At 38.5% G+C, this 288,358-nt stretch overlaps 13 protein-coding genes, 1 long non-coding RNA gene and 1 pseudogene across 20 annotated transcripts in view; 5 read left to right on the plus strand and 10 right to left on the minus strand.

Moving 5' to 3' along the window:
* Positions 1-2,547: 2,547 nt before the first annotated feature.
* Positions 2,548-23,144, minus strand: LOC145778333 (uncharacterized). Its single transcript, XM_082589801.1, has 23 exons — positions 23,112-23,144; positions 22,360-22,420; positions 21,893-21,985; positions 17,043-17,184; positions 16,246-16,331; positions 15,928-16,144; positions 15,261-15,494; positions 14,514-14,654; positions 14,037-14,160; positions 13,480-13,651; positions 12,863-12,997; positions 11,794-11,910; positions 11,297-11,440; positions 10,639-10,807; positions 10,057-10,205; positions 9,655-9,808; positions 9,093-9,262; positions 8,444-8,596; positions 7,742-7,858; positions 7,121-7,252; positions 6,081-6,305; positions 5,585-5,690; positions 2,548-3,704 (listed from the first exon to the last, which is right to left on the minus strand). The coding sequence occupies exons 1-23, from the start codon at positions 23,142-23,144 to the stop codon at positions 3,584-3,586; spliced, it is 3,195 nt and encodes a 1,064-aa protein (XP_082445927.1). The 3' UTR covers positions 2,548-3,583.
* An 18,276-nt stretch (positions 23,145-41,420) lies between these two features.
* Positions 41,421-62,262, plus strand: LOC145778148 (uncharacterized). Of its 2 annotated transcripts, none has more exons than XM_082589572.1 (21): positions 41,421-41,528; positions 42,024-42,165; positions 43,676-43,761; positions 44,176-44,365; positions 45,242-45,475; positions 46,091-46,231; positions 47,495-47,618; positions 48,452-48,626; positions 49,865-49,987; positions 50,507-50,611; positions 51,066-51,209; positions 55,317-55,491; positions 55,990-56,144; positions 56,647-56,788; positions 57,179-57,342; positions 57,548-57,688; positions 58,474-58,593; positions 58,839-58,970; positions 60,028-60,246; positions 61,228-61,467; positions 61,765-62,262. In XM_082589572.1, exons 1-21 carry the CDS (start codon positions 41,432-41,434, stop codon positions 61,812-61,814), a joined length of 3,099 nt encoding a protein of 1,032 aa, XP_082445698.1. In that variant the 5' UTR covers positions 41,421-41,431; the 3' UTR covers positions 61,815-62,262. The 2 variants fall into 2 exon arrangements, with proteins under 2 accessions (XP_082445698.1, XP_082445699.1); XM_082589573.1 differs by having other exon boundaries at positions 61,231-61,467.
* Positions 62,263-78,501: 16,239 nt separating this feature from the next.
* On the plus strand, positions 78,502-109,439 carry LOC145778147 (uncharacterized). Its single transcript, XM_082589571.1, has 23 exons — positions 78,502-78,613; positions 79,101-79,242; positions 81,302-81,390; positions 82,781-82,970; positions 86,285-86,518; positions 87,324-87,464; positions 88,470-88,593; positions 89,085-89,259; positions 92,879-93,001; positions 93,821-93,925; positions 94,889-95,032; positions 95,885-96,059; positions 96,777-96,931; positions 97,520-97,661; positions 97,904-98,067; positions 99,005-99,145; positions 100,827-100,946; positions 102,799-102,930; positions 103,004-103,222; positions 103,825-104,064; positions 106,209-106,235; positions 106,635-106,749; positions 107,399-109,439. Exons 1-23 carry the CDS (start codon positions 78,517-78,519, stop codon positions 107,511-107,513), a joined length of 3,309 nt encoding a protein of 1,102 aa, XP_082445697.1. The 5' UTR covers positions 78,502-78,516; the 3' UTR covers positions 107,514-109,439.
* Positions 109,440-110,945: 1,506 nt separating this feature from the next.
* On the minus strand, positions 110,946-128,830 carry LOC145778746 (uncharacterized). 4 transcript variants are annotated; one of them, XM_082590309.1, is made up of 13 exons: positions 128,669-128,830; positions 125,268-125,549; positions 121,922-121,963; positions 120,554-120,784; positions 119,949-120,190; positions 119,288-119,321; positions 118,495-118,536; positions 116,283-116,321; positions 115,435-115,704; positions 113,982-114,008; positions 113,380-113,533; positions 112,852-112,904; positions 110,946-111,543 (listed from the first exon to the last, which is right to left on the minus strand). In XM_082590309.1, the coding sequence occupies exons 1-13, from the start codon at positions 128,730-128,732 to the stop codon at positions 111,302-111,304; spliced, it is 1,722 nt and encodes a 573-aa protein (XP_082446435.1). In that variant the 5' UTR covers positions 128,733-128,830; the 3' UTR covers positions 110,946-111,301. The 4 variants fall into 4 exon arrangements, with proteins under 4 accessions (XP_082446435.1, XP_082446436.1, XP_082446438.1 ...); XM_082590312.1 differs by having other exon boundaries at positions 111,416-111,543; positions 113,380-113,529; XM_082590311.1 differs by having other exon boundaries at positions 111,416-111,543; positions 113,380-113,556.
* Positions 122,631-124,835, minus strand: LOC145777931 (uncharacterized; annotated as a pseudogene).
* An 8,578-nt stretch (positions 128,831-137,408) lies between the features above and the next one.
* LOC145778609 (uncharacterized) lies at positions 137,409-139,051 on the plus strand. Its single transcript, XM_082590135.1, has 3 exons — positions 137,409-137,600; positions 138,028-138,170; positions 138,658-139,051. The coding sequence occupies exons 1-3, from the start codon at positions 137,489-137,491 to the stop codon at positions 138,841-138,843; spliced, it is 441 nt and encodes a 146-aa protein (XP_082446261.1). The 5' UTR covers positions 137,409-137,488; the 3' UTR covers positions 138,844-139,051.
* Positions 139,052-139,101: 50 nt separating this feature from the next.
* Positions 139,102-149,741, minus strand: LOC145778608 (clarin-3-like). The gene is made up of 5 exons (XM_082590134.1): positions 149,604-149,741; positions 144,323-144,420; positions 143,533-143,712; positions 143,296-143,408; positions 139,102-142,328 (listed from the first exon to the last, which is right to left on the minus strand). The coding sequence occupies exons 1-5, from the start codon at positions 149,714-149,716 to the stop codon at positions 142,128-142,130; spliced, it is 705 nt and encodes a 234-aa protein (XP_082446260.1). The 5' UTR covers positions 149,717-149,741; the 3' UTR covers positions 139,102-142,127.
* A 14,671-nt stretch (positions 149,742-164,412) lies between these two features.
* LOC145778335 (uncharacterized) lies at positions 164,413-169,124 on the plus strand. The gene is made up of 2 exons (XM_082589803.1): positions 164,413-167,823; positions 168,302-169,124. Exons 1-2 carry the CDS (start codon positions 164,413-164,415, stop codon positions 168,527-168,529), a joined length of 3,639 nt encoding a protein of 1,212 aa, XP_082445929.1. The 3' UTR covers positions 168,530-169,124.
* A 907-nt stretch (positions 169,125-170,031) lies between these two features.
* On the minus strand, positions 170,032-184,632 carry LOC145778703 (DENN domain-containing protein 10-like). The gene is made up of 8 exons (XM_082590257.1): positions 184,507-184,632; positions 174,609-174,765; positions 173,636-173,847; positions 172,913-173,141; positions 171,875-171,986; positions 171,514-171,710; positions 171,303-171,397; positions 170,032-171,087 (listed from the first exon to the last, which is right to left on the minus strand). The coding sequence occupies exons 2-8, from the start codon at positions 174,649-174,651 to the stop codon at positions 170,923-170,925; spliced, it is 1,053 nt and encodes a 350-aa protein (XP_082446383.1). The 5' UTR covers positions 174,652-174,765; positions 184,507-184,632; the 3' UTR covers positions 170,032-170,922.
* LOC145778337 (leucine-rich repeat and WD repeat-containing protein 1-like) lies at positions 182,004-184,010 on the minus strand. The gene has a single exon (XM_082589806.1). It carries the CDS (start codon positions 184,008-184,010, stop codon positions 182,004-182,006), a length of 2,007 nt encoding a protein of 668 aa, XP_082445932.1.
* A 4,334-nt stretch (positions 184,633-188,966) lies between the features above and the next one.
* On the minus strand, positions 188,967-202,232 carry LOC145778626 (uncharacterized). The gene is made up of 8 exons (XM_082590155.1): positions 201,998-202,232; positions 201,052-201,300; positions 200,213-200,272; positions 198,636-198,704; positions 193,820-193,861; positions 192,566-192,815; positions 191,777-191,838; positions 188,967-190,201 (listed from the first exon to the last, which is right to left on the minus strand). Exons 1-8 carry the CDS (start codon positions 202,224-202,226, stop codon positions 190,101-190,103), a joined length of 1,062 nt encoding a protein of 353 aa, XP_082446281.1. The 5' UTR covers positions 202,227-202,232; the 3' UTR covers positions 188,967-190,100.
* Positions 202,233-205,400: 3,168 nt separating this feature from the next.
* Positions 205,401-218,893, minus strand: LOC145778662 (uncharacterized). Of its 2 annotated transcripts, none has more exons than XM_082590199.1 (6): positions 218,580-218,893; positions 217,881-218,135; positions 217,346-217,381; positions 213,588-213,726; positions 212,947-212,999; positions 205,401-205,945 (listed from the first exon to the last, which is right to left on the minus strand). In XM_082590199.1, exons 1-6 carry the CDS (start codon positions 218,866-218,868, stop codon positions 205,872-205,874), a joined length of 846 nt encoding a protein of 281 aa, XP_082446325.1. In that variant the 5' UTR covers positions 218,869-218,893; the 3' UTR covers positions 205,401-205,871. The 2 variants fall into 2 exon arrangements, with proteins under 2 accessions (XP_082446325.1, XP_082446326.1); XM_082590200.1 differs by having other exon boundaries at positions 217,881-218,165; positions 218,580-218,657.
* Positions 208,242-209,214, plus strand: LOC145777914 (uncharacterized). The gene is made up of 2 exons (XR_014290397.1): positions 208,242-208,358; positions 208,934-209,214. It is a non-coding gene; the product is annotated as an uncharacterized LOC145777914 (long non-coding RNA).
* Positions 218,894-234,742: 15,849 nt separating the features above from the next.
* On the minus strand, positions 234,743-263,667 carry LOC145778524 (uncharacterized). 2 transcript variants are annotated; one of them, XM_082590022.1, is made up of 12 exons: positions 263,407-263,667; positions 259,255-259,381; positions 255,002-255,197; positions 251,205-251,302; positions 242,405-242,616; positions 239,750-241,522; positions 239,298-239,477; positions 238,232-238,461; positions 237,877-237,943; positions 237,279-237,413; positions 236,051-236,169; positions 234,743-235,295 (listed from the first exon to the last, which is right to left on the minus strand). In XM_082590022.1, the coding sequence occupies exons 1-12, from the start codon at positions 263,611-263,613 to the stop codon at positions 235,142-235,144; spliced, it is 3,498 nt and encodes a 1,165-aa protein (XP_082446148.1). In that variant the 5' UTR covers positions 263,614-263,667; the 3' UTR covers positions 234,743-235,141. The 2 variants fall into 2 exon arrangements, with proteins under 2 accessions (XP_082446148.1, XP_082446146.1); XM_082590020.1 differs by having other exon boundaries at positions 251,196-251,302.
* An 18,395-nt stretch (positions 263,668-282,062) lies between these two features.
* The window catches only part of LOC145778592 (pyridoxal phosphate homeostasis protein-like), an 8,633-nt gene continuing 2,337 nt past the window's right edge, over positions 282,063-288,358 (minus strand). The window contains exons 3-6 of the mRNA XM_082590112.1: positions 287,877-288,020; positions 284,610-284,811; positions 283,765-284,006; positions 282,063-282,227 (exon numbers count right to left, since the gene is read on the minus strand). Of these exons, the coding sequence (XP_082446238.1) occupies positions 282,141-282,227; positions 283,765-284,006; positions 284,610-284,811; positions 287,877-288,020 (675 nt within the window). The 3' untranslated portion in view covers positions 282,063-282,140. The remainder of the gene's footprint in view (positions 282,228-283,764; positions 284,007-284,609; positions 284,812-287,876; positions 288,021-288,358) is intronic.

The raw sequence follows: 288,358 nt of genomic DNA on the forward strand, positions 1-288,358 counted from the left end.
TGCACAACCTACTGGTAAATAACATGGTTTCCAACAAATATTCTTAAATGTTTAATTAGATTTCAACTTTGTTTTGCAAGCAAACCTCAATTGTTTCATCACAACTGAGCATTGTGGTTGGTGAGCATCTGCACTGACACCGCGGCCAACAATACAAGCACAGAATTCTCTGGCAACACTCTGTGGCTTACTTCCGTTCCTAAACTGAAACTGCGACCAACAAAATATTTATGTCTCGGGTTTACTGCTGCGCTAAAATAATTGCCTGATTTTCAAGCGCCTAAAAATAGGGAAGAGATATTGCTGTAAACATTCATCATTTCAAAAACGCTCCCAACATAAACACTACATGCATCTTTTAGCGCGATTGTAAGCAGCAGACAGCGATGCAACTTGATATTTATTGTTACATCATCGAAACGTCAAAAAAGCAAAATTTAATTGAATAAGAAATTTGCTGATCTCTCTGTTCCAATCAAACAAACCTCGCTGCCTCTCAGCTTGTGCTGTCATTGACTTCCTTTGTCTCACACAATGCCTCACCTGACTGTCATCCTCCTTCCAACGCGATCTGCGCATCTTTGAAGGCATGCGTCGTTTGTTTGATCATATTTTGCGTTGCATCGACGAAGAAGAACAAATTGTGGATTCATTGATGCGCTAAGGCAGCAATAATGAATAATTGATGGCCCTAGTCCCTCGCGCCTCAATTATCTCCAGGACTGCAAAGAAATCTGAGTTCAAACGAAGATGCAGCAAATTAAAGTTGTCGTTATGTTTCATGGCGTTGTTTCGATGTCTATTCAACAATTGTCACTAACAATTGGTGCGCGAGTTCTCAGGACAACTTTCGATTTCGGGTTCAACTGATAAAGAATTGATGCAGAAGTTGAGGTTTGATGTGCTCCCCAGCTAAGTAATTTTTACATCGCTTGGAGATGAACTGACGTTGAAAATATGCAAAAATGATGATGTCGGGGTCAGTAGGTCTAATGGCTCGAGCAACCGAAAGTGAGATTTGTCGATTGTAAGAGAACGGATATCAGACAAAACAAATTGTGATAATTATTTTCTTTCTGCTGCTATTGCGTTGACAAGACAGAGCACGATTGTTTACTCAACAACGAACCGATCAATAACTTCGTGTTGGCCGCGGTCGCCATTCGTCGCTGAGCTGCCAAAGCGTCACTTTAACTGATGACGTAGGCTTGAACAGGAGTTAATTGGATGGGGTGCATTGCGTCTGTTTCTACTAAACATGAAGGTTTGCACTAGCAGGGATACTGCAGATAACATCACATTACTAGCATCACACATGATGGTGTAAACGTTTCTATGTTGTAGTGAGATTATTCAGTTTTCAAAAGTATGGAACGACATCAATTTCAAATCGCGTTGCCTGTTGCTCTCAGAAGATTTTTGTATCTTTCTGTATGTTCTTTACTTTTGTGCATTTGTTTTTGGTTCGAATTTGGACAATGGACAATGGACAGTTTTGTCTGATGCTAAAATAACAATGGAATGTCGACTTCTCCTTCTCTCGAAGCGCTTCCAACGCTGCTGTGTTGCAGCGGGTTGTGCCGAACGCTTTCTTGTGCATCGGCTTTGCAAATCACATCCCAGACAGCAAATGTCGTTCTTTACATTGATTTAACGTCTACAGATGTTGAATCAATGTAAAAAACGATTGAAAGTGGGGTTACTATCCGAACTGAGAAGTAGGGCTTAGAGATGTTGTGCGAAGATAAAATAAAGAGAGGCAGCCTTGTACAATCTTGTCCGAAATGTTCGTCCCTTCTTACTCGCGTTCGTCCTTTCCTACTCGCGTTTGTTACTTCTGTTCTGGTGGTTACGCCCAGTGATGTACGTGCATACAAAAAATATTGACGCCGTCAGCGTTAACGCAAACGTTCGAAAAACCATACGCCGTATGCGTCAACGTAACTTGTAAAAAAAGTTGGCGGCGTCAGCGTCAGCGCATACACTAGCGTAAACTCATTTTGTTTGCTAGGTGCCAAACATTCACACGGTATAAACCACTCGAAACAAAAAAGTTTTATTTTGAATTTCCACGAAGAAACACAAGCATCTGAAAGTGTTCATTTGACATCTTGTTGCGTTTTGGTTCCAATATGTCTTTGCCCATTGAAAACATTCTTTCAACTGCAGCGCTGGAAGGTATTGGCGTGTTGTAGCGAAAAAAAGACATTAAAAAGTATGCGTTGACGCTATGCGCTAAAAAACCGCGAAAACTTTATGGCGTAGCCTCAAGCGCAAACTATCCAAAAAAATGTGGCAGCAAGCGTTAGCGTAAACAAAAAGTCTACGCCGCAAGCATGCGGCGCAGAATTTGCGGCGTATACGTACATCTCTGGTTACGCCGTTTGATACCTTTCATAAATATGACGTTATGGAATCTTTACTTCCTAACAACAACCACTTCCAACTTTAAAACAGAAATCCCTGTACGTGGAATTCAAACTAATATTCGTCTGACTTACGGTTGGATGCACAACAGATTCAGCAAGTTTAGTTTGCGTTGTCACCTTGTTACAAAGTTTATTTACTTTCTTCAATAAAAACAAAAATAATTCAAAGTGAAGTTTTCAGCTTGTGCAAGCAAACTGTGATTTTGCAACTCGCCAAAATGCAACGAACGAAATGAACAATTTGCAGCATTCCTCTTAATTCTGTTGCAGATGTGTTTGCAGAACATTTATTGTTTCAACCTTTACTTTGCACTGCTTGTGAAGTTGCTTGCACGTAGGCCTCGCCTTCCAGAGCAAATACTTCTCACACGTCACAAATAGAATGAAGTCGAACAGTGTCGAGTCATAATAAAGTCCATCTTTGCGCTGACAAAGTCTCTGTCGACATAATCTTGGACGCCGTTTGAATTTCTGGCACTGACGCTGACCATGGAGCAATTTATTTAAGTAAATCTTGTTCTTGTATCCAGGCTGAGCCTACACCAGGAAGTTGAAGACTTGAATTAAGCGGACAGGAAAGCAAGAAAACCAATCTTCGTTTCCACATTCGATCATGTCATTAATGTCTCGCTGAAGACACAGCGCATGCTCTTGGATGCAAAGAGATTGAAGCGGCCCCATCAAGTTGAATAGAACAATATTGTTAACAAACGCATATCTCAAGAATGAAATAAAAGATTTCTTATTCTGGTGCATTGTGTTTAGCCTGATAGTTCATCTGGTTGGTTTAGTTCTGATGTGAAGTATACAAAGCAGACATGGCTGTCGTTGATGCGATGAAAACATTAACAAAGGAATAAAAGCAACGAAATGGTGTCATAATAAACAACATTCGGTTTACGAATACCAAAATGTTAAACAGCAATAAGAACAATAACAATAATAAATATTAAAATTTTAAAATATAAACAAACTGCATTTGATGCGATAGACATATAATATGTGACGTCATAGTGACGCCGCTCTGACGTAATCCGTATCGATTTGTCCTTCGTTGTTGCTACTGCCCTGACCCATCATTCCTTGATGTGACTTAGTCGGGGCAGTGGAGCAGGAGCACATGTTGCCCCCCGGCCCGTCATCGCTTTCTGTGGCTACGCCATGACAGAGTAGAGGGTTCTTGAGGGGGGACCGTAGGGCGATTTTATTCCTCCCTGATTCCAGAAGATCGGGAATTTGAAGCGGTTGATTTTCAGTGCAAATCGGTTTCGAATTCTGGAAACGAAATGACAAAAAATATTTGATCAATGACGTTGAATTGTGGAATAGATTACAGACGTCGTGAAACCAATTCGAGCATAGTTCTGGAACGACACAGTGTAGCTTGACAAAGACTCATTGAACATTCAACACAAGAACGGTCGCGATGATCCGTTCAAAACATTTCCAAAAAAATCAGCGACGTCACTTTCACAGCCGTCTATTGCCACCTAACGTTTATTTCACATTGCATTGTTTGAACGCTAGTAGACCTCATTTGTTTCGTTAAAATTGTCGTTTTAATGAAAGCTTGGTTGCAGGCGCGGATTTATGGGGGGGGCCCAGGGGGCCCGGGCCCCCCCCCAAAATTTTGTGAAAAATTGTATGTTTCCGCATCAAATGGTTTGATATGCTTCTAAACAGCTGATATTAGTCCCTCGGCATCACAATTGATGAAAATGGTTGTTTTAATGTCTATTTTCTAGCATATCGTATATGTCGTAGTATCATTGTTCATATCTGTTTAGCTTTTTCTTTCTTTTTAATTGATTTTCAAATTTTCTGGCCCCCCCCGAAAAAAACTCTTAGATTCGCGCCTGCTTGGTTGCAATGGAATCGTGGTAAAATGTGTTTACTATATAGAAACGTTTAGCTGAAAATTTCAGACAGACTTCTAAGAAAAGTTGAAAAAATAAATTGCAAAGAAAAAATAGAAGCAAGTCGGCAGGCATGCAAGAGTCCGCTAGAGGGCGGTGTGAAATATTTGACGAGAAACTTTCTACCAAAGTAGCGAATATAAAAAGTGATGAAGTCAGTTGAGCAAAGGTTGAACTACCAGGAACAAAGAATGATGGAACTTCCGTAGTGAAGGTAGTCAGAGGTAAAACAAAGCTTTGCAAAAACTTAGCTTTGTTTATGCGACAAAATGCAAACCTCTGTTGTATTTTGATCATTGAAAGGACAGAAATGAAAGTAGAAGAATGTAGGAATAAGTTGTACAAATCTTTAAGTGAAGAATAATTAAGCAATATTTTACTTATTAAAAAAACAGCCCCAAAAATGGACCAGGATTTTTTCAAGTCTATCACCAGGCATGCCTCGCTAACGCTCCCTATGGGAACCCAAAGAATGCATTCAAACACTTCCATCACAATGCGTTGATTGTTGTTCATGACTGTGAGACAACAATCGCTTGGTTTCATACTTGAGAAAAATGGATCTTTGTCCGCCCCAGACTGTCTCCATGACGTAACCTGCTTGGAGAAACATGTTTTCTGCTCATCACTCATTGGTGAACTGAGTTTGCAACTTTGATTGCAGCATTATCATCAACGTTGTACTTACTCCATTATATCATTATGCTTTCTCAAGTATCCTGATGGTTTTGGCCAAATTAAATTTAAATTAAAACTTGTGTTATCATGATGATCAACAATTCAGCCTTTACAGCAATCACGATACAACACACTTCACTTGTTTTGTCACAAACTCAGCACGATACTTTTTGGTAGGAAAGCAAGTTAATTATTACACAACAAAATCATCATAATATTCAGCCAGTGGAAGCCTCCTCTTATTTTTCCCAATCAGTCGTATGTCCTTTGAAATACTTCCCCGACAAGTCTGAACTCATTCAGTACCAGCTCAGTGACCGAGGGATTTCGTCTTCTACTCTTGTGCTGTTAGATCTGAAATCGATTCCAGGTCGGGTCAAACCGAAGACTTTAAAAACTGTACCAATTGTGTTCTTTCTTGCATAACGCAGTGAGAATAAGTCGCGTAATAATGTGATGACATCGTAAATCTGATATAAAAATAAAAATGTTCCCTATCGCTAAAAGACCTTAGCAGTTGTAGAGCAACAATAAATAAAACCAAGTCATCAATGAGGTCACCTAAAAGCCACCAGAGCAACGACAGCGGCCAAGATGAGCGCTAAACACGTGACTACGATAACGACCCCTTCCGATATTCCGCCATGTTGTGGGCGGAGGTGTACATCTGTAAACAATTGATCGCATGTGTTAATTGGTTTCGCTGAACGACGTGTAATAAGTATGGGTTCAATTCCCCGCTGAACCACTTGAAGAAGTGGTAATTATCCAGCATCCATCTATTAAGCCAAAGTAGCATTTTAATTTTAAATATTTTAATTTTTTGATATCTGATCACGAATGTTTATGGAGTGGAGTCGCAGCAATAAGTGACTTACTTTGCTATATATAGGCTACCTTACGTCAATTGTCGTGTTTTTTGGTGGCGGACTGTTACAAATTTATTAGACCGCTTCAAAGCTTGTTAGAGTTAATGCTAAGTTACTTACAGTTACGAAAAAATGTTCTAAATACCAACTTGTCAACAAAATATTGACTTCAACTTAAAAAACCTCACCTTTCTTGCAGGATAACCCTGAGAAGTTAGTCATTGGGGTCCATTGTCCCAAGTTATCGCACATGTTGGTGATGTTTGCTGCCCACATGGACCCAATCTTATGATAGATGGCCATTGATCTGTCCTTGCAAAACACGTGGTAGGTGGACCCGTATTGGTGGCCGCATGTTGGCCTGGTTTGCGACATCGTGCGGGGGAGTGGTGCTCTGAGCTGACACCTAGTGACTAGAAACATAGTTGACATTACCCAGAAGTCCCCACTCGCTTGGAAGTCTCTTCTAAATCATACTATAGTTTCATTGGCTTATAGGCTGCATATCTGAGTAGTGAGAGCCCTGGAACACCACTTAAAAGGTCGCAGGTTCGACACCGCTTAAGAGCATGCGGCTGTGTCTGTGGCAGGACACTTAAAGGCATGCCTGAAGGTGGACATGAAGATTGGCTTCCTTGCCTTCCCGTCCACTTAATCTAAATATTCAACCACCGGGCGAAAGCTTAGTTACGACGAAAAACTTCACTAGTGTCGGTTGCATGATCGAGATACGCTGGTTCGAACCCTTTCGAGAGCACGCGACAAAACACGTCATATAGACTACTTGAAGATGGATGTGAACGCCTTCCTTGCTTTCTTTTAAACGTCTATCGCCAGAAATGGATAAAAGTCACTGCATCGATGAGTGGTATTGTTGACGATGTCTTAGGACGATGTAAGAACGCACAACGTCGCTTGGAAGTAGAGTTAGAACATTCAATTGAATTGTTTCAATTTCCTGCCCACTTATCAATGGGCTTTTGTCATTGTGTCATATCCAGGCTTGTGGTTGGTTGTACAACATTTAGAGAAAGTGGATAAAAAAACCAGACGAAAGTGAATACGAAATTAAACATTTGTGCCTACTTGCATTTATAAGCTAACAAGTGTCTTAGCAACTTCAGCGGCGTGCTTCCAAAGGGTATCGAACCGAAGGCGTTATGATCGCCAGTCGGATGATCACCGAATCTGATGATATATTTTGCTACAAAGTAGAATGCAGTCTAACCTTTGACCGTAACCTCGAAGGAACATATTGTGCTCAACTTATCGCGGTTGGTTGCGGTGTACGTGAAGCGGTGGAGGCCTTCATGCAGCACATCCGGGATGTTGGGAGCGGATATCTCCAACTCTTCTGCAGCTGTAGAAATCAATCGGGTAAATTTATCCTAATATGTCGAAAAGACCTCTTTCGGGGAACATGATTGCACACAGATTGACATTGGTTGCTTGCGCTGGAGTTCAACTATGAACATCAACCTTCATTGACGACAGAATTTATTTTTGTGAAGTCGTTAATGTTGCTTATCTCAAGGCTTGTTTGTGAGGTAGTTTTAAAGAAAATATGTCGAACCAAAAGCTTTAAAAAAAGATGAAACCGCTTCCAATGGATGTAATCTTTCCGCAGGTTACATTTCCACGAGACGATGTTGATGCTAGATGGAACTTGGACTCATCTCTTTGACATGCGGCTTATGATGTGGTCATGTGGATATCTATAGCAATTGTTATGCAACAATCCATGCATTGTGGCGAAAGAAAAAATGTAGGATGTAGCACGGATTCGACAAAAACAGTCACAGAAGTGGCATCTGCACTTTTCGCCTTCGTAATGCAAAGCTCTACTCACGCGTGATCGCGTCTGTCCAAATTGGTTCGGCCCAGTTTGGCACCACATGATCGGCACATTCGCTGACGTAATAATATATATCCTCCGGACATGTGTTGCCGGCGCTAGGAGGCGTGCCTAAGGATCAAAGTTGTTAGTTGAGGAAATTATCAACAAACATTTGACTTTCAATGAAGCAAGGTCGCCAAGTTCGGGGATTTTGTTAACCCATTTATTAAATTCTTTGCTTCAACATTCAGTGTTGTGCATCATTATCTTGTCCAATCACCCACCGCCATGTGTCCCATTTCAACCCGTCTCGCTATGGAATGAAACTACAAGCCACTGCCAATTAGTGCCCGACCAAACTTCGGGTTTAACCACAAACTTCGAAAAATTGCGAGATTTTTTACTGTTTCAGCTGAAATTGTTTTTGAATTGACGGTTAACCTGCGTTATAAGGAAACAGCGAATCGAGTCGCCTGGTAGTATGGCGCCACAATGCTGTGACTGGAAGTTGACTACGTCACGACCCTCCACTTGTACGAGACATTAGTGGGTCGTTGTGTGGGAGAAGATTGATTTTAATTCTTATTTTCTCAACTTAATCGATATCGCTCATAGCGTAACATTGGTTGGCATCCTGCAACAACCAGTGGAAATAAAACCATTAAGTTGGCCTCGCTAGTTGGATGGTCTGGCTGGTTAGTTGATTTGTCTTACTGGTGGGTTGTATTCCTGTACAAGTTTGGTTTCTGTTGTCCAAGTACGTCATATGGTCACCACAGAGACACCTAGCGGCCGACTGGTCAGGGCCACCCACATCGACGCAGAGTTGGTTGCAAGTCGCGTTCAAGCACTCCAGTCGTGAACAATCTGGAATGCAATACCTGGAATGAGGCACATCATTCCATATGATCATGAGACGAGCAATGGGTTGCCCAGTGTCTTCATGTAAGGCTTACATTGTAAACAAATAAACAAGGTATCACCACTTCCTCGAGGTGCCAGATCTGGTGATAATATCGTATCCATAGGAACTTATGACGTATGTTATGACGTACATACAAGAACAAAATTTATTGTACCACTTTTGGCAGCAGAAGCTTTTTCTGTTCAACGGCTGTCATCGTCTTGGATAAGATGGTTTGCCTGGTGTCTCCACAGTAGAATGTTGGCGTGGTATCAATCCACAACTAACGGGTAATAATTTGGTATTTTGTTTCCCCTTCTTTTGTTCAATTAGTATTGAAGTGAAACTGTGAGTAAAACTAAAATTGGCAACACTTTTCAAACTCTAAGCAACCTTGTCGGGATTTGAACCAAGGTCACATACATAAGCGCCAAGGTTTCTCAGCCTGACAACACTCACCAGCCAAGTTATTCTGATCTCTCTTGCTAAATACAGAGATTGAGGCTGCAGCAAAGAACTCCGGTGGGCCAAATGCGCTCAGAGAGGCCGGGCCCTCAGTAAGATTAAACCTCTCCAAGTTGACATGTTTCCCATCCATAAAATAAAGAATCCCATCGTGAACTTTGATGCTAAAAACAAACAATAATTTGCTTCAAACATGATCCCATCATTCCACATGTTGCATTCCCGTTATACAAATGTTTAGTCAGAACAAAAATGGAAAGTCCAGACATTACTTTCTTTGCAAAACAAGCAAAAGAATGTAATGTAGTCAAATTAGCAAATAATACACTAGAAATATTTCGTGCAGAAACAAATCACGAGATTTTAGGTGACTCCACGTGAGAAACATATCACTCCATCAGTTTCGCAAACACGAGAGATTAATTGCAAGTTGAACTTTACAGTATTATATTTATTGCAACTAACACTACACTAATTATTTGGTGGCGATCATTGGTATTTTTGTAAGTTAATTTTTATCAAACGTTACCCCAACTCAAAGTCATCGAGATCTTACTCCAATATGTGGACACTCTCTCTCCCGATATGCGCTGCCATGTCGTATTGCTTGGGAATGCTCGATGTAGAAGTGCTCGATATCTTCTGCAGCATTTTCAGTGGGATTTCAAATATCATCGCGGTTTTCGCTTCTGAGACGAACAAACTGGGCCCTGCAAACAAACTTCCGCCTTCACCTTTGTGACGCACACAATACATTTACACGCAATAACTGGTCATGTCGAGCGAATAAAGTTGTTTCAGTTTTCATCACAAAACATGTTTCTAGATCTTTCATATCGAGCGTTGCTGTAAGTTGGAATTTAAACGGAAGATATTTAAAACTTTTATTATTTCGACCCAGAAGCGATGAAGATGTCTACAAAATACTTAGTTAATACTCCACCTAGTGGCTAACTACCTGAACCGTTCCTGTCAGTGTAATCCACAGTGACACCACGTGGCCAGTGGAGGTTCTCGTACACAAGCTCCTTCTCTGTTCCGTCATAATTCATTCTCCAAACCTCCCCTCCTTCCTCTATATTCTTAGTGTCCGTCCAGTAGATCTTCCTGCACAAAACAACTCAATGTCGAACAACAGGTGGCAAGAGATGGTGTTGGCAAAGTCAACACAGAAAATAAGGCGCTTTCTAAAGTTAAAAGTTCTAAAATCTTGTTATGTGAAAAAGATAGAAAACCAGAGGTGAAGGATTCCCTGCAAGTTGAACGTCCAAACGGCATTTTAACATGAAGCCTAAGAACAAATCAAAAACTGAACGAGATGATGGGTTTTCATTCATATCAAATGTAAATAATCGACCAATCGAAGTTGTTAGCGATACCTAGTGGATATACATTAACAGTTCAAAATAAACTTCACTTTATCAATCTCGGTAACCGACCTGGTGGTTTAAAGCTTCCAAAATTATGCGAAACTGACCGGAATAAGCTCTCAAAAAAGCTTTCTCAATCAGACGAAAAATATTTCAATCAAGTTTCCCACCTGTACAAATGGTCGTTAGCTATTGCCCTGATATCGCGATCCTCAATGTCGCTGGCTTGCAGGATAGTCTTCTCGAATCTTCCATCTGGACTCATCACTTTAATGGATTGAGTGTTTGTGTTCAGGAGGAATATGTTTTTAGAGCATGGATCCACTGCCATATCAGAAGCTGCATAAACAAGCATGTAGAGAATTGACAAACACAGTAAACACTGACAACAATTTGTACATTAGCAGCTATGCACTGAACAGTGAACATGTTTTGTTGACTTCCAAAGTCACTGGGTATCTTTCGTGTGGCAATTACTATCACCAGTCTTAACATAGCCTATATCGTGACGCAACAATTTATCGAAAGACAATTTATCGAACGACAGTTTATTCGACGACGAATCTCCCGAAACAAATTTTATCTAGGGTAAGGGTTAGTCGTTCGATTAATTTTCGTTCGATGAACTGTCGTTTCGATTAACCGTCGTTCGATTAATTTTCGTTCGATAAACTGTCGTAGTACCGTCTATATATGGAATCACAGAATTTTTACATGCAATATTCACCGAAACTGACTGAAAAGTAAAAATCATTCGATTTTAGTCGATTTTAATTTCATGTCTAGAGGGTAATCGCAATGAAGGTTGAAGATCAAAATGAACGTTACCGTAGCTAGAAGTGGAAAGGCTTTTCACTGAAGATGGCAAGTCATCCACCTTAGAGGTCTTGATCGAATTGAATCTTCTATCTGACCAATATATAGATCCAGACTGAGGGTCAGAGGTCACTGTGGTGATCTTCTCCGTCTTTCCTGCAACAAGAATTCGTCACGGCTTTGAAACTACAGCACAAACTAGAATAGTGGTACTCGAGAGTGGATGATAATGTTCTCAATTGTGTCAGATATGTTGAAGTTATAGCCTAGGTTAGAATAAGTTCACAAACATTCTACCATGACAACTAACTTCCATGTTTAACGATAAAGTTAGCAACTAGCTGCTTATGCGTAGTCAGATCAGACACTGGGTTTGTCTAGCTGCAAACTAGTTTGCACCGCATGAGAAACAGAACGGGATACACATGAGATACACAGAACTACGGCTTGCGAATGAAATGTTTGCGCTGTGACGTCACAAAGGCAGCGTACAAACCAGAGCCACCTACTGGAAGGGGCGATGATGCTGTAGCGTGGCGACTTGATGGCGTCATAGTTGAGTGGGACTTGAAAAATCCTCCCCTGTCCCGAGTCGGCCACTAGGAGGAACTCGTCATTGTACGTTTCTGAAAGAATGAAAGTAACATTTGAATTTGGAAGTTTATTAGTTGAAGCTAGCTCGATAAACTCGTGGAAGCATAAAGTTGTAGGCGACCGCAGCGAATTCTCATCAACAAGTATGTGATCACGACTGGAGGTCAAGATTCCTGGTTTAATTACGACAGATATAGCTCACTGGGGTGAAACCCTCCACGCGATGACAAAACCACAAAGCGAGACGGCCCAGATTGTTCGCACCTTTCGTAGCGAATAAGGTATTTATATGAATAAAGTTGCCAATTGTTCACTTTAACTGCATCTGCCCTCTAGCCCAGATCTGTAGTTGTGCTGCTGAGCAGAACCACGTTTCTACAAAACACATCTCGTGTTAATTGTCTTTCCGGTTAACATTCTGAGGTTGTGGCAAAACTTAGGCTCTCTGCTGCTGGTCAGCTGTGAATGCAATGATGTCGTCGGGGCTGCCTGTCAGCAACCACTGATTGGTGATGCGATGGTAGACAGTAACTTCTGCGCTGGTAGGTTGGTGCTTGAGAGACAATTTGACCTACACAGCAGTGTAGTGTGACATTGTGTTGATTTGCTCGTTGCTGATAGGTGCTTTCACGCATTTGCTTAAAGTTGTAGGTGGTTGGTAGCAGCGAGCACTTGCAGATGCTGTGAAGCTGCTGACAAACTGTAATGGAATCTGAATCCTGTCGTGTCGAAAAGTTTTTAGAAAGATATTTGTTTCTCGTGCAGTTCAAACAAGTTGTTGTTGATGTAATTGATAATAATTAAGATAATTCCATGTTATAATTACAATCCCTACAACGGATAAAAGCAAAAGCTAATACAAAGTTGAAACTCCCATTTACTGTAAGTTAGGCTACATTGTTTCGATTGCAAGTTCAGAGTTTGTTTGAATGAAGTAAACTTTCTCCTCCTGGTAGTTGTTGGGGCGTTCCAAGCCCCACTTACCGGCTATGCAGGTAGTGTCCCCATGGAGATGGTAGCCCAAGGAGCACGCGCACTCTCTCTGGTGGTCTATACGAGGGAGACAGATGTGGTCACACTTGGGTAAGCTGCTGTTTCCACATTCTCCGATGCTGGACGCTGCGGACAAGTGTAAACTTCAATTGTTGAATGCAAAGCCGACAATGCAACGAGGTTGACCGATGATGACGGCCCAATAAGAAATGACTTTCCACGGAATTGCAAAACATGCTAATTTATAAATACGTTTTATAGCAATGATCTAACAATAGTTTATGCTTGTTATAGTTATAGCGTCCAGGCTTAAGAATGATTGAAGATTTGAATGGAATGAACAAAAAGATAGAGAACCAAACGTAATGTCCGCTTTGAAGCATGTTAACAAGTGATTGCCATAACAACTACATGCTCCCAGTGGGAGTTAAACCTGCGTCTTAGTGAGTCAGACGCTCTTGCTACTCGACCATACAGCCGGCATTGTTACGTAGACCATCTTGCGTCTATAGGTGCGTCATCATTGTTCCAGAGTTTTTATGTATGAGCAAGAATGCGATGCGATGAAGGGAAGAACCTTTAGATCTATTCTGATGAATCCTTCATACCTTTGTGAAAGGATCTTTCCTCGTACTTGCTTAGAACAGCGATGGTGCGTGGTCGTCCTGCCAACGTGTACCGGAACACCTCCTCTGTAGACTTGGAAGTTACCCAGACGGAGTAGAACTTGTTGGAATTCTCCTCCGACCCCTCATGAATGTCGGTCAGGTAGATGTAATCCTAAGGAAAATTATTTCAATCTTCAAATATGTAATCTTGGAAGCTGCTGCACAAACGTTGCTCTTCCCGAGAGAATCACATGACAGATCAAAGTAAGCCATTTGTTTGCTAACATTATCGCATACTTAGCTCTACGATAGAGTTTCTTTAATGAATAAAATTGTTACAAACTGAGAGAAGATGAAGCTCACAAGAGTTATAATTGGAATAACACTTCTCTCAGCCATTAAGTCTGTCCATTTCTGCATTGATTCAATGTGTAAAAATGTTGAATTGATGTAATAAAACTGACATGTGCTGGCTAAGTTATGGTCAACAAACTCCAGCCTTCAATTTTGTGATAAATGAATGGCGATAGTGACGTTCCAAGCCACACACGACTCACCGAGTAAGCAGCGACGGACCAGAAGACGGATCCCTTCTTGTCATAATGGATCTTTTTCTCCTTTCCTTGCAGCGATGAACTGATGAGTAGCGCTCCGTATCCAGTGAAATCAGTGAAGTACAATCTAGAGATGGAAGCATTAAGTTTAAGATGCTTCCTGAAACCTGAAGTGTGGTATTGGTTCAAACGATCCGTTAGTCGGCAGGTAGCCGAAAAGAATCTGGTTCGAAAACCATCAATAAAACACGTGACTGTGTGCTTGAAAATGAAATCATTTTTCTGCAAATTGGAAAAACCTGTGATAATGGTTCTCCCTCGTCTTCCAGGATGATGGTCTTCGCATAAGCGCTAACGACGAGTTCTTAAATGGCTCAATTAAACCTGTATTCCTTACATTGATGAACTTTTGATGAATTTGCTTATTGATCTAGCAAGACGAACAATTCAAGGCGTGGTAAGAAAATAATTTGCTTGAACCTGTCATCAGTGTAGTCGATTGTAATTCCTGTGACGTCAAATATAGCGGGAAATTCAAATATTTTTTGTGGATTTCTTCCCGCCAGATCCGTGCATATGATCGCAGAGCTATAGATTCGGTAGGTGGAGAAGAACAGTTTCCTGGACACAAGATGAGTGACTTGATATTACATTGTGACACTTTTCGCATCACTATCGGGCAGGCAACGTAGAGCAAAAAAAGTAATTTGTTCTCTATACCACATCACAGTTTACAAGCAAATGCTTTGTCAAGGTGCCGCAAGTCAGTAACTCGTTTGTTTGGGGAAAAACAGTCAAAAAACTTGATAACAACCTTCGACTAGCAACCTTGGACAAGCAAAGTGTTTCTCTTTGTAGCAAGATACTTGCAGGCACGAAAATTTTGTGGATCAGAACTCCTGGTAAAAAAACTTCATCCAGGATTAATAACTTGAGGATTGGAATACATCGGTCTTTCAAAACCACGTCACACAGATGTAGGATAACAACCTATTCTTGCGCTACGCCTTGACTTGCTCGTTATTATACCACATTTAAAACCAGCTGGAGGGGTTAAGATGAAAACTATTAATACGATTTGAACACTTCAGCGAGAAGTTGTAGCACATTTTTTTTGCATGATTTATTGTAGCATCAAGCAATGACAAACCTTTTTGTCGCCATACTAAAGTTAGTTCTGTTTCACAAATCAGTTCTTCCACCATCTCTACCTGCGTCCCCGCTCACCTTAATTTGGCGTGCAGTGCCAGAGCATGGACTGGTTCTCCTTCCGATCTGTAAATTGGAGTGTAGTAGCTGAAGGTTCTCTCCACCGCCATCACCCAATGGAACTCCGAGTCGGACCAGTACAGGTTCTCCGCCATCCAATCGTAGGCCATGTTTTCAATGCCGTGGGCCATCCCTTCAAACCTCTTCAAAGTTTTGTTTTGTTTCAAGTTTCGAATTCCAACATACTCCGACCTGGAAAACAAGTTTTTTTAATTCACTTTAACTCAATAAGTCATTATTAAAATTATTTTAAATAATTTTAACTTAATAAGTCTCCTCAAACTGTGGACCAGAATTTTTTTTCCAGTGCCTGACGACTTTGGGAGAGAAGTGACTAATATACCACATCAGTAACCCTGACATATTCTGCATAAACCTTAGTAGGCTACTACAGTTTCTGAGCTTGATTTAAATATAAATTCTCGTTCAATTGTTGATGTTTTTATTTATTACTAATTTTCTGTTACATTTTGCAAATAACTATTTTACTAAAAAAGGCTGAAAAGTGTTGAGCCAAAAACTTTTTAATATATTGTTGGTTTCGTTATAGTCTGCACTAAGTTATGCAGATTGCAGACGTTGAATCAATGTAAAAATGACGGATTTTGCTGTCTGGGTTATGAACCTGTAGTCAGTGTAGTACAGACGTTGATGCCCGTAGTCGCCTGTCAAGCTCCAGAACTCTGTGAATGTTTTGTTGGACGCGACCAGTACGGACACATTGAAGACACCCGTCTTATCTGTGACCGTCTTTACCACCTCAGGGTCGGCGTGCATGGACAAGATGTGGGCCGTGTTGTTCTGCCAATCGTAATTAGTCCACACCACAAGAGAATCATCAGCTGTTTAAAACAATATAAAGATGAAAAAGGGCACCAAAGAAAAACTTGGGACAAAAATAGTGAAAGAGAATTACATTAGGCGTAAACACCACCATACTTACGACACTTTTGTATTCCGCAGTAATCCCATCGCTTATGTTCGTCTGTCGTGTAGCACCAGAGACCCCGCAGATCGTTGAAAGGATTCCTGAGCAATAATTTTGGTAAAAAAGGTTTTTTGTTGCATCGCAAAGTTACGCAGCTAAGCAACATCACGTCGTTTAGTATCCGCAAAAATAAAAATAAAATGAACATATGCGAATGTTTTCGGCCATGCATTTAGCCTTTGTCCACTATTTAAAATAAGGGAGATCGTAAGGCAGTTTGAAATAAGGCAGTTCATAAGGGAGATCACAGCTGATCAAACATGATCAATCTGTTGAAGAAGAACAACCATTTGAAAATACTGATGATGTAATAATAAAGTATAACATTGGCAGTGTCCACGTCTATAATCACACGTCATCTAAGTGCACATCCATGATATCACTTCTGTCTGCTCGACATGATGATCACCCCAACACTGATACTTACGTTGGGAACGTCGTCGAACAGCCCAGTTATGACGTGGCTTTGTGAACAACTGCTGGTAAATCACAACAAGCTTTCGGAAATCTCAGACAAGTTCTAACAAATGAAGCTGAACCGGAGGAGTTTCCCAAATCAGTTTTATTCCAACAAATTCTTCACAACACTGAGAAGAGCTTCCGACTTAGAAATATTTCCATTAGTTTTTCCACTAGTATGAATTATTATCATTTTGATTCAAGTAAGCCAGAAACCCAAAAGCTAAAGAAGAGTAAAAGTGGCGAAAATTGGTCAAACGAATGAAAATGTGTTTATATAGTCACCCACCCACCTGCAGTAGTTGTGGTGACCCCCATCTATGGGAAGTTGTTGGGGCATATGGGGTGAATGGGCGTCCCATCTTTGGCAGGGCACGTTAGACCTAGTGTAGTTGAAGGTCCCGTTGTACGAAAAGCTGGGCCCATCGAAGCAATCTACTCGTCAACAAAGAACACTTGTGAGCTATAATGTGGCGGGCTACATCAAAGCAGATGAAACTTGACGTAGATACAGCGTTGAATTATCCCCTCTTTGTTTTAATGATGTTCAGGAATTGCGCATATCCTTGTCCGGGTAAGCGACAACAAATGGGGTAATTTGCAGATAAATTTAACAATTGAAACATATTTTTATGTCAATATGCGTTAAGAAATAATTTTAAGAAAAATTTTTCCAGGAAATTTTTATTAGTAGCCCTCTTCCTGTTTTCCCAGCAAAAACAACACAATATCATTTTACTTGAGATTTGTTTAAATGCTTGTTTATAAATTCATTTGGTCTTCAGTTTTAACAACAAATTGAATAAATTAAAATTGATTGTATTTGGTCAGTTTGTTTGTTGAAGTTTCAATCATAATCTTCCGCACGAGTACCACCGCCACCACTCGTATCACAACAAAGCCACAGAGCAGAGACGCGACTTAAAAACCCTAACCTTAACCCAACGGGAATAACAAGACCAACGATGATGGTTCAATTCTTGGGCTGCGCAACTGAGTGGGCGCATATCGCGTGGAACATTTTCTAAGTGACATAACTTCAACAAGTAAAACAGCAAACTAACAAGTTCCAAGTTATCACCAATCCAGACAGCAAAAATTCGTCAATTCGTCTGCAGACGTTGAATTAATGTAAAAATGACGGATTTGGTGTCTGGGAATCGATTGCTGCATGAACTGAAATGTGAGAATGACACGAAATATTTCAGTTCCAACATTAATTGTATGTTGTTGTGTCTTGCCACTCACAGTAAAGATGCCACTTCCGAAGTTTGTGACAGGATTAAACTTAATCCAGAAATACTTCGACTGTGGAGAACGCGCGGTGGCTACAATGGGTTAGAATGCAGAACAATAATGAAGCGAACATATTCTAAACACGTAATGAGAATCGCTACAGCTACACATCAAATCTATTTGCTTGCATATAAGCCGACAAACTGTACCATGCGAACCTGCCTGGTGCAAAGTAAGGAATACGCTAAGTAATTGACATCAAATAGCAACGTTGATATGTTGCCACTGAATATATCCGATTGAGACGTTCCTATGCAGAACTTCAGGAAAGGCAAAGAATTTCAAACATGGCTAAAGTTGCAGCTTTAAACGAAGGAAAGTTTTATTTATGCAACCACAAACATTCAATCGCACAAGATCAAAAACATAGAAATAATTTTTAATAACACGTGAATTAAACAATCAATAAAATCTCAAAATGAAAATAATGTCCCATACATTCATGAGGCCGCTTTGTCTCATACATTTATGAGGCGCTTTGTTCCATACATTTATGAGGCCGCTTTGTCCCATACATTTATGAGGCCGCTTTGGATTTATTTTCCACAGCAATTGTACTTTCTCAGCGCTGTTTTCTTTTCTATGTATTTTTATTTAGGTTGGTAATAAAGTTTTAAAAGGATCTATAAAACCTGAGACGTGCAGCCGAAGAGATAGTAGTTGATTATATTACTGTAGCAAAATAAATCACGGCTGCTTGTTGGAGACCTTTGTCCCGTGCGGTTTTCAATCGAGTAGTTCAAGTAAATCCTAACAAACAAGCAGCTTGTTAACCAGAACTCACGTTTCTATTCAGACCACAAACAGATGTAATTAGAAGGTGCGCCCGATCTAAAGTCGCCAAGAAAACGTTTAAAGCAGAATAACAACACGGAATGTGGAGGCCATTAAATGATGGGTCAAGTTCAATTTAATCAATCAACATGATACTGATGTCATTTGTGTATCCTTACTGAAACCAAAACATTCGCAATGCCTCGAAACGTTTATTTACGTTGCCCAGGACTTTCTTGAACAAGTTTATTCATCAAAAGTTTAATAAAACTAGAGTAAAACTTTTTTGGTCAAATTAAAAATGGCCGTCAGTTGGCCTATGCGACATGCAGCTCTAGGCAGATTGAAAGTTGCACTTCAAAGTGTGAAAAAAATATATAAAGAGGCTTTTAAACAAGTCATTTAGCAGGTACAGTAGGTTTGAAGCAAAATTCTTGTTCGAAACAAAACAAGTAACTTCATCATTAAAACAAATTATAAGCTTTCTTTCAAGCGGTTCAACGTCGACAATTAAATGTCTGCTCCCTGACAAAGACATGGTCCATATGATGATGGAACTTGTGCAAAACCGCAGTTTTACCCTCACAACCGGTAGCGGTCGTCGAAGCAGACTACGCCGATTTAAAAACGGCGTCCCACAGGGCTCAGTCTTGGCTCCTCTTCTGTTCAACATATACACCTACGACTTACCCCCACCATCTCCAGGAAATATGCTTACGCAGACGACCTGGCACTCCTGCACTCAGCAGAAAACTGGCAGTCAGTGGAGAGCAACCTCAACCAAGACATGCAAACACTATCAGCATACCTCCAGAAACGGAAGCTACAGCTCAGCAAGTCAAAGACAGTGTCGGCGGCCTTCCACCTGAACAACCGGGAGGCACAGCGTGAGATAAACATCAACATTGATGGGGGAGCGCCTGCCCTACTGTGCCGAACCTACATACCTCGGCATAACCCTGGACAGGTCACTCACGTACCGCCGGCATTTGAAGTCAATGCGCAAACAACTATCTACACGCGTCGCACTTGTGAGGCGATTAGCGGGTTCCGGCTGGGGAGCTGGTGCTAAAACTCTTCGTACAGCTACCCTATAGCCCTTGTTCATTCCACCGCTGAGTAGGCTACTGCGCGCCGGTCTGGTGTCGTAGTTCTCACACCCACCAGATTGATACCGCCATCAACGACGCATACTGTAACTGGATGCCTGCGTCCCACTTCAAAGGACTGCCTACCCATCCTAGCAGGCATCCAACCCGCTGAGCTACGCCGTAAAGTAGCCACGATTTCTCTCGCTCGCCGCGCCCTGGACCCAGACCATCTCCTCCATGCAACATTCAAGCGACCACCACCTATAAAGCAGCGGCTGAAATCACGACGCCCGCTTGTGCCTGCCGCACAACAACTACTTAAGAACGCAGAAGAACTTGGTTTAAGTGCGGCACACTGGACGAACCACATGTGGAACACGGAGTGGCAAAATCACACCTCCACGCTCCGTGACTTCATACCCGACGACGATCCCCGTCCACCAGGGATGTCCCTCGCAAGGCTTGCGTGGGTCAGGCTTAACCGCCTGTGAACTGGCGTCGGCCGCTTTCGTTCGGACATGCACAAGTGGGGCCTGGCTCCATCAGAATGCGAGTGTGATGCCACGGAACAGACCGCAGACCATGTCATCCACCACTGCCTAACCCACCGCCTCCACACGGTGCGCATGGTCTGAGGGTCCTGGACGACGAGACTGTTGAGTGGCTGAAGATTTCCTGCCCTCCAATCTAGCCTGGAAAGATCGCTCATACGCCATCATCATTAGCGTTGACAAATATTGACAAATCTTCGAAGAGCTCAATGCTACGCACTTTCGATTTCGCGGCTCATTTTGCATTGTGAGGTTCTGGTGTTTCGTTCCAAGGCCAAGAAGAAAAATAAGAGATAGTTTTGACAATATTTCGTTTGTACTATTGTCTTAGCATAAGTTATAATGCTCATGGCTCAAGTAAAAAATTCCAGTTTCACATTATCGCTTTTACTTTAGAATTCCAATGCAAATTTACATTAATTTCTTACCTTCCCCAGCGTGGGCTTTAGAGAACACTTGTGGAATAAAATGGACAAACGAAATGGCAAATGACAATGAGCCAGTGAAGTACATAGCGATGGGAAGTCGTTAATTACAGGTTTGCAAGTCGTCTAACACAATTGTCAACCTGAACACAAAAGAATTATTGTGAAATCTTTCTTTGTTTCAATGAAAATCAAAATAAAGTTGACCTGACGATTCCTTCTGTAGTTCTTGCCAAAGATCACCTCCAGCAGGATTCGAACCCTGGTCGAGATTACAACCGCCACAATAGATCTGCCAATTCTTGTTTTTTTGTTAGTAATCCTCATGGTAAATTTTCTTCTAAGTTGAATATCTTATGCCAAGTGTTCGCTTTCCTTGCTACACAGTGCGATGTGTAGCTTGGATACGAAGGGGACACATCATGCGTTGTTAATCTGTCCAAACAGAACACTTCTTGCACACACACCGAGACGATTGTAGGTTTTAAACCTGCTATCGAAGGTTAACTACCAAGAAAATAATCATTTTTTCATAATGTAGCAACTGTTTCAAAATAGGCTAAAAAACAAATGAAAAATAATTTTGATCAAGTTTTTAACTTCCGATTCTTCCTGACTCTGAAGGGACTTTTCTTGTGCTCATTCAGTTTGTGCTGAAGCACTGTAACTTATCCATGTACTGAGATTGCTACGAAACAAAACATCCCATTGTGACGCAGGCCAGTTCTAAATTAAGAAAATCGAAGCATCACTGTCTTTGATAATTCGTAGCTGGCTTCTCCAAGCTGGTGATTGTCGTAAAGTTTCAGCTGCCATTGCAATTAGCAGCTTAATGTCAACTATCTTGTGAAGTGAAACCTTGATGGGCTTGAAACGTGCAAGACATGGCGAGGTCACAAATCCACATTAGCCGGTTCATGTTAACAAGTAGAAGAAAGATTAAACTGTCCAGTGTCTATTATATTAGACTCGATATCAACAAGCATCGAAGACTTTGTAAGTTCACCTGCCCCCATTGCAGCTTCACCAAGAAACTGATACCTCATCTGGCTTACTACTCCAACAACAATCGATGCCATTGTGGGGTCACAACGCATTTCTGTGCAAGAGACAAACAGTGACAGTGCGCGCAACATCTTTTTTGAACTTCACGTGACATGCTGTGCATGCAAGATTCATCTTTATTTTCTTTTGCAGAACGTAATTGCATGATTGATAATAACTTGAACTACTCAAGAACAATCTCTCCACAAAACCAAAAACATAATGTTCCGTTTGACTTCGGCTGGAAGCAAATTGAGATCCACCTGAACCACGAGTCTTGCAACTTTTTTGTCGTGTCCAGGCTGACGCCCCGTGGTTGGAACATTAAGTGGACAAAAAGGCAAGGAAGGCAATCTTCGTGTTCACCTGCAGGCATTCTTTAAGTGTCCTGCCAAAGACACAGCCGCATGCTCTTGAGCGGTGTCGAACCGGGGTCCTTTCGAATGTCAACCAGATCTTTCACCACTTGGCTACGCAGCTGAGTCATGACCTGAATATCACAAACCAATAAGAGCCTCGAACCAGCTAGCGACGGCACTTTCTCAATGCACTGCCAAAAGTGGATTATTCTGATGGTTTCGACTCTGCCCGTCTCGTCGGAAACAACCTGTCCTCAAGAAATCAAAAACTTTCTCGCATGTCAATTGAAAATCATGTTTGCCGATATCAATTAAACCAGAACTTTAAAATAAATATTTTATTTGATAAAATGACTTAGAAATAAATTTCTAAATCATCTTAACTCAACACGAATATTGAAGTGCTCTCCTTTAAAAGTCTGTAAACAGACGTAACTAAGCAACAACACTAGGCCTACATGGTTTAGAAAAGTAACTTCTCTACCCAAATTGTATTTAATAGAGTGTTCCAATAAGGAAACCACCATTAAAAACAATTTTTAAAAGATCACTTTTTTGTAGATTTTTTAAGGTTTAGAGCAGGTGGCGGAAAGTCAGATGCGGATAACTCCGTCTAATACTGCCATCATTAACCTCCTTCCAAGCCCTTGATGCCGCCAACGAAAATATTTTTGTCTTGATCGCAACAACTTTGCATTTACAAGTAAGATTCAGAACCACGTTGATTTGTCTGATCAATATTTTGCAAAACATTCACTCGTCATCTTATCAAATATTAATTGTTGTTTGTTAGAAAAGTTGCATCCAGGATTTCCTTCCTACCTGGCTTGTTGTCATTCCAAGCCTATCCGCCATATTGTTTCTGCATCTCGCGCTTAAGTGACGTCATAACCATAATATATGAGGTCATAATCACTAATGACATCATCATCAGTGATAAATATTTGCTTCTGTATATTTAGCTAACTTATTAACCACAAGTCTAGTATGCTCCAGTTGGTGACGTGATCTCTCGTTAACCTGGGTTCGAATCCAGCCAAGCGAAGGATAACTTTCAAAAGCAGATACTTGCTAGCAAGCCTCTGCCCAGTGCACTGCGCTGTCGGTCTCAACGTATAAACTGAAAATTACATTAATTTTGAAACTGAGATTTACTCTGACGTCAAGGATATAAGAGAAGTTCAGGGGGTAACTACAAACTTTCCCCCAATAAGTGGGTCCCACTTTGCAATTGTTATGTGACAAAAATATAACAATTCCTTAAATAGTGTGAACAGTGGCCCAACAATTGGCCCAGACTTAAACCTCCAGCTACACTGTCACTTAATCTCATCAAAAAACTAATGAATTTCCTGATAGCTGCAAGACACCGATGATTTACCTTCTTCTGCAATTGTGTTGGTTGTAAACCACAAATTTGTTCCCACCCTCATGTTGTTCACAGACGTCGATGCAGTTTCGAGTGGAGAAGAAGGCCTTGTGCCTTCAGGCAACGCTACTTTAGAAAACAGAATGCAGTCAAAGTTTTGTCGAAATTGTTCCGTTTGTAATTGTATTGTAAAAGTTTCATTTTAGATGTTGCTCTCCAGCCAATGCGCACCGTTCATATCAAACACCACATGTGCTGTTTCAATAGGACACTGGTAGCTCATATTCATGTTATGGAAACTTAACTTGCAAAGCTTTCCAGCTTTGTAGAAACATATTTTCACAATCCGATATAAATTCTTTTCTGAACGGTTAAAGCAAACGCAAGAAATGCGATGAATGGTTTGAGCCGCACACAGTGGCGTAGCTAGGGAATGTGCCGCCCGGGGCGGATTCAGATTTTGCCGCCCCTTCAAGAAAAAGCATGTGAAAACAGGCTCGGATTTAGGGGGCAGAGGGTGCATGTGTCCCGGGCCCTCGACTTTTAAAGGGCCCCCCTACGTGGAAAAAATGTGATTTGTGTTATATCTTTTCTTTCAGCCTTTGTAGTCTCTGCAAAATGCTGGGCAGTGCTGGATTAATGCTACTGTAGATGTCGAGATGGTTTTTGCACGGGGCCCCCCGATCTAAAAGTGTCCCGGGCCCCCCATCAGCTAAATCCGGCCCTGTGTGAAAATGAAATGCGTTTTTTTATCAGATTATAATCAAAATCAAAAATCGTAGTCTGAAAGTGCCGTCGCCAGACGTGCCGCCCCTCCCGCCCCGCCCCCCCTAGCTACACCACTGGCCGCACAACTCGTTGAATCGACAAACTCAATTTCTCAGCATATTCGACCCCATACAAAAGCACTAAATACCAAAGGCTAGTGATAAACCGCAATAAACAAGTCCAGCAAAGTCACACAAAAGTTTTTTCATGGTTATATTAAGTCTATACACATAGTTCATTTTAGTTGTTAAGGGCTCATTTAAACAAGTTATCCCCGTTAGCTCAATGTTTACACGCCCTGCTCAAGATCACCAGGCGCTGGTTCGACTCTCGGGGTGTGCGCTTGAGCAATGCGTTCCAAAGACTGCTCTCCATTCAGCGGCACTTAGTGAATGGAATAATTCCCTGGCAACAACACTTCATCAATCGAAAAAATTCTCTCTACACTGACGAGTTGCGAGAAGACTGAGTTCTTCTTTGGTAAAAATTACAGTTTTCTCTGTTCCCCTTTGACACAATTGCGTCAGTGAAGTCCGATAAACTGAACTGGTCACATCTAACCCTAGCCAGTTGGTTTTCCCGTTTTTACATCTTCTCCAAATAAAGCCACAAGTTGTCAACTTGTGGCTTTAGATTTATTCAATGTGGCCCCATCGGATGGTGTTCCAGGGGTTGATTTGATGAAGCTAATTCTGAGCGTCTAAAACGTTTGACCCACAAGTTTAAAACATGACGTCATAAGCTTTTTGAAACATCTTTCCGTGTTGTTGTTTCAAATCGAGGGCTAAATGACAGAACGAGCTAAGTCCATTTTTGCATTTTTTGTGGTTAGATACTGGAAAGTGTTTCTCAAGCCCCGTATTTTTACTGACAGAAAGAGCTAAGTTCTAGCCTGAACAGGTTTCTCAGAACTGACTGCTCATTTTAAACTAAGTCCAGAGGGCTATACGACACAATGAGCTATTGCTACATAGCTCATTGTGTCGCTTCTGCTTCTATACCATCTCTATTGACAAAATGAGCTAATGTGACATAGCTCATTTTGTCATCATTGCCGACTTGCCGTCACAGGTCCAAAATATAGTCACACAGTAAAAAAAAGTGGTTTGACTTCAAATTTAAAATTAAAATTTTTAAATTTTTAAATGCCATTTTCTCAAAACTACTTTTGGATGACTTGGCTCGTTCTGTCATTTAACCCTCGAAATTATATGATTCTTGCATAACCTTTGGTATTCGGCTCTTTCGAATATCAATGAATTCTGTAGAAACTATAGATTTTTTGTATGAAACTCAGCGATTTAGCAATGTAGTCAATTTCATTTCTTACGTTTGCTTCATCAGCCCAGTAAAGCAGTTTCACCAGAACGTAAAACCATGTTTTTATGATCAATCTATCGTTTCTGACCATAATGATTCATTCCTCGAAATCAATTTGAAAACATGGACATGAAGTTTTCAGCCGCATTTTTGTTGGAATTTACAAATTACCGTTTTGCCCACAAGTTCCAAGTACTCACCAACGCCAGCTTTACTCGTACAAGGCAGATTGGCCAAGATCAAACAAATTCCTAGGAATAACCGAAATCGCTCGTCTTATGTGATGCAGTCGCATATTCTTGAATGAGAGGTTGGAGTTTTTTAAATGATGTTGTTTTTTCTTCATCCACATGAAGTTATACTGAGGCAGAAAAACAGTTGAAGTGGTTTTCTTGAGGTGTTATACCTCAAACACATTATTTTGTTGTATTCCAAATAGGAGGTGTCTTGTCTTCGAAATAAATCTACTCTGGGATGATTTCGCTCAGCAAGTCTACTACAAATGTGAATTAATTTGTCATCTATTTGCATTTAAATCGCGTCTTTGCTGCATTTCATGTTACTGGTCATAATCATAGACTACCAAATGAACACCTGACTATCAACCAAACTATCCCTAATGAGGCATTGTTGCCAAACAATACAGAGTGGCATCCTCGCCATTACTGGTACGATGAAGTTGCATAGAAAATGGAATTTCCCATGAATCTGGATACAGACCACAACCCGTTGACTAATTACAAAAGATCTTATAATACTTCTCTTCTGTTACCATCAAAACTGGCGCTTAATGTCTATTTTAGTACAAAACGGTAAAAATTAAAAGGATTTTGAAGTCTTAAAATATGTTTGTGAATTTGTTTGTTCAGTTTAGTTCAATTAAAATGATTTGCGATTCGCTAATGACAAAACAAGAAACATAAGGATTCAAGTAAAAAAGTCTTATTTGAAACAACAACAAATATGTTCAAGATAACTGTGTTTCTCGGCAGTCGAGTTAGCAAGAATTGACAGCGATAGACACGTGTTTCGCCCATGAGGCTGGGCTGTTTGTTTGTTTGTTATATTTTTATCCTGCATTGCGGGAAAGCGGACTTGAGCGCTGTGCATCGGTGTACGCCTTCCGACGTACACCTGACCCACGCTGCAGCCGACGGCAATGTCTGTTTCCGGTTGTCTACTCTACTTATGACTTAAATTTGGTACTACCCATTACTCGAAATCGATCACTGGGTAGAGGCAATTATCGTAAAGTTTCTTGCCCAGAGAAACAACAGCAAGTGCAAATGGCTGGAGTCGAACATGCAGGCTCTCGACTGCGAGCCCAACGCGCTAACCACTCGGCCACTGCTGCCGATAATCAGTATCGCACCACTAATTCATGCCACATAGTTCTCAACCGCTGCTTTTGTCAGTCAATTGAATCCTTACCGGTATGGTTAGCGAAACACAATGCTCGCTGTTTTATAGTGAGTAGTCAAGTAGTGCTGACGCCAGGAAGATCGCTCCATTTCAACTCACAATAACTTGTCAACTGTTAAATTGGAAAAAAAAGAAAAAAACCAGACAACAGAATCAATTTTCTCTAAAGTAATATGCATTGCTGCAAACTACCGTTTCGCTGACTGGGCTTGTATGTATCTTCAAAGAGTTTGTAGATTTATTCAAACTTCTCGCAAATCTTAGATGATGTTATTATGACTTCACAGAGAACCTCATCGGTGAAATACATAAAAGCAAGGACTGCATGCAAATGTATGGATGCAGTATTGTGACGTGCACTGAGGTTGATTTGCATACAAAAAGTTGGAAGTTGTCAGCCCAAATCTTATTTGTGTACAGCAGTAAACACCAATCAGCCAATTTGTTGTTTAGATTAACAGTTTTGAAAGTCACTTTCCTGCATTGTTTATAAGGTGATGTGTTAACTTCGGCAAAGAGTTGGTGTGAAAATATGAGACAAACACACAACTTTAGTTTTACATTAAACTAATTTTATAAAAACGTTGAATCAATGTAAGAATATGCATTTCTCTCATTCTCAAACTAATTTCAAATGTTTATTGGGTAACTATCAGCATCAGATCAGCGAATATTTGTTGTTTGTGGTAACAAGACAACCTCCATAGCCACCTCCCCTGCAATGACATTTTGCTTGGGAAAGTACAAAATGACTTCAGATAAAATCACAAATCTTGAACAATGAGAGGAAAAATTAATTAAGTTGCAGCTGATCCACCAAACCTCACCCCCTCTCAAATATCTTCAATGACGTATTGGAGGGGGCAATTGCCTGTCTGCGGTACAAAAACGAACTCTCTTTTGAAACTATGACATCACCTCACAATATTTTCAATACCAGCTTCGTGCAGGATATTTATTTATTACGCCGCCAATAAATTTGTTTTTACTTGTTTGACGGTTTCCATGGGATCATGAGAGCCTTTATCATTGGCCAACGATTTGTAAAAGTAAATTTTGATTTGCTTCGCAAAATTGCACAAATGTCTGTTGAAGTGTCACAAGAAACCATTCTATCCAACAGGGCTTCCGATTCACAGAAAGGCTGGGAGTTTCCAAGTCTAGTTTACAATACACTTTGTCAGCATTTTTTGGTAATTAACCCAACAACTTATCTACACACAAAACACAAACACAGAAATACGTCATAACAACTCGGATTGTATTTTTTTCAGCTTGCGAGAGGCAAAGTGTTGGGCACACAAAACTGGGCCCTATGCTTGATTTTGACTTGTATGAGGAACATCCCTGACTGCAAAATCCGCCATTTTTACATTGGTTCAACGTCTGCGGACGTTGAATCAATGTTAAAATGATGGATTTTGCTGTGTGGGTCAAAGTTAGTTATATGTTCACTTCTTGACACAAACGTTGAGAGACGCAACTGAAGGAGGGTGACAAGATGGGAGCAATGTGAAGCAGATGAAGTAGTTTGGTTGCTCAGATCATTTCTATATACATTGTTTTATGATGCTCTATATACATTGTTTTATGATGTTCTATATACATTGTTTTATGATGCTCTATATACATTGTTTTATGATGTTCTATATACATTGTTTTATGATGTTCTATATACATTGTTTTATGATGTTCTATATACATTGTTTTATGATGTTCTATATACATTATTTTATGATGTTCTATATACATTGTTTTATGATGTTCTATATACATTGTTTTATGATGTTCTATATACATTGTTTTATGATGTTCTATATACATTGTTTTATGATGTTCTATATACATTGTTTTATGATGTTCTATATACATTGTTTTATGATGCTCTATATACATTGTTTTATGATGCTCTATATACATTGTTTTATGATGCTCTATATACATTGTTTTATGATGCTCTATATACATTGTTTTATGATGTTCTATATGCATTGTTTTATGATGTTCTATATACATTGTTTTATGATGTTCTATATACATTGTTTGCAACGAAATTTGCCATTGTGACATCTATTCATGTGTCAATATGTCTGTGTTGCGTTATTACGTGTTCACTTTGCTGCTACCTAGCCAGGGTAACTCTCAGCTCCTTGTAAAGGAAAAGAGCAAATGGAGAATTTAGAGATTTATTATTTTGCACAAATACCTCATCCGGGTCATGACGCCGTAAAAACCAAGAGTGGATCGGCAAAATTATCCATTTTTAATTGGGAAAAGCAAAGTTTAAACATCAAACCTGTGGGAATGTAGTGGTCGCCGTACATCGCGCTGTCAACAATGCTGTTCTGTTAGTGTTACGCATCATATACAAGTTGGCTTTGTAAGATTTCAAAGTTTGGTGTTTAGGTTTCCATCTCCGTGTATGACTTGGTGAAGTTTCAATAAGATTAGACACGATACAGACTGCGATGCGTGGACATGCAACAACTGTATTGAGGGTTGTGCATGGAAGCAGGTCTATCGATGGTCGGCATGCAATGCAATGTTTGCTACGTCTCTGCCCTCAGATGTTTGAGGCCAATACTGAAATAGACTTTTATATTCACTTGATGTTGTCGCTTGCTCTTTGAATTTTTTTTATTTAAAAACGACAGGAAATGATTTTTAAACAAACCCAGCCCCTTGTAGCCTACTTTGCGTTGTTTGGCCGATGGTTCGCTCCACGCCCCTTTGGACACTTTTTCTGCTTATCGCTTAAATCAGGGGTCGGCAACCTTTTTCGCACTACGGACCGGTTTGAGCCAGGCATTTATTTTGCAGACCGGCCATCAATAAAAGATATATGCTTAGTGCATGCACAATTGCACATATTATGTTACAACTCATTCAGTCATCGAAACGCTAAAAGCCCTGGACTTGTTTAGCCGAAATAAGCTGCTCCCACCCCACCTAAAGGTTTTGGTAGTCAATGTTTTAATGACACCAACAATGTATTCGTTATGTCCAGTCTACTTTAGTTTTGTCTGGTTCGCTGTTGTTTAGCTGTTTTTGAAGGAAACTTTACAAATTTTTATTTTTTGTTAGAGTATTTTTTGCAGCAAACGTTTACTGATTAAAATAAAATTTTGTATTTTTGCACTAGCCCGGTTGATCAAAACATTTGCAATTTTTTACTTTGATTTTGCGCGGCCCGGTAACAAATTCCTCACGGACCGGCACCGGTCCGGTGGTTGCCGACCCTTAGCGTAAATCATATCCAGGGTTAGATCCGGTAGTTGAAGATACATATCGAATGGAAGAGAAGGCAAGGAAGCCAATCTTCATGTCCACTTTCGGGCATGACTTCAAGTGTTCTGCCAAAAACACAGCCGCATGCTCTTGAGCGGTACCGAACCAGCATCTCTCGGACATCAAACGGGGACTCTACAGACTACAATCGGTTAGGTGACAAACAATCTTTCATCGTGGCTTTCTTCGAGTAGCGAACCCGCGTACTTCCATCTGCACGACTAGATCACCAACGACCCGTGCATGTTGGATCGATGGCATTGTGACATCAGCTCATTAGAGAATCGAAAGAAGTGATGACAATGGTAGCAGGCGGCGACGGGAGATATAATCCATTGTTGTGTAAACAACCGGCCAGTCTAAACAATCAACTCGTATCGCGCAATCGCGAGAAGTCAAAGTCTGTGCTGCATTTGTCAACAAACCAACTAATACTGTTCTGCAATGAACATGATTACGTGTATTCAACGTGTTTAACAGCAAAAGTGATCAACAAATATAACTTTTTTTACTTTTTTGTTTTCCCATTGCAATTATTGTCAGCACATCACACAAGGAACTGTTCACGAAGGACACAAACAGTGACACGCATGTTGTCTATTGGGAACAATGCTTGTTTAGTTTCAGGGGTCCCACACACACTAGTATCAGGTTTCACAATCAATGTAAAAATGATGGTTTTTACTGTGTGGGTTTTTACACATTACAACAAAAAGCTACCACCATTTGTTTAACGTTTCTTGATATGAATTTCATGGTTTTCATGAGATGAATTTCAATCAAACTGAAACATTTTGTGACAAAAGCCAGAGAAATGCTACGGGAACTATCTCTGGTAAACGAGGGATCATCAGAACTATGTTTTCAGGATTTTTGGAGGTTAAAAAATTGAAACTGGAAGGAAACACGAAACACGGTTTTCTAAGCTCAAACACATTGCTGTGTTCAAAGTTTAAACCTTTTTCTCGTGTAGCACATTTACCGAAAATGATTGAAATTTAATAGAAAACCCGATAAACTCTTTCATCTAGTAGTTAAAGGGAAACATCCACATCGATAGTGAAGGGAAATGGTGAAACGCCTCTGGGTATGATAAATCTTAATAAGTGTTTAATTGCAGCTTTCTTGTTCAAAACAAGGTAATAAGACGAATTCCTTACACCCAGCAATCATCCGATAATTGGCTCGACAATCGATGAAGAATAACATCATTAAAGAACCACCGGGTGACGATACTTAGTAACAATTTCAAACCAACCAAATGGCTCTTGACTTTGACCATGTTTTGTAGATGAGAGTGTCCAGACCCAGACCAGTGAATCTGATGCTGCCCAACTGAAAACATCCAGATGTCCACTGCTTGGTTGCCAACAGCCTCCAACGGAAGAGGTTACTTTCAAGCTCTCTGATTTGATTCAGAAACGTCCCTGGTACCAACAACACACCGCAGGACGTGGACATTGCGATCTTTGTTTAGAAGCGAATTGATCTTGTTTAGTGGCCGAATTGCCAAGATGGCTGATTTGAAAACACCAGTTTTCGGGAATTTGCGCGCTTAACCGAAACGTGTGGCTTCTAATAATCGGCTTCCATGCAGCTTGATGACACCCGTTACCATGCCAACGCAATCAATAATCATGGAGAGCGTTGGAAGAAGCGGAAATCAACAAAGAAACTTGTGTCTTGTTCCCACGCTTTTGCACCAGATCATAATTGCCGTGTCACGTGATCGCTGTCAACGCGACAAAACAATCATTTCCATTCACAAACGCACGATCAGTCTGGAATTCGAAACAGTTTGTTGATAATCTTCAGGCTTCAGCAAATTTTGAGATTTTTGTTACTTTTTATTCGGCGATGTTTGCAACAATCAACAACCTTATAGATATTTTTGTCTTTCCGAGCAAATGTAAGAGAACGACATGAGTTGAATTTGACAATTTTTGCAAAGCAATGAATTTGACAATTCAATTTTTCTGGGGGCGAAGCCCCCAGCTCCTTGGATAATCACAAAAAATAGCTTTTCCCTAATGGAAATCTGTTTAAAGAGGCCCTAAAATATGTCAATGAGGTTATCCTCAAATGGGCTTTGTTCATAGAAGTTATTGGGCGTGACATAACCCAGACAGCAAAATCCGTCATTTTGACATTGATTCAACGTCTGCAGACTATTGTCAGGTATACCACCAAATAAATCAAACAAGACTAGAAACGTCTGCACGCAAAGTATAATCCACATAAGACATCTAGCGGTAAACTTCAACAAAATAAATCGCCAGTTGTTGTTAAATAAAAACACAGTTTGGTGGCAAACATTTACTTTATTCTGCTAGAATTTGTAGCAATGAATATTCAATTTCTAGTTGCGGATACAACAATAACAAGGAAATGTGTAAACTTATGTGATTGCAGTCCTTGCCGTCTCTAATTTCAACCCGATAAATATCTTTTGAGAAAACCAGAAGTTTTCAAAATTGATTGACTGTGGGAATCTTTATCATAGGACCGGGAAAGCTTCTTGCAGAACTTATTCCTGGTAGTTTCGCATACTTGTAGAGGCTTTGAACCTCTGACGCGGTATCGGTTACCGAGATTGGCAGAGTGAAGTTTCCGATTGTGGAAGTGTTGTTTCCGGGGAATTGTTCCATCTACTAGTAGCCGCTGAATGGAGAGTAGTCCTTGAATTACGTTGCTCAAGCGTACGCCCCGAGAATTCTATCGTCATCCATTGATCTTGCCGACTGAGCTATTGGAGTGAAGCAAAGCTACAAAATGTGCGCAGTTCAAATTTTGTAGGGGCCTCGTGCAATAGTTTGATAACGTACCTAAGCTGAATAACACTAAGATTAAAACATCTGCTGTTTTGATTTAGTGGAATTTTGTAACTGACCTAAAAGGAAACAAGATAGTGATTCGACACAAAAATCACATTGCTCTATTTCAGGGCTACTCAAGTAATGTTAGCAAAGGTCCATTTTGACAAGTTGAATATTTTTTCGGTCCGGTGAATATTTATATGCAATCACAAAAATTAAACAACCAGTATAGACCAGGAGCCCGCGACGTCCACCCTAGGTGAAAAAGTTACCAATTTTTAATCATACAGCGATGTCCGGTGGTACGTGGGTACTCATAATCTGGAAGTCTGCCGGGCCGCCGGTGGTGAGTGTGGAAATGGGGGGCATTTTTCATGGCCCAAAAAATGCGCTAGGTCAGCTGAAAAAACTACCGCTTGAAACTTAGTTGGTTGTAAAGTAAATTGTTTCTAGATGATTGTCTGGTGACAGACATTTTCGGTGGTGGGGGGGGGTCTGACAGACAAGTTTTATACCCTCCAAAATTTGCGCTAGGTTAGCTGAAAAAACTACCGGATAAAACCAATTGATTATAAATCTGTGGGTGTTAAGCTTCACAAAAATATATGTGACAGACAAATTTGATGGTGGGTGTCCCCTGACAGACGACCTAAAGTAGGTGACCCCCCTAACTTGAGCTAGGTCAGCTGAAATAGTTACCGGAAAAAAACAATTGAAAATTAATGTGTGAGTGTTAAGCTTCACAAAAATATATGTGACAGACAAATTTAATGGTGGGTGTCCCCTGACAGACGACCTAAAGTAGGTGACCCCCCTAACTTGAGCTAGGTTAGCTGAAATAGTTACCAGATAAAACCAATTGAAAATTAATGTGTGAGTGTTAAGCTTCACAAAATTGTATGTGACAGACAAATTTGATGGTGGGTGTCCCCTGACAGACGACCTGAAGTCGGCCTAGGTCACTTCCAGGTTTGCACTAGGCCAAGTCAATTGATAAGAGCTATTTGTTAGCTGTGCTTTTGAAGTATGGTATAAAAAACTAAGTAACACAACCTGTTTATCTACTTCATTTGTCCACACAAATAAAAATAGTTTCAATGCAAGGAACTATATCAAGCTTTGTTCTGCTTGGCTCACTACAATCTTAGCCAGTAAATCAACCGTTTTCTACATGCTTCTTCGTTTGAACCTTCTTCGCCACTCCAGGGGTCGAGGGGCGCTGCCTTTAACCATCCTTGAGCAGTGGCGGCGACGCAGTCTAGATGTTTGGGCAGGTGTCGAGCATAGTTTCTGCATTGACTACAAGCGTCTGAAGACGTTGAATCAATTTAAAAAAGGGTTGATTTGCTGTCTGAGATATAAAGAAATCCGGTTGTCTTACTTTTAGCGAGTTTGGTGATTGGAATGTTACAGCCTTACTGCAAGCTGTTAAATTAGTTTGAAAGGGATCATTTGCTTTTGTGTCACAGTAGGCAACGACACATTACTAAAACAATTCACTCCTTAAAGCGCTTGATCGTCTGACCACCCTAACCATTTAGCTATGTGATACTGATAATGTGACGTTTGGCTTCGATCACCGCAAGCCCACGCGAGAAACTAAATTAGTCTCGCGCTTGCCTTCAGATGATCTCACATTTTTTGTAAGTTACACGTTTCATTTTTTGACTACGTTGGGCAAAATTCATCAGTTTTTAGTTGGTTGAGTTACAGTACGGTTATGTATTTTTTTGCTTATCACTAGAGAGAAGAAACTGAATTAATAAAACAAAAGTGCACAATTATTGTTTCTCTTCATTTTGCAAGGCGTTGAAAACTGAGACCGAAGAAAGAAAACAGCGCACAGTTCGCGCACAATAACACTTTTTTCGAAACTCCCTACAATAGGCTACTATATGCATCACAATGATAAATAATCATGTACTTTACATTTTTTATTCCTTCAAACCGTTATTGCATGAACAAGACTTTTCAAAGAGGCAGTCAGTGACAATTCAGTTTAGGCTACGCAACAAATCAGCGAGCTAACGAGTACGGATAACTAATTATTAGTAGGCTAAGTTGAAGACTATGTTACAAAAAAAGTTAGTGAAAAGTATCATTTCGAAAAAATATTGACAGCAAATCAACGTTCTTTTTACATCAATTCAACGTCTGCAGACGCTTAATCAATGTAAAAAAACGGTTGATTTGCTGTCTGGGAGTAATTAGTGTACGTTATTACTTATTAGCCAAAACAATTGTTGCAACTTTATTTATAGTTTTGATTTACGTACTGGTAATGCTATACGTACGTACCCATAACTTTACAAGAGTTAGCAGGTGGCTACTTTATTATTTTCAAGCCAGTAATGTTTCGCCTATCACATCAAGGTTTTATTTACCCAAGTGAATTCTAGGAGTTACTCAAAAAATTGGCGAGTTTTTTTGTAACAAGCATGTGTGAAAAGCAGCAGTAACTTAACTGGGCAGACTTTAAAAGAGTGTCCGAATTTCGGAGTGATATTTTACAGACAAACAACTACCAAATGAAGAAGGGTGTCATTGATCAGTTGCCTACAATCATCGTAACTCCGCCAACCGATGAGGATGCGACTAAGGTATAGTAACTATCACGATAAAGGATGATATTTGCTACGCGACATGGAAGCACTGAATTTTCAGATTAACTCGTATACAATTACATCGCGATTGGCAACGCAAAACTATAGATTAGTCACCAACATGTTGCTAATTTAACTTAACGTTGACATACTTCAAACTCTTTAGGCTCACACATTTTTTCTCAGATCAACTATGAAAGACCTGGAGAACATCAACTATGTTTTTGTTTGTTTGTTTGTTTATCTTTATCCTGCATTGCGGGAAAGCGGACTTGAGCGCTATGCATCGGTGTACGCCTTCCGACGTACACCTGACCCACGCTGCAGCCGACGGCAATGTCTGTTTCCGGTTGTCTACTCTACTTATGACTTAAATTTGGTACTACCTTTATTTGCTGTAGCACGACTTCAAACGATGCAAAATGTAAAGTTGTGAATGAAACAATCTGGACTTTATGGAAAAACATTGCAAGCATTCGACTACAATAAATCATCCGATTGCTTTACTGTCATCACACATAAAATCATTCAGACAAGTTCCTCTGCGTTACCCATAGGTGTCTATCATCCGTCATGTCACAAAAAGTTTACAGCAGTTAAAAGAACATTTCAACTTAAGGCAATTGCTTCATCTTCTGCTAAAGTCGCTAAAGTTGAAACAAGATGCAGAAGCTCGCTTCCTAAGTCGGACAAAATAGGTTTATTGAAAGGATCCTGTATATTTTGCGGTCGTAAACGAAAGAAATACAAAAACAAAGAAGAAAATACCGTTAAGGTGTCAACAATGGATGGATGCGAATCGCTTAAGTCAAGAGCAATGTTTTCTAAAAACGAAAGGATTAAATCACTAATTCGTAGTGGTGTGGACTTAATTGCCAAAGAAGCAGAGTATCACAAGTCTTGCCGGGTTCATTTTGATGGAGAGACTAAAACCAATCCCCAAACCACCACAAACTTGAATATTTCATCTTGCCAAACTCATAACCTTGCTTTCCTAACAATATGCGAATTTGTTGAGGAAGAGGTCGTACAAAAGCAAAGACCAATGCTATTTTCAATATTATATAATCTTTACAAAGATGAGTATTTGGCAAATGGAGGAAGTGATGATGAGCTATCATCTTACACCCCGCAGAACCCTGTGAGGAAAATTTCTCATAAGTTTGGTAACGCACTAACAATAAGTATTCTTGATCATCGAAAAGGCAATTTTATTTATAGCTCACTTCTTTCCGCTGAAGAAGCAAAATATGCTCCGATAGGTGATTATATGTGATGTTTTGGATATGGACAGCTTTGTCTGATGCAAATAAATTATTATTATTATTATAGTGACAAGCAAGATGATCAGATTCGAGCAGTGGCACTTCTCTTACGAGGTGAAATATTGAAGCTACCCAAAACTAAAACCCCAAATCCAACAAACATAGAGAGCTTGAAGGATATGGCCCCAAAACTTCCCGAATCATTGCAACTCTTCTATACCACACTATTATGTGGGTTGAAATCCAAATTCAGTGATTCTCACACAGACACAATGCAAAGAAAAGCAGAATCAATGTCGTCAGATGCTGTGTATAACGTCAGTCGAGGTCATGTGAAGCCATGGAAGCACACAATACTTGGTTTAGGTTTAGGATCAATGACAGGTTCCAAGTTAACTTTGCAGATACTCAACAGGGAAGGTCACACAATTAACTACAATTACGTGAAAAGTTTAGAGACAGAATTTGCATACTCCGCTTTATCACAGGAAGAAAGCACTCCCGACGGTATTATAAACAGTCCTAGCCTTGCAACAGCCTGTGTATGGGATAACTATGATGCCAATATCGAAACCCTTGATGGCAAAGGCACACTTCATGTTACGGTTGGTCATACATACCAGAATGCTGATCAAATTCATGAAGGCCCTGAGAAGGAAATGATCACCACCAAAACTGGGAGGAACAGAAGAAGCTACACTGAAACAGAAAGAGAAATTCCACCATTCCGCACCCCTCTCAGAAAGGCAAAGTTTCAAGTTTATCCTCACTCAGAAGAGTCGTGTTCTGTGGGAGAAGGATTTGATCTTGTTCAGGAAATAATGGATAAAGAGTCCATCTTGCCATGCAAAATGAAGCCGTTAGATATGTATTGGCTCAGCAAAAGCAGAGATTTTGCAACTCCACTCTATGCTGGTTTCATGAGCAAATATAGAGTGGATCGTCTACCGCTACAGCGAATATGTCACATGGACCTGTAGGGTTTTGCCTACCCAACAACAAGATCACCAACCAACAATGACGTTATTAAAGAAACACTGGTTAGAACGATGAAGGTTGCAACTGAAACTCATCAACAATATGCCGTGGTGACGTGTGACTTAGCTGTTGCACAAAAAGCCTACTCTATTCAAGCCATTGAAGCCCCTCTTTTTGACAATCTCCTCATTATGCTTGGGAATTTCCACATGGAACTTGCATTTTTCGGAGCAGTAGGAACCTTCATAAATGATTGCGGGATAGAGTACATATTGTCAGAGTCAAAGATCCTTGCCGAGGGATCATTACAAGGGTTTATTAAGGGAAAATTTTACAACAGGTGTACTCGTGTGCACGAAATTACAGCCAACGTCATGGAAAGAAAGCTATACGATCGATTCTTGACAAGTTTGGATGCAGATGAAATTGACAACTTCCAGCAAGTCATGTCCACTATTCCAGCTGACCCTGATAAAATAGAAGTATGCTTGGCCAACCCAGTCGTCACCGAACATCGAGAAAAGTATGAAGAATACTTTAACAGGTCCATGAATGGAGTGTTTGGTGAAACCTGTCAGTTCTGGACAATATACGTGTTCTTAATTAACCGACTCTATCGAGAAGTGCAGAGGTGCGTCAGGATGAACGACGTAAGTGGTTACATGGTTATTGTACCAATACTTCCAGAAATATATTTTGCTTTAAATCGTCCAAATTTTGCTAGATGGGGATCATTGTTCTACAACAAACTGAAAAACGCGGATCCAAAACTGAGGGCTATACTGGATAATGGTGCTTTCTCAATTAGACGTACCAAAAAGAATTACTCCAGGACGGCAGTCGATCTGTCTTTAGAGCAAACTGTGAATAGGGACGCTGCGTCGCAGGTAAAAGGAATAATTGGCTTTCGGAACTCAAAAAGTGCCATAAAAAGGTGGTTAAACTGATAAAACTTCATAGGCTACAAACATTTTTTTTTCATTTTCAGGAGGCACCCCTTGCAAACATTAAGAAGATTGACTGCGCTTTACTTCCCCCATGCAGAAGGTGTCTAGAAAACAAAGTTTCTTGGGCGCACTATGTTACAATGATGTGGTCAAGAGCTCACACGGCAGTCCTTGCGAGGGGATCTCTCCTCTTGATTATGGCTGGTCGAAAAAGGATGAAGTTATCATTCCAAGCTGGTTTGAAGGCGCAGCCATACCATCTGAGCTATTTAGTAAATCGGAGGAAAGAAGTGATGAGGATGACATTGAGAGTTGTGATGAACAGTGGAGCGGAGATTCCGACTCGGAAGATGAATCTGACTTGGAATTACTTTTTTAGTCAATGACTCTCCACCATTGACAAACAATTTTTCTTATATAGACTGTTCAGTATTGACGAAAAATTCAGACAAAAACTTTTCAAGTAATAATACCCTTAACAGTGATTGTTATTGCTGATCTAACTCACCCTAACCCAAATTCGGTGATTGCTCAATTTGCATCATTTTTATTCCAGTATTCCATTAGTAGTTAAATTGCCTGTTATACGTATTACTTACACTTCTTCAAGGCTTTTTCAGCAGTAACTCATATCATTGATCTAGCGCAAAAAGGGAAGGGGTTACCTAGCCTACTTCAGGTCGTCTGTCAGGGGACACTCACCATCGAATTTGTCTGTCACATACATTTTTGTGATGCTTAACACTCACACATTCATTTTGAATTGGTTTTTATCTGGTAACTATTTCAGCTAACCTAGCTCAAGTTAGGAGGATCACCTACTTTAGGTCGTCTGTCAGGGGACACCCACCATCGAATTTGTCTGTCATATACAATTTTGTGAAGTTTAATACTCACACATTAATTTTCAATTGTTTTTTTCCGGAAACTATTTCAGCAGACCTAGCTCAAGTTAGGGGGGTCACCTACTTTAGGTCGTCTGTCAGGGGACAACCACCATCAAATTTGTCTGTCACATATATTTTTGTGAAGCTTAACACCCACAGATTAATAATCAATTGGTTTTATCCGGTAGTTTTTTCAGCTGACCTAGCGCAAATTTTGGGGGGTATAAAACTTGTCTGTCAGAGCCCCCCCACCACCGAAAATGTCTGTCACCAGACAATCATCTAGAAACAATTTACTTTACAACCAACTAAGTTTCAAGCGGTAGTTTTTTCAGCTGACCTAGCGCATTTTTTGGGCCATGAAAAATGCCCCTCATTTCCACACTCACCACCGGCGGCCCGGCAGACTTCCAGATTATGAGTACCCACGTACCACCAGACATCGCTGTATGATTAAAAATTGGTAACTTTTTCACCTAAGGTGGACGTCGCGGGCTCCCGGTCTAGTAGCCTACGAGCACCGAAACACTTTTCAGGTAGTATGGAACACGACTTGGATTTTTGTCTGACACAAACAAAGAAATAAAAAAGGAAAAAAAAACGTATTGTGTTTCTTTGTAGTGTAGCTGTGTGGATCGCACATCAGAAAAGATGGCAAAGAGGTGGGGGGTTTGGGGGCGAAGCCCCCAGCTCCTTGGATAATCACAAAAAATAACTTTTTCCTAATAGAAATCTGTTTAAAGAGGCCCTAAAATGTGGCAATGAGGTTATTCTTTCAGAAGCCCGAGGTCCACCTTCAACACCCAGAAGGTCCGGATTCGGACCGCGGTTCGCCAGTTGAGTAGCTCTGTCAGTCTATCTTTTCCTTATAACATTGCAAGATAAACGAAAAGCGCAACTGTAAAATTTTTGCTACAATTGCAGACTGTTGCAGTTTGTTACTTTATTGCATTTTCGTTCGGTGTTTCCTTTATCTTTTTTTTTATTAGATATTCAGCTATCAAATGAAACAACCGCATAATTTGACATCTTTACAGATGGAACATTTTTGTGCAGCAACTTCAAGATGTAACAAAATCTAAATAAATCAAAGTTTGTATCATGTGATTTTACCTCGGGCTTGGAAAGTCGTTTTGTGAATCCGAAAATGGCCATAAGGCGAAACCACAAACCGGTTTCACTCCGGTTTCTTGACTCAATGGACTTGTACGAGTCACAACTCATCTCTTTTACAAAATGTAGCAATGCTCTCATCAGGAAGGAGTTGATAAGAGTTGGTGTTGCCGAGAGAATTCCAGAATTAAACAAATTCAAAGACAGGAAGAGATATGTAATCTTATAAAAATCTTCTTTGAACACTTCGAAAAATAGAAAAGTCTCAGAAAGCTATAAAAACTGTCCAACTGTAAACTTGCAAAATCTTATTCCGTGTCAAAGTAACAGATTTACTTTATTTCAGAGTATTTTGTTGGTAATAAAATGGAGCTACCCAGCAACAGGAGAGTTTTGTTGGTTATTTTAGGTTTGTGTTCCGTGCAAAGAGTACGTTGTCAAATTGATCCTTCCCAGGCCGAAGGTAAGTCTGATGAACCAACGTCATGAAGTTTGCAACTCCGTCAGTAGCCAATATGCATGTGAATGATTGACAGCTAATATTTAACTTACACCATTTAGCGTATGTAGGCTACTATACATATTTTTAAAATTGTGGCCAAGAATTATAAGAAAATGCATGAATCGATATGCTGGTTTTTATCTATCTTTGCTTTTGTTACACAATATCAAGGTGTCCTTCAACCGGTTGCCACGTTCTGTCTCATAAATTGTTAACTTAAAAGTAACTCGCCAACTGTCAATCAATAAGTGATTTAAATTTAATTCGAGTATAAATGATGAAATAAACACAGCCAAGTTCACAAAGTTTAAAGACATTGCTTTGCTATTAAAGCTTTTGTCACCATAAAAATGGCTTCATCATTTGTCACATTCAAATGAAAGGTTTAACGAATAGCAGCGAAGTATTTGAGTCGTTGAGATGAAGTTCATTTATCAAACTACTTGATTCTTTCAGACTGCGTCAGCGGACCAAGCAACTGGTACCGTGGGACGCGGAGCGTGACTAAGGATGGGACTCCCTGTCAACGATGGGACGTGAACGAGCCCCACCTAGTGGTTCAGCGCCCGAAAGGAAATTTTAGCCACAATTATTGCAGGTTTGAACATATAATCACTGCGCAGTATATACAGTGACAGTACAAACACAGCGATGGAATGGCAAGGTTCCATCCGACGTTTGTGTACACTGGTCTTGTCATATACTGAGCTGTACAGCGCCGTTGAGAGGATAATTTGGGCCCAGTAACAATGACGTCATCGTGCCCCTAATGAAGACACTTTTAAGAAAAAGCGCACTGTATCCAGCAAATATGAGGTGGTTACTATAATAAGTTCCAGGGTCTCTTGGAAATGTTACGGGCCCCTAAAATCACCCCGGGTCCAAAATTACTCCCTGGACACCCCTGTCGACGCTACCGCATACAAATATACTTTAGCATTTCTTGACAGGACAGCGTGTCCAGCTTTGTCGTTGTCCTTTGTCGATTTGCTTCTTCCTGCAAGCTTGACATGCACAAACTATTAGTCATTCACCAACAGTTGGTAAAATCTCCACACATGTCAGATCAGGTATAATGTTTTGACAAGGTTCAGTGATAATCCAACTTTTGTGATACTTTGTCACAATTATAATTATTTGGGGCTACGCGGGTTCAGGTAAAAGCATCAGGAATGTAGTAATGTCATGCTGTGTACTACTGCTTTTTCATAAAAAGCATGGCAAAGTGAAATAAAGCTTGCAAATTTTACAACAAGCTTCAACGCAGCTGTATTAATAAGCCTCACGAAACATCACAATGATGCGGTTATGACGTACCTCTGAAGAATGCTAGGTCTACGTGCAGATCAGACTACTCTGCAAGAGCGAACTTTCCACTCTTTCCAGAGCAGAAATAAAAGATTAAGTTTTCACATAAAAGTTCATCTTGGAGTCGCAAAAGAGCGGAGCGCCCGAGGCTTACGCTGTGGCAAAGATAAGTAACCGCATCTAAGCCTTAGAAATGTCTGCTCAGAGACAATTTTATGTCAACAAACCTCAGGCGAGGCAGCTGCATAGCCAAGTAATGAGAGTACTGGAACGGCATGCAGAAGGGCGCCGGTTCGACACCGCTAAAAAGCATGCGCCTGTGTCTTTGACAGGACACGCAAAGGCATGTCTAAAGTAGTGCCTTGAAGCAAGTGATTTAAGGGATAGCCTTCATCTAGTACATTTGTCTTTTCACAAGTTGGCTGGGGCAATCCCTGCTAGTAGCCTACACGAAGTCAGTGCAAGTGGGGCGAAGACAGTGGGTCATCACCCACATGGTGTCATTAAGGTTATGCATTCTCACGATCATCAGCACTCTTGATAACGCACAATGGCAGATCTTCACAACAAATGTCTATGTACACCCCTTTAAAATATCAACTAAAACTATATGGGCTAATAAAGCTATTGCCTGAATATATATATAGGGTGTTTTGGGTTACTGTATCTAATTGTTGTTATTTGCCTTTTCAAATTGCAGGTTTCCAGGATTCACTAGAAGAAGGTTGGCAGCATGGTATCTAAGTTATTATTACGTAGGCTAACCATGTTTTAAAAGAACTGTTGTTTTGTTATTGTAGAAACCCAGATCATGCACTGAGTGGTCTTTGGTGCTACACGATCAATAAAACCATCAAGTGGGATTATTGTGGGATTCCTAAATGCAGTAAGTAGCTTACATCTTTCAAAAGTTTGATTTCATAGGAACCTTTATCTTCTGAATGGGAAAACTTCTTTTGATGTGTCATCCTGACAGTGTCTTTAGAAGCTTTGAAGCACTAACGCAAGCCCAGTCACCGAAGATTGAGCATGTTGTTGGTTGGATCCACCACAATCGTTAACAGAAAGCTGCACCAAGTGCATTGGCCAACTACACATTCTGATAGTTACACCGTCCTTGCTTGATCGCGGCACTCTACTAGAGCAGCTGGCATCAAAGTACAAATTTTAAAGTCAATCCTATATTTTATTTGGCTATGTTTCTTTCAGAATTCTGTTTTCTTGGGACTTCTTTCCATCTTTCCCTTGACATTTCAAAGTAACACTAAGTTCAGTAATTATCGCATTATTGCACTTGCAGAAGATGACAGCTTGCTGTTGTATACCAGTCGAGATTACAGAGGAAACAACTGGATTGCTCATTACCCTGCCGATCCAGAGGTTGGGTTCTATCAGCCAAGCCACAATATCTACAACACGTCGGGGACAAGTTTCCTTTGGGCGCTCGCCTCCAACAAAAGAGAAGAACAAGTGTTTTTCATCGATTACAAGTAAAGCTATTGAATATTTGCGAGAGATTTCATTTAATTTCTGTACCTCATCAGATTATAGACAAACAAATTTTGAATGTAAATGTCTGTTGAACGTTCATCGGCAACCTAGCCAAATGATGTCTGTCAGCTACAAATGGGAGCCTGCTTCAAAAGTATCCCAAACCTGAGGAGTGATTCAAAAGACAAATTTCATGAAAAAAAGAGATTAATCTTATCAAAAAATATGAGCCCAAATTGTAGATACTAAACTCCTGTTCAACAAACGTTTCAAAAACTATACTGTCTTCATCTTCAGTGCTATATATAGCTGTAGATTCAATATATTCAATGCCTCAACCGTCTCCGTACGGGCGTCGGGCTTTTCCGCTCAACCATGCACCAATGGGGAATGGCCTCTTCCTCCTCCTGTGAATGTGGTGCCGAAGAACAGACCGCAGACCACATCATCAATGACTGCTCCATCTTCAAGCCACCTAACGGAGTGGAAGGTCTGCGTGTCATGGATGATGAAACCAAAGACTGGCTGCTCTCTACTAGCCTTCCAGTGTAGTCCGGGAACATCGTGAATCTGGGGTGGTAAAAGGATAAACCCTCGGCCCCAGACGCTCACACGACGAATGTGTTTATAGCACTAAGAACGAAGACAGTATAGTTTTCGAAACGTTTGCTAAACATGCGTTTAGTATCTACATTTTGGGCTCATTACTTTTTGATTAGATTAAACCAGGCGTTCTAACCATTTTGCTCCTAAACGTGTTGAAAGGTTTAAAGAACACACTTTGCGACGATCTTCATTAAATATTTCCAACTTTTGAAAAACTTGAAACAGGGATTAGTTATAGATATCCCTGATTTGAAATTAAATTTGTTTAGAGTGAATCACTTGGGTGTGCTTTCATTGGCAACAAACGAAACGAGATACTACATGGAAGGAATGTGCCATGGTATAGAAGAGATAGCTTACGACTTCGTGTCTGGAAACTTGTACTGGACAGATTCAAGTCAACGATGGGTGATGGTGGCTGACAGAAACTTTGAATACTTCGTCAAACTCTACAAGAATCAATCAGAAGAACCGCTTGGTCTTGCTTTGCACGAGGGAAGAAGGTGACAGCAAATTCTAAAAATTTGGTCACTTTTGATTAGCGCATCGTCCGCCTCGATAGCTCAGTGGTTACGCGTCCGGCTCAAGATCACGCGGCGCTGGTTCGACTCTCGAGGTATGCACTTGAGCAACGCATTCTAAGGACTGCTCTCCATTCAGCGGCACCTAGTGAATGGAATAATTTCCCGGCAACAACCTTGCAACAATCGGAAAACTTCACTCTGTTAATCTCGGTAACCGGCTCTGCGTCAAGAGTCTCTACAAGTATGCGAAACTACCAGGAATAATCAATCAAGGCTTGGTCAGTCCGAGGATAAAGATTCAAAACCAACCAACCACATGATCAGATGGTTGTTTAACTGTTACCAAAACACTCGATCCAAAGCACTGCTTTTTTTAGAAAATCACTCAGTCTAACTTCAGAACTGATCTGAACTTATTCTTGTTCCAAGATTATTGTCATGTGAGGTAGACTACTGTTGTGGGTCATTTAAAGGTAGGCTACTGCATCTCTCGTATAGTGTAGGTTACTGCGCATAACATGAAATAGACCAATCAAAGGTTACTGAGACGAAAAAAGTTCAAACAAAGTGCGGTACTGTAGTTATTCCTTGCAGGAGAATCTACTTTTCAGTCTATCAAGAATACACGCCGTCGATAAAAATGGCGAATATGGATGGAACCAACATAACCACTCTGTTCCACCAGCCAACTGTACATGAAGTACCAAGTCTTACTGTGGATTATACTGATGACAGGTCGAAAGAGTAGCGAAAACACAACGCTTTGAATAGATATTGAATTTTGTTTAAACATCTTCCTAGAAATAGTTTATTGTGTACTTGATGGCGTGCGTTTGAAAGACCAGACCACAAAATACAAGTAGCGTAAAATCATTGAACGACGCACACCCTGTCAACTAAAACAATACACCGGCTTTGTTTTTATTATTTATACTATATTTGTACGGCGTCGCTACAGTGCCCATCACTCTCCTCCAGCTCAAAGATACATTTCAATCAAAGGTACATTTTTCTTTAACCCCAAAAAAAATTGTAGATTTTGAAAAGCTTCATTTCTTGTTATTTTATTTTTAACGACGTATTTGTTGATTATTGTCGAACGAAATAAACGCATTAAAGTATGAAGTAAAATTCAGTCAAATTTATCAAAAGTGTTTGCGTTGGAAAATTAGGGTAAAGATAGCAAGTAGTCCACAGTCACAATGCATAATAATGCAATCAAACAACTGAGTGAGGATAACACGACCTTTTTTTAACAAATTTCTTCTTCCGGCTTTGTAACTGGGCGTAGCGAGAAAGTCTGCTCGCCTTCGAAAGGGCGCCAGTTGGACACCGCTTCAGAGCACGCGGCTGTGTCACGGCAAGAAAGCATGCATGTTTAGCATGCCAAAATACTTGGAAGCAGCTAAAACGATGACTACATTTTTCTTTGTGGCTTCCAATTGTCTGTTGTGTACTTGTGTTGCATATGGGATCGCAGTGTACTATTGTGCGCAAACGGTCTTGTTCTCTTTCCTTTCTTTGGTCTAGGTTTATAACTCCATGCAAATAATAAGAAACAATTGTGCAGTTGTGCACGTCTTCGTTTTATTTCTCCATTTTTCTCAACTCTGGTGATAAAGAAAAGAAACGACTGTTCTGTAACCAAACCAAACTAAAACTGTTTGAATTTTTCTCCACGTAGTCCAAAAATGAATCGTGTAACTTACAAAAAATGTGAGATCATCTGAAGACAAGCGCGAGACTAATTTAGTTTCTCGCGCGAGCTTGCGGTGATCGAAGCCAAACGTCACACTGTGTGGTTGCACTGAATATGTGGTCGCAGTGTAGCCTACTACTGTAGGCTATGTGGTTGCACTGAATATATAGTCCAAGTGTAGGTTTGCTACATGAGATGTGCTGCATCTCATGTCACAAAATGAAACATAATTATTTTTATTATTATTTGCTTAGCAACCCTCCTTTTGGCGTTGATAACAACATCAATTGTAAATCCAGGTTGTACTGGATAAGCAACAATAGTCCAAGAACATTCATAATGAGCAGCGACCTAGATGGAGGAAACTTGACTTTGATCTACAGCAGACGAGTCGGAAAATTCTTGGGAATTGCAGCTTACATGGTTTGTAGGCTATATTGTGGCTTCTTATTCGCTACAGTGCAATGCTGACATATTATAAAAGATGATTATACAACTTCGGTAGAGAGTTTGTCTTGTTATACCATAAAAATACCAAGCCGAGTAACATGGACAGATTTAACACATTTAATTTTGAACAATCCCAGAAAAATTACATTAAAACAAACTTTACATCGAATGTTTTCGACACCACATGGGCTGGTGTCCTCGTCAGGAATAGGTCTAACATATATCATTGCATCTACATTTGATGAACAAAATACAGTAGCTAAAGATTAAATTTATTGAAAAAAAGCAGCACAGTTATCAATACTTCTAACTAGCTCATCACTCAACAGCATTCTTCTTATTTCGTATGAGTCAAATTTACCAAAACTTAGAACAGGCTTTGAACAGCCAGGTCAAGATACTTTGTCCAATGTTGCTACCATGCACCCAATTTTATATTTTATAGCTTTTACGCTTGAGAGGACAAACATCGCTTTGAGATTGTTTAATGAAGAAAATCAATTGTAGTTAATTCGTTTGCATAGTGCGCCATTTGAGTTTTATAACACGCCAATCTGTTTCAACTATTTTGTATAGTTGCATAGTAGAACCATGTTGTACAGTCCCTTCCTAAAATACAAACATAAACTTTGGCCTCGGAAGGCATTTGGATTGGACATAGCTAGCTTAGTCGATATAATTGCATGTGCAAACCTTTAATAGCATCTTTGAACATGCAACAAGAACATAGGCAATAATAAAGTTTATCAATTTAAATTTTCAAAGTAAGAAACTTGACACCTATCTGCTTTTATTTTGCATCTTAGGACACAATTTATCTCGCTGATCAAATCGGATATTATGATTCAACGATAGGAAGATTCCACAGGCTCTGGATACTGACCAAAACTGGGTTGGTTCGCCAGACATACAAGACATCAACTAAAACCAAATCATTGTCCATCTACAGCACAAATGAGGAATACATACCTCCTTATGAAGGTAATGTGTTCACAATATCGTCTACACATTCAACGACTTCAAAATATTACCAACTGCATTCAAACAAAAAATTTAACTCGGACTGTGTTGATGACCAGTAGTCGCTAAGATCAAGATCAAAATGGTTAAAACGCCTGGTAAATAATAGAGCCCAAAATGTAGTAATTGTTTTCATTTTTATTGTCACAAGTGGAATTATGACACTTAAAAATCAATTGAATTTATAACACTGAAAATAAAAACACATTAGTTTCCAAAATGTTTGGCGAACACGAGGCACTTTAAGGTTTACTTTGTGAGTGTTTGTAAAATAATCTAAGTACATTTTATGGGTTTTTCTTCCAGTTGATCTTCTAAGTCGCCAAATTGCAATTCAACATCAAAATAACATATTTTTTATTAAAGTCCCACCTAGTAGTGTGTGTATTCCAATCTTTATCCGCGGACCTAAAAAGCCTCTTTGAAGCTCAATTCTGGAAGCATCGCATAGTTGAAGAAGCTTTGCGCCACTAACGCAGGCACAGTCACTAAGATTAGAACAGTGGAGTTTCCGCCTGTTGTTGAAGTATTGTTGTTTGTGAATTACTCCATCCAGTAGAACTGTCCATAAAGTGAGTTGCTCAGGCGCACACCTTGAGAGTTGAACCAGCGCTGCCTGATCTATCAAATTTTTTGGTGTAAAAACGAAACTTGTCTAAATCTCGAAGGCAACTTTTCATGAGCTTTGCAGTGATAAACTTCTGGTGATGTCACAAAGGTGATATTAAGATGAAGCAGAAGACTTGCCTGCTAGTGCCAGATGTTGATGCGTCACTATTAGTAGTGTTGTCAGGGGGTACTTTAGAACACGGGCCAGGGAACTTGAAAAAAACACAGCGTTTTCTCTAGATAAACAGTAGTGCGTTTTTCTTAAAAGTGTTTTGATTTGGGGCCCGAAAATATTGTCGGTGTCGAGTCCGAATTTTCCTCTCAACGGCCATGGTTGATAAAATACCAAGTGTTGCTAACTAAAGCAAAATTCGAAGATCCAGAGTGTTAAACAAATCAAAAATGGAATTTAAGCAATTAGGAACATCGCTTTTCTCCAGCTAGCCTTTGACAATTCTGTGTGATGATTGGGCATCATAATAGGCTAGTTTGAACAGTTGCACAACTATTGTGATTCAATAGTCAACTACGCTTAGAGCAAGACACGAAGTGATGCATGCATTTGACTTAAAATCGATATTCTTTCATAGAGACACCTAACGGATGCAAACCAAACCATACCTGTGATCAACTTTGTATACCACTGACTGATGGAGAGTACAGCTGCGCCTGCACTTTGGGATACATAAAGATGAATAACTACTGTCGCCTCAGTAAGATGAAGTAGTTCTAAACATGGTTTAAACGACGTGGCATCAACCCTGTGTTGAACGAATGTAATCATCACAACTTTTATTAGTTTTGTAAAATAACTGTAGGCTACATTAGAAAGTGATGGAATTAGTAACAAAGTATTACATAGAATGTTAGTACCTTGGGCACCCGTTCTTCAGTTGGGTCTATACTTAGCTCAGTGCATATTGTAATTATTTTTAAGTCATTTATTATTATCATTATTTACAGTTACTTACTTTTTGTTGAAATGTATAAGGTTATTTCTTGACGAGGGCAGAGAGTTTTTTAGCAAACGTTTGAATTAAATATGTTGTTGTCTTGTTAGGATTTTTCATAAATAAATACTATAAAATACTAACTTGAGTCATCTGTCTATAATATTCCAGAATTACTTCTCTCCCAAGTCCCAAATCCATGCTATTATTTCCAATAAGAAAGAATTATCAGTCAAGACTCAGAAATTTAAAAAATTTAATAATCCTCAAAATTGATTTCAGATCACGTCGAAGATAATTTTCTTCTCATGGTCGATGTGGCTCTGAAGAAGATGTTCCAGATCCCTTTCAATGACGACAAGGAGAGATACTCAGCGCTAAACATACGTGAGTGCTACTTTTAATGGAATGATGCAGTTGACCAATTACGTGCGAACTGTTGTGAAATAATACAATACTTTATTACGCAAGCTTGATTAGCTTTAACAAACTAAATGGAACACCTAAATAAATATAAACAACTGAATTAGTTCTTCAGACAAATAAGATTATCAACCTCAACATAACAAGCAAGTAAACAGAGTGGGAGCGCCAACTCAACAGTTGCGTTGGCCAAAGGCATTATGTGGGGAACGCGGCAGGAGTTTCTACCACACAACACAAATTACACGATACGAACCTAGACAGCGTGTGCTGAACATTGATACTTAGAGTTAAATTTAATTTTGAAGCTAAACGCTACATCCTCTGTTTGCTTGATCCATCAGATTGTTTAAATTGGTTCATCGTCAGCGGGTAGCCTATGTGTGACGTTTCATCGTGAGCTTTGTGTTCATTGCAGCGACGACGTTCGACAAAAGTGTGATCGGTATCACGCTAGACTCTGCAACGAAGACAATCTATTGGTACGACCGAAAGCAAACCGCTATCTACAGATCCGAATTTCTCGGTTTGACTCCCGGGGTGTTTCGGTCTGACGTACACGGTAGGTGCATGACGTACACGGTATGTGCATGACGTACACGGTAGGTGCATGACGCACACGGTATGTGCATGACGCACACGGTAGGTGCATGACGCACACGGTAGGTGCATGACGCACACGGTAGGTGCATAATGCACACGGTAGGTGCATATTGCACACGGTAGGTGCATGACGCACACGGAAGTGTATGACGTACACGTATGTACATGACGTACACGGTATGTGCATGACGTACACGGTAGGTGCATGACGCACACGGTAGGTGTATGACGCACACGGTAGGTGCATGACGCACACGGTAGGTGCATGACGCACACGGTAGGTGCATGACGCACACGGTAGGTGCATGACGCACACGGTAGGTGCATGACGCACACGGTAGGTGCATAACGCACACGGTAGGTGCATGACGTACACGGAAGTGTATGACGTACACGGTATGTACATGACGTACACGGTATGTGCATGACGTACACGGTAGGTGCATGACGCACACGGTAGGTGCATGACGCACACGGTAGGTGCATGACGCACACGGTAGGTGCATGACGCACACGGTAGGTGCATGACGCACGCGGTAGGTGCATGACGCACACGGTATGTGCATGATGCACACGGTAAGTGCATGACGTACACGGTAGGTGCATGACGTACACGGTAGGTGCATGACGTACACGGTAGGTGCATGACGCACACGGTAGGTGCATGACGTACACGGTAGGTGCATTCGGACTGATTGTAAAACTTTTTAGCTTAGTTGAAGTCATGGCTTACTATATTACAGGCCTCCCAGACGCGCAGTGCCACCTAAAAACTGGAGGCGAGTGTTTTAAAATCACGTTTAACGTGTAATTGGTACAGACCAATCATTTTATCGTTTGCAACCATTTTTACATTTCTGACTGTCGAACCTACTACTTCTACACAGAATAAATGTTGCTAGATATTGAAACAACATAAAACAACTGGTTTTGCTATAGGTTGTGTAATGCTTAGAAAGCATGCAAAATTGCAATTTAACCAAATGTCAACAAAAGAAACTTAAAGTTTATCAACATGAAAATGTATGCATTACACTCAATTCAACAATATTCATAAACAAATATGCAGTTATATGCTGTGAGCTTTGAGTTTTCAATTGAGTTTTACATTGCCAATTAATAAATTGTCACTTCTGGCAATATACGAAAGCCACATGCTAGCACAGTGATACTCAACCTGTTTTCTTTTGTGGCCCATTTTTACCAAGCAGAAGTTTCTGTGACCCACTATCCTGTTTACACTGTTGTAGTAGCTTAAAATCAAGGTTCGTATATGGTGCAGTACAAGGCATTTATTGCAACATGCCACCGAGTTTATAATTAGAACAAAAATTGCCACTTTGTAGTAAAAAACAGCAGCATCATTCATTGTTACCACTATCAAAACTACTAAACTAACGCACAAGTGCAAAATTAACTACAGTGAAACAAATGAAACTAAAATTTTCAATGAATCTAGCATTTTTTAAATAGTTCTGCGGCCCATCTCAAAATGTTTCCATGGCTGAGAACCGCTGTGCTAGCACAATCAAAACAATAAAACATATGGGGCTCTACATTGTGAAAGTCAGACAAATTAGCATCAGTTCTGTAGTTTCAAAACTTTTAGCTTTGCCTCCTTGTTGCTACGAGGTGTGTACAAGCGCGAATGATTGTTAAACAAAATATTGCACAAGGTTGCAGCATGCTGTTTACTTGCACAAAGCAAAAGAACACATAGAGATTTACGGCAAGTTACATTTGCCACTTCTCGAAAAAGTATGTAGCTGTAAAACACCCACTGGCAGACGTTATCGCCAGGAATTGTCAATCCCCCACGATTTATTTTTTTCATGCATTCACCGTACTTTTTGTAATAAAAACCGGTGTCATCAACATCAAAATTACTGTTTCGCACAACATAACCAGCAATATACAACAATGTCATCTTACATCTGTAGGCAGTGAGCCCTCTAATTTGTTCAAATGTTCAAAGACTGTGCAAACGTTTTCTGACATAGAAAAATCACATTTCAAGCAAGAGTGACCACCAGCATTAGCACTTTTTAACAGGTTTTTGTTTATGCCAAGAAGAAGTTTGGTTTTGTAAATATCATCTTGTTCAAGCACTTGCTGTGCAGTAATAAAATATGCACCACCTGAGCCCTGGCGCAGTTTGCCAAACTTTTTCTGAAGTGCATCGGTAGAAAACTTTTGCTGAAAATCTCAGATTTTTATGCTTGTGTGCAGGTAAACAGCATGCTGCAACCTTGTGCAATATTTTGTTTAACAATCATTCGCGCTTGTACACACCTCGTAGCAACAAGGAGGCAAAGCTAAAAGTTTTGAAACTACACAACTGATGCTAATTTGTCTGACTTCCACAATGTAGGGCCTCATATGTTTTATTGTTTTGATTGTGCTAGCACAGCGGTTCTCAGCCATGGAAACATTTTGAGATGGGCCGCAGAACTGTTTAAAAAATGCTAGATTCATTGAAAATTTTAGTTTCATTTGTTTCAGTGCAGTTAATTTTACACTTGTGCGTTAGTTTAGTAGTTTTGATATGCAATCAATGCCTTGTATTGCACCATATACGAACCTTGATTTTAAGCTACTACAACAGTGTGAACAGGATAGTGGGTCACAGAAACTTCTGCTTGGTAAAAATGGGCCACAAAAGAAAACAGGTTGAGTATCACTGTGCTAGCATGTGGCTTTCGTATATTGCCAGAAGTGACAATTTATTAATTGGCAATGTAAAACTCAATTGAAAACTCAAAGCTCACAGCATATAACTGCATATTTGTTTATGAATATTGTTGAATTGAGTGTAATGCATACATTTTCATGTTGATAAACTTTAAGTTTCTTTTGTTGACATTTGGTTAAATTGCAATTTTGCATGCTTTCTAAGCATTACACAACCTATAGCAAAATCAGTTGTTTTATGTTGTTTCAATATCTAGCAACATTTATTCTGTATCTAGAAAAATATTTATTCTGTGTAGAAGTAGTAGGTTCGACAGTCAGAAATGTAAAAATGGTTGCAAATGATAAAATGATTGGTCTGTACCAATTACACGTTAAACGTGATTTTAAAACACTCGCCTCCAGTTTTTAGGTGGCACTGCGCGTCTGGGAGGCCTGTAATATAGTAAGCCATGGTTGAAGTCCAATAAAAACGGTCTAAACATAAAACCCCAACGACCTAATGGAGTAATGGTGTCCACACAAAGTTAAAAAAAAGTTTTACAAATATCTAAGAAGAAAATGTAGTCTTCTAGTATTACTGTAAGTTGCTACAAATCAATTCTTTCTAATATTGCAAACGCTTAAACCTTGAGGCATTGTTAAAGCACAACATGGAGACAAGATTGGGGTTCATTTCAGCGACTCAGTAGTCGCTCAAACAAAACCAACCACTTCATGAATTTATAATGACTAAGTACCTGACTTGATACAGGCGTTGGCGATCATGGTCTTCCAAGATTCTATGTCATTTGACATTCGTGCATCACTATCGGTTTTGCCAATTGTGTTTGTGGCCGTCGTGAATCTTTGTCGACCTGTGCTTTGTTTTCCTTGTATCATGTTAAAAAGTGCTGCTTTTCCAAACTCCCATGTCTGTGGATGTTGCCTACAAATTGCACCTGGTATCTTTCTACTATTGTTATCAGCGTCCTTTAACATTTTTGGCTATTCCAGAACTTTGCTGTTTCTCGTTTTTCTGAGAAACACTTTTATGAATTAAAACCAATAAATGAGAAAATATTAACATTTTAGACGCTGTACTGATAGAAGCCTGATGACAGGCTGCATCTTGACTAGAAAATAGCATGGTACTGCCAGTCCTTTCTATTGCTAACTTTTTGTTTCTGTGTTCCATTTTTGCTCGACTCGTAATTTAAGGCTAAATAAACACATATCTCTTGAAAACGTAATGAGTTCACAGATCATAGAGTTAACATAGGTTGTAAAATTCCAAAATAGCAGTTGCTTGCTAGAGTAACAATCGAACCCACAACAACCATCTCCTCTATTCAATTTCAATTTATTTTCTCTCTTGACTGCTTTTTGTATTCAGCTAACATAATGGAAATCGACCCAAGAACGGGAAATCTTTATTATGCCGATGACGACAGTGGGTACTTGTATGTTGTGGACAAAACTGGCGCTTACTCTAAAGTTCTCTACAAACCCTCTGACAGTGAATTATCCAGAAACCACATTGAAGACATCTCGCTGGACTTAGAGAACAAGTGAGTAGCTGACGACAATGGGCATTTGTGGAATACTTTTTAACAATAATTTCATTTCAAAACTGCAAAGGAATCCTCAGCAGCCCAGCCACGTGTTATGCAAACAGAACAAGTAAGTTTCTCGCATCCATGACAAGCATCAACACTGTTTTTAGTGTATGAAACAATAATTCTTTTGTTAGCGTCGCTCCTGCTCTATTGTTATTACACTGCTTCTGTGCATTTCGACAATGAAAAATAATCAAACTATTGTAAGAACTGCAAAGAAGACCATGAAATGAGGCGTTGGACGTGAAACCGAACCCTTGTTTACTGATCCTATATTTCTTGGATTACAAAGTAATGATAAAGTTGTTCATGATACTTATTTTTGTACTTTAATATGTTTCTGCCATAACAACGTTAATTCTCCACCGAAGCTCTCTTTGATGTTTATCCAGAGCACATTTTTTTGTGAAAACATTTCTCAAATTTACCGCCGGTAACGACTGTTGACAGGCACATCTATTGGACGGCTGTTGACAACACAACAAACGAAAATGATGACGTGAACGCCCATGGCACGGTGATGCGCGCGGGTTTAGATGGCTCCTCCAGCGAAGTTGTCTTCCACAACATCCTGACTCCTCGCGTGATCTTCGTGGACAACAAAAGTGAATATTTCGTTTAATTTGCAAGTTCTTTCAGAAGTAAAAATCTCTTGATACTCTCCTTCAATTTGTTGCCAATCTTGCAAATCCTCGCTGACAACGAGACCTTGTCGTTATTTTTGTGTTGCAATAGTATCTCCAGAAATACATTTAAGTTTTTAAATTCTTTATTTAAAACTGGTTTAAAGTTTAAAATAGATTTAAAAAAAATTCCGGAGTAAATTCTAATTATGCTCTTTTTTGTCTTACTCAAAAAGGCATCATTTCAATGCTACACTTCCACAATTAATGTACACTTGTTGTTCCAAGGTACCGTCACGTGCTTTCGAAAGGAATCGAATCAATAAACATTTGATCTTCGGAAGGTTTCGCAAATTCACACAATTAACGTTAAATCATCTTTATGGCAAAAACGCTTTGGATTAATAAACAATCCAACGATTGTTTGATTCGTCATTGGCTTAACCTGTGGGCTTGATTTTTATTGGTTGAATATGGTTTTCAGATGGCAAGCTTTTCCTTGGAAGCAACGGCAACATTATCTATGAAGTCTCTTTGTCTTCCTTGAAGAAAATCAATGGACTTCTTCCAGGAAATCGTACGCGACGTATCGTCAGAGGAGCTTCTCGATCTGATCCTATTGTTGAGTAAGACGTCACAATTAAGTTGGCCTACACGTGATAGTGGCATGCGACGCTTGTGCTTGAAAATAATCTGAAATTGTAAGTTACATCTTACGTGAATTTTAAAGTTATAGAAATATTTCCGCCATCACCAACGATGCGATATGTGGTTTGTTTATGGAGCAACCCTATCAAAAAGGTGGTCCAGTGGCTATAGTAAGGTAGGCTACACAATTTTTGATGATAGAACGGTTTTCGACATTTTAGTCTTCTGCAAATCAGTTTGACAGAAAGTGGTTAGCTTCTCGTGGTAACTTATATCAAAGATAAGGAAGTGAGAGTGTTAGCTATGTACTACACAGTCGGCGTAATGTTTGTTTCACGGCTCTTCTGACCAGCTCTGCTAACTTTTAGCTTTTTCATCCATGGAAGTTACGGATACATGATTGGAAGATCCAGTCCAAGGGTAATCAAGTTCAGCCTCGAAAATCCTGAAAGCAAACGAGACTTCGGATCTTCAGATTTCTTCCAACCTCGGTATCTGTCAATGTACGATTCGACATATCAAAAGCAATACTGTGAGTTGATGAGGATGATGTTGCTTCGTGAGAACACGCGTCCTAACAAAAGTGTCAGTAGCATCTTAAAGAGCCACCACTGCCGCCTCATCTAAACAAACTTCTTGATGAAGCTCAAATCCTTATCTCACACTTGTATCGTTTCTTTAATTTTCAATTGTTTGAGTTGTTTTGATTTTACTGTTTTAACCACGTGTTGTTACAGCAACACCCTCACCGGAGTGCGCCACCTTGCAATGTGAACAACTATGCTTACAACGGCCGGAAGGTGGTGCAGTGTGTCAGTGCGGAGACAAATACAGGGTATCTGCGAAAAAGTGCATCCAGACAAAATCAGACATCGATGGTGAGTCTCGACCATATGGCAGATGTAAAGAAAGTGACAATGTTGGGGAAAAGCTTCAGAAATCAAAAATTGACAAATCATAAATAAAGTAGATTGACATAATGTTCGTCTCAAATGAAAATCCACGTAACCCAATTACTAATTTACAAGTCTTGACATAGAGAAGTAACATAATGGCTTTGGAACAAAACAAATCAACAGTTTTTTAAACCTCCATTTTTTTTCTTTTTCCTTTCTTTATAGTTTTGTTAAAATCTTACCAATATACCAAAGAAAGGAAAAAAGAAAAAGAGGTTTTCAACATTAATTGACTTTTTCTATTTGAAATGTAGTTTTTCGTTTGTTTCGGGCTAGTTGTACTGATATCAATTTATTGTAATTTTTTCTTTTCGATCCAGTTGTGTTGAGGAGTCCTATTGGACGAAAACCGGTTCCACAACATAAATTATAACTTTTATTGAAATACTGTTGTGAGTTTTAGCCTAGCCTAATGTTTTGAAGGTTTAGGCTTTAGACTGTAGAAAACAAAAATTATTGATTTGTTTTTCTTAGTGATTGCTTCTGTATTAGATAGACCGCCCATTTGAAGAAGTGTCTTAGTACCAGATCGCCTTTTCTAGTTAGTTTTTTTCCCATTTTGGCTTAGGAAGGCTTCCATCGGCATAATACTGTTGGATAGATAATATTGGTCCCCCCGGAGATTGGTATTTCAATTCTACTCATGCAGCGGTCACATCCATCAAAGTGTTTTCAATTGCGCGATTTTTATTGTTTTATCATGACAGACACCCCTCCCACTTATGGAAATTCCTGCCCGAGGAATGTGGTCTTGGAGTACATGTACTGCAAGCTAAGCATATCATTGCCACCCTGGGACCCACCTGTATGGACTGACAATAAGACACGTAAGCCGTAATAGAATAGTCACTTCCATGAACACAGACAGATGTGATTGAATTTTAGTTGTACCTAATTATAATAACAGTTTGTTGTAGTTCAAAAGCATTTATTTATTGCAAAACTGCAAAATTACTCGTGAACTTTAAGTGTTAATGTTACTTGTTAGTTTAACTTTCAATGCAAGGAATTCAAGGATGTATTTACAAACTTGATGTTGTTGCATTTCGAAATATCTTAATTGTTCTTCCAGCGTCTGATAAGTTGGAAATCAGCGTCCCAACGATTGCTAGCGAGTACACAAGTGGCACCCATTCCTTCCTCTACACTGCAACCGATGAATCGGATAACGTCGGACAGTGCTTCTTCACCGTCACCATCAAACGTAAGTTCGCTTTCTGTATTCATAAGGAAAACTAACGCTTCGGTCACCTTACTACTCAGGCACTAACAATACATGCCGCATTGTGGCAGAGATCTGTTGAAATTCATGACAGACCAAAAAGATAACGTAAACAAATGCTCCAGATCAAAATATAAATACAAAACCTTTTAAGCAGTAAGTGAAAGGAATAAGCACGACCGTATCGCATGCAGCAAACTGCAAAGTAAAAAACATTGACGATTGGTTGATAGGCCATGGGGTGTTTCTGAAAGTGTTGATGTTCGGTTCAAGCTTATCGTGAACATGAGATAATAAGCACCCAATAATTCTGCTATCCACAAAAAGTTTGTCATTGGTTGAGTTTCTATCCTTGGCTTGAGGTTCTGTCTTTTTATCACGCCATAATTGGCGATCTTTTATGGAAATACGTCAAAACACTACTGAAAAGCATCCGTTCTTCTGTCATCACTCAAGATGCGCAGATCTGCTACCTAAGGTGGACAGTCCATCTGCGTATAGCGCATTGCCGTTGTGATGAAACAATTATTCAAAGCGGAGTTTTACGCAAGTGAAACCAAACAGTGAAAAAAATCCTTCAATTGGCGATGAAGAAGTTATAAAGAATTGATCTAAAATATAGTTGCGGAAGAGAGTTTGCTTTCTTGTACTAAAGACAAGCATGACGCAAGAATACAACAGGGTTAAGCAATAACAATAGCCTACATTTTACATATTTACAAATAGTTTTATCAGTCGAGCGTTTTCAGCTAAACTTAAGCCCTCATCAGAAATCTGAAAATATTTATAAAAATGCAATAAATTTCAACTTCTTGAAGATAAGTAGCTAACTGACTATAAGCATCAAGAAACACGCAGCGATTAAAAGCAACAGTATGGAAAACAGATAGACAGACGGAAAACAAATTACACTAGGAAAAAAAGCAACTACGTAACTACAAAAGAATTTGCAATACAGGGTACATCTAGTAAATGTTGACGAGAATGGACTGAACAGTTTGTTGCGTCATCAGTAATTATGCTTTATCGCTGTCATCAGGTGTATTCTGCAAACTCTCCATTCCTTTCCGTTCTCACAACATATCCATAAGCACCCCCATGTGCGACAATGGTGATATTGTCCACGCAATCCGATGTAAGAACAAGAAGATGTGGGTCAGATATGGAAGTTGGTTGAACCAGACAATCTACAATCTTTGTCTCCCCACACTGAAGTGGTCAATAACCAACTACAGCCAACTTAGCTGCGAGTATCCAGGTGAGATAACGAACGCATTTTGTTGTCACTTATAATGGAAGCTGTCACTTCTGGTATAAACCTTTGTGATTTTTGCTACAAATTTCAAACAAAACAATTTCAACCTTTTCCTTCACTAATGAAAAGAATCGTCATAGTTTTGCTTCAGTTTTTAAGGTTTTGAGAGTGTTCGAGCTGTTCACTGTTTGGCAAACCAATCGCTCGGCTCGTGGTTGGTCAAGTAGTCCCATGTCACAATCTGTGGTAACTTTCGTCTGTGCGGTTTCGAATTTATGACGATTTGAAATCTTTCCGATTCGATATACGAAAAGTTAACTTGATTTGAGTTAAAATCCCCGGAAATAATGTTCTTTCTCTTTATTTTCAGGTCAACAATAAACGTTTAAAATTATGCAAAACTAAGACTATGCCTATCTTTTGAACCTCGTGCTAACGACTGAGTTCTTAAAAAATGGTTTAAATTTGTTTAAAGAGTGGTATTTTTATTTGAATAAGAACCTTCTGATGAACTCCCTTTTAGGGTGAAACAGGCTGTATAGGTTTTAAAAAGTAATAACTAAATTTCATGGTTTAAATTTGTTGTTCACAGAGAATCCTAGCTAATCTAATCTAAAAAATAAAGAGCCCAATATGTAGATGCTAAACTCAGGCTCAGCAAACTCACAGTTTAACCAGGAGTTCCAACCATTTTAATTCCAACAAATCAGTAAAAATTTTATAAAAACAAGCGGAATCAATAACCCAGCAATCGCAAAATGGGAACTGATGTCCTGCGAACCAATGTCGGCCGAGTATAATTGCCAGACATTGGCAGGAAGTCAACATATGACGTCATCTGCGAGGGGGTAAAAGGATGATTTAAAATATTAAAATTTTTTGTATAATTTTAGTGATTTTCTTCTAAAGTTTACTCAGCCCACATTGTATTTAGCTACTTGCCGGTATGCAGTGACATAAACAATTTGTACTTATGCATTCCAGCAGCCACGACATCGTCGATTACAACCATAACATCATCAACTGCAACTCCTTCTACCACCACAACAAACCCCCCAGTCCCTGACACCACTCCAACTCCCCAATCAGTGTCATCCACGACGGCCCGACCTCCATCGCCAATTAATTTAAGTTCTTCAACTTCACCGACAACAAGCAGTCCCACCCCCTCAGTTACACAACCAACAACCAAGCAACTTCCAAATACTACGGAATCATTTACTGGTAGGTTATCAAAATATTTCAATTGTAATCCATGAAAACTTCCTGAGATGATAGAAAGAAATCTGCTTCATATTCGTTATCAGCAGAAAAAATTGTTAAAAGTTACCATCCAATCCAAAAGAAATCATGTCGATTGATGTAGCCTAATAAGGCGAATTCCTCACACCCAGCAATCATCCGATAATTGGCTCGACAATCGATGAAAAATAACATGATGAAATAATCACCGCGGGTGACGATACTTAGTAACAATTTCAAACCAACCAAATGGCTCTTGGCTTTGACCATGTTTTGTAGATGACAGTGTCCAGACCTTTCCTTCAATCCATCCCAACGAAGCAAAGTGATGCTGCCCAACTGAGAACATCCAGATGTCAATTGCTTTATTCCACAGAAGCAGATGAAACAAAGTATTGGAGACAAATTGAAATTACAAGGACGTTTGAAATTGTGATAAAACAGACATAAAGCTTGTCAATCCAGACGATAAGCAATATCTGGACATACGTCATAATTTCATGGTCTCATTGTCTTTTTTGTTGTCTCGGATAATTTGTTTGTTTCCACCGCTTCGGCCTCTACTGAATTGTTTGAATGTTTGTACGTAATTCGACGTAAAAAAGTAAACATTCTTGCATCTTGTGTGCACTGTTCTAAAGATTGTTTTTTGAACCAACTTTTTCTCTTGTTTTCACCGGTATTGCAGTGTATAAAGCTTTTCTTGTGCTTCATTCTCTCCGAGGATGCGCTTTGCCACGGCACGTGAAACGATAACAAAGTGATAACAGCATCTTGTGTGTTTCTGCTTTCACTTTTACATTCATCAGATGAACGTTGCAACTATCGTCACTTGGTGTTGAACAAACAGTTTCTTGGGACTATTCTTGAACAAGGTTTGTTTTGGCAGATTAGGCAGAAATCGATTTACCATTTGTCGCTATAACAACCACATCACGATAATTTATATAATTTTATTAATTTAAAGTTTTGATGAGTTGTTAAGACAAAGTAGTGTTACTATGCAGTGCTGTATTCTTCGCAAATACAGTATTCGTTGTTTTTAGCGCTTCACAAAGCAGTCAGTGCAGAGGAGTAGGCTACATTATTACCTTGAACTTTTTGCTGAGTATCAAACAGGAATACAATTCAGTACCGCTACCACTTTTAACAAGTCTTTGATATCTTTTGACCCGACAGGGCATCGAACCCATGTCTACCGATTCCGAGACGGACACTTCCACAGTATGCGGTTCCCCAAACAAGTTCCACATCTTAAACAAGTGACAACTTACATGCAAGTTGTTAGTCATCAAGATTAACATAAACTGATGCTCTAAAAGCAAATTGACAGTTTTTGATGTTGATAAAAAAAACTTCGGTTTCTCTGAGTAATCTTTTCAGTGTTAACTTTAAAAATGGGAGCACAAGTTAAATACGGCTCTGATTAGTGAAATATTCCAGAAAATTTTAGTGTGATTATGTACACGAAGTGAAGTCCTTTTGAGTATCTTCTAATGTCGATTAATGTAGAATTTCCAAAACAGACAAACATCTCCCGCTAGGTAGTGCACGTGTACCATAATGAATGGTGTTGGCTTGTAGCAATTCTAAAAGAATGGGATAAAATGGGTGTTTGAAAACTTTAAATTTTATTTCGATGGCTACAGCATCATCGGCATTATTAAAAACCTCTAATCTCAAAAGAAAAAAATCAACATAATTTCTCGCGAACTAAATCAAAAATACAATCATAGCTTTGTGACTTGAATCTACAGTAGAAAGTTCTTTGGAACCATCTTACAATTATATTTTATCAATGCAGATGAAAGCAATCTAGGTTTGAAAGCATTTACTAAACAATTCAATTCAATTTAATTTTCTTTGTCAGAATGCAAAAGAAATGATATTGTGAAAAAGAAATACAGCAACAAAACTAACAAAAGGAAAAGGTGGCAAAACCTTAATGGTTTAAGACGTGCATGAAAGGATCTAATATTGCGGTATATGCATCAATAAATATAGTTAAGCACGGCCACCAAACCTGATACTTTCAAATAAGTTGATGAATTAGTTAAGAATCAGTCGCCTCCTCGTTCCTGGAACAACTGGAGTGCCAATTCTTAAAGCAATGAAAACACGACTGAACCCAACATCACAAAAACAAACTAATATACACAGTTACACACACGTATTGAAATTACGTAACGGACTATCAAAACAAGGACTATTTACAGATTTCATACAGAAATAAAGTGTTCACAGCAACGATATTAAGTAGCCTATATATTGCGGAACAAATACAATAATATGGCAGCTCATTATCAAGATAAAATAGTTAAAAAAGCTTTGTTTTTTTAAATTAATTTCCTGCGCATGTAAGAACATAAAAAGCATGATGATATAGCAGCGTGTTTTTGGTATTTCTAATAAGAGTTGAATCATCTTTTATAGCGTCAATGAGGGATGGAATGTTTTTGGTATCGCTAATGAGAGGTGGAGATTCTTTGGTAGTGCCGATGAAGGATGTAGTGTCTGAGTTGTTTCAAGCATCTTTTCCAAACCAACCTAAATAATAATCTTACGAAAAGTCCAGCGATCCTCTGAACGAACATAATAGCTTATAATAATCAGGGAGTAGTTAGATGCAAGCTGGTAGTAACTTAGTGATATATTCTTATCTGGCAAATATCAAATTATGCAAAATGGTATAGTAGCTTATTCATGGAAGAGTAAAGATAGTAATCATCATCCTTATCCGGTCGGGTGTAATCAGGCGCGAATCTAAGAGTTTTTTTCAGGGGGGGCCAGAAAATTTGAAAATCAATTAAAAAGAAAGAAAAAGCTGAACAGATATGAACAATGATACTACGACATATACGATATGCTAGAAAATAGACATTAAAACAACCATTTTCATCAATTGTGATGCCGAGGGACTAATATCAGCTGTTTAGAAGCATATCAAACCATTTGATGCGGAAACATACAATTTTTCACAAAATTTTGGGGAGTCCGGGCCCCCTGGGCCCCTCCCATAAATCCGCGCCTGGGTGTAATATATGATAAGATATACGTATAGTAAGATATGTTAATGTATAATATAGTAATATATGATATGTAGGATAAATTTACAAAAGTGGCATTTGGAAAGGCATGCTATACCAGGATATGGTGCAACAATCAATAATACGGTCAGATAATTAAAGAGTTACAACATAGGTTGTTAGAGGTTAATTTTCAGAACGCAAGTGCTTTTTCAGGTTACTGCAAAATATTGAAAAGGTTTCAATTTCAGTGATGGTTTTCGGGAGATGGTTCCACACTTTAACTCCACTAAACTGAATGGATTGTTGAGTCAAGCTTTTGGAGAAGTAGGGGAGGAAAAAGTGATTGTTGCTTCTGGTTGATATTGAGTGCAAATTGTTATTAAGTTGAAATAGAGAATTAAAGCATTGGGGTAAGTAATTGTGTTTGAGTTTGAACATAAATTCTGCAGTTTCTATTGTGTATAGTTCGTCAATTGTGAAGAAATTATGGGATTCAGAGTGATTTGATTCATGTTTTGCAATCATTTTTATAAATTTGTTGCAAATCTTTTGAAGCTTTTTTAATACAGTTACATGACCATGCTTTCATACACTTATGCAATACCGGAGATTGCTTTCAATTAAGGAATGGTAAAGGCAAATCAAATTGTTGGTGTTTAGGTAGGGCTTAACCTTGCAGATCACTCCAAAGTTTTTGCGAAGTTTGTGCAGTAAGGATAGCATGTGGGGTTTCCATGACAAGTCTTCGCTCAGCAAAATGCCCAGAAAACTAATAGTGTTGACACGTTCAATGGGTTGATTGCATATAGACAGTGTGTAAGAGAGGTTTGAAAGTTTATTGGTATTATTGAATAACATGTGTTTTGTTTTTTTACATTTAGTGATAACTTATTTGCTGCTAACCAATTTGTTACTCCTGTCATTTCCTTTATCATAATTTTTACTGCAAAAGAATAAATTGGTATCGTCAGCAAACATTATAGATTCAGAGTGTACTAAACATCTCGAAAAATCATTAAGATAGATTAAAAATAATAGTGGTCCAAGGATCGATCCTTGTGGCACTCCATAACATATTTCTCTTTTAGCAGACATTGAGTGAGATACTTCTACAACTTGAAATCTGTTTTGTAAGTAACTTCTGAACCAGTCATGGGCTATACCCCTAATACCAAAATAGTAAAGTTTGTTTAGCAGAATGTGGTGATCGATAGTATCAAATGCTTTGGACAGGTCCAAAAATATACCTAGTGTTGTATCTTTTCTTTCAATTGCATTTGAAATTTTATCAACAAGATGTAATGCTGCATGACTTGTTGAATGATTTTGTCTGAAACCAAATTGCTGACCATAGAAGAAGTTATTGCCTTCTAGAAAATTGTATATTCTATTGTACATTATTTTCTCAAGTACTTTTGAAATTGATGGTAATAAATTGATAGGTCGATAATTACTGCAGTCTTCTGCTTTCCCTTTTTTAAATACAGGTATTACTTTAGATGTATTGAATGATGATATGAATTTGCCATTGATTAAAGATAAGTTAAATATATGTGCAAGTGCAGTAAGTATATTGTCTGGGGAAGCTTTTATAATTTTTGTTGGTATTTCATCAATGCCACAACTTAGTTTGGATTGAAAGGAAGAGAGAATTTGCTTAATTTCAAGAGTGGTGGTGGGCTTTAAAAAAATTGATTTACTAATAGGATTGGAAAGGTAGTCTGAAAATTGTTAAGTTGTGTTTGAAATTTTATCAACTAGCTTTGATGCAATTGAAGAAAAATATTCATTAACCTGTTAAGTGCGTATAACGACAATTGTCGTCCGAGACAGTCGCTCTTGCTGTGCGTAAGACGACAATTGTCGTTTTTGTGATCGCAGCTATTCATGGCACTTTTAATTTTGCTTTCCTCTATTCGCTTTGTCTGGAAGGTGCAATTATGACGTGTGAAGAAACATAGATGCATTGTTTACACTACAATGACAATTGCAGCCTGACAGAAATCATTAATCCCTAAATCACTCTATTACAATATTAGTTAGCTTCTGCACTCACCTACAATGTAACCACAATTGCAAGAATAAAAAGGTTTCATCCTAAATATTTTTTTTCCTGAAATGGCTTCCTTCCGGTGTATAAAATTTGAACCACATCATGCGCGTTCAGTCAGTGTGAAGTCATTTTGATGCAAGCAGTTTCAGAAATATTTTGTTGTGTTCGAAAACATACTTTGTAACATATAGTCAACAAAACAACAGGGTTTTGTGTTGCTGCTAATGTTAGAACAAGCGTCAGAAAATGATACAGTTTGAATATTTCCAAACTAAACTTACGTGTACTTTATTTAGTGTCCTATAAATGCTTAGAAATTATTTTGTTCTGTAAACCGATGTATTTTTTTTCTCCATAATAAACAGCTAGTTGAATAATTTCACAATGGTGAAAGGTATAATCACTTGAGAGTAATGCGATTACACCAGAAAACAATAGTCCAGCCGGAGACTTCTCCGCAATAGTCGATGAAAAAGTAAAGCAATAGACACGAAAGGAAATTGAACAAAAGCGTATTGTGCTGCGTCATGGGGGTTCCCCAATATCCTAGCAAACAATAATGCGACGAAAAATACTGCGAGTGATCAAATTAAATACGCACAGTAAGGAGAGTTTCGAAAAATTAATTACGCACTTAACGGGTTAAAGCAGTCAGCTTTATCTTGATGGTGAATTAAGGTTTTATCTTCAGCAACCAGACGGGACCATTTGTTGCACTTGCTTTTCCCTAATAGCTGAGTTAAAACACTCCAGGTGCTTTTCAGATCATTTTTGTGTTTTAACAGAGCAATTTTGAAATGATTTTGCTTTTTGAGTTTCAGTGATCTAACATAAAAGTTTCTCAGAGCATTGTACCGGGATTTATTTATTTCAGTTGATTTTCTAATGTATTTTTTATATGCAAGTTGTTTTTTTCTATGAAGTTCACAGAGTTCAGCATCATACCAACATTGGGTTTTCGTGTGTTTTACTGATTTGACAGGAAAACTATTTTTAAATAATTTGGAGTAATTGTTAAAAAACCTATTGTAAGCTGTATCAGCGTTAGTTTCTTCCATAATATTTTTAGTGTTAAACTCTGATAATCTTTTAACAAAATTACAGATGTTTGTGTTACTAAAGCATCTTTTCTCTTTGAAGTGGGAAAATTCTTGAATTAAACCTAATTGAGAGCATTGTATTACAGGCAGATGGTCAGCAATGCAGTCAACTATTATACCAGCATTTGTTTTGGCATTATAGACATTTGTCCATATGTGATCAATAGCTGTGGAACTGGATGAAGTAATTCTAGTTGGTTTAGTTATCAATGGATGGAAGCTGTATTCAAACATTGCATCAACATAGTTACTAGTGTGACAGTTGTTATGATCTAATAAATTGTAATTAAAATCTTCCATAATAAAACATTGTGCATTTGATTTTGATATTGTTTATATAGTTATAAGCAGAAAATCAGAGTTGACAGCAATGGTTTCTGCGTTTTGATTTTTGTATGTTTTTATTTATATTTTTATCCTTTATTTTTTATCTATTTTATCCTTCCTATTTTTTCATCTTTGCTTTTATCTTTCCCTGCTAAGTATGATCCAATCTAACAGTTGGTTGCGCTACAGTTGGATCTCCCCATCTTTTGCTGCACAAGCCAGATTTTAGCTGAGTAGCCACAGTTTACAATCATTTGGACTGAGCTTAATTACTGTACAACCCAGGTATGACTTAAACATTTGTAGACCCGATGTACGCTGCAGCTTCGTCCAAGTTGTTATGTAACACCAACTTTTAATAATGCTGGCAACCCAATTCTCCCGTTTTTCTGCAAAACATTAATCCCATACAAGCATGATAAAGCTTTTAGTGACGTCACAAAAGATGTATGGAGATATTTTAAATTTGCTTCAAGCGATAACTGGAAAGGACTCCGAGCAACAGCGATTTAAAAAGTTCATATAAAACAAACATCAACAGTTGAAACGTTCTTGTACGCTTAAAAGATATGTTTGAATATCAAAATAACGTATTTTACATTTTTCAAACGTAATATAAAATTTTTCTGAGGAGGCTGTAGATAAAACGTACAGCTAAACTTTAATTTCTATCCAAGTTTTAACAAATTTGAAATACTACGTCTGAAGAAACATGTAGTTATATACAGTCATCTGAAAACCACTTACAAGCAGATACATGCAATTAAACTGTGATAAATAAAGTGATACGATACGCCGAGACCACATGAAGTCGGTAATTTTGACAACACAAAGCACAACGTTGAAGAGAAGGCAAGCAAAAGATAAAAATGTTATGGTTTCATCTGTTGTCGCTCTTCAACAGCTAAGGTCTTTAGCGACAGGGCTCATGCTTAATATTATATTAAATTTACGATGTCATTACATTATTTCCCACTGACTTATGCAAGAAATAATACAATCGGCACCGTTTCTAAAGTCTTCGGTATGACCCGACTTGGAATCGATCTTAGATCAAGCAAAGATGGCAGGTGAACAAACACAAAAGCAACAATACCACAATCTGCTGTGCTTCGACCAAGAACCGAACCCAAGTCGACGGGACGATGACAAACAGAGCGTCAGTTGTGAACACAGCAAGTTCAAATGTTGCAAATAAACAAACATGAAAATCGTGAAACCAACATGTTCTACTGTGGATTTATCAATGTTTCAAAGATAAAACAAATAAAATAAAAACTCTTTAAAAATGCAAACCTGCTTTGAATTGACAAGAACTAGTGAATGACCAGAAAGTGCCGTCTCCTCATCTATTGTTGCATCACAATTGTACATGGAGGTGTTCGACCCTTCTTGCGTCGCAAACGCTTTTGGAAGTATCAAGAACGTCCTGAAGAAAAGGCCAATACACGGTTGAATAAAAATTACAGAAATACTGATATAGTTTGGGTGAATGAACAATGAACCCGATTCCAGAAACGTGTCATACACAAACAACCTTTCAATTGCATGAACTAAGTCGTCTGGGATCAGTTTCAAACAAGATTAAAAGTTTCATACTCATTGGAAAAGACCCTATGTGCATACGTTGAAGATATTTATAAAAAATATTTTTGAAAGATAAGATCTTTGTGTGAATTCTGGCATTTAGAGCAATGAATGGAAATCAAAAGTAAAACTTAAAAAATATGATCAAATAATAATATTTTGAAATTTTGTTACCATGAAAAGTTCAATAGTTTAACTTTAATTTCAAGTCATGCACCAAAGTGCCCCAGCGCATGAACAACTGACATGAATCACGGTTTAGTCGATGCAAAGCACACTAGCTGCGCCCGGTGATCAGTCATCTGAACTGGCGTGTTTTACCCTGAAGCGATGTAGAGATTTGTTTGTGAATTTGTTTCAAACAGTTCCCCTCATCATTGCACAGTCTAGGCCTCATAGTTGCACGGTCTAGGCCTCATCATTGCGCGGTCTAGGCCTCATCATTGCACGGTCTAGATCTCATCATTGCGCGGTCTAGGCCTCATCACTGCACGGTCTAGGTCTCATCATTGTGCTGTCTAGGTTCACATAGGCTACGTGGATGCTCGTAAGCGGTTAGTTTGGTTTTCCCCTTGTACTGGAAGATGTAGGGTTAATTCTATGCAAAGCCGCACCAAAAAAAAAGGTTTTAGGCGGTGTGAATGAAGGAGTTTAGGCTACGGTAAAAACAAGAAGTTAGTTGAAGATGAATTAAACGGTTTAGTTAGGACAAATGAAATGGGATGGATAAGAGGATTAGTTTAGCATGGATGAAAAAGAGTTATGTGGGAATGGGTAAAATGGGGTTAGGTTAAATGAAAGTGACAACCAGTTTATTTTATAATTCTAGCTTCAGGTAACTTACAACAGGAATTTGTTAACCAGAAACTTTCCAAAAAGCAGATGTGTTAATGGAACACGTGAAGCAACATAGAGTTTCTTTCATAAATAAAAAAAAGTTGTACCATAGGCGTACGAAGCCGAGTAACGCAAGCAGAATAACGTTTATTTCAACATTTACAGAAAAGAAAAAATACATCGAAATAGGTTTCACACCGAACTTCGACATCACATGATCTTCTCTTCAAGAAATTTTATCTGCATCTGAATAATGTAATTTTTGAATGAACCAACGTACAACAAGACAAACTCTCTACCGAAAGTCTATATAAATAAGTTCAAAAAAATACTATGACCAGAAAGTTAGGCTGATTGAAACTTATTAATTGGGTAAAAATAAACCGAAATCCTTCACAAGAACAAAGAACGTGGCTCAGGAGAGTTCATTTTAAATTGTATTGTTCCGTTTTGACTGTTTGGAATAGGTAGTGCTCGAAGCAAAAGAAAACGCAATCCTTGTCTACAAAAAGTTTACTGTCAATAAAGTGAAACGGAACCACAGCAAGGAAGTTCGTACCAAAACAAAATATTTCAATGTGTGTTTGTTTGAAGCAACCATATCAGTAAGGAAGATTGCAAGATACACATTTGTAGCCAGAACGTCCATAAAGAAAACAGCTTCAAAACTTTTGTTTACTTGATACTGAACGCGTCATAAGTTCTATGGATCCCGAATGGTGACAAAAGTCTGTAGAGTTGAAGACACAAAAACGAACATAAAAAACTCCATCTTCAGCAAAATCCATAAAAAAAAACGAATTTTGTTGACGATACAATTCTTTGAGACAAAGTAAAGTGGCGGCCTTGCAATGCAGTCTGCACGTTGCATAGTGGAATTGCAAGAGAGCGTCCGATTTGAGTGACAAAAAAATACGACGCACAAATATTTCTTTGAATTCCAAGATACCAAATATAAAGATTTATGAATCATTCAAGTTGGCTAACAATGTCAATCGGCTCTGCATTTTACTCATTGCGGAAAGTTTTTATCATTGCGGCGTGTTTATAAAATCGTTCTGAAAAAGTTACTTAGTGCTCAAACGTAGCTGATTTAAAATGTAACTTTGGAGAAAGTTGGTTCCATCTTTTTTAAACTTTACCAACTCCAACTGGACTTCCACCCAAGTCAGACGGCCGAGTCTACATTGTGGGTTCCTTGTCACGCTCAACAGTTGGTGGTGAACTTATCCCACAAACACACCATGACAGTGCAACAGCCGAAGAAAAGTTAGGGGATTCCCGCGCAGTGAAACAGCAAAAACGTAAACAACACTTGATGACTCAGTTAAATTTTTTGTTAATTTTAATCATAAAAAAAATCGGTTTAATTTACTGATTTCAGCGTAAATTTTATTTTGGAAGCACGGTGACGTCACAACGTCAGGCAAACAACCGAAATATTTTTAGCAAGGTCTTCCGCACGCTTTGTCGCTCCACTTGACCAAGAACATTATCACATTTTGTGAAGCCATCTTGTTAAAGTGCAGCTGCTGGGCAATAGGGTTTGACAACTTTATTACTTTTTTTTCTGTTGTTTGATCGAAGTAAAGTTTTAAAGATATCTAGAAAGCAAAATATTTGTTTTAATTAAGAAATATTTTTGTTTATTATTCCCCTTGCAAAAAAAAAAAATTATTATTTTATTTGAATAAGTTTGCTCATATAATTACTTGCTGATTTTTTTTAATTTCAGTTGTTCACTTTTGTGTCAATTGTTTACCATAACTGGTTCTGCAGCACTTTTGCAACATCTATATTGAATTTGTGGTTTACCATCTTTCTTCCAAGCTTCTTAGCCTATTGCTTCTGGCTACAACACTATTGCAACATAATTCTGTTTGTAATGTCATGAGTCATAATTCTAATTAAGTTCAAAGTTTTTAATTAAATTACAGTAAAATAATTAATGTTTAACATATCGCCAATAATTTAACTTTAAAACTCGAAGCTTTCACGTTAGATGACGTGAAATGTGATGACGTGAAATGTGATGACGTGAAATGGGCAATGAAGCTGATGAGTTTATGCGAGTTCGTCCGAAGCGATTTGTGAGGTCATAATGCTCTTACGATAAGGATCAATGATGTGATCTTTACAATAGTTTTTATGCAATGAAGTAAAATAATTCCATATTTTTGTTTTGTTCCATATTGTTTGTGACGTATTGACATGTGTTTTTGTTGACAATAGGCAATTGCACACAGCACAGCTTTATGCAACAAATTAAAAAACGAATTTCTTGCGAAGTACAAAGTGTAAAATATCCATCAAGTGGTTTTAGCGCAGTTTCAGTGACTGATTGAACAAAACCTTTTTTATAAATGAATTAAAATCTGCGTCATGTGCCCTTAGACTTAGAGCGTCACTTTGTGAATGTGGCAATAGCCTGAAGGCGAATCCGCAAATCGGTCTAAATCTTCTCAACAAGAAATATTGTTAGTTGACAGCATTTGTGATGTAACACCAGTCGAACTATGCTAATTATGATCTCAGTAATTGAGCAGGCGAACAGTGAAGGCTAGTCTAACATACAAAGTTTAACCAAAAACATAAAATGTTTTGATTTGTTTATACATTCAAAAAGGGAAAAAATGTCTCTTGACGAAAGCCAAAAAGACAGCAACGTTGAATTCTTCTGAACCCCATATGGGCTGAATGATGTTTAATCATTTCTAAATGAGTTGCAGACTGTAGTGTAAAGTATATGAATGATATACACTGTAACATCACCATCAGTTAAGGTTGAAGCAAATACTTGCAGATACCAATCCAATAAACCATGTAAAAAGCCAAGAAGTTTAAGGGCTAGTATCAGTAGCCTACCTCAGGGGTGTGCAACCTTTATTACAGGAGGGCCATATATAAATATCTGGGTGAAACCGCGGGCCACACGTTTATTTAACATATGTTTTCTAGTAGTTGCAGGCACAAAAAAGTAGTTTTTTTGTTATTCATCTTAATCTTATGGCATTATTAGAGGTTATCTCCTTGCAGAAATAATAAGTTAAGACACATAAATTTCTAAAGAAAACTGCTATTCAAATTTATTGTCACACCGACTACGAGTTCAGTGAGAAATTTGCAGCTGGTTTCTTTTACGGACGACTTTTTCCAAATTTACTCTAATGGAAGTGCTCGCAATTCGAAGTCCATTTTCCAGGTGTTCGCCTGTCAGAACGGATCGATGGGGATATTTTATGACGCCCATTTTAGAAAAAATCTGTTCGCACAAATACGTTTAGCCAAAAAGAGCCATTTTTGAAGTCATGTTTTTTTCAAATGTGGAAAGTCATCTTGGTTGAAATGTTTTCGGTAAAATCAAAAAATTTACGACTTCTTTCCGCAGTTCGTAAAATCGTTGCAACATGCAGCCCTTGCTTAACCAACGCACCTCGAAAAAGTAAAGTAGATCTTTATGTGTCGTGTTGAGATTATCCAGAAACGTTTGAAACTGACGATGGTTGAGCCTTCGTGCTCGAATGAAATTACTGCCTTAACAACCGGACTTAAGACGTGTTTAAACTTCAAGGATTTTGCGCACAGGTTTTGCTGGTAAATGATACAATGAAAAATTGCTATGTCATCATCGATTTTTCTCTTCCTCAAGGTAGACTTCAAGAGACCTATGAATCCAATGCCAGTTCCGGACATGGATCGAGCACCATCAGTTGCGATTCCGCATAAGCTGGACAAGTCCAGTTCGAAGTTGTCAAAAGCATCAATTCAGTAAAAATGTCAGCACCAGTAAGTTGTCGTACCCTTCATTGACTGTAATGACAGAAGCTCTTCCGTTTCGTTCAAGTCTTTGTCCACTCCTTTTCAAATATGGCCAACTGTGCTGTGTCCTTCTGGTCCGTAGCCTACTTTCATCGATCGCAAAGCTCCATGAAACAAAGTTCTTCACCTTATCCTTATTGAGAGTGAGAGTGTCACTAATATCACAAGCAAAATCATCGATAGCCTACGCCTCGCTATCGTCCACCATTTTCTCGAACGCACTCTTCATTTTAGAGCACATTTCTTCTGCGACATCGATAAAGACACTGCTTCACAAAATACTGTCAGAATACGGTTTCATAGTTTGAGCTATTCTCTGTGCAATTCTGTGCCTCTGATCTACTGACGTTCCAAATAATTAAATACAATCGGATGAGCGGTGGCCAGTGGGAGATTTCTAAAATAGTTAACAGAAGGTGCGAAATGTACAATAATCCACTCTATAATGAATTGTTCGCACGTACCAGACTAAACTAAATTATAAACACGTTTCGCAGGCCGCACACAATTCAAAATTGCCACATCTTCGCGGGCCGCACAATTTTTCTTCGCGGGCCACATTTGGCCGCGGGCCGTACGTTGCACACCCCTGGCCTACCTTAAACTAACGATTGAAGTAATAACACACAAGGTTGCTACCTCAACAAACCAGCCGTTAATGTTGGTAAGCTTTCAAATTATGTTAATAAGAAATAGAAATAGGAAGGGGTGTTCCACTGTCCCTACCTCTGATGCAGTAGGCTAACTTCGCAAATCTCTATATAACTTTTCATGCAGATATCATTCTTGAAAAAATTGTTACATGAATGCTCTCTGCAATTCTCATGCTCTTGTCAAACCGTCTTCAATGGTGTATCTCCGCAACAGCACTGTATGTTAACCGCGTTGTTGTGATAATTGCATATTCTTTCTTATGTTTTGCCTGTTTAGTAGTAAATATGGATCTGTTGGTTTGATGCAAATAAATAATGAATAAGAAAGATCTAGGTTAAACCAGGGGTCGGGAACCTTGCCAAAGCATGCCTAGCAGTAACATGTTCGACTCCAGCCACCCGCATTTGCTGTTGTTTCTCTGGACAAGAAACTTTACGATAATTGCCTCTACCCAGTGATCGATTTCGAGTAATGGGTAGTACCAAATTTAAGTCATAAGTAGAGTAGACAACCGGAAACATACATTGCAGTCGGCTGCAGCGTGGGTCAGGTGTACGTCGAAAGGCGTACACCGATGCATAGCGCTCAAGTCCGCTTTCCCGCAATGCAGGATAAAGATAATAAAACAAAACAAAAAGCATGAAACCTAAACTGATTTCGTCAACGTTGTATTGGACATTGGCTGTGCTTGTGGCTGACATGTCAGTTATTTGGTATCCAAAATATAATTTAAATCAGTCAAAATCAAACCTCATAGAATGTAACACTCCAAGTATGTAAATAATTAACTAATTAATTACACAAGGAAATTCAGGAAGAATTTTCAGTTTTTGTAGTGACAAAATTTCGTATTGTATCTTTACTTTCATAAACTTGAAAAACAGCTTATACAAAACATGAAGAGATAGTTTTTTAACTTGAAATCCTAGGAGACTTCTGCATTTGGCACGTGAAACATTTGAATACTCTTACAACAACAACAACAACAACAACAATGCAAAGTTATTTTCAAACTTTACTTGGCACGTAATTCAGCTTATTTTACCAGGAGCGTAATATATGTAGGGGAGTTTGCAAACAAGTGTAATTTGATTTATATTTGAAGCAGCCAAAATCAATTTATTGCCTTTCTCTGTCATCTTGTTTATCTCGATATCAAATTAATGTTGGTTATTAGTTCAATTGTGAAAATGGTTTTGTTTTCTCTCCAAGATTGGGATGGCAGCATTGGACTAAATAGATCTAAAATCTAGGAATCGAACGTGGACTTATAATTTCTTCGAGTGTGATACTTCTTCTGTGCCATACCATTGCGTCACAATCACGGTGTGTCTTCTTCGAGAATAAATAGGTTCATAAAAACTGAGCCAAAAAGATCTCTTCATCCTCCTGTGAATGTGGTGCCGATGAACAGAGCGCAGACCACATCATCAATGAATGTACCATATTCAAGCCACCTAACGGAGTGGAAGGTCTGCGCGTTATGGATGATGAAACTAAAGACTGGCTGCTTTCTAGTAGCCTTCCAGTGTAGTCTCGGTCCCAGAGGGTGGTAAAAGGATAGACCCTCGGTCCCAGAGGCTCGCACGACGACGACGAGCTAGAAAACTTTGAAGCAATGAAAAAATGAGAACTGTCAGTTACCGAAGCGTCTAGTTAGCAAGCGAACTGTGTGATAGATTCAAGAAAAACTTGAAATGACCGATCTATTTTGAAGGTATATGGATGAGCAATCTTGCAAACATTGAAGCCACATTTGATGCTACAAACTCTTCATTTTTATCGATAAATTGTTTAATTTCGTGCAAACGTTGCACATCCCAACTTCAATTAGTGAGTGATAAATCAGCTAAACAATCAATCAATCATTTTATTTTTCGTCATTAACGCGTTTGGGACGAAAAAGATACTAACTACAAAAATCGATATAGACCTACCAGCACGTTAACGAACGGGAAAAGGTGGCAAAACCTTGAAAGGTTTAAAACGTGCCTGAATGAAAACTTATGTTGTAGGCTATATATCAGTAGTTAGCACGGCCACAAAACCCAAAAAACAAATAGGAAAAAATAAAACAAAAACAGAGAGAAGCACACATGTATTAATGAATGACAGCCTAATGAAAAGTGTTGTGGATTAAATTGATTAAACGAGTTGTTATGACGTAACAAAGTGGTTTCAACTCCGCCCCAGGTGTTCAACAATAAAATTACAATTTATTGATTTGGTTTCTGTGTGACTTGTTACCTTTGGCGAACAGGAAAAGTAAAACTTAACAGTTGTCTTATGGTGGTCACAGCACTTCTTACTCAAAAGGTCTAGTGCTTACACGATCAAAGTTTTAGTTTTGCAACAATAACTAAAAAATACATAGATCGTACATTGGTAGCAAACTCTTAGCGAACGTTTCAACGTTTTATTTTTTCTCTTGTATTTTAAATGGCAAAATCGTAATTTCCGTAGGGTGGCAATTGACTAGTAGACCGTATGGTCGTCTCGTTGTCTCCCTGTCGGTATGGGAACTTGTGTAACTTTTGTATTGTGTATATTGCATATTTCAAACATGTACCTATGTTCCTGTTACTGACAAATAAAACATTGATTGATTGATTGATTGATTGATTGATTGATTGAACTCTGATTGACATCTTGTAGTGAACAATGACCTTCTGATGATTCCCCTTTTAGGGGGAAACAGGCTGTAGAGGTTTTAGAAAGTAATAGCTATATTTGATGTAATTTACTCTGCTTGGGTTTTTGTTTGGCATTGAGCACTTTTTGTCGTAATAATAATACTTATTGTACCAAGATATGAGTTCTTGATTTATCTTTGACTCATTGAACTTGTACGACTCACAGCTCATGTCATTTACAACCAGTAACAATGATCTCACCAGAAAGCAGTTCAGGCAATGTGAGTTAGTGTTGCCACGAATTCCAACTTGTTCTAGTACAGTAGAATTCGCCTATAGTGACTTTGGCTATAGTGACACTTCGCCTATAGTGACACATGTTGCAAAGTCCCGTTTGCAAACCATATGTTTTGCAAAGAAATGACTTCGCCTATAGTGACTTCGTGTATAAGAACACTTTGCTTACAGTGACACCACATTTCCGTCCCATGAGCTCAAAAATTTCCGCATAAGGACACTTTACGGTGTATTTCCAGTTTAAGTTGGAATCATATTTTGTCCTTACGAGCATTCGCCAGTTCCCAGCTAGCAAATCCATCTTTTTACATTGATTTAACGTATGCAGAGGTTGAACCATAAAGGATTGATTTGCTGACTGGGTTTAAATTAAACCAACATGGGATGCGCATGCGCAGATACTGCACAAGTGAGGTTATCAACGACGTCATTATTCGTCTATAGTGACACTTCGCTTATAGTGACACTTTTTCCGTGGTCCCTTCAGGTGTCACTATAGGCGAATTCTACTGTAGTTCCAAATTGGAACAACTACATACACAGAAAGAGTTATGTAAAATATTCTTTGAAAACTAAATCCTTAAAAAATTCTAAAAAGCTATAAAAAAAATTTATTCCACGGTAAACTTGTAAAATCTTATTTCATGACAAAGTAACAGATTTACTTTATTTCAGAATATTTTGTTGGTAATAAAATGGAGCTACCCAGCAACAGGAGAGTTTTGTTGGTTATTTTAGGTTTGTGTTCCGTGCAAAGGGTACGTTGTCAAATTGATCCTTCCCAGGCCGAAGGTGAGTCTGATTAACCAACATCGTGAAGTTTGCAACTCCGTCAGTAGCCAATATGCATGTGAATGATTGACAGCTAATATTTAACTTACATCTACTGTATGTACATGTGTTTTTAGAATTATCGCACATCAAATTATATAAATGCATAAAATAGTTTCATAGACATACTGGTGCTTATCTATCTATGCTTCTGCTACACAATATCAAGGTGCTCTCCAGACGATTAGGTCTATAGCTTTCTTACCTCACGATTTAAAAGTGACTAAATAACTGTGAACCAATAAGAGATTTAAATTTAAATATTTCATGATAAAATAAACGTAACTGTTTGAAAAAATATATAAATATTGTTATGCTATTAAAGCTTTTGTCACCATAAAAATGGCTTTATCATTAGTCACATTCAAATGAAAGGTTTAACGAATAGCAGTGAAGTATTTGAGTCGTTGAGATGAAGTTCATTTATCAAACTACTTGATTCTTTCAGACTGCGTCAGCGGTCCAAGCAACTGGTACCGTGGGACGCGGAGCGTGACCAAGGATGGGACTCCCTGTCAACGATGGGACGTGAACGAGCCCCACCTAGTGGTACACCGCCCAAAGGGAAATTTCAGCCACAATTATTGCAGGTTTGAACATATAATCACTATGCAGTATATACAGTGGCAGTACAAACACAGCGATGGAATGACAAGGTTCCAGCTGACATGTTTGCCACATCAGTGATGTTATGTCACTACTTAATAAGCAACTGCACAGATTGTGCAAAGACCCTCCCTCAGCATCTCTTTGATAAAACACCACACACAGCTTCAGCTTTTAGTTATCACTGCAAACTTGAGAGAAATGTACAAACACAAGTCAGTGAGGCTGACAGAAACATTCCATGAATTTCCAAATATGGCAAATCAGGCCAAATTTCCAAGAAGTCATGCTTTGACAAACATTACGTTGTAAAGTCACTTTTGTGTTACACCGCCAAGATTTTTAGGGCAAAGCAATCTCAGTCAATGCTTTCTGATATAGTACACATTGACTCATGTTTCTGAAACTTATAGCAAAGCAAGAAGAAGTCTTGTAAATTTCACAACAAACTTCAACACAGCAGCTCTATTCAATTTAACCAAACATCACAATGATGCGATTATGACGTACCTCTGAAAAATGTTACGTAACAAGCGGACTTTCCAGAGCTGAGAGATTAAAGATTGTTTTTCACATAAAAGTTCATCTTGGAGTTGCAAAAGCTGAGCGCCCGAGGCTTGCGCTGCACCAACGTGAAATAACCGCATCTAAGGTTTAGAAATGTCTTCTCAGATGCGATTTATGTCAATAAACCTCAGGCAGGTGATTGTGGCTGAAATTCCAATTCCTGAATCCAACACAAACAGGAGAGTTGGTCACGTGATGACGTAAAGGTTTGAAAAGTGACAAATCAACTCAAATCCTCATTTTGTCGGAATTTTTTGAAGAATTAATACGAAATGATGAGTTTTGATCAAACAAGTAAAAGTTAAAACGATCTTCAATAAACAAAACTAACCATGTTAAGAACATGGAAGTAATGTCTGATGCAATCCCGACCCACCAAATTAGAACAGCGAATTAGAACTAAGAAGTGACAATTCGTCACAATACTTTCAAACCTTCAATGCCAAAATGCCAGTTCAGTATTTTAAATTGAACACAGGATGTTTAGTAATTACGTAGAGTGGCAATAAAATACAAATCAAGATAAACATCGATAAAACCGACTTCTAGTTAAATTAGCTGCAAATTAAAGTTTTATTTCTCATAAAAAAAGAGCAGCTAGCTACAATGTCAATTGTTCAACAATCAAGCTTAGCATTGTTCCATTGATGACAACTGCAATTTCCAATTGTTTGCACATAAATCATTATTAGAACATAATCTAACAATCGACGTGATCTCAACATAACCTTTCTCCATCACAATTTTAACAATCGGTCGTCGGACCACTCGGCATGCGACAACTCAGCAAGTGTTTTAACTCAGCAATTACATTTCAGCTACTGCTGTGCTACTGCCAAGTCAGCAAATGAGATTTACGTGCTCACGCCAGACGTGCTTGGTCATCGCTTGTCAAACTCAGTTTGCTGACTTGAGACATGTCAAGTTATGGCTTGCTCAGTTGTTACTTTCTCAGTTTCATTATTTACCAACCTTCAGCCACTTGCTGAAGTGTTGTTCGATCAGTTGTCACTTGCTTAGTTCACAACTGGTGACTTGTAGGAGACTCCAAGATTTTCAATTGAATTGTTCATCAGGCAAGGTGGATTGATTGAGATTGTCTCGAATAAACGGAGCAAAATAATCCAAACTTTGTGCAATCTGCCATTACAGTCCCGAACAAGAAGTACTGCACTTAATGGTTTCTGAAAGCATTTCGGCACAAAAACTTGATTGTTAAAATGCTTTCAGAAACCATTAAGTGCACCACTTCCTGTTTGGGGACTGCAATGGCGGGATCGCACAAAGTTTGGATTCCTTTGCTCCGTTTATTCGAGACAATCTCAATCAATCCACCTTGCCTGATGAACAAGTCAATTGAAAATCTTGCGGAATAAAACGCTACATTTTCTGTTGTACTGCTCTGAAATATTGTTTGCACTTTAAATAGTTAAGAACAATAACCTTGTTATTTAAAAACAAGCAATGTTATTCTAGAAACCCGGATAGTGACATACGTGGTCTTTGGTGCTACTCGACGAACAAAACCGCCGCCAAGTTTCATTACTGTGGAATTCCTAAATGCAGTAAGTACATCTTTTCAACGTTCAATTTTATTGCTTTTAAACATTTTTATCTTCCGACTTACGAAATCTCCTTGGAAGTTGACTCCCCAGTTTTTCGCGACTATTTTGCAGTGCAGTCGTCGAAAACGCAAGAAATCATTGAATGCAAATTCTTATTATTCCTTTAATTGTTGGATCTACGCAAGTGACCTGGCAAACATTGTGCTGATCGTTTAAGACACTACTGAGTAAAAAGTTTGTATGACTCATGGGTTTCTATGATCACATTTTTGATCAGTTGGTCAAGATGACATTGTTATGTTGCCGGACTGTCGCTACTACGCTCGCTGCAACTGAGTTGACAAGATATTCCAAACAATCGGAGAAGCACGCACGAACCCTGAAGCTATAATTGCCCTGCAAGCGTTTACGTAAACATTTGATATCACTGCGTGTGTCGTTTCTTGTACGTGAGAGTAACAAATCATCAGAATAACTTCAGTGCCGAAACGTTAATAAACTTATTAAACAATATAAAAAAAACTTTTAGGTTTGTTAGTCTTCATATTACTCTCGCCATGTACTGCTTTGAAGTATTAATACCGTATGGATTATGAGTCTCATTTAACCGATACCTCGCAGTTATCTTTTCTAGCAGTAGTTGCAATGTTCATCTGATAAATGCGAAAATAAAAACAGAAACAAACAAGTTGTTTTATTACTTCACTGACGTTTCGCGCACCATGACAATGCGCATTGTCAAAGTGAATAAACGTCATGATGCGCGAAACGCCAGTGAAGCAACAAAAACAACTTGTATGTTTCTGTTATTATTTTCGCATTTATCAGATGAACATTGCAACTACTGCTAGAAAAGATAAAATAATAATCATATTATAATAATCCTAATAACCCTTTCAGTAAGATTTGTTTGCGAAGCATATTTTGCATTTGACCATAGTCACCAAAATATTTACTTCCAAGACGGAGGATATTCGTATTTCACTCAATAGTTAATGACTTGCTAAATTGTTTGGTCTGTCTTTGAAGTTTACTACGTGGGGTTACAAATCTGCTTGATTGGATTTGTTCCAGCAACTCGAGTGTTTGTTTCTAGAATTCTTGTAAGTATACGGCATTGAGTGAACACGTCATACATAAACAATGGTCGGTGACCAATAGGTGATACATGCTGCGTTAAAGATTCGTGTATTTGCCCCATGAATGCGCCACTCTACTAGAGCTGCTGCCATCAAAGTACAAATTTTGAAGTCCATTCTAAGCTTATATTTTATTTAGCTATATTGTATTTCTTTCAGAATTCTGTTTTCTTGGGACGTCTTTCTATCTTTCTCTTGACATTTCAAAGTAACACTAAGTTCAGTAATTATCTGCATTATTGCACTTGCAGAAGATGATAGCTTGCTGTTGTATACCACTCGAGACTACAGAGGAAACAACTGGATTGCTCATTACCCTGCCGATCCAGAGGTTGGGTTCTATCAGCCAAGCCACAATATCTACAACACGTCGGGGACAAGTTTCGTTTGGGCGCTCGCCTCCAATAAAAGAGAAGAACAAGTGTTTTTTACCGACTACAAGTAAAGCTATTGAATATATGCAAGAAATTTTATTTAATTTAATCAGACAAAAATGTGGGCAGACAAAAATTACTACATTTTAAACGCCCTCTGAGGTTTTAGGAGACAGATCGGCAATCACGTCAAATAATTCCATTGATTCTATTCCTTCTTCTCACCTCAAGCGAAGTTCTCCGTGCAGATTGCTTCAACATCATTCTGTCAGCAGTGCTCTCTTCTTTCATTCCTATTGTTTCAAGCTCTTCTGTCACACAATCACTGGTTTTCTTTGCTTTCGTTTCCCAACTTCCAATCGTTTCATTCTTTATCTGATACAATCTTCGTATCTCTTTACAAAGGTTGCCGTCTGCATTCCATACAACAGTTCGTGTCTTACTTTCGCTTTGCAAAGTTTTCCTTTTCTCTTTCTGGCACCTTTTTGTACTCCTGTTATTTTCTTCCATGTTCCTCATCCTGTCTGGCATCTCCTTGTCACTCTTTGTTGTTCCCTTCACATGGACTGTCGAATTAAGGTAGGCCTACTTGTATTCTATTACTTGTTTCATTTCTGTTTCGTTTCCTTCATTATCATCTCCTTTCGACATCTGGAGTATGAGATAGTTTGTTCTTAGCCTGCTTATTTCCATGCCACTATCTTCCATCGCTTATTTTCATACCTCTAGCCCTCATCGCTGCTCCTCCAATTCTCCAGTCTCTGTTTCGCTTCCTCGCTCGTCTTTGCACACAACACAAAGTCGTCTGCAAACAGCATATCCCACGGTGCTTCTTTCTGGATGTTTCCTGTTGAGCAATCTATAATAACAGAAAAGAGGAACGGGCTAAATGCAGATCCTTGATGCATTCAAACCGTTACATCAAATTCCTGAGTGACTATTGTTTCACGCGTGTTTAACATCTTCAGTAGGGATACGTGTCTGAAATCAGACCAGTGCTGTGTTAAGCCTTTTATGGGCCCGTACAGGTAAGAAAATCTATGATAATATAGTGTATATTTTCAATGCATAGATATAGAAAGGACGTTCATTTCAACGGACATCTTGGACAGTTTGAAAAACAACACAAATGTGGGCTGGGCTAAGTGATAGCAAACACAGGTCCATTATGTCATAGCTACATGTCCTTTGCTCGGAATAAAAGCCAAAAGCATCAATACTGGCAATGGTCATGAACATTGAGGTCATTCAACCCAGAACTTATATCACACAGTAGAAGCTAGCATGAAAGTTTGGTATGCTCATTAAATTGACTTAATTTTTTTCAATCGGACAAGAATTGGCAAATTAGGAGATTTAATTTGCTTAGCTACATTTGAAAGAAATTTTTCCCTAAAATTACAGTTATTCAAAATTTTACTAACCTATCATTTTTAAATACGTAGACGTAACAGAGCAAAACACTTTGGGGGTGCAAGAAAAATTGGCTTTAACAAAAGGAACGTTTTACCGATTTTATGAAGTGGTTATTATGTTTTGTGGTAGGTTTAAACCGTTCCATTGTAATCTCATGCAAAACCAAACCTACCTGCCAAATACTACAGGGGCACAGGAATTAGCACTAGACTAACAATTCCACTTATCAACACTGTCACATCTGTGCTCGCTAACCTTACTTTACACATACAACCATTCCAGTTAAATCAGTAGTTTGCTACAAGTGACTCTGCACCAAAGAATGTACGAAAAAACATAAAGGGAAGCATACTTCTAACACCACCAACAAAAGCAATACTAGAGAAAACTGAAAGCAAAGAACATGCATGGTATAACTAACTACTAAGATTGTACCAAAGTACAAACATTGATAAAAAACATTGACTAACATCCACACCCCTGATATTACCAAACGAAAAGAATATCGGTACTAGAGAATGGCCTACTAGACAAACTAAAAGCAAAAAACATATATTCTAAAACTAACTACTTAACATTGTACCGATCCACAAACATTGAATGAAGAGCCGAAAGATCATTGACTGAAAAAACATTTACTGACAACCGCAACCACACCCCTAACACCACTGATCGAAAAGAATATTAGAGAGTGCTGAGAGCAAAGTACACGCATGCTAAAACCACTAACTAACACTGCACCATCTGTCATACTGACACATGACCGCTCCATTCAAATCACTAGTTTACAACAAGTGACTCTGCATCAAACAATTTAAGAAAAAGTATTGACCAAACCACACTCCTATCAGAATGAAACTTTTAAACACTATACAGTACACGTCATGTTGTTATCGAAAAATAAAAGTATGTTATCTGTGGACTCCTGAGATGATGGGCCCGGGGCCGGGCCCCCGTTGGCATAGCACTGAATTAGACGGATACGGTACATTTCTCTATACAAGATACTATTAGCCTACTTTCATTTGAAGCCAGTTCAGGGATCTCTGAAGTTTAGGGTATTCTGAGGTTTGTTTGTTTATCTTTATCCTGCATTGCGGGAAAGCGGACTTGAGCGCTATGCATCGGTGTACGCCTTCCGACGTACACCTGACCCACGCTGCAGCCGACGGCAATGTCTGTTTCCGGTTGTCTACTCTACTTATGACTTAAATTTGGTACTACCCATTACTCGAAATCGATCACTGGGTAGAGGCAATTATCGTAAAGTTTCTTGCCCAGAGAAACAACAGCAAGTGCTGGTGGCTGGAGTCGAACATGCAGGCTCTCGACTGCGAGCCCAACGCGCTAACCACTCGGCCACGGCTGCCGATGAGGTCCCTGAGTCAGTTTAAGATTTCGTTTGGCAGTCGATCATATGTCTTCTCTAGGTCGATAAACACGCAATCCAGATCTTCTTGTCCTTCTCTGTATTTCTCCATTACCTGACGCAATGCAAATATTGCATTTGACGTGCTCCTTCCTGGCATGAAACCAAATTTCTGTTTGGGATCTGAGAACCTTAAATGGGAACAGTTTTTCAAAGCGTTTTATCCAACATTCTCTCCCACAATTTTTACGAATGTGCGATAAGTTTAATGCCATGATAATTACCACAATCTTGTATTTATCCCTTCATTTTGAAAATCGAAATCAAACTTGTACTTCTCTAATCATTTGACATGCTCTCTGTTTTCATTATTGCCTGGGAAACAGCAGTGAGTCATTCCAGTCGTTCCATCACTATTTGTACTAGAGTCCAGATAAGAAAGAAACAGCTCGTACTGCTCAAAAGTGAACTTGTGGAAAAGTGCGAACAAAGAATTTTGTAAAACAAATCAGCAAAGAGATTTAAAAAAATAACTAAATTTCAATTAAATATATTATTCTCCACTTCTTAAATTTTTGAAACGATAATTTGTTTAGAGTGAATCACTTTGGTGTGCTTTCATTGGCAACAAACGAAACGAGATACTACATGGAAGGAATGTGCCATGGTATAGAAGAGATAGCTTACGACTTCGTGTCTGGAAACTTGTACTGGACAGATTCATCTAAACGATGGCTGATGGTGGCTGACAGAAACTTTGAATACTTTGTCAAACTCTACAAGAATCAATCAGAAGAACCGTTTGGTCTTGCTCTGCACGCTGGGAAAAGGTAATTGAAAATTCTAATAAATATCTAAGCTGATGACTTTTCCAGTAATACATAAAAACAGTCATCAAAAATTTGCTAGTCAGCTCAAACTAATTGGGCTAATTGCAAATAGTGCCAAGACTGCATCAGATTGTTGTTACTGGTCCCAAACATATTTCCCAGGCGGCCACTTTATCTGGTTCAGATATTCACCAGATTGGCTACGAATCTGACCAGATAAAGTGGCTGTCTGGGTTTTTGATAAATTTCCGAGTATAAACAAGAAAGTTAGCAAGGCTTACTTCAAACAAGGAAAAAGGTTCTCAGCCAGAGCTAAATTGGATCTATCCGGGATAAACTTAGTTAAGAAAAAGCAGACTACATGGTAAATTTCTAAAATCTGATCTGAAAAAGTGTGATAGGAGTAAGTAACTCCCCGATGGGTAAGTTTATATTTATTTAAGTGGTAAATTTGAAAAAAAGACAAACTACGTAATAAATGTTCGAAATGTGACATGGAAAAAAGCTGCTGGGATAAGTTTATTCCCAGAAAATAGGGAGTGGCAAACCCGAGTAGCAAGGTTAAAAACCTCTCGCGTAAAAGGAAACAGCAGCAAAGATACAAAACTGTTCACTTTGTTGAAACTGACTTATTACATGAATATTTTTACAAAACCAAATATCTTCATAGTTTTCAGCTTGTTGGAGTGGTTTAAATGTGTGGCGTCTCTCATGCAAAAATAGTAGCAGGCTATAAGTTGCTTGACATGAAAAAAAAAATTAGTGAGAAAAGAAGAAGTTTAAACAAAGTAGTTATTCTTTGCAGGCGAATCTACTTTTCACTCTATGAAGAATTCACACCGTCGATCAAAATGGCGAATATGGATGGGACCAACGTGACCACTCTGTTCCAAGAGTCAGCTGTACATGAAGTCCCAAGCCTTACTCTGGACTATACTGATGACAGGTCGAAAGCTGTTTATTAATACAAAGAGCACTACAACTATGAATTGCACCAATACGAACTATCGCATTTAGTAAAAAAGTCATCTTTTGAATAAATACTTGTCCTTTTACTCGTGTTACATTTAATATTTACTTGTTGGTATGAGTTTGAGTGACATCAAATCAAAAGACAAGAAGCGCAAAATCATTGAGCAAAGTGTTATTAAATATACCGTCACTTCCTTTTGTATTTGTTATACATGCTTTAGTATTACTGCATCTCTACCGTGCCCGTGCACGTATTTATAGTCTGCAAGTCGCTGAGGCAGACGGAGTGTTTTAAACGGTAGACACTTCGAACATAGGACAATTTTCTCTATGAACCAGCTGACTGCAGCATTGTGAGCCTTCCAGCACTAAACCAGAGATTAGATTTTTGCTTTAAACTTTGTTTGATAATTACAGAAGAAAAAAACAGTAAGCCTAATGGCAGGGGTGGGAATCGAACCCGCGCTATCGAAATGACTATTCCCTAGCCCTAACTCTTTAGGCCACTCTGGCTACGAAAAAACGTTCATTTAATTTATTTCCTAACGTGCATGAGCCGTATGACTGCAATCAGCTGTTTTGAATCTTTCCCTCTGATTGGTCAATAAATCTCATCTGCTGCAGCGACCTGCAAATCACAAACACGACTACAGCGCTCTACACATAAGTTATCCTACGACTCAAAGATCAACTTTAATTTACGACACGCTTTATAAACAAAACATTTGAAAGAGTTTCGAAACTTTTCGACCTGTTGTACATTGTTGTGTGAAGGTATTGGAGATATTGATTAAATGCATTACTTTAAAAGGTTCCAGGTAATGGTGACATCACGCAATCACAATATATTTGAAATACTGCAATCAAACAACTTTGCGGCAACAACACAACTTTATCCCTTATAGCGGATGCGTGATTAGCAAACTTTGCTTAGTAACCCTTCTTTTGGCGTTGATTACAACATCAACTATAAATCCAGGTTGTACTGGATAAGCAATAATAATCCAAGAACCTTCATAATGAGCAGCAACCTAGATGGAGGAAACTTGACTTTGATCTACAGCAGACAAGTCGGACGATTCTGGGGAATTGCAGCTTACATGGTATGTGACTCCTTATTCGCTACAACGAATTGCTTCAATATAATAAAAGATGACCAATAAGACGTTTTCATGCATATTTTTTGGGTTTTCTCTTAAATTTTCAACATGCACAACTGAAATGGAGATGTTTCATAATACTTTCTAGCTTTTGTTTTGGAATGAAAAGTAACTTAGTATATGGCTATAACATGGAAAGGCTGATTGTGCTTGTGCAGGGTTAAAGGGATTTTCGTCATCACTCAAACGGGTGTAAGTTGCCATAATGTTGCTGGCTCCTACATACGCTTCATGTTTCATATATTTTGCTCATTGAAAATGGAAAGACTCAAAAATATTTTGGAAATTTTTGTTTAGATTTTACAATCGTAAAATTTCTTTTTTATAAACGCAAATTTAATGATGTAACACCATCTTTGAACATAAGCATTAAGCAACCTCTTAAACATCAAATGAAGTTTGTTAATTTGATTAATTATTTTTTTACATCTTAGAGCACACTTTATCTCGCTGATCAAATCGGGTATTATGACGCCGAGAGAGGAAGATACTACAGGCTCTGGATACTGACCAAGACTGGGTTGCCTCGCCAGTCCTTTAAAACATCAACTAAAACCAAATCATTGTCCATCTACAGCACAAATGAGGAATACATACCTCCTTATGAAGGTAATGTGTTCACAATATCGTCTACACATTCAACGACTTCAAAATATCACTTTTGAACAAATTTTATAACTTCACCTTTCAGTTGATGATGATGATTATGTGCCTGATCTGATACAGACGTTGGCGATCGTGGTCTTCCAAACTTCTCTGTCATTTGCCATTCGTACAAAATTGTTCGTTTTAACTGTTGTGTTTGTGGCCCATTGATTCAAGCTGTTTAAATAAGTTAATCTTTGTCGACCTCTGCTTCTTTTTCCCTGTATCATCCCCAATAGAGCTAATTTTTCCAAATCTCCGTGTCTGTGAATATGACCTACAAATTGCATCTGACGCCTTCTAACTGTTGTTATTAATCTCCTTTCTGCATTTGCCAATTTCATAACTTCGTCATTACTCTTCTTTTCAGTCCAAGATATCCTCAACATCCTTCTGAGAAACCACATCTCAGCAGCCTCTAGTCTTTTCTTCATATCTTTACTTATTGTCCAGCATTCACATCCGTAGGTTAGAATTGATTCTACATATGCTTTTAAAACTTTAATTTTGGTCTTTATTGTCATGTTGCGATTCCTGAAGACTGTGCTCATTTTACTGAAAGTATCCTTTGCTATGGCGATTCTCCTTTTAATTTCAGTGTCACTTTTGCCATCGGAAGTTATAATGTATCCAAGATATTTAAATTTATCAACTTGTTTTACTGTAACACCATTGAGTGTTAGGTTGCAATTTTAATAAGTTTTGTTTTTTGATACCGTCATGCATTCTGTTTTTCTTGAATTTAACTCTAAACCCATTGCTTTACTGTTATTGACAACAGAATTTAATAAGTCCTGTAGATTTTTTGCAGATTCTTCTATCAAGACTGTATCATCAGCGTATCTCAAGTTTGTTATATTTTGTCCTCCAACCTTTACTCCATTCATATTTTCGATGTCTCTCAAAATCATCTCACTGTAAACGTTGAAAAGGTCTGGAGATAGGACACATCCTTGTCTGACGCCACGTTGTATCGGTTTGAATTCGCTAAGATTGTTATTTATCCGTATTGCAGCCGTTTGTTCCCAATAGAGGATTCGTATGACTCTGAGGTCTTTACCGTCGATATCTAAAGAATGCAGTATATGGAATAATTTGGCATGTTGAATCTTATCAAAAGCTTTAGAAAAGTCTATGAAACACAGATAAAGATCCTTGTTCTTTTCTATACATCTCTCTGTGAACATTTTTAATGTAAAAATTCCATTTCTGGTCCCTTTGTCTGGGACAAATCCAAACTGTGCTGTTGAAATTTCCGGTTTTAGTTTTGGTCTCAATCTCATCATCACGATTCGGAGTAGGAACTTTGTTAGGTGACTCATAAGGCTAATTGTTCTGTGGAGTGAACATTCTGTTGCTCCAGTTTTCTTTGGTAAAGCTATGAATATAGAACGTACCATATCACTAGGGATGTTTCCGGTGTCATAAATATGATTTAAGATCTCAGTGGTAACGTCTAAACCCCACTCATCTAAAGCTTTGATAATTTCAACTGAGATATTATCTGGTCCAATTGCTCTTCCATGTTTTGTTTTGTTCATAGCGATTCTTACTTCTTCTTTCATAATAGCAGGACCTTCCATGGGTTTGGAGATGCCTGGCTTGTTTCCGCGTTCGTCGAAAAACAGCTCTTCAATGCATTCACACCAACGCTGCAGAATATCTTTTTGGTCTATCAGAATAGTTCCATCATTTGCCTTGATGCATCCTGCTTGTGAGCAATACCTCTTCTTCCCTGTTACCTCTTTCACCTTCTTGTGTATATATTTACTATCTTTGATTTTAACATTTTCGATTTCTTCACATTGAGTATTTATCCAGGTTTCTTTAACATCAACACACATCTTTTTAATTTTCTTGTTCAAAATTTTGTGTCTTTGTTTATTATTCTTTGCTTTTCTTCTTTCTTCCATGAGGTCAAGAATTTCAGATGTCATCCATTTCTTTTGTTTCTCAGTTTTGACTAGTGGTATGAACTCTTCCAGTGATTCCGACACGCTATTTTTAAATTGTTCCAGTATTTTATCTGTTGTTGTTAGCCTTTCAAGCGACTCGTATTTGTTTTTGACTGAGACGGAAAATTTTGTACGTATTTCGGGATTTCTACGTAGTAGATCAATTTCATATTTCGGGTTTGGTTTAGTTTTCTTGCATCTCTTTAGCTTGACCCTCAGAGAGCAGACAACTGGAACATGGTCACTATCGCAGTCTGCACCAGGCATTGATTTAGATGATAAAATGGCGTTACGAAACCGCTTTTGAGCAAGGATATAATCGATCTGATTCTTGGATCTATCACCCGGGCTTCTCCAAGTCCATCTTCTTCGTGGGTGGTTTTCCGACCATGTATTAGTGATTAGATATTCATTGTCTCTGCACCATTCAATGAGTCGTTCTCCTCTGTCGTTCATTTTACCAAGACCGTGTGGACCCACAATGTCTTCAATTCGTTCGTTTCCTACTTTTGCATTAAAATCCCCCATAATAATTTTGATGTCTTGTGATTTTAATTGTCTGATGGCACGCTCAACGTCCTCATAAAATTTTTCTGTATCATCTCAATCATGACTTGATGTTGGGGCGTATGTTTGAACTATTCCAATGTCAAAAGGTTTAGCTTTTAGTTTAACGACCATTACCCGGTCTGATACAGGCCAAAATCCTTTAAAAGTTGCAGATGTAGCAGAATCAAGTATTATACCAACACCTCTTTGATGTTGATCACCTCCGGAATATAAGATTTTGCAGCCATCCAATGTGGTTGTACCTGTACCAGTCCAACGAACTTCTGCTAAGCCAAGAATATTTATACTCATTCGTTTCATTTCCTGCATAACATTAGCAAGTTTCCCTTTTTGATACAAAGTACGCACATTCCACGTTCCTATGCGTTTTGAGTTAACTTTACTGACAGTCGCATTATGACGATCGGGTGCCACCTGTCGCACATGGCAATCCCTTCCGAGCGAAGTGTTCACCTTGTAAACCCCATTTACGCTGTTCATTTGACTTCTTTTTATTTGTCTGACCATAATTTTCTTTGCAATAAGATAGCACACAGTGGTTTGCAGTTGCGTTCTGTGTGGGCAGTGTCCTTACAGGACGAGGGTCTTAGCCATTGTACCTTGTTCGGTATCTTCTGCCTAGCACCGTGAGAAATAAAACCAGTTCTGAAACCATATCAGCTGCCTTTACTCCTCATCCGTCACCTGCTTACCATGACTTCCGTGTCCCTGATCGGGGGCAAGGGGTTTCTCATACGTGCCCATGGTACGACCCCAGACTGCGTAAGGGAGGAGCGTCTTACACCATCCTCCATGGGTAGTCCACAGGACAGTGTAGCCTACCCATGTCGCTACCTAAACCACCACCTTTCAGTTAACTATTTAATTTGGCAATGCGCGTAGTACAAAAACAATTTCAAAATAGTATATTTCGGGTTAAACTTCCACTATGTGTGTTGACTGAAATGAGAAGTAAACTTGCAAAGTTGCACAACCAATGTAACTCTACCTGTAACTCATTAAGGTAAGTTTTTTATGAGCAATGACCCATGCATTGATTTATCTGTGTTCTTACGCAGAGACAACTAACGGATGTAAGCCAAACAACCCATGTGACCAGCTTTGTATACCGCTGATTGGCAACAAGTACAGCTGTGGCTGCTCCCTTGGATATACAAAGATCGAGACCAAATGTCACCTCGGTAAGATGAAGTAATTCAAAGCAACTTTTAAGCGTAGTGACGTTATGTTAATGTGGATTTGTTTATTAGTATTAAATACTAATTGTGGATTAGAAAACGATTGAATCAGAAACAAACCTAGATAGCAAATCAGCCATTTCACATTGATTTGCTGTCTGAAAAGCAGAAAGAACATGACCACATGCAGCGATTTCTTTTTTCCTACGAAAATACTTGGAGCAACAAAAACACAAATAATAATAATGTTATGGTTTTATTTATTGTCGCTCTACAACAGCTAAGGTCTTTTAGCGACAGGGCTCATTTTTAATTTGTATCACGTTTACGATGTTATCACATTATTACCCGACTCATTCTCACTGCGCTATGCAGGATAGAACATAATCGGTACCGTTTTTAAAGTCTTCGGTTTGACCCGACCTGGAATCGATCTCAGATCTACCAGCACCAGAGCCGAAGGCGAAACCACTCGGCCACTGAGCTGGTAACAAAAACACAAATAAACAATGAGAATACCCAGCTGCAGCGTTACACTGTCAGACTATCATGACCTATTGCCGCATGGCTGCAAACCACAACGCATTTGAAAATGTTAGAATTTGTTTGAGTAATTAAATTGGCTGTTCACTTAGCAATCGTCGCTACTTCAACTTCAACCTAAGGCCTACCATACACAGTTGTAGACCTACATCCCAGACACATGCGAATTTAGATTTGAATGTTGACCCCACAGTAACCTAACCCTTACACACAACATGACACTGATGCGCAAAAGGTTTTTCAAAAAATACCCTGAAATGAAACTCAAAATTCTTTCAGATCACGCCGAAGATAATTTTCTCCTTATGGTCGATGTGGCTCTGAAGACGATGTTCCAGATCTCTTTCGACGACGACATCAAGAACTTCGCAGCGTTGAACATACGTGAGTGACGCTCTAATGACCAATTACGTGCGAGCACATAGAGCGTGTTAACATTGAGAGATTTCTTCGTTTTGAAGGTGTAGGATACTTGATATTTAATCTTTGTCCTTCTTTATCTATTCTTTGAAAAATGTTTATTTCTTTAAAGTTACTTTTAAAAAATACAAGCTGTTTTTGAAGAACTGGCTGCAAAATTAAAGCTTGTATCCTACTATTGGGTTCGAATGAAGTTTTGGGCTTAACAAGAAACAATCCACTCAGGGATTTCACTTAGTCTCTTGTGGATTGATGGATAATAAAGTTTTTAGCCTGAATCTGAGGTTAAAATCAAATGTCTATAGAAGAACTACCCGTAGATAAAATTAACAAAATGTACCTTCTTTTCTGTTTTTGAATAATACAATTTAGGTAAAGAGATTACTTTTTTATACCGGCTAAAAACGTTCGCTTTTTGTTTTTATAATGTAGGCCTAAAATGTTGTGTTGTTGCTTAGTTATGTCTGTTTATGGTTTTTAAACGAAGTAGTAGCGTGTTTGACACAAACAAGTGTCATTCATTTAACCTGAAACCGGAGAGCACCCTAAACCTACATGTGTGACATTTAAGCGTTTGCAGAAGGAATGCCAGTGGCAATAGCTGTTTCAGCGTTTTCAATATCGGCAATACTGCATCGACTTTGTACACAGGATGTACCAGATGAACAAACGTTGTCAAAAGCGATAACGTAACACTTGTTTTTAGCTCAATATCATGAATCAAGCGCAAGTGATTGTGCGTCACAATGACGTTGAGATGAATCAATTGTTCATGTATCAAAAAACAAAAGTGACATAAAACAATAATACATACAATGTTTTGTATTTGACAACAAAACGACCATACGGCTTGCCCCACAAACAGCAAAATTTGTCATTTTTGCATTGATTCAACGTCAATTCACGTAAGCTTTGTGTTTATTGCAGCGACGACGTTCGACGAAAGTGTGACCGCTATCACGCTAGACTCTGCAACGAAAATAATCTATTGGTACGACCGAAAGCAAACCGCTATCTACAGATCCGACTTTCTCGGTTTGACTCCCGGGGTGTTTCGGCCTGACGTACACGGTAGGTGCATGACGTACACGGTAGGTGCACGACGTACGCGGTAGGTGATGATGTATACGGTAGGTGCATGACGTGCACGGTAAGTGCATGACGTACACGGTAGGTGATGATGTACACGGTAGGTGCATGACGTACGCGGTAGGTGATGATGTACACGGTAGGTGCATGACGTACGCGGTAGGTGCATGACGTACACGGTAGGTGATGATGTACACGGTAGGTGCATGACGTACGCGATAGGTGCATGACGTACACGGTAAGTGCATGACTTACGCGGTAAGTACATGACGTACACGGTAGGTGCATGACGTACACGGTAGGTGCATGATTTACACGGTAAGTGCATGACGCACACGGTAGGTGCATGACGAACACGGTAGGTGCATTGGGTACACGGTAGGTGCATACAAACTGGAGGCTAAACTTTTGTTGAAAAAAAAAAAAAACATCTCTGAGAATCACTTAAGCTCGGTTGCAAACGACCAAAAACATAAAAGCTGGTCTACAGATATATAAAGAGAACAAAAGCTGTACTTTTCTGGTTTTGGAAACACTCGAATCCTACGGAATTTCTAAAGCAATTACAACGAGTTTGTGGTTCAGTTCAACGACTCAGTCGCCGGTCATGTCTTGAAGCAAAGTTTATTTTTACGTTTTGAACATATCATGAAATAAAAAGCAAAGAGAAAATGTGTATGCATGCACGATGCATGTAGTTTAGAGCGTAGATTGTTATTATAAAGTTAAACCAACATATCGGAATTGAAGCCAGTGGGAATTGAAGCCACAACCTGGAGTGGGAATTGAAGCCACAACCATCATTCTTTTCTCTTAACTTCTTTTTGAATTCAGCTAACACAATGGCGGTCGACCCAAAAACGGGAAACCTTTATTACGTCGATGACGACAGTGGGTACTTGTATGTGGTGGACAAAACCGGCGCTTACTCTAAAGTTCTCTACAAACCCTCTGACAGTGAATTATCCAAAAACCACATTGAAGACATCTCGCTGGACTTAGAGAACAAGTGAGTAGCTGACGAAAATGTGCATTTGTTGAATACTTTTTTAACAATAATTCCATTTTAAAACTGCAAATAAGGAACCCTTAGCAGCCCACCCACGTGTTATCCAAACTTCATTCAGAGATCCACAATTCAATTGGTTTGTGTTTATTGAATGGTGATTCTGTGTGTTAGTTGTGCTCCTGCGCTATACTGTTATTATGTTTCTTGTGAGTCTTTTGACAATGAAAAATAATTGAGATATCAGATGACAATGAAATGAAGCGACCGACCTATGATCGAACCTTTGTCCACTGATCTCATATTTTTCAGACAATATTGACTTGGTCCCGATATAGTCCGATCCGGTTCGCTATATTTACTAATTGAACGTACAACAAAGTACCGGTTTAAAAAAAACCATCGTTTGAATCATCTGGGTCGATGGCTGGGTCTTAGCATGTCCGTCTCTGAATTGATAGACCTGGGTTTGATGCCCTGTCGGGTTATTTAAAGACTTTTTATAAGTGGCACTGAATTTTATTCCTGCTTGACACTCGGCAATGGAATGGATTCGGGTATAAGATCATCTGCATAATTTTCCAGATACACTATACCGGCTTATAAAGACAAATGTTGTTCAGTTTTAAGAGTGTCAGGTTGAACTATCGAGTGAACGTAAAACACCAAAGATGTAACGTTCGTGTTGCTTCCATCGCTAAACTATAGTTTTTATTGTAGACACATCTATTGGACGGCTATTGACATCACAACAAACGAAGATGATGACAAGAACGCCCATGGCACGGTGATGCGCGCGGGCTTAGATGGCTCCTCCAGCGAAGTTGTCCTCCACAACATCCTGACTCCTCGCGTGATCTTTGTGGACAACAAAAGTGAATATTTCGTTTAACTTTCCAACTTTTGACATCAGCAAGGATCTTTTCAATATCTTTTCGATCCTTTTCAAAGCTGCTTCAAACGTTTTCCAGCTAGATTTCCTGTTGTCACGTGGTTGTTGACGATAACCACGTGACGCAATTGTGAAGTCACGTAAGAATAGCGCGTGATCAAGTTTTTTTCGTCATGGAAGGATAACAACAATAACAACTTTCGGTTTTCTCCAATAAACCGATATGTCGATCTTGAAAACGCTTTGTGACAATAAGACCTGGTCGTTATTTATTGCAGCCGTGTCTCAAGGAATGCCTTACAATTTCAGCTCTGATTCTGATGATCTTATTTGTTTATACAAAGAGGCATCATTTCTTTATTTATTACGTTTGTTGTTCCAAGGCACCGTCGCATGCTCGCGATCGGTGTCGATCCAATGAACATTCGATCTTCGAAAGGTTTCACCAATTCACACAATCAACTCATCTTTATGGCATCAAAAAGTGCTCTGGTTCAAAAATCCATAACTTTCCAATTGGCTACAAACTACAGTATAAGTTTGATTTTCATTGATTGAATATGATTTCCAGGTGGCAAGCTATTCTTGGGGAGCAACGGCAACGTTATTTATGAAATCCTTTTGTCTTCCTTGAAGAACATCACCGGACTTCTTCCGGCAAACCGAAAACGACACAACATCAGAGGAGCTTCTCAATCTAATCCCATTGTTGAGTAAGACGTCACAATTAAGTATACGTAATAGATGGCATGCGATCCTTGTAGAAGTGGCTTCAGAGAGGTAGGCTACAATACTTTGATAATAAAAATTATAAAGGATCAAGTCATTACAGTCCATTTCTAATCAGCTTCAGAAGATTGGTTTGGTCATAGTGGTAACTTTTTATCAAAAATAACTGGTAGATGACAGTGTTAGCTAAATTTAGAATCTTCTGACCAGCTCTGCCAACTTCCAGCTTTTTCATCCGTGGAAGTTACGGATACATGATCGGAAGGTCCAGTCCAGGAGTCGTTAAGTTCAGCCTCAAAAATCCTGGAAGCCAAAGAGACTTCGGATCTTCAGATTTCTTCCAACCTCAATATTTGTCAATGTACGATTCGACATATCAAAAACAATACTGTGAGTTGATGTGGATAGCTTGCTTTGTGGCAGTCCCAGTCACACCTTGAAAAGTCAACACTATCGCTTCATCTAAACAAACTTTTTGATTTTTTTTCATTGTGGTTTTCTGGGGCCGAGGTCTATCCTTTTACCACCCCAGCTTCACGATGTTCCCTAACTAATAACTATAATGGAAAGCAACCAACCAGTGGGCAGCCAGTCCTTAGTTTCAACATTCAAGACCCGCAAGTTAGGTGGCTGGAAGATGGTACAATCATTGATGAAGTGGTCTGCAGTTTCTCAGAACCACATTCACAGGAAGAAGCCATGCTCTATTGGTGCATGATTGAACGGAAAAGCCCGACGCCCGTACGGAGACGGTTGAGGCGCATCCACGCCTGTCTTTGTAATGTTAGACCGGTAAACACGAATGTCGGCGTCGGGGATGGACGAATGGAGTCTGATGGCGCTTGATTTCATTGAAGAATTCCATTCATGGTAGGCCCAATGAGTCACAAAAATGTTTTGTTTGTTAGCTTCGTTGATCAAAAGTTGAGCGGCTGGCACAAATGGGTGTCTTGATTTCAGTCGAAGGGGCTGCTCGTTTAAAAAGCAAAGACCTGGATTCAAGAAGATGGTTTGGGCCGATGCCCGTCGACCGCGAGGCAGAGTGGCTTCCTCGCGACAATGCTTAGCAGGTTGGATGCCAGCAAGAATGGGAAGATAGTCCAATGGTGTGGGACGCAGGCATCCGGTCACTGTGCGCTGTTGATGGCAGCATCGATATTATGGCAGTGAGCACCAAACAGATGCAGAGTACTCTGCTAATGGCCTATAACTTCCTGATGAAGTTCACACAACGAATTACCTCACATTTGCATCGTTTTTTGTTTTTTTAAATTTGTGATTGTTCAAATTGAGCTCAAGTTACGATTTTGACCACGTGTTATTACAGCAACACCCCCACCGAAGTGCGCCACCTTGCAATGTGAACAACTATGCTTACAACGGCCGGAAGGTGGTGCAGTGTGTCAGTGCGGAGACAACTACAGGGAATCTGAGAACAAGTGCATCCAGACAAACTCAGACATCGATGGTGAGTCTCGACCATATGGTGGATGTAAAGAAAGTGATAATGTTGGGAAAAAGCTTTAGAAATCAAAAATTAACATATCATAAATTATAACATTAAAATAACGTGGATTAACATGTTTGTCTCAAATAAAGATGTACGCAAACTAATATAGCTAATGCATGGCCTCCTGGCGACGTGGCCTGTTTCATCACATTTCGCAGATTTTGATTTCCGCTACTGCTATTGAAGTTGTCCAAGATTTTTTTACTGATTGCTAAGTTTATTTTTTTTGCTTTTTGCTGACTCGTAATGATATAAAAGCGTTTTGTTGGCTTGGGAAAGCAGCAAAAAAGTTAAAAAAACGTTCAGCCGAACTGTTGGCAAGCGGTCACCCCTGGCAAGCGGTTAACAGTTTGACTAAAATTGTCTTATTCTAAGCCTGGTGATGTTAAAACCCAATTGGTCACCTGGGAAAGACAGTAAAAAAATATTAAAATATTATTTTTAGAAAACTTTATTTACACAGTTACTAAAACTTGGCAAAATGCAGCAGAGTCTGCAGAAGGTAACAAATCAGGCTCCAGGTCGGTGTTTTCTGACCAGCGGTCCGCGACAAGTTTTGTGCCAGGCCGCCAAACAGTTGGTTTTACTTATTCAGTTTTCTCGGTGAAGGCACTTGGTGGTGCGGCCCACCAAAAGTCGACCAAAAAATATGTAATTTCTTTCCGTTTTCACAATTTTTTTTAGCTCGCTCAATCACATTCATTTGACCTACCCAGCGGAACAGTATCGTGTATTTTCAGCAGTGTCCTACTGTCAATAAAAAGATGTAAATTTTTGTGCCTTGCAAAAATGAAAATAATAACATAAAATTTCAAAGTAAAACACATTGCTCACGCAAGTAGTCAACAATTTAATGAACCTATCTTACTGTTTATTGAAGTAAAATGTGCCATGTGTAGGCCTGCCTACTTTATGGTAAGGTGGGCACCGCGGACGGATATTCGACTAACTTCTAACCGACTTTTAATAACTTCTAAAAAAAAATCTAGATTTTAATTGGATGAATTTAGTCAAATACAAAGCGTAATTCTTAAACGAAAAGACAGCATATTGAAGCACAAAATACACAAAAAGTAACCAAAACAAGGTAAAATTTTGAATATCGAAATTTACTTTGTTCATGTCGCTAAGAATTGTTGAGTCATTTAAGTTCTGATGACCTACTCAATTTTTTTCTGGATCCACTACTGCTTACAAAGCACCACTTTAAAATTCAATCTGAAAAGTATTTTATAAAGCAAATTTAAAACAAATTTGGTCCCAGCACACACTAAGACATTTGAGTAGGTTTATATTGATTAATATCCCAGCCCATATCTCCAAAATTATCGTGCCTTCGATGCACTGGTTGCAAGTCCGCAAAAAGATTTTCATATTTTTATCCGTTCGGCAGTGTGGAAAGATTAAGAACCACTGCTCTAGGTAGCTTTGTCATGTTATAATAGCCATGTAGGCTACTCGCAAGTTATTAGGTTTTACAAGACTATTGGTTTGTGAAGTTGCCGAATGGCTTTAGATGCTTCCATCGGCAATATAGCATTGGTCACCTTGGACATTCAGATTTCAATTCTACGCATACAGCGGTCACATCCCTCAAAGCGTTTTCAATTGCGCGATCTCCATTGTTTTATCATAACAGACATCCCTCCCACTTATGGAAATTCCTGCCCGAGGAATTTGGACTTGGAGTACATGTACTGCAAGCTAACCATATCATTGCCACCCTGGGACCCACCTGTATGGACTGACAACAAGACACGTAAGCCATAATAGAATAGTTACTTCCATGAAAACAGGCAGATGTGACTGAATTTTAGTTTGCTTTGTGCACGACGCAAGACACATTTATTAAACAGACCATCTTACGATATGTTTTGGTAAATTTCGGTGGATCAGAACAAGCGGAAAGAAAAAAAAAACTTTCTTCATTCCACAGACATATACAACCAAGCAACCACACGGCATTTAACATACTCCATTAAAATTGAACATAAACTATAAGCTACAAACGTTTTCGGCCATACACACGTTAGCCCTTATCAAGTAACAAAAAAAATAACTGCTTATCATATCTACACTGAAAATGAATAACTGATCTAAACACTGAATTGAAAAAACGAAATGCAAAATGAAACGGCATAGCATAGGAGAAAGGCACATCACATGGCGTTTAAATTACACGAGGCAAAGACGCATCAAATGACGTATCAAGAAAAGACGTTGAGTAAATAAGAATCACCTGAGGCAAACAACTGTGTATTGAGGCGAGGATTGTATGATTTTATTAGCAAAGCCTCGTGGATTTTAGTGTCGAATTCGGTGGAACATTTACGCATAATTCTAAACGACTCCAAGGATGGTTTGTTATTAGAACATGTTTGACAATCGAATATGTGATCTTTAATGGCACTTTGCTTGTTCAAATTAGTTAAATCCAAGTGCTCCCTCACCCTCGTGGCCAAATGCCGCGTAGACATACCGATGTATGTACAATTCGCGTCATGCGAACTTGTTTGCATGACGCGAATTGTAGCCGAGGGTGAGGGAGCACTTGGATTTAACTAATTTGAACAAGCAAAGTGCCATTAAAGATCACATATTCGATTGTCAAACATGTTCTAATAACAAACCATCCTTGGAGTCGTTTAGAATTATGCGTAAATGTTCCACCGAATTCGACACTAAAATCCACGAGGCTTTGCTAATAAAATCATACAATCCTCGCCTCAATACACAGTTGTTTGCCTCAGGTGATTCTTATTTACTCAACGTCTTTTCTTGATACGTCATTTGATGCGTCTTTGCCTCGTGTAATTTAAACGCCATGTGATGTGCCTTTCTCCTATGCTATGCCGTTTCATTTTGCATTTCGTTTTTTCAATTCAGTGTTTAGATCAGTTATTCATTTTCAGTGTAGATATGATAAGCAGTTATTTTTTTGTTACTTGATAAGGGCTAACGTGTGTATGGCCGAAAACGTTTGTAGCTTATAGTTTATGTTCAATTTTAATGGATTATGTTAAATGCCGTGTGGTTGCTTGGTTGTATATGTCTGTGGTTGAAGAAAGTGACCTCTTTACCAAAATTGTATTCTTCATTCCAGACAGCAAAATCCATCATTTTTAGATTGATTTAACGTCTGCAGACGTTAAATGTCTGAGATGTTATCTTTGCTCAAAGCTAATGTTGTCCTATACTAAAGTTCCAAATATATCCAATTAAAAAAAGGCTGGAATGGAGACGAAACCAATTTGAAGACTTATCCCTGTTCGTGAGCCATGTGTGTTCCAGGTCTAAACCTCGAGTTTTAGATTGAGCTCAGCGGTGGTTTGACATTTTACTGAGTTTTTGAAAAATGGAAATGGTTTTATTTACAAGATAAAAGTTTTATGTTCTTAAGGAATTGAAACAAGAAAAACGTAAATTTTTCAGTCTCTAATTCGCCATCTCAATAATACAAATAGCACAACCCGCTGTGACCGTGAAGATTTCATTTTCAAATTGAAAACTGAAAAGCATGTGGTAAAAGTTGAGGGTTTAAGAAATTTTTGACAAACGGATACCTTTATAACTATTCTCGCAATCAAGTTGATACAAGAAATTTCTTCCAGCGTCTGATAAGTTGAAAATCAGCGTCCCAACGATTGCTAGCGAGTACATAAGTGGCACCCATTCCTTCCTCTACACTGCAACCGATGAGTCAGATAACGTCGGACAGTGCTTCTTCACCGTCACCATCAAACGTAAGTTTCTATCGATATTGCAGTTAGCTTTTTGTATCCAGAAGGAAAACTAACGCTTTAGTTGCGTCACCAGGTTCATTGTGCATCTTAAAAGCCCCTCCCCGCCACCACGACGTCAGAATCAGCTCTTCCAGGTGCGACAACGGTGACATTGTTCACCCAATCCGATGTAAGAACAAGAAGATGTGGGTCAGATATGGAAGTTGGTTGAACCAGACAATCTACAATCTTTGTCTCCCCACACTGAAGTGGTCAATAAGCAACTACAGCCAACTAAGCTGCGAGTATCCAAGTGAGTAAAGTTGGGCACCTTCAGTATTATTTGCAATGTATTGTAGGCTATCTGTATAAATGTATCACTAAATATATCACCAGGCTACCTGTGTAAACTACAATTTTTTTTAGTTTTTTTCGCCATAAAAAATGTCACCAAGACAATGTGACTTCTAAAGAACAAAAGTGACCTTTCAGTAGCGATTTATTAGGACTGTAGGGATATTTAGTTTAGGGATACTTAATTGTTTCCATACTATGCGTGGTTCAAAATATTTAGGGGCATCGCGCATAAATTTTATGGAGTAACTGAACAATACGTTAAGCTTAAAAATGTTTTGGGTTAAGTTCAGTGAATTTTTTTAACTGACATAAAAAATAAAATAAAACTGTTGTTGAATGGTAGCCTATTGCTTGCAAAAATTGTCGATTTAAAGACAGTGGTCACAATGCCCACTTTCTCATTACATCGCGCAACAAAAAGGTTAGCAAGGCGCGGGCACGGGTCTTACAGATTCGTTGTTAGTGCGTCGCAAAACCAAACCGATTTTTCTGAGTGGGTTTCATTGAAAAAAGTTCGAGAACTACTGAGTTACACAAGCACGTACTTTTGCATTCCAGCAACCACAGCATCACCGATTACAGCCACAAAGCCATCAACTGCAACTCCTTCTATCACCACAACAAAACTCCCAGTCCCTGACACCACTCCAACTCCCCAATCAGTGTCATCCACGACGGTTCGACCTTCACCGTCAATCAAGACCATTACACTAACTTCACCGACAACAAGCAGTCCCACCCCCTCAGCAAAACAACCAATAACTAAGCAACTGCCGGTTGCTACGCAACCAATCACAGGTGAGATCACGTGAAGTTATTGGCATTGTATGTTGCAGAGTCAGTCAAATCACAACAAATTCTATTCTAAAATGTAATTGCTCACTAGTAAACGTAAACAGCAAATCAGTCTTATTTTGATTTAACGTCTGCAGACGTTCAAAGTCTAATTTCCTGTCTGGGAAAAGTATTTGAAATCGAAGCCAAGGCCAACAAGTTTTGTGTCATATATTTTTGTTTCGGACAGCCCTACTCAGTTGGCTATATAATAGAGTTACTATTTTCGATAACGCATAATCCCTCACAAATTTGTCTCAGTGGCGTTGACGAAGTTTTTTGTGCCAAGCGCGTGTAGTCCCGGTTATTAGGCCACTTTGGGACCAAACGATTTTGGCTTAACCCTTTGAAGGTTGGAGGGGGGCTGTCAACTCAACTTTTATGTATCAACAGTTGTATCTCTAAAACCACTGAGGCTACGACAACGAGATTTCTTGACTTTTCCTAACTTTTATTCACCTCTATTGAGCTGAAATTTTGAGCGAATAAAGGTTATAAATTGAGAGATAATAAGGCATTTCTCTGCACATTCTCTGAAATATTTTTTATTCTATTGTTCAAAATTTTCCCACCAGCTGGATGAAAGTAATTAATTTGGCCCATGTCTCGTCCTAACTGTTTCACAGCGTAAAGGGAATTGGCTGTATGTAAAATTATGTAAAAAAATTTTAATCACAACATTGCAATGCATGTTCTTCATTACTCTACCAAAAAATAATGTACTACAATTACAGTCATAAGTCACCTCAACATTTCAACGTATGAGCAGTTCTAAAATTCACATAGTTTTAATTTTCGGATATGATCAGCGTGAATAATTTTACAAAGTGAATCCCAAATTTTGAAACCGAGCCTTAAAAAATAACAGAGATATCACTCCTAAAGCATAGAAAGAATCGACATCCCCCTCCCAAACTGAACAAGACTCCAGGAGCCCAACCTTCTAAGGGTTAAGCGGTGGACAAATTTAGACATAAAAGCAATTCAGGACCGGACTAAATTAAGTTTAATAAGCGGGTAAGCCTATTAAGCGTGGGCTTAATAAACGGGAACTACAGTAAAGATATAGAAAACTTTCAAAGCACATTGCCGCCATCGCTTTTTGTGAAACGGGGAAAAATAAGAACAATGACCAAAAACTGCAAAAATCGTTGCATTTTAATGCAACAAATGCCAGTTTTTAGCTAAACAATAACATCTATGAAAAGAAAACACAGCACAGAATTATTTTGTAACATGCTCCAAAGAATTTATGCAGTTTATAAACAATACTCTCTCTGTGCACATTTTCCGGCAGATGTGACCTTTTTCAACGAGCTTTTTGCAGTGCAAAGCAGAACAAAAGTGACGCAGTGCAATAAATGAAATTCAACTGAAGCTAAAGCGCAGAAGTAAAACGATTAATATTTAAAAGGCTTCAAACTACTGTATTAGTCTGAATCGCAATCTTTCTTTACAAGGGGAGAGTTTTTTCTCTAAACTATAAAGATCCAGGTGAAACGTCTCTTCTACCCTGCAACCAAATGTTGTAAGAAGCAGTTATTTTAAAGAAGTTTCAGCAAAAAAGGTGATGCCCGGCAGAGATACAGAAAAATGAATACTGTACTGAAATGTGTCAATTAACGCGTCTGGCAGTTCGACTGTAAAATCTCGGACATTTAAGCAAGTTTTAACATTTCTCCTGACGCAGTGGGACAGGTTGGTTTGGTTTCTGTTGATTTCCAAGAAATCCCGTAACTTCAAATTCCCTCTCGCATTTAAATCAGAAATTTAAGCTAAAAAAAGTGTCGATTTTTTTTTGCAAAATACAGCGATTTTTTTACGTTTATGCAACATTGTTCACAGTTTTTGTTTGTTTGGCAAAGAGGTGATTTCTCTTGCACCTCCTTTGCCTTACCGTTCCATTCTTATGCGTTCCTTTTTTCGATTTTTGTGTATGTACATCAGTTTTGTAATTCCAATTTATGTAGAACATCAGTCAGTTGGTTACTTGATAAGGGCTAAGATGAGTATGGCCGAAAACGTTTGAAATTTTTAGTTTATACGCCGTGTGTTAGGTTTTATTTGTCTATTATTCAGTCTAATCTGCATTGTTTTTATGATTGCAGATAACGATGTGAGCAACATGACCAACAGTAAGTGGAAGTTGCATAATATTTTGTTACTTCTTTGTGGTTTAAAACTTGTGTTTTGTGCTGTTTGGTCATGCGCTGACGTGTATTGTAGACTACGGAGAAAAACTACTCGGTGAGGCTCTAATCTCTTTCGAGTTAAATGGCCATCACTGAATTCGTCAAGAGCACACTCTAGCGAGTCACCGCTTTGCTATCACGCCCTTGAAGCCATTGACTCGATTAATGAGTTCGTTTGACTCTCCAGCCTTATCACTAATTATATTGAAGAGAGGTCAGAACTTGCTTAAAAAACTGCAGTAGAAAAATCTCACAACAGAGCAACTTTACGCTTCATCGCCTCCAACCCTCAAAGAGATGATGTCATACACATCGCTAAATGTCGCTGATCAAATTTTGCAGAAGTTGGCGACGCCCGAAAGATGGCAGCGTCCGTTGGATTAAGTGCTGGGGTTGTTGTGGTGATTGTCCTCGTCATAATACTGGTCATTGCTGCGGTGGCGACGGCATTTGTTTGGTAAGCAATTGACCTGTGGAGATTTGTCAAGCATTTTTGGTTAAGGTGGACCTGACTGAGCATTGAACCTTGTCACTTGGGCTCAAAAGCAACTTGCTGTTGTCACGTGGGCTCAAAGGCAACCTGCTGTGTCTACTGGACAAGTAAACTAGGGTAACGACTAGAACATCACACAACTAAGGCGAAAGAAAAAATTGAAAAAAAAAAATTAATCGGGAAAAATGATGGTTTGCGAAAATGAGAGAATTGAAAGTAGTTACTTTTAGCGCCAAAAAACTTGAGAGTGCGATGTTTTAACTATTTCCCGATTAGTTTTATTTTTTCAATTTTCTCTTTCGCCTTAGTTGTGTGATGTTCTAGTCGTTACCGTAAACTGAGGCGAGTGTAGCTCCCTCTAACGGAGTAATTCTTATCCTAAGGCGAATCAGTAACAAGAACTGACAACAAGCAACAAAAGTTGCTTAAAATAACAACTAAGAAACTATTGATACAATCGTTGACCGAGGAATGCATTGTTGTTTTTGTAATTCAATCTTGTTCGAATAATGTTATTTGCAAAAAAAAAGGTTAACAACCGGGACATAGCGATTTCTATCTCGAGCGTTCAATCCGATCAACCTTTGTAACTATTCCCCCGTTTCTTTTTCAGCATAAAGAAAAGGCACGTGTTACCGCCCAGTATGACGCGTGTGCGCATGATGTGGTCACGGTCCAATGACCAGGGACTGACAAATTCCTCCAGTGAGGACTACCACAAGTTTTAGCCACGTGATCTCATCAGTCCATAAGCGACCCAGCTTCAAGCAAAGTGAATGTTTTCAACTGGATCGTTTTAACTTTCGTATTTATGATGAAGTAATTAGATAATTGCCACTGTCTATCCAAGCCCAAATAACAAATAGGAATCTTAAAATGCGTTCCAACGTTTCGTGAATCGAAAAAGCTGTTCTTTGTTACACCATGAAAATGTTATGTAAATATTGTACATTAGTTAACGATTTGTCTGAAAGGTTTTGCTCTTTAGCAAACCATGTTGCCATCAATCTCGGGTGGCTTCGAAACCGTGAAGTTTAGTTTGAACCAGAACGCAGTTGCTGGGGTCGTCGTCATTCATGCCAAACAAATGCCACTATTGCGCAACAATCCACTCTGAATGCAGTCGCTTGTACATTATTGTGATGCTATATGCAAGCCCACGATATTTTTAATTTTACAAGATGCATTTTATGAACCATACAAACACAATCACTTCTGCTCTGGTTTTACCCGCAAGCTGAAGTCGTCCGAGTAAGTTATATTTTTGATTTCCACAGTTGTCTATTGCGCATATCCGAACATGATTTTAATCCCGTAGCTTCCATATCTTCTATAAGACGCCGCTTGGTATTGTTGCTATTATTATTTTCACTGAAACAATGATCAGCACCAAAATCAGTTCTTATTTTTCTTCTAGCTTTAATCCAGTGATGTGCATTTTCGGTTTCTAGTCTACATGTGCACCGCCTTCTTTTAATCCCGGTTAAATGGTTTCACGTCCTCTGATGCACTCTATTTTTCTTCCTTCAGGTCTTCCAACTCTTTTTCTCACTACCAATCATCAGGCAGTACCACCTAAGTATTAAGTAATGCTACTTCTTTCCCTCAATTATTGTAGCAGTGTTTTTCTGAGCTCCTCCATTCAATGCGTTTTGTTTTTAAAACAAAGTTTAGCTTAGTGGTCGATTGTTTAGCAAGTCTACTTGTGCCATACAGTGAACCTAACATAAGCAAATCACTTTGGAAAAAACAATAAAAATCTGGCTTGGAACTGACTTGCTGAAAACTACGTGTCAGCATAAAAAGCCCCTAAAGCGAGAATTCCTTCATAGTCAGTTGATGATGGACTTTGATAAGACGATTTTTCTCTTTAATTTTTGAAATCTCAATCCTCGAGTACCTGTTGGTTGATGAATTATCTTTTGCAATCGCTATCCACCCACGAGCATTATCAGTGCCATCGATCATTGACAGTGATCTATTCCATCCAATCTCCTGAACATGCCGCAGCAGCGCCAAGGAGGGAACTTGACCAGGACGTTAACTTGTGATCTTTATAGAGCTGAACAATCACAATGGGCTGTTTAAAAATCTCATGGGGTCATTGAGGGGGGGTAATGAAAACACTCACAGATGGACCAGACAGGTTCTTAAGAACTGGTATTGGAAAATGTAAGACGTTGATGCGACACTGGGAATATTTTTGAGAAGCACAAGTCGTAAATGTGGACAGGAGCAAACAATGCAACCTCTCTTCAAATGCTCTGGTCCAAAAAAAGCAAGATGCTCTGCACAGCATTTAGCCTAGTTCAACGATACAAGAGCTTGCGTGATGCTCTGGGCTACGGCACACGATGAAGAAGACCAGACAAGCCAAAGTTAGCGTCATAATGGAAAGGGGCGAAACGCGAGATAGGCTACTGGTGCTATACAGTAGGCCTACATCATTCGAAACCAACCGCCAAAGCCAATCTTGCGCTTGAATAGCGATTGCAGTAGTTCCACGTCACGGGTGTGCGTGGTGAGGTTTATCTTCTTGTATTTACAAACTGTGTAAATAAAGTAGCAACGTTTCTATGTGAATAAAACTGTTTGTATTTTATATTCAATATGAACCATTTTGTATGACGCCATTAAATAACAATTGACTCGGATCACTCAATTCTAGTTTTGAAAAAATGTTAAAGATATCAATAGACACCGCATTCTCATCACGGATACAAAATCTTTCTGGAATGTGGTTGTCACATTATTTTGAAGTGAGATTGTACAACCAAATATTGCAGTTCCGAGCTTGAAGACAATACCGAGCCAGCAATCACATTTACAACTGAGGCCCATCTGGGTACCAAACAGGCAAATGTTGGGCTCAAACTGGGTCCCAGTTATATTTGACCGCAGACGCAAGTTTCTACCCAATTGGGTAGCCCAGTTTGACACCAGTCGGAAGCGTTTTTTTTTTTCAAACTGATGTCATTTGTAATCTAGATCACAGACAGATGCGATGCGCCACTGAACCTCATGCCGAAAAACTTCGAGTTTAAAGGTAATGAAAGCAGCTTTTCTTTGTTGTTAAAGGAAAGGTGAAAGAATAAAATGCGTAAAAATACAGTAGAATTCGCCTATAACGGCACCTCTAGGGGATTTGCAAAAACTGACGTTATAGCCGAATTGACGTTATAGACGAACTACCGCAAACTATTCCACAACTGTCTTTTGATTAAAGAAAGAGATGTATAATCCAATCAGGGATACTGTGTACCACCAAACTGACTAAAGGCACGCAGAAAATACAGTAAACAAAGAAATTGTTTAAAAAAAATAACCTACAGCAAAAGGTACAGGAAATCTGCGCAATACAGCTCGTTACATACAGTAGTAGAAAAGTTCATTGTTTATTAGCAAAAAAGGCATTGATCTTGAGCTGTTTCGGTTTTGACACGGATTTGACACAGCTGTAGAGCTGCTTTTTACAGGTGATAGTTTTTCACGCGGGAAAAAAGTTAATTAGTTTATACAGTACTGCACGTACATTGTACAACTGTTGCTTTGAGTTGTTTAAAGGTCACCTGTAAAGCTGCTTTTTACACGTGATAGTTTTTCACGCGGGAAAAAAGTTAATTCACTTAAAGTCCCTGCTGAGAACGACGTAGCGAAATAAAGGGAAAACATTTTGCAAGCAGCAGCGCTAACTGGATTAAAAGACAGACCGTTCGTGGTGAAGGCGATGGCTTAAAGTGACGCTATAAACGAACAAAAGACGTCTGGGGACCAATAAAGGGTGCTGTTACATGCGAATTGACGTTATAGGCGATGCTGTTGTAGCCGAACTACAATGTATGTAAAAGATAGGAATTCTGCCGGGACCGAGCGAAATGTGACGTAATAGGCGAATTGACGTTATAAACGAAGCCGTTATAGGCGAATTCTACTGTACCTGTTTCCATAGTAACAGATGGTGCAATAATTTAAACTACTAATATTCTGAACTAATGTGGAAAATTCAAGTCAGACTAAATTTTGTAAAATGTCGTTGTGCAAATGGGCTGCCCAGATTGCACCCACGTGAGATTCCACATTAACCTTTTCAATAATTAATTATTGGTAGTCTAGTATAAAAACAACACTGACAAAATTCACGTCGAGACTCCAGTCGCTTGGTCGAATGTTTGGGAATAAAAGGTAGTCAATCTTTTTTGCATCGTTGTAATTGAAACTCTGTACGAACAGTAACAAAGCACATGCTTCATCAACAATCGGTTCGATGAATGGCTGATAGTCTTCAAACGCGTACAATTGCAAGGCACAAGCACGAGATAAAACGCTAGAAACGCTGGTGCATTGAGTTTATGGGAACTCGAAGCGTATTCTTTGTTTCCCACACCTCCTCATAGTGATAACCTCTCAAAATAAGATCCCGGATGTGCACACGTCACATGTAAGTCAGCATTACACTAACAGTTACCTCGGCAACCAACAGCACAGCCTGATATCTCCAGATGGCGCTCTGACGTCACTACTCGCTTTCTATATGAATACTCGTCGTCGTGGAGGAACCGTCGGATGTAGATGAGGATGAACTGCCGCTCAAATCATTCTCTTCTTCATGCTCCCAATTGTCCACATTAGATTTCGCGAATTGTTTGACGACTGGAATGTAGGTGAGCACGCGTTTGAAAGAAACGTGAACCAAGCCATCCGCTTCCTCATGGAAGTTCACATCCGATCCTCCTTCTTGATTGAGAGAAAGTAAATCGTCTGAAAATAAAACGATGTTCAAACTTAAGCTCACCCTTAGATGGAAGTTATTCTTAGGTGATGTCATTTGTTCGATATAGAAGAGCCACATCTTTATTGTTACATTTCGTGTTGCCTTAAAATTTCAATCGTTGCCATCTACACAGGGCAAGCATCGATCCGTGGTTGATGGATCTTCTTGTGACAATCGTGATCACCATAGAAGTTCTGTGGCAGCAAACATAACTTTTATCAAAACCGCATGAAATATAGAAAGTGGAAGGCATTTCAAAAGTTTTCGATTCTTGGCATATTTAGCCATAAACGAGCATATGCCCAGATGCGATGCAGTAGTTACAAATAAAAAGCCAATGCATACAAAGTACGAATGTCAACCAGAGTTAGATAGATTAACTTACATACTTTTCAGTTCAATTACAGTAGATACAATTACACTATCAGAAGTTTTCATACAATTACATTGTTCTGAAATTTTCATATTACGATTACTTACATATGTAATCACTTACACGTTACAATTACAAAAATTAATGTTTCAACATTTACGTTCATCGCTGATTTTTTAGAATTTGATTTTACCCCAACTAGCGGTTCAACAAAGGTACTGATATCATTGCGTGCAACTTACCTAATGTAATTTAGACCTAATTTTTTTAAATTACAATTATAATTGCAAAACAACAAAAAGTCTTAACTATATACATGAAATTGTGTAATTAATCACGTTCAATTACAAGATTGATCGAACTTTGACGTAAAGATTTGAGTTTATTTGAATCTGTTAAATAAGAACTCTCTAAAGATCCCACGAAGAGCGAAGCAAATTCTTAAGGTTTGTGCCAGTGTAGCAACTACAAGTTCAATTCGCTCTGCTTGGCATTGAGCAGTGCGAGCACTCTTATAGTGTGGATTGAGCAGTACGAGCACTCTTATAGTGTGAATTGAGCAGTACGAGCACTCTTATAGTGTGGATTGAGCAGTACGAGCACTCTTATAGTGTGATAATATTTATTCCAGACTAAAAATCTCAAAAAAAAAATTCTGAAAAAAGTGCAACTGAGGAAGAAGCATAGACTTGAATTTAAGAAATAATGAAGTCACAAAAGACCTCAACAGTCAATCTCAAAAGAAATCCGTCAAGGTTGAAACAGACCGTCAAGATTTATAGAAGAGTAGCAACTAAATATTTAATACCGGTCTATACTCATCACACGGAAGCAAAGGGCGATTCTTTCTAAACAAAATGACGTAGGCCTGTGATTATTTTGTTTAATGGTTTGAAGTCGTCGAACATAAACCTCAACTTACTTTCGCTCATAGGAGTGCGCCAGTACGGGATGGCCGACGGTTCGTCAAAGTGCCTGAACATCAAATATCAAAATATTATCGCAACTCCTGGCATGGACCGAACTCAATTTAGCAACAATGGACGAGCTAGTTTAAAACCGTGCCTGATGGAAACAGATAATAATCCATGTTGATGCGTAATCTGCTTCAGCTGGAGACGATGATAATAACAAATAAGTTACCAAGTTTCGCTTCCCATTACTGTTACCGACCTGCTGAATACATAACCCTCAATCCAGCTCACTGCTACATCCTCGTCTAACGCAACACCTATGTCAGATCTATGTTTCAAGTTTACAGTGATCACGTTAATGGTATCACGTTTACGCAGAGACTCAAACAACGTATGACGCGGTTTTCTTCCATTCCCTCACGTGACACCAATTCACCAAATATGGCATATTTTCCAATTTGTAAAACGCGATACGGCGGTTATGGCGCCCTCTAACGGCGTCAAACAATATATGGCAAACCTCTGATTGAACTCACTCTTCGCTTTTTGGGAGGATCTCTGGAAGATTTTCATCCTGCTTAGCAAGTGCTGTGTATTTTGGAGTAAGGAACCAGACAGAGAAGATGGTGGCAAGAGCTCCAGAAAATCCTCCAACGACGAGGAACAATGGTAAGAAGCTCCGGTAGCTGGCTGCCAATTTATCTCAGTTTCATCTTACACAACATGGCGGCAATTGGTCACGCAGTACTTTATACGACGAAACAACTTACAAGCAATGTAGAATAAAACGTGTTGTTAGGGTGTCTAATGTTGTGATGGATAATTGCCTATGTAATACTAATTTCTAAAATATAGCAAACTACAATGGTTATCGCTTTAAAGCCGAGTCAACGTTGTTTAAATGTAATGTCGCAAGCTATATCATCATTTGTATTTTCTCGGCATGTTCGTTGTGCTATTCTATACTCAGCAATGAGACATTAGTTGACGGCCTTTTCATGACGTCAGCCGTGTAAGTCAACAAACGTTCAAACATAAACCAGATTTGATTCAACAAATTGTAGTCGAACCGACACTTGAATAACTTTAATAAAGAAATTCAAACTGTTGTGATTTGAAGTTGTCGCCTATCACTCACCTTCAGTCGCTTCTAACAATGAGGCATCTGAAAAATCAAAGATACAATGGAGACTCATGACCATAGTGATGAGGAAGCTATAGCCTGGACCCATAATAAGCCTTAGCACACGTCCGCCCCGATTGCTCAATTGGTTAGCGCGTCACTTCTGGAATGAAGAAGCTTCAAGATCAAGCGGCGCTGGTTCGACTCTCGGGGTGTGCGCTTGAGCAACGCACGTTAAGGGCTGCTCTGCATTCAGCGGCATCTAATGGATGGAATAAATCCCCGGCAACAAGACTTCAACAATCGGAAACTTCACTCTGTCAATCTCGGTGACCGGCCTGCGTCAGTGATTCAAAGCCTCTACAAGTCTACAAGTATGCGAAACTGCCAGGATTAAGCTCTGCAAGAAGCTTTCCCAGTCCGAGGATAAAGATTCAATCAATCAATCACGTGTGGCTCATTGTGGAAAAAGCGATGGACGTGGTTAGCTTCAAAGATGGAAAATTAGCGTGTCATATCGAATAAGCTCTGCAAGAAGCTTTCCCAGTCCGAGGATAAAGATTCAATCAATCAATCAATCAATCAATCAATCAATGGTAAAACATATCAGAAACATGACTTCAAACCTCAATCAACTTTATGTTTCTGGTTGAAAACAATCGGCCATTAAATGTCACACTGACTAGTTATTCACTTCCAGAGCCGGAAACACTTCTAGTGATCAGCGTCTTGCCGATTCCCAGCGGTGGATAGGCTACTTTGACGTGGAACAGTTGTTCGTGCCAATCAGGTGCCACCATTGCGCCGCGGAGCGATTGGTCAAAGAGGATGAGAAGGTTTTCCGACTCAACTGATTGCAATCATTGAAATACTTTTTGCACTTAATTCAGTTACAGAAGGAAAAAGAGAATTGGCAGGGGTGGAAAACGAACCCACGCCATTGAAATAACTATTCCCTTGCCCTAACCCTCTAGGCCACGCTGCTGGTGGAGATACTGTACAAGTGTACAATGAGTGTACATTCACTGTTGTTATTGTTTCGTATGACGCTATAAGTCCAAGAAGTTTTCATTTAGCCAATTCATCATGAGGTGATCTGCGGACTGATTTGGGGTGTTGCATTTCGGGGAGTTTGGTTGAGTTGTCATCCCCCATCGATAAAGGTTGTCATTTGTTTTGTTCTTGTGCGGTTTGCAGTCGACTATAATTTTCTGGTAGCTGTGTCAAAGCCTTGAAGAGCTTTTGTTGGGTCTGTGAGTAACTTTCAGCCTAAATTTAATTTGTATCAAAAATCTTTCTAGAAGAACGCTCAGAATATCATGTGCTGAGTCACATGACTGAATCAGCTGATTTGCAAGGAAAACTGCCCTACAGTTAAAGTAATGCTAAAGTGCCTACCATTTCCAGTATTTGGCTTGAAAAGGCTCTCAGCAGAGTAAAAATACTTTACAATGAAAATCATACTCACTTGTAGTCACAGCTCGCTCGATGGTTGGTGTCAGAGAGACCGTGAGCAGTGTGCTTGTCCTTGTGGTGGTGGTTGGGTCTGGGGTGGTGGTTGGGTCTGGAGTGGTAGTTGGATCTGGGGTGGTGGTTGGTTTTGGGGTGGTGGTTGGGTCTGGAGTGGTAATTGGGTCTGGGGTGGTAGTTGGGTCTGGGGTGGTGGTTGGGTCCGGGGTGGTTGTTGGGTCTGGGGTGGTGGTTGGGTCTGGAGTGGTGGTTGGTTTTGGTGGTAAAACTTGAAAAAAAAATTTGACATTAAGTTCAGGCAAAATACAAAGGAATCTCTCTCTGATCAAGACTTTCAAACAATCCCATCAAGTTGAGCCAAGCAGAAGAGCCATTCAGAATACTTCAGTGGTAATCGAGGATTGGCAATGGGCCTGTTTAGTTTTGAGTATTGTTATCATTGAAGATATGGCTAGACAAGAACTACTAACTTCACACATGACAGTGAATAAATCACTACAAAGATTATGACAAGGGCAACAGTGTGTGGTATTATGGCAAGAACTTGGTTCGGTTCAGTAGTTCCAGATTAGTGTTTAAGTCAAAACCGCAGAGAGATCGTGAACAACATCATTCCGATTGATAGCATAGGCAACATTGCAATGTATGCCTATGCTGTCAATCCACCACTGAACCAAAACCAGTAAAACCAGTGTTATAGCAGATTACATTTACATTGAACCTATTCTTGCAAGCTTATGAACTTGGCGTCAGTAAAAACTTTTTTAAAATCATTAGAGGTAAATAGGTAAATTTAAATGGACAAACAAGAAATGTCATTCATAAATAGCCAACGTCATAACTTACAATAAAACAGATATTTGCCATTTGACGTCAGATTGAAGCCTGAAACAAAACAACAATCGTTAAGCAGACAGCGATTTCCAAAAGAAGCAGAAGAACAACACCATCATCTAAAGCAGGAATCACCAAACTACGGCCCGCGAGCCGGAAGCGGCCCGCAAACTGATTTCATCCGGCCCACCACGTGTCTGCACTACAACTGTTAAGGAAAAAAGTTACCAAACTTTTGTAAAGGACTGGCGTTGCTGTTTATCATTAGGCCACCACAAATGGGGACAGCCTAGGCCAAATTTGGAAAGATGTAATGTTTTTTCAAGAGTACGATGCCCTGCAGTGCATCACAGAAGGGGATAACTTTTTCAGCAACCTTTCGATTTTCATCACAACTTTGCTATTCCACAGCTGACTTTGTTATTTATTGTGCTCAATTCATGTCAATGGAGATTCTAAATAGTTGTATATCTTTTCGCAATTTGCATCCGGCCCGGAGCTGTTAATCTCGCAGCAATCCGGCCCCTGACTAGGCTCTAGAATATAGATTTCTAAAGCTTCGGCGGAATTTCAAAAATATGCGTGAAAACTGTAAAACGAGTCGCCAAGACTCACAAAAAGTGGCATCTGGCTACAAAACTTTGGGCACCCCTGTTTTAAAATATAAACTATAACTAGAGCTGGGCGATATTACGATATTTTGATACGATATTTTTTCGGCAGCGATATTTATTCACAAAGCTCCGATTTTATCGTTTATAAATGTACTGAAATTATAGCAACATTTTCGCATGCGCAGTGACACAGACATCGCATGCGCAGACAACCCAGTGTGTGTGCATTTAATTATTTACGCATTGCGAGCAGTCTTTGTGATTACGCAATCCTGCGGCAGCAGTGGCCGAGTGGTTAGCGCGTTGGGCTCGCAGCCGAGAGCCTGCATGTTCGACTCCAGCCACCCGCACTTGCTGTTGTTTCTCTGGGCAAGAAACTTTACGATAATTGCCTCTACCCAGTGATCGATTTCGAGTAATGGGTAGTAGCCTACCAAATTTAAGTCATAAGTAGAGTAGACAACCGGAAACAGACATTGCAGTCGGCTGCAGCGTGGGTCAGGTGTACGTCGGAAGGCGTAGGCTACACCGACGCATAGCGCTCAAGTCCGCTTTCCCGCAATGCAGGATAAAGATAATAAAAAAAAAAAAAAAAAAAAAACTGCTTATTGATTCCCACGTGTTGCGTTGTTGCGAAGGATGAAGTCCGGTAAATACGATAGGAAACTTGCAAGCTGACTGAATTTACGTAGCATAGAGTAGCGGCCGTAGCCTAGGGTAGCTACAGCTTGGTAGATACTTTATTTTGTTTTGCTACTCACAGCTGCATCTCTATTGTGCATCAAAAACTATCAACAAGGATAGCTGCATCTGTACATGGTGGCGAGCTATTGCATTGACTTTTCCTACACTTGCAAAAGTTGCAAGAAAACTTTTGTGCATTCAAGCCACCAGTGTTAGTAGGGAAAGAGTGTTTTCACTTAGTGGCTCAATTGTTTCCAAGAAGAGATCGTGCCTAAAACCTTGCAATGTCAACATGCTGACATTTTTGTCCAAAAATCTTTAGTTCGCGACATTAAATCGCAGCATTGTTTGCAATAAATGTTGTTCATGTCAGTACCAGTGCTCAGTATGTTTTTCATGCAGTTATAGAAAGCCGTGCTCTGCAATTCGCAGTAAAATATCGAAACTTCCATAATATCGTTTTATTTTTTGGTAATATCGTATCGAAATTATTTTACCAATATCGCCCAGCTCTAACTATAACAGACATATAACTGACATAAAAAATGAGGAACACTTCAAACTCAGGCAAATTCAGTGTTATTTACAAAGATGAACTATAACGGTGTCCACTGTCCAACATAATGAGGGATTCCTCACTTTTGCCTTTTCAGAACTTTTATTTCCTTCTCAGTAGTTTGGCAAAAAACAAAGAAAATAAAAGAAAACTTCGGTGCCAACTTATTTCACTGTCACATCAAATACACCATGCACCTGCTGGCGTTTGTTGGTTTGAAAGTTGCGAAATTTGATTTTTTCCCTTCAGCAGCTAGAACTACATAATGTTCATTGCTCATGAAATATCAACAATTATTCGTGATAGAACAATAAAAGAGAGTATGGTCATTGGTCAATCACATGCACAAACAAATAGATTATGACGTCACCTGAACTGACTAGTTTGGGCTTGGAGTAGTTGAAGGGTTTGTCTGGAAAACAAGATATGAGATTGGGTTGCTACGATTGTGCGCTTAGCAAACGAACACAATATCAAGGTTTCAACTCGTAAATTTCACGTTACTGTATGATCAAGCCCGCCCTGATAGCTCAGTTGGTTAGAGCGTGACTTCGTGAACAAAGAAGCTTCAAGATCAAGCAGCGCGGGTTCGACTCTCGGGATGTGCGCATGAGCAACGCATTCTAAGGACTGCTCTCCAGTCTCCATTCAACGGCACCTAATAGATGGAATAATTTCCCTGGCAACAACAGTTCAACAATCGGAACTTCACTGTCAATTTCGGTAACCGGCCCTGCGTCAAAAGCCTCCATAAGTATTCGAAACCATCAGGAATAACGTATCAAGGCTTTGTAAGTCCGAAGATAAAGATTCAAAACCAACCAACCAAGCTCTGTCAGGCTAATGGGGTCATAATATGCGCCTTGAGGAGTGATGTGTTTTGATTTTGAATCTTTATCCTTGGACTGAAAAAGCCTTGATTGGTTATTCCTAGCAGTTTCGCGTAGCCTACTTGCGGAGGCTTTTGATGCAGGGCCGGATACCGAGATTTACAGAGTGAAGTTTTCCAATCAGGAAATTATTCCATTCATAAGGTGCCGCTGAATGGAGATTGGAGAGCAGTCCTTAGAATGCGTTGCTAATTATGATTGTGACGTGTTTGTTAGACGTCATATGTTTCGTTTCAATAAAACGGAGCTATGTCTGGACAGAAAGTTACGCACCTTTTTCTCTCTGACAGGCAACGTAGAAGGCCATCTGCAACACATGCCTGATTGATTGAAGTCATCCAACAGAGTTATTTCGGTATGACTGGTGAGAATTAATATGTGAATGGTTGCACAGACATTTTCTACCTTGCAAAGCGCTGAAAGTGTCGCACTGTAGTGGATGGAGTGTTGTACAAATTATAAAACACACACTTCCATCAGAGAAAAACTTGTGATGCAAATAATTTAATAAACGTGAAAGCAAACACGTTTTCAACAAAACTGATTAATTTGTTTGAATAAAACAGGTTTGATCACATAATAAGGGGCAGTAACATCTCAACTAACAATGTAAACTTTACACCTCGGTGTCTGTCCAGTTCTGTAACATTGGTTCAAAACCGTCACAAGTATGCGAGTATCGACCAATCGTTTTTCTTTTGGTATAGACGTTTTTGGCAATCAACCTGAATGATTTGATTTATCAAGAAGTTTCCTCTGTTCTTGCAGTTGCAGATGAGCCAAAGGTGAAATATACATTATACAATTCTTGCATATTAGAAACTTTGCACTCACTCACAAAGAGAAGTGATTTTTTCAGTTCCCATGCGAACAAGTGGGAAGATAGACACAATGCTTCGATCAATTACAAATCAATCGTCCGCACAAAGCTTACCTGACGGGTAGGAAACGATCCTAGACGAGTGACCCAGAGATAATTAGTGTTGCCCGGGCTTGGATCTCCCATTGTGACGTATGTTTTGTCAGAAGCTGAGGGATCTGTGGCGTTGCTGGCTGGTTCCCCTGGTAACCAGAATGTCTGGTTCAAGGCAAGAAGAGACCCGTCTACCCACTCGAATGTATCCGCCGGTGTTGGAAGCCTCTTCAGTCCGAGAACGAACGCGAAGTTGTTTCCTCCTATGACATTGACAAAAGCCAAATGAGCAATCTCTCCACCCACAGCCAAAGGGTGGTAAAGGAATAGACCATTTGTAAAATTCAGGGCTCACGTGGGGAATTAACTCCTTGCTTCTATGCTTGCATTCAGAAGTGTGAACTTTTCCATCAAAAATCCATTTAATGATTTTATTTTTACACATAAACCTCTTATGGAGTTTACCATGATAGTCATACAATTTTACAATCTTTGTAACTAAGTTTTTACCATACAGAAGAGTAACCAACATTTAATCTCTTACACTACATTACAGCTTTTGAAAAAGTTAGCTCTAAATAATGTGGACGCAAATGCTGTTCCAGATGATGGAATTACTTACTAACCACTGATGGAATTTATTGTGTTCAATAAAAAAGTTCTTTTAGCTTTTGTCTTTGAAAGTACAGGAATTGCATCCAGACTGTTGCAATAGAGGATGCACCAGGGAGCATTCCCATGCGTAACCTTGGAAATATGGATCTCTTCGTTCAAATATGGTTGCCAGGTGACGTCACTGCGCGAATAACCGCGTTGAGGAAAGTTAAGGACCGACGCAAACGTAGTGGGATAACTGACTGAAATGTATGAAGGACAATCCTACTAAATGATATGAGATGTTCTACTGGTGCAAATTAAGCTAAACTATCACAAGATGTATACAGTGACAATCTGCTTTTATTCCGACGTTTCGTCAATCAGACACGACTGACTTCTTCAGGGGGCAAGACCAGGTAGTGACTACCTGTCTAGCATGGCAAAACACAGGACATATTGCTGAAAACAACCAATTATGCAAAATGAAAATTCAACTTCTGGACAAAAACTTATCGCGCGCAAAGTTTGAAATAAGTTAGAAAAAAGGGGGACTTAATTGCGATCAACAAGAAACTTAAATAACAACAAAATAACAACAAAACTTAAATAACAACAAAATAACAACAAAACTTAAATAACAACAAGAAACTTAAATAACAACATGTTGTTATTTAAGTTTCTTGTTGATCGCAATTAAGTCCCCCTTTTTTCTAACTTATTTCAAACTTTGCGCGCGATAAGTTTTTGTCCAGAAGTTGAATTTTCATTTTGCATGTTTGGTTGTTTTCAGCAATATGTCCTGTGTTTTGCCATGCTAGACAGGTAGTCACTACCTGGTCTAGCCCCCTGAAGAAGTCAGTCGTGTCTGATTGACGAAACGTCGGAATAAAAGCAGATTGTCACTGTATACATCTTGTGATAGTTTAGCTTAATTTGCACCAGTAGAACATCTCATATCATTTAATTTAATGCCTGGTGAACAGCCTCATTCAATTTTCGACAATCCTACTGTTAAAAAGAAAGGTTGGTTATAAAAAATAATAATAAGTCATATTCATAAAACTTATATTATACTGGTAAAATATAATACGTTGAAAAAATCAAAGGAAAGACGCATATCTGATCACCAAGACCGATCGAACAAAGCTTCCACTCTTGAAGCGATCCCTGTGAATTATTTATTTCATTCACTAAGTGCAGCAGAATAAAGAGCTGTCCTTGAAGTGCTTTGCTCACTTGCACACATTGAGAATTGAAACAGCGTTGATTAATCTTGTCGTTGCTTTGTTTACAAAAACTAAGTTTCAAAAATAAACGCCCTTCGATTCTTTCTCAACAATTAACATAAACAAACGAAAGTTATCTTGAAATGATACAAAATGTCAAAACATTCTTACCGTCTAAATAGGGCGGCGGAGTCACGTTTGTTGGGTTGAAAGCTGAAATGACAAATATTTTATCATTAATTGAAAGCAATCATTAAACCATACAAAATAGACAAGTTTGATTGAAAGGCAAAATATACTTTAAAAAAAATACAATTTGCATCAAGGAGTCTCGCAGTAAGATGTAGGCTACCCTGCAGCGAGATCTCTTAGCGACAGGTCGGCCGCGGCAGAATGTCGCGTATCTGCAGTATCATTGCCGTAGCTGATTTGGCACACAATAAGTATAATAACGCTGTGTAACACAAAATTTGTTCTTGGGTTAAAACTATCATTTTCTGATTTAATATGGCCTAAATCAACAAAGCATTTATAAAGTTCGAAATTCGGTTTAACTTAATGAGATTCATTTATTGGATTTTCTGGCTAATTGTGACTTTTTAATGCAATGGCTCCCACTACATCTTTTTAAATCAATATAAACAAGTTAAATCTAAGATTATTTATTGTTGTCTGTGTTGTTATTCTAAAATAATGACGATGAACATTGTTTCAGAGATTTTTTAAATACAGAAACAAGACAAAAACATATATAGAACGCAATTTTAATTTAGGTTACAAACACGATAGAAGACCTGAAGGCCTGAATACCATGCTACAGGCCTTTGGTCCAAATTATTACAGAGCAAACTTGTACGTCGTCACTTAAAGCACTTACAACTTATAACATAATTACAAAGAAATGTTTTTTTTTTAAAGATTGGCGATGATATATCAGTTTTCTTTCACGCAAACGGTTCATATGTAGTCCTCCATCATACTTTCATTGTAGGCCAACTGGCCTTTATGTAGCGTTCCTCAAAAACCTGATATCTTGATCAAATCTTTCACCTTGTTTCTCTGAGGAGCCGCCCTTTTTATCTTTAAATTGATCAAGGTGAGCATGTAGTGCGTGTATAGTTTCAGTGACATCCTGCATCCCATATTCTAATACGCATCCCTGAGTTGATCAAAAACCACCCTGTAGTTCTCTGTCTTGTGATTGCCCAAAAATCTGTTAACTACAGACATGAAACAGGTCCAAGTTGTCTGTTAACGCTTTGAAGGTTGGGCTCCTGGAGTCTTGCTCAGTTTGGAGGGGAGCTGTCGATTCTTCTTATGCTTTAGGAGTGATATCTCTGTTGTTTTTTAAGGCACGATTTCAAAATTTGGGATTCACTTTGTAAAATTATTTACGCTGAGCATATCCGAAAATTAAAACCATGTGAATTTTAAAACTGCTCATATACGTTGAAATGTTGAGGTGACTTTTGGCTGTAATTGTAGCGTGAGTTTACACACTATTTTTTGGTGGAGTAATGAAAAACATGCATTGCAATGTTGTGATTAAAATCTTTTTACATAATCTCAATTTGAATCTATATTTTTCATGCAAAATAATATAATAATGCAAAATAGCATATAATAATGCAAAATAACATATAAATAGAATATGAACTATTTCAGAGAATGTGATGAGAAATGCCTTATATCTCTCAATTTATAACCTTTATTCGCTCAAAATTTCAGCTCGATAGAAGTAAATAAAAGTTAGGAAAAGTCAAGAAACCTCGTAGTCGCAACCTCAGTGGTTTTAGAGATACAACTGTTGATACAAAAAAAGTTGAATTGACAGCCCCCCCCAACCTTCAAAGGGTTAAACTTCAGACAGCATCTCGATCAGGAAAATAAATGGAGTTTATCAGTCGCTTCACTTCAGATCACGTAAATACTCCAACTTTGGTTTTTGCATCTTGCTGTTTTTAAAACAGCTCTTTAATTGCTTGAATGTTCCACCCTCTATAGAGTTGTTTAAAACCTAGTTTTATGTGCAGAGAAGACATCAGTATTTTTGTTGCATCTACCAGAAGTTGTTGTTTTACATTATAAGGTCCAATCTCATAGCTGGTTCTTGGAGGCCGATTCCTCTTCTTGTGGTGAATAGCTGTGTTTCTGCTATCCCAGAGACATAGACAGCATTGAAACTTGATAGAACCACCCTGAAGCGCCATTATGAAGGCCATTATCTTGAAATCACCAACAACCTCCCAATTATGGAGATCCTACTTCAATGCACTCACGATTTTGATGTTTTAATATTCTACCTTCATATAAACTGAGTAAGCCGGAAGAATGGAGGGACCTTGTCTGCGTTACTCAACAATACAGCTGTGAGACTTCTAGATGAGCTGTCGGTGAAAAGCTTCCACTCAAGGACGGCAGGAAATGGCAATTTAGCCTGAAAAAGTTTTTCTATATCATGGCAGTAGCATAAACTGTCCTTAAATGTGTAGAACACTGAAAAACTTCTCTGTGAAATAAGTTGAACGCTGTCATTCAATAAGTCCCATTGCTCTATTGTAGAAATGAGTAGCTCAGCATTGGACTTTGTCAATGACAATTTTCCGAACTATCGTTTGTATCTTTTTTATGGCGGTAGTGAGGGCACTTTTCACCAGTAACTCGGAGTTGAAGACAAAACAAACACACTGTAGTGTAAAAACAGAGAGAGACTGTTCACCAGGCATTTTATAATAAAAGTAATTTGCGTTCTTCTGGTGACTATTTACTAGGTTACCTCCTGATGTTAAAGATGATAACTAGCTTTTGTATTTCCGACGTTTCGTCAGTCAGCACGACTGACTTTATCAAGGTGGCTAAAACAGGTTAACACAACCTGTTCAGCAACGATGGCACAACTTTGCGAGATGCAACCCTACACTGTAGTGTGTAGGGTTGCATCTCGCAAAGCAGTAAATGTGAATAAATTGCTCAAGTAAGGTATGCAACTGCGAAAATGCTCAGTCTTTTTTGTTTCATCACAAAAGCAAAACCTTGCAAGGCTTTGTGTGCAAACAGAATCCAATTGTTACTTAATTATACCCATTATTAGGTAACTATTGCTAGAAGCAGCTGACAGTAAATTTCAACGTTATGTATATGCCTATTTTCATGAGAAATGAGACAAAATTCAAACTAATCTGAAGAACACAAACCTGAAGTTATTGTGGTACAATAAAGATTTTTTGTATTTTTTTGGCAAAAGCAAACAGAAAATAGCAATTACTTCCCAAGGACAAAATTTTTTTCTTTTTTTGTTACACCGTGAATTCTTACTAATCAATGTCCTGCCAAAAGAGGAAAATCTAAATAAAAGTATTTTTACAGCATATAAAATGTAATTTGCATGTATGTTACTTTTACGTACGCAACTTAAAATCAATTGTACAACAATGCATGGGTTAGTTTAACTGAATGAATTTATGTTTTAAACAGTTCATCGTGATCTGAATGACAAAATAAACTACCAATTAATTACCTTCCCTTTCACACAAAAACAATCCTATTGAATCCAAGTCCCTGTGATCGTGAATTGATCGCCATTTGAAGTCAGATTCAAAGGTATCATACCGTCCCATCATGACATATTTAAGACCCTTAATAGGATGACCTGGTGCCCACCAAGCAGTGGATGAGTTGAGAGTTTTTCTAGGTGCAAAGTGGGTTGTAAATTCACCTTGTATATTCCATTCAAACCCTTCAGTTCCAGAAAAAAGATCTTTATAACGTTGCAGTGCAATAAAAAAAGAATATGGCGGTCCTGAATACAAATACACAAAATTACATCACTCACATCCCGAAACAAATATCAGTCTCACATCTTTAAACAGTATGACATGGCAAAAAGTAGCGTGAGTTTACACAAGTCGATGAAAGTGGTTACACAAGCGTGAGTTACAATTATATAAGTCGATGAAAGAAAGAAAAATGTATGCACGATGGTTGGTATCATTAGAATTAAATTTTAAAAAAGGCTTAAAGGAAACTCACCTGAAATTTAATCACAAAACAGCAATAGCATAATTAACATAAAATTAAAATTGATGTTTGCATTCACACGTTTCTTCGTTTACCCATCCATCATGTCACAGTTCCAGTTACTAGATTGTTTCGGAGCTGGTGTACAAATCTCCACCCTGGTTATAAATGCTATGATGTGCATATACATTAGGGTGGCTCTTATTTGGCAAAAAATGAAAAAAATTTGAATTTTGTGTGGGACACCCTTTGAAAAGGTGAGGTTGTCAGAAAAAATAACTCCTGCAAAAAAATTTTTGACTTTGAAATTGATTTAGAGGTGGCCCTCCCCCCCTAAAGTTTTGCGCCCTCCTCCCAAATACCAAATCTGCATATCTCAAAAACTGTTTGAGCTAAAGATACGGTTTTTGTGTCAAAAGATGCAGAAAGCATGATTTCCTATCTGCTTTCTGAACAGTGATTGCGTCTATCTTGATTAGAAAAGCAGTTATTTAGAAAAAACCTGTTTTCGGTATTCTAGCACAAAACAGTGCTAAACAAGTATTGTGGCCCAAGCTATTCAATAAACAAAGTTCATAAACTAACCTGTAAAACTGGTAAAGTAATAAACGAAATAAGTATTCCTAAACTTTTATGCATTCATGAATAGCTAAAATGCCCGTTTTTTGTCATATTCCTTGAAGAAACTCCTGAGTGTGGAATCTGCTTTCAAGCTTCAGGTGCTATGCATTGCACTTGTTGGAAGGCGAAGGCGATTTATGCAAAAGCTTGGTCTGCATTTATGGTATCTGTCTGAAGAAATGGTTGAACTAGCCTTGTTTGACTCTCGATTGTCTGTGGAAAGTAACAAGGTAATGGTGGCAACCATGTTAAATGAAACAGCAGAACGTCCACCAAGGAGACGAAGCATCAAAGTAGATGCGTTTCTTAGCAATAAGGGTCTAGAACAGTATTGCACCTCTAATTCAAAATGGCTTCAGCTGTTGGGTGAAGATGAAGCAATAATTAGACTTTCAAAGGATCCTGCTCATTGGACTGAAGATGGTGCATTTATTCAAGCTTTACACATGGCGAAGGGACTTTCAGTAGTCAATGACAGAGCAGAGAGAGGAGTTGCTCTCAGTCTAATCCCGGATTTTAACAAACTCTCAACTGAAGATGAGTACCAACTTCAGTTTCTTTTGCAAGTTGTTACTGAACACAGGAAACTGTTGAATCCAAATTCCAACAAGAACAATATTGTCGATTCTTCTTTGTTTAAACCTTCTTTGTTACTCCAGGGGTCAAGGGGCTCTATCTTTTACCACCCTTGGGCAGTGCCGATGTGGTTTAGATGCTTGAGCAGGTGTCGAGTAGCAATTGCATTGATTCGTCATCCAGTTCAAGCAGACCACGCACACCATTTGGCGCAGTTACAGATGGTGTGGTCTGTGGTTTGTTCCTCTATGCCACACTCACAGATTGCGGATGGAGCCATCCCCAATTTGTGCATGTTTGAGCGGAATAGTCTGACTCCAGTAGCCCAGCACGCAGGCGGTTGTGCCACACCCAGGCCTTCCTTGGCAAATTATGCATTCTGGTTGGATGGGGGCTGGTGTCGGAGATAAAACTTTAGAGCCTTGAGGAGTTCTTCTTCCTCTCTGAGCTCTATTTGTTGTCCTCCCAGGTAGCCGCGCTGATGGATTGGTTTTCAGCGGTTTTCATCAGGAGTTGTGCGTCACATACAAATGGGTGTCTCGATTTCAGTTGGCGAGGATGCTCGATTGCTCGCTCACAGACTTGTAGAGACTTGAGTGGAGCAAGTGGTTGGGGTTCGTAATGCCGAGAAAGAGACAGGATGGCTTCTTCGCGACAAAACTCAGCTGGTTGGTTGCCTGCAAGGACAGGGAAATTGTCCGATTGTGTACAATGTGTAGGTCGCAGACATCCTGTCACGATACGCAAGGCAATATGTAAAATATTGTCGATAATATCGCTTCTTGCAGTACTGACCAGAATTACATTTTGAAATGAATATCGTTACCAGTGTTCCCTCTAAGGTGCAAAAATTAAGAAAAAAAAACGAAATTTTGTAGACGGTTTCGTGGTCACAAAAAAGGTTGTAAAATCAAGATTTGGTCAAATGCGTTTTTTCTAAATAACTGCTTTTCTACTCAAGATAGATGCATTCAATGTTCAGAAAGCAGATAGAAAACCATGTTTTCTGCATCTTTTAACACAAAAACCGTATCTCTAGCTCAAGTGGTTTTCGAGATACGCAGATTTGGTATTTCGAGAGAGGGCACAGAACTTTAGGGGGGAAGGGCCACCTCTAAATCAACTTCAAATTTAAAAAAAATTTGCAAGAGTTATTTTTTCTGACAACCTCACCATTTGAAAGGGTGTCCCATGCAAAATTCAAAAACTCAATTTTAAGAGCCACCCTAATATACATTTATATATACATCAATAATTGGAATCGACCAAGACATACAGGGTAAAGTGTATGAATGATAAAACAAAGGTAAAGTGGTTTCACCCTCTATTTTTGTCAATTCTAATGTACGATGTTGTGCATTGTTGTGGTATTTTGGACATGGGCGGAGACTTGTATACCAGCTCCGTTGTCTCTTGTTTCTCCTCATTTTTATACAAGTTATAGGTTTTTATGATACCTGTTTTAAAATTTGTGCAAAATCACTTGATTAAAAATGATTTTACAATTGTAAGTGTATCTTGACATTAGGGTGGAGTGAAAAAAACTTGTTTGATTTTCAAAAAAGGAGTCTAGATCCCTCACAAATAGGCAAAAAGCAACAACAAACTGGTTTCAAGGAGTTGCACTCCCTACTGCTACCCCACATGTCAAATTGATTTAGCAAATACAGAAAAAATGTGAAGCCAGTCACTGGAATAGTTTACTTGTTAATGGAGGAATGATGCTAATCACAAAGTTTCTTTTTTCCACAGTGTCCAGATGTGCCATTGTACCGCCAAGAAATTCACAACCAATCACTTGTCTCCTTTGGTAAACCAGTATCCTTGTGTCCACATAATAATCAACACTACCAAACCGGTACCAGGGAAGTTCATCTGTAAGAATGGGACTTTTACTTGAAGAGCCTTGCGACAATAAACCATGTGGAAACATGAGAAAAATAGTAACATGTGACAACATGTTATTTCATTAGGCTACTGTATTGAAACACCTGAAGTACCATATAAAAAACAAAAATAAATCAAAGTAGTATGATTCAGTGGTGTATTCAATCAATTAAGTTTATTTTCGGTCAATTTAAAGGTTAGAAAAAAAATGCTTAATCACACATTAAACTTGCCAAGAACAACCAGAAATGCTATAGTTTCAGTTTCAACTGTTACTCCACTATACAGTAGCACATAGTTCACTGTATAATAGTCCCTATTGGTGGGAGGTTAGCAGATTTCAGCACAAACTACACTTCTTCTTCTTCTTGCTTATGAGGCAGCAATTCAGGTAACATCTCCCAATTGTTGCAACCAGAGCAGTGTCTTCATATCATATTCAACTACACTATATACAGTCAATGCACAAAGAAATTTCTCTTAATTGCTTATTTTCCTAACTTTTCCGCTAAGAAAATCTTACAGCTTCTGACAAATTTCTCAATCGTAACGTAGTTTCACCAAGCTTTTTTTTCTGCAAATCTGTTGCAAGAGTTTTTTCTGATAGGTTGAAGGCAATCATTGCAAAAGGTTTGCACTTGCTGGGAGAACATTACCCAATTATAAATGTAAATTGTGGAAAAAATACTTTATCTGGCAACCATAATCACCGACGTCATCTGCAACTGCAACTGCAAAGTGCAAAGCAAACGTTCTCCCGCCACTTTGACAGTTAAAGTTGCCAAATTTACCAGGCAGCAGATGAGTGCTAGAGTTGAGCATGGAGTGGAGCCGGAATTTTCCCGATTTTCGGAAAATGAAGTGGCTTTGAAGTTTCATTTTTCACAAAATTTTCGTAGTGGAGTAGATTCGTAGTTTGATTTAAGTAACCTACTTGCATTTCAGTTCAATTAAATCGGTCCCGTAAAGTTCTGTTTGTAAAACAAAAATATAAAAATTGTCCTCAGGATTTTCGACTTAGCGGTATAAGTGTGTGCTACTGAAAACATTTACGCGCTACTAAATATGACAAAGATTTTTGCACCCCAGAGCTATTTTGTGTTATCGCATTGGCTACTACAGTATCACCTTCTCAGAATTATATTTTGGTCTAGAGTAGATTCGGAATCCAAAATGATGAATTTTTTCGGAGTCGGATTGCAGTGGAGTTCATGGAGTAAAAGTGGAGTCAAAGTCTCAAAGACCACATTTCTCTCAACACTGGTACGGTGGTGTTGACCGAAGTGTGATTTATGAGACTACGACTCCACTCCGACTTAGAAAAATTTCATTATTTTAGACTCCGAATTCCCTCCAATCCAAAATCAAGCTCTGATTTAATGTACGGTAATTAACCTACTATCCAATGCATACGACACAAAATAACTCAGCGATGAAAAAATTGTTTTCTACTGTGGTAACATGCAAATGTTTTCAGTAGCACACAGTTATAGTCTATGGGCATTATGGTTATAGGCAAATTTTTCGTAAGCAATTGTTCGTAAAGCAATTCTTCGTAAACAGTTTTTCGTAAAACAATTGTTCGATCTATCTCCCTAGGCCAGGGGTTCTTAACCGGGGGTAAATTTACCCCCTGGGGGTAAATTTCACCTACCGAAGGGGTAAATTTACTGAATCATAAATTAAGACTTTCAGACAAAATTAGATCTGTGTAGTAGAAGAGTTCAAAAAGGAATTTAGATAAATTTTCCAACATTTGATGATTGGAAAGTCAGTACAAGGCGCAACGAGATTTCTGACCTCGAAGTCAAAATATGCCAGCACCTTGCCGCCTCAAAAAAGAACTTTGACGGTTATTTTGAAGGTGAAAGTTTTAACAGTACGGCTCTTCACATAACTCATCCCTTTGAAGCCAAGTTAGAAAGTACTGCTGACGATGTGGTCACAGCGGTAAACCATAATCTCTTCTTGGGAAAATTTTAACATAAAGTTCCCTAATCCGTTCGTCTGTATATAATGACCGAAGAAACACACACTTGAACTTCTTTTCAAACAGTGTATTCCTGTAAAATTAGCCCGAGGCTACCGAAAACGAGGGGGTGCAACGCCTACACCACTTAAACTGTCACTACACAACAGATTACTTGGATAAAAGACGGAACTTTTGTCCAGCTAGCAAGCACTAAGCCAACAGTTAAATGTGCGGCCAACTTTCAAACAATCATTTTACGAATGACCAGAATAGATAGCAATATCTCAAATTCACGTATGCAGTACTGTGACGCAATAATGAAAGACAATTATGAAGTCATTCCAACAGGTGTTTAAAGCTGATGTAATATTTCCTGTTTAAACAGGCCCAAACAAGTCCTAACAAGTTTGACACAATTCTTATGAACGCTGGTGCAATTTTGGCACATGCTTTAGGAATTTCCATGACGTAATATTCAGTAGACTTGAACGGTTTTATATGACGTTTGATTTGTACAGAGATTGGCCGTAACACGATGATCTTTGCAAAGATGAATTGATTGATCTTTAATGTTCAACAACGCTTTGTTTCAAATTCTTATCGTGCAATGGTGACTTTTCCAAGTTTTGGTGTGGATTAGTCTAAGAGTTTCCTACGCTGACTAAGCGTGCATTTGAAGTTATTATACCTTTTTCAACAACTTATCTGTGTGAAGCAGAGTTCTCTTCATTGTTGACTATTAAAACAAAACAGCGATCACGCTTAGTTCCCAAAGACGACATGCGAGTAGCTCTTTCAACGACTGTTCCAAGACATTATTGTTCACATCCGCAGGACCCCGTCAAGAACAATCGTGTCTTCGGCGAATAAACAGCTTGTTTTTGATATTTGCCAAGGTAAATCCAGACAAAAAAGGATGTTTTGCATTTCTTCTCATGGTTGACTGGACACGATGACATCACAAGGGGCCACCAAAACCGTGGGGGGTAAATTTTCCTTTTTTAATTCGGCAAGGGGTAAACGAGACAAAAAAGGTTAAGAACCCCTGCCCTAGGCCTATAGCCTATAACTATTCAAATACACACACACAGGCGCGGATCAAGGAGTTTTTTTCGGGTGGGGAGCAGAAAACTTGAAAATCAATTAAAAAGAAAGAAAAAGATAAAACAGATAGGCTATGAACAATGATACTACCGCTCTGATACTACGACGCGTCGGGCTCAAGATCACGCGGCGCTGGTTCGACTCTCGGGGTGTGCGCTTAAGCAACGCATTTCAGGACTGCTCTCCATTCAGCGGCACCTAGTGAATGGAATAATTTCTCGGCAACAACACTTCAACAATCGGAAAACTTCACTCTGCTAATCTCGGTAACCGGCCCTGCGTCAAGAGCCTCTACAAGTATGCGAACAAGTACCAGGAATAACCTATCAAGGCTTTGTCAGTCCGAGGATAAAGATTCAAAAACCAAACCAAACCAATATATACGATATGCTATAAAGTAGAGTCCAGTGGTTCTCAACCTTGTTGTTTTGACGGACCCCTTTGGTACCTTCGAAGCAATCGCGGACCCTTAAAAAAGTTTTATCTGAAATTTTGGTATATTGCTTCTCCTAAAATGTTTCATAAGTTTCGAAGCGACACACTTAGAAAAATGTGCTAAACTCGCAACGCGCTGATAACGACTGATGACATTGACGAAGTTATGTTATGAGCTTTATGTTGGCATACAGCAACAAAAATCAGTAATCTATATGTTGATTTGTAGTTTTTCAATAAATTTTTATCAAAAATTAATATTTTTCGACCGTTACAAACAATTTCTGCCTTTTTTCATTTCTAATCAAAATTAATTCGTTATAATCTTTGTCATCGCAAAACTGTGAGTGGTGATAAACTGCTGACTAACGTTTGCATTTCTAAGTTAAGCATTGATCTATACAACGAGATATAACACAATGAGTTGAAACTCCTCTTTTTGCTCCGTTTTACGTGTCGGCCGTCACGCTTCACTACAGACACTTGCGCAGTAGATTAAACGGACATCACAAGAGTTTTAGATGGGATGTTCCTTCGATTTTATGTGCGTTGAGCTCTACCACTGAGCTATCTCACCGCCTAAGGTGCTTGGCTAATTAGTAATATAGTTTTGTACCATGGGTAAGGTGCTATCCACATGTTAGGCTATTTTCAACCTATTATTTAACATTATGTTATTGTCAAAAGCCTAAAATTAAACTCTAGTGTAACCCTAAAGTTAACCCAGCCAGGCTACTGTTAGCCTGTCAGCAACTTAATCAATTTTGAAGGACCTGAATTTCTAATAAGCCGTCTAGACTAGCGTCGTAAGTCTTACAATGTTTTTAAAACCTTAGGCTATAGTCTTGCACTGTTGCTAGTTGAATCGTGAAATTATAATAATAATAATAATGATAGCATTTATATCCCGCTCAGATTAATGTAACAAACTAAGCAGAAATTTTGTGAACTTGACTGCTCTTGCTTCAAATATAAGTTTTTGAAATGTTGGTCAAATATTTAATTGTCGGTCGGTAAAGACCAGTCTCTACATTTTTATTTTTAATTGTCGGTCGGTAAAGACCAGGCTCTACATTAAACATGCCCAGCATTGTATGGCTTCTCACTTTATATTGAGCAGTGTGAAAATGCCCAAACAATTTTGCATTTCTCTCGCCTCAGAGGGGACACTGAACCGGATGAGTTCAAAAGAATGTTTTGTTGTTGATATAAATTTTTCTATGTTTATTGTTCATGTTTGATGTTGATTTGAGTATTCCAACAAGTTAATTTACAAACGAAAACAAGCTTCCATGTGCAAGCAGTGAACCATGAAACGAACCACGTAGAGAAACGAGAGAGATAAAAGAGAAACACTAAGAGAAGAGTGAGTTTCAACTCATTGTGTTATATCTCGTTGATCTATAGACTGCCATCTTCAAAGAATTAAGTTGAACAAAACCTTGTGAAAAATTAATTCATTTATATAATATTTTTTTAGCTTAGAAACCAAACCTTTGTGCAAGCCTGTGTAAAGAATATCGCACCAGTTAGTTAGGAAGTAGGCTACAGTTTGAAAATTACGGTAATACACAAATAAAACACAACCAACCAATTTTTAAATTTCGTAATTTATCAATCATGCTACAAACTCGGAGACTTTCACTGACCCCCTGAAATCACTTCGAGGACCCACGGTTGAGAACCACTGAAATAGACATTAGAACAACCATTTTTATCAATTGTAAATGTTTGAAAAATAAATTTATTTGAATAAAAATTGCTAAGCATGCAAAGTAAACTTGAAGTCTGATTTAAAACCCTGTAGCCTATGCCGTGTCCATGACCAATTGGATATTTGCATATAGCCTACGGTAATTGATTGAAATTATATTGAAGACTAAAAACTATAAAACAGTCATTCAAGGTTGCAGATTGTTTCAACTTACGTCATTTGGTTCAGCATTGGTTTCAGCTGAATTAGCTCCAACAAATGATGCTATTAAAATGTATTTAAAGTTGTATGAAAGAAAATAACGGAGTCTGATAGATGGATAATTTCAACCATAATAATAACAAAAAATTATCCCCTCCTGGGATAAGTAAGTCCGCCGTGGGACTAATATCAGCTGTTTAGAAGCATATTAAACCATTTAATCGGAAAACACACAATTTCAACAATTTGTAGGGACCCGCGATGCAATTTCCTTTGTTTTTAACGTTCTACAAAATATAATTCTCCCATAACATTTACGTTTCCAAAAAAAACTCACTTGTTGTGCACAAATATAATTTTGATAAATGATTTTCTACTTAAATAACCTACCACCCGCAGCTTCACCAAGTGATTCTGTCCAATGGCAAGTTATCGCTTTCAATCTCCGCTTTAACAAAACGCTTTATCCGCGGTTCACCTCAGTTCGTAAACATGTTGTCGGAATTTGCCCTTTTTTAATTACGTAATTGTTTGCTTTTTCTTTTAGTTTGAAAAATATGCTTTATATACAGCCGCACAAACAAGTTTCACAGATAATAATTATAACAACATAAAAAATTGGTGTATTTCTAAATTCAATTCGAACTCACAAATAAAGAAATTATTGAGACTCATTTGCGTTACGTCTGTTGCCATTGAAGCTTTGTTACGCCAGCAGCGTATCTGCTGTCACAGGGGTTATAAACCTTTAAATCAACAATAAAACCTCGAACCCCTGCAAATTCTTCACAAAATTTTGGGGGAGGCCGGGCTCCCTGGGCGGCGGAAACTCCGATCAGCGACTTCGGCTTTTTTTAATTTTTTCTCTCGATCTTTTCCTAACCCTAACACTTTTAAAAGGTTTGCGGAAACTGCGATCAGCAACTTCAGCTTTTTTATTTTTTTCTTGATCTTTTCCTAACCCTAACCCTTTTAAAATGTTTGCGGAAACTGCGATCAGCGACTTCGGCTTTTTTTAATTTTTTCTCTCGATCTTTTCCTAACCCTAACACTTTTAAAATGTTTGCGGAAACTGCGATCAGCAACTTCAGCTTTTTTATTTTTTCTCGATCTTTTCCTAACCCTAACCCTTTTAAAATGTTTGCGGAAACTGCGATCAGCAACTTCGGCAAACTCTTAAAGAGTCTAAGGATCATTACCGAAATTTTAAAATATTTGCGGAAACTGCGGAAAAACGGAAACTGCGATTAGCGACTTCGGCTTTGTTCTATCAATCTTTTCAGTTTGTTTGTTTGCGGAAACTCCGAACAGCGACTTCGGCTTTTTTGAACTTTTTCTCTCGATCTTTTCAGGGTACGAACTAGGTTGCACCCATTTGGTTGTTTCAAAAAAAAATTGCTTAGCATTTGGTTGTTTCTGTGATTTTTTTTGTGATTATTGTTAAGAATGATTTTTCCATTACAGCAACCAATACATAAACTTTCTTCGGCTGGTTTGTTGCTTAATAACTTTGTTGGTAATAAATTTTTCGTAGTTAATATATTTCGGTTGATATATATCATACATACACTCTGATGATACACTACACTCTGATGATACAATACACTGATGATACATATGATACACTCCTCTGTTTTTAATGCAATTCAAATTCATGGTATATCAGATAAAATAGTAAACATTATCAAAAATACATACACAAATGGCACTGCACAAATCAGAACCGACAAATTAAGTGATAAAATAAAGATTCAGAAAGGGGTGCGCCAAGGTGACACTCTTTCACCTGTTATGTTTACAGCTGCAGTTGAAGAGATATTCAAGAGGCTGAAATCTGAGACTGGACTTGTCATTAATGGACAACTGCTGACCAATCTCAGATTTGCAGATGACATCATCCTTTTTGCACAGTCAGAATGTACTCTGCAACAATTGCTTGAGGAACTGAATCGAGAAGGGAAACGAGATGGAATGAAGATGAACAAGAAAAAGACAAAAATAATGTGTAACGAGATAGCAGGGAAACAACCAAGGACGGGTATTTTGATAGATGGAGAAAAGATAGAGGAGGTGGATCAATACAAATATCTAGGGAAAATGATAACACCAGGAAACGACATGGAAACTGAGATCACCCAAAGGATAACATCAGGCTGGAGAAGATTTGGTCAATATAACACTTTTTTAAAGAGCAAGAATATTCCAATTAGCTTAAAACGAAAAATCATGGACACAGTAATATTGCCAACATTAACATACGGAGCAGAAACATGGTCACTCACAAAACAACAAACAAGAAAACTGGCAGCAGCACAAAGGAACATGGAAAGAATAATATTGAACATAAATAGAAAAGACAAGATTAGAAATGAAGTTATCAGAAACAAAACTTGTATTAAAGATGTCATAGAAACAGCAACAAACCTAAAGTGGCAATGGGCGGGACATGTAGCAAGAATGAAAGACAACAGATGGGCCAGGATAACCACAGAATGGACACCAAGATATGCAAGAAGAACTAGAGGGAGACCAAAAAGAAGATGGCGAGATGACATAGAAGAAAAGATTGGCATCACCTGGATGAGAACAGCAAAAGACAGAATGGTGTGGAAACATATGTGGAGGCCATCTGCCAGCAGTGGCATGACCGGCTGATGATGATGATGATATATATCGGTATCGGCCTAAAAATTTCATAAATATCGGCATCGGCCTGAAAAAGTGATATCAGTCGAGCTGTAGCAGCAGTAACCTTAGTGGAACGAGTGTTTTACACCTCTAGAAAAACTGATCCTTTTTACATTGCTTCAATGCCTGCAGATGTAGGATGTCTGCATAGGTTACCATGCCATGAACCTAGCGCTCTTTGCTGTTTTTTTATCACATACATTTTACATAATATTTTAATTTTTTGCAAGACATAGTTATAACTAACACAAAGGCATGTGGAATGCTATGCCACTAATTTCTTATAAAGTTCCAAGACAAAATTGAGGTGTCTACATGATGATAAGTAACGTTATATGTTCTACTGGTGCAAACTAAGCTAAACTATTTCAAGAGTACCGTAGGTACGGTACGACAATAATCTTCTTTGTGAACATTCTCATTTAATTTCTATGATGATGTTAGTATTATCTATTGTGCAGATGCTGTTCTGTGTAATCTATATGTAACAGCTGGTATCAAATAAAAAAAGAACAACAGGCCAATGTTGAGTAGAATTAATCTGGAAAAGACCCTTGCATGCATTAATGGATCTATACAGTTACTTTCTTTACATACAGCAAGCTTGTTAAGCAAGTCTAAAAAGAGAAACTCAGGTAAAATATTTTAATTTTATGTCAAAGAGCACTGCATCTGATTCAATTCATATAATTCAACAAAATGACTTGAACGATAATAATTAAAAATCAGTTTTACTTCAACAATTTTTTAAAACAAAGTGAAATAAATTCGACTGTTGCAGGGGAATTGAAAACAAATGTGTATCAATGTCATTTGCTACATAAAACTTCATTGCAGTTAACATTTTGTTATTTCTATAGTGTCACAGTAGGGCTGAGCCGCTAATCTTGTGATAAATTAGACGAAAAAATTATTGGATCTGACCATCCGTTTGGTAGGGCAGGTTAGTTCAAATAGATTTTCCCAACCATTTTGTAATCGCCCACCTTTTGTCAAAGAATTTTCAAATCTGTGGATCTCTAAACTTTTAGGCATTGTTTGAAACAATCTTTAAATCTTTAGAAGAAAAGCTGTTTCAACTTAAAGGTACAATTGAAGGCAATGATGTGAAATACCGCGCAGAAAGAATTGTTCATTATGCAAATTCTGGAAAAACTGTTCGAATTCAACTCCTGAAAGGACGAAAACTCAGTGATGATGATATGGTAACAGACCACATGTTCAGTGTAGCCCTATACTCGGTTCTCTAAGATGTTGAGTGTTAGGTCTCACTGTGGTTCACCCCATCTAACCTAACGCTTGGGAACCAAGCATAGGATTATCATTGGATTACATAAGCTGCACTAACATTACTAATGAATGGTTTATAAAGTTCATTTCAAAAATGTTTGAGTTGTTGTCTGTCTCCATACCAATCAATATGCCTGGTTTTTCTGAGCAATGAAATAGCTACAGTAAAATTAATTCACGAAGGATTCAACTTTTAATGTAGCGATTGCAGTTGAACAACGCGTCTCTCCCGTGACATGAGAATTTCACTCGTCAAACTATGTGAATCAAAACTAGCCTGCTCGTCAGTGGTTTAAATCCGCCATAAGAGTGCGAGACTGTTTGGATTTTTTTTGGTTATAACTTTCTTCAATGTACAGCATAATTATCAATTATTTGCACGTTTTCGATTTGTAATTCTAGAAAGAAAAAATGAACCTGGTGATGAAAGTGGTCGCTGAGGTTGCGCAGGAAGCTGAGGTCCCCATCAAAATGGCGTCGGGTGGCGGAAAACTGAAGGTGTCCGCTGACTTGGACAAACCTGCGACTGGCGAGATTGACGTCGACATAAACTCAAAAACGAATGTTGAAGCACAAAAGAAATCGTGATATTGGCTAAAATTAATTTTTGTTGAAAGCCGATCCACCGCCACGACAACACGTCTGGGTGCTGTATTCACAATGACGTAGAGGATCCTGTGTTCCGATTGACAGTTTTAGTCCACATTTGGGCCCAAATATGAACAACTTTTGTTGACTTTCATGTACTGTAGTTTGCTCTCAAGTACGACATTTAATAAAATATGAGTGTAACTGAGCTCTCATTTGATCTTGCAGCTTCGTTGAGCTGCAACAGAGTACCAGGAGCCTCGTAGAGACAATTAATTTATTGAAAACTACTGAAGCATCTACATGAACGAGTTGAAAATGGTCACAAGCCTAGACTACAACAAAACACAATGTCCACACGGGATTCCATTGAAGATTCTGTACACAAGTGCACATCCAATACACAGACAGGAATTTTTAAGACCACAAGAATGCAGAAAGCGTAAATTTAATAAAAAGGCCTCAAACAATATTCTCAGTCACCATAAGTGTAATGAAAGAATTATTAGCTTAATTGATCCCATCATTGAAATTGGTCAACCGATCGATTTTATTTGAAACACAAACTGCTTCATGGTTGCCCTGGTGATTGCTAGCCAGCAACCCTAGGGGTACGTCACGATTTGTAGCAAGCCAAGCAAACATCCGGTTAGAACAACAAATTTTTCACAATTAAAGTTTTTCTTTGGAGCTGTTCAAATATCATATGATGCCTTTAAGGGTGCCAGCAGTACCGGTAGCTTTGTCGAGGTATTTTTAGACTCGGGATAATTTTAGGGGTTCTGAAAGTTGAAGAAACCACCGTTCTTTGAATTTAGTGCATTTTTCTGAAAAGTGTCATGATTTGGGAACCGAGGGTCACATTGAAACCGGGCCCAAGTGATCCTCTCAACGGTTATTCTTGGCTGCCAATCGTGCATGTATAATACATGGGTTGATAACAAACGCTGGATGGGGGAATGATAGCTGAACAGCTCCTTATAGAAAAAATCATCAATGAGTAGATTCATTCCAAATGATTCGAATCAATAAGTTGAAGCTGATTTGATGAGCACAGTATCAACAGCAATGAAGATTTTGAATCACAAACGAGTATCGGGTTCATTCACAGTTAATACCTTCCTACTGAGATGGCTGGTTTTGAATCTTTATCTTCGGACTGACAAAGCCCTGATAGGTTATTCCTGGTAAGTTCGCATACTGCTTGTGACGCTGGGCCGGTTACTGAGATTGGCAGAGTGAAGTTTCCAAGAGTTGTTGCAGGAGTTCATTTCATCCACTAGGTGCCGCTAAATGGAAAGTGGTCCTAACATGGTTGCTCAAGCGCACACCCCGAGAGCCAAACCAGCGATCATGACTCGGGCGCGTAACCACTGAGCTAGCGGGGCGGAAGGTTGGTACGCGCGAACATGAAACATAACTTCGGTTAAAACAATCAATGAGCAACAAAAATTCGGTTCATAAAAGCAGCGAGTCAGTGAAACCACGTCTGCCCTCACCAACTAACACGTCATAATTGCACTAATATGAAATTGAACTTGACAGTGATTAAAGCATCAGTGCATGAACTATAAGAAAAATTAATTATAAAGTTTGCACCATCAACGTTGATTGATATGAATACGATGTCAAAATCGATCAACAAAACTAATTTTATAACGTAAGTCTATCATATAAAACACAACTAAATCCGACACAATAGGTCGCTACAAACAATCTACGCTCAGCACGTGACAAATCTCAACAATTTCACATATTATTTCCACATCCATTCCAAGTAGCCTACACTTTAGACATAACAAACATCCCAAATTCCTTCATATATTTACATTGCTGCCGAAGGTTTGTTAATACTGTAACGCTGAAAAGGCTCCACGCACGAAAACATTCACGCTGCGATATGAACTTAATCATAAAGTGATGAAATAGACGCTGGTGTTCCTCAACCTATGTTCCGTTTCCTTGATGTTATTGAGGATGAAAAGTTTGACTGTTGGGGTTTTGGGTTGAAGCCATTTGGGCATCCACATTTATGTTTAAATGGGAGGTGGGAACCAAATTTCGTGTTATCGAATACGTCAATGGGTTATGTTTGCTCAAGGCAAGTGGCAAAGGAGTGGCACAGAGTCCAAAACGTTTAATCATTAACAGAAACTATCGTGCCAAAGCCAAAATGTGAAGGCGCTATCTTGGCTATAACAATAAGCCTAATGACATACGCCAAACATTTAAACTATTGCCTCTTTCAATACAAACTTGCGCATGTAAAAACAGGACAAGCAGACAAATGTACACAAGATGAACGTTGACTGACAAGTAAAGGTATCAATTCTACTTATATATGAAGCAAACAAGAATATGAGCTAAAAATTAGAAAAAAAACAACCCAAAAGTAGTGAGCAATAAACATGGAAAAGTAAAATTAAACGTCCCATCACCAAGTCTGCTGCCTTTATGCAGGTCATTGCGAGAAAAATAAAAATATTAAAAACATTTAGCTAAAAATTTCATCAATAGAATTAACAACAAAACTAATTGTCATAATGTCATGGTGTCGAGATGGAACAAATCGTCATGGTGTAGAGATTGTGCTGAAGATATAACTGGTCACTGTACATTGTACAAACATTTATGTAATCGCAAAGTCGAATTCTACGAGTGGATAAGTTGACAATATTCAGTCGTAAACACAGAACAAACAGATGATGTCATTTCCAACAAACGTACAACTACTGGAAATAAGTTCCCACGGCTAGGTTGCGAAGTTAATCATATTCATCGACCAGAAAATTGCGGCAGGAGACGATAAAGGCGCTCGCGACGAGTGCGGAACAAGTAGCCGACCTTCGTTTGCAGACGTCGTCTCGCAAACGCTAGCCCTGTGAATCAGAAACTGCCTCTTCAGGTGCGGTTGGTTGCCATTGCAATGATTCGTGCTGCGAAATCGGTGGATTTATTCAAATTAATAATTCACCAATTCCGATGAAATCATTCGTTGAAGGTTTTCGAGTTATGGAATGATCAGTTGTTTCAAAGTAGCCAATTAACATTGGATTGGGTGAATATGAATTAATCTTGTAGCTCAACACAATGCAATGCTCACTGCCTGATCATATACGCGACTACTGCACGCTATTTCCTAATTTTGTTCCATTGTAAGTTTTCATGAGGGTTTTCTTGATGGTGCAGGGTATTTCAGGGAGAGGGGTAAAAAATTATCAAGCGATTCCTGTCTGTGTTTTTCGTCCATTATAAAAGCATTGGTAGGTTGTTCAATGATCGGCTCAGTACATGATGAAGTCACTGCCTTGCCCACGTTTTTCTTCGGGCTCGTCAAGCATGCCCGGGCATAAACTATTCTTTATCTTCTTCTGCAAGCTCTTCCCGGAAACCAAGACAAGCACAATACCAAAGATGGAAGATGCCAGGCCTGGTATGAGGATGTAAAAGGAGTAGCCAAATTCCCACCCACTTTGTACAAAATCCTGTGATGTGATAAAGACTGATTGAAAGTTTAAAATGTAATGGATACTCTTATGTATGCAACTATGCATGTCCAGTTTCAATCCGATGACGTCCCTATTTAAACAGTTATTTTACTCTACTCATACTTAATCAACAATAATAAGCAACTTCGCTGCTATGGTCGGTTGGTGAGGGCCCTGGTTCGACACCGCTCAAGGGTGTGTAGGCGTGTTTTTGGCAAGGCACTTAAAGGCGTGCCGTCGATTGAGGAGTGGCGCCCGTCGCCAATACCCCTTGATTTGTCTCTTAGGGCTATGGCCTGCTGAACTGGTTTCTCAAACAAACAAAGCGCGTATCCGTTTGTACATTCGCAAAGGAACTGCATACCGTCAACCGACGGTGAAGTGGTTTGTTTGCTTAGCCATTACACACCACGTGACCTGCAATTGTTCAGAAGTGTGAACTTGCAACAGCATCATACGTAAGTTAACAAAGTTACAATAGCCATTACAACATGCGCTACGCTGCACCGCCCATTGAAATGTAAGGATACATTGGTGGTTAGGAATCACCAGTATGTAAATGCGCCTTGAAGCGTCGCGTAATCGGACGACGATGGAAAATGAGTATTCTTCTCATATTCAGACAATGTTTCGTGGTTGAACATTTTGGTGTCCACCTTAAAGTCTTTGTCTTGTTATGACTACCACGCGCGCCGCCTCTTGGTCATGTGGATCACGTCACATCCACAATTGGGCGAGATCGGTAAAGTTAGGTATGATTAAGTCGAAACTTAAATTGCCACACATCGGCATGAGCAAACAGAGGTGCGGCTGGAAGAAAAGGAATAATACGGACACGAAGCAATCAGTCACACAAGCGTGCCACAACGAACACCTTTCATTTCACAGCTGCGCCTTTGCCTTCAAGTAAACCTTGCAGCTTGATTTACTTTGCGCGCCACTCCATGATACACAAGCCTCATACCTCATCCTTGCAGGCCACCACCGTGTCTTCGTTGCAAGATTGTGGTACCGTGTCATTGACGTCGACAAAACCAGTGACAACAAACAATATGACAGCTATGAGGTTCAGAACAACTGAAAATAAAAAAGCAGTTAATTAAAAGTTTAAACGCAAAATTTTCCTGGCTACACGAGGCTACTCATGTCAGTTATCGAAACGGTCGATGTAACATTTGAAATGTATCAAGTATCAACTTACAACCAATGGTAAAGTAGCAAAGCATTCCAACGGGACCCGCCCAGGTTTCATAAGGGCGAGAACACAAGTTATAGGCGGCCACGGCAGAGGCGCAGATGGCCAGAAGGATTGCCAACACAGAAAACACCAGGGTGGCATAGAAAAGACCAACCTCGATTTGCAATTGTTCAGAAGATAAAGCTGGAAAATATGATGGATGAGTAAAACGTAAACAAAATTGTTTGTTGAAACATTAACACACCAACGAGCATGACAGGCAGAAACTTGCTCTGTTATCACAAACAATAGAAGAAGAAAATTTCATGTTATTTATGTAAGCTCATTAATCGTTATCTACAACTGAATAACAACAACATTAACAACGCTCAACAATAACATTCATTCAAAAAAATACATTGAACGTATTCAGCTGCCACCGAACCCTGATCAAGAAACCTAAAGCACAATCCGAAACCAGATAACAGGGCGACAAGTGTGACAACACTCAGTGAAGAGCGTCAAGTGTAAAAAACTGCGTAAAGTGTGATTTGCTCATATGGTTCCCTAAGAGCTAACAACAATATTCAATCCACTTTTTGTTTCTTAGTGTTAAAAAGTACAAAGTTGAATCTTATACAGTATTATTATTTCATTATACATCTTTTATAGTTTCGGGAGAAAGTTTGCTTTTTATGCGTTGTAAATTGTAATGCTCAGCCCTGTGGTATTGTTGTGCCTTGCCTGTCTTTATACATATTTGGTTGAGAAAAATTTAAAAGAAACTGAACAAAAGTGTAAGGAAATATCTCACTGTTGTAGCTTTGAAGATCAAGACCAATACAACCTTCAAACTCATCCAATGTTCCGAAAATCCCGATTGTTCTTGTAACGCGGCAATCCACACTACTACTGTAAATATATGTCAAACATTAACACAGTCAAATTATTGGTACATGTATTGTAGATTGTACTGAAGTCAAAGTGAAATAACAACTTGGAATAAAAAGTGAAGCTGCATTTTGAATGCTACTATTGTTATTTAAAAAAGTAGGGGTGGATATTTTAAAATAGTTAACTATTAAAATGTATTCTAGAACAGCTAATCCAAACAAAAAATACCAAACCCTTTTCAGATTATTCCAGTCCGAATAAATGAGCAAAATCAGAATAACATTACAGTTTAAGCAGTTACACAAGTTTATTGCAGTGCATGAAGACCTTTTGAATGCATGTCTGTTCAGTGTTTAAATTGATTGCAAATAATTTTGTAGCAGTGCCAGATATTTCTAGATTACAAAACAAAGTGAGTGAAAACCGGGGAAATATAGCATCATTACTACATCATTCTTTTGGTCAAGAAATCAGAGCAAAAATTCCACAATTTTAACATTATTTTGATTATGTATTTGATTTCTATTTGGATAATGGTTTTTAGAGAATAGTAACTGAATTTAATGTCCTTTTAATTATTTATAAATTAGAAAGTGAGCATTTTTGCAACAAACCCTCAGAAACTTGTTGAGTGTTTAGATCAAGGGCCTCAAACATGTCGTGTCGCATTTGGCCCTCAGAGCAATTTGAGTTTGAGACCCCTGGTTTAGATTTACATACAACCACTACCTAGAGTTTACCCTTCTAATGTTTGTTTTGTTCTTACAGGCTTCCTCAAACCTTTGTTTTAAAGTTCCGGTTTCGTTAAATAAAGGAATTACTGGGGAAAAGTCTCTAGGTATGTGAATAATTTTCAATCACCAGCACTCATGGGTGGAAAGGATTCTGCTGATTGGGTTTGCACTTGCACCAACACCGTTTGCTTGGTAAAGATGCATGGACCAGTGGACCACCCCATTATTTAGCCTGGTTAACTATGATGCATTAAACAAAGACAAACAATGTAAATGACACCAGTAGGTCCTAGTATGGAATGGAGTCTGATAGCTTTAACATAGGTATGAAGTCTGATAACTTTAATGCCTACAGCTAAAGGTTTTGGAGGTGAAAATTTAAAGCTGACCCAGTTTTTCTAAGGTGAAAATCACTTGCGAATATCTCGACTTGTACTTGAGTATATCTGGCAACTGATTGTTAATCCATGCAAAATTTTCTATCCAAAAAGACATATTTTAAAGCATATGCGATAAAAAACATGGAGTCAATGAAGTGATTTTAGCTTTGAAGTAGAAATATGGTTGTTTGTAATTAACCAATAACAGCAGTGTTCTGTAGTACTCTTCAAAGGTGGGAAACATTACGGTATGAAATGCGAGTAACAACAAATTAGAATAGTCAAGCCACGGTGTTACAACTGCATAGGTTAATATTTCACATGTAAACAGTGATAAACTGCTTCATTGAACTGATATTTTGAAGATGAAGAAAGCAATAGTTGATTGTGTCATTTTTCTTTTTAAGGTGCCAAGGTTGTAACTTTACACTTTGAGCATGACGTCATGCTTGAGTAACATCCCAGACAGCAAAATTCATTATTTTTCATTGATTAAACATCTGCATATGTTAAATCAATGTAAAATTGACGGATTTTGTTGTCTTAAATAACATCATTAAAACCTTAAAGGCTATAACTATAGCATGCAACCTATTTCGTCTCCCAATTTCATCCACTAAAAAGATCAAGAAAAAATACAACAGAGCCGAAGTCGCTCATCGGAGTTGCCAAAACAGTTGACCACACTAAGTATGTAGAAATAATAGTTGATAAACCAAACCTCACTTTCGGGTTAGGGTTATCAAATTAAGATTGTAGCCCTCCATTACAAATGATCACCAGCTGCCACACTGGAATGATCTATTCACTTCTAACTAACATTTTTAGACAAAGTTACAAAGAAAAAGTCACACTTATTTTGTGCTGAAATTCAATGATTAATTCAAGGGGATAAAAATTCAATGATTAATTCAAGAGGAAAATTTTAAAATGTTTGCGAAAACTCCAATCAGTGACTTCGGCTTTGTTTTATTTTTCTCTCGATCTTTTCAGGGTATGAAATGGGGGCAACACTAAAAGGCGGAAATAAGCCGGGGTGAAATGGTGTATTGTCCGCAGAAGTAGCGATTTAATGCCGATGTAGAAAACGTGGAAATACGATCTTGGCGTCCATATTGTTTAACATAGCGATAACTCAATGATATTTCAACATAAGAAAATGTTCGGTATTGAGTTGTGGCTAAAAATCGCATTTCTGCCTTTTTCCTCTTTCAATAATTTCCATTAAGATTCCATCGTTCAAAGTAGGCAGATATTTTCAGCTGAAGTCGCCTACGCCCTTTGCTTTATGTTCTAATGTCGTTTATAAATTCAGTTGTTTGCGTGATGCAAGCCTGACATACATCGGTATGTCAACAAGACATTTATCGACTAGAGTTGGGGAACACCTGAATTTGAATTCTATACAGAAAAGCGCAATTAAAGATCACATTTTTTCATGTACAGAATGCCAAAATAACGTTTCTATCAAGCAGTTTGAGATCATGTCTAGAGGCAGGTCTGAGTATCAAACTAAGATCTTGGAAGCCCTGTACATAAAACGTCACAATCCACTTTTAAACAGACAATTGTATGCTTGCGGCTCGTCTTTCTTGCTCTCTGTATTTTAAAATTAGTTTTTTCGCACCTTGCCTTTTTACCATATCATGTGACCTGTTTAACACCTTTTGATGCAGTTACCTTTGATTCTCGTGGAGCCTATATCGTTTAGTTTGAGCTAGTCAGAAGTACTGTGCAGTTTTTTGTCTTTTTCTGTTTATAGATTTAGTTAACCATTGTATTTTTTTCAGATGTAGTTAATTTGTATGTATGTTATTCCTGAAGAGGACATCTTGTGATGTCGAAAACGTTCGATACTTAATTTGTTGCGTAGTTTTATGTTTATGTAAATGTAATAAACTTGAAGATGCTAAACTTGATCACGTTGCTCGGCTTCGTATGCCTATGGTTCAACAAGACAAACTCTCTACCGAAGCTCTAATTTCCATTAAATTTCGAAATTTACTCCAATAATTGTGGAATTAAAACAGTCAAAGTATTTAATGACCTCACAATTGCTTCTAAACAATATCTTTCAATGATATTTCAACACAAGAAAATGTTCGGTATTGAGTTGTTGTTAAAAATCGCATTCCTGCCTTTTTCCAGTTTAGCAATCTAAGATCGTATTTCCGCGATTTCTACATCAGCATTAAATCGCTACTTCTGCGGACAATACGCCATTTCACGCCCGGCTTACTTCCGCCGTTTCCGCCGTTTCCGCCTTTTAGTGTTGCCCATGAAATGGGGTGACAAAGTGTTCAGGGGACAAAATTGGGATGCAACCTAGTTCGTACCCTGAACAGTTCGGACCCTCAGTTCGTACCCTAAAAAAATCGAAAAAAAAAATTAAAAAAAGCGGAAGTCGCTGATCGCAGTTTCCGCAAATATTTTAAAATTTTCCCCCTGAAAAGATCGAGAGAAAGATAGCACAAAGCCGAAGTCGCTGATCGCAGTTTCCGCTAACCTTAACCATAGGCTAATCTATGCTCTAACCCTAACCCTCGCTGATCGCAGTTTCCGCAAACATTTTCCGTAGATTCCGCTAACCGCAGTTTCCGCTAACCTTTACCCTAACCATAGATTAATCTATGCTCTAACCCTAACCCTCGCTTATCGCAGTTTCCGCAAACATTTTTCCGCAGTTTCCGCTAACCTTTACCCTAACTATAGAGCAATCTATGCTCTAACCCTAACCCTCGCTGATTGCAGTTTCCGCAAATATTTTTCAGCAGTTTTGTTAACTGCAGTTTCGGCTAACCCTAACTCTAATCATCGAGTAATCTATGCTCTAACCCTCGCTCATCGCAGTTTCCGCAAATATTTTTCCGCAGTTCCGCGGTTTCCGCTAACCCTAACCCTCGAGTTTGTTTGCGGAAACTCCGATCAGCGACTTCGGCTTTGTGCTATTAAACTGCGATCAGCGACTTCGGCTTTTTTTAATTTTTTCTCTCGATCTTATCAGGGTACGAACTGAGGGTCCGAACTGTTCAGGGTACGAACTAGGTTGCACCCACAAAATTGGTTGGATCCATTACTATGGGGTAGCCAAAGTTTCTGTTTAAAATATACACAACTTCGCTTTAGTAGTCATTTTAGAATGACAAATAATTAGTCTCCTAAACACTTTGTCTCCTGAAAAGATCAAGAAAAAGTATGAGGCAGTGTCGAAGTAGCTGACTGAAGTACCGGTATCCGCAACAAATTTTTAACTTTGCTTAAGTCGAAATTTGTAGGAAATCAATCACTGCAGGCCTCTAAACTATTTCACTTTTCCGGCGACCAAGCATGGCCTACCAGAGATTTCTCCCAGTGGCCAAATTCTAACTCCCGGCAGCCGTAACCAAAATAAAAAATTTATGTCTTCAAAGATGCATTAATATTGTGTTTTTATGTTCACTCAGCTAAAAACAATGTAAACAAGCTCTGAAACATATTTGCAGAACTTGTAAAATATATTGCCTCTCAAGTAGTGTAGAGCTAGTCTTTAAGTTTTTATAGATCGACAATCGGAATTATTAAGAAACTTTTATCAGCAATATTTGTCAGCAGCGTATGAGAGATTTTGATTTGTTTGTGAAAAAGGTTGCTAATGCAAGTGAAGAGAAACAAGTTTCCCGTACAAACACAAGTAGAGAAAAAATGCAAATACCTACAGAGTGGAGAAATGCTGGTTTGCGAAACTGGCGATCAAGCATGGCCTACCGACGCCATAGTTTCGAAGGCCATGTAATGACTTCTTGGCGGTTATGGCCGCCAGGAGCTTAGAGGCCTGCATTGAATTGTTGAGCTACCAGTACCACAAATCTTAGCCTACAACCTAATTCTAAACCATGACAAACCTTAACCTAACTAACCCTTTTTAGAAAAATACGGCAACAAACTTTCCACTCGTTCTGACTTAAATGAAAAAAATTGTGGCAACTGCCAATCAATGATTTAGGCGCTACAGCATTCTATTTTTTATCTCAATCTTTTCAGGGCTAAGTTTGGGATTAAAGTGTTTATTATCGAATTAGTTAAATGTACCCATCACTTTATACCATACTTTTCTCGATCAATCTTTATAATGGCCCAAGTTTCTGTTCCAAGTGAAGCCGCTATGAGAGCAATAGACGCCAGACCACAGATACAGGTAAAAAATGCAAATGATTTTTTCATCTTGAAGTATTATAATAATTTTTCAGTTGTGACCTATCAATTAATAAAAGCAATCACATAGCCTAATCTATTAACAGAAACATTGAACTTCGTAAGTGGTCAGAAAACTGTTTCATAGATTTCAAAACTCCATTAGTCATGCTTATAAAATAAAACACTTATTGAACTACAACTACTGTTAAGTCTAACACTCAATGTTATCAAAATGAAGGAATAGCACTACTAGGTACTTGAAGAAAATTCAATAAAATATTAGGCTACAGATTAAATAATTCATAATTTCGCAATGTCAGATGTAAGCTATTGTAAAGCAACATTTGTGATAGTTTGCTAATCCTCTGTAGCACATGCCGTTCAGTTGTTGCTCCATACATCTGAGACCAGAACCAGCTGATCTCGCAGCTTCAATAGCAAAACTGAATTTTAATCTGAAAAATTGATGACGTCAAATGACATCACACGTTAGAATCGACTACAATCAATATAGGGGTAAAAAAATATTAAGAAAATAGTAGCAACAAAGAAAAAAAGAAAAATTGCTGTGATAGTTTTTTAATTGTTCTAATTGAAAAAAAGCTATTTCTTTAATCCAAAAATACCTGTCCGAAGTTACCCCAACGCATGTCCGGTGTCACCGCACTCGTAGGTGACATTGATCATATGACATACACGTGTGTTTTTTTAAATAAAATTTGTAAAAAAAATATAGGCTACAATTTGCTACCTTTGTAGTTATAAGGCTACAATTTGCTACCTTTTTACGCAATAATTTTGAAATACAATAACATAAAAGTTTATCTCCACTTTTTATACGGTATTTTTCATGTACTAACAACTAAAATTCAAAAATGTATTCGAAGTGTTCCCACCTCCCCAAAACAACGTTATATTCAATTCAATTTATTTTTCTTTGTCAGAATGCAAAAGAAATGATATTGTGAATAAGAAATACAGTAACAAAACCAACAAAAGGAAAAGGTGGCAAAACCTTAATGGTTTAAGACGTGCATGAAAGGATCTAATATTGCGGTATATGCATCAATAAATATAGTTAAGCACGGCCACCAAACCTGATACTTTAAAATAAGTTGATGAATTAGTTAAGAATCAGTCGCCTCCTCGTTCCTGGAACAACTGGAGCGCCAATTCTTAAAGGAATGAGAACACGACTGAACCCAACATCACAAAAACAAACTAATATAGGCCTACACAGTTACACACGCACATATTGAAATTACGTAACGGACTATCAAAACAAGGACTATTTACAGATTTCATACAGAAATAAAGTGTTCTATATTATTTAACTTACCGGTATCCGCCCGATAGCTCAATTGGTTATCGCGTCACTTCTGGAACGAAAAAGCTTCAAGATTAAGCGGCGCTGGTTCGACTCTCGGGGTGTGCGCTTGAGCAACGCACGTTAAGGACTGCTCTCCATTCAGCGGCATTTAATGGATGGAATAGTTCCTCGGCAACAACACTTCAGCAATCGGAAACTTCACTCTGTCAATCTCGGTGACCAGGCCTGCGTCAGTGATTCAAAGCCTCTACAAGTATGCGAAACTGCCAGGATTAAGCTCTGCAAGAAGCTTTCCCAGTCCGAGGATAAAGATTCAATCAATCTAAAAAGAAATGCATCAATTCAGAATAGAGAAGTACGGTAGTAAAACACAATGAACTATTTTCTAGAAGATTTTGTCATTGTCTTCTCAGGCGTAGTCAAGAGTTTCAAAATCCTTAGGGCTGACTTCCCAAGGTCACCATACAGGCGTCCAGCACTAAGATACACAACTTATTCTCTGATAGAGAACAATTTTGTTTATGAAATGACGGATGTAAGTGTTTGGCTGAAAGGCCAGTTTGTTTACAAGAAAACCTTGGCGGTAGTAGCCTATAGGCCTATCAATTGTAGTTCTTCTTTTCCCCAAAACAAGAAACTCATCCTTCCCAGTGTTGGGCGAGATAACTCATTTTTCAGTTAAGCGATAACGATAATCGATAAACGAAAAATGCCTAAAGCGATAACGATAAATAAAAAAAAAGTTAAGCGATAACGATAAGCGATAAACTATCGCCGATAATGACCGATAACGATAATTTTTTTTCTTGATTAGCGCTGCCCCATCCCATGCAGCACGAACTGTTTTCATCAACATGACGAAAAATTGAACATAATATACTGTAAAGGGACAAAACTTTTTGTAAGTTATGCATGAATAGAATCGCAACAGGGACAGTAGGTATCGAATCTTCAACCGCTTGATTCAGAATCAAACCACTGAGGTAACCGCCGTGTTTATAATTATACCTTCAGATACCAATTGGATGCTTTTATCAATTGAGTTACACTGCCGCTTACGTGCAGTCCGAAAAATAATTAAATCAAACATAAAAAATTCCAAACTTTGTATTTTGCTTTCTGCTTAAAGGGCTGTTTGCAGCAAAGTCAGCAATAATTGAAAAAATTCCAAAAAACTTAAAATGCTTGAAAATTTATCAGTAATCTTAAGCGTTATTGGTAGTAAAAATGTGCATACTGTGAAATCCATCAAGCTTGTCAAATTAATAGTCGTGTTTGTTTAGGAACAATAACATAATTATCGTAATTTAGCCTACTGATATTTTCAGATAATTTTTTTTGTTTTCTTTGTGAACACCATCATTAAAGCAATGGCAGAACGCTGAGTTGTAGTGATAAGAATTACAATATAGGCACTGTATTGCAGGGGGGTCTAGGTGGTACTTTTGGACCCGGGCCCGGAATATTTGAGGGGCCCGGATTTTAAAAATTCCCCGCGACTTCAAACATAATCAAGATCTTAATATAATCAGATCTGAAGGAATTGCCATCAGAGGTTAAAACTGCTATTTTAGCCGTCAGATGGTAAAGTACCGGGCCCCCTTCTGGGTACTGGGCCCACCATCTCAGGGGGCCTACTAGTAATAGACTTTTGCGTGTCAGTGACAACATGTTTTTTAGCTGCTAAAGTTTACGATGTGTACTTCCATTGAGAAGATAATTTAGGTCCGGTACCAATGAGATGCTGGGCCTGGGCCCTTATATCAAAATATCTCTAAAATCACCACATTATCTTGGTCGTTATTTTGTGATAGAATTTCAGGGGGCCCACAGGTAATTGACTTTTGCGTTTCAGTAACAATCTGTTTTTTAGTTGTTAAAGTTTACTGCGTGTAGCCTACTTGTTCATTGACAAGATAATTTAGGCCCGGTACCGGTACCAATGAGATGCTGGGCCCTTATACCAAAACATCTCTAAAAACCACATTATCTTAAGTTAAAATGTGACAACATTAGTAAAATTACCTGCATTTGAAATAAAACAGGTTGGTTGCAATTAAATACTTGAAATCAAGACAGGCCCAATTCCTACAAAGGTGTGTTTAAGATAAATGTGTTTTAATTATTTTGGTTGTTTATTTTTTCGTATTTTGTGGTAAAACTTTGGAATTGGCAACTGTTGAACTGAAACCGCTTTATATGATACACTGGTAGTGGTAGGGTCACCATACTTTGTGTACTACTGTTATAGGTTAAACCACGAAGTAGACAGCTCATTTTAAAATGATTGTCATAAATGGGCAAATTATATAAGACATTTGCATAACTTAATTGCAATGCCTTGTCTAAATTTTGCAAAAGCATAGATTGAAACCTTTCTTTAGCATAAGGTGAAAGCGTTCATGTTTTGTAGGTTAGCTTCTCGTTAGCATAAACTTTAAGAGTCAGGTACGATTGATTTTGAAGTCTGCCAATAAGTAAACAAGACACATGAAATACTTTTTGTAATACTGGACTAGCTTAAAGTATGGTTGGTCTATTGATATCCCATTTAACAATAAAATATTTTTTCTACATCTACCGGTATAACTTGCAAGGTAAAAGTATTTTTTGAAGTGTCAGAAGCTGCATTAAGGCTGTTGCACTTTTAGCTTAACGTTTTGGTTTTACAGGGTGTTTTGTTTTCATAAGCTTTACTTCAAAGTGAATGTTACTGGTTCACAACCGGTAATCTAGTTCTAGAATGGTGTAACCTTGCTATGTACCAAGATTTCATTCAGCATTTCATAAAGAAGATGTCTTGTTTGAACTAGCGACATTCTTGCTTTAAACATTTCAAATAAACAAAACTCTCAAAGAGGAATTCTTTGAAATGGCTGAACATGGAGGTTTGTCAGAACCTAGCAAACTTTGCTTTGCCGTTATTGCAATTGGAATACATTCGTTTACTATGATTACATTGATTAGCAATGGTGCAGACGTGCTGTAAAAGTTTTGTAGATGTTCCAAACAAGGGAATGTTTTTCTCCAAGGTCTTTGCATAGTTTATTTTTTTTCAAAAGTTATGTTGAGCCAAATGTTAAACCTTGAATGTACCAGAAACCATGAAGCATTTAATGCGATCTTTACCCATGTCTTTAATTGCTGTGGTAAGAACCAGAAAAAGTGATCAGCAGGCCACAAGTTTAAGAACGACCACCAAAAGTAAGACAAACAATTCAAAAACTGACCTCAAAGTCAAAGGTCAGCAAGTAATAAGCGAACATTGAGTAGTGTAATAGGTATATAATCAATTAACCTGCCTTTAACTGTAGGCCATAAAAATGTTTGTCTTATTTGTAGCATATTCCATTTGTGCAGTCATATTTTGTTTATTGCTAAAAAATTGTGAACAGTAAACAAAATAGCATTTCTCATAGCTTAATTAGCATTTCATTTTTAGCATTTACAATCCCGCAATTATAAATATCCCTGACTTTACAGAGGTAGCTATCAGCAAGTGTAACCAGCATATTACATTTAGATACCAGTATAATAAGTATTTTATGACAGTTGCCAGTATTTTGTTTGTGATTTCAAATCGTTGCTGCTTTATGTTTCATTTCTTTCATTCCAAGCAAAGATGAAGCTATAACTTGATAGACCTGTGTTTACTATTAGTTATATTTCTGCTGTGTTCTGTACACTGCTGGGTTGATGATTGTTTATGAAGTTATAAAACTTTAACTAGGTAGTAGTTAGCCGGTATTGTGCAGTAAGCATGATAATATTTCATTAAGCACCAGTAACCTATGAAGGCTTTCTGAGTACTGCAAAGTTGTCAGTGAGTGATGAAGCTGTTAGACCTTACCTAGAAACCTATTAACTAGTGTTACACTGTAAATATTGCTCCGTTTTGTTAAAGATCATAGTAATTTTCTTGTGTATGCTGTGATTCCTGTGAAGTAGTTGCAACATGTGATGAAGTTATTAAACTTCATCTACATAAGTCAGCACTCATGCACCATTCCAATAACAGCTGTTTTTAGCATGACCAATAGTGTTTGCATATGAAAAAATAATTTCATGTAGAAAAGTTAATTCAACAGTTAGATTACAGCAACTGCTGCTCATAATAATTGTGCTTCTTAAATTCAACAACCACAATGTTCCAAAAATAAAGCAATTAATAAAAAAAATGTTTTAGTGAAATATAGCATGATTAACAACAGGTTTCTAATAATAGTGTATCTTGTGTGAGTAGGCCTAGTTAATAAACCATGTACGCCATTCTGTGCTGTTATGGATTAACACTGTTCTGTTGTGAATTGAAAGTATATCACTAGATTGGTAAACTATTGTTTTTATCGTACTTAAGTTCCTGATTATGCACATTTGAGTACACTTGAGTTTTCATGTTAGCATTTTGATTGGGTACTTGTTAGCTTTTTGAAAGTATTGTATAGGTGAGTGGTTTAATCAATCAATCACTGGTTTATTTTTTTTCACAAAATATTACATCAAATGCACTGGTACATTACATAAAAGTGAGATAGGAAAGAAGCGAAAGACCTTATGTGGTCACCAAGTCAGCCTCCACCTCGGCGATCCTATAAGGCAAAACATAATTACCACTTGGTGAAAGTGTTAAAATGTTGTTTGTTAAAGCATTTGTGAATTCACTTTTTTTGCACTTCTAAACTGTTTTGCTATGTTATGGCTACATACATTTAAAAATAATAGGTAAGTGAAACACGAATTACCCGAAACACGAATTTCAACATAAACAGGTTAATATTTGTTTAAACTCAAACTGAAATGGCACAGGTAAGAAGATTGCTATCCCTGTTTCTGCACTAAAAATTGCATTGCACTGCACTAAAAACTGCACAAAACCGCTTTTCAGATTGCAGCAATCAGCAAATGTTTGATCGAGGCCCAAACACCTTTCCCAAATCAAATTGAAAACTTTCTGACTGTCTGCACTACCTTTGCTGTAAATTCTCTTCTGGTGAGCCTAGAATACTCTAGCGCCATGTGACAAATAAAAGTTCAAAAAAGCAACCGCTAGATAGAGATAGTAAGTTTTGCGGTTCAAGAAATTTTAAGATTGCGCAAGATTTGTTAAATGACCATGCTTAAACGACATCAATAAAAGTTTGTAAACAACCTTTATTTTCATAACATAGTCGATGAAGGCCGAAGGGGGCCCGAAAATAAATTGGTACCGGGCCCGAGAAATCCTGTCAACGGCCCTGTGTATTAGTGGGAATAAAAATATTTGATTGAGGTAGGCTAGGTCGCATAGGTAAATGAGAAAGGTTATACTGTATTTAGCATAATTTTACCACGCAACTTGATGCGCCTATTGTCATGCAAAAACTACTAGCCTACAAGATGCAAAAAATGTGATGTCGGTCTGCATGTCAAATGCTTCAAGCAATATCATATTCCGCAATGACTTGTTTCAGTGATATTGTGTTACTTTTCTAATTTTCATCTTCATATTTTTTGAACTTTTATTTCAATAAAATGCTCGATGACAATAATGACATGACAAGACATGATTAAGACATTTCCCATTTATCACTTTGAGCGATAAGTAAAATGTGTTAACGCTTAAAGGGATACTAAAGGAAAAACCTGACTTGGCGATTTTCCACGTTCTTTGTGTTTAACATGCTATACCATAAAACGATTTTCAATAAAATTTTGCCCCATTGCGGTCTGACCACCATTGTGGGCGTGCTTTTGTCAGGGCTTTCAAAATGAGATTGAGCCTGAGCAACGAAGCGTGCGACTGTGCAGTCTACGTCATAAAGGCTAGCAATCAACCGATCACGCAATAATTGTTACTGCGGGCGATTTGACTGTAGGCTATGTATGTATTTACATCAAAACAGCACATTTTAACATCAAAACAGCAGACAGTTTGCTCAAAACATCAGATTGGTAACGTGGCTTTTGATATTCCTGGCCTTTATGACGTATTCTCGAGCAGTGTTTGCACGTTTTGGTCATTTTGAAAAAAATGAAAATAAATGAAACTCTGGACTTTGGGCCTTGCCAGCGCCATTGAAAACAAATTTTTTTCGGTAATTGTTTTTGAAATGTATTCTTGAATGTTCAGTTTACTCATTTTAATGCTTAATTCCGGTTTGAAATTTTCCTTTAGTATGCCTTTAAGCATTACGCACAAGAAACTTGTGAAATTTGATAACGGATTTGCCTAGCGTCTTATATGTAGGACGGTTTTTTTTCTCAAAAAGTACAAACACAATTAAGAAAAAAAAATTGTGATATGTTCTTTAGGTCATAATTATGCAATATTTAAATTTTCCGAAAATTTTTTTAAGACTTTCACTTTCGGCACAAATGGGTTAACTTTTTAAGTTAAAATGCCACTTAGGCTACGAATTTGGTTATTATTTTTGGATTAAAGTTATATCGCCAAGCTAGAAAAAAATCAATCTTATAGTCTATAACCGATCTTGTGTTGTTATTGTGTGTAAATTTTGTCTTTTAAACTGAGTTTGTGGCGTAACCGCACTTCTCAAGGCAAGTTCTTGCAATTTTAGTTAATCTACTCATCTAAAGATTTAATGCACTTAAAACAGTAGGCTAAGTTTTATGTTTTGACGAGAGGGATTTTATTTTTTTTACGACAATTACTAAAAACTAACACTTCCAACGAAAAAAGAAAACACATGAATAGAATAGTTGATCGTGAGGTGGCGCGATGAAAACTAGAGGAAAGATGCTCAAACTAGCAACATGGAATGTACGAACATTGCATGGGCGTTATGACAATTTAAAACAGGAGATGAAAGAAATGGGAATTGATATTATGGGAGTTAGTGAAATACAGTGGAAAGATAATGGTAAAATAGCAGATGATGGTTTCGTAATGATCTATTCAGGCGGATGTAAACATATGCATGGAGTGGGAATTGTTTGTTTGATTATCTTTATCCTGCATTGCGGGAAAGCGGACTTGAGCGCTATGCATCGGTGTACGCCTTCCGACGTACACCTGACCCACGCTGCAGCCGACTGCAATGTCTGTTTCCGGTTGTCTACTCTACTTATGACTTAAGTTTGGTACTACCCATTACTCGAAATCGATAACTGGGTAGAGGCAATTATCGTAAAGTTTCTTGCCCAGAGAAACAACAGCAAGTGCGGGTGGCTGGAGTCGAACACGCAGGCTCTCGACTGCGAGCCCAACGCGCTAACCACTCGGCCACGGCTGCCGAGTGGTTAGTGCCGAGCGGCATTCCAATGAAGAAAAGCGTGGCATCTGCAATGATGGGATATTGGCCAATGTCCAACAGAATTATAATGATGAAACTGCAAGGAACCCCTTTCAACATAAATGTTATACAGGTATATGCACCAACACAAGATCATACAGATGAAGAAATAGAAAAATTCTATGACAATATAAACAATGTTTTATCATTCACTAAAAGGAATGAAATTACGTTCATAATGAGAGACTGGAATGCGAAAGTTGGAAACCAATATGAATTTCCAATAACAGGACATTATGGTTTGGGAGAAATGAACCAACGAGGAAGACGACTATTGGAATTTTGTAAACTCAATCAGCTGGTAATAGCAAACACTTTATTTCAACAACCACCTAGACGACTATACACATGGCATAGCCCTGGAGATCAATATCGTAACCAAATTGACTTCATTATGATAAATCAAAGATTCAAGAACTCAATAAAACAAGCCAAAACGTATCCTGGAGCTGATATAAACTCTGATCATAATCCAGTTGTTGTAAAGGTGCAAATAAAACTGAAAAAAATGAAACGAAACCCCATTTTGGAACAGTTAGATATGAATCAACTTACAATTGAGGAAACGAAACGACAGTACAATCTTTTGGTGAACAACAAATTTGCCTTACTGAACAAGGAATCTGGACCGCAAGAAGGTGACACTGAGTAGCCTACATGATTGAAAACCAATGGCACGAAATACAGAAGAACTTGAATGATGCAAGCAAAAAAGTTTTAAAACAAAAGAAAAAAGCCTCTAAGCAGCCATGGATGAATCAAGAGATTCTAGACTTGATGATAGAAAGAAAAAGAAACAAAGACAATAACATCCTGTATTTTAAGCTACATAAAGAAATAAATCATAAGTGCCAAACAGCAAAACAAAAGTGGTGGGATGAACAGTGTGAAACTATAGAACAATTAGAAGCTACGCGCAAGTCACGAGATATGCATCAAAAAGTTAAAGAAATGACTGGTAATGGAAAGTCAAAAGCAAGACAAAACAATTGCATCAAGGATAAAGACGGAAAAATGATTTTCGACCGAGATCTGGCGACGCGAAGATGGGAAGAGTAGGCTATATTAGCGACCTGTATGGAGATGAGAGAGGAAATATTCCTCCTATTAATAATGAAGAAGGTGAACCAATACTGAAATCTGAATTTGATGACGCCATAAATGAATTGAAAAGCCATAAAGCTCCTGGTAAAGATCAAATAACAACGGAAATGATAAGAGCTCTGGATTGTGAAGGACTAAAACATATTTATAACTTATGTAATAGCATCTACATGAATGGCCACATACCACTAGAAATGAATGAATCCATTCTTGTCAAACTGCCAAAGAAGCCAAAAGCCACACAGCAGTGCCGGTCTTAGGGTTTTTCGGGCCCTGTGCGGAATATGCTTTTGCGGGCCCCAATGACAATAATCCAATTCAGTGGCGTAGCTAGGTACTTTGAAAGGGGAGGGGCGGCGTGATCGCTAAAGACGACAACCAGCGGCGGGCGGTCTGGGGGGCCTCCCCCAGAAAATTTTGAAAAATTACTTTGAATTTGGGACATTCTGAGAGCATGTTCAACAAAAATTTAGGTATGAATATTACTGTGAAATGGTACTGTCCGGTGGCATAGCAAAAGGATACGATCATGCTTTCTTTGGCATTTTTCGGAAATAAAGCTACAGTATGTCTCTACAGTATGTTGAGTCTGGATGCAACCTATTTCGTCCCCTGAAATCGTGTAGCAAAATTAAATTTCGACTTTTTTTGTTCCCTGAAAAGATCGAGAAATTTTGAAATGTTTGCGGCAACTCCGATCAGCGATTTCGGCTATGTCGTTTTTTTTTCTCGATCTTTTCAGGGTACGAAATATTCAGACGACGAAATAGGTTGAATTCGTTGAGTCTCTATGTTTTCTTGTTGCGAATTCCTTTGCTGAATTCACTTGTTGAATTTTTCCTTTGAAAATGACAAAATTACTGCATTTTCTGAGTAAATTGCGGGCCCCCTAATTTGCGGGCCCTGTGCAATCGCACGGTTTGCACATCCCAAAGACCGGCACTGCACACAGTGTACAGAATTTAGAACCCTTAGTCTGATGAGTCATATACTAAAAATTTTGCTGAGAGTTGTTCTCAGAAGAAATAGAAAAATCATCGAAAATGAAATTAATGAAACTTAAAGTGGTTTTATGCCTGGAAAGGGAACACGGGAAGGAATTTTCAATATGAGAACTATATGTGAACGTTACAACCAAATCAATAAAGATGTTTATACCTGCTTTATAGACTATGAAAAGGCCTTTGACCGAGTTAAACACGAAAAATTGATGCAATGTTTGGCTGATATAGGTTTAAATGGAAAAGATCTGCGACTGATAGCTAATAATTTATATTGGACGCAAAAGGCGTTTATTCAGATGGAAGATAGTTTATCTGGTGCAATGGACATAAAACGTGGAGTTCGCCAGGGATGTATACTATCTCTATGTCTATTCAACCTGTATACTGAAATGATTTTCAGACAGATTGATGGAATGGAGGGTATCAGCATAGGAGGTATGAACATATCCAACCTACGGTATGCAGACGATACTGTTTTATTGGCGGAATCAGCAGAAGCTCTCCAAACAATAATAGAAAAAGTGAACAATATTGGAAAGGAATATAACATGAAAATCAACACAAACAAGACGAAAACGATGATTATTACAAGAAAAGAAAATGTACTAAGTTTAAATATTACTATTGACGGAATGCTGGTCGAGCAAGTCAAAAGCTTTACCTATCTGGGACACACAATAACTGAAAATGGCAGATGCAATATGGAAATATTGAGACGAATAGAAATAGCAAGAAACAACTTTGTCAAAATGAAAAAGACATTAACAACACGCAAAATTAACATTAACACTCGAAAACGAATTGCGAAATGCTATATATGGACTACGCTACTCTACAATGCAGAAACATGGACACTGTCATCACAGATGGTTAAACGACTTGAGGCATTTGAAATGTGGACTTATAGAAGAATGCTTAAAATTTCATGGAAGGATAAAATCACAAACAAAGATGTACTATCCAGAATACAAACCAACATGGAAATTCTACAAACAATTAAATCAATAAAGTTGAAATATTTTGGCCACATGATTCGCAATAATTCTATTCAAAGACAACTACTAGAAGGAAAAATGAACGGCAAACGAAATAGGGGCAGACCACCAAGAATTTGGACTAACGATATTGAAGACTGGTCAGGACTTATAACTACAGTACAAAACTGCAGTAGAAAAATCTTACAACAGAGAAACTTGGCGTCTCATTGCCTCCAACCCTCGACGAGAGGAAGGAACTTAATAATGATGATGATGATGATGAGGTGGCGCGAAAGACCATGTTTGCGATGTAAAAGCGGCCTCGTATTGCGACACTTTCACAAACCACTTGCCAATTTCTTTCGCTTCGCTTCAAAGGAATCTGTACTGTCTGTGCGCTTACATTTTAATTGTAAAATTCACTTGCGATTGCCGATTGCAGCAAAACAACAAGAGACTTGTTGCATGCATTTCATTGCATTGCAATTTGCAACTCTAAAAATTATTGTTGTCAAAGCCGTCGCTGCAGGGGGGCGTGCCCCCTCCCTTGACAACGACCTGTGCACATACACTTCAGGCACTGAAGAAGAACTGGTTTTAATTTTAGTTTCATTAACTAGGTGGCTAGTAAAAATATTACTTTTCATATGGTCTTTCCACTTGTGTGTTGATCCGAAATAAAATTTATCGGCGATTAATTAATTATCGGCGATAATCAAATATTGCCTTTGGCGATAACGATAAACGATAACTGAAAAAATAATTGAGCGATAACGATAAGCGATAAAAATTTATCGCCGATAATTATCGCCGATAATGCCCATCACTGATTCCTTCCTTATTAAAAGCAATGTTAAGTCTGGTTTTCAGAGAGAGGCAACACAACTGTGCGATTGAAGTCAAAATTTTCACAAAAGAACCGACGTGTTGGTGAAATGTACAAGTATGATAACTCAGTAATAGAAAAGTTGTGAATAGGACGACAGTAATCATGATGAAAAAACAAAACATACTAGCGTACAACCTGGAAGAGCTTCGCATACCACTGTAGTGGTAGGCTACGTGTAGGTTATCACAGATTGAGAACCGCTGTTAGAAATGATTACTTTATATTTTGCATAATGTTTTTATAAAGGTTGTTCAACATAGCCTACAATAGGCCACACATCTCCATCAGGCAGCAATTAAAAATAAGAGACAACATTATCCACATCCAAGTTAGCCTACTTAAACTTTGCATGGTTTTAAAGAAACGACGACAAGATGTAGGCTAGTTGTTTGCTAAAACTAGTTTGTGAAGCCTCAATCAATGAAAACGTTGATTGCCAAAGATGAGCCACAAGGCACGCCGCAGGGCTCATTTCTCCAATGTCCGACTTTATTTTCACTCTAGTCATCATTAGAACTGACAAGGTGATCAAGACTTCAAGTAAAACATAATGATATACAATGCGTCTGCTACTTTTATTATTATTGTTGTTAACACATCCAACGCCCGAACCAGAAGCAATGCTGTGAAATCGACTTTTTACGTTTTTTCGTTCTTTCTAAACTTGCCTGGCCGGTTGTGACGTCACAAACCAACAAGCGATTACTTTATGACGTTTGACAAGAGTACAGTGAAAGTTATCGGAGTTTGGCAGTTGAGACGACCGAAGTTGAATTAAGTCTTGCAGAAAAGACAGAACAGCATGAGGGGTTTCTCTCATATTTCACGAACATCAAAACCATTAACCGGAAACGTTCAAGGTTAAAATGCGAAATAGTTGAAGCGCTTAATACAATTGATTCGAGTTTAGTTAAAATATTATACAATTTGCTCAGTGAGAAGACTTGCCAACTGTAGGTAGATTTTCAACACAGAGTCACATTTCTAGCAAAGTCGATATTGGTTACCACAGATTCATAGTGAAATGCAAAATAGAAGATTCCTAGTTCGTGTATCGATTGTTGTTTCGTAATCTTCACGTCACAATGATGTTTGTGCTTCCACCAGAACTAGGCCTACTTATTTTTTGTGGACTGAGGTGAAAAATGTTTCTGACATTTGCAGAAAAATGCAAATGAATAGACTTACCATAATTTCTTGGGCATAATTCGGGACAAACTCAAAACTATGAATGAAATAACTGGACGAAAGGCCGAAGGCCTGAGCTTGGCAAATTTTTATTCCATGTTTATATTTATAAGCTTTAATATTGCATAATAAAGTATTCTAGTTAGATTGAACAAAATGTTTTATTACTTTATTTAAAGGAAAATACATGTTAATTTAATCAACACTAAGTCACAAATCAGACATTTATAAGAAAAAAAAAGAACAAACACTGAGAACAAAGAAATAACACTAACAGCTAACTCACAAATCAAACATTTATAGGGGGATGCATTCAGAAACCATTGGCTTCATCGTTTCATTGAAGTCAATCGAATAATGACGCAATAAACGTCACTCATTATTCTCTAACTAAAGGATTTCTCAAGCTATGCGAGATATTTTACTCAACCTAATAAGCTAAAAAATTAAGATATTAAAATAAGCCTCGAGTTAAAGCAAAGTTAAGCCTTTTGGGACAGAATTATTTCATAATTTTGCATCAGGTTGGAGTTAATTTTGAAAATTTCACTAAAGTAAAATTCCGGGACATTTTGCTAACCGGGACGGGACACCCGGACAGACGTTTAAACCGGGACTGTCCCGGCCAAACGGTAGGTCTACAAATGAATCAGTTTTGGTATTTAACGTCGTTTAACGTTATTGCAATTGTTAAATTTATTTTTACGTCACTTCAAGTTTAAAGACAAGTTGAAAATCAGTAGTAGCCTCCCACATCATCACCATTGATCTGAAATAAGTGAAAATTTAATCAGTTGGTTGGTTTTGTTTTGTAGAACAATAGTTTTACGTAACCATAGCTTTACTAAAGTAGTAAAAGAACAAGATTAATTACAAGATAAAGTATTATGAAGCAGCCATGAAGTGTTGGGCTTCAATGGTTTGATTTGCGATCGAATTATGACGTCATCGACTCCCGAAAGTATCCTTACGCGAAAAGATGAAGATCCCACTTTTCAAATCGATCCAGACAACCTCCTTCAATTTATAAGCAAGTATAGCAACACAATAACGAGTGAGTCTTCCCAACATAATCTAAGATCTGCGAATGAAGACTCACAAGAAAACACCGATTCATCTGTCGATGAAACAAGTGATGAGTCGTCAGATGACTCATCACAATGCACAGAATTTACGAAAGATATTGAGCTTGATATTGCTGACGTCATTGATTCTTGCTCGCTGCTTGATGGTGAACTCATAACCAACAATGACGTTTCTCTGACGTGTAATGATGTAGAAGACGATTTTTGGGAGTTCTCTGATGACTCCTTTGAAAGCAGTGATGGGGAATTTCCGCTGACTACTTCATTCTGTAGAATATTGCCGCGCGAGGACGCCCTCCCTTACGCGCAGGGTATTAAAAGCATTAATGATGTCACAGCTGTTTGTGCAACGTCATCTCCAAAGGAAGATGGACAAGATAATAAACCTCATGACGTAATCAACAGCAACAAACCTAACGATACAAAATCTCATCATAACGTTAAGAGTAGCCCCGGTTTCGTTTTACAAAATGGCAGAAGAGACGCTGGCCCATTAAGTTCATCTCAAAGTGACTCGATTGATAAATCGTCGCTTTCAGAGAAGAAAAAAGAAAAATCAGATAAAAGTAAGTTAGTAAAAGTAAAGACTCATCAACATTTTCCAACCAAACAAAATACTCATCAGAAGCTTCCTCAAGGTCTTCCCTCCCCTTCATCTTTGCGAGAAAATCTAAAACAAGACAACAGTGTTGTGGAGGATGACATCATAAAACTCCACCGAAATACGGTGATGTCACAAACGCTTCCAGCGCAAAGCGAAAGCAAGCTTTGTGGAGATCATTTGAATCGTCCAGTGATTCCCGCACCAGATGTCAAGCGAGGAGTTTCCATCTCGTCGTTAGGTCAATATCTTGACAAGAAGAAAAAGGGAATCAAAAAGCGATTCTCTTTTGTTAGAGTTAACGATTCATTACGTCACAAAGGTCACGAGTCTAAAGTAGAATCAACACAAATAAACAAAGAAAACGAAGAAAGCGAAGACGTCGACAAAAACAAAACCGTTGAAATAGTGGAACCGGAAATCAGTTTACAAAGTTTAAAGCTAACAGATGCAGAAAAACAACAAACATCTCCATTTGAAGAAAAGCATTTAGATTCTTTGCCCAATCCAGAAGCAAAAACAACCAGAAATTCTCCTGTAGATGAAGACAAAGCAAAACTACATTCTGAAAAAGAAATAAAATTGAAAGTGGGTTCAAAAGATAAAAAAATTCCGAACGGGTCAAAATTAAAAGAAATTTACAGACCCAACATCACAATAAACCCGCAACCCTCTGATCGACAAGACTGCATAATGGTTGAGTCCCAAAATTTTCATTTCAGTGATGAGGAAGAGTCAACACTTGACTTCACCAATCCCACTAGCAAAAGCTTAAACAATGAACCAAAGGAGGAAATCTCATTCAAAGAGTTTGCATCAGACACCACTTGCAATGAAGAGTTTCAAAGCTTTGAAGCAAAACCAAGAAAAGAGCAAAAAGAAGAAACAATTACCATTATACCTGAGATGGTAACCTCAAACAATGCAGATCGGTGTACAAGAAAAGCTGAAAAAGACATTGCAAGTTTGGAAACTTGCGGCAATTCAAACAAACAGGAATTGAATCTCATCGAATCTCATCCAAAGCTTCTGGAAGCCAATCCAAGATTGTTTGAGAAGCAAAAACTCGATCGAGATATCACCAGTTTAAAAGAGCCAGAGGTACTTCCAGATGAGATAGATCCGGCAAATACTGAACTTACATCACAACCACCTCCTCCAATAGACGTAAAAGTCATTCACAGAAGTAGCAACAAAGTCCTCGAAGGCAACACCCGAAACTCGTTTCGAGATAAACCTAAAGAGAAAGGAGGTTCAGGCGCTTCCAAAGATTTCCTTGATGCTTATGATGACGAACTCTTGGCCAAACTTCTGACGTCAGGAGATAAACCTCATCAACGCCGAAGACGTGTCCAACAAGTTGAAAAACAAAAAACTCCAAATTCTACCGCTTCCAGTCGTCGAAGCGTAACGCCAGTTTTGTCGGAAAGCAAAACAAGCGAAAAGATCAAGGACTTCAATAACAAAGAAGCTTCCACTATACAAGCTGAAAGACTCGGTCGCCCACATTCACAAATGAAAGACCAAAGTGCAGTAGATCCCAATCAGGATCCTTACCTTAAAAGGGAACCACAACAAATGGTCCAAAACGAGCAACCCTTTTTTCACGATCCCATTCATTCAAACTTTCAATCGCCTTATCAAAGACCTCAATTTTATCCCACTCCATCTGATCCCTATGGCATGGCACGTGCCCCATTACCACCACCACACAGATTTAATCCTCCGCCGTACATGGGTTTTCCTAATAGTAGAGAGCAACAAAATGAGTTCCACAATTACCCAAGCACCGAGTATCCTCCAACAAGACCAAGAAAAGAACAATTTTACCAGCAGGGTTTCAACACCCCTATCCAACATCTTAGACCCCGTTACAGGCCTCCAGCGTTTAACCCACGTTACCCAAACCCACATTTTGATCCCAGAACACGCCATTCATCATTTAACCCTCTTCCTTCTTATTCCACATTTGAACCAATTTCTGTACCACCAAGACTTCCAGACAAGCGGGACATCGATGAGGAATACTCTCTGAACCCGCCATCCATGAGAGAATGGCTGGATGAAATTGATGACAGTGTCAACATGCTGAGAGCGGATGAGAATAAATTTAATTTCAGACAAGACGTCTATCGTGATAATTATGATGAAGATTATCGCGACTTCAACAATAGAAGGCGCGGATTTGATAGACGAAACGAAGGGAACATCGGTCTTCAGCGAAGAGGATACAGAGATCACAACCAAGCGCCCTCTCGTGGCCTTTCCAACCATTTTCCGCCTCCTCCCAGGAGTAGATGGAGTGATCCTCCACCTTATCAACCTCATCAGGTATCCCTTGAAGACTACGCTGCTCCGGGTAGAGATCCACTGGAGGATAACACAGACCATTGTTCCTACGCTGAGTTTGTTGAAGAGTTTTCTCGAGATTTGCGCGATCCAAGACTTTGCGTCCGGGAGCAAAACTTTCGTTGTAGCCTAATGAGTGAAATTCAACGCTTAAGGTCGCTCGTGAGCTGGCCGGAATTATTGCGGATCCATGACAAAACAATGCGCCGATACCACGACATCTCGAGCATGCACATAACTGCAGAAGAGAAAGACATGGAATCGAGACTTCTTCTCGATTCGATAGTACGCGAGATCACGTTTGATGAGACAAGGGTAAGTCATATGCGTCATAATTAATTTACATGTAGGTTAGGCTACTTTAAATTAAACGCAATTTCTTGCATTTCACCGGATGTAATTATATTTTTGTCAAGCCCACCCGATAGCTCAGTTGGACACGCGTATGACTTTGTGAAGGATAATAAAATCAAGCGACGCTTAATCAACTCTCTAGCCATACGCTTGGGCAAGGTACTTTAAGAACAACTCTACGTTCTGTAGATGAAATAATAGGCTACATACAAACAATCAGCGGAAACTGCAAAGGAGTCATCGCTGAGCCTGCGTCAGTGGTTCAAAGTCTCTGCAAATATGTGAAACTGCTAAGATGTGTCTAAAGAACTTTTCTCAGTCTGAGAATAAATGTTTCCCAATTAATGGTCATTGGTTGCCAGTCTCAAAAACTTGTAAGTTAGGCTACAAACTTTGAAGTCTACCAGCATGCAACTTAATGAATCATCTTTTTTTCCAGGGAAGTAGAAATCAGCAACTGCAGTGCGATCCAGACGTGGCAGAGAGTCTCTATCAAGGGGAATACCCATACGAGCAAGCCACTTCTAGAGCAATGTTTTGCAAGATTTGGAACGAAAGAGGGATCTGTTCATACGGAACTGCTTGTCCTTATGTCCACAGCTGCATCCGATGTGCAAATTCCCACGGCGCTAACTACACGCACCCTATGATCGAATGCCCGAACTGAAAATCAACATATCTCCTAAAATTTATTCTTGCAATATCCCAACACAAAACCATCCAGCAAAGTCAGAACTTTTAAATCGGTTTCATAGAAAATTCTTTTTATGTAAACGATCAGCTTGGATTAATAATTATGTTTTATTTTGCGATAACATAGCCTACAATTCACTGCAATCACAAATGCAACCCGAAATAGCGGTCCCACGAATTACCCATAAGCACCATAATTTATGGGTAATTCGTGGGACCCCACAATAGACAACAGGAAGCAGCGAATTGACATATAGCCTAGTCTTCGCGTCTGAGGAAGAGTTTATGATACATGAACGTTGAAGAAACGTTATGGATTCCAGAGTAATAACTTCTTGTGACTTCCAAACGTTTTTTTCCATCTTCGTCAGCTGCTCCCCTTATTTTGGCATACCATTAAATGACGTGTGCTCTGGAGCGGTGTCGATCCCACTTTCTTTCGAACGTCGCGCAGACGTTCAAATTGCATCTAATGTAGGCTACTTCGTGTATACCTAAACTAAAAGTAACTTGTGCAACATGCAGTTCATGGAATCGTACGATCAACAGATTGCTTTGTGATATTTTCTGCCGGATCAGGAAAATAAACGAACGAAATGTTTGTGGGATGTACAATATCATGACTCTACGACCAGTGGTTGCCGAGATGAGAAATTTTACCCCCTCGCGCGCAGAAATTGGGGGGTTGCCTGCTAGAAAATGGAGGCAACCCCCTAAAGTCAATTTTTAATGAAGTTTTAACTTAGGTCATTTGTCGGGATTTAAGAACCTCGTTTTTTTCGATTTAAACAAAAAATTTCTTTCGCTTTACCCTAATGTACATGAACGTTCTCTCTCTCGTTTGACTTGTAGTAGCTTAGATTGGCAATGCCTCATCGTGCAGCAATGATACATGAACGTTGAAGGAACGTTATGGATTCCAGAGTAATAACTTCTTGTGACTTCCAAACGTTTTTTTCCATCTTCGTGAGCGAAACGCATCCACACAGCTACTTCGGCTTGTTGAGCTAACATGTCCGCCCCGATGGCTCAGTTCGTTAGCGCGCGACTTCGTGGACGAAGAAGCTTCAAGATTAAGCAGTGCTGGTTCGACTCTCGGAGTGTGTGCTTGAAAGCAACGCATTCTAAGGACTGCTCTCCATTCAGCGGCATCTAATGGATGGAATAATTCCCCCGCAACAACACTTCAACAATCGGAAAACTTCACTCTGCTAAGCTCGGTAACCGGCCTTGCGTCAAGAGCCTCTGCAAGTATGCGAAACTACCAGGAATAACCTATTAAGGCTTTGCCAGTCCGAGGATAAAGATTTACAACCATGCTCAATTACGAGAACTCATTCTTTGCTGAACATTTTGTTTTCGTTAAACGAGCGCGTCAAATAATGAAACCTACCACATTAGAGGTTAGGTCTTTCAAAAATTTTGAAAATAAGTAACACTCCAGTAAATATTGAATCTCTTCTCATAATCAGCACATGAGGAGGCAAGTACGTTTATTGCACGGGACGTGATCAATCATACGTGATGCTGATCCAATGATAAATATTTCGTCAACCAATCAGAAAGCTTTTCAATAAGACCACATTGTCATCGGCATTTGCAACCGAAACCTATGGTGAAGGTCTGGTGGGAAATTTAGAGAAGACTTTACATGACGCAAATCAACCGTGAATTAATGTTTGATGAATATAAAAATGAGATACTCAACGTGGACAATGTAGAAAGTAATTAATAAGAAAACAATTCCAACAAATAAGCAGAAAAATCACACAGGGAGCACAAAAGGATTAAATATTCCAGCTTGTTGCACAATTTGTTAGTGTGGCAACTGATATGGGCTGATGAACCACTGGCCCTAAAAGTAACTTGGACCTTCTTGAACGTATTTAGGCTAGTAATAAAAATATGGTCCTCACATCAACATTGGGAGCAATGAGCTTCGTTCAAGCTCAGTACGTTTGACCATCCAGACACAAACCCCCAGTGTCATGGCCACGATTGCCATGGTCGTTAAAAATATTGAAGCAAAGCACGAAAGGTCGTGACGTCATATAATGGTAGAGGAGCGTTCAATGAATTGTTCTTGCAGGTAGCAAGACGTTGCTGTGGGATGATAGTGAGATGGTGGATGACAGATGACGTCATAATGCACAATGAGGTACAGAGGCTACTCACAATCAAACACGTCGTTTCCGCTTCTGGTGATTATAAGTCAACAACCTCGTGATGACGAAATAAAGTGAGTCGAGAGATATGGTTCTGATCGGAATATTTGGTGGAACTTGATTTAGAGAAATTTCCTCAGTGGGAAGTTGATAAACGTAGAGAAGCTACTGACAATTAGCGACTTCACCGATGCAGTGCACGTCACACTTTCAATATCCTTTCCGCGGATGCAAGGTTTATGAGGAAGTTTTCCGTCGTTGGGTTCAAACCTCTCGATTTGATTTGATCGATGGACACGGTTGACTCATCATCGCCACCTAGCGAGCGGAGTTTCGAGAGAATTTCTTCAGTTTTTTCGTGAATTGTCTGAATAAATAAAAATGCTACCAACTTAACCTTCCAAATTGAACCATATTTTGCAGCAATTAATAGAGAATGTTGTTAAGTTTAACTCTTGCAAGATGTTACATTTTTGTTTGGCCGAAATTACACGCAGAGGCGACTTTTGCAAACAATATGAAGTACGGGGCGCATCTAGTCATTTAGCGATTTCTAATTTCCATGGCAACATGCATCCTCACTTCGATTAGTTCCTCGTTCGTCACAGCGTCATCTTGTGATAACTCCACCATGGCTTGGGCGATGCCTTTATGAAGTTTCCCGGCTGTGAGGAATTCTGAACAAATCAACATTTCGATGAAGTAAACGGTGCGCACAGAAATATCACATTTCCTTGCTTGATGCGTTCGGTAAACTTTCATTTGAAACAAAACATTAGACGAGCCGCGTCACCTTTCGCGTGAGGGGTGACACTGATCGTCTGCATTGTGACGTCAACAAACAAGTCGAACGTTCCCTCCCCCGTCTGCACATCCTGCTTGCAGGTACCGGCGATGTAGCAAGGGAGACCGGCCACGGCTTCCAGGTCATCCAACCATGGATAGAGAACTGACCAATCCTGTCGATGCCACGCTAAGCATGGGAGGGCTCTGAAGGTGATAGAGAAGATGTGAATCTAAATAATTATAACACTTTTGATCTCGGCAAAGAAAAAGTGTTACATTGCAAGAATGTATTAAGACCGAGCACATGCGGCCAAAATTTTATAACCACCGACTTTTCTCTAATCAAGTAATTGATCTGCAGACTGCACCTGATGAATTCAAGCAACAAGTCGACATTTTGATGCTTAACAATAATTCTTTTCTTCAGCAGAACAGCGAGGTATAGCAGGATTGATTGAATTCCAAAGTTGTTGACGACGTCTGAATAGAAAAGACATTGTTACCAAGTCATGAACGAAGTTCGAGCTGACGTGAAACCTGTGTCTTGTTTAAGTAGCGCCCAAAAATATCAAATTTTCAGAATTTATTTTTAACAATATAGTACAACTAACACAGAATATTTAGCAGTACAACGTGTTGCAAAAATTGAGCTGTAAAAGTTGTGACCATTCCGAAAATCTTTGGGGAACAACAAGTACGCCACGGGTCTGACTTTCCACCTTGAAAGCGTCTACTTCGCTGAATTGTGAGAACAACCGACATCTCCTCGAAAGGCATGTGCTGTTTATGACACTCACAGGCTTGGGGTGTCGAACTGGCGCCATTCCAGCGTCCGATCGATAATAGATGGGAAGTTGGCAACCACCGAGAACACGCGACTGTGTGTTGTCAAGACACTGAAAGTCACACTTGAAAATGAACATGAAGATTGGATCTTTGTTTGCTTGTTCCCTAAAGCTTCAACCAGCAGGTATACCTCACACTTAATGAAAGCACAAAATAATTAACAAAAGTTTAACCGTCTTACTCTGAAACAGTCAAGATCCGATTTCTAATTGCAAATCCTCTGGCAATAAAAACCACTGACCAATTGCGGAATGGTCCGTTTCGGTGAGTCCGATCCCTTAACGGGGGATTTTTTCAAATTTTTTTTTTAAATTATCGGGTACCGTAGCCTAATTATCATTGCCGTTTTAGGGTTAGGTGTTAGGGTTAGGGGTTAGAGGTTAGGAACTCACCGAATCGGACTCACCGAATAGTAGCAGACCCGACCAATTGACCTCTGGGTAGCTAACCCCAGTAAAAGGCCAACTGATCAAGCTTAGGTTCAATGCAGTTGTACAGTAGTTCAGAAGATAGCATGAACTTGTTTGGTTTTCAAAATAAGTTTCATACAAAGAATTTACCTTTGAGGGAAGCAGCGGAGAAAGCTTTTTTCTGACTGAAATCATCGACTTTGAAAACTCCGTTGCTGTTGCTCTGACAAGCTCCTCTTGTGATCACTTTCAAGTATTGCTCCAACAACAACACAGAACTGCCAGACGCGTCGTAATGTTTGCTCAAAATACGAGACAAAACAGCATATTTCTCCGGGTTGAAATCTTTCGCAGCAATCGCAATGGAAAAGTGCGTAATCTGCAACAGACGACAAATAGAAACATATTGACAACCGCAACAGTCTGGGACATAACTGAGGTCGCCATGATCGGTAATCTACGAATATCCAACCATCGGGTACGATGAAGCCGATTAACAAACCTAATAGTCTACTTCAATGTTGCCTCATGCACAACAGACGCCATGATATAGAAAGTCTGAAAAAGGTAGAAGCGACAAAGCGTAAACGTCATGAAGGGTTTGCTTGAGAACAAAATGAAACTCACTGATTGGTATTTCATTTCGCTCTCAAGTACAGACGATTCAGCACAAGCGCAATGCAGTCGTTGTTGTAACAAGTTCACAATTTAAAGCAGAAAAATGTTAGTGTTATTGTTTCTTTATCATTGCCAAAGTTTATTGCTCAGCAAGCTATGTGGTGCAACTAATATCTTTGCTTTATAAACTACATTTCACATTAACAAAATCCCGATTTAAAAGAGCTTCTAGGTACAAGCAGGACGCACACTCACATCGTGGAGCTCGGTTTCTTCACTGACTGACGACGTGAAAATATAAAACCAGATGTTCAGTTGTCGAGAGTAGACGAATGGGACGAGTTCAACATGGCTCTTGCCATCACTGTGCCATGATAGACAACATTTGCTGAGAACAAACTCCTTTTTATCATCACTAAACATCGGATAGGACCAAGTCCACAGCACATCAGCATTCTTGTCTCGTTCTGTTGAAACAATGTAAGCGGAAGAATAATTTTACAAATGTTTTTGTCAACTTTTGAGTGCAAGCATCTCTATTCTCTATATGTATGTAGTCATATGCAAGAGGAAATATATACTTCGCAAGTCAAACAGATTAACTTTTCAATATAACTCCTCGATTGTATGTTTGTAACCAAAAGACTAGGAGCAACAGAACATATATAGTTCAACATCTTTTGCGCCAAAATGTGCTTGCAAGATTTCAAAAACCACTCGATAACCAACAAATTCATCAAATTTATGAAAATTCACATAAAGGCATTTCCGAAAAGTATTTGAGAGGAAAGCAACAAAATCGGCTCGACCGGAGGTCAGCCTAGACAAGTCGACGTGAAGACGGGATATGAAAGCGATTGCGGGACTTTGAGATAGATCTGGTCATCCTCGGTAATGGGGACAACATCGGATGACAACTAGACACATACGGGTCATCACAAAAACACAAATGCCATAACTTTTGTAATCACGTATGTCGTATGATTGTATGTAGGATTGTAGGTATAGCTACGTCAACGTGTACAGCCAGATATATAAACCACAATCAATTGCGATTCACCAAATCAAATAAGTCATCCACAAAAGAGAAAATATCACAACTTCTATTGCATATAAGTTACAGCCTGTTATAATTATTCCTTTAAATATTTCGCTCATGAACTGGTGCAAGGTATATTCAGACATTAAGTCCACAACTAATCACAATTCACTGGATTAGATAACTCACCGATGATGCCTACAGCTTGCAAGGATGAAAGTGATTGCAACATTGTGATAACTTTCAATGGCAATGATCATTCAATAAAGTTCAATGAAATGAAAAAATGTCTACATCACACTTTATGCTTGCACTATCTTGCCGAAGTATCGTAAAATTTGTGTATCTGAAAAATAATAACAACAAATTGCAAAATTTACAACATAGCCTTGATACAATATTTAAAAGCTCAGTATAATATCAAACAAATAAAAGTGATATATACAGTACCTAGCACATCACATCTTATCAAAATTGGATTGATCAAAGTTCAGTTGTGAAATAAACAGCACAGTCAAATGGGTACAACCAGTAGGCAGTAAAAAGCATAAAATCTAAACGATTCTACAGGGTGACCCAGCAAAGTGTGGACTAAATTTAATATGAAATTTAAACACATTTCCGGACTATCAAATTATTTGGCTTTATTACAGATTTATAATATAATATATCATCCTAGATTATACTAATATACTAATACTAACTCTACAAGTTTTCTGGGAAATAAAGATACACCTATGGCGAAGACTTTAAATGAGAATATTGAAACACACTATCATAAGGGGCTATCACCTGCTACGATTTTAAAAAGGATTGTGAGTTGTTCTCGTGTATACAAGGCGGTAAAATGGTTCAGAGAGACTGGTAGCTGATTACCAAAGGTCAGGAGTGGAATGGCCCATTTTGGAGAATCCGATTCGAAAATAATTTTTTTCAGAGAAAACCGATTTGGTGATTTCTTAAATCCAGCCAAGGCAGAACTGTTTATTTAGAGAATTTGTAGACATCATTTGGGAAAGCAGTTTTTGTGTTTACCTTCCCATACCCACGAGAAAGTTATTGTTTCAGTAAGGTAGATCTAAATTAGTTCATATCTTGCAGGTATAAGCTATAGCGATATCTAGCAATTTTGGTTGAGAAATTTTCACTGAGATTTCATTTGATTAACCACTAATCACAAAACGACATTTAACAAAGTTGTGTTATTTTCTTCATTGAGACTTTACTTGTACAACCTCCATTATAAGCAGATGAATAAACAGATGCTGCTGTAAGATTGTAAAAATCTCTGAAAAAGGCTGTATCCAAATAGTAGCAGACTGGGTTAGGAGCACTCCGGAGAGATATGTATTAGGGTGGTCCAAAAAAAACTTTTTTTGTAAATGTTAATGTCTCACCCTAAAATATTGTTACCATTGATGAGAAAATGATATATGTGAATTTTCATAAAGATTGGTTGATATTTAGGGGTTGCTACCGGGGTTCAAAGTTTTGTCGTTTGCCCCCATTTTAACGTTTCGAGAGGATATGATATGATACGGTACAGTAAAAAATACGGTACAGTGCCATTGTATATTGCAATAAAAATACAGTTTAATAATTACTCTATGGTCTGTTTATAAACTCATGTGTCTGTATTACGAATTATACTAACTGGTGTACATGTACGAAATGTGCGACTTTGTATAAGGTAAAGGTGAGTCCCATACTTGAATACAAGCATCGAGGGATGAGGTTCTCATTATACTAAGCCTTCGGCACTAACGAGAGTAGGGTGGCCAGTTCCTTTCTCTCGGCCGCCTTTACTTCAGCAACTACGCCCACCCAATATATTATACCCTGGGTAGAGGTGGGCGTGGGCGGTGTTTGTCAACAACCAGTATAAGCCGGGAGTCAAACCAGGATTGCATAATTGGAAAGCGAGCGCGTCACCGCTGCGACTTTGTATACTTGTGTTTAAAATTCAGAGACTAAATTGGACATTCATTAACAGCTTTAGAATACAACAAATAAACTACATACAGGAATTATTGCGCGAGGGTCTTTCTACTGCAGTCTGGATATCGCTGACAGTGATCGGCGACGACACGCAAAAGATACTGTTTTTGTTCTTCGTCACATGTGTGTAATGTGTTGTATTCCGTGATCAACGCCACTCCACGCTCGGCAATGTCCCAACCGGGGTGCCAATTGCAATGCTCAAGGGTGCCGCGAGATATTTTAACTTTAACCCGTTAAGTGTGGAATTTATTTATTTATTTTAACTCTAATCCACAATAAGCCTTTGTTTTCTCGCCCAGGAATAACAGCGTGAAAGAGATTTTGAATCGTTGCTGTTTTTTCCATAAAAACGTTTGAAACGCATCATTATTGCCAGGTTTCATGATTTTATTTTGCGTTTCACGGCGCACAAAGTCAAATTGCAGTGATGGATTATCGGATTGTGTGACCCAGCACGATTATAAAATTGCACGATTGTTTGCGAACCACTATAAAATAGAAACTTTTGCATGGGGGATACCATACCTGCGCATACAAACACGATAGCCTACATAGCTAATCGAGAAAAGGCTAAGTTATAATTGATTTATTCTTTATACCAGTGCTCCGCAACCTTTATTTACTCACGGCACACTTAAAAACTCTTTAAAATTTTGCGGCACAATTCGGCCGACACATTTTCAAAATGTAAAAAATAACTATCATCTTTTTAATGAGATATTTGCGCTTGTATCTTGCTTTAATAAAGTTAACAATTTGGATACAGTCATTCATTGTTTCTGTCAGCTCCCTTGTAAAATGTTTGATCATCAAGGCTTCCCTGTGTAAGCAGCAATACATAAGTTGAATGGCTGGATTTTGACGTTTTACCCATGCAGCTAAAGTTCTTCCTTCGCCCACCATTGCTGAAGCACCATCTGTGCAAACGTTGATGCAGTTATTCCAATGGATACCATGGGTTATGAAAAACTCGTTGGTCACTCTAAAAATTTCCTGGCCAGTCGTTCGTTCCTGGCTGGAAGTTCTTTGCAAAATAATTAGGCTACTCGTTTGTTATGGACTCGCCATTGACAAAACGTTGGCTACTACACTTAATAGCTGTGCTTTCAATATTACGAAATTTTTCATTAAACACTGCTAACTGACAATTCAAAATGACCTAGCCTGACTTCTAAAAACGCACTACCACGTTAACCAGCCTTTTTTAAAACTAGGGCAGCCTTCCCATTGCGAAAACTTCAATGTGAGGCAAAAAAATCATAAATGCACTGTGGGAAGTCTAGCTAGAGTTTGAGTTGTCTTGCAGTGGTAAAGCGAGAATTTTTAAAACATAAAAACTCCTTTCTTTTCAAAAAGTATGTTCTGATGATAGTTATCCCGCGGCACACCGGTTGCGGAGCACTGCTTTATACTTATATGAATATATTTTGTGAATTGCTTTGCGATTACAATTGGGTCTCCAAATTAGTGGATTTTCCGTACAAACGAACATTAAAACTAAAAAAACGAGAACGACTGCTTATAGTCGAGGAAGAAATGTGGGTGGCTTTGTCGAATGTGCCTCGAGATATTAAGGGACTTGTGCAAGAAGTCAAGCCCAAATTTCACACTAAATTTTGAATAAATACATTTATTTATGCGCGCTATACTGTACAACTCATTCTGTGCTATTTCATACAGTTACTTGAAATACAGAAATCTCATAAAATTGACCCAGTTTTGCCAGGATGCCGCAAACTATTTATCTCTTCGATAGGGTGCCGCAAGGTCAAAAAGGTTGGGAACCACTGCTCTAAACCCTTGACAGCCTGTTTTAACCTAAAAGGAGGACTTTCTGATGATTACCCTTTTAGGGTGAAACAGGCTGTCAAGGGTTTAGACAGTGGTTCTCAACCTTTTCTGAGTCATGGCCCCCCAGACTGTGGCTCTAAAAGACCATGGCCCCCTTGAGCAAAATAAAAATGTATTTGTTTAAAGAACAATGAAACGAAATCAATAAAAACAGTTAACGAATGATTTAATGCTTTCTTTTTCGTAATAGACTACGCTAGTAAATCAAGCGTATCCTTAATTGTTACGTTACAATCACAAAAGATGATGCAACATGCAGTGAGATAGAACATATGATGAAAAAACATGCTTTTAGCTAGCTTTACGATACTAACACCTACATGAGTGTTTTTTGTGTCACAATTCTGTTATAATTCATCAATACATGTTATAATTTATTAATGAAGCTTTTTATCGTGGCTCCCCTGAGAACGCTCTGTGGTCCCCTTGGGGGGCCGAAGGCCACGGTTGAGAACCCCTGGTTTAGAGGGTAATAACTATGTATGTACTATGTATATTAGTTTACATCATGTACATTTGTACATGTAGTTTATTTACTGTCTTCTAAAGCTGTTATTGATTGTCAAATTTAGTCTCTGAACTTTAAACACAAGTATACAAAGTCGCACATTTTGTATATATATGTAGACCAGTTAGTATAATTCGTAATACAGACGTACATGAGTTTATAAACAGACTATATAGAGTAATTATTAAACTGTATTTTTCTTGCAATATGCCATGGCACTGTACCATATTTTTTACTGTACCGTATCATATCATATCTGTATCACATCCTCTTAAAACGTTAAAATGGGGGCAAACGACAAAACTTTGAACCCCGGTAGCACCCCTAAATATCAACCAATCTTTATGAAAATTCACATATATCATTTTCTCATCAATGGTAACAATATTTTAGGGTGAGACATTAACATTTACAAAAAAAGTTTTTTTTGGACCACCCTAATATGTATGAACCAAAAAACTCATAGCCGTTGAGCCGTCCAGGCGGTGCTGGTAAGGAACAGAATGGCCCGTTTCAGCGAGTCCAATTCGGCTTGTCCTATTCGGCAAGTGCCCTATTTGGCAAGAGCCATTTTCGGCGAGTTCCCTATTCGGCGATTTTTTGAATTTTTTTTTAAAATTATTGGGTACTGTAGCCTAATTATCATTGCCGTTTTAGGGTTAGAGTTGGAGTTATGGGGTTAAGGGTTAGGGTGTTAACACTTTAGCTGCCAGCGTTTTGAAAAAGTGAGAGGAGTTCTCCTTTTTCTCTGGTTGCCATGGTAATGAAAAAATGGGTTGCCAAACTATTGAAACGCACTTTGAAATTTTGGAGCAAATCAGTGTTGCAATTGATCGTCGAAATGACCATTGCATTTACAAGCGCGCCAGTCAGCAAAACAGTTTTTTTTTTGCATCGAATCAACCTGTTCAGACGTGAAATCAATGTAAAAAAAAAAACGATAGACCGAGTGATTCAACGTATTCAAACATTGAATCAATGTAAATACGAACTGTTAGGCTAATTCGGTTCTTTGAACAAATCGAATGGCTTTTGTAAATATTTCTCAGTTGCAACTTATACCTGATCAGCAAAAGTTCCTTTTTTACACGATTTCAACGTCTGGCGACGATGAAACAATGTAAAAATGACAATTTATGCTGGCCGGTAGCTAGGCTACCGAAGTTTAACTTAACCAACTAGGCGACATCATAGCATAGTCATAGCCTATATTCATAAGAAAATGCTTGCTTGGATTTTTTTAGCGACTAGGGTTAGATAGCCTACAGGACTTCTAGCTAGTACCAGTAAGCAGTCTAGTCTAGTGACTTTAAATGAATAGGTAAATTAGTCTAAACCTTAAAAATAATAGAATATTTCAATTACCTTGCTGCATAAAAAGTAAGCTCTTTTACATGACCTATGTGCATTGATCAATATACTAGTAGCCTGGCATCATTATCCCAGTCTAAGAATTTCTAGACCTCAAAGTCATTGCTGAATTTCAAGCTTTGTTCACACTGATTGGTGTTTTGACTTTTATTTAATTTTAAGAATTTGGCGGGGAAATGGGTTAAAAATCGTTTTTTTTGGTTTAAAATTGAAGCAACCTGTCAGGCCCCCAAACTGGCAACACATTAGGATTTTTGGGGCATTGTGACATCATGTGACGTTAAATTACATCACAATTGCACGAGCTAACTCGTTTCCAGCAGCAGAACTGTTAAGGGTTAGGGGGTTAAGGGTTAGGGGGTTAAGGGTTAGGGGGTTAAGGGTTAGGGGGTTAAGGGTTAGGGGGTTAAGAGTTAGGAGGTTAAGGGTTAGGGGGTTAAGAGTTAGAGGGTTAAGGATTAGAGGGTTAAGGATTAGGGGGTTAATGATTAGGGGGTTAAAGGTTAGGGGGTTAAGGGTTAGGAGGTTAAGGGTTAAGGATTACGGGGTTAAGGGTTAGGAGGTTATTTGAACGTTTAGCGACGTCAAAACGATGTAAAAGCGGCAATGATAATTAGGCTACAATATGCGATAATTTTAAAAAAAAATTGAAAAATTGCCGAATAGGGAACTCGCCGAAAGTGGCACTTGCCGAATCGGACTAGCCGAATAGTAGCAGACCCGGTAAGGAATCTTAAGGTCAAGTCCTACAAAATTACCAAACGACAACTTCGTACTGATGCCACAAATAAGAGGTTTGAAAGATCAAAGATTCTTCTGAATAAGCTCCTTGACCTTGATCGCATGCAACCACAAGTTTTCTGGACTGAGAAGTTCACCGTTCAAGATATACACAACAGTCAAAGTGATCGGATTCGGATTAAATCCAAAGATTCAGTGCCTGTTGAATGTCAAACTTCATTCAGGAGGCAAAAACCAGCTTCAGTAATGGTGTGGGCAGGGGTTACGTCCACAGGTCTTAAAACCACTTTGATTTTCATTGAGGCTGGTGTCAAAATCAACCAACATGTCTATCTGAAGATGTTAAAGCTGTTTCTTGGGAGAGGAAAGTCACTGGAAAAGAAGGAATTACACTTCAGCACGATGGAGCAACCTCTCACACAACCAGATCGGTTCAGGAATGGTGCAAAGACAGTTTCAAGTCATTTTGGCCAAAGGAACTATGGCCTGATTTAAAATCAAAGGACTTCATGATATGGTCTTGGAGCAGAAGTCCTGCGCTGTATCCCACTCAAATGTTGAGGTTCTGAAGTAAAAACTTGACAAAATCTTGGGCAGAAACGGATGCTAAAACTGTGCGTGCCACGTGTGATCAGGTGATCCCTCATTGGTTATCAAGGAGAAAGGTGGGTATGTTGACTAATTTTTGGATGTTATTAAAGAAAATACATTTCTCTTTTATTATGAGTTGTTTTTACTGACTTCTATATAACTGAAAAAACCTAAGTTTCATTTGTCCACATTTTGGGGCCACCCTGTATATCAGAGGACAAGTTTGGTAAAATACAGCAACAAGAACAAATCTCAACCCCAAGTTGACTGTCATTTTAAACATTACTCTTGGATGTGGCAGTTATCACAATCAGGCAAAATATATGAGACGGTCTCTGCAAAACTTTCAGACCCTAAGAATATGCAAAGCTTGGACCAATTTATCAAATCAATTTGACTTGGTTGAATGTTAATTTTAAAACTTCATTTAAACCATTATAACATTGATGGTTTAAATCTATAAAATGTTACTTTACAGAAATGTTCTTATTCACATGCTGAACTAATTCTTCTTTCTTAATTCAACTTATTTTTTGAAATATTGCAACAATATTCTTGTCAGAAACAGCAACAATGCGACCCCCATCCGAACTGCATGCAACATCATTGAAAATCATTTTCTCCTTTAGTTTGCTGATAACTGAACCAGTTGGCCTGTTGCATTGTGGGAAAGGTATGATGCTACAGGGAAAAATCATGTCTTGTAAAATTTGAGTTGATGTTTTTGATTCTGTTGATTCTATAGCTGATGAGACATTGTAAACCCAGATGCATCCTGCATCATCTCCTGCCAATACAGTACCAGATTGGTGATTGGCAGCTACATTGATGTAGCAATGCTGTGTAGTTGACCATTTTAACTCAGATATTAAATCAACAGTAACCTTTTTTAAACTCTTTTTCTTTGGTTGAGATATTTTGTTGAAAAAGTTAGTAAACCTCCAAAGAAAAATTACTCCTTCTTGTGCACATTTAGTGGCAATTACATCGTCGTCTATCATTGTAAGTGCATCCACTAGCGGCTTATCTTGCACATGAGGAAACTTTACTTCACACAAAACAGAGACGTCTGTTATTTGAGATGAGGTACCAGTAATAGCAACGTTTGAAAGATTCTTTTTTTTCCAACAAAACAAGCCACTCTCCGAAGCACAGAGCAGATGATCATCTACAACTAGCAGTCTTAATGGGGAAAAATTTAATCCTGTAAAAGAAAGTAACTTCTTCCATGAAAATGTATACTTGGGTAATGTGGGGACGCCAATATCAATGAGATATATAATTCCACTTTTGTCAGCAGTCAGTATGCGAGTTGGTGTAGATGGCAAAAATTTAACAGTTTGAATTGGGGAAGAATGAAGTTTAATGCGTCCATAGCAAATACCTTGACTAACATGAATGAGATGTAAACAGCCTAGACAACCAGCAGCCACCAAAACATTTGTTGCATGACTATTGAAAGACAGAGTAGTCCAAGCTGCAGTGTAAAATTCTTCTCGGCAATGTTCAAAACGAGCTTCAACTAGAGCAGTTTCACAATCAATGACACATACAGTGTTTCCTCCACATGTTGCAACTTTGTTTGTTGTTCTGGAAATATCATTTAAGTCTGGTTCAAAAATGCAACACCAAACTTGTGTGAAAAAATCATCAGCTTCATCATCACCACTATGACATTGAAGAAATGAAAGTGGTTTGTAATCACAAGTACGCTGACCAGGAGACAACTGCTCCAATGTCATTAAACGTTTGTTTGCGCCATCTTTTAATTTGTGTTTACATTTCTGTGACTTAACTGTCTTTGCCACTTGCAAATCAAGTTCATGGCTGATTTTCTCCAATACTTTACGATTGCGTGTAACATTTTCATTATGATTTGAGGTTTTCAATTTGAAAACATCTTTTGCAATAGCTTCTACCCGCCACACACGATAACCTTTTAAAGAATTAGGACCGAATCGCACCTTTTGCTTGGCAACATTTAGAAACTCTTTTTCAATCTCTTGAAAGATTTTTTTATTATTGATTCTTAGAACCATGTCTTCAAAATGCTCATCCCATAGCTTTTTTGTTCTTTTCAATAACTCTTCAGTAAATTTTTCACCAAATTTATCTCGTTCTTCAACGTGTTTTCCATCTAAAAATTGCAATTTTTTCAATAAAAACATGATTTTGTAACCGTCATCAACTGTTAGTCCAATGTTGCCAGCAATATCAACGTCAATGAGATTTGGAAATCTTTGAAGCCATTCAACATCTTCTATATAATTATTAGACATATCCAGATATTTTAAATTTTTCAAGTAAATGCCTTTTGGAATTGATGTGAGTTTATTTCTGGACAAGTCAATCTCAACCAAAGACGTTAGTTGATTGAAAACACCAGGATAAAGATCAGCATCAGTGAGGCCAAGATCACAAAGTTGCAATTCTTCAATCTCGCTCATCTCATCACAACACGTCAAAGCTTTAAGAAGATCAACATCCACCTTGCCATTCCAAGCAGTGTCTGAAGTGGGGGATGACATACCGGTAGCTTACTCTTTCAATCAGAATCTTCTTTTTCTACTTAAGCAATGTTCAAAGTTTACACGATAAGCCCAAAGTAAATTAATCTAAATAAAAACATAAATTTACCAAGTTAGGTAAGCATAGATTTGTGAAATCTTGCACATTTCATTAGCCTAATGCCCAATATATTTTAGAAAGAATTTAGCAGATTGTCACTTTATACGTACATCATGTGATAGTTTAGCTTAATTTGCACTCAGTAGACTGTATCATGTTATTTAACTAAATGCCTGGTGAACAACCTCATTCAATTTTCAGAGTTGAATGACTTAGTAAAGCAACTTGATCTTCAAGTAAGATGGAATGTCAGTATGATAGCGGACTATTGCTGGAGTTCGATACGTGAATGTTCGGATTCTCCAACACTTCGCTCAATCTAAAAAAAGGAAGCTACGGTATTGCCAAATTATGATCAAAGTATTTATTTCTTCCTTTTCAAAAAATTAAACTCACATTTTATAAAAAATGTAACCCATTACGGCAAAACCGATGGCAGTTTTGAAATCAGCACCCTCAAATAGCTGGAATGCGTGGTTTTCGTTCTTGTTTCGCTCCCACAATCCACATCATTAAATTTTGTAGATATCTGATAAGCTGGCAAACCAGAGTTGCCATGTAATTCTGGAGGAAGTCGGACTTTCATCATCATCATGTTCCTTCCTTGTATTGAGTGTTGGATACAATGCGCCATTGTTCTCGACCATGAGCTGTTCGCACTGCACTTTTATAACTTAACTTCGTCTATTTAGTGATGTTTGTTGTCCAAATCATTCTTGGTCTGCCTTTGTTTCTTTTACCGAGTCTATTAGTCAGAAATTCAGACCTTTCATGACAAATTATACAAACTTAAAGGTGCACTGCAACGAAAATACATGGCTTTTGTATTTGTAGATCTTTCTGAAATAAAACGTTTTTCAACAATTTTTTTATTTTTTGTGTTACCATTAATTAAAAAACCTAAAAAAACTTTTTTGAATTGAATGATTCTGATTGGTCAAAATTTTTGATGACGTCATTGGCTGGCAAAGCGGCATCCAAGGTCTATCGTTTTGCGTGCAAACACAAGGAACAAATCGCGTGGGCTACCGAAACAGCGAACAATTTTGTGCTAAGGGAGTTTTTACGCCCTTAAAATGGTGGCTTCTTGTATGGCTCCCGGTTGTACTAACCGGGGAATCGTCAAAGAGGTGTCCTTTCATCGTTTACCTCTGAATAATGACGACAAGCTGAAGAAATGGATCTCAGCGATGAAACTCAAAAACCCACCTGTAAACAAGCACTGCCGTGTGTGCAGCAATCATTTTCTGGCCAGCGATTACCAACGCGATCTACAGGCAGAGCTACAAGGCACCAAGTCCAGACAACTGCTCATCCCTGAGGCTGTTTCTTCTGTCTTTGATTTTTCAAGATATGTGAAAGCCACTGTCAATACAGACACAGTACCCACAAAACTCGATCGACCTAGGTACAGGTCTGTGAGTACGATCAGGCGTTTGGATCTAATAGCAAAGCGAGAAAACAACAAGACTTTGAAACAGGTCAGTAAAACATTGGCAGGGTAGGCATATTAGGCAACTCTGAATACATAGGCTACTTTTAGTTGATATAAACCACTTGGTTCAAGCAAATTATTATTTTCCTGCATTTTTTTCAATGCAAATTTTCCATCCGACTGCTGTCTGAACTGGTGTTGTCAGAGCACGAATCAGAATGATGTTTTTCGCTGTCAAGTCGCCGTCTTTTTGGTTCAAAGAGAAATCCTTGTCTTGTTTCAGACATCTTGTTTATGCTCAATATACAATGACCTATGCGACGTTTTTAAGGCAAATGCATGAAGCGGTTTACTTGGTTGCCAGCCGATGACGTCACAAGACACATAGCGCCATCAGGTGGCCGATTTTCATTTGGTTATATCTCTCAAACAAAAAGGCATATCAAAAAAATTTTTCGAAAAATATAATACTTAAACACTAAAGAATCACCAAAAAAATTTTAATTTTTCATTTCAGGTCCCCTTTAATGTTCAAAGCAAAAAAGCCATCACAATGAACATCTACCGAAGTATATTAATTTACAGTACTTAGATAAGCACTGAAAATTAATAGACGGTATTGTTATTAATATCAATTCAATATGATTTCAGTGATTATAATACAATGTAATTATATAAAATAGGCTACTTTATTTATGGTCCAACACTTTACTGCTATCACAGAAAACTAAACATTTGTACAAGAACTGTAATAAATTGAGAGCTGTCGGCCACAGTAACTAAGTTATATAGACTAAAATTTGTCCAATTTTGCTGATTTGTTTGTTGAGGAGGCTGTTGCCTATTCCGGTATTTGAACAGAAGCAATTACCTCTGTAGCGTTTATGGTTGTAAGCTACTAGCTTGTTTGTACACTGTACAGCACTTCAACCCCAAGCCCTTTACACTGGGCCTACCCAGTCAAAGAAGCTGATATTTGTTATTGACGTTTTAATCAGAATACACTGAACTTCAATTAGGGATGGTAGAAGTAGGGGATTGCTCACTCAAAAGTAAGGTGGACAACTGGAGGGTCATAATGTTATGACAAAATTTGACGCAACTACACCTTGAGGTCTACTGCCATATGTCGCATACTCAGGTGCAGTTTATATGATCTGTCCACGTGTGTACAAAGTATATATCGCCAAAATAAATGTAGGAAATATTTGATATCATGTTTATTTAATAGCCTACTCAAGTTATGACAATGCAGGGGTAGACTTCACGCAACACCAGTAACAGTAGGTAGCGTCACACTGCTGCAGTGAGGTTCTGCAGATTTGCTAGCACCCAAAATTTTAACCAAATACAGTAGAATTCGCCTATAGTGACACCTGAAGGGACCGCGGAAAAAGTGTCACCATAACTGAAGTGTCACTATAGCCGAATTCTACTCAACTGTTGCGTGTGCAAACGGGACTTTGCAACAAGTGTCACTATAGGCGAAGTGTCACTATAGCCAAAGTCACTATAGGCGAATTCTACTGTATAGCAATTCATTTGATGAGAATAAATTTATCTGAAAGCAAAGTAAACGTTGTGCAGTTCTGCTAATTTTTGAACTTCTTAGTAACCCTCCAGCTGTCCATTTCGCAAGAAAAATCAGTAAAGTGAGTCCTCCCGGTATTCCACTGTCCCTAACTTCAATTCAAAATACGACCGCAGCTTTTTGCAGGTAGCTTAGGCTACTTCATATGCAGATTATCATCTGTTGAATTTTTACTTTCTAAGAGCCTCACTTTCTCCATTCCTTAGTGTTTTTTTTTCATCATTTTTAGAGATGCTCTTTTTTCAATTGGGCTTCTGTTTAGTCACGTGTTAGCCATAGACCAGGGCTGCTCAACTGGCGGACAGGGGCGCCGGAACGATTTTTGGCCGGATTATGAAAAAAGGGCACTTTTGTTGCTGAAAGGCCAATTTTTTTTTTTAATTTTAATATAAGATATAGCGATAATGCTCATTTATCAGCTCATCATCGAGTAATCATACAAGTGTCCAGTATACAAAGAATAATGGCACGAAAGCGCATCATGCTATATGTTATAATGATGTAGGCTAGGCTTAACCTACTGTGATACAGAATTTTGTGTCGTGAATAGGCTATTATTTTGATGCAAATTATAATTTGATTATAAAAGCGAATACCGTAGCTGAAATTATATCGCTGCAAAATGTTCAGTAGCTTACATAACCTTTAGTGGGCACCATTTCCCCCCATCCACAGAAAAATTGAGGGCAGGGGAGCATCCGCTCCTGCTGGCGGACCGTGGTCCGAATCCGGAACTTTTGGAAGAATTGAACGTTTCAGAGCTTCTTTCTACAGGGAGGAGGCAATTTATAACTTACTTTGATTACCGTACCCTATCCTAGTTGCTTGGGGGCTTCGACTTCCCAATAGTCACTCCCAGATAGTTTAACTCTTTCGCAACCACTGAGGTCACGACGTTTTAATCTAAATAACAAGACATTTTTCTCAAAAACCTGTAGCATTTACGCCGTAATAATATCTCATGTGATCGATGTAGACGCACAATCTTGACATCAAATGAAAGCATACATCTTCAGCTACCCGAAGATGAAAAGTTTTGCAATAAAATTTAAAACATTCAATGCACAACTAGCAACTTTCCAAACGGTATTTTTTCAAATTTCTAAAAAAATTAAAAATTGGCAGAAAAGTATACAGTACTTCATTATAATCTTTACTATCCAAGCATGATACAATAATATGAAAATATATGTAGTTTAATCGAATGCCAAAACAATTCTGCACATGAGAAAAATTTTACTTCGTTTCTGCGCTCAATGCTTTAGGAGATACAGCAGAATGAATAAGGACAGGTAAAGACTATGGATGGATTTGCCATCATTTACATTTTTTTGCTTGAAACACCTTTTAAACTTGGACGTATGGATACGTCCTTGGTCATCATAGTTAAAATCTCAAGACGTGTGTATACGTCCGTGGTCGCGAAAGAGTTAACTTTCGTGGTTGCGTGTGAAATAACTTAGCCTATTCAACGGACCACTAAAAATATTCCACTTGTCAAACCGGACCTTTGTTAAAATTAGTTGAGTAACCCTGCTGTAGCCTAGACTGTGCATTTTTTAAAATAATTTTTTCTTGAGAATCAGAGAAAAACAACTTAATATGCGGGTTTTATGCAAAGTTCCCAGATGTTTTTAAAATTACCATCCCAATAGCTACTGAAAAGTAGCCCAATCGTCACAAGTGATGAAACAAGACCAAAAGTAATCTTAACCCAAAATCGAAAACATTAGGATGAAAACGGAACAAAACTAAACGAGAAATAACATCCACTGCTAAAATTTTCCCATAATTCCAGAACAAAACTAGCCTTATTCTGAGAGAAATTCATGAAACTGGCAACCCTGGTTTAATGAATGGAGTAGCGTTTGAACGGATGAACGTTGGCAACAATTCGACAGTCACTGGACACACAAATTAATAATTTGATTCGAAAAACAATTACATTTTAAAGTCTATTCAATAAAAATTTATGAAAGCGCGCAACGTGAACACTTCATTGTCCGCTTCGATAGCTCAGTTGGTTAGCGCGTAACTTCGTGGACGAAGAAGCTTTAAAATCAAGCGGCGCTGGTTCGACTCTCGAGGTAATGCGCTTGAGCAACGCATTCTCAGGACTGCTCTCCATTCAGCGGCATCTAACAGATGGAATATTTCCCCGGCAACAACACTTCAATAATCGGAAACTTCACTCTGTCAATCTCGGTATAACCGGCCCTGCGTCAAGAGCCTCTACATCTACAAGTATGCGAAACTATAACCAGGAATAACCAATCAAGGTCGAGGATAAAGATTCAAAACCAACCAACAAACCAAAAGCAGCATTGGAAACCATAACCGGATAAAACGTTCAGTCTCGAGGACTTTTTATTAATCTGAGCCCATCTTGTTGCAATTGTGACCAGTTTTGGTTCTACATTGTGACGTAATCATCAACAAGAATAGAAAACGCGGCCTTCACTAAATAAATTGGAACAACAATCAAACTGACACCAACTTGCTTGACACAGTTCACACTTCCATAGTTGGTCATCACAACTTGAATAACTTAACCAGGCTGAGCGATAAGTTAAATAGCAAGATAGCCTACGTTTTTTGGTGCACACTATCACAAGATACCGTATGTAAGGTGATAATCTGCTTTTATTTCGACATTTCGTCAATGAGACACGACTGACTTCTTCGGGTGTCAGTCGTGTCTGATTGACAAAACGTCGGAATAAAAGCAGATTGTCACTTCACACATCTTGTGATAGTTTAGTTTAGCTTCATCCCTGGTTTAGCTTGCATGAGAAAAACGCAGTCTATCTTGCTACTTAACTAAATGCCTGGTGAACAGCCACAGTCAATTTTTATTCACCTGTTGCTGTTGGTTAAGAAACAGAAAAACGTCGATTTTAACAGCTCTAAATACCAGCAATGCTATAACCCCCTCCTTGCTCAATGGAAGTTTAACACAAATAATTAAAGTTTCCATTTCTTCTTGCCGCTGTTTTGCTTCTTCTTCGTAGCTGTGTTTGATTGAGCACTCCGAGCGTCAAAATATGTCGATATAGCTGAGAAGCCTGCAAAATCAACAGATTACAGATAGTGGTAGGCCAGTTCGCATCAAAATAAGTAATAAAAAACAACCAGTGGTATTGACAGGGGTTTTCTAGGATTACGTTTGGATCTACGATGATTTAAAGCTCATCATACAATAGATGCTCCTGAGAGCTGCAATGATTTTATTCGCACTTTTCTCTTCTTCAAAGTGGTTTGTTTTTAGTTTTCATTGCGTGGTATGTTATTGCTTTCTATTGAACCTTAGTGACACCAGGTCTGAAGTATCCACTCAACCGCTTTGAAAACGACGCCCTCTCTTGCTGATCCGTTCTTTACACAATCCTTCGATAACTTGCATAGCATGTTTGTTCAAGCATCTTCAAAGCTAAAAAACCGGCATTGGTTGATATATAAAATTCTATACCATTTCTGGCAGTACTTTTAAATATAATCTTAGTCTACTTTTAAATTAAAATCAATCCATGTCGGTTGTTGAGCTTTGAACATACCATGGAAGTATAGAATCCAGTGTTCATAGATAAGACTCATTTCGGCATAACACCAGTGGCGTAGCTAGGGGGGGGGGGGCGGCACTAGGGGGGGGGCAACAGACAGGACGTTTTGTTTTTTTGTTGATAATGCAAAAGTACACGGAAAATAAAAGCAAACAGAATGGCAACGTTCAAAACAGTGGCGTAGCCAAGAGGGAGGAGGGGTTTGGGGGTTACAACCCCCTTTGGCACGCATGTGACGTCACGATATTGAGAATGATGTTTTCAGTCTCTATGTCTCTAAAACGAAGTTTGCCTAATTTTAAACGAAACTCTATTAAATGAGCGAGTTTTGCCAATACCAAACATTCAAATATCTCAGCCAGGAATTAGCAACAAGAAAACATAGAGACTTAGCTTTATTAAGTTACCGAAAAATTCCCAAGAAAACATGATCTCATCCTTTTGCTATGCCACCGGACAGCACCATTTTACAGGAATATTTATACTAGGGGATTTATACCCACATTTTTGTTGAAAATGCTCTCAGAATGCACCAAATCCAAAGTAATTTTTCAAAATTTTCTGGGGGAGGCCCCCCCGCCGCTGGGTGTCGTCTTTGGCGAGGACGCCGTCGGGCTTCGCCCGCCGGCTCTTAAAACTCTCCCTTTCAAAATTATTTGCTACGCTACTGGTTCAAAACATACAATAATTCCACTTTAGGTCAATTAAAAAAATTTCATTTTCCACATGCTTTTTCTTGAAGGGGCGGCACATTCCCTAGCTACGCCACTGCATAACGCACAAGTTCGTTCATAAAACTTTCAAAACTAACGTGAAAACTACGCCTTGTGACTAATTTGCCAAATTTTTTTGTGCCAAATTTTTTTTCAACTCAATAACTTACTTCGATCACAAGCACGTTTTAACGTTCGCGTTTTGTCGCTTCTACCTTTTTCTTGACCTTTGCTATGTTGACGTGTATTGTTTTGATATGATGGTCAGAAATAAAAAAAAAAAATAAAAAAAAAAAAAAAAACTGAACTGAATATCCAACGTAAGTCTTGTAACAAATCACACTTTGAAGAAACTAAATAAACTCACGCCTCATCACGCTGTTGGTGACGACAATCATGTTGCTCCTAGCTTGAAGGAAGAGACTGCTCCTGCAAAACAACAAAACCTTTGTTTTCATGGAGCAAACGTCACCAACGGACGAACTTCATGGAGGTTAGCAGGGAACAGTAATGATTGAACTTCAAAAACAAAGTAAAGTCACAAGAAATCTTTTTGGACTTCTTTATATTCCACCCAACCGCAGTCACCCTTCATTTTTACCCAAGTTCAAAAAATGCCCAGACTTGGTGCTGTAACCATAGACTCAAAATAATGTTGTTCATGATTAACAAATCAAATTTCTAAACAAGGATTGAACCTGGACTGTTGATTTGTACCAATGTTGCAACTCCGTTTTTGTTTAATTTTCTCTTGTTGGCCAAAGTAGCCTAGTGGTGGTATGATCGCCGATCGGAGGCTGAACGAGTGAACGTACTTCGCAGCCACCATCAGCTCCCAAGCATAGCAATAAACTAAGCTTTTAATGGTTGATTGAAACAGTTTGTAAGGCAAACTTACACCAACTCAGTGGCCGAGTGGTAATCGTCTTCGGTTCTAGTGCTGGTAAATCGGAGTTCGATTCCAGGTCGGATCAAATCGGAGACTTTAAAAACGGTAACGATTGTGTTCTTTCTTGCATAACACAGTGAGAATAAGTCGGGTAATAGTGTTACGACATCGTAAATCTGGTATAAGCTTAAAAATGAGCCCTGTCGCTAAAAAACCTTAGCTGTTGTAGAGTGACAATAAATAAAACCAAAAGATAGGCGAGCTTACGAAGCAGCAGGTTTAGCAGGCTTATGTATGCCCGGCGCATCCTTTGTGGAACTGGTTTGAGGTTGAGAGGAATCAGGTGCTACATTGGGCTCTTCTTCATCACCACTATCCTCAAACGCTTCTTCCTCATCACCGCTATTTGCCGCTGCTTTCTTCCATCGCAGGAACCAGACATACATGAGCACGACTATTGCGATGGCGATAATGACGGCAATGACAATGAAAGCGGTCGTGGTGCCCCCTCCACTGGCTGGCAAACAATTTGTTAAAGCAAACTAAGGATTTCTAGAAGTAGGCTACGGGATGTGAAACAACCTTCTCAGAACATGGTACGTAAAATAATAGTGTTGCCAGATTGTTTGTTCGAGCATAAATGCTATCCTTGATCTGCTGAAAAGTAAATTGCTGCTTGTTTGTTAAATTAATTTCAAATTTGGGAACACATGATTCCAAAAAAGGTTATAACTTTAATTTATCACTCATCATCCGTAGTGTAGGTGTGAAGAGCAATTAGACTACAACCTTAAAAATTAAGTTATAAATTTGTCAAATCAGCTACTAATGTGCAATGTCATCGCCTCATCTAAAGGTGGAATCACTAGATGAGTAAAGTAATGAGTGTTACAATTGTACTTTCTTTTTGAGTTTTTTTTTCTACAGAGATAATTGGTATCAATTTATCAACACCAATACTTTGATTAGTTATTTTTTTGGTATCTTGCCTTACACCTAATTGATTACTTGACAATAGATTACTTTAGAAATTTAGATAATTTGTTGCATATTTTAGTCGAGGCTTGACTAGAAACTATTGGTTTAATTTTGAGCTACTTGATAAAAATAGCTTTTTGCATGAAAATATGCAGACAATTTGGCAACACTTTTGCATAACACACCCTAACCCTGAGAACGAAGATAGCGTAAGTTGCACTTCGGGAAAAAACTGTTGCGATGCTGCTGAGAACTTACTGAACAAGCAATAATTAAATTTATAAACTCTTTTACAGCTGAAAACGGTTTACATTAAATTTTTTCAAATCATGCACCGAACAGCTTATTGCAAGGACTGCTTGCCAGCGGCATGTAAGATATAATAATTTACTACCACACTGATACCGTTAATTTTGGCGACTAAACACTACCTAGCTAAAGTTTTAAAAGCGGTCCTTACGCACATTTGCAGCCTAAACCACCAACACAAGCAACCACCAACACAAATCGAATCACTTATAATAAGTTAGCAGCAAACATCACCTTCTGGAACCTGAACGGGTGGGCGAGGCCGGCGCAAGTTGGCTGCAAAAGTAAATGTAACGTGATGTAACGTAGACATCAGGTAATAATAAATGGTATTTGTTTTCATACAAAACATTTCCTGTATCATCAATGGATGAACTTTTGCATAAAAAACAATCAAACGGAACTTTTTTTCTCAAAGTTCAAAAAAGGCAACCCCCTCAAATCAAATGTCGATCGTTATGTATTCGCAGTGCTACAGTGGGTACGGTTGCCGTGTGTGCAAGTTAAGAGCAAGCTGCTCTGCACAGGATGTAGCCGACTTCAACGACAAAGCAAGAGCTTGCGTGATGCTCTGGGCTACGGTGACACACGACGAAGAAGTGCTGTGCTACAGTTAAGGTAATCGTTGATCTGTAAGCTTGAGATGAGCACTGTTACATACATTTCACAAATAAGGCTAGAGACGAGCAGTGTCGCAGGTTTGCCATTCCTAATGCTGGCAAATGTCCTGATTTAGCCATTTTACCTTGATGTTTGTTTCAGAAAAATTTTCCTTAACTATACTTATCAGTTGTCACATTGAATGTAATAAGAACAAGAGTATTTAGACCAACAACTTAGCAAAGTTCCAGCAGACTCACAGAAAATGAGGAGCAATACCAAAAAATGACTAAGCTACATAAGTAATGCAAGGTGGAATTCAAAAATTCAATTCTTGCCTTATAATCAGTGACGCAGCTAGAAACTAAAGTTTAGGGGAGCAAACGTCATTCAATATGAATTACAATGATATTAAAACGTAAAACGTTGTACTGGTATGAAAACATATTTTTGGAATCAAAATAATTGTAGTCTATTATTTAATCTCATTTTCATACAACAAAGCAATATGCCGATTTAAGTATTTTGTTATAAGTTTATACATATCACTAACATAAGTTAGGCAGGAGCGTAGTCAGGGGGGCAATTGCCCCCTCCCACCGAAATATTTTTAATAAACATTTTACCATCTGTTACAGCATCATTTGACAGAGCCTTACTACGGATTTAGGCTGAAGATGGTCTCAAAATGCGCAACTTTGTGGTATTTTGTTTTCAAAATTTCCTGGGGTAGTCCCCCAGACTCCTTCTGGGTGCTTTACTTTCACCAACTCGTTGACGGGCTCACTAACATGCACAATAAACTTATTTGTCCCTCCGAAATTTTGTGCTGGCTACGACTCTGGCTAGGCTGTGTAAGTTATCTGCTTTTCCATCAGAAATTACACACATCCAGAAACATTGCAAACACACAGCTGTGGTAATGTGAACGATGAAACTGACGTCTTGACTTCAATAACCAGGTCAAGTCTGGATCGAGGTCAGTGATGAACAAGTCACGTAGGTAGGAGTCGCTAAGCTCTCATCTCAAACGGTTCTTGTTTATAACCGAGAACGTCTGCTCACACAAATATGTTGAACCGAATAAGTTCAAACATTTTGTTTGCAAACTTTCGTATTTATAGAAATTTGTTTTTATCCAGCTGCTGATGAAACCGCACGAGAGAAAGATGTTGCTGCCAGCTTCGCAGAGAAGCTCAATTAGCTGCATTTGAGCTGGTGTCCGACGTTTCCTTCGTAAACAGTTTTTCGTAAAACAATTGTTCGTAAAGCAATTGTTCGTAAAGCAATTCTTCGTAAAGCAATTCTTCGTAAAGCAATTCTTCGTAAAGCAATTCTTCGTAAAGCAATTCTTCGGGCATGCAATTGACCGTAATACTAATTGTTCGTAAACAAATGTTCATAAAAGTTAGGCTACAGCTTTTTAAAAAAAAAACAGTTACAATTGTTTACGAACAATCAATTATGGTAGCCTATATGCTAGAGATGTGCTAATTGTGCTTAAACACATAATTGTGCCACTGAAAGAAATCTGCAGCTCCTTGCCCGTTCAAAGCACTGGTATGCTGACGGCACCTTCAAGACAATGCCTTCACTGTTTGAACAGCTTTACACAATACACGGACTGACGGAAAACACTTCAGTGCCTCTGGTGTCGGAATGGCCCGATTCGGTGAGTTCCCTATTCGGTGAGAGCCTTTTTCGGTGAGTTTTTTTTTTAAGTTATTGCGCGCCGTAGCCGTTATAGGGGTTAGGGCAGGGGCGGGCAACTTCTCCAGTCGGCGGGCCTGATATGGGAAAATGAAGTACTTGGCGGGCCGGATTTATGAATCGCTACATTAATCGCGTATTTATCTACCTAGACAAGGAATAAATCGTATTTAATGTAATGTAAACTTTAAGTTTAAAGCATAGAGACCAAAAACAGTATTTAATGAATTTATTAACAATTAACGTAATGTACTTCAATAGCTGCTGAAGTCAATGAGACATCTGTGGTCGATCAAATTTACCGTTCTCTGGCTGCATGTCGGACATAGAAACCCTCAGTAAAGACTGCACGTGAACATCAGTGAGATTGGATCGCAGCTTTGTCTCTGTTCCTGTCGACAATGTTTGCTCGCAAATGTATGTAGACCCGAACAGAGCAAGTAGTTTCATGGCCATCTTTCTCGGGTTGGCAAGCTTGGACTCATTCAGTGACGCATAAAATTTATCAATGCCGTTAGATTGGGATATCTCTTTCAGGGTAGAGTCACACTGCAAATCAATCAATTCCAGCTGTACGGCATCCGGCACCTTTTCAAACTCAGGTGCAAAGGGTGATGACAAGATATCAAACTCAGCAGAAAGTTTCTGAAAGTCTGCAAAACGACGACCAAATTCATTGCCTAGTGCAGATGTCATATTGGTGTACTTCTCAATTGTCATCATCTGGGGTGCCATAGTTTCGAGTGTTGGAAAGTGCGTTGTGATATTCTCATTGAGCTGGCGATAAAACAGTTTTAGCTTCACCCTGAATGCCTTCATTGTTGAGTGCATTTCGTGAGCAAAAGTGCCCTTCCCTTGAAGTCTGGTGTTCAATTCTTACAAAAGACAAAGAAAAAGAATGGAAGGGCCCGTTTATGACAGAACATGACATGCTTGTCACTCGAATAAATACCGAAAACAAAGAATCAAAGAACATAAAGAATAATGATAACTGTCACTATTATTTGACGTAGTAAGCAAGCAGTGGGGTATTGCGGCAGAGTGTGGCCGCGGGCCATTATCATTTAAAGACCGGAAACTGTCTGCGGGCCGCTCAAAATCCCGTCGCGGGCCGGATCCGGCCCGCGGGCCGTATGTTGCCCGTCCCTGGGTTAGGGGATAGGGCTTAGGGGGTTCGGGGTTTTTTGGTTTTTTTTGGGGGTTTTTGGGGGGGTTGGGTTTTTGGGGGTTTGGGTTTTTGGGAGTTTTTTGGGGGTTTTGGGTTTTTTGGGAGTTTTTTGGGGGTTTGGGTTTTTGGGGTTTTGGTTTTTGGGTTTGAGGTTAGGGGTTAGGGGTTTTAATTAGGCTACGGTACCCGATAATTTTCAAAAAAAAATTCAAAAAAATCACCGAATAGGGCTCTCACCGAAAAAGGCTCTCACCGAATCGGACTCACCAAATCGGACTCACCGAATCGGACTCACCAAATAGTAGCAGACCCCTCCGGTGTATGCCCTGCTGGGGGACAAACACTTCAATACTTCATACTAAACTTGGCTTGTGGACAATTTGTACGAAGTTACTTAAAGTAGTATTGGTAGTGTAAGCAAAGAATTGCTAAACACAGACAATTGTTGTATTCCAATAAATAACAAAAAATGCGCTTTTTCATTGTGCTTATTTGTTTATGTCTCGTAACTTGGTTATTCAGGAAAATTTGCATTATGCACCTTCATCGGAAATTGCAAGACAAACCTTGCTGTTGCGAAAAATTGTTCACGAACAATTGACCTATCACCTGTTTACGAACAATTCACTTATACGAAGAATTGATGTATACGAAGAATTGCTTTACAAAGAATTGCTTTTACGAACAATTGTTTACGAACAATTGTTTTACGAAAAACTGTTTACGAACAATTCACCTATAACCATTTGAGCTGGAGCCTCATCAGGTTTCAAGCAGAAAGAAGTAAACAGCAATAAATCCTATAGTCACTTGCTCAAAATCTCGAAAGCGGTCGTAGAAATTGATTTTTTAATTATGTTATTTCTCTTTGCATTACAACACAACAAACCCGCTACAGTTACTTTGTTTTGTCTGTTTTTGAAAAAACGCAAGTCGAATTTGTATGATTTCTGTGTGTCTGCAGGCCAAAAATAACACATGGTGCAACAGCAGGCGCGGGTCATACAAAAAATGTATCGCATGAGGAACTTTGGATACCCATATATGCCAATTTTTATTGCAACAAGAAATAACTTTTTATTGAAAGAAAATTACTCATATATATAATTTATAGTGGAAATGTTGTCATACACACCAACAAAATATAGGCTAATGCATGGTAATTAAAAAATGAAATCTTCCAGGATTGTAGACAAAAGAAGACGCGGAAGACAAACAAAATCATACATTCAACAATTTTGAACCTGGATAACTTTAGATACACTACACCACATCTTCTTATGGACAGAAACAAATGGAAAAGTTATTGTGCATTGGCTCCTATGCCTGGATCAGGCAATCAGAAAAAAAAAGACACTACTATAAAAGTAAGTGAGGTATATCGGGTACAGAGTATCACATCAGATTTCTAATATTAGTGAAGTTTTAGTGTCTGAAACAAACTGAGTTGCCAGGGCATGGGTTCGATTCCGCAGTACACTGTCTTCTTTGTTAAGCGCTGAGGAGCAACGCATTCGGCGATGGATAAAGCGCTATATAAAAACTAACATTATTATTATTAAAATCACTTACTGAATCTGTTAGCTTGTACCTCCAACTCCACAAGACCAGGTGAACTGAGAGTCGCAACTCTTCTTGTTGCTGCAACAGACAGACGTCACAGAGATATATTCCCATCAAAACAAAAACAGTTTCTATTGCTTAGTGTGGACTGCAACAAAAACGACTAGTTTCCCATGCACTTTAGATATTCATATTCTATCATACGGGCAGGGTTGATCTCTAAGTGGTCAAAACTGGCTTTGACCACCAAGGCCTATGAGAGGGGGGTACGGAGGGTACGGCGTACCCTTGAGGGCCCAGGACTGTGATTGTTGGGGGGCCCGAAATTGTGATTTTATAGTTTACGCGCAAAATTGTTTGTTTAAAACCATCCTAAACGACTAAATTCAAGACATAGAAGCCTGGGTATTTTTGAGCTTTTTGTGTTTTAAAATCTATTTGAAAAAGGTAGTTTCACGCTTATTTTACTTCAAAATGAATTTCGGAGCAGGTGCCGGAGTCAATAGCCTACTAACCGGTGAAAACTAGGTTTAAACCGGTGAAAACCCAGAAAAATATTTTTATGTAGTGAATGGTCGGCTACCTGGGCTATGGGCTATTTAGGAAATATAAAAGCAGTTGTGAGTTGTGACCATTTTGATATGCAGGCCTCGAAATAGCTGGCGACCATGGCCGCCTGAACTTTCATTGATGGCCGCCAATACCGATCTGTCAGGCAGCCACAGATGGCTGCCTGTAAAATTCGTACGAAAGATTATATTTATCTTGGATTTTTCTTTTGTTTCAGTGCCGCCAAAAACAAGACATCAAACAGCGTTAAGACTACTACCTTAATTACATGTTATGCTACGTCTTATGTGCTACGCAACGAGAGGGCAAATGTTGCGCAAATTTTATGGCAAAATTGATGGCAAATGTTTTTCATAAAAAAAATTGTTGGAATAAATTCTTGTACTTCCTATCAAGCATTTTTTGGTTCATCAGAAACTTATTTTTAGAATTTGAATTTTCTCAATAATTAAAATAACCAACTGATTGAAATATCAAAAATAAACAGAGAAATTGAATATTTTTTGTTCCAAATCCAGCATTTAGGTTATTGTTGATCAAAACAAAAATATAGTTGAACATCATTACTAAACATGGATAGTAATATTTTTAATTCAATTGAAAAGCAACTTGATTCATACACTAAAGGGGTTTTGACCAGTAATAGGTGGTCAAAACTGCCCGGTTTAAACCAGGTTTTAACCGGGCGGTTTAAACGTCCGCCCCGGTTTAAACCGATCAACCCTGCATACGGGGAACTGACGTAAAACTGTGCACTAACTAACTAACTATATTCGTCAAAAACACAGAGTAAGAAGCAAACTTCAGCAGAAATTATTGAAAAATGACTTCTACCACAAGTCGTATCAATTTTAGCAACACAGATATATAAAAAGACTATATACAGTCTACAAGTCAGTTGCTAACCAAACAATTTAGATAAATATGATGAAACACAGTAGGTCAGTAGGCTGACAACCACATCAAACAAGTATAATAATATGTGCAACACGCTGCAATGGAGTTAGTGCTCTTACTTGTTGTAATAACTTCTTCCTCGTGCAGAGGAAAAATGGGGGGTGGCTCTCTGGGGGCACCTAAACGAAACAATAAGCAAAAAAGATTAACAATAAAAGAATGTAAAAATAGGCCTATCTGTCATATGCTTATTGTAGCAACAAGATAGGAAAGCGGCCGCAATTGGCTACTAACTCTTTTATCTAACATAATTTCGTTTGGAAAACCCAACTGGCTGTGGTAGTCAATAGCTTCCTATTAGTACACCTAGTTGCCACACTGCTGTTAAACAACATTACTTTACTAGCTTCAATTGCATTCATATATTTCGTTTTTAAACCATTAACATTCTTCGTCTGTAAAAATTGACTTTGACTTGAGGTTAAAACCTGATGATATGTGTATAGAAAAATGATATTTAACTTTTAAAAATGCAATTGAGGTTGGTAAACTAATGCTGTTCAAATAGCAGTCTATCTAATTGGCCTATTATACTCTGAAACACTCTGTAGCAAAACGAAATGTAGCCAAGTGACTACACTTGACCAATTGAGGTTTTTGTCCTTATTTTTAATTGCCTTTTCTTATTTCTTGTCCAACGTTTTAATCTGATATTACTGGATGAAGACAAAGCTTTTTTGAAGCTAAATGCATGATGATGTTATACATTCTTAAGCAAAATCACCTAAAATCGACTTTCAGAACAAAGTGGCTCATGTCGTAATCGTAGACAACTATTTTATGATTATTATCAATCTCAGATCAACAAATTACTGTATGAGACAGGTAGCCTATAGTATTAGGCTATTTAGAAAAGATTGGTGTTTGAAAATCAAAAGCATTAATTTTACCAACTCACGGCTTGGTCTTCGGCAAGCCACTCGTGCATGCGACAAAGCATCATACTGCCCATCAGTTACTCGCCAATTCAATTCATCTTCTTTTGCATCACGACGTCCCATGACAACTGCATTTAATCCTGTGCCTTGTCTGGGTTCACCGGTTGCCCACTTAGTGAAACCAACACTGACATCTGAGACATCTAACCATCTCAATTTTGAGTCTCTTGGTGTACGAAACATTCCAATGTAATAACTGTAAGGCATCTCTAAAACAATAGACAAATTGTCAAAAATGAACACAACATCAATGACTAGGCTAGATATGAAATGTTAATCTTAAGATTAATAAAGAAATTCAAAAAGACGCCGGTACAACAACTATCAGTGACAAGAACCCAGTGACATGTTTGGTGGACAACTGGACATGAAGATTGAAGATTAGCTTCCTTGCCTACTTATTTTTTTTTATCTTCAATCACCCTGGTGTAGCCTATGCCTGGATATGAGAAAAAACATTGAAATTTTTTAAAGCCTGCATAAAAATTGCTGTTGGCCTAATGCTTCATGGTGCAAATCAAACTGGTCACATGACAAAGTTGAACTGATACCAAAACTATTGAACAACAAAGCAAAAATGTCGTGTTCCGAATAAACAATACAAAAATCGAAGCAGTTGGTTCTTCATGTTCAAACTACCATTTGTCTTTATGACTTTCGTTGTGATGGTCAGAAATAAAAACAAACTGAATTGAACATACCTTAGAACACAATAGAACTAAAGTAGGCTACAGCATAAAGCACATAGCCTAACATTAGCTTATATAAAGCAAGTAACATTATTTTTATAAAAAAGTCTAGCCAAGAAACTATAGACATTGTTAAATTTTTAAGGTTAAATTTTCAAGTGAGAACCATCAAAATTAGCTGAAGTTAAAGTGTGGAATTTGTTGCTAATAAGCTTACCGGTAACTGTTGCAAATCGAGACAAGTTGGAGATAAATTGATGAACTTCAGCAGTTTTTATCACAGCCAGTGTTGCATCCCACTCTGCACACTTATGACTTGCATCATTGTAACTATGGACGGAGCGTTGACCATCCAAAAGATATTCATTTATTCCAAAGTGATGCCAAACCAGGTCTTGTGCTCGAGTGCTTGCCAAAGCACATAATGTTACAAACAAGCTTAACATTGCATGTTCCCTAAACAAAAAAATAGGAAGTGGCTATACTTACGGTGCCGTAGATATAGCCGTCCCATGCCTTTTTTTAATCGTTACGTCGCTTTTACTGCTCATGCGCGCTTGCTACGTATTTTTTCTTCTTTCACCTTTTCTTTCAAAGCAAAAGAAGAAAGAGAAAATCAGTGCATATATAACTTCTAAATTCAACCGTTCTTGCCAAGTGAATCAGTGGGGCGTGCGATCTTTGTGTAATCATATTTAGTTCAAAAAGTTGTAGACTTTAGTTAAAAAAAAGCACCTCCTGGTGGTATCAAACTCATATCCTTAAGAGTATGAGCAAGACAAAGATCAAACGCACCACTGATTCACTTGGTAAAAACAGTTGAATTCAGAAGTTATATATGCACTTTTTTCATTTGTTCTTTCGTCTTTTGCTTTGAAAGAAGAAAAAATACGCAGCAAGCGCGCAAACGCAGCAACAGCGCGCATGCGCAGTAAAAGCGACGTAAAGATTAAAAAAAAGGCATGGAACGGCTATATCTATGGCACCGTAAGTATAGCCACTTCCAAAAAAATAATGTACCATATACTTTAACTTTAGCCTATATGCTAACTATATTTTAATTCATGTTTAAGCCGTATTAACATACAAATAAGTTAATGGCTTTCATTCCAACCACTTTCATTCATTCACGCAGACTCCTGGCCAGTGCAGTGGCTAGGATGAGTTCAGTTGTTTTTTATTTCTGACCATCATATCAAAAAAAAACAATACACGTCAACATAGCAAAGGTCGAGAAAAGGTAGAAGCGACAAAACGCGAACGTTAAAGCGTGCTTGTGACCGAAGTAAGTTATTAAGTTGAGAAATTTGACACGGTCGCAACACCTTACGTATAAGCTATTGACTAAATTGCTACATATTCTTACAAGTTCATGTCCTGAATGCTTATACATTTTCACAAGTATAGGCTACAGAAAATTTGTTGGGAGCAGGAACATTACTGATTCGCTGTGAAAACTAAATAATATTACTTAGAGTTACCCTTTTCAACCAAATTGATAGCTCAACAGCTCAACTCCGAACAGTTGGTGCACGGTCGTTTGGTCGACAGGACGTTTGGTCGACAGGACGTTTGGTCGACAGGACGTTAGGTCGACAGAACGATTCATTTTTGGGTTAGGGTTAGGTTTAGAGTCAGGGTTAGATTAGGGTTATGGTTAGTTAACTAACCCTAACCCTAAAATAAATCGTTCTGTCGACCTAACGTCCTGTCGACCAAACGTCCTGTCGACCAAATGTCTGTCGACCAAACGTCCTGTCGACCAAATGACCGGGTACCGAACAGTTTACCCTCCTTCAATTCGCGCTAAATTGTCTTCTGCATTTTGTTAGTGTTGCCAGAAACCAAAAATTAAATTTCCATCACTCCCACTTGAATATTTCTCAATTTCATTCACATTCCCCCAACTTTTGCTCATTACAAAGCGTCTTTAAAATAAGGTTTTTACATTTTTTAAGTGTTGTTTTCAAACAGTTTAGATTGTTTTTATTTCTGAGTACCACAACGAAAATCAATAGGCTGCATGCTAAACATAGCAGAAGTCTTGAAAATGGTAGAAGCGACAAAACGCTGATGGTATAACGTGCTTGATACCAAGCTTGAACAATCAGTTGAACTTATGGCACGGTTGTAACACCTTAAATTACAAAATAAAAGTTACAAAGTCAACGCGATCTCTTAAAGTCTTTATGAGTGGTGTTAGAAGTTTGTGGCAAAGCAAACTTACTTTCAATATCTTCTTTCTTAAATTTTATTCAAATTAGAAGAGAAGTTTTAACTATAATAACCGTGTGGTTTTTTTAAGTGATCTCAGAAAGCGGTGAGATAGCGCAACTATCCAGGCGCTCACTTTCCAATCATATGATCTTGATTTGACTCCCTGCTTAAGTTGGTGACTGGTAAACATCGTTTACCTTTCGCCCCAATAGCTCAGTTCGTTAGCACGTGACTTCGTGAACGTGTAACATGTTTTTAACTTAACAAATTAAAATTATGAGAACATTTAACTCAACATGTTATCAGACGTGGCCAAATGGTCCCGCCCTTCACTAGTTTTGAAATTTTATACGGAAGGAATTTTCCTAAAACGTTGATATTTCTTGACTTTTATTATGTAAGTTTTGGTAGAGAGTTTGCTTTGTTGAACCATAGAGAATATTATTTAAGTATGGTTTTTTAAACCCTATCCATATGTTGTCTTTAGCGAACATCGAACTTTATAAAAATTACGAACGTTCTTGACTTAAGTTGGAATCGAACCCACGTCGAAATTGTAGCCTACTCCGGTAGGCTATCCAGATTTTTTTCTGCCTGGGACATCACCACTTAAACCGCCAAAAAGCGGTTCAACTGGTCTTTCTCCGTCTGAACTTAGGAGCATGGTAAAATTGACAAGGACGTGTAGATTCTGCATGGACTTTTTATTCTCCAATTGCCTCATCAAGGCAGAAACTTGAGTTTCAACACACAATGACTTTTCTAGCTGCTTCTGTCCACATGGGGAGATGCAAAGGATGTAGTGTGCAAATTTACTTTAAAATAAAAACTCTGTTGAAGTATCCGACTACTTTATTAAGTCTTTTCAACATGAAATGCGCTGTAAAGCTTGTTGTGCTATCAAAGCAAAGAATGACATGCTACTGAGGTTGGACAATGACCTCATATAAAACCCACATCAGTAATAGAATAGGCCTTCCCTTACAAATAGCATTAGCCACTGCACTGTGCCTTTGTTTTTATTCTAAATATTATTAGAGTTGTTTACGGTTTGCTTAAAATATAAATGTGAATTTTTCTTTACATTGAAAGAGTTTGCAGAGCTGACATATTATTGACATAACGCTTTCTTGTCCTATTTTTAAGAGCTATCACTAGGGGCCCACTAGTGATAGCTCTAAACATAGGGGCCCACTAGTGGATTTCGGGGGGAGAGGCCAAGGTGGTGCTCACACGGCCCTGCATATAAGCCTACTGTGTAGCTAACCAAACTCAAAATTAGCTCAACATGATGAAAAAACGCATGTTGTGCTGCGTACGATACTCGAAGAAACAAACTACACTTTATGAAACTAATTATAAGCTGAAACAATAGCAAAGCAGAAAATCAAAACAACAATACTCCGTTTATTTCGAGCCCTTTGTAATAACATTTACAACACATTGTGTGAATTACGGATGCAATGAAGTGAATTACGTTTTCACCGCTTGGCCAAGTAGCTGTTAAAGACACAGTGCTTCTTAAACGCAAACTAAACTAAATCAAACTAAATCTTACACACAAAATAAATCTTACACACAAAATAAACTGCTTGAGTTGCAATAAAATAATCACACGAACATTCATTTCATTTACAAACAAGCTGATGTTACCCGATAACAAAACAACATTTCAGTTACAACTGCTCAGAGAAGTGTTTACATCTACAACGTATAGTTATAAATGCAGCGCACACGCACCACCACTGCACAATATATTGCCACAGCACAATATATTGCCACTGCACAATATATTGCCACTGCACAATATATTGCCACAGCACAATATATTGCCACAGTAAGCCAATCATTCAAGTGGTCACGTTGGAATCATGTCAGGCACTAGATGTCGCTTGATTACCGGTTGGGGCTGCGGTTACATTTGCTTCACTCTTGTTCCGACTAAGCCCTGCAAATAAATCGTTTGGGTTGGCACGACTGAGCAAAGGACGTTTTAAAAAAGGTTATTGGTGAAAATATATTGTAAACAGCATCAATAACATAACTAACAAACAACACTGATATTATAATCTAATTCTTACAGGAATTAGGCCTACGTATCATTCTAATATAATATAGTCAAACTTTAAAATTTTTGTAACCCACTCTCTCAGAATTGCTTCATTTTTTAATATAGAAGAGCTATTGCGAAAAGATGAAGACTGGCGTTTACGTCATCAAAATCCATGAAGCAATTTTCGAAATTTACATACAAATTGGGCATCTTGATAACAAAAAATTATTGCTCCTAAAAATGCTTAAAGTGACCAAAATAGCATTATTGTAAAAAAATTTTGGGAGGCAAGCCCCCCACACCCCCTTTCCGTTTCATTTATTTGGATATTAGGTTTATTTATATTATTCATATTATTTATTCATATTGTTCATATATTTGCATTGTTTGCATTGTTAAACTAAAATTTATGATATAAATTTTAGATTTTTAAAACACTAGTTGTTTCTCAACGTTTTTCTAGACCCCCTGCATTGTCGGCATAGCCTATTAACCGTATCTGTTACTGGCGTAGACCTTATGGTCTCGCCCTCTGCTAATTCAGCAATTTCACATAGAAGCAGTGACGCTAGAAACCTGAGATTTCTTGACTTTTACTTTTTTTTCTTGCCCCAACTTTTAATCCCGATTATGTTGGTATCGGATAATTGTGAAGTTCACAATAAACCTTTTGTCACAGCCAATTATAAAATGCAAGAAATTTCCTGATATTCAATAGCTTGATTGACAGTTTACTAGTAGTGTGCGGTTTCATTTTGTGTCTGTTAGCATAGTTAATAAATATACCTAGTTCGCCAACTGAATACGAATCTTGCTGTTTAAACTCGGCACGTACGCCCTCTGTCGGTGGTTAATACGTTTTGCTGACTCAGCAAAACTACTAGATATAAACCTGTAGAAAAATGGCAAATTGAATGGTTGCAGTGTTTGTTAGGTGAGTTTGGGCTGCTGAATGGGGGAGAATAACGCTAGAAAGAAGAAATTGTGTTACAGAAGTGCTAAACGTTCCTTTTAGGCCTTCACTGTGTAATTTTAATTAAAATATAATACTCCATGTGCACGTTTTCCTCAGAACATACCGTAGCTCAGAATGCTTGCTGCACCAAGTTGAGCCATAGACAGAAAGCATGCAGAAAGGCACTGGTATCATGACTAGGCCAACAAGTAGTTAAAAGATGATGTGAGTTTTCAAATTACTAAGGAATTAAATTTTGGCTTCTTCAGCAGAAGACCAAAACATAGGTTCTTAAAAGGCTGGTCAGTTGCTAACTTTTCTGCCAGGAATATTAGGCACTGGTTAATTTAAAGGAGGGCACTTGTTGCCCATGGAAATTGACCTAGACTCAAGATTAAACAGTACTTTTGTCTATTCAAAGTATATAAATATATATGTAGTGTACAGGTATTTATTCTGAAGAACTTTTGATTAGATTATTTATTAGACTACGGTATGTAAATCTAGATACTTAGGCTACATCAGACATGCGCAATCAATCATTTTATTCTGTATTACAGTTACTAATCACTTGTGATCTGCTTGACATATGGTATGTTAACAACTATACTTGTCAAAATCAACAATTTTGCTGTTCATTAAGAATATGTGCATTAGTCAACAAATTGCCCATTCTTGTGGCTAGTTTTCTAGGATAGGCCCATAAATTTATTCTAACTTGCCATTGAATATTTATTGTTTGTCAGTGTACACTAGACTGCAGATGTACTTGCAAAAAACTTGTTTGTTTATTACTGATAAAAAATATAAATGTATGTAATCTCCTTTCTTGTTCCACTTATTGTATTTTGCACCAAAATGAAGAAGTGCATTTGACATGACACATTTGTACTGGTACTGTACTATGAGTTCTTATTCACTAACCACAGTTGATTTTGAGCCATTTCCACTAAAAATATGCTGGTGCTAATTCTCGCAAGCACATAAGCAAAATAACTATGTTTGGTTGAATTAAACACTGGTGAGCTAAGGTAGGCTATTGGTAGCTTATGGTACTTTTGAATGCAAACAGCTAGCTTCATTGAAAAGGAAATATACACTGCAGTTCCATATTTCGGATATGTCACATTTAGCATGTTACTCGTGGGCCACTCATGATATAGAAAACAATTTATATGCATAATACAAATAGAGAATGTTCATAAATACAGTATATATTTATTACAATGCAGCAATAAGTGTACAGAAAGGTTTTTAATTATATTGTTTTTAAAAGTCATTAAAATGTTGTCACAATGTTTGGAGGCTCTTCAAGACATGAGTGAAGAAGAACTTACAATATTTTTTGATGAGGTATGTTTAACCACACTTGTTTAGATGCAAAATACTATTCATATATCTTACTAACTAAGTCTCTTTAAGAATTCTATTCAAAAATGCTCGTTGAATCTGCAATTCTGACGCTCTTGTCAAATCGTCATATTTTAAATGTGCCATTTGCAGCTTGTCATTAACAATTCTCTGCAACAGCATTATCTGTTAACCGGGTTATTGTGATTATTCTTGTGTTTTTTGTTTTTGTCTTTTTGCATACGTATGGTAAGTAATATGGACTTATTGGTCTGATGCAAATAGATAATAATAAAAATAATATTATCAATGTGAAATTTGGAAATCTAGCCAATGAAATACTTAACTGCTTCAGGGTTGGCCTTCAGGTTGAAAAAGTTAGTTTTCAAAAGCATAATATATATGTACACCATTATGATGGTGCTACTTTAGAAGTGCTTTAATTCAATAATTCCGTAGCTAGATTTACATTTTGAGGTAATGAACGTTCTTCTTTGGGTGCCATGCCTTCTAAGTTCGGAGAGAATAATGGCAATTGATGAAGATGGTGTAATACTGAATTTATTTGTATTTTACAGTTGAATGAAGATTTGGAAGGTGGAAATTCTCTTCGAAACGTGGGGTATTACACCGACATATTGCGCAATGAAATCAACAACCTTAATCTGCCTAATGCAAATCATGACTACTGTGAAGAAAGCTTATTGTCGAACTTGGACTGTGCAAGGTATACAGCAATCTATTAACTGGAAACCCTCTACGAAGGCGCCTTTGAAGACCCTTTCTAGATCCTTGCTATGTTGACATGTATTGTTTTCGCTGTGATGGTCAGAAATAAAAAAACTGAACTTCTAACTTCTGCTGGAGAGATACATGCGTATGAGCAAACATTGAAGGAGGATTCTTGTTGTATTTTGTTATCCATTTTTGATTTGTACAATAAATATCGTAGCATACTTTCATCGTATGCTTTTCAAGGTCAGAAGGGTGCCAATGCGGCAATGATGTAGTTGCAGTGAAAGTACAGTAAACCACTCTTATAACCCACATTCATCTGAATGAACTAATATGTATAAGAAACCATCCGGATTAAAATTCTCGTCTATATACCCATACTGTATGTTATATGCAAGGTTTACTGTACCGGAAATTAGCATACAGTATGTGCTGTAGATACGGATACGCCACTTTCAATCACTGTTTTATGCAGTCTCGAGTAAAGCGCAGTATGCCAGAGTGGTTAGTCTAATGTTCACTTCTCGACATTAGATCCCTTCACTGCAGAGTGCTTTACAATATCTAAGATTTTGGCGGTACTGCCAAGCATTCGAACTGTAGGTGCGGTATCACATGCAACTCTTTGACGTTGACAACTGAAGTAGTGTTCAAGATGATCCTGCTTTATTCTTCTTGCAAGTACAGCAGCCAGCAGCAAACGTTTCTTGAATTATCGCTGGTAAGGACAGATACGAGAAGAGCATCTGAAGCTTTACTTAGTAGCATCTTCTCTCTATTGACATCCCCAACTAAATCTGAAAATCAATGACCTATCAAAAATAACATTTAACAATGTAGGCTATGTTATAATTAGCACACGTGTTCATCACAAATTAACTATACACATTACACAGGGATGCCAGATTAGTGAATCTTCTCAATATATACAAGTACAGTAGCAGTAAGCACCATATGCTTCTTGCTTAAAATTAAAAAAAAAACACATAATATATATGACACATTACGTGATTCACTAGGCATCAGCTCTTAATTTTTACCAATGTCAACCATCATGACATAAAATTACATTATTTTATTGTGTTGATCTTACCTGATGAAACTGTTTTGCCCACTGTGCTGTTGAAACAGAAATTTTTTTCTTTTCACCACTTGGAACTTTGTACAAACAAAATTCCACATTTGTAGTGCTGCTACATTGTGGTAAACAGCAGTTTATTCCAATATTCCACCACGCTTACACTTAACTTGTGACATTATCCAACTAAATAATCATAACTAAGATAATTCATAATCCTAAAAAGCGTACAGCATTTGATTATGAACTGTAATGCTAATAACAACAAAAGATAATTGCTAACAAAGGTAGTGGTTAACCGGTTACTGCATTAGTGACCTGCTGGTAGTCTCAAAGTGGACTAATTGACCTACAAAAATGGTAAGCTTAACATAATAAATAGGAAATTACAACACAAAGGAAATAAACAAAACATAACCTTTGTCAGCATAACTGCCTTAACTGGTCCATTCAATCAAATTTCCAGTGTGTACATAATCAATTAAGATGCTATACATGTCGCAAACCAGGCTCCCCAAATATGGAACAAGTTACGGTATCTGATTCTGCTGTATCTTCCGTCAACCTAACTAGTTTTAAGCTAAATCTCAGGACTTTTAACCTTTGTGACATCGTTGCTTTAAATTACTGAACCTGCATACATACATACTCAAATTTGTCTTGCTAATGCTCTTTGTTTACAAATTATTTTTGGAAGTGGCTATTTTGAGTGCAACAAATTGAAACATATCACCGTTTTGTAGTATCACTAAATAAAACAACTTTAATTACACTTTTCAAAATCACTGTCAACTGAATTAGTTGATCAATCAATGTTTTTGGAAATGATGCTGGCTAAGTAGCATCTTCCAATTATGGTACTAATTTCAAGCTTACTTTAGCTTAAAGCTTCCACAAATATGTAGTAATTAAACCCTTCAATTACTAAGCTGCTGTATATACTTGGTACATTGAACTTTAAAGACCACCTTTAAACTTATGAACTTTAAAGATCACTACTTCAAACTATAAACTAATCACTTCCTTAGTAATTTGAAAACTCACATCATCTTTTAACTACTTGTTGGCCTAGTCATGCTACCAGTGCCTTTTTGCATGCTTTCTGTCTATATGGCTCAACTTGGTGCAGCAAGCATTCTGAGCTACGGTATGCTCTGAGGAAAACGTGCACATGGAGTATTATATTTTAATTAAAATTACACAGTGAAGGTCTAAAAGGAACGTTTAGCACTTCTGTAACACAATTTCTTCTTTCTAGCGTTATTCCCCCCCATTCAGCAGCCCAAACTCACCTAACAAACACTGCAACCATTCAATTCGCCATTTTTCAACAGGTTTATATCTAGTAGTTTTGCTGAGTCAGCAAAACGTATTAACCACCGACAGAGGGCGTACGTGCCGACTTTAAAACAACGGAAGCTGGCGAACTAGGTATATTTATTAACTATGCTGTCAGTCATAACACGACAGCGCTAAAATTCCATTCTCTACCCAGGCAGCAAAATCTGTCATTTTTACATTGATTCAACGTCGATTTCGCTGCCTGGGTAGGGAGTTGGTCTTTGACGCGATATGAGTCATTTTTTGCTGGCAGACATCAATTAGGAAGGTAATTTATTATTTGCGCAAATTGCTTTGTAGTGCAAAAAGTGCATGGAATACTGTTTGCACAAAATCGGAAAAACAAAATTGATGAAATTTTGTGTTGTATGCAAAAGGACTTTCAAAATAAAATGTCAACTGAGAAATTTGACCAAGAAATGGCAAAAATAGGTCAAAAACCGAGTCTTTATCACCTTTTCTACCTAAAATACACAATCACGAATATATTTTGCGAAATAAAGTGATTGAAGTGATAGATAAGGCTTTTGACCAACGGCATACTTTTTCCCGTTGTTATATGTTATATGTTGATATGAGCCGACGGAGTAATTAGCAATAAGAGAGACGTAGACCTGATAGTCTCGGCCAGTAACTCTTGACGCCAAAAGGAAGCAGTGACAGATACGGTTAACTATTTTTTCTATAAAATCTCAAAGTTGTTTACTCTTTGCTAAAATGATGGATGTTAATTTTATCCCCACATTGAAAGACTTTGCCGCCTTAAACGCTTTCTGGTCCTACTTTTAAGAGCAATCACCAAACATAGGGGCCCACTAGTGGATTTCGGGAGGGCGGCGAGATGGTGCTCCCACGGCCCTGATTACGTTTCAAATCTACTGATTGAAAACATTGTGAACATAGCTTGATTTTGAAATAAAACATATTTGTCATACTTTTGCACATGAAAAGCAAGTAGCCTTTCTTAACAGTTTAGCATAGGCTGGGGGAAAAAAATCTTTTTGTAGATTTGACATATGGGGCATTCCAATGAAGTACCCTAAAACTTTGCTTCAACAACAAAATAAAGTGTGTTCCTTTTTTTCAAAAATATAATAACATATTTGAATTCCTTGCCCCAAAACCTATAAAAATGCATATTTTTATTATTTCTGCATTTAAAAAAATGAGAAATCTAAGCTACTTTTGTTTTAGTGATATGAAAACATCACTCTTAGTGGCAAAAATCTCGATATCTCGTAAATCGCTTGATGGCGTAAATGACAATCTTTATCTGTTCCTAATAGCTCTAACATATTCAAAAATAAAGCAATTCTGAGAAAGTTGACTGTACTACATGATAGACTATAGAGTGACCATCTATTTGTTTTACAGTTTGTCATGTGAAACAAAACCAGATACATTTCTCAAGAAGCAAACCAAGAAAGTAGAACTCACATGACGCCAAGCGGCTTATCCAGTTCGCGTCATCAGATGGATGACGAAACATGCTAAAAAATGTCAAGCAAGAAAAGGAATTACGTTTGGCAACACAACAATGAAGCATTGAATGATTGAGGGAATCTTCATCCTCGGATGAAGAAAAGCTTCTTTGAGAGATAAGTTTTGAGAGTTTCGCGTAGCCTACTTGTAGAAGTTTTGACCAACTGACACAGATCCAGTCACCAAGGTTAACAGTGTGAAGTTTCCGATAGTTGTCTGTGAGGGGTCTGCTACTATTCGGTGAGTCCGATTCGGTGAGTTCCTAACCTCTAACCCTTAATCCTAACCCCTAACCCTAAAACGGCAATGATAATTAGGCTACGGTACCCGATAATTTAAAAAAAAAATTGAAAAATTCCCCGTTAAGGGAACGGACTCACCGAATTAGACTCACCGAAACGGGCCATTCCGTCTGTGAGCTATTCCATCCATTAGGTGCGCTGAATGGAGAGCAGTCCCTAAATAGCCTACGTTGCTCAAGCGCAAACCCCGAGGGTCAAACCAGCGCCGCTTGATCTTGCGGTTTCTTAAAATTGCATTTTTAATTACATTTGCAGTAAATGATAATGATTTTATTCGCATTCTACCAATCTCACCTCTCAGTTAAGGCAATGTTGCTACGTCGTCGGAACAGTCGAGTAAAGGCGGTAGTGACCAGGCCTATGACTATGATGGACCCAACCAACGACCCTCCTATGATTGGGGCAAGATTGAACAACCCAATTTCGTTTGGTGCTGAAAAGCAACAACTCTACATTACATGGATGTGTAACACATGGTAGGCTACTATACTATATTGCAGATCAATTCGCCAAGTAGTAAAGACTCGATGGCTAGTGATTGGTGTGCTACATCTGAATCGGTAGGCATGGGCAGGGCTGCGATTTTTTCTTTCTTGTCGAACGACCAAAAATTCTGCGTTTGTTTGTCGAATAGTAATATGACGTCAAAAGAGTCAGATTATAAGCGTTTGGCCGCGAGTTACCGCACAAGTTGTGTGGTATCAGAGTCACTTACTTAAGCTTTTAATCGCACGCTGGTTGAGTGATTGCAAAGGAGTATCAAGCGCTAAGTTATGTACCTACCGGACATGTATACAGCCCTCGAAATTAGCTTGTATCTACGACGGCAAAAACATTGTCGTCGCCAAATCAACAAACCTTGAATTACGGCGGCAATTGCCGTATGCTTTAATGTTTAATCAAACGAAATTTTATGCGTTTCTTCATCGCGTGTCACATGGCGGTAGCCCAGAGCATCATGCAAGCTATTTTATGCGCTGACAATGCTCTTGTGAACTGTAAAAAGTTTGCAACCTAATAAATACCGTCTTATTGTTGCAAAGTTATTTTTTCATCGAATGCTTATTGTTTACCGATGTCGTTGCGAATATAAATTATGGTGAAAGAAGATGCAGTTAAAAAGTAGAATTTATCTGCTATAGATTATTATCAAACAGAAGGAAAAGTTAGTGTGGTATTTTGCAAAATTTGTAAAGAATTTTATGACGGAAACAAATTGGAATTAGAAAAGCTACGGGGTCAAGTTAAAAAAGTAGTACGAAATTCGATAAATGGTTTTTTGGCAGTAAAGTAACGCTTCCAATCATATGGCATCGCGCGTTCATGAACGGGCAGTTTTGCGTCTTTAAGTTTGCGTCTAAGTATTCTAGTGACGACGCGACAACCTCATCCTCCGATACAGCATCTGATAATTCCGATTCTGACAGCTAGTTCTTTATCAAACAGACTCGTGTTTGCTCGCAGTATCTCAATTGTGCCGAAACTATGTTAGTGTAAACGTAAATCGAGACAATCATCTCGCAGTAAGCTATTAGTTTGTTACCGGTACCTGGTTGAACAATTAACGTTATTTTATGATAATTCAACGTCGCTAGATGTCGAATTAACGTAAAACAAACGTAAATTTTTTCTTGGGCATTGATACGCAGGCATCAAAATTCGTTATTTTTGCATTGACTTTACGTCTGTAGACGTTAAATCAATGTAAAATGATGATTTTTGCTGTCTGGGTAGCCTACGCAATATAACCCAGACCCTCCAGGAAATTTAAATCGATTTGTGCTGTTAACTTACTTTAAAAGTAACCCAAAATTAACTTACTTTCCCCCTTGCGTTATTTAAGGTGAATTAACGTAACAGCGTGCGTATCGCTACTTTTGGTATTACATCACAACAAATCAAACAGTGCGGTCGTGATAGACTACTCTAGTATATTTTTCGCTTCTCGTTTTTTCAATTCAAGGTCTGCAGACGTTGAATCAATGTAAAAACGACGGGTTTTGCTAGCTGGGTTGTGTGCTTTTGTGAATGCAAGTGCAAAATCGCCCATTACGTAATCACTAATCACAGAAACACTTTTAGTGGAATGAAGTCGAGTTGCAACCGTGTTTATCTGTCTACTATTCTTTATTCACATTGCAAAAAAAATCTCCATTCTTGGAACAACAAGTACATAAGTCAGACATAAATACAAACTTGCATAGACGTTGACAAGTAAAAGTAGCCTACTTCGAAGAAAGTTAGAAACCCGTTATGTCGAATAGCACGAAACGTGTGTGGCGAAATATTTGATGCCAGGCGTTAGAACTTCGATCAAAGCATTTTCCCACAGTGTTCAAAATGTTCCTTTCTATAAAAATAGCGGCTTTTTTCCTCTGTATTTCTGAACGTCTGGTCGGAAACTAGGCTGTTTTCTACATTTGAAAAACTTTCATAGTAAGTATCCAACAATCATTTTACCAGAGCAATATTGTTGATTAGCTCAAACGGCGATAGGCGGCAATACAAACTGGCATAGACGTTGACAACTCAACGTAGCCTAGGTTATTTCCTCTATAAAAGAAACCCGTTGTGTCGAATAGCACGAAACGTGTGTTGCGAAATGTTTGATGCCAGGCGTTGGAACTTCGATCAAAGCATTCTCCTGCAGTGTTCAAAATGGCGGCACTGACGCCTTGGGAGTTTCTCGTCTGAAGCATCGCTTTTAGACCTTGCTTTGAAGTACCTGGCGAAGGAAAGTTTACGTAAGTCAGCACCCTTATGATTGCACCCCCATCACGTGATGCCCCCCTCCGATTGTTCCTGGACCTGACAATGTTTAGTCCTCTCTCAGTTTTTTTTTTCCTTTTTTTTTTTTTTTTTTTTTCCGTAAGGCGCGGCGTTTGTCGAATAGTGATGGCGCGTGTCGAGTGACCTCGTCACCGAAAAAGGCAAAAATTGCAGCCCTGGGCATGGGTTCGATGTCATGTCAGTAAAGCGAAAAATTGTGAACAAATAAATGCCAAAATTAAGCATAGTTCAACTTTAGAAGACTTCCACCACAGATTCGCTGACTTTAAAAAGTCTGCTATGCATTTTAATGTGTTTCTCTACCCATTTCTGTACAGATAGAAGAGGTAGGCTACCTGAAAACCTACAGATGGAGTGCATTGATCTTTGGTGCTCATGTGATGTAAGGGAGAAGTTCAAAGACTTTCCAATGCTAGAATTTTACAAAAAATATGTCTCTAAAGAAAACGATTAGAGGATTCACAGATTGGCAATTTTCGTGACCTTATTATTCGGCAGCACTTACTTCTGCAAGCAAGTTGTTTTCGCGGATGAACCATGTCAAATCCATTGTGAGATCACTAATTTCTGACAGCGATATGGAAAACTCGCTTCACATTGCTACATTGTCCATCTCACCAAATATTGCCAAACTAGTTAAAGAAAAACAGTGCCAAACTTCCTATTGAATTGTCGACTTGTAGTAAAAACTTTCTTGACTTTATTATATCTTGCTGTGTTTATTGTTTTTATTATTATAAAAAAAGGATAATACACATTTCTAAAATTAGAATTTTGGTGTGAGGGTAGCCTATTAATTAGGAATTATAAGACAGCCATTAATTTCTAAAATTACAAATTAGCAGTAAGCACTCAAGTGCCTCACGCAATCATTCGTAAACCGCCATGTGGCCCTTTGGCCAAAAAGGTTGGACATTCTTGGTGTAAAATATATTATTCGATAGCCTTGAGGGGCGTTTAACTAAACAGTGCATAAAATGTTGCAAGACAGTGGCGAAAGACCATAGACAGGTCTTTGTGGATAGGATAGGTTTTTGTGGGTCCACAAATAGTGGATTATAATCGTTTAGGTGGAGAATCGGAAACTTTAAGAAATTGCTTTCAGAATTCTTGCTTGGAAGTAGCTTACTTCAGTAAAAAATTGACGCCAATATTGGATAAATACATTCTATGAAAAATCGTCAAGAAGGCATTTCAAGACTTCTTGGGATGACGTAGCCTAACTGAGATCATAGCTAAAAGTGATTGATCGAAGAACTCACGTATTCGTGTTGGAATATTTCCAAACAAGTCCGTTTCTGGAAAAAAGTCAAAAATAAATTCAGCTTCAAACAGTTGCAGTGACCATTGTAGAAACGTGATACTGATTTTTATTTTTTCATCCAGTAGCCTGGTTACAGCGAAACTACCAGCCATGATGCAATTGCCTGGTTACAGCGAAACTACCAGCCATGATGCAATTAACAACCAACAATTCTTACTGAATGAAAAGGATACAATGGTAAGTCCACAAAGGGTCATTAAGTCAGCCCCCACCTTCAATAAGTAACAAAAAATAATAATAGAAAAAACGACTGGCACACATAAAAACAAAATGAGTCAATATTAATAATAGTATGTAGCTTATGAAACTTTAATTGTTATGAATGAATTACTTTTAAAGCTTTGCAGAATCTAACTTAAAATCTGTGGTGTTTTATTTCTATTTTGTCCAAAAAAATAATAACCAAAAGCAATTTCAAGATCACTCTTTAATGTATTTCATGAAACTTGAATAGCATAACAATTTAATTTTACCATTTGATTGCTCACATATGAACCTTCCTGAGTAGTTTATGCCGACAGTTCTCCAAAGAAATTCAAGATCGAAAGTTTGTACAGAGTTGTTTTCTAAAGGTGTTCCCATAACCACAAAAGATTGACCCTGCCGTGCAGACTGCGGTTGGTTTTGACCCCAGTAGGTTTTTCCTGATGATGCATTGCTTCCATCAGACCATTGAAACTGATTCAAATTGTTCAGTTGAAATCCAATGTATAAGCTAAAGTTGTAGTCTGAAATTGATTACAAAAATTCTTGTTTCTCTGCAATGCAATATTATTAGGAAGTGACAATCCATACGCTCATTTTGCCTTAAATGTTGCCAGATAAGAATTCTATTCTAATTTGAAAAAACTTTAAAGCCGTTGAAGAGACAAATCATTTTGCTTTGGGAAATGTTGCAGAGCAGCGAGCAAATTCAATTGAAGAATTTTTCCATACCGGTATTTGAAAATTTCTCCAAATTTGGGACAAACCTTTTTGAATTGGCAACACCACCACAAACCAAAGCTCTTTGCTGACACATCATCATGACAAAAGGCGCTTAAATATAGCCACTTCCATAATATTTAACTATTTCACTGTTGTTTGTTAAACTAGAAACTTTATACTGCATTTTAACTCAGATAAAAATTGAAAACCAGTAGGCTTTTTTTACAGTGCAATTCTATACTTACAGAGGTTTGTGTCATTAAATTTTTGATTGTTTATTTCTTGCAGCAAGGCATTCCGAACATTATCAGTTTTTATTACAGCTAGATAGCCACCATTAAGTTCACAAATATTCAAAGCCTTTGCATAATTTTCAACATGATATTGTGATACAAAGAATCTCTTTTCTTCCACAATTATCCATGTGTTTATGGTATATGCTGGATCTAAAGTTGAAATTGATTTTGTCCTGTCAGCAGTGACTTGAAAGATAACTCTTGAAAATTGAACCAAAATCAACGTCAAAAACAACATGATGCACAGATGTTTCTGATGTACTTAAAACATTCCTACACGATATATCAGCATTAGATGCATAGTAGGCCTATGACTTGGTATGAAATAAAAGATTATTGTTAGGGTAGGCTACATAAAATATTTCAAATTTCATTGTATTCCATTATAATATATAACTTGACTAGAACAAGAGGTATTTGCAATCATTGCAATAAACTTGCAAAGTAAACTAAATTTTGAACATAAATGAAACATAATAACCAAGGAAAAAAGTACACCAATGATATTTAAAATATTATTTTCCATTACAATTATTCCAAAAACTCTCTTCAAAATCAGCTTGGGAGCAATACATATGAAAATTATTCTAATATGCTGATTGCTGAAACTGAACAACAAAAGGTCTTAAAAAAGGTTCAACAGTCTATAAATTTAGAGGTTCATCAGAAAATATAAGCAAATTAGGCTACCATGCCAACAGGAAAATTATGCACTTGAAAAAAAACAATTATTTTTTATCCAAGTAGCCTACATTAATGAAAAATGTATCTGAGAATCGTGATAACTTTTGGATTCAAATGTCCTGAATAAAAGAACTTTCTCTAGTTGATCATTCATGCCATTTCTTTATGTTTCTATATTTAAAATTGTTATTAACTTTGCCTAAGGCTTTGCTTATTGTTGCAGTTCAAATAGAAGCTAAACCAAACTAATTTAATTTTTTCGATTTTCTTTTTTATTTGAAGTAAAAGTACAAACAACTTAAAATAGATAGGCCTACTCACAAAGCTACACATGTAGTAGGTTCAGTAGCCAGCCTACTAAAAATTCTAATTGTCAGAATAAAAATTATCAAAATATAGCCAGATACACGAATCCGCGGAAACTAGGTCATAATTGTATAAACCCTTTCGGATCAACTCTGAAATAAATTTAGATGAAACGTTAAAAGAAATATTATACTGGTCTAATAAACCATCAGTGCCGGTCGTAGGGTATTTCGGGCCCTGTGCAGAATACATTTTGCGGGCCCCAATGACAATGACCCAATTCAGTAGCGTAGCTAGGTATTTTGAAAGGGGGTGGTTTGACGGTCGGCGGGCGAAGCCTAGCGGTGTGTTTGAGGAAGGCGACACCTAGCGGCAGAGAGGTCTGGGGGGTCTCCCCCAGAAATTTTTGAAAAATTACTTTGAATTTGGGGCATTCTGAGAGCATGTTCAACAAAAATTTGGGTATGAATATTACTGTAAAATGGTGCTGTCTGGTGGCATAGCAAAAGGATAAAATCATGTTTTCTTTGGCATTTTTCGGAAATAAAGCTATGTTGAGTCTGGATGCAACCTATTTCGTCCCCTGAACAATTTGCACCCCGATTTTGTACCCTAACCCTGGTACGAAATAGGTTGAATCCTTAAACATTTCTAACCCTGACGTGATTGCATAGCACGAACAATTGTTGAGAGAATATAATTTCCAGCACATTCTAGGGCGCATCTAGAAAATGTTAATACTGTATCCTTTAGCTTCCATTTAAGCAGAAAAACTTTGAATTTTTAGGTTGCTTCAACATTTGATGACATTTAACCAGCATAATAACGGTGAATTCTTCGCTAAGAATGGATGGGAGTAGGCTACCTAGCCTACTTTTGCACTAATCAGCGCAATTTAGTGCAAATGTTAGCCTACATCACAATGTCTGGTTTGATCTCCGAGTAATATTGATAAGGCAAGGTTGGTTACAAAATTAAATTATACGAGTAGGCTAAGTTTTGGTATTACAGTAAGACAGAAAAGGCCCAAGAAAAATTTTATAAGTGAGAATGAATACGATGAACCTACAGTACTTCCTCTCCATCACTTTCGCTCACATGACATGCAAAAATAAACCTAAGGATAAAAGCCTAGTGAAACTTTGCACAGCAGAAACAGTAACCTTAGTGCAGAAGTTTTCCGAGTCCTGCCAAGAGCATTGTGACGCAAGAAGCCACACGACCTCGTTCGGTGGAAGTTAATCAGTTATGGGAACGTTCAAATATTACGTAACGCCTTCGAAGGGGAGGGGGGGTTTATGCAAAGCGTTACGTTAGCGTCACATCGGGGGGGAGGGGGTTCAAGCAAAACGTTACGTAACGCTTTCGAGTACGGAATGGTAGTTTTTTGTGCTGAATTTGTAGTGAAAAAGCGTTACATGGGGGAGGGGGGGATTGAAAAAAGCGTTACGTTGGCGTTACATGGGGGAGGGGGGGGGTCAAAAATTCGAAAAAAAAGCGTTACGTAATATTTGAACGTTCCCTATGTTGTGTATTGAGCAGCTACAGGGCGCTTTGACTCTTCAATGGTCTGGTCTGATGATGGCCTTTCAGAGTGAAGAATTAGGCTATCAACATAAAGTGATCAAACATGACGATCGAAGTTAAATCTCGGGTGTCCGCCGTGAGACTTAATTTGTCCGCCGAGATAGCTGCTCAGACTGCACACGTTTGTCCGCTATCAACAAAATCCAATTTCGTCCTTGAAACGATCGAGAGAAATTTTGAAATGTTGGCGGCAACTCCGATCAGCGATTTCGGCTAAAAGTTGTTTTTTTCTCGATCTTTTCAGGGTACGAAATGTTCATGGGACGAAATAGGTTGTTTTTCTATCTTTTCTTGTTGCTAAGTCCTTCGTTGAATTCACTTGTTGAATTTTTCCATTGGAAATGACAAAAATTACTGCATTTTCTGAGTAAATTGCGGGCCCCCTAATTTGCGGGCCCTGTGCGATTGCACGGATCGCACACCCCAAAGACCGGCACTGAAACCATGTTCACTCAAATTGCGCAGACTGTTGCCAACCAACTTGTCGTCAGGGTTGCCAGATTCTGCAGAGCAATATATACCAAATAGTAAAAAAAAATATACCAAATATATACCAAACTTTAAAAAATTATACCAAGTTTATACCAAACAGATCTAACAAACAAAAGTTTACACAAAAATTACGTCTTGCACACATCAACTAGCTGAATAATGTTTAATTTTTAATTTGGGCAAAGAATGTTTTAGTTTAGGCTAATTTTAATATACCGTACTGTATATGACTCGAAGATGAATTGATTACCACAACGATTTCGCATGATATTTAATCAAGTTTCAGAAAACAAAAAAACGTTACTGGGGCGTTGGTTCCTATGAGTGTGATACAGACGAGACTACGTCCACTTGGCTAATGCATTAATAAAACGCACCGTGTAACCATCAAAAACCCAACAAAATATACTTTACTCCGAATAGCACCAAAATGACCGCGTACCACCACACCTAAATGTCTCGACGCCACAGTGTGCGCACCTATCTGGCAGGCACCTAATTGTCTGCGCCTAATAGACGTGCTCGGAAAATTTAGGAAATTTTGCACTTTGCTGAAGTATCAACGTCAGGGTAATAAAGAATTAAGTAATTATGATTCAATAATTACATACGATATAACACAATAAGGGTATTCGTAAGCATGAAAAAAGTTTTAGCCACACATTAACAACACTGTTCAACATTTTGAAACTAAAATTTACATTCCATCATAACAGCACAGTAAAAATCATAAGTCAACAACACTTGCAATGTTTCTCACTGAGAAGCATTCTTTAACACATTGAGACAACAATACATTGTAAAACATTACAGTTAAGCAACTCCAATGACACTCATGCTTTAGAAAACCTTTTAAAAGCCTATATCATGCCATAGCCATATTTGTTTGAAAGGTTTGAAAGTGCTGTTGATAATTGATGGTCATTAGGCTAAATCTCAAATGGTACATCCATTTTAGTGTTGCAACTTAACTTTTTTAAAGTAGAAACAAGTTTTTATTGGTTAACACACTCCAAATTTGTACATTGAAAAAACTACTAGTCAATTGACACAAAAATATAAAATATACCAAACTCATAATATCACCTACCAAATGCTACAAAATATACCAAATATATACCAATATACCAAACGAAAATTTCAACTACCAAACATAAAAAAAATATACCAGATTTGCGAAATTTGGTATATAAATATACCAGATGGCAACCCTGCTTGTCGTCTGTAAGCACCCAGTGTTGCGAGACGCTAACAAATGATTTTCTCCACAGTGCTGCCACTTCAGAAAATTCCCAATCGCATTCTCATTCTGCCAACCTTTTTTAGTCGAAGTGAGTCTTAGGCAAAAAATCTATTTTATCAAATAAAATTGTCGGCAGCCGTGGCCGAGTGGTTAGCGCGTTGGGCTCGCAGTCGAGAGCCTGCATGTTCGACTCCAGCCACCCGCACTTGCTGTTGTTTCTCTAGGCAAGAAAGTTTACGATAATTGCCTCTACCCAGTGATCGATTTCGAGTAATGGGTAGTACCAAATTTAAGTCATAAGTAAAGTAGACAACTGGAAACAGACATTGCAGTCGGCTGCAGCGTGGGTCAGGTGTACGTCGGAAGGTGTACGTCGGAAGGCGTACACCGATGCATAGCGCTCAAGTCCGCTTTCCCGCAATGCAGGATAAAGATAATAAAAAAAAAAAAACAAACAAAATCAATTTCACCCTAAAAGGGAGATCATTAGAAGATCTTTATTCAAATAAAAATCTATTTTACTAAATAAAATCAAATAGATTCTATTTGAATAAAAACCTCCTGATGATCCCCCTTCTAGGGTGAAACAGGCTGTCAAGGGTTTAAAGATTAATAACTATACTTGATTTAATTCGCTCTGCTTGGCTTTTTGCTTGGCATTGAGCACTTTTTGTAGCATTAATAGTATTTAGACTATATTTATTTGTATTTCACGTTTGATGTACTTGTTTTTTCCTGTCTTCATGTAGTCACACTACCCGCTACCCGGTTTGTTGAACTTTTCATCTTGCTGAATCTTTGTTTTTTGTAACATCCTAATATTGTTTAAACTGTCGGCAGCCGTGTCGGCTGTCGGCAGCCGTGGCCGAGTGGTTAGCGCGTTGGGCTCGCAGTCGAGAGCCTGCATGTTCGACTCCAGCCACTCGCACTTGCTGTTGTTTCTCTGGGCAAGAAACTTTACGATAATTGCCTCTACCTAGTGATCGATTTCGAGTAATGGGTAGTACCAAATTTAAGTCATAAGTAAAGTAGACAACCGGAAACAGACATTGCTGTCGGCTGCAGCGTGGGTCAGGTGTACGTCGGAAGGCGTACACCGATGCATAGCGCTCAAGTCCGCTTTCCCGCAATGCAGGATAAAGATATGAAAACAAACAAATAGTGAGACAATATAAAACCACTTGTGAGGCATCTGCAATAAGCCGAGTAGAAATATTGAAATCTTGGCTTAACGCTTGATAAGATCTTGGTTTGGCATCTATCAACTATGTTTTAGAATTGTATTTTTGATATGGCGAAGTGATTTCTTTGCTAAAATACTACATTTTTTGGCTTATCGCAATTGTGGCTTATCGCTCCCCACATGTGGGGAGCGATAAGCCGCTTGGCGCGTGTTTATGTTTTTGAGCGTAAATTAAACATTCGCTGAAATAATAACTTGTGCTTTTGCTGTAGAGTAGGTAGCAATACAAGGCATTGCAAAACCAATTTTTAGAGAAAAATATTGAGAAACCTAGAAGATATGCATCTAAAAGAAAAAAGTGGCTCGCAGGTCTCGACCTTCCCCTATGTCGGAAGGCGTACACCGATGCATAGCGCTCAAGTCCGCTTTCTCGCAATGCAGGATAAAGATAAACAAACAAACAAACAAAACCTTCAAAGTGAAAAGTTCTGGAAACTTGTCACTACTGTTTTTTTTTGTACAGTATTAGGCTAAACTTTAAATTGCTTTTGTTGGAAGTGTTCATACGTCATAAATTCGAATTGACCAAGAATATAGGGTGTGGTAGGCTATAGCTGCTTGTGTTTTAATCGCTTTCCCTTTGCTTTACTAGTTTCTTACCCCAACCGAAGCTTTCACTTAACCCTGAAGTTTGGAGTTGGAAAGTAGTGAAGTAAAAAGAAAGTAGTAGCCTACAGTCTTCAATTTATTTTATGTGTAATAAAAGTTTAAATCGCCCTTGCACCTGCAAAACAGTTTTATTTTTTCTATCTCTTTTCTAAGTTTGATGGTTGTATAATTTTAAGATAGTGGTAACACCCTTTATCGATGTATATTTTAAACCAGTGTTGTACGCGTCAATGAAATAAATTCACAGCCTCAGCGCGAATTGCCTAAAAACTTTACGGCGTAAAGTACTGCGTCAGCTCTCAAAAATTGACGGCGTCAGCGCTAATTTTAGCCAGGGTCTCACAAAACAGAAGTAGGCTAGCCTATTTCAACCAAGTTTAGGCCAGGGGTATCTAAAGAAGGGGATAGGCTACGAAGGCTTTTATTACGTCTGACAATAGAAGGGCTTTTGTTTATCGTAAATAATCTGTGTTTATCGCAAAATGACAATTGACAGCGATAGTAGTTTAATAAATCTTGTTATGATAACTTGCATTGCGCTATTAACATCATGCCTGGATATTCACAGCATGCTCGTGCATAGGCGTAGCCAGGGGGGGGCGAAAGGGGCCATGGCCCCCCCCAAATTTTCAAAGTTTGGATTCCGAAGTTGAACACTTTGTTGAAAATATAATATAATTTGTATAAATTTATATTGTTTTTGAAGACATCTGGCTATTAACACCCCCCAGGACTTGTTTTAGACACACAGAACGACACCAATAGGCTAAATTTTGCAAATCGTAAATCGCGCAAAGTTTCGATTTACGTTTCTTTTAACTAATCTGTGGAAGCAATTTCAGAATCGCTTACTCTGTTGGTTTTTTTTGTAGTTTTTGTGTAGCTAAGTTTTTTGTGTTCTCTAATTTTAGCCGCAATTTTTTCCCGTCCGCGGGTAACAGCTACCTTTAATAAGTTAATAGCTGTTTATCTGTCTATAAATTTCATACAAATATTACCCTGAATGTGTTTCCAGAAAGCGTTATAATCCATTATTTGAGTGTAATTTTGCAAAATTTTTCCGGGGGAGCATGCCCCCGGACCCCCCTAGAATACGCGTGCCTTCGGCACGCTCTAACCCCCATCAGCTTTATTGCTTCCCTTGCTTAACCAACCAGGAATCGCCCCTGCAGATGTCTTAAGTTAAACACTTTGTCGTTCTCTTCATTTCATAAAATATTTGGCCCCCCCCAAATTTTTTTTCTGGCTACGCCACTGTGCTCGTGGTTGCTTGTTAATTCAACTACCCATATATTTGCTTTACATCTAGCCTACTGCAAAGGCTTTGTTATAAAAAACAGCTTACTGGTAACTTTTCAACTGTCTTTTTAAACAAGTATTTTTTAAATATACTCTACGTAACATTTGCTAACTGTCTTCTGTAGCTCATTGTACCAGCTGCACTACAAAACTTTCTACGATTTTAAAAAGAACCTCATGTTTAAAGCACTACAAACTACTGCCCTGGTAGTGTCATGAGAATAAGGCGATCGCTGCGAGCCTTCATATCCCCTTCTCTTTTGAGACTGTATTGTAGGCTAATTGGCTGCTTAGCCTAAGTTATTAGTTATTTCCTTGTAGAAACACATGCATTTCAAAATGTTTGTCCGACATTCCGACAATCTGCTGCGTTTGGGACGCATATTGTCCTTTGCTCATTTCCAAATGAAAACATGCGTTCCACAGCAGCGCTGGATGATATTGGTGTGTTGTAGGCCTATTTCAAAAACAAGCCTTGAAAACGTTTACTCGGAAAGGTATCACTGTTCCAAGCGTGCTGTGATGATGTAGCATATATAAATCTTTTAACGAGGTCCACTGCACCAACATCGCTCTTTGCAGGGGCACGGAGCTTTTGAAATAAAGTACGGTATCTTCAACCTCCGACATTCATTGAGTTTTCGCTTTCTCTCTCTAAGTCTAACCCAGGGCCATTGAGACGGGCCCGGTACCAATTTATTTTCGGGCCCCCCTTCATCTACAATGTTATGAATATAAAGGTTGTGTACAAACTTTTATTGATGTCGTTTAATCACGGTCATTTAACAAATCTTGCACAAACTTAAAATTTCTTGAACCGCAAAACTTACTATCTCTATCAAGCGGGTGCTTTTTTAAACTTTTATTTGTCACATGGCACTAGAGTATTCCTTCCCGATTCCATTAATGTTTCACTGGTCATTGTAGGCTCACCAGAAGAGAATTTACAGCACTGCAGACAGTCAGAAAGTTTTCAACTTGATTTGGGAAAGGTGTTTGGGACTAGGTCAAACGTTTGGCGATTGCTGTAATCTGAAAAGCGGTTTTGGTCTAATTTTTAGTGCAGAAATAGGGTTAGCAATCTTCTTATCTGTGCCATTTCAGTTTTTGAGTTTGAACAAATATTAGCGTGTTTATTTTGAAATTCGTGTTTCGGGTAATATTCGTGGTTAGGGAAATATTCGTTGTTAGGAAAATCACTATACTAGATTAAATTCTTATTTTACTGTTTGGTGGCTATTTTACCACCAGAAAGCTGAAGTGGGCCTGGTACCCAGAAGGGGGCCCGGTACTTTACCATCTGACGGCTGAAATGGCTGTTTTAACCTCTGATGGCAATTCCTTTAGACCTGATTATATTGAGATCTTGATAATGTTCGAAGTCGCGGGAATTTTTTAAATCCGGGCCCTTAAATATTTCGGGCCCGGGTCCAAAAGTACCACCTAGACCCCCTTGTCAACGCCCCTGCTCTGACCCCTCGTTCTTGATACTGCTCACGGCAGTGGCGTATCCTGGTTGGTTGAGCAAGGGAAGCAATAAAACTCGTGGGGGAATAGAGCGTGCCGAAGGCACGTGTTTTCTAGGGGGGTCCGGGGGCATGCTCCCCCGGAAAATTTTTGCAAAATTACACTCAAATAATGAATTATACTGCTTTCTGGAAACACTTTTAGGGTAATTTTTGTATGAAATTTATTAGCAGATAAACAGCTATTAACTTATTAAAGGTAGCTCTTACACACGAACGGGCAAAGGGCAAAAATGCGACTATAATTAGAGAACACCAAAAACTCAGCTACAAAGTCAAGTCTAGCTTAGACCTCACATATCCTGTCTTATTCCAAAGTCTATCCAGCCAGGATAACAGTGTAAAGCTAACATTTGGCTCAAACTTTTGCTTACAAGGCCGATATTATAACCATAGCAGTGCCCTAGATTTTCTCATTACATAGCTCACTGGCACAACATCCAACAGAGCAGAGTTGCCAGACTATAAAAAAGTCTTAAAGCCAAAATAATACAAAGAAAAGGCCAAAACAAGGAAAATATTAGACAAAAAAGACCAAATGGATATATTTACCTGTTTTTATCAAAAATAATAAAATTTACATATATATTTTATAACTTGTAGTGGATTTTAATAAATTGAAGCAAAAATAATTCTGAAAGTAGCCCAAAAAATAGCAAGTTAGCCTATAAAAGTAGCGGATGACTTTTGATCTGCCACATTACGAGTATTAAACAAGTATAGAACATGTATTAAACAATGTTGAATATGGTTTCATCTGGTAAGGTTACAATATTAGAGAAATATTGATTATTATGCATTTTGAAAAGTTATTTAAAAAAAAACTAATTTGCGAAATTTGGATAATCTGGCAACCCCGCGACTGGAAGCAATTTTTAAATCGCTTCCAGCGATTAGTTAAAAGAAACGTAAATTGCGAAAACTTTGCGCTGCTTTTTTCCTTTCTTTCAAACTTGTTTCTTCTTATTGCAAAAACGAGAGCAACGGATGCAATACGAATCTTCGCTTCCGTTGGCTTCCAACTTTTTTAAAATTAAAACCGAGTTCAAAATCATACGGGGGGCATGAGTTAAAAACCATTCTAAATCGCATTTAGGTAAAGAAATTACGAAATCGTTTTACTGAAAAATATCAGCTTCTCTTTTTTCAATTTTGACAGGGGAAGCAATGCTTCCCTTGAGGATACGCCCCTGGCTCACGGTATGAGTGATCGCCATTTAGCGAACTTCTTCCGCTTGTATTCCAGGTAGCGGTTTCAACCGATGCGAAAGCGGGTAATTCGGATGAGTCGCGCTGGCCAGAATACATTGCGAAACTCTCATTGTGAAACGAGATTTTCCATGAAAACAAAAAATGACGCATAGCGCGTGACGCTTAAAATCGGCAAAATAGTTGACGGCGCTATCATTTCAGTCAACTAAAAAATAAATTGATGGTACTAGCCTCAGCGTCAACAAAAAGTTGACGGCGAAAACGTACAACACTGTTTTAAACCTTTTCTTTGCCTTTTTTGTCTTTTGTTGGTGTCAAATTTATATGTTTACTTTGCCGTTCTGTACATGTTTGCTCCAGTAGCAAAAAGTATATTGAAATGTTTTTGGACCAGAATTTTTTCTCCAACAAACTAAAAATTTTCCAATCACATTTTATTGCTTCTAAACAAGCTTAAATTTGCCTAAAACTTCCAACAGAATTTTGTCAACCTGGCTACACTAAAAGAAGTTGCCAGATTTATTATATCACCCCATCCAGAATATTATGCTATTCTATACTGACTTATGTACTGTATAAGCTATCGAGCTGTTTTTGGTTTGATTTTACAGTGCCATACTTCTCTAAAACGTTTTTTGTCGTAGCTTATTTAAATTTTTTGTTGTTTACTTCTCACAATAACTACAAAGCTAAATTGATTGATTTAATCTTCATCCTCGGAAAGCTTAATCCTGGCGGTTTCGCATACTTGCAGAGACTTTGAACTACCAACGCAGGTCCGCTAAACGAGATTGACAGAGTAAAATTTTCAATTGTTGTTGCCGGCAGGGCGGGCGGCAAATTCTTTTTTCCCCACGAGATTTCTGTTACTTCACATAGACTTTGTAGGCTACTTATACCGTGTGAATGCAGACAATTTTCGTTGGCGTGTTTGGTTCAGTGGTTTCGCCTTTTGCTTTACATTCGTGAGGACATCGGTTCGACGCCCACCCAAGTCAATTTTTTTTTCTTTACATTAGTTTTTGCGGTGCACGAAAGCTTTTCATAAAAACTAAGGTTAGGGTAGTAATAGGTTAGGGTTAATTTCTTACTGTTAGACTAGTGACCAAATTTTTTCCCCCCGAACTTTTCAGCCATTGTCTATGTGAAGTAACAGAAATCTCGTGGAAAAAAATTTAGCGGGCGGGCGCGTCCATTAGGAGAACTAGGCGGTCGACTAGGGGGCAGCCTTCAAGGGGGCGCATTACTTTTTCTTCTTGCAGTTGTTTTTAAACTTATATTTCTTTGAATAAAGATATCTTTGTTTTTCGAATATTGTTGTACGAACTGCAGGTCTATACTTTACAAGAGTAATTTCAACTGGTGTTCCGTGAAAGATCATCAGGTGCTCTACAAGAAATTTATTAGTTTGACCAGTGTTTCATGGAACGCAGGGCGAAACTCAGATATCGCATTGAGAAAATAAATAGATTCTATTTGAATAAGGAGCTACTGACGATCTCCCTTTCAGGTGGAGGGGTTGACTTTACTAAATAGCTTTACTATAAACAACACATTCATGAAGATTGGTTCATGCTATATTTGAACGTCATAGAGGTTACATCATGATGAAACAATTCCCAACAATGCGTTGGATAAAGGCACGTTGATTAAGCGTAGATTCAAAGCGAATGACAAGTGGCTTTATCAGTATCAGCCCCAAATGTGCTGAACAACATTCATCAAACAGAAGGCCATTGGTAATGTTACCCTATACTTTGACTCCAACCATCAGGAGATGTGAAAGGTTCAAACTCTGCTCGGCCTTCAGCACTACTGAGGTGGCAAGTTCCATCCGCTCGGCCACCCATTTCATTACATCTTTGTTAGAGTTGTTTTCAACAGCCAAAACAAGCCGGGAATCGAACCAGGATCACATGATTGACACGCGAGCGCTTAATCCACTGCGTATCTCACCTTTACGTTTAAAACCTTTAGATTAAAAGAATAGCAACAATACAAAATTAATACTTCGTTCGTTAATGTTTCAAGTACAATGCCAGGTGGGTAATTGAACTACAGTGTTTGACACATTAACCTAGATAATCTTCACCAGCAACCATTGTTCGACAACAATGGTTGTGATCGACATAACAATTATCTGACGTCATGCCGAGTACAGCAGACTTCTGCTTTGATAAGTAAGTTAGCGATACGTTTCACATATGAAGTTTTGTACAAAGTTAATTATGAATTTCGACAAGCGGGACTAACCGCGGATGCAAGTCTAAAATTATTCAATAAATCTTAAAAATAAAAAACGGTAAGAAACCACTACAGTGGTTGGCGATCAACCGTTGGCGTATTTGTAATTTGCAGGTCGCTGCAGCAGATGAGGTTTATTGACCAATCAGAGGGAAAGATTTAAATCAGCTGATTGCAGTCATGCAACTCATGCACGTTAGGAAGTAAACTAAATGAACCTTTCGCCGTCGTCAGCGTGGCCTAGAGAGTTACGCTAGAGCAGTGGTTCTCAACCTTTTTGACCCACGGACTATTCTCAGGCTCGCCTATATATCCGCGGACTCAAGCTATATATTAACGAAAAATAGGTTTCCTCTTTAAGAGTAGCCACTCTCTCACGCACCTTTCCTCGTGACAACCAACGAACAGTTGAATGGAACAGAAGCCCACTGAGTTCCGCTCCCATTTCGTCACACAAAGCACGAAATAAGCGAGTGTTCAAAGGACGAGATTTAATATAATTTACCACAGATACAACCTCTTTGAAAATTATGGCAAGATTTTCTTGTATTTCTTTTGTTGCTAAATTTTCTCTGTGGAGAAGACAATGAACAACCGAAATGTTATTGTTTTTCTTTTTCACAAAACTCATGAAGCCTTTCTTACTTCCCATCATGGCTGGAGCACCTTCAGCACAAACAGACACGCAATTAGACCACTCAAGCTGATGTTCTTCAAAGAAGTAATCCACTTTCTTGAATATTTCTTCTCCTGTGGTATTTTTAGCAAGTGGAAGGCAAAACAGAAACTGCTCAGCGAAATCACTTGTGTCAAAATATCGCACAAACACCATGAGCTGTGCATCACTTCCGATATCGGTTGTCTCATCCAGTTGCAAACTAAATCTTTCACAGCGTCTTATGGCAGCGATTGTTTGTTGCAAAACATTTCTTGAGAATTCTTCGATACGCCGCTTCATGGTGTCGTTTGACAAAGGAACCATTTCCAGTTTGTTAGCAACAGCATCACCACACATTATCCTGGCCATTTCAACAGATGCTGGTTTAATCAAAATTTCTCCAGCTGTGTGAGGTGCTTTTGCACAAGCGATTTTCCATGCAACCGCAAAAGAAGCACGCACTGCATGACTGTGAGAATATACTATTCCTCCCCAAGCAGTTGGGCGATCAATGCGACTTCGCTTCACCTGATGCTCTTTTTCTTTAAATACTTCAAGGGATTTGTTAGCAAAATTTCCATGGTTTGATTCTAGGTGCCGACGAAGTTTCGTGTCCTTTAAAGAGCTGTGAGCTAAGACTGTTAAGCACAACACACACTGCGGCCTCACTTCGCCATTCACCTCAATCGAAGTAAATCCAAGCTTCAAGTATTCATCATTATATGCAAAAACTTGTTTTCTTATAGCCATTTTAAGTAATTCTGTCTGAGACTGTTCACCAGGCATCTAATTTAAAACTGACTGTGTTCTCACCGGTAGAACACAGTCAGTTTTAGAATTTTAGCCAATTTATTATGACATCACAAAGATAAAGTTGGTGAAATAGGAGCATTTTTTTGTAATACAATATGAACTGACTACTAGCAAAAGCAACTGTGCTCGCGGACTCATCCAGGCCCTTCCGCGGACTCATTTGAGTCCGCGGACTCGGGGTTGAGAAACACTGCGCTAGAGAATAGTCATTTCGATAGCGGGGGTTCGATTCCTACCCTTGCCATTGCTCTTTGTTTTTCTTAAATAACAAAAGTTTAAAACAAGGATCAACTCACTAGCTGAGTGCTAGAAGGCTCACAATGCTGCAATCAACTGGTTCATAGAGAAAAGTGTGATGTGTTAAAGTGTCTACCGGTGAAAATACCCATCTGCTGCAGTGACCTGCAGATTGTAAATTCGCCAACCGTTCAGAAGTGCCACGCCAGCTTAGGCTTCTATGGTGACCCAAACTTCACATTCAAACTAACCCAGACAGCAAACCAGTCGTTGTTTACATTAATACAACGTCTACGTAAATTAATGTAAAACAGACTGATTTTATGTCTGGAAAGTGCTGCAATGAACTTGAAAAGATTGATACAAACTGAAACTCACTAGGAGGGGATTACATTTGATTTACAAAATAGTAACTCAGCCCATAAAAAATCATCTACGTCGGACGAAGGTGCAAGCCATCACTGTCAATTACAATCAAAAGTAGAAAAAATTATTCTATGATGAAAGAAATTAATAAAATTAATGACAACCCGGTGCTAACAATAAAATCACCTCAAAAAATGAAGTTCAAATGAATTGATCAATATTCTATATCAAAACACACAAATGCATAAAATTAGACACAAGCATAGTGCATACCGGCGTATATGTTGATGGTTTTGGCACAATTCGCTTTATAATTTTGACGTACTGTTACATCACTAATACATTCAAATCATAACACACGAAGATTAGAACTCCTCAAAAGGGCTTTTCCTAAACAACAACTTTCTTTTCCAAGAAACTTTGGAATACAGGGCATCAATAACTTCAAACAACTGTATTTAACATCAATATTTAGCGTTACTACTTACTATGTTAATAAATTGAATATTTCTCGATTTTATATTTTTTAGGCCGAAATTTTATAGGCCAGCTCTTCAAATCGTGAAAGTCAAGGAGTGATATTTGCAAGGACTGAAAAATTAAACAGAATATTGGTCTGGAGAACTCTCAAAAGGCACAAAGAAGCTGGAAATGTCAAAAAATCGACCTGGCCAAGGTAGCCCTCGAAGCGCCAGAACTTCACAATATTGATAAAAGCAACCAGAGAAAAGGTGCGAAGAAATCCCAAGAGATCCATTCAAAAACTGGCAAAAGAGGCGAACGTGGCCTATGGAACCATGTTCACAGTTCTCAAGAAGGATTTGAAGATGAGCCCATTCAAACACATGAAGAAACAGTTGCTACAAGCCAATACCATTGAGAAACGTCTCTCCAGAGCCAGAATTCTGCTTTCACGCATTGAAGGAGGCACGCTGCTGCCAAACCTTATGTTCAGCGATAAGAAATTTGATGTCCAGCATCATTTTAACAGTCAGAATGATCGTGTTCGGTCAAGTGATGGTGATGGGGAACCCCGGCTAGTCATTCGGAGACAAGGAGCGGCATCAGTGATTGTATGGGCCGCAGTTAACGAATCAGGAAGGAGTCCATTCATTTTGTGGACCAAGGAGTGAAATTGAACCAAGAAAACTACCGAAATGATATTCTTGAGGGTTCAATGTTGCCTTGGGGAAAGAAACACTTCAAAAAACGTAATTGGTAATTCCAACAAGATTTTGCCCCTTCACATGGATCTGAGAGAACGCAAAACTGGCCTTCAGCCAATGTGCCGTTCTTCATTTCCAAGTAAAAACGGCCTCCTTCATCCCCACACCTGAACCCCCTAGACTTTGGCATCTGGTCTTGGCAAGAGCAAGGTAAGAGCATGATTCAACTAAACACCACCAAAGCTAAAACCTCAATTGCTATTAAAAAGAAGGTTAAGATCAGAACTGACGATGCACTATAGCGAGTGCGAAATATATTTTCTGTTACATCTACTGACTACTGATCCCTTTTACCTTAGCAATTGAGGTTTTAGCTTTCGAGATATGGAACATGGATCGTGTCAGAACAAGACTAGGTCAGAAAGCGAGGCAGACTCCGACTCAGCTCAGCAGCAGCCTAGAGCAGTTAGCTACAAAACACCACCAAAGTTTAAAAGCGCTGAAGGCTTATCTAAAAAAACGAATGGACCAAAATACCTCAGAGTTATTCATGACTCTTGCAGGTCCTTTTCGAAGCATCACCGACTTGTTATCGACGCAAATGGAGGACACATTGAGTAAAACTTGTTTTTCCTAAATATTTATTTATTTAACAATAATGTTATGTCTTTATTACTCAATAATTGTCTACCATTTGTTAAGTACAGTTGTTTGAAGTTGTAACGTGAATTATTGATGACCCTGTAGAGTTAGTTTAGAATAAAATAACGAGCGCCGCAAGAAAACCGTGATTATTGAACCAGAACGAGTGGATATGACGTCACAATCACTCGTTGGTCTTTCGTCTCTTCCGATCTCCTTCGTTCCCGAGTATGTGATCGAGCTCGGCGGCGAGTTGTGAAATGTTCGTTTGAGCCGAAACCCTCGGTACCAACACCCGCGCCTTCTCGCACCTTTGTCGGGCCTCCTCGCAAGCCTCACTGTGACATAATAATCAACACTTTTGCTCAATTGCTAGAAAAGTAACAACCGCTTTGTGAAATTCGTCAAAGCGGAAAGGAGCTTAAGAACAATGAGAAGGCAGGAGACAACTTGCAAAGCACATTCCACAGATACACGGGGATTTGGAGAAATGGGCATGATACAAAATTAGGATACAGCCTGAATAAATGGGCTACAAACCTAACTTTCAAAACCAATGCACGGCGCGCATGTGAAATGATAGAGAATTTAGAAAGATTATGACCGCTAACGTCCATCATACCAGGCATGGTTGTGTAAAAGACTTCGGTGAATACCCAGCACGGTCTTGGGTGGATAGTTAAAGCGAACTAAAGATTGTTGCGGCCTGGTAATAAACTCATGCTGTGGCATCGGAAAGGACAAAATTACAACTGTTTTGAAATCATATTTGCCTGACAAAATATTTTAGAAATACTCAACCTATTGAAATGATGATGTGAGAACTAACAAAAAAAGCGCCAAAAAGAACACCGCGTCAAGAGCGAGTTGTCAATGCGAGTGCAGCGATGCGTGCCTGCATGAAGCTCAGGTATGTGGCGTAAAACGTGCTTCGCATTTCCAGACAACAACTCAGTCGCTTTTTACATTGATTCAACGTCTTCAGATGTTGAATCAATGTAAAAAACGACTGATTTGCTGTCTAGGACAATTCAGTTAGTGAAAACTTGTTCTAAAGTGCACATTTTGATCAAGTCAGCACTCATCGACCCACCGTGATTCACTCGAAGAGGTTCCTTTGAACAGCTCCAGTGCTGCCCGACCGAATCCCTCAGTGGCTTTGAAGAAATTCCTCTGGTACTTTTCCTCGTCATCTCGAACTCGATCCATCACCTAGGCAACGATGTCAGGTTAATAAAGTGGTCAGAAGTTGTGCGACCACGCACTTGTTCCCAAGAGGCCACAAGCCGAAGAAAACAACGCATTAACATAAACCCTCTTATCGATTTTACACCAGATGGTAACATACAAATTTCAACCCGCTCAATCATGACTCACTACATATAGGATGAAACAACGCACAATGGAATTGTTAAAACTGGGGCCTGATGGTGACGTCATCGCATTCAATCGGACGGGTATTGAACGCAATGTTACGAATCATTCATCAACATAAAAACAATAACCACCAAATTATTCTACACAAGCTTCAATAGTGTTGGGTCAAACTTAGTTCTGCAGCTCATTGCATTCTGAGATTCTCCAGTTTTTAATACAATTTTGGTAAAGAGGTCACTTTCTTCAACCTCTTTCTTCACTTCAACTTTGTATAAGTCTCCAGTTATTCGCTTCGCACGCATAACGAAATTACATTGTTTGGATTTCAAAATGCCAAAACTAGTCGAAGTAGACTTTTTCTGTTTCAAATATCGGTCTATCTCATATTTGTGCTGACATGGGACAATGTTAAATCATTTTCCCACCAAGCTTAAAGTTCTAACTCAGGTACAGGTATTCGTTGAACTAAAAAAAAATCCTGATTACCCCCAACTGAAAGCACTGCAAATGAAGGAATCCGAAGAACAATTGCATTGAAGTCAATGATTTAACCCCCAGTTTTAACAATCCCATTGTACGTTGTCCTTGCATCCATGTAGTAAGCCATGCGCTCAGCACAACACATTGTCACGTCATAGATGACCAGTGAGAAAAAGCGAAAAAAATGGTGGCTATTTTATGTTCATAAAAAGTAAACAATTGTACAAGTTACAAAGACTAAAATATAATAGACAATTGAATACAGAAATTAGTCTGTTCATCAGGGACACATACTTCCCTGGTAATGCTGATATGTAAAATAAAAAGTTCAAAGAAAAAAAATCTGTTCTGCTTCATTGTCACGGTCTGTGAGAGCTGATGAAGCATGAAAAGTTTGGCTTAAATTTCCCGTAAAAGAAAATGATTGCGAAACGAGGTTGAATAAGCTGCGGCCAAGAACGCACCTCTCTGTATATGTCAATGGCCAACTCGTACTTGTCGCCGAACCTGCAAAAATCTCCCGCGACCACAAGAGCGTCGACAGCTGTCTTTGCGTATTGTGGATTATCATGCACCAATTGTTTCAAATCGCTGCATACCTGCAGGAGACGAACAACCGTTATAAAGTTGTGGCCAACCGAGTATTGCGGCGTTGGCATTGTCTGTCGTCATCATAATCACGTGATCTCCAGAATTATGTTTGAATAACAATAATACTATTGTGACAACAATAATAATAATACTGTGTGCTTTTGTGTCCATCTCAGGACGCAGATATGCGTTGCTTATGCAGATATGCGTTGCACCTCTGAACCTTACGAGGCAGACAGTGTTGGTGCAGCCATACAGAGGCACAATCAACTACATTACTTCTCTAAATCCACCGTCTCAATGATGAGTGCCAGGTGCGAATGAAAATTTGTGCCAGATATGTGTGTAGTATGATTCAAAGGGGGGTTGACCACGCGCTGATCGCAGCATGGTTGTATGTTTGGTTATACATGTGCTGTGTAGTTATAATTTCATTCCGTTAGAAAGCCACACTTTACCCATATACTTTACCTTAAACCTGTTATCATCCTTGTCCCCAGTTAGCTCCATGGTCTGATGGTTGGCTTTGATCATTTGCCTGGAAGTGATAGATCACAAATCAATGACAAGTGTCAGTATTCGATTGCATTACAATGTGAAACAATCCATTGTCACGTACATCAGGATCACAAAATGATTTCATCACACTTTATGCTGCTTATGACGTTTACGAAGTGGGGAACGAACGTAATGCAAATCCTACAAGTTGAAAGGAACACCAAGCCTGGATGGCAAACAAACTTCAATCAGTGCACCCACTTCCGCCAGAATGCAATCCCCCACATTCACACCCCGTTGATGACATAGCGCGCACAATCGCACATACCTGTAACAACGTATTGTGTTGTACACTGTCTTCCCATCTTCCTTCAATATGCCATGCTCATAGTAGCGCTTGTCAGCATTTAAGTACGAGTTGTACTTCCTGTAGGCCTTCTCATAGCTGGCTCGTTTCGCTTCGTCACTGCTCTCCTTCCCGCTCAACAAGAGATACAACAACCCGTTGGTGTCGGCGATCAGAAAGTGTAGAAGATTTTCTCCGGTGTCTTTGAACACCTAAATCATCCAACGAACAGCATTGAAACTTCTCAAATTACTTCTCTACATAAGTATGTAGCAAGCTTCAATCCATTTGTGACAAGGTAATTCGTCACAAAGGTGGCAAGGTTCAAAGTAGATTTCCACCAGCTTTACAAACTAGAACACTTTCAAAAAAGTTCCTGTATTAACAAGGCTACAAATATTTCATGGCAATTTTACGGCGCATTGTGTTGAGAGTGTCGGGGCAACACTCGGATTCACCTGATGACAGCTTTGGACCAAAATTAAATTATTGATGCCAGTATTAATGATGCCAATGTGATGTACGTACACGCAAAAATGATCTTCAGCAGTATAAATAGTCGTGTTTTAGAGTTAGAGTAATCCTAAGTCCAATACTAGACGCTATTTGCATTGCAGTGGATAATTCACATTCAATATAGAGCAAACCCGCTAAGGGACCGAGTGGTCAATGGTCGTCGCCTTCAGCTCTACTGTTTCTATTGTAGGTCGGTTCATAATACCGAAGACTTCAAAAACAGTGCAGTTACCATTGACACCCGACTTTTCCGAGTTCAGTTGCTGGATAGCACAGCCATTGACGGGTTTATGTCTCTATCATTCCACGGAGCGGTTTCTCAGTTCTCACGGATTGCTCACACGCTGCACCCTTATCCCCTGGAGTAGAACAACTATGCATGCCGCTGTCAATAACTATGCCGGCATCAACCAAACTTAGATTCTCAATGCAACCAAACGGCTAATAGCATTTTACCACACAAACACAATGCTCTGCCATTTGTTGCGCCAATCTGTGAGTTTAACACAAGAAGCAAAACCATTAAACCTACCTCCTTGGTGATGTAGTAAGACAGTTTAAGATCTTTGATCTTTTCTTCCCTGTTGTTACGCGTTCCTCCATCATAGAACATGAGTCTCCCTCTAGTGTAAAAAACAGAGGCCAGTTGCTCGGCCAAGTAGCAGGCCTGTAACTTTTCACGAGATAAGGCAAGCTTTTTTTCTCGTAAAATCTGAAAGTAAACAAATGTGAAACAAGATGAAGAGACAAAGTCTTGGAGTTGTGCATCTGTTGACCAAAGGTATTCAAGAAAATCGAAATGAAACACAGTGGATCACAAAACTACGAGTGAGTATGACAAACGATTGGCGACTGGATGTACAGGGAACATAAACAGCATCAAAACCTTCGCAATCACGTACAACTGCGAAGATCAAGTTTCAGAAAAATCGTTTCTTGGCAATAACAATCAAGCATTTAAAATTACATTAATCAGCAACATACTTTCAGAGTGTGTGGAGTGACCGGAGCATTCACTTTAACATCGTTTTTCCAGTCAATACCAGATTGACAGTTACGCTTCAAAACATCAATATCTTCTTGATTCAAAATGACAGTTTGGACGAGAAGATCAAACGTTTCCAGCGGAATTTTGTCTACAACCTTTTTGCAGAATTGGTTCAAGACTCTCGCTTTGGTCTCTAAGTAAGTATCAGGACCATTTCCTTCCAACACCCTCTCTTGGACGGTTGTCTCAAGATGGTCCACTTCAATGCGCGCCGCATTGCATAAAAGCTTGATAAGTCGAGAATAGGCTTCATTGAGCGGCTCCTCGGCGTCGGTGATGGCATCCGTCTGTGTGCAAGCAAATCCTTTCAATTCGAACAAGCGGATGACAAGCATACTCTCCAGCAGTGACACCGATGAGTTGTCAGACGTTGTGGCAACGTTGGACAACGCTGATGCAACGTGAGGCATAAGTTTCAAGAGCTCATCGTGTTGCCGGACTAAGCGGTTGTCCTTCTGAAAGTAGCATGCTAAAGCGTACAAGGCATTGAGCAGTCTGGATGAATTTTCTTCTTTGTTTCGTTCTTCCATGCATCTTAACGCAAAGAGCACCACCCGATGGGTGCTCACGGTGCCCTGGTAGATATCCTTCCCAGGGATATCAACAACACCAATTGATGACTCTTTCAGTTGATCGAGCATGTTTGTTAGAGCCATTTTGCAAAGCAAGTCACGAACTGGGATGTGATCACCAGGGTTTGATATATCAGGCTGAGTGATCAACTGCTTAAACAAATAAATTGGAATCTTTTCATGATGGAAGTACCTGGCATAGGAAAACACGTCTTTGAAACTAACGGTGCGATTTGAAAGCGTTTCTTGCTTTAACGAAGACAAAGCTAATATCATTGTGGCTAATATGTTCTTGCCTGTTGCTTGTTCGTTCTCTGTCTTGTAATATTCACTGATCCATTTATCTTGAAAAGTCTCAATTATCGACATTGCTTCTACCTCCTGGTCAATGGCAAGTAAGTAATCCACATAAGACAAACGCTTTTCATCGCAAAAAGCTTTAGCAGGAGCAATTCCCAATGGCAAGTTGCTATACCGTTTGGCCACCGTCTCTGCAGCGGCTGCATCTTCTTCAGAATATGGATTCCCTTCCTTATCTTTGCCATCAGGCATCAAATACTCCAAAGCTTCTTCATCAGTGAAGCCACGAAGCTGCTGCTGATGAAACACGCCTTTTGGAGTTGTTGAGTTGGCTGTACGTGTTGTGGCGATAGCAAATGCTTTTCCATAAGCTTTTAGTGCTTGCAAGAAGTTTTGCAACTTCTTTGAGGGACATGTCTTGTAGATATCTTCAAGAATTAGTAAAATATAAAGATCAGAAGATTTTATATCGGCCGCCAGTGCTTGTACTGCCGTCTCCTTTTTTTGACCATTTGTATGAATTTTTGCGTCACACAGAGCATTCTTCAGTGACAACATGGAATCATCAATGCATTGCTCATCCTTACAATCAAGGAACCATACAATAGACAGTGGATTTTCATCCATAAACTCTTTTGCATAAGCAGAGGCACACTGGGATTTTCCAGACCCTGGCAGACCATACAGCTCCAAATATTTGTACGTTTTAACATTCGACTTTACTTTCTCATATGCCTCTGTTTCTTTAAAATGAGGGGCTTTTGGATAAAGTTTCTTCATGTTGAAAATCTTCAGGTAATCCTGATTGTTTATCACGCTCTGGAAGTTATCCTTTAACTGTAACAAAAATTTTCACAATACAATGTTAGAAATTACCTCCATATTGGTGCCCTGTAGTGTAACTACAACTTATTGATAGAGAACAAAGAGAGAAATGTGAAACTACAAAGTTACGTGTCGCTAAAGTCAGAAATTAAAAATTAAATCAATTCTCATTGGCTGTAACTCGGTTTGTGTTCACAATATTAGAGCAAACTTTCTTCTTAGGACAGATTCTATGACCAGTGGTTGCCGAGATGGGCAACTTTACCCCCTTGCGCGCAAAAATTGGGGGGTTGCCGGCTGGAAAATGGGTGCAACCCCCTAAAGTCAATTTTTAATGAAGTTTTAGGTTATTTGTCGGGATTTAAGAACTCCGTTTTTTTCGATTTAAACAAAAAACTTTTTTCACTCCACCCTAATGTACCAGGCAAAACCCTACAGGCTTATTAATCACTCTTGAAAACTATCATCTCATCCGAAATTTCACGAAAATTCTCTACTTTCATTTCGCTGCGCAATGAGATCCGTAAGAGCAAAACGTTGGACTCTGTCCGCAGTTTACTATGTATTTTTAGACACCATCTTTAAAGAAATAAAAAAAGAGTCAAAAGTCATGTAATGCAAAGAAATTTATTTTCACACAAAAAGTCATGTAATTTTCCCTTTGTGTGGAGCTACATGTACTTGAGAGGTTATTGACATTTTTTAATGACTTCAAAATTACTTCCCTGACAATCAGCATCAACTTTACTTTATTAGAAAACTTAAATCCCTCCATTGCATCAGTGATCGAATAAAAGCAGTTATCCTTCTGTTACCACTGCGCATGTGAGATACGTTCTCAAGCACCTGGAGCAATGCAACAACAAGGACAGCAACTATTCCCTGCAAATGTACCGTGTTTGCTAAGGCATTGATAAAAGTGTGGAATCCAGCGTTTCCTTGTCTCATCACTTTATTGAAAGCATCATCTGTGCTTTCAACTAACTCCTCAGGACTGATAGCAGTGAGCACAGCTTCCTTCTGCTGCTGGTTAAGTTTTGAGAAGATGTGATCCCATTCATCCTCAAGGAAGTGTATAAACCGTTCATTCATGGACACTGTGCTTTCTGCAATGGCATTAATCAGAAATGCATCATTCTGTTGTTACAGCAGTTGTTAAAACACAGAGGCAAACTGGCAAAGTGCAACAGTCAACTGGTTTTCACAGAAGGGGTTTCGGTTAACCAAAAACGAAACCAAGGATATCGTACACCTCCCACTGTGCCAGCACGAAATGGCCAATTTCGGCTAGTCCGATTCGGCGAGTTCCCTATTTGACGATTTTTTGAATTTTTTTTTTTATATTGTTGGGTACCGTAGCCTAATTATCATTGCCGTTTTAGGGTTAGGGGTTAGGGTTAGAGGTTAGGGGTAAGGGTTAGAGGTTAGGGGTAAGGGTTAGGGGTAAGGGTTAGAGGTAAGGGTTAGAGGTTAGGGGTAAGGGTTAGAGTTAGGGTCTTAATTCGACGTTTAGCGACGTTAAAATGATGTAAAAGCGGCAATGATAATAATTAGGCTATGGTACCCGATAACTCAAAAAAAAATTCAAAAAATTGCCGAAAAGGGCTCTCGCCAAATAGGGCACTCGCCGAATCGGACTAGCCGAATTGGACTCGCCGAATAGTAGCAGACCCGTGCAAGCAAGCAGCTGGATAACATGATGAGAATGGAGCCAACAACCTTCCGATAACTGGTCAGACACCCCAGGCCAATACTCAGGACATATCAGCAACAGACACCGACTGCTGAGGACGGAAAAACTTCAACTACTTCCCCAGGTTGTGTTACTGACTGTGTGGTTAACATATCGCTACAATAATGATGCAAAATTTGATTATTTATCGGCATCAAGACATTCTGACGCAAGGGCGTCCCACAGTGAATCTGGTCACGAATTCTATTCCATGTATTGAGCACATCTTCCCTTATGTAAATGATTTTGTTTCCTACTGTTATTTTCATCACCATCTTTTACACTAGACACTTGTGACGCAAACGTTATCCAAAATTTGAAACAAGAAAATACAAGCTATAAACAAACAAAAATGATAATCGAGTCATTCCATCCTTAATTTAGGTGCTTGTACACTCACGGTTTCAAAATTTTATGATATATATATTGTATTCAGATAGAGCTCATCGAGACAACTCTTTAAAAAAAAAAATAGCGTTCTATGACCTTCAGTTCTCGAGATATGAAGGATTGCAATTTGGCCACACGAGGCACAAATCCGGTTACGCATGAGTGATTTTTAAGTATATTTCTTATATGGATGGTAGAAGAGTGGGGAAAATTGCTATTTGGGGGTTTTCAGGAGTGCTGAATTCAATAAAAATGGTTCCAAATGGCCCAGAACAGTAGTTTGTCTCTACAGTTATTTTCTACTCATTCACTTTAACCGGTCGAAATCCGCATGCAGCCACGATGAAAATTTTCGGTTCACATCTCAAAATGAAGATGAAGAGTGCTTCTAACAGGAATGAGAAAATTTTTTCGGTGTATATTTATAAAACTTAAATAATGTATCAATCTTTTATGGCCATGTTCAGAATTTCTCAAATGCAACCCTACTACTCTGCCAGTGTTAACCTAGTGCAACACTCTTCATGTACTGTGTTAAGCATTATGTTTTGTTTTGAAACAAACTGCTGCTGAATTCTGTTATGTATATTGCGAGCTAAACAAAGATATGGACACTGATTAGTTTTGATTTCAGTCACAAGCTATACAACTAGAGCTCGACCGATATCACTTTTTCAGGCCGATACTGATACCGATATTTATGAAATTTTTAGGCCGATACCGATATATATATCGGCCGATATATATCAATTACGAAAAATTTGTTACCAACAAGGTTATTAAGCAACAAACCAGTCCAAGAAAGTTTATGCATTGGTTGCTGTCATAGGCGCCGAGTTTTCAAAATAGCTGGGCGGGCGAACACATACTGTCACGTCACGTCGTGATCACCAATAATAATGTAGAACTCCACTGTTGTTTTCCTGCCACCAAGGTCCAAGATCTAGGCTTCCTAGTTCCTACTACTATAAATTGCAAATATCTAGCGATAAACTGCGCTATTGAACCGAGCTTACATTGAATCTACAATAGAACAGTTAACGAAGGAGCTGAATTGCAACTAATGAGTGACAACCAACGGTTTCATCCTGCCAAACCAACACGTGTGCACTGTTCAGTAGTGCACAGTTTAATATCAGTGACGTAACAGACGCAACTGTGATGGTTGAGACGACAACATAGAGCATTTTAGCAGCAGAGTTAATTGATGACGTCGTTTGAGAGAAAATTACTTCTTTGAAGAACAATGCTACAGTTTTTACACCGATTTAACATCTGGCGATGTTAAAACGATGTAACAGCAGTGGAAATTGCGGTCAGACTTTTGCTGCGAATGAAACCCAGACAGCAAAATCTGTCATTTTTACATTGGTTCAATGTCCGCAGACGTCACAGCAATGTAAAAATGACGGATTTTGCTGTCTGGGAAGTTCCTCACAGGTTTGCACAATTTACTTGATTTATAGCACTGGGCTTACGAGTGGCAGAGTGGAGACAAACGGCGCGGCTGGACACTTTTGCTCGTTTAACGACGAATCAACGTTGTTTAACGTTGCATGAATGTAACATGGCAATAATTGACGAAAACTAATCGCTTAATTAGTAGGTCTAGTAGGGCCTATCATATGGCGACAAAACCTTGCGAATAAGGTAAGTAGGCTAGTATTAGAAGGTGGCAGATGGTTACAGAAATTTTTGGACTTAAAATTGAATTAATTTTTTTTTTAATTCCTGAAATGTCCGGCGGGCGCGGCCCACCCGCCCGGGACTCGGCGCAGGTGGTTGCTTGCTTAATTACTAGGACAAAGTCCCAGACACCGAAGTTCTCAGTAAAGCAAACATGCCCAGCACTCTTACCCTCGTAAAAAAGGCACAAATAAGATGGGCTGGCCATGTCCACCGGATGCCGAACCATCGCATTCCTAAACAACTGCTCTACGGAGAACTGACTAACGGCAAACGTCATGTAGGTGGTCAAAGAAAACGCTTTAAGGACACTTTAAAAGCTTCCATGAAAGAATTCGCCATCGACGTAGATTCGTGGGAAGACTTAGCCGCAGAACGACCAACATGGCGCAGTATTATTTATAAAGGCGCAGAATCAGCTGAGAAACACCGTACGCTATCTGCTGTCAGAAAACGAGAACATCGCAAGGCCCGAGCCTCAAACAACCCTGGCCCTAGCCAACCATCCTTCCAATGTCCATCCTGCAGCAGAAGTTTCACCGCACAGATAGGCCTCATCAGCCATCTCCGCACTCATGTAGCCTACAGCCCTACACTGACCAAAGTCAACACTAAAAAAAAGAAAAAAGAAACTTGATCTCAGTCTCATTGGCCATCTTCGGAAACGAAGGGCGAACATCATCATCATCATCACTATTTTCTTCTGTGCAAAGTTTCACCAGGATTTTTTCTTTATTTTTGCAACTTCTACAATGACGCTACTATTTTCTTCTGTGCAAAGTTTCACTAGGATTTTTTCTTCGGGTTTATTTTTGCGTGTCATGTGAACAAAAGTTAATTTTCCCTGGACCTTTTCTTTCTTACTGTAATACCAAAACTTGACAAATTTTGCGGCATCTTGCTGCGATAGCCTACTCGTATGATCTCATTTTGTAACGAATCTTGCCTTATCAATATCACTCGGAGATCAAAGCCAGGCATTGTGACGTAAGACTTGAAATAAGCTGTGCGTGGTTAGTGTAGAAGTACACTCGCACTCCCAACGATTCTTAGCGAAAAATTCACTGTTACACTGATTCAATGTCATCAATCGTTGAAGCAACGTAAAACTCGAAATTTTTCCTGCTTGAATTGAAGCTAAGGGATACAGTATTAACATTTTCTAGATGCTCGCACTAGAATGGGCGGGAAATTTTATTCTCACAGCAATTGTTTGTGCTATGTAAGCACGTTTGAGAAACTTGTGTTTCTTCTAAAGGCATGCATGGATGGTTTTGAGTGTGCTTTTGCTGGCCGATGTTTATCGGCGAAAAAAAGCCGATACGATATATCGGCTACACCTGATATCGGCCGATACATATCGGCTGACCGATATATCGGTCGAGCTCTAAATACAACTGCACAAAGTGATTTCAAAAGCAGAAAATTAGGCTAGCAACAAGGCGTTTTCACAATTCACATGGTTAATAAAGTATTTTTTTTTACTCAAAGTGTATTACAGTAAAATCAACTGCAAAGGTTGCCAATCTGTTAAATTCTGTTTTGCTCTCCTGAAATGACATACAGTTCTTCTTCTTTTTTTGAGAAAGCCTTGTGTGTAGTGTGACCCTGCTCGATCTAATATGTTTCAATAAAATGTTTTTGAAACCATAAAATAACATTAGTTTTTGTTCAACATTATCATAAGCATTAGGAAATGAAAGAATGTTAGTTTATTGGTGATGTCATTGGGATTTTTTTAATTCACTGTTGGTGCTTTATAATTATGTAGTGTACTCTATGGGCACCTTACTGCAGCATGTTAAATTTGCATTGGTGCACTAGGCCTATATTCTTTGGATTTACAAAATACTGGATATACAAAATACCAAGAAGAACGTGGAAACAACAAGTGAAGGATGAATTTAAAAAAGTCGGACTGAAGGAGGAAGATGCAAGGGACAGAGTGAAATGGAGAAAAGAGATTAAAACAATTGCTGCGAGGAAACAATCGGCCACCCCCACTAGTGGGGAACAAACCGACGATGGATTATGATGATGATGGTATTGAATTCCCGTGTTCTTTTGATGACTTCACATGCATTATAGTAACATAATTACAATGTTTATTGTTCATCTAAATGCAACATAAAAATTGTATTATTGTACTTGCTGTAATTTTGGAACATTAAGACTGTTATGTTTTATCCAATGTTTCGAAAACATGCCAAATTGCAAAGTAGGTGCTTTGCACCGGCTCTTGCTGGCATTTTGGATAGTAACAGTACTGTAGTGTGTGTTTATCCTTTGATCAGTTTGACAATAAACTCTTGGAAACCAATCCATGCTTTCTGTTATACAGCCTTTGTCAGATATTAGTTTGTAATTAAAAAAGGGGGGGTTTGCGACACTTTTTATCCTTGAATGGATGTAAAGTCCACAAGGGATCCACGTAAAGCAGATACTTAAAGCATCTAAATACAGTGAAAAAAATATTTGAATCAATTTTAAGATATTAACGTCTACCCTTTAAAGTACGTGTTAATTTGAAGAGAAGGAGACATTATTTATGGTCTCTGTTAAAGAAGGACCTTTAAAGGTTAAAAATTCTTTAACCTTTAAAGGTTAAAAAGTGTGCCCATTCAAGGTTAAAAAGTGTCGCGAACCCCCCCTTTTTTAATTTGATTTATAGTGTTTTGCATCTGCTTGTGTGGATCATTCTACAGGAGGCTGGCTTGACTGGTCCCAGGTTAGGGTGTATGTCAGCTTGACTGACCCTCTTTCTTGTTGTTAGAATTTAAACACGCGTTTGAATAGTTTTAATGTATTTCATACTTTTTAAACTACTTTTCGCAATCCACAATTGTACTGATGAGGCTTTAAGAGCCGAAAACGCGTTCTGCAATCTGTTTTGCAAATCATGTTGGTCGCGCAGTGGATTATACCTAGGCTACTCTGTAAAATTCCATTACGTGGCCAACATGATTCTTCATTATTTCGTTTGTGACGATTCAATTAATTTTTCTGCTTTTATGCTTCGCCCTCGTTTAATCAAGCTGTGTCCTTTGTACCGGTATTCATTATAAATAACAGAGTTTGAAGTGAACAGTGTGTTACTCTATGAGGGCTAAAGCAAGAAACAGAAACAAGTAAATAATACTAGAAAGCAGGGTTGGAAAAAATCATGATTTTTTTAAAAACATCAAAAAAATCGGATTTTTTTGATTTAAATCAGATTTTTTTGATTTTTTTTAGATAAAAAAGCGTCGAGTCTACTTGGGGGAAGAGATCATTTTAGTAAGATAGCAGAATCATTTTTAACCCCTTGATTGATTGAAAGGCTTTGCTTTGCAAGTGTTTAATCATTTTTATTATCATATTGTAGGCTAGCCTGTCTATTGCACATATTTTTAAGTAGGTGTGATATGTTGCTTTATACTAAATCACAATTGTGCATATCGAGATTGAGGTGAGTCTCAGACTGTCATCTCACTACACTAAGATCTTTCCTTACGTTTGAGCGCAAAACTCCCATCGTGACGTCACATTGCATGACAACATCTGTGTTGAATGAAAAGGAACAATTCGCGCTAAAGTTTATGGCTCTACAAAATATCAATAGCTGTGGAATGGTAACATGTTTTTGAAAAAAGAAAGAAACACATTTTGCAAAATACTTCTATGATCTAAAAAGTACCAATCTTTTAAAACGGTTTTTAACCTGGACAGGCATTTTAAAAAAGGTCTAATAAAAATTAATCTGTGCCGTGTCTTTTAGCTCAAACTCTCACATTTGAAAACCCTGAGCCTCAATGCAGAATAGTGCAGCTTACCCTCTTTTGTATTAAAATGCTGAAACAATTTTTTGTCTGAGTTGAAATGCACAACTGAAACTCCGTATTATACTTAATTATCAGTATCTTAAATCACAGCTATACTTTGAGCTATTACATTGCTGCAACTTCAGACCAAGGCTCATCCTTTCTCATAAATGACAAGAGCAGTCATCCTGGCCATGTGCAATTATTTCCACCTACTAACGTTATTGTCCTTAACATCACAGATATATTATGATAGTACCATCCTTACTAAGTCACAGATCATTTTTCTGAATCGTTGATTGCATTTTTTTTTTACCTAAAAAGCTCTAACCTAATATACTATGTTGGAGCTGGTATACAAGTCCCAAGTGTGAACTGCCAAGTAAACTAAGTTGCCTTTCAAAACATGCATAGCCTATAGCCTTATGTATTTAAATATAACTTTTGTATTACAAAGAAGCAGTAAAACGTTTGTTGATGTATTTATTTTTATTTTAGCAAATAAAAAATCATTTGATTTTTTTAATTGATTTTTTTGATTTTTATTGTTTGATTTAAATCATGATTTAAATCAATGATTTAAATCATTTGATTTAAATCAGCCAACCCTGCTAGAAAGACTTGTAAATCTATCAATTCATTAGTTGATCAAACTTGGAAGTATAGTATGGTGGACAAGAAGATGTATCACGTCGTGAGTTCTATGAATTGACTGTTCAAATCCAAATAATTTTAACGTGCGCTAGTTTGCACTAAAGAATTAAGTTGAGTCATCATGAGAATTAAGTTGTAATTGCATATACATTTATTGTGGCATAATGATCAGGGAATTATTCAATGACGCACAGCAGAACTGAATGAATGGCTAAGTTGAAACAGCTGAAGAATTTGAACAATGGTTTAACACTGATTTTCCACATGGCCATAAATGATAAAAGATTGGTACATTATTTACATTTTATAAATATACACTGAAAAATTTTTCTTATTCCTGTTAGAAGCACTCTTCAATCTTCATCTTCATTTTGAGATGTGAACCGAAAATTTTCATTGTGGCTGCGTGCGGATTTCAACCGGTTGAAGTGAATGAGTAAAAAATAACTGTAGAGACAAACTACTGCTCTGAGCCCTTTGGAACCTTTTAGGTATTGAATTCAGCACTCCTGAAAACCCCCAAATAGCAATTTTCCCCACTCTTCTACCATCTATATAAGAAATATACTTAAAAACCACTCATGCGTAACCAGATTTGTGCTTCGTGTGGCCAAATTGCAATCCTTTATATCTAGAGAACCGAAGGTCATAGAACGCTAATTTTTTTTTAAAAGAGTTGTCTCGATGAGCTCTATCTGAATACAATATATCATAAAATTCTGAAATCATGGTTGTACAAATAGTTTTTTTTTCTAAATTAAAGATGGAATGACTCAATCTGCAAACGAAGGATGACATCAAACACCATTATATATATATATTTTTTTTTATTAGTACAATAAATAGTATCAATTCCACAAAAGAGTGCTCAATGCCAAGCAGAGCTAATTGAAGTAGATTCAATCACTATTAATGGAATATATAGTTGAATAGATAAACTAGAATTCGTGTCAAATAGTCTCAGAGTGAGATGTCCCTGCAACAAGTCCATGCCATCACTTCAAAAGGTTGTGTTCCCCGATTAACCAACTATTCTTTAACATCAAACAGTTTTTGTGTGCGCCAAATAAACAATTATAGCTTTTGCTACGGAGAGTAGTATGTGTTAAAAATGTATTTTCTCGTGCTGTCGTGTAATAGCGGATGACATAAGTTGAAGTAATGTTAGATTATTGTCAAAATTACATCATTACATCACTTGGGTCTGCTACTATTTGGTGAGTCTGATTCGGTGAGTCCGATTCGGTGAGTTCCTAACCTCTAACCCTAACCCCTAACCCTAAAACGGCAATGATAATTAGGCTACGGTACCCGATAATTTTAAAAAAAAATTGAAAAAATCCCCCGTTAAGGGATCGGACTCACCGAAACGGGCCATTTCGACATCACTTACGGTATACTCCCTAATAAAGTATGAAAATACCTTCTGGACCTGCTATTTGGCAGATGACACGCCGAAGCCGAATACTCTTTAAAGCATCTTTCAACCTTTCGATTGTACCGTTAGCATAACCACATTTTTCAACCCAGCTGAAATGCAAAACAAAATTTTACCTAAGAAATAAAGTCAAGACATTCTGACAACAAGCCCGCAGACATTAAGATTCTAGTAGAGCAATACTAACGAATTGGTTCTGATTCTTCTTGTAAGATGCAACAGTGTGCAATCTCATAAAGATTAGATACAATGTGTAGTTGTGTACCAATACTATGTTTACAATTCCAATCAACTTTTAATAATCAACTCCAACCAATCTTCCGATGAGTTGTTTTATTTCCATCTAACCAACCTAGCTAACATATCTGTGACGTCATGAAATAAGACACTTCACCCACACAAACGAAAAATGAGCCTATTTGGCTGAACAACAAAATTGGCTTTGTATTTTATGTACAAGTGTATTGAACGTACGTTGTCTGGCCTTTACATTAGATAACAAAATTGGATGGAACGGTTCTTACAAAACGTAGCCTGTAGCACCTGAAGCAAACAGAGCTTAAGAGCTTTTCTATTATTTAGATTTATACATTGTTTCCAATAAAATGTACCAATGATAATAAATAAACCAATATTTAATTGATACAAAACGAAAAGTATCCGGCATTGATTGCTGGCAATGGCGGGAAACATTGGATAGCTTGCAGAGTGCAGACACCCCAGAGCCCAGACAGGTGGCAATTAACTCACACAATGCTGCCACAACATGACCGGTCGACATGTAGTTGATTCTAATTGACCAAAAGATGCTTTTAGAACTTCCCAATCGCCACCACCCACGTTTGTTGACCATTGTGAGGTGACAAAAAGAGACATCATTTAAAAATGCGGCTTCTTTTTTGGGATACAAATAAATTCATTTTCATGAGGGTCAGTTCAATCTTACATGCAGTTAAAAGTCAACTTTGAACTGCTAGACCATCTTCAGCTAAGCTTAGGCTATTCAAATAAAATCTGTTTATAGTTATCAAAATACACAAAGAGAAGGTTCTTTAGCTTCTTATAGTTTTTAAAATATACAAAGAGAATATGCTTTACGTTCATCCAAATTATGCTGGCGCTTTTACAAAGTTGAGATGACAAGACAAACAAGCAAATGTGCTCACAAGGGCACATCAATGATTAACCTATAAAACTTTGCTACATGTACCAATGCACAATAATTGAAAGTTTGGAAACACAATCTTGTACATTCAATGCCGGTGAAGTATCCTCACTATTTTAAAGCATTTCAACAATTCAATTATCAACCATTTGAACCAAATCGACAGCATAGTGTTGGGGCAAACTCTTATTTAGGGCAATCCACAAACTCAGGTTCAAAAACAAAACAAGTGTTGAATGTCAAATTGTCATGTACACTTGTACAGTGTATGCACTGACATCACGCCATTGCACAGAGCACGGTTATTGGTCATCAGAATTAGACCAAAGTAGGCTAAGCTCCTACTCATAATGATTTGATTGCAACAGTGTTAGTATAGTTACGTTAGATGTGTGACTCCGTGGCTAAAAACATGGCAACGTATCCATTGTTGAGTTTCAATCCTACAAACTATCAAAAAAAGTTTTTCATATAAAGTTACAGCTCAATTATTGTGTCCATTGTCATGTTGTATTTTCCACACAAGAAAGACACCAAAGATCTTACTAGTACCAAGAACACTTGAATTCTCTTTCTGCAAGAGGATAATAACCTGGTGACCTACCTAGAGAAGCTACTTTGCTGAAGACAAACAAAACTTTTCCATGTTGCTTGCTTTTGTTTGCTCAAAAACGTTTTTGGGGCTTACAGTTCTTGATGGTTTCATGAACTTCAAAAATGTCAAATAAATAAATGTCATATGAAAATGAAAAACTTTGTTGAATACTTGTGCAACACTATTGCAAAAATGAGATTGTCCAAAGCGAAAAAACAAAGTTGTTTTGTGGCAAACTTTCCAAATATGCACTGTGCAGTGATATATAATGTACAATACTAGTTGTGTGAGATCTGCAATGCTGTACGGAAGTGAGACATGGTGCTTACGGGAAAACGGAATTGGCGATTTTAAGATGAACTGAGAGAGCAATGCTGAGAGCAATGTGTGGTGTAAAGCTGATGGACAAAAGGAATACCGAAGAACTTCTGAGCTTGCTTGGGTTGAATGAGAGTGTTGATAAGTTGGCAAAAGCGAATGGAGTGAGGTGGTATGGGCATGTTTTGAGAAGGGATGAAGATGATGTTTTGGGAAGAGCGCTGGAGTTGCGAGTGGAGGGTCGTAGAAAACAAGGAAGACCAAAGAAAACGTGGAAAAAGCAAGTTGAGGAAGAAAGTAGCAAGGTGGGCTTGACAAGAGAGGACGCGCTAGACAGATCAATGTGGAGGCAGGGTGTGAAGACGATTGGGGCACTTGGAGGTGAACCCGGCCACCCTCGGTAACGGGGACATCACCGGATTAAAACTGGACTACTACTACATCTAGTATGACTGTAAAATACATGCACAGGCCAGTGTCTACTGTCTACTTCCTGTTTTCACGCAATAAAGCCTTATCATTTGCATGCACTAAATTCCTACGACTTTCAGTCATCAGATCAAACAGATGATATCTCAGGATTTAAAAAACTCTCTCTCAGTATACTTTATGGAAACATTGCACACTTCCATGACTTTCCCCATAAGCTCTTATATCATACGAAAGTTGTATCTACCAATCTTGCCATGAGCAGTCGTCAAGCTCACAAATTTGTCAAGTTTATTGAGTGTCACATTCCAAGTCTACTTTCTGATCTGTCTTCTTAGCTTCTTCTACAGTGGATTTCCTTATGTTTGACAACATCGGTTCATCAAAGAGTATTCTGAATGATGCGAGAAGCGGGACTACTATTAACAACATGGGATGTTGTACTGTATCATGTTGAATATGATGTAGGTCCAGGGCGAAATTGAATAGCATGTGCAAATGCAATTTTTCCTGGACGGCTCGTGAGGATAAGGCGATATTTTTTCCACTTTGATCTGTCTCTTACTTAAATGAGCCGCAGAAGAAGCAGCTCCCTGCGCCGCAGGAGAAGCAGCTTATTTTGGTGAATCTGCTTCATCATCATTTACATCTAACGAGTCAGACTCATTTGCAGGTACATATCCGATTACACATAACATCTTTACAGCCATTCCTGTTGTGATACCAATGCGCTAATCTGATCTAATTTGATAAACCGTAATTGATAGCAGAAAGAACAGCAAGTTTTATTTCACAAAAACTGTTTTTTCTACTGTATAGTGAAGTGCGTCAATTGACACATGTTGTTCTTCTAAGTAGTGACAGCTTTATTTTTCTTTTGCGACTAACTAAACAGTTCAAATTCACAGAGTATACAGGGTGGGCCAAAAGTAGGCTTACAAGGGTGGGCAAAACTTGACCATGGGTGGGCAAAAACTTGACCATGAAACATCGTACACGCCAAAACTCCCTTAATGATGCAACAGAAACAATTGTGCATGTAAATTGTATCAGCAACAATTATATCCTAGCTAACCAAGTTAATACAGATAAAAAACGAATATAAAAAATAGCTCGTGACACCCCAAAGTATTGTAAATGGCACCCCAGTTGGAAACAACTGGCCTAGGCTATCAAATTTTTTGATGGGAAATCCACAGGTCAGGCACAAATATGAAAAAACTGTTGCCATTCGAAACAGTCATTAAATTTAAGCTGCCTCTACAGTAAAAAAGAAATCCTTACGCGTAAAGTATGTCCATTCGTTGTTTTATCTTCTCGTGCTTAAGGTTTTCATTAATTTGTTGGGCTTTCCGTTGCATTTCCAGCTTAACCAACAGATCTGTCCATTCAACTTCTTTGATCGGACACTTCACAAGTTTGTGGAAAAACTCCGGTAATTGGTCACTGTGTTTCTTAAAAACAGTTTGGCATTCTTCACCTGAAGTAAAAATAATGCATTTACAGGTTCACGTCTTTTAGGTGCAGAGCAGACAGTTACCGGTAGAAGCCTGCCCTTTAGGTGCGCACACTGTGAAGTCAGAACATTTAGGATCAGAGTACTGTGGCGCCCGGTCATTTTGGTGCTATTCGGTATGTCAAATATAATCATTTATCAGAAATGCTTGATTATGCGACAGTTTTCACTTTGAAACATATCAGTGTGCAGTTGCAAGTTGCGTATGGTAGTCTTATCATATAGCCTACAACATAACTTGCTGGTTATACTTAGCAAATGGGCATTTTTAAAAATTTGTTTTCACTTCATTTCGTAAAGCATTTCAAATGCCTTTCCCCTGAGAAAATCTTGCAAATGCCACTGTGCAGTATTACCATCAAGCGCCTAATAAAATATACTTTACTAGGAATAACACCTTTGACTGGGCACCACAGTGCGCTGCACCTAAATATCCTCACGCCACAGTGTGCGTACCAATTTGGCAAGCACCTAACTGGCTGTCTGCACTCTGCACCTAAAAGACGTGCTCCAGCATTTAGGGTCCCATCAAAATATGATACGGTAAAAAAACTGGTAAATAATGTCAGAATATTTAAGGTACCGGTATTGACAATTTCACCATTTACGGAACTGCTGCAACTACAGTGTAGAATTGCAGATGCATTACCACGATCTAGAGCTTTATGACGAGGTTGGAATGACCCAAACGCGAATGAACCTATCCCTAGGCAGCTAGGCACAAATGATGTAAGGCCAGAATGATGCAAAGCCCGAATGCCATGAGATTTAATTATTTCATATTAAAATTAATTGAATTTGGTAGAAATTTTATTTGTCACGATAACAATTTCAATTTTCATTTTTTATACAAACAAAAATATAAAAATGGTTTTTGCACTTAGCAAAATAAAGATGAGAATTGGTTATTTCTCACAATAACTAATCTTTTGTTTGTATTATATACCGTGAAACCTTACCGGTACAACTTTGCCCAGGTGGACATAGAGCTGGGCGATATTGGTAAAATAATTTCGATACGATATTACCAAAAATAAAACGATATTATCTAAGTTTCGATATTTTACGGCGAATCGCAAAGCACCGCTTTCTATAACTGCATGAAAAACATACTGAGCACTGGTACTGAAATGAACAACATTTATTGCAAACAATGCTGCGATTTAACTGTCACAAACTAAAGATTTTTGGACAAAAAATATCAGCATGTTGACATTGCAGGGTTTTAAGCACGATCTCTTCTTGGAAACAATTGAGTCACTAAGTGAAAACACCCTTTCACTACTAACACTGGTGGCTTGAATGCACAGAAGTTTTCTTGCAACTTTTGCAAGTGTAGTAAAAGTCAGTGCATTAGCTCGCCACCATGTACAGATGCAGCTATCCTTGTTGATAGTTTTTGATGCAAAATAGAGATGCAGCTGTGAGTATGCTACGTAAATTCCGTCAGCTTGCAAGTTTCCTATCGTATTTACCGGACTTCATCCTTCGCAACAACGCAACACGTGGGAATCAATAAGCAGGATTGCGTAATCACAAAGACTGCTTGTAAGGCATAAACAATGCACACACGCTTGAGGGTTGTCTACGCATGCGATGTCTGTGTCACTGCGCATGCGAAAATGTTGCTATAATTTCAGTACATTTATAAACGATAAAATCGAAGCTTTGTGAATGAACATCACTGCCGAAAAAATATCGTATCGAAATATCGTAATATCGCCCAGCTCTAGGTGGACAACTTTGCCCAAAATTTGTGACTTGTATATCTGACCACAATACGGTTTTCATGATTTATTGGTTTTGTTTAATGGATGATATTGTTAAATATGAATATTTTATCAATTGTTTCAGCAGAAAGAAATAACTTTTTAAGATTGTTTTCATTAAGTTAATTCCAAATGAAAATACAAGGGAAAAAAATGCAAAACTATGTGTCGGAAATTTCACATGGGGGTCAAAGGTCATTTACCCATGCAGAGTGTTTTCTATATGCAAAGCTTCTATATTTATTCATGAGTATGTGCAAATGACTTTTTATTAAATTCAAAGAAGTTTGATATTTTTTTAGGCATTTTAGTGGTTGTGACCCCTTATTTTGTGCTTTGGGTACAACTTTGCCCACTCCTCATGATCACTCCAGCGAACACAAACTGCCTATTTCTTGCATATAACTTTTATAGAGTTTGTACCTAAGGTCATGAACTTGATTACAGGTCACTAAAAGACACATTGCTGTGATTGGTTAAAATAGCATCATGAATATGAGGTGATACCTCATTCAGCTAAATCTCTAATTGCTAGCAGTTTTTAAATCAGCAGAAACAAGCTGGATTGATGGCTATGATTTTTTCTCTGTTGTGTAGTTATAATTTTTAGGATAAGCTTGCACACAGCTCTGGTTCCAGAGCTACAGCTTGCTCCATCACTAGTGCTGTCTACCAGGTTGACGTTCCAAATCACCACATTTTGGCACTATATGACATCTGACAACGTTGTGCAAAAAAATACGGGAATCTATACCAATGCCGACATGGAAACAATAGCAGCTCTTTCAAAACCAAACAAAGATGAATTAATGGTGTCTAATTGGGTAGTGGTGGAATTTAATATTGGTTCAACCTCCCGAAACACAACGGGTGACAATAGAAAATTGTATGCGGGCCAAATCACGAGAACAGTTTCCGATTCAGTTTATGAAGTCAAATTCTTAAGGCCCCCATACAATTTGTCTTGTGACAAATACTCATGGCCCTTGAATGAGGATCAGACCTTTGTGGACTTTGATGCAATATTTCGCGTTCTTCCAGAACCAATCTTTGATCGACGAAACAATATTTTCTTTTCTGTGTAATTTGTCACAAACTGTAAAACATGTATTGTAATCGTTCTGCTGTTGGTATCCAAAAATTTATTTTTGCAACATCTACTGTTGCTGCTGTGTCACAGAAAGGTGCATGATTGATGATACTGTCGTTCAGTACGGTAGTTGTTCATATTTCTTTACTGTTTATGTTAACAATTTCTATTCAATAAACAAGTTGATTTCAATATACGATCATTAAGCCTGGTGTGGCTAATCGCAACCATGAGGGTAACTAATTGTATAAAGTCCCTACCAATTGGGCAGAAAGTTATTTTTCTACTGTACGGTAAGTTATTTTTAAAAACACTGCTTGTGGGCAAAGTTGTATGATACCATGTTAAAATTGCTTGATCCACAACTAAATGTGTAAAATATAGCCAAAAAACTAGGAAAATGAAACAAGAAACAAATACGGTAATGAAAAAGATTACTTTTGATAATTTAAGTTGTTGCATGCTTTAGCACATGTCTTTGCAAACCAGATAAGCCATTGCAACAAGAATTACCTCCTTTACAACAAATAATTGTCAGCTAACTCATGATATCTGGGCAAAGTTGTAAGGTTTCACGGTACGGTATACTATACGGCAGTAATTTTATTTGCCACAGAAGCAATTTCAACTTCTTCCAAACAAAATAACACAAATAAAAATGAAGCTGCCACTAAATCATTTGTTGCTTTTTAATCTCAATGGACACATCTGCACTCTGCAGGGAACTCTTCCTAATCAGAAACGTGTGGCAAACTCGAAGTGTAGGCTAAGTCTGCTTCCGGCAGTTAATCTTGTTCCTCACTGCTTCAGAAACAACACGAGAGATCAGTTACACTATTCTTTTTTGTTTTCGAAGACCAATTACATTTGGAGTCGCTGTCAAACAGCGTTTCGTGATTAAAACTATATATTATATAATTCAAATATCTTGATCAAGCACTTATGCAAGCTTGCTCAATTTGTGCTTCACGACATTTTCTGCGTTAGCCGTTAGGCTATCTCCTGCATTTTCATATTTTTTCAAGCACATAACAAAACCAATTTGCTACGATTTCCAAATGAAAGACAAAGATTTTTCTGTCAAAATGAAACAAAACTTTGTGAAAAACTTTTTCCAGTCTGAGGACAAAGATACAATCAATCAAGTGAATAGGCTAGTTACTTCGGTAGCAATTCCAAAATCTGTGCTTAGTCCCCAGCAGATGTGCATTATCCAATATTTCATTGACACGTTTAAATGTAGCTTTATCTTGTTCTTCTTCGACCCAGACTTGTACCATTCGCAACATCTAGAACAATTAGATTTCAATTACTCGTGTAATACTAACACAAAGGAATTTATTTTCACATGAGTCAGTTCAATCTTAAATAGTTAAAAATCAATTTCGATCAGCTAGCATCTAGATCATCTACAGTTAAACTTATTCAAATAGAATAAGATATTTTTATTTTCTTGAATTACTGATGTATCATACTTTTATTAACATTTGCATAATGCAGCAAGTCTATGGCACTCGAAAGGGCGCCGGTTCGACACCGCTCAAGAGCATGCGGCTGTGTCTTTGGCAGGACACTTAAACAGGCATGCCTGAAGGTGGACACGAAGATTGGCTTCCTTGCCTTCCCGTCCACTTAATCTAAATCTTCAACCACCGGGCGTAAGCCTGGATACGACAAACAAACAAGCAAGTCTCCATAACAAAATAAAGCAACTGATTATACTACCAATTATGATAATATATATGTGTCAAGAAAATAAGGACACCCTGCACCCAAATATATATAAAAATAAACAAGCCTCAAAAGTTGAAGTAAGGTACAAGATTTGAAAAGAAAGTTAGTCTAAAAACTATGGTACCGTACGGTAAGTATTTTTCTTGTTTATTAACTGTGCTCAGGTCAATATGAGTACCATAACTCTAAATACCCATTGTCAATGTTGCAGAATGTTTATAACTAAAAATAGTATTTATTTCATTGAAGTTGATTCAAAATAATAGGAAATCAATGACACCACAACTAATTCCTTGTGATTTTTGTTTTCTCTTCAAAAATTTCTTATTTTTATTTATTTTCTTATCAATTGTTTGTTTTTTTGTTTGTTTATCTTTATCCTGCATTGCGGGAAAGCGGACTTGAGCGATATGCATCGGTGTACGCCTTCCGACATACACCTGACCCACGCTGCAGCCGACGGCAATGTCTGTTTCCGGTTGTCTACTTTACTTATGACTTAAATTTGGTACTACCCATTACTCGAAATCGATCACTAGGTAGAGGCAATTATCGTTAAGTTTCTTGCCCAGAGAAACAACAGCAAGTGCGGGTGGCTGGAGTCGAACATGCAGGCTCTCGACTGCGAGCCCAACGCGCTAACCACTCGGCCACGGCTGCCTTGTTATTTGCAAGTATGTTAATGTTTTTCTCTGTAGTATATACCATGTGTACTGGACCAGAGTACAATATAATAATAATAGCAACTGCTAAAAATTTTCTGCAAATGGAGAGCAAAACTGCATCAGTTTAGCAGGTACAACTCTCAGATGTGGCAACCTTTAAAATCAAGCATTGTCTGCATTTTCAGGAATTGGCAGACATCTTGAAGGGTTGTCTGACCATAATCTTTACCCTAACTGCAAAACTGGTCTGATTGGAACTGGCAGCACTGGCAATGGGTATTTAGACGTCCTGGGCCAACATGACTATAGAAAACCCATCAAACATAATATGTTTGATGGGTTTCTAACTTTCTAAATATACTCTATTAAACTGAATACTGAAAAGTTTGGGTGTTCATCAGGACAATTATCGTTTCTAGCACTAGTTGCTACGTTCATCTGATGAAATTGAAAGTAAAATTAACAACAAACAAGATGGTTTATTGCTTCACTGACGTTTCGCGCACCATGACAATGCGCATCCTCAGAGCGAATAACATACAAAATAAAATTTCACCAGGTTATATACTACAGTGCGATTGAAGACAAGAAAAAATAAAACACGCAATATTTTAAAAATTGGCCAATGATGTGTGAGCGGTTACTTTCCACGTTAAATTACGTAAAAACTTCCAACAATAGACATAAAAATTCGAAGCAGTGACGACCAACAGACAAAGCGCGATTGAAGGCAAGAGAAATAAAACACAATGTTTTAAAGATTGGCTAATGATGTGCGGTTACTTTTGACGTTAAATTACGTAAAAACTTCCAACAATAAACATAAATTCGAAGCACTGAAGACCACTAGAAATTCGAGACAAAATTAGATTGCAGTACCGTTTCCAATTGTGTTTAAGTAGGCTTGAAGCCTGCACGTCGAGACAATAATGATTTATAAGGTTTTGGTAAAAGGTTTCCGTCGTTCCGGTTGAGTACATTGCAATGTTTGGATGTGATGTTGATGAAGCAACTTTCTGCGGTGGTGCGTTGATAATAATTACTTTCATTTTTCAAAATTTTTGTTTCTGACCAGTTAATTTTGTGATCCTCTTCTAACATATGTGAACAAAGGGCTGACTTTTCATGTTCCATATTTTTGACCGCTCTGCGATGTTCTTTGACCCGGGAATTTATACTACGTTCAGTTTGGCCAATATAAACTGCGTCACAATCATTACAAGGAATTTCATAAACAACACCACATTTATTGTCAAAAGGGGTGGGGTCTTTTGGTAATGATAAAATATTGCCGATGGTTCGAAATGGTTTCATAGCGACTTTAACTCCGGCGCGATTTAATGCTTGTCTTATCGACTCAGAAACTCCCTGTATGTATGGAATGGTGGTGAAACTGTTATAAGTTGTGCTGTTGCTTTGTTTGACCTGACGTTTGGTCGAGAAATGAGTGTGCCGTTCTGTCATTTTCTTGGGAAATCCATTAAGTTTTAAAGTGTTATAAATTTGTTTGTTTTCGTTTTTCTTGTTCTTTGCAGAGGTGACCAAGTTGTTGGCGCGGTTGTAAAGTGTTTTGGGAATAGATAATTTGTGTTGAACAGGTACATGCAATACACATCACACCACCCTCTTCAACACAAATTATCTATTCCCAAAACACTTTACAACCGCGCCAACAACTTGGTCACCTCTGCAAAGAACAAGAAAAACGAAAACAAACAAATTTATAACACTTTAAAACTTAATGGATTTCCCAAGAAAATGGCAGAACGGCACACTCATTTCTCGACCAAACGTCAGGTCAAACAAAGCAACAGCACAACTTATAACAGTTTCACCACCATTCCATACATACAGGGAGTTTCTGAGTCGATAAGACGAGCATTAAATCGCGCCGGAGTTAAAGTCGCTATGAAACCATTTCGAACCATCGGCAATATTTTATCATTACCAAAAGACCCCACCCCTTTTGACAATAAATGTGGTGTTGTTTATGAAATTCCTTGTAATGATTGTGACGCAGTTTATATTGGCCAAACTGAACGTAGTATAAATTCCCGGGTCAAAGAACATCGCAGAGCGGTCAAAAATATGGAACATGAAAAGTCAGCCCTTTGTTCACATATGTTAGAAGAGGATCACAAAATTAACTGGTCAGAAACAAAAATTTTGAAAAATGAAAGTAATTATTATCAACGCACCACCGCAGAAAGTTGCTTCATCAACATCACATCCAAACATTGCAATGTACTCAACCGGAACGACGGAAACCTTTTACCAAAACCTTATAAATCATTATTGTCTCGACGTGCAGGCTTCAAGCCTACTTAAACACAATTGGAAACAGTACTGCAATCTAATTTTGTCTCGAATTTCTAGTGGTCTTCAGTGCTTCGAATTTATGTTTATTGTTGGAAGTTTTTACGTAATTTAACGTCAAAAGTAACCGCACATCATTAGCCAATCTTTAAAACATTGTGTTTTATTTCTCTTGCCTTCAATCGCGCTTTGTCTGTTGGTCGTCACCGCTTCGAATTTTTATGTCTATTGTTGGAAGCTTTTACGTAATTTAACGTGGAAAGTAACCGCTCACACATCATTGGCCAATTTTTAAAATATTGCGTGTTTTATTTTTTCTTGTCTTCAATCGCACTGTAGTATATAACCTGGTGAAATTTTATTTTGTATGTTATTCGCTCTGAGGATGCGCATTGTCATGGTGCGCGAAACGTCAGTGAAGCAATAAACCATCTTGTTTGTTGTTAATTTTACTTTCAATTTCATCACATGAACGTAGCAACTAGTGCTAGAAACGATACTCTATTAAGTCATTGTAATATGAGTCACTGCTCAAAAGTTTACTTTACAGGCTATAATAATGCAACATAATATTAAAAAACATCCACACAACCCTTCACCTGCATGGAACGACCCTTTACATCATCTTCTATATCTTTGATTTTTCCTTGACTTAAATTAAAATATAATTGACCAATCAGAATCCAACTTTCAGATACAACTTGAAGTAAAGCTCTTGCTAGATTATTAATATCAGGATCCTTTAATACAACACTTAAGGTGTCGTTTATTTGCTGAGGTATGATAGAAAAGTCTGCAGTATCCATCTTAAAGCTAACTGCAGTAAGTTTGTCCAAAAACTACTGCAGCATTTAGTGTTATATTCTATGCTGAAAAAATATATAAACGCAGAATTTTATACAAAATATTTATTCACAAAGTCAGCGATTTTCACACAAATAAATTCCGAAACTGTGTTGGAAAAGCAGCCAAGTTGCATCTCTTTAAAATTGTTGCATTAAGCAATGAAAACCGAAGTAATGAATTGCTCTAGCACCCACAAACAACTCCCAGTGCATGTTCAGTAGCGCACGAATAATTGCATATGCTGAATTGTTGCCAGAAATAAGGCAAACCTATGTCATTTGTGAGCAAAAAAATTTGTACCAATAAATAACATTATGTATAATATACAAAATTCAAAAAAACTTGCAAACTGCATAGCCTACCCCTACAAGTAGGATCAAATAGGAAGATGATAAAACCATCTTTGATCCCACTGCCATTGCTAACTTGTTTTATGAATACTTTGCTAACATTGTCAAGAAAATGGCAAAACAATTTCCCCTAGCTACATGATTGTTAATTATGGATGCAACCTATTTCGTCCCCTGAAACCGGGGGTACGAAGTGTTCTGGGGACAAAATAGGTTGAATCCTTGGCTTAAACATTTCTAACCCTGACGCCATTGGGGTGGCGATGATGTCGTCCCCTGCCGATGTCGTCCTCTCATACATCGGGACACACAATCATTTATGCCGCCAGAAAAAGCTTCACATATGTGGTGGGCTGTTCAATTTCAGGTCGAGCCTCAACGCCCATGTCATCTGCGCTGAGTGATTATGAATAACGTTACCAAATAGACTTCATACGCGGCAGGCTATTGCATTTCAGCTCGCGTGTCAATGCGCGTGTCGTTCCCAGTGAGTGATTATGAATAACGCTGCCAAAAAGACTTGATATTCGCTGGGAATACGCTTTTTTGGTGGAGCGTAGGCTACAGAAGCAGAATTGCGAAAGTTGGCTATGGTATATCAGGCCTCGAAATTTGTACTTTTTTTCGGTGGTCAAGCATGTCCTACCGGACTGGCCCTTTCAGCGGACATTTAATATCTTAACCGGACATGTTTTTTGCATTTAGATTTTGCACAAAATCACACTTACAGTATTGTGTAGTTGTGTTTGTAGAAGAAGATTTTCTACAACAGAATAACTCTGCAATGGTTGATGGCTTAATTAACCGACCCTGAAGTATATATACTGGAGCAGATTGCTTGCAAATAAATCAGTGTGTTAATGGCAGTCGTGTAATGACGCAATAAACACAATTGAAAACAACAATCCAAATTTCCTTATTACAAAAGCAACTACGATCACTTATTCCGTGGTTTTCGCGTTATAGAATCGTTGTGCCAAGCGATTACACCAGACAAATGTGTCTAACACCTTCCCTTCTGTGCAGAACTTCTATTTCTATCCGGATCAGCGTGAATAACACCGCCACATTCGCCTGAGCATGTGCTGAACCCAGCTGAGACTTGCTTCTCTGTAACGTTTCTTTTTAACAAACGATCAATGTAACGCAATAATCCTCATTGTTAAAACTAGAATACATATCCTGCCGAAAAGTTCAGACAACTTTATTTCAAGGCAACATTGCAAGGCGTTGAAATGATGTAAAAATGGCTACTTTTGCCATCAGCTCGTTAACCACGCCACTCTAATGTGATCTTTAAAGCAATTGCCTGTACTATTATGGTTTCAGCTCCGTATTTGTTCGCGTTAAACAAACAATTGTAACAATTCAAATTTAAAATATATTTTTGCTGCATTAGCTCTATTTTTGTCAAGAATTTTGCGGCGGTCATTTATGACCGACCAATGAGTCGGCTTCGGCAGACATTCGAGGTCATTCCGGAGGTCATGTCCGCCATGACCGCCGGATATTTTGAGGCCTGTATATATTACATTTTAAATATTTATTGCAGTGTTTGTTACGTTATTCTTTCAGTTTGTTACAACTTGTGGAATGAGTTGATGAACAAACAAAAAAACAACCAATTTGGTAGGCTACCCAGGCCTCGAAACTGAAGGTGCTATTGCCGCGATTAACCTACAAAAACCGACATTTTGTCCGCCGAGTCTCGCCCTTCTGTCGGCCGCATTTGTCCGCCATGAAGTTCCGAGAACAATTTTACGCAAGCGGCCTTGTGAATAAAGTACTTTGCCACTTATAACCACAAAGGATTAGAAAGCAGTCAAAAAAACCGATAAATCACAAGTGTAATCCAAGACTATATATATTTACCAACAGATATTGTGGCTTGTGATTGCAATCCCAAATGATATCAGTGACAAAAAAAGCACTACTGTGCTTGCAAACACCATTATTATTATTATAACACAGTCTGGAAACGCCTAATTTAAAAAAATTGATTTAATCACTTTCGGACGAATTTACTACTGGACAGGATTAATTTCAGAGAAAACTAACATTTTTACTGTAATTTTGTTTCTGCATTGATGTCCTGTTGGTGGTTTCCCCAGGGGGACAACATAACAATGTTGCCAATATTAAAATAATTTAGTTGCTAAAAGTTGTGCGTACAGGCTACAAACAGTACCCGTCTTTTTGTTAACAGTCAAAAAGCGTATACATACATCATCCCGTGCTAATGATGCATTTTTAATTTGAGAACAAATTATTTTTTCTGGCTTTTCAAATATGAGAAATAAAGTTTAGATGTTATGAGTTTTCAGTTCAGTTTGTTTTTATTTCTGATCATCGCAACGAAAAACAATATATGCCAAACATAGCAGACGTCTAGAAAAAGCAGAAGTGACAAAACGCGGACGTTATAACGTTCTTAATACCAAAACAGGATAATCAGTTTAAAATATAGCAAGGTCGTCAGTCGTCACATCGTATATGTCATACGTTCCTGCTCAAACTTTGGTGTTAATTAGTCAGTGATGTTTCATTTTTTTCACTGAAATGTGTTTTAATTTCAGACAAGGAAGCCGAGGAAGACAACAAAGAAATATTGAAAGGCTACAATCAATCCCGCTAGGTCCCTGCTTTCCAAAACTTTTAACAATAGTTAATTTGTTTGTTTAGTTTTTATTTCTGACAAGCATAACGGAAAACAACATATGCCAAACATAGCAAAGGCCTAGAAAAAAGTAGAAGCAACAAAGCGCGTACTTCATGACATGCTTCAGTGCTTGATGTCGAAACAGCATATTCATTTTGAAATATGGCATGGTCGCAACATCTTATTTATCATGACCTTGGCCAAAATTTGGCGCTGATGAGTCAATGATGTTCTCTAAAAATGGAGATTTTTTTAAAGCAAATGTGTTTTATTTTAAGGTTAGGAAACTCTACAACGCAGCAAAGGCGTGGGCTACTGTAGCCTGAAAGGTTACAACTAACCTCACTTAATTGCCCTAAATTTGTTGGACTACCTGCTTATTCTGATATGACCCCATTAGACGGGGTTAAATGTCACAATCATGAAAATAATTTGTGGGCATTAGGCTGTGCCAAAAAATGGCGAGGTTCATGGATTTTTCCTTAACTTTCTGAAAATTATAAACAGACATAACTAAGCAACAACACTACATTTAACATTATAAAAACAAAAAACAACAAGCGAACGTTTTCGGCTAGTCATATAGCCCTTTTCAAGCCTATAAGAAAAATACATTATTGAACAATCAATTGTTTTTACCTCTGAAATACTTGACCTGTTGCGCTGTGTAATTTTCAGTTATCATTTTGTGTGAGCAAGGCAGTTTCTCAAATGTTTAGATTTGACCATATTTTTGCTGTGATAGGCCTACTATAATTATGATTCTTTAGCATTTCTTTCAATAATGTATTTTTCTTATAGGCTTGAAAAGGGCTATATGACTAGCCGAAAACGTTCGCTTGTTGTTTTTTGTTTTTATAATGTTAAATGTAGTGTTGTTGCTTAGTTATGTCTGTTTATGGTTTAAAAGAGTTACCTCTCTACCCAAATTTGTGAAAATTTGTAGTGGACTTTTACAAACACAAACGTGAAAACAAAATTGAAAATAATGACGTCACACGGTCGCGCTGGGCGTTTTTATGGCCCATTTTCATAAAAACTGTCATTTTCGAAAACCACTGGAGATAAAAAGATTAGGCTACACTCTTCAAAAAAATTTGTAGCCTATAAGCTTTAACCTCACAAAAATAAATTCGATTGTCAAGATTTTGTCTTATTTTGATATAAACTGAAGAAATGACAGCAAAAAAGAAGAAAATGTCTAATAGGTCCTGCATCTCCCCCACTACAAAAAAATAGTAAAATTGAGTTTTTTGCTTATAAATATTTTTCAAGTAGTCCTAGAATAAAAAGCGTTCTAAGAGCAGATATAAACATTCCACTTCTGCAGCTTTTGATGTAACGTTCATCTTTTTATCTCCAATGGTTTTCGAAATATGACAATTTTTATGAAAATGGGCCATAGAAACCGTGTGACGTCATTATTTTCAATTTTTTTTTTTACGTCTGTGTTTGTAAAAGTCCACTACAAATTTTCAGAAAGTTAAGGAAAAATCCATGAACCTCGCCATTTTTTGCCACAGCCTATAGGGCATAACTAATAGTTACGTCAAAAGTAGATAAACTACAACTGAGTGTAAATCAGGGATTCATACAGGTGTAAATCAGCGTATCGGTTGCGTCTATTATAAATCCAAGTTGTGATCCATGTATACATAGGGCTATGTAGCCTATGTATTTTTTAAATATTTAATCGTATTTTTGCTTTTTTTACTTTTTTTCTAAATTTGTGCGGTCACTCTGAGCCGGTTTCCCGTAATTTTGCCTTGCTAAGTCTCTTATAGCATCTCTTTTTTTTAAATGCTTTTGATGACTCACAAAGCGAAAGTTCAGGAAACTTGTCACCTTTTGGATTTTTTTCTTTGTGTTAAAAATTTAATCGCCCTTGCACTTGTAAGTGTTAATTGTAATTGTAGGACTATTTTCCCAAAAAATAAAGTTTTTTTTTCTATATCGCTTCTAGGTTTCGTGGCTGTGCAATTTTAAGATAGTGGTAACACTGTTTCGCCAATGTATATTTTAAACTTTTGGGTTTTGCCATCTTTCCCTTTTGTTGGTGTCAAATTCGTATGTTTACTTTGCCGTTTTGTACATGTTTGCGCTAGCAGCAAAAAATAAATTGAATTGATTTCACAACAGACAGGAAGCAACAAAAGAATATTTTAATCATCAAGTCAGCTGCTTCCCGTGTTTGGTCAGTTGTCGAGATAGGCACCTGGGCAGTGCCGGATTCACCAAGTGTGGGGCCTGTAGCAGATTGATTTGATGTACAAATAATGACCGGAAAGTAATAGAATATTTTATAGATTTGATATTTTTTGGTTAGGCTATAGTGTAGCCGCTCTTGCCCCATCGTGTTTCGCAGATAGGCTAGTTTTTAATCAACTTCAATTTTGAAAATGATCTCTCTCCAGTAAGTTACAATTAGTTGCCATCATACATAGATAAATGCATAACAAATTGTCAATGTTAGGAAACGTGGTGTCAATATTGTTTTCTTTAATCGAAGTGAACTATTGAGTTCTGGAGAGGTGTTCCCGACAATTTTCACCAAATCAAACGTCATATAAAAACCGTTCAAGTCTACTGAATATTACGTCATGGAAATTCCTAAAGCATGTGCCAAAATTGCACCATCGTTCATAAGACCTGTTTGGACCTGTTTGGGCCTGTTTAAACAGGAAATATTACATCAGCTTAAACACCTGTTGGAATGACTTCATAATTGTCTTTCATTTATTGCGTCACAGTTACTTTCTACGTGAATTTGAGATATTGATATCTATTCTGGTCATTCGTAAAATGATTGTTTGAAAGTTGGCCGCACATTTAACTGTTGGCTTAGTGCTTGCTAGCTGGACAAAGGTTCCGTCTTTTAACCAAGTAATCTGTTGTGTAGTGACAGTTTAAGTGGTGTACGCGTTGCACCCCCTCGTTTTTGGTAGCCGTGGGCTAATTTTTACAGAAATACACTGTTTGAAAAGAAGTTCAAGTGTGTGTTTCTTCGGTCATTATATGCAGACGAAAGGATCCGGGAACTTTAAGTTACAATTTTCCCACGAAGAAATTATGGTTTACCGCTGTGACCATAAAAAATAAAAGACGATTTTTGTTAGCTGGTGGGCCAAGAAGCACTAGAAGCATAAAAAATAAAAGACGAAGTTAGTTAGTTGGTAGGCCAAGAAGCACTTAGAAGCAAAGAAATAATAAAAGAAGATCTTATTGGTTGGTAGTCTAAAGAAGTAAAGAAAAGTAAAGACATTTCTTCTCAGTTTGGTACAGAAGAAAAATAACTTTGACATTTATTGGCAAGAAAGAAGATTAAAGGCAATCCATCTGTGCTTGAAGATTCAAGTGGAAGAATCCAAGCAAGTTTTGTGGACGTTTGGACTTCACATACTCGTACAGCTACGGTATCGTGCATTTAAATTTTTTTTTGTATTTTTACGGTCTTTGCAGTTAAGTTTTTTATAACTACTGTAATTTGTGTGTTTGTGTAACTTAATTTTTTAATTGTTAAATTTAGCCCTAACATTTAATATGTCTACACTCGGTGGTGACAGGGACTCGACCGCCGTCGACTCGACTGAGTTTAAGCCTGATGATGTTCTTTGCGTTCGGGCAGGCCATTCTGGGGAGGGACCCATTAACGATGAGGCTAAGTCAGTTCGAGAGGCCCGGCATCTTAGACGGGATATTTTGACTCAAATTGGGAAACTTTCTGTAGCATTAGGTTCTTTGAGTGATAAGCAGGAACTGTTAATTTTTAGATCTAAGTTATCTACTTTAGAAGAGGAATTACGGCATTTCCATGCTCTTTTGAGTAAAATTGTTAACTCTGCAATCTTGGCAGAACTTCGTGATAGGGTAGATCCCGAATTTAACTCGTTAAAAAATAACTTCGAACAAAAAGAAAGTGAGTTGTCAGATAGGTTGGATGCTGACATACATCCTGAGGATAGCGCCTCAAATGTAAGCACTAGGATGTCTGAGAGCTCGTCACGGATAGTTGCACAAATTAACCTACAGTTAAGACGAGAGGAGCTCCAGATCCAAGCTGAGGCCGAAGCAAGAGCTGCTGAGGCCATCGCAAGAGCTGAAGCCATACGAGCTGAGGCTGCCGCACGAGCAGAGGCTGCCGCAAGAGCTGAGGCCATACGAGCTGAGGCTGCCGCGAGAGCTGAGGCCGACGCGAGAGCTGCTGAGGCCGAAGCGAGAGCTGCTGAGGCCGCCGCGAGAGCCGAAGCTAGAGCTGCTGAGTTCGCACTCAAAGACGCACAGTTGAGGGCTGAACAACGTAAAGAGGTAGTTTTAGCTGAATATCGTTCTGAGTTGGGCTCCCGGCGTAGCTCTAGGAAGGGCTCTTCTAGGCATTCCAGAAGTGAACATCAATCACAGTTTAATTTACCTAACCTTTTCCACACGCCTGTTCAATCCGTAAGTGGACCTGTACAATCCACATGTTTTCCAGCTGTTTCAGGAGGTCTCGGGGCCGCGGCTAAGGATCTACCGAAGGCTGTAGAGCCAAGGTCTGCAAATTACAACCGAACTCCTCCCCCAGAGCGTACAGGTCACGGGGCCGCCATTAGCAGTAATGCTTTGCCCCCTTCACAGTTTTCAGCGCCGCTAGTTTTTGATCGCCCAGCTACACGTAATTTGGGTGGTTGTGAGAGGCGTATCGTGTCTCCTGATTTTAACGTATGTGAGGATCGTGATCGGGCTGTGCATGTGACTGAGCCCACTCAGCCCATTAAGGGATATAGCTTGTCTTCTCCCGCTAAATCGAGTTCTCAACAGCAGGATTGCTTTTTTGAATACCAAAATAGTAGGACGTTCTTCGATAAGGCGGCCTTGATTGGTTACGATGGTAATAATATGCCATTTGTCTTCTTTAAAAATCGTGTTATGGCCTTGATGGCAGCTTCGCCCTTTAAGGGAACTCGTTTGACTTTGTTGCAAGCAGCTTGTGTTAGAACAGCTGCACAAACGATTGCTAATTTGGTTTCTGACACTCCTGGCTTGTCAGAGGAAGACAGGATAGAAATGTCGTTAGCTCGCTTGTCCCAACGTTTTGGAGTTCGTGGAGGTCTTTTCGCAGAACCAGAAATTAGAAAGTATCGCTATGGTAGCAAATTGACTTCTATCTCTTCCAGTGATTTGAAAGAGTTTAAAGATGAATTGTCGCAGTGTTTGCTTTACGCGAAAGCTTATGGTCAGCGTGATAAATTAGAAGGACGTTTTGTTTTGGATTTATTTATTTATTTGGATTTTGTTTCAGACACAAGTAGAATTGGTCCATAGGATACAAAGAAAACGAAATACAACACCACACAGAAATCGAGTAGGCCTAGCAGCTATCGGTACTACACAAATATTAAGCACAAGTTTCAGGCTGGAGAGCACGATCACGATGCTGGAAGAAAGCAGATTGATGATAACACTCGGAATTCATCAAATGCTGAATCCACGTATTCGATGTGTTAAAGCAGCGATCAGTAAATTTATATATACTTTTACGAAGGAGAGCATGAAACGTCGTAATTTTGTTAGTTACCATCACAGAGCTTATACTTATACGTCTCGGAAGATGAAATGTAATTCTATAGCTGTTATTATACGCTACACGTAGACGATTGATACTGTACGAAAAATATTTACACCACAGCTGAGATCCATACATTGGCATACAGTAGAATCGAAATAATACGTTTTTGACAGTGGTAGAACACCTGGAGAATCTTGCTCTCAGCATATTGCCAGAGCAGTAAAGTGACCGGAGCTGTCTTTTCATGTCTTCATCATCAGACAGCATGTTGTTAATCACAATGCCCAAGTACTTTACTGTCGTTTCAAAACGAATACATTCATCACCCAGATAAACAAACGGTTGGAAATCAAGTTTTAAGAACTTAGTTTTGAACATAACTCCAACAGTTTTATTACAATTAAATATAATGTCATGCAACATAGCATACTGCTGGCACACATCAATAATTCTTTGCAGGCCCTTAATACTGGGTGCAAAACAACATACATCATCTGCATAAATAATGTGATTAAGGCAGGAATTCCTAACATAGCATCCTACGGCAAGGTTATTCAGCTCACACGACAAATCATTCATGTACAAAGCAAAAAAATATGGACTTAATACACCACCCTGTCTCACCCCATTAGACACATGGAATGGCTGGGAGAATTGACCTCCCCACTTTACTGTCATACATTGATTGGCGTACCAGAATAACAATAGACGTACAAACAATATGGGAACAGACCGTTCAATCAGCTTTGAAAACAGCAAAGAGTGATTCACTCTGTCAAACGCTTTGGACGAGTCTAAAAATACAGAATACACAGGGGTTCCATGCTTAACATACTGAGAAATGGTCTGCTTTAGCAGGTAAACACACATATCTGTGCTATGCTTAGCCTTAAAACCAAATTGGTTGTCAGAACTACTCAACAGTGGCTCGATACAATGAAGAATAAAATACTCAAAAATCTTTGATATGATTGTAGCAATTGCAATTGGTCTATAGTTGGCAGTGCTAGTAATGTCTCCTTTGTTACTTTTTACCATAGGCAAAATCACAGTATACATGAAATTGTTAGGCACAAATCCATGAAAAATACACATATTGAAGAAGAGACTGAGATACAGGAAAATTACAGGATGAGAATAGAGAATATGTTCAGCAGAAATCTTATCATGGCCAGTAGATTTATTTAAACATAGCTTCTTGCACAGCATTTTAACCACATCCACATTACACTAAGGCTAAGCGACTCCCGTTTGACGCTAAGCAGCGTTATCTTGACTTTTTAGGTGATCAGTATGGTAGCACTGAGGAACCTACCTTTCAGAGTTTGTTTGATTTTGTAGTACGGGAGGAAACGCGCAAGTCGACTGATTTTAGCATTATGCTAATGGGCGATTCTGGTGAGTCGCAGCATTTTAAAAAGTTTGGCAAAGGAAAATTGCCTTCATGTCCGGTTAGGCAGACGTCGGTAAAACCCCATGATAATGTGATTTCAGGGAGTTCGCAGTACTCGACTGCTGTTGGCGCACCGCGCGGCGGTGTGGCCAGACGTAGTGACATACCGGCATGTTTTTGTTGTTCGTCACGTGGTCAATTTGAATATCATTTTTTGTCTAATTGTAAAGAATTTTTGCGCTTGACACCTAAAGATCGGAGAGATGTCATTGTGAAAGCTGGCAAATGCTTGAATTGTTTGCGCCAGCATATGGTTAGAGACTGTAATCATGCAAATAACTGTCGTAAGTGTGGACCTACCAACGATAGGAAACACTATTTTCTTCTGCATGATTTTTATGTGACGTCACGTGATTCTCTGGATTTGGTCGGTAAAGATGAGGCTGGTGCCAGAGTTCCTGTGCGTAATGTTAAGATTGGAAATGTTAAAGCAGCCTTTAACCGCGTTACTGCTGCTCGTGTTTTGAATCCAATGACTGGCAAATCGAAGTTGGTGTATTGTCAGCATGATCCTGGTTCGCAGTTGACCTTTGTTTCGAGTGACTTGGTGTGCGAACTTGGTCTTAAACCGTATGATAAAGCGTCGTTTAAAATAGATACTCTGGCTGGTCAGAAACCTACTTGTGCTGACCTTGTTAAACTCAACATCCAGTCGTTAGAGACTGATGAACTGTTTTGTGATATAACCTCGGTGGTTAACCCAGCTTGGGCTGACGATGTTAAAACTTTACCTCATAAACAAGATTTAAGTGGTTTCCGTCATTTTCATGACGTGAATATGTTTCATTTGAATGATTGTAGTACTGTAGATGTACTGATTGGCAATGACAACGCTTATTTGATGTGGGCAAAAGAAGAACGTGTTGGTGAAAATCGCAGTGAACCGCATGCTTTACTCACTCCTCTCGGTTGGTTGGCTTGTGGTGGTAAGTCACCCTTAGTTGAAAGCGTTGCTAAAGTGTGCAGAGTGCAGACGTCTTCAGAGTCGGATGTCATCTCTGGCTTTCAGCGTAAAATTGAGTCTCGTGATATGGAAATAGCAGACCTGAATAAAGTCATTCAGGATTTGACTTTGCAAAATGAAACCTGTGAATTGTCTCGCAATGATATTTTGGCTAGAGAACTTGTCGAACCGAATATTGAGTTGAAAGATGGTCGATTTGAGATACCTGTTCCGTTGAAGGAAGATATTGATCTACCTAACAATTTTGTGTTGGCGTCAGATAGAGCTGCTGCTTTAAGAAAGAAAGCTTTAAAACAACCTGAACTTCGTGATTTCCTTACTGACACCATGAAAGATCTTAAATCTAATGGCTATATTGAGCGCGCGGGTGAAGCAGGAAATGTCAAGGGATTTGAATGGTATTTACCATACTTTGTGACGTCACAATTAAAAAAGCGCATTGTTTACGATGGCAAGTCTGAATTTCGAGGAACTTGTGTAAATGATGTAATGTCTTCTTGTCCTGAATTGTCCGACTTGTTAAACCCTCTGGCAGATGTCTTGGCTAGATTTCGGCTTGAAAGATTTGGTTTCATGGCTGATGTGACCAAATACTTTTTTCACATTTTGGACTCTTCAATTCGTAAGCCCAATTTTATTGAACTGCTTACGTACACAGGCAGTGCCGTTCGGATCGTGAACGAACGCCCTTTGGTACCTTTGAGTGACGACCCTAGGGATTTTACTGTCATCACCCCTGCCTCACTTTTGACCCCATACTTAGACCCATACTGTGCTGTTGGGCAACCACATGATCGTGACCAATTAAGAAGGGATTATCGGTTCAATTTGTCACTTTCTCAGCAGTTTTGGAATAAATGGATCGATTTTTACTTGCCAGGTCTTCAGGGCCGGAAAAAATGGCTAAAAATGGCCGAGAATTTGGAGCCTGGTCAACTTGTAGTGGTAGGTTCTCTCCAAGACATTGGTAAACGTGGGAAGTATCAACTTGGGAGGGTGCATGAGGTAGTTCCACAAATTAGGAAAGGTAAGCCTGTGGTTCGTAGAGCCAAAGTTGCCGTCTGCAACTATGATGAGAGTACGGGGAAAGTGAAAGTAGACTACGTGTTGAGGGATATTTCGTGCCTCGCCCCCGTAAAGAACACCTAAGTGTTAGGGTTTGAGCCTGGTTTTGTCTGCGGTGGCCGACCCTTGTCTGAGCCCGGAACAGTCGGTTATTAGCGCAACCATTGTATATAGCGTCATTTAGCGTGTACCTATGGTACCAATTTCATGTATCGTCGTGTTTATTCTTATTGCTGTTCATTCTTTGCATGCCCTTTGTATTTGCGTATTAACTTAAACGTGAGTGATTCAAACAATTTGTGTATCATGTGTTTTTATTCATTGGCTCACAATTGTCGTCATTTCTTTTTAGTTATGCCATGTCAGACTGTCATAACTAGGGGCCGCTATGTTCCCGACAATTTTCACCAAATCAAACGTCATATAAAAACCGTTCAAGTCTACTGAATATTACGTCATGGAAATTCCTAAAGCATGTGCCAAAATTGCACCATCGTTCATAAGACCTGTTTGGACCTGTTTGGGCCTGTTTAAACAGGAAATATTACATCAGCTTAAACACCTGTTGGAATGACTTCATAATTGTCTTTCATTTATTGCGTCACAGTTACTTTCTACGTGAATTTGAGATATTGATATCTATTCTGGTCATTCGTAAAATGATTGTTTGAAAGTTGGCCGCACATTTAACTGTTGGCTTAGTGCTTGCTAGCTGGACAAAGGTTCCGTCTTTTAACCAAGTAATCTGTTGTGTAGTGACAGTTTAAGTGGTGTACGCGTTGCACCCCCTCGTTTTTGGTAGCCGTGGGCTAATTTTTACAGAAATACACTGTTTGAAAAGAAGTTCAAGTGTGTGTTTCTTCGGTCATTATATGCAGACGAAAGGATCCGGGAACTTTAAGTTACAATTTTCCCACGAAGAAATTATGGTTTACCGCTGTGACCAAGAGGAGCAATCAATAGCAATGTGCTTTACGAACTGGTGTAGCCTATGTTTTGCGACGTTGCATCAGCTCAAATTGTAGGCTGTTCAATACTGCAAGGAAAACTTCCATTGGGAATCTGTCTTAAGTTGATATCCATTGCATCTGAAACTGAACGGCCACTGCCTACTGTACATTCTCATCGCGTGTTCGATTTTGGACAATTCTTCTTGTGCTTGTTGGTCTGTAATCCGGCACTTGAGTCAGCTTCTGCGCCTCTGACTCAAATTTAGCGAATTGTTCTCTGAAAGTCTGTAGGCAGTGGCGTATCCTGGTTGATTTTCGTAAGCATGCAATGGAAGGAGGGTCATAGCCAGTGTAGGGGATTCTGAAGGCATGCCTCCCCAGGAAAATTTTGCAAATTTGCCTTAGATTTTATAGCTTTTCTTGCAATCTGAGCCTTACTTAGCTGATAATTGTTTGAGCTGTTTTGTAAAAAATGAAGTTTGGAACGCACCATGAATCCAATGTCTTAATTTTATATCTTTATCCTGCACTACAGGAAAGCGGACTTGAAGCGTTATGCAGCGGTGTATGACCTTCAGCCAGGGATAGCCTTCAGCATACACCCGACCCGTTTTCTTGATGATCTTTTAAACCGTACTGTGCTTAGGTCTCAAGTAAGTTTATATCGGTTATAGGCGAATTCTTCGTAAACAATTCTTCGTAAAGCAATTCTTCGTAAGCAATTCTTCGTAAAACAATTGTTCGTAAACAGTTATTGGTGAAATGAAATCCGTAAAAGAATTTTTCGTAAAGCATTTCTTCGTATACATCAAATCTCCCTTGCATGCACGAATAAATGCTTTGGGAAGAATTGTTTTACAAAGAATTAACTTTACGAAGAATTGTTTTACGAAAAATTGCTTACGAAGAATTGCTTTACGAAGAACTGTTTACGAAGAAAACGTCGGACACCGTTTATATCATACTATCTGCAGTAGAAAACCGCAAGGACTTAAACTATGAGGACCAAAAGAAAAAATGCCAAACAAATGCTAATCGTAAAACTAAAAAAAAACAAGCGTCCAAACAAAAATAGTCCGGCCAAACTTAAAACTTTTTAAAAACTACGAATTTCTGATATTTAGCCCTAAAATTACCAATCTGGCAACCCTGTCCCGAGATCGTGACTTTTGCCTTGCATGCAATTTCAAATCTGCATGCCTTGGTTCCATTTGCGCCACGCTGTTGTAAAAGAGCGACGAATAGGCAAATTGTATTATCAACGCATGCTGAGCTCGTCTCAGCATGCAGAGTTGCCAGGGTAAGCAAAGTTTCCAAATTTTGAAAACGAAAAGCTGTTTGGAATATTGAAATTAAGAGAGCGAGGTGGTTCTGCTATTAACATTTTCAATTTCTACGCATAAATTCGTTGCTTCTGAAAGATTTCTGATTTCATCAGAATTGTAAGGCATGCAGTGCATGCCTTGCGTGCATGGAGAATACGCCACTGTCTGTAGGGTTCCTGCCAAAGAGGCACACAACGCGGAAGTAATGTTGAAATTTTGCCGCTTTGTTTGAAGAGAGGCTTGACGTACTTGCCTGGAAGCGATCGGGTAAGCTATTTCAAAAAACCACTAAGATTCCAATTTCGAGCAACTCCATTTTCTCGAGGAGTCCATTTGTCTGCTGTCGACATTCTGCCTTTTGCACTTGGATATTTGCAAGTTTCTCCAGTGCCTCCTGAACACTCCAGAACGGACCACTGGTGTGTTGAAGCAGCAAAGAATACCCTACATAGATATTTTCAACGAAGTCAAAGAACTAAAATGTTTCTGGACACGATTGTGCAGCGCATACACCAACTAAATTCAACGAATGAGCATAGCATGGAACATATTCTGCAACAGCACCAAATTTTTTTTTTGACAAGTGCCAGCTGAAGGCCTACTCCGTTATATTTCCCGCTCATGTTGGACGCGTTGTAATAACTCTGTCCAAGGCAATCTGCAAGATTGATACTCTTCTCACTGGTGTAGGCTACTCTTCTCACAGTCGAATAATCTTTCAAACAACTAAGTTAGTATCGTGGGCTCGTGGCACTCGATCAGGCAGTTGCCTCCAGCGGAAATTATCGGTTTTTAAAGTTTACAATAATTAGGAAGGGATAAGACGTTGGGACTAGGTAATTTAATCCTACAACTATAATATTCTCCATGCCATTCCAGTTTGCAAGCCAAGAATTACTTACCATTATGTTTGGTAGTTACCAACTATGTTTGACAATTTTTTGCAAAAAAAATGTTTTGCTCACAAAGCGCGGGGCCCGTAGCAGCTGCTACATCTGCTACTATAGTTAATCCGGCGCTGCACCTGGGCAATCTTTTGTAGAGATGCAATAAGAACAGTAAATCAACCAGCGCTGCCAGACGTCCGTTGCGAATTTTCCCAAACTCCCCAGCTCTGTACGAATTTTACTGACTTCAGTCGCATCACAGTGTGACGAAAATAATGGTTGTTTGCATAGATAGGTGGTATTTTCCAATTAAAATTGTCTCGCCAAACGTTCTAAAAAATGCAGTAGGCTACTATACTTAACTTTTTCATCTGGCGAGTCACCAACCTGGGCTTCATTTCCTAATTTTGGGTGAAGGGGCTGCTCATAAACGACGTCTTCATGAAATGACTCAACCTCTCCCATGTCTATATTGTTTCAGTGAAAAGTCCACAACTTTCAACTCTTTCATGGACACCCTCTAAATGGAATAATTTGCTTAACTTCAGCAAGCAGATCCACGCTGTCAATCTCGGAGACTGGGCCTGCGTCGGTGCTACAACAACTTTTTGAGTGCATTTAAAAAAAGTTGGCTCTACAAAGCCAAACAACTAACTGTGAGAGTTAAACTGGGCCATATGGACAAGTAGGCCCAACCATGTTAAACGGCACACATAAAAACCTATTGATTTTATTACTTTTAAGAGAAGAAACTTGCGTCGAAGCGCACGGTAGCTCACTTGCAAAAGTGAATAGCTTACGCCTATCCAGCTGACCAAATTTTTCACAAACCACACATGCGGTGTTGTACGTTGACGGCGTTATCTTTTTGTTGACGCTGAGGCTAGCGCGTCATTTTTCTTTTTAATTGACGGAAGTGATAGCCGTCAACTATTTTGCCGAGTTTAAGCGTCAAGCGCTATATGCGTCATTTTTTGTTATCTCGTTTCACAACGTATTTTGGTCAGCGCGACTCAACAAAATTACCGTACCGTCTTTCGCGTTGGTTGGAATGGCTACTTGGAATACAAGCGGAAGAAGTTCGCCAAATGGTGATCATTCATATCGTGAGCAGTAGCCTATCGAGAACGAGGGATAAGAGAAAGCGAAAAATCAATTAATGTCATCGCGGAGGTTGAAAATACTTTATTTCAAGAGCTCTATGCCCCTGAAAAGAGCAATTTTGTTGCAGTGGATCTCGTTAAAAGATTTATTATGCTAAGCCATCACCAGGGATGGAGGAACCATTTTAAAAGTAGGTGGGCCCAAAGGCGTAGCAGTCAAAGTCAATCAAACTTCTGGAAGGCTTCTCCCCCCAGACCCCCCATAAAATTGTTGCATTCCTAATACTTCCAATCGTTTATACATTGTGTTTTCATGATTGCCTTTTGTGCCAACCAGCAAAAAATTTCCGTTTTTAGGCCCGATTTGCCCAAACAAATTACAAAATTGTTAAATTTCTCTATAGCACTGTACAAAATATGGCGATGTTCACACAAATCAAAAGGCAAAATACACACACAGTTATAATACCAACCTGGGAGAAATAATCTGCAGCAATTTACAGTAGGCCTAGGTGCATGCACTACATAATATGTAATGATATCATTGTTTTAACCTTAGAGAACAATTAGAATGATTTATACATTATTCCACCAATCACACGCAACCACACCCACATGTGCTGCCCATCAACAGTGGGCTCAACAGAAAAGTTTGAAGATTAGATTTCGTCATTGAGCTATCAAAGATAACACAGGCCAAAAAATTTTTTTTTTGAAAAAAGCACGGCATGTGACAGCCGTTTTAGGGTATTTCGAGGCCCCTGATTCCGAAAATACACTTGTTTTTTTCGAATTGGTTCTAGGTTTTGAGGTAGCCTACAGCAAAAACAATTTTTTTGCAGTTTTGAGCCCCTATAGATTTAACGTCGTGTCGTTTATTACATAGAAAAAACTAGAAGTAATCCCAGGCACATTTCTGAGTTGCATAAGCGCTATTTGGAACCAATCACTTGATTACAACCCAAACAAACAGCTATTTAACGTTTACTGGCCTAGTAACAATCAAAATACGACGTGAAGCAAGCCTGAGGATACAATTAAGATGTAGAATATATAACTTGTGCTTTGCCTTAATATATTTGTTGACTTCAACAGTATCAGACTTAGGCTACTAACTAAGCTACTAAGTACAAACAACAAAATACATACATTGTTTTGCTTAACAAACTAGACGAATAAGCAAAACAAAGCCATCGATGAACAAACGCAATTCTTCATTATGGTAGGCCTACTATAGGCTACTGAGCAACACCAATCAAGGTACGAAGGCCATTTATATAATTACAGAATACAAAGTTGTGTTCTTCAATAAAGTAGCTGCTTAAAATTTTATTCTTGTTACGGAAGAACGTAGCCTAATCTTGGTTCGAAATTCAATTCCTGGTAGTTTCGAAAAAAATAAGTGCATTTTTGAAATCAGGGGCCCTGAAATACTCTAAAATGACTCTCACCTTTTGAGCCAAAATTTCTTTGTTGGCCTGTGTAATCAAATGAGTGAAGAGCTTTTTTTTAGAAACTCCTTCTCTAATTTGCCGTTTTCGCTATTTTTTCAAAGAAATTTGGCTTTCAAAAGTGGGTGGGCCAGGCCCACCCAGAAAATAAAGTAGGTGGGCCCAGGGCCCACGTGGTTCCTCCATCCCTGCACAGCACGCTTGGAACAGTGATGCATTTCCGAGTGAACGTTTTCAAGGCTTGTTTTTGAAATACAGTACAACACACCAATATTCCAGCGCTGCTGTGGAACGCATGTTTTCACTTGGAAAGGACATTATGCGTCCCAAACGCAGCAGATTGTCAGAGAAACGTTTTGAAATGCGTGTGTTTCTACAAGGAAATAACTAATAGGCTAAGCAGCTAATTACAATACAATCTTAAAACATAAAACCTGCTCTTTATTTATAGCTATTATTAGCTTAAACTTGGTTTAAATGCTTCCGTTTTGTGAGACCCTGGCTAAAATAGCGCTAGAAATAAGCTCTGACGTCGTCACTTTCTTTGAGCTGACGCAGTACTTTACGCCGTAAAGTTTTTAGGCAATTCGCGCTGACGCCGTCAATTTATTTCATTGACGCGTACAACACTGCACACATGTTGACATAAATTGAATATTTAAAACTGTATTTGTGCATTGATACGAAGATAAAATATTGCAAAGTACAATAATGCAAGGAAACACAAAGTTAGATTTATCCGCCCTCTTTCTTGGCATTAGGGTAATCTCTTGCTCCAAAGATGCTGGAACCGACGCGGACAACCGTGCTCCCTGCAGCAATCTGTAAAAGATACTAATGCTGATCACCTGTTTATATTCCACAGGTTGCAATGCGGACACAAACGTAGCTGGGGAAGAATTTACTTTGTTGTATCGGTGGGCTGCCATACGCATTAAAAACTACTCAACATTTTCCAAAAAACATAAAAACAGTTGACTGCATGATGAGTGATTCAATCTTATAAATAGATCAGGCGCTGCACTGGGTTTGGAACAGAGGTGTACAGGAGTCGGAATTTGGGAATATTCAGGAGTCGAACTGGAGTGTGAATCTAAAATTCTTGGAAAAAACAGGCGCCAAAGTATGTTTTTTTGCCAGATGATATCACTGAATTAACATATAAATACATTTAAGCTGTATTTGGCGCAGTTGTTATTTTTGTGTAAGCTACTTCTATGATTTTGGCAGCCGTGGCCGAGTGGTTAGCGCGTTGGGCTCGCAGTCGAGAGCCTGCATGTTCGACTCCAGCCACCCGCACTTGCTGTTGTTTCTCTGGGCAAAAAACTTTACGATAATTGCCTCTACCTAGTGATCGATTTCGAGTAATGGGTAGTACCAAATTTAAGTCATAAGTACAGTAGACAATCGGAAACAGACATTGCCGTCGGCTGCAGCGTGGGTCAGGTGTATGTCGGAAGGCGTACACCGATGCATAGCGCTCAAGTCCGCTTTCCCGCAATGCAGGATAAAGATAAACAAACAAACAAAACAAAATTTTCTTTTCCAAGCAGTAGTGATTTTTTCATCTAAAAAGATGCTTTTTTCTTCATGACATTGGATAGGAAAGGTACAAGTGTTACAGTATAAAAAAAACGGTTTTGGTTTATAATTTGCGTTCGGAGTAACAGAGACGTTAGAGACGTTCTCCAAAATGTTCAGAGCAGAAGTCACAAATGTTGGCGGTCTCCAAGCAATCACCAGACGCAAATATTCTCTTTTAAAAAGCTTGCACATGATAATTGCTTCGGCAAACAACTTAAATAAAACTCGGTATAAATTGTTTTGGGCCAGTGGCGTACGCAAGGGGGGGAATTTCGCCATGCCACCCTACTTTCAATTTTTTTTGATTTTTAGCGTTGTTGTTATTGTGTAGTGCAAACATGTTATTGTTTAAGAGTTGTCTTGGGTAGCAGGACCGTATTAACCGCCCTTTGTACCCCAAGGGGAGGGGGGAGGAGTCACGGTTATTTAGAGGCCCACTTATTTCAGTTTGTTTAATTTTTTTTGGGGGATATTTGAAACGAAAAAAGTTGTAAATTTGCGACAGAAGCTCGATATTCAATAGCCCAAATTACGCAAAGCCCTATTTACCGCTTCATAAACCCCAATTAATCGGCCCACATCTCTGTAAAAACTACCACGATCATCTGCTGGGTAGCGGGAGTCCGATCCACTGAGCCACAAGCTGAGCGTATCAGACGTCAAGCCAAAGTTAAGTGAAAAACAAGCAATGCATAGATAGAGGAACTATACATAGTTGCTTGATTAAGTCGATTACACGTTATTATAAATGCCACAGAGAAATGAAATTACTTACGGCTTCTTCAAAGTCACAAGACATGCCCATACTAAGCTCCAGATCTTCTTCTGGAAGACTGAGGGATTGGCAAACTCTCTCACGGCACTCCCGCAACAAAGTGAAGTCAGGGTTAGGTCCGTTGGAGTAATCATGTCCGGGAGCCCCAATGGACATCAACCCGGATAAGTTTAACTTCACACAGTTCTGATAGATATGATTGGCTACGTCAACGCAGTTGTCAGGAGAAATGCCACTTTTACCTGTAATAATAAGCTTGTTTGGATTGTCGGAAAGCTTCTTCGGAAACGGGCATTCCTCGACAAAACTTAAATTTATCTTTTGCATATCCTGGAACATACTTACTTTAAAAACATTAAAAACAATTCTGGAATTTTCACGCAGGTTTGATATAACATTTGCAGAGATTCCGTGCTCACACAGACAGGTTACAAAGGTAAAGGTTGTCTGCAACAAGTTTTATCATGTTTCTGCCAGTCAAGGCAGGAGGCTCATTTCACAAAAACTTGATTGAATCATTATCTTCGGATTGGGAAAGCTTCTTGCAGAGCTTAATCAGTTTCGCATATTTGTAGAGGATTTGAACCGCTGACGCAGGCCGGGTTACCGAGATTGACAAAGTGAAGTTTCCGATTGTTGAAGTTTTTTTGCCAGAAAAATATTCCATCCATTAGATGCCGCTAAAATGTCAGCACTGACAGCCCAGCTGCAAAGTGCGTACATGCAATATAATTAACCAATTTGCTTGTAACAAAATTAAGACATACAAAATTAAACAGTTTGGTTTAGATAGCTTGAAGCCGACAGTGATAACAAATGTGAAAATGCACGAAGCTTTGACTTGCTTGTTTCGCCGCTTGTGTTGACTTGGATGAAAACCTTAAGTGGAGATGTCGAGGTCCACCGCAAGTTTATTGCGTCAGCTTGCGAGTTGGAACTCAATGTCTCCACCATGTGGAGGTTATGGACTTTCATCAAACTCGACGCCATCTTCGTTTGAAACATTCCAATGTAGTGCCACTTTATATCTGGGCAAAGCTTTACGATCTGTGAAAGCAATTTCATGTTATGTTACTTTGAAAGAGATGTTTGCTGTACCACGGGTACGGTAGATAATCATCCACAAAATAATAGAATTAATAACATCAATAAATGAAGTTTTAAATAACATTTTAAAAAGAAATTTCCACTTACAAATTCAAAGAAACAGTTTTAAAAAAAAGCTGAAAGTTTCAAATACAGTGCCCAATGATTAAATACAAGACATCAGGCCTCGAAATTTGTACTTTTTTCCGGCGGTCAAGCATGTCCTACCAGACTGGCCCTTTCAGCGGACATTTAATATCTCAACCGGACATATTTTTTGCATGTAGATTTTGCATAAAATCACACCACAGTAGTCGTGTTTGTAGAAGAAGATTTTCTACAACAGAATAACTCTGCAATGGTTGATGGCTTAATTAACCGACCCTGAAGTGTACTGGAGCAGTTTGCTTGCAAATAAATCAGTGCGTTAATGACTGTCGTGTAATGACGCAATAAACACAATTGAAATCAGCGTAAATAAGGTCGCCACATTCGCCTAAGCACGTGCGGAACCCGGCTGAGACTTGCTTCTCTGTGACGTATCGTTTTAACAAACGATCAATGTAACGCAATAATCCGCATTGTTAAAATTATAATACAATATATCCTGCCGAAAAGTTCAGACAACTTTATTTCAAGGCAACATTGCAAGGCATTGAAATGATGTAAAAATGGCTACTTTTGACATCAGCTCGTTAACCAGGCCACTTTAATGTGATCTTTAAAGCAATTGCCTGTACTATTATTTAAAGATGTGCCGATTAAGCGGTATCGGCAATTTTTGGAGAATCGGCATCGGAAAAAATTGCCGATTCTTTATCAAAGTTTCCTAATCAAAAGTAGCGCGAGCGCGTGGAAATACCGATCAAAGAACGGCTTCTTTGAACAACCGCATCAGCGTCAACTAGCATTCGGAGAGCGGTAGTCTAAAACTCTAAATTATGACGATTGTCCGCCATTTTGTAAACTCTTGTTTAGTAGGCACGAGATCAAAATACTTTCTTTCTTTGAAAGGACGAAAAACGTTCAAAGAGAAAGTCAGACCAGATATAATATAAAAGTTGAATGATTACACAACGGTTAGAAGTTAAAGGAGAAATGGATTACGTAATAGTTATTACCTTGCAGTATGCGAGGCGCTAATAGCAAGTTAAGAGAAAAAGCGAGGGGGTATAAACTGCAAAGAAAATGAGAACAACTGTCTGAATGATTCAAAACGCTTTTAGAAAAAAAAACAAAGGGCGTCAATGGAAAACAACGTGTGAAGTTGCAAGTTATATCTTTTCAGACGCTGAATTGCAGTGAATTAATCTTGTCACTTAGTAAACACGTGAAAAAAGATTACCTCGTTTGCGCAATAATCACTTGATTGTTTGTTCAACCCATGAAACGGACTATGTTACAGCCAAATGCTGTCCCAGCTCTAGTCGGCATTTGTCAAAATTAGGGAGTTTTCTTTGTTCTGTAGAATATACCTTAATGCAGACATTTTTAGCGCAGCAAGAAGAGAAATGATTTGGTGGAAAGCAAATAATACTATGTTTCCTGAGCTGAGCAACATTGCAAATAAATTGCTTTCGTCACCACCATTGTCGATCGAAAGCGAACGAATTTTTAGCACAGGTGGCAATATGTTTACGCCTCAACGGAACAGACTTACTCCAGCAACTGGAGAAAAGTTGATGGTATTGCATTTTAATTTACGTGCCTTTAATTTTGAATATTAAAAAGCAGAAATGTTCTTTGCAATAATTGTTTAATCGTTGTAAAATTCGTAGTCACTGAAAGTTGCTTAATGTTAATTTACTAAGCAGAGAGAAGTAACTTCCAAGTATTGGCCTATTACGCTTAATGCGTTCAACAAACGATCGTGTGATTGCGCAAACGTAATCAAACCAGCTACCCGGTAATCTTCACGTGTTTGCTAAGCAACAAGATTGGCTGCAACTCTGCGTTCGAAAACAATACTAATTTCTTCACAAGATGTTTTTCTTTTTTCGCCTATTGATGCACTTTGAATGCAAGGCTGGTGTGTTACTTTTTTAAAGGTTTTTGTATATTCAATACCGCTGCGTTCATTTTCTTTTACACTCTAGTCTTTTTATCTTGTTGTTTCAGGCACCTTCTTGAATTCTGCGAGAAAAATACTGCAAACCGCACAAGATAATATTTTGCACACTGCATTAAGCTACGTTGATTTTGCACTCTGTGAGCAATGGCGATTTTTCTTTTTTCACTGATTTCCGCAACAAATAAAACGCGTGTCTATCACCACTTTGTAGCGCGCAAGAAGCGAAGAACTACCGTAAAAAATCACGCTGTCTAGAGCAGGCGACAAAGTGAACGCTTTTAGACATTTCAAAGGCAGCAACTTGTATCAAAATCGCAACCACTTGTAGAGCGCCAACTAAAAGCAGCTTTAATCATTTAACCAAAGAATCGGAATCGGCAAATATTTAAGAATCGGCATCGGCAAAAATTCTGTAATCGGCACATCCCTACTATTATTGCTTCAGCTCCGTATTTGTTCGCGTTAAACAAACAATTGTAACAATTCAAATTTAAAATATATTTTTGCTGCATTAGCTCTATTTTTGTCAAGAATTTTGCGGCGGTCATTCATGACCGACCAATGAGCCGGCTTCGGCAGACATTCGAGGTCATTCCGGAGGTCATGTCCGCCATGACCGCCGGATATTTCGAGGCCTGAGACATGACTTCATACAGACATTCGTTAACGAGTTGCCATTGCAGAACAAACTTTCAATTTCCTTGAAAATGTGCGATGGAATAAAAATCTTTTGATATCCATTACCCATCCGACATTGCATGTTAAAATGTTATATCAGTTTGGTGTTACTATACGGAAACTGTCATGCCTCATGAACATTAATTGATGAGGATGTAAGATGCAAATCCAAAGGTGTTTTACTGTTTATGTTTAGTACTTGAATGTCCACTTTAATACACAAATCACAAAAGTTGAAATGTTCTGGATGGGTATCACCAATAGTTGAAATAATTACATCAGGATTTGCAGACTTTGTGAGCAACTCTTTCAAATAATTTTCTCCAAAGTGTCGCTGCCCAGCATCATAAGCCTTCCGAACTGCTTCCAGTGTCTTGGTTTTGCTCACCGCCACCAAAAGTGGATCTTTTTGAGGTAAATGCTATCAAAAAGAAAAGTTATAAACAAAACGAAAATGGAAAAATATTCCTACATCATAATACCTTAATTGAAAATATGACAATCAGACCATCAGCTCCTTGTGATACTTTAAACCTGGTTCTTATTTTTACGATGAGATGTTTATCTACAACATTGCATGTAGATACCTCCCTAACCGCCTCAATGGTCTGGTGGAATGAGTGCGGATCACACTAAAGACCTTTTTTAAATGGTGGCATTAGCATATTAAACTCAAGAGGAGTGAGTACCAAAGTACTTCTCCAACATCATTTCCAACCGCTGAGCACTCTGCTTTCAGTGTATAAGCCTATTTTCGAA

The sequence above is a fragment of the Aplidium turbinatum genome, chromosome 10, assembly GCF_918807975.1.
Source record: "Aplidium turbinatum chromosome 10, kaAplTurb1.1, whole genome shotgun sequence".
Classification (NCBI taxonomy): domain Eukaryota; kingdom Metazoa; phylum Chordata; class Ascidiacea; order Aplousobranchia; family Polyclinidae; genus Aplidium; species Aplidium turbinatum.

Bases quoted from the DNA above. Each gene is read 5' to 3' on its own strand.
- LOC145778147 (XM_082589571.1), top strand. From the start codon at position 78,517: ATGGAGCTACCCAGCAACAGGAGAGTTTTGTTGGTTATTTTAGGTTTG. The intron at 87,465-88,469 runs GTCGAAAGCTGT...CTATAAATCCAG, and splicing joins CTGGACTATACTGATGACAG to GTTGTACTGGATAAGCAATA. The intron at 100,947-102,798 runs GTAAGCCATAAT...AATTTCTTCCAG, and splicing joins ATGGACTGACAACAAGACAC to CGTCTGATAAGTTGAAAATC.
- LOC145778662 (XM_082590199.1), bottom strand. From the start codon at position 218,868: ATGTTGTTTTTGACGTTGATTTTGGTTCAATTTTCAAGAGTTATCTTT. The intron at 213,727-217,345 runs GTGAGTTCTTCG...GTTGCTTTTCAG, and splicing joins AAATATTCCAACACGAATAC to CACCAAACGAAATTGGGTTG. The intron at 205,946-212,946 runs GTGAGTTCTACT...ATTTATTTGCAG, and splicing joins GATAAGCCGCTTGGCGTCAT to GGCTTAGTCGGAACAAGAGT.
- LOC145778337 (XM_082589806.1), bottom strand. From the start codon at position 184,010: ATGTCATCCCCCACTTCAGACACTGCTTGGAATGGCAAGGTGGATGTT.
- LOC145778524 (XM_082590020.1), bottom strand. From the start codon at position 263,613: ATGGATACTGCAGACTTTTCTATCATACCTCAGCAAATAAACGACACC. The intron at 239,478-239,749 runs GTATGTTGCTGA...GTTTACTTTCAG, and splicing joins TCACTCCACACACTCTGAAA to ATTTTACGAGAAAAAAAGCT. The intron at 236,170-237,278 runs GTGCGTTCTTGG...ATCGTTGCCTAG, and splicing joins CCATTGACATATACAGAGAG to GTGATGGATCGAGTTCGAGA.
- LOC145778609 (XM_082590135.1), top strand. From the start codon at position 137,489: ATGTTGAGTAGAATTAATCTGGAAAAGACCCTTGCATGCATTAATGGA. The intron at 137,601-138,027 runs GTAAAATATTTT...TTAAATCTTTAG, and splicing joins GTCTAAAAAGAGAAACTCAG to AAGAAAAGCTGTTTCAACTT. The intron at 138,171-138,657 runs GTAACAGACCAC...TTGTAATTCTAG, and splicing joins AACTCAGTGATGATGATATG to AAAGAAAAAATGAACCTGGT.
- LOC145778703 (XM_082590257.1), bottom strand. From the start codon at position 174,651: ATGTTGCAATCACTTTCATCCTTGCAAGCTGTAGGCATCATCG. The intron at 171,987-172,912 runs GTAAATTCTTTG...TTTTCTATTCAG, and splicing joins CTCCGCTGCTTCCCTCAAAG to ACGTCGTCAACAACTTTGGA. The intron at 171,398-171,513 runs GTGACGCGGCTC...TGATTTGTTCAG, and splicing joins TGTCACCCCTCACGCGAAAG to AATTCCTCACAGCCGGGAAA.
- LOC145778608 (XM_082590134.1), bottom strand. From the start codon at position 149,716: ATGAAAAAATCATTTGCATTTTTTACCTGTATCTGTGGTCTGGCGTCT. The intron at 143,713-144,322 runs GTGAGATATTTC...CATATTTTCCAG, and splicing joins TGATCTTCAAAGCTACAACA to CTTTATCTTCTGAACAATTG. The intron at 143,409-143,532 runs GTAAGTTGATAC...TTTTATTTTCAG, and splicing joins TTGCTACTTTACCATTGGTT to TTGTTCTGAACCTCATAGCT.
- LOC145778148 (XM_082589572.1), top strand. From the start codon at position 41,432: ATGGAGCTACCCAGCAACAGGAGAGTTTTGTTGGTTATTTTAGGTTTG. The intron at 57,343-57,547 runs GTGAGTTGATGA...GTGTTGTTACAG, and splicing joins GACATATCAAAAGCAATACT to CAACACCCTCACCGGAGTGC. The intron at 60,247-61,227 runs GTGAGATAACGA...TATGCATTCCAG, and splicing joins ACTTAGCTGCGAGTATCCAG to CAGCCACGACATCGTCGATT.
- LOC145778746 (XM_082590309.1), bottom strand. From the start codon at position 128,732: ATGGCACATCTGGACACTGTGGAAAAAAGAAACTTTGTGATTAGCATC. The intron at 125,550-128,668 runs GTAAACTATTCC...ATTTGTATTCAG, and splicing joins CATCATTCCTCCATTAACAA to GACCGCCATATTCTTTTTTT. The intron at 116,322-118,494 runs GTGACGTCATAA...GTTTTGTTTCAG, and splicing joins GCCCAAACTAGTCAGTTCAG to GCTTCAATCTGACGTCAAAT.
- LOC145778333 (XM_082589801.1), bottom strand. From the start codon at position 23,144: ATGGCGGATAGGCTTGGAATGACAACAAGCCAG. The intron at 10,206-10,638 runs GTGGGAAACTTG...TGTTTTGTGCAG, and splicing joins GCTAACGACCATTTGTACAG to GAAGATCTACTGGACGGACA. The intron at 9,263-9,654 runs GTAAGATCTCGA...GTTTGTTTTTAG, and splicing joins GAGAGTGTCCACATATTGGA to CATCAAAGTTCACGATGGGA.
- LOC145778626 (XM_082590155.1), bottom strand. From the start codon at position 202,226: ATGTTAAGCTTGTTTGTAACATTATGTGCTTTGGCAAGCACTCGAGCA. The intron at 193,862-198,635 runs GTAAGTGATTTT...TTACTTTTGCAG, and splicing joins GGTACAAGCTAACAGATTCA to CCAACTTGCGCCGGCCTCGC. The intron at 192,816-193,819 runs GTGATGTTTGCT...ATTGTTTGCCAG, and splicing joins ACCCGTTCAGGTTCCAGAAG to CCAGTGGAGGGGGCACCACG.
- LOC145778335 (XM_082589803.1), top strand. From the start codon at position 164,413: ATGACGTCATCGACTCCCGAAAGTATCCTTACGCGAAAAGATGAAGAT. The intron at 167,824-168,301 runs GTAAGTCATATG...CTTTTTTTCCAG, and splicing joins TCACGTTTGATGAGACAAGG to GGAAGTAGAAATCAGCAACT.